This window comes from Urocampus carinirostris, chromosome 1 (genome assembly GCF_059441175.1).
Source record: "Urocampus carinirostris isolate Australia breed hairy pipefish chromosome 1, RoL_Ucar_1.0, whole genome shotgun sequence".
Taxonomy (NCBI): domain Eukaryota; kingdom Metazoa; phylum Chordata; class Actinopteri; order Syngnathiformes; family Syngnathidae; genus Urocampus; species Urocampus carinirostris.
In genome coordinates, this window is record NC_142349.1 from 44569269 (window position 1) to 44803949 (window position 234681).

The window sequence follows — 234681 nt, forward strand, 5'->3', positions numbered from 1 at the left end:
TTTAACATAATAATTTTTTTTCCACAAAATTGAAAACAGAAAAACAGAACGTCGTGAAGAAACGGTTCCACTGCAAGTTATTTTTTGGTCATTTTAAGTATTCTTTTGTTTTGTTTTTCCTTTGTCTCTTTTGAATTTTTACCTTTTATTTTTTTATTTCTTTTCCCCCTTTCTAATTTTTTTTCTTTTCTTTTTTCCCTTTTACTGGCTTTCTTTTCTAATTTTTCATATTTTCTCCAACCCAATGTGGGCCGGTATCATTTTTTACCGCAATCCAAGTGTTTTTTTTAATGACTTTTTGTAGTATATAAAATGCAACTCGTCAACTTTTGCTCTCTACTTCGATTTCTCAAAAAGCATTTTTGTCCATACAACGGTCACACAGTCTACAAAACAAAACAGGCCATGGTCAAATTAAGGGGACATGAAGAACCATCATCCATACTTAGCGTAATGGTAGCCCACATCAAAAGGGGGAGCCACCTGGCCAGATGGGTAAGACCTACTTCCATAAGGCTGAAAAAAAAAAAAAAGAGTTTTTCAATGTTCATAATTTATTCACTGTACAACCACTGATTGATACATCTCAGTTACATTTAAAATAATTTAGGAGGGTTAAAGTATATTCCAGTTTTACTAAATGTTACAGTTTTCAGGGAAGATACCCCAACCTTTTTCCCTGGTTCAATTGGATACATTTCTTATACAAAATGTCAATATTACTATTTAAAAGACAATCGATAAGTCCTGTGTCATCATTAGACATTGAAATGTACAGATGTGTATCACCAGCGTACCTATGGAACTGACGTATCGCCTGATGACGTCCCTAAAAGGAAGCAAAGATTCAAATTGACTAAGCCTATGAATGAATCTTGGGCAGCTGCACCTTTAGTTTCATGAGCTAAGTATACGTCTTCAAAAGAACCAAAACTATATGATAAAGCAGTATACGCAGTCTGTAACACTGGGCAAGAGGCAGCCTGAGAGACTCGCCTGCTGGGCATGTAAACAAACATACACACTTATTCATTCAGAGCTATGATTTGGACCTGCAACCTTAAAACAGCACAGCTTTAAAGGCTAATCGAGACTACACATTCATCATGGTTCATGGATCCCTTGACCACCAGGGTTGTTGGCGCATCACTTCCTGTGGTGTATCTTGGGCAGGTATTACTGACAAAAATGGAAAAGTAAGAACAAGCAAATATGTTGCAGATGTAGAAAGCTAAGCATTATTTTTTTTAATTCAATACCTTTTATTTATATTTCCACACTAAACTGTGTGTGTCTGGGTGTGTCAGAGCTCCTCCTCCGAACCCCCCACCCTCTGCTGGCGGGGCGTCACCCCCCTTGGATCCCGAGCGATCCAGTGGTGGTGTTGAGCCCCCCCTCTTTGGGCAGAGTGCTGTGGAGCCCTCCTGTGAGCCTGTTGAGTTCGCCCTCCAACTGGTTGTTTGTCAGTGAGGGAAAAAGAATGGCTTCCGGTTTGGCGAAATGTCAAGTGAGCTGCATGGACGTCCCCACGTGCAGCGCCTCGCGGTTCCTCAGCAGGGTCCGATGATAGACGGAGCGAGTTTAGGTGTTCTGAGATGGGGGGAGCCCCTCTGATGTGATGCGTTCGAGGCCCGCTCCCCCTCCTGGGGCCCCTGCCGCGGCGCTTGTGAGCCTGCCCATAAGTGCGTGTGCATTGCGGTGCCGGATTAGAGTGCTGCGCTGGGATAGGAAGCTCACATGCGATGGAACGATCCAAAACTTCACTGCTGACATCGAGAGGAGGAGCAGCCTGCAGAAGAATACCAACATTTGCTGAAATTGTCAAGATTCGCAATGTTCATCAATCTTCAAAGTGTGCCGTTTGTATTCCCAAACAGATTTTCTTTGCCTCAAGTAGGCACAGACTGTTTAAGTGTTCCTCCTCACAATTATGCAAATATGTTGCCAAATATTCCATGCGCCATGGGAGTTGAGGAATTTAGTTTCAAAGTTGACGCCATCCGGCATGTTTGCTGTAGGGCTGAGACGTCATTGAAGGAACCACACACTTTCAAAATGGCGAATCTCATTAACACAACCTGTGTGGCGACATTTGAAAGAGACAGCGGTTATAGCAAACAGCGATTGCATACAGCTCATTTCTGCTTGGAGGTAGGCGATTGTGGCATGATAGTTTGGTTTTTCCACCGCGTGTGTCGCTGTTGGTATAATTTTGTCTGGCTATCTCCTCGTTAGCGTTGGGGATGCCCAGGACTTTCCTGTTTCGTTAGCCAAATTGCTATTGCCAGTTTTACCATGTCCCTTGGTTTATTCCCAGCCTGCTTTGCATTTATCGCTACAGCTGTTGTTGCTTTTTTTGTCTGCTTCCGGTTAACCTGGCTTCTCACAAGACACGCTGTCTTAAATGCATCATCATGGAAAATAATTTGAATATACCCATGAAATATATATATTTTATACAGAAAAACCCTGTATTATTTTCTCTCATTTTAGATGTTTAGGAATTTGGGAATACCTTTAAAGACTGTTGTTGAGTGTAACTCTGATATGAGGGTGTGGGTGTCACCTGATTGATGTGTATGAGGAAGCGATTCGACTCCTCTTCAGGATCGATGACACCTCCTCTGCAGCGTTGTCTGTCCAGAACCTTCTGAAGTTCTTGCCATTTCTCCCGGAAATCAGAGCGAATGGCAGCGCCGTCAAGCTGGGTAAGCATGAACACAAGCACCCACTTTATTCCTCACATCTTTGTACAGCCCAGCGCTTACTTTCATCCTCACCTCTGGCAGCTGTGGCGCAGGGCTAGCCATCAGCTGGTCCAGGTCGTAGGTCAGAGGCTCGCGGCAAACGGGACAAACCACTTTCAGTTCCTGAGCAGTAAGATAATTTTGCACATTGATTGAATAAAAAGTCTCCCAAATGAAAATGTATTTTAGTGTCTGTATGAAATATTGCCTGCATGACGCCTATGTGTAAAAAAGGGCACCAAAATGGATTTCGAAACAAAAATCCCAAGCCTAACATTTTTAATTTTTTTTATCTACAATCACCGCATTGTTTAATTCATTGTTAAAAATGTAAATTGTTCAGCGACACTCCATTAAATGGACAATGTAATATTTGGCCACTATATGTCTCTGTATTGAATTGTCTTTGTTGCTATTGATCTCAACGTAGTGAACATCGTTGGCTATTAGACGTGGCACTGGGGGTAAACACGTGATAAAGACATAAAAGAGAAATATCATGAAAGAATGTAAGGATAACAGGCAAAAGTATTTACAAGGTAGTGCTTGGAGTTTTAATAATATTGCAATTAAAACTGTATTGTGTAATGCAACAACAACAAAAAAAGAGTTAAAACTATGAAGACTTAAAGTGACCAAACCTTTTTTTTAACAAGCTTTTTGTGTTACCATAGCAGCAAGATGGCAAACAATCATGTCAGCTACCGCTTAGTGAGCCTCATGTTGTATGTATGTATATATCAGAGCCATACCCACCGAGTGGGAGGTGGCTAGAGTCAAGAACACACTCACCTTCTTGACTCTGGGCGATTGATAGAGGAAGGGATTCCCAGCCCCCTTCCTCAACCCAACCGATGTGTCGCAACACCTGCTATTGGGAATAATTAGGGGACCAAGCCTCATGTTATGTGAAATAAATACAACTTTCTTGACCTACGAGTGTTTATAAAAAAAGATGGACGTTAAAGCTCTGTCGGATTTTTTTTTTTCTACTTGCTAACACCATCTATCTTCTGCCTTAAAGCATCATTTCAGCCTCTGTCAATCTGCTTGTGTGGCGGGTGCAAGGACATGCGTTTCTTAGACGTGCTCCAAAAAACCATTTGTTTTCACCTTTTTGGGAGTTTGGGTTAGGATTGTATTTGAAACAGTCGTTTTCTTTCTTTACCATTTTCATGCTACACGAACAGAAAATCGCAGGCGATAGCATGAAATCACTCCTCCCCTTCCGGTTTTATAACAAAAGATAAAAGCAGATAGGAGCGGTTAAAATATATCTAAAAGCTCTTTGAACTCAGTTGGGCGTAGTAAGCACATACTTGATAAATAAATAAAAATATTCTACTTCCGACTTTTAAAGGACACCTCAAACGACACACCCCACCTTTAATTAGAGTGAAGTTTTTCTTACTAGAAGCGCTAAATAACATACACGGCTGCTTTAAATACATTTACAAAACAAAAGCAACAAATTAACAGATGGATAAAATGTCCTGATAGATTCCAACCATTCGAACTTCTGACTTCCGTGTTGATGACCAACCTGATGTTGCGTGTCTGTCTTGTCGTTGGCCATCTCCTGCAGGCGGCGTTGTATCTCCTCTTCTGAGTGGCTTGCATATCGACCCAGACAGTGAGAGTGGAAGTAGTGATAACAATGCGTCTTGCTGAATAACTCCCCTTCCTGGACAGTCGAGCAAAAAGTGATGTCAACATCCAAGACAAGTAGATCAAAAGAAAATAAATTGGGAGCCACCTTGAATCCATACAAGCAGATGACACAATTCCCGTAGGGGATATTGCTGTCTGTCAGGGTTTCTTTGGCTTTCTGGAAAAAAAGACAGATTTTTTTTTAAGGTCAAAGTAAAACTTCCTGATTCAGGTAAAGGGGTGACGGAAGTGACCTCGATGAGTTGATACAAGATGGGGGAGCCAACGGATGACTTGGCTTCAAGCTCAAGGCTCTGCTGAAGGCTAGAACAAAAAACAACTTCATCATCACTATCTCAAGACAAAACGTAAACAGACTGATATTGGACTTTTGGCAGTATTCCGGTTATGTAAAGCAATGTGAACACACACATATATCGCATTATGGTCTGAGTACTCTGATCAAAATGGTCAGGTTAGTCCTTTTGATTTCGGATTACACGTGCATGGATACCTATTGTATTGTAGCCCTGCTCTCCAAGAAAACATACCATTTATTTTCACTGCTATTCAATTAATAGTCAGATGCAGTTCGTCCTCAGCACATTAAGGTATATTGCAAGTATTTTTTTCATCCAACGTTCTAACATAATGTTAGTAAACGTTCCTTCACAAGGATTCCTCTCAATTAAAATATTATTCAGTACATGTCTTTGAAAAGTCTAAAGAAGAGGTATCCAACCTTTTTCAAGCTGATAGCTACTTTTTATGACTGATTAGCGCAAAGGACACCAAGTTTTAAATGCATTTCTAAAAATAGAAAGCTATCATGCAGTGTCTGAAATAACGTCTGCCCGGACGCCTGGGGCGTGCATCTTTTACGTCAAGCATACAACTTACATAACGTCTCTGCCCGGGTGGCCGACAACTTTTTCAAGAAAGAACATTATTTATTTATTGATTTATTTATTTTTCAAATCAAACGTTTGCTTTATTCCGATTTTGAAATCTTTCTTCGGTTTGGAAATTTCGGAATTTCGGTTCAAAACTTATGACGCTACAAAACGTTAACGTACATTAAAAGTATCGTGGAAAGAGGAGTTCACAACTTTTTCAGAGTTGTCTGCCCTGGTGTCCGGTAACTTTTTGTCATGAGTTTCAGACCCTAAACATGTTATTACTATGTTATTACCATGTTAATTATTGGAAAACGATTTTATTAGAAAATCACAATGAACCCAGCACTAGTGAGCTATTTTCAGAACAGGTTCATGAGTACCACACCTGTTCTTAGGGAGTGCCCTGGTGCTTGTGGGCACCACGTTAGAGAGCGGTGACACAGACTATATCTTTATATGTAAAATGACGATAATACCCTGCGCAATGGCTTATGCGTTTAAGATGTCTCCAGGGTGTGGACTAGCGAACTACAAGACCAAAAGTTGTGCAAACGTTTCAAAGTGTTTTGTGGTTCAGAGAGCACCATGTTGGGGAGCCGTGGTCTAAACACCTTGATTTAGTTCAATCCAATAGGACATTTACTATCAAAACTGGTATTTCAGATCAATTTATGTTTATTGTTCAATACCCACACAATAGCCTTTTAGAGGGTCTGATATTGTTATACAAGATTAAAAAGGTTTACCTGTTTAGCTGGTCATCAGATAGGCCCCGCGGGTTGTGTATGGAGATGTCCGGGGATGAGCAGGGGTACTGTGCAAACAAGCATCAAGTGCATAAAATGTGAGTTAACATTATCTGTCTAGGGGAAAATTATAAAATATGATAGTGGTGCCACCTGATCATCGAGGGTCAGCTTCAGACAGAGTCGTACAAACTGTGATCCAGAATCTTCAGCTGTGGACGGGTATAAAACCAGACTCACCTGCCACCCCCTGAGGGCAAGAAAACAACATATTTGGAGTATGTATCTTGATCTTCAAGATAATGATGAAGATGCTTGCCTGTCCTGCGTCCTGGTGACGCGCAGGTCATCCAGATAGATGGACTGCAGCACTTCAATCTCACACAAAACCCTGAGCAATTGGAACAACAAGATGATCAAGGGAACAGAAAGAAAAAAGGGAAACCACACCAAAATGATGTGTAACTAACAGAAATCGGGAATTTGGAGCTCTGTAACTCTCTGCTGCCCATCGCCTGCTTTGTGTCTTCATTGCAGCCACAGTCAACTCTTTCAAGATGCATGTGCAAGTGCGTGCATTTCTTAGAAGGGCTTGAATAAACTATTCTTTTTTTCCATGTTTTAGGGGTTAGGGTTGGCATTTGGACACTACTAGAAGCAGGCCCTCTCTTGCTTACACCATTTTTATCATTTACACTGACAAATAGAGAAGTCAAGTCATGTTTATTTTTATAGCCCGTAATCTCAAGGAGTCTCAAAGGGCTGCACAGACCACAGATGGTTGCAAACCAGACTATTATTACACCACCCCCTGATCTAAAACATACATGAGGGCAAGGAAAAAGTTTAGAAAAAAGCATGACGTCACTCTCCAGCACTCCCCAAATTCCTCGAACCTAATGTGTCCTGCCACAAAAAGCTATAATAAATTTAAGATAAATGTAAGATAAAAGCAGATAGGTGCAGTGTAAAATAAAGCACAAGGGTTCTTTGAACTCAGTTGGGTTTTGTTAACACATACTCAATAGAGAAAATATTTAACTTAAATTTCCAATTTTTAAAGGACACCTCAAACGACGCACCCCACCTTTAACGTTTAAATGACAAGATTGGGCTGCTGTCAAAATCAGCTAGCGTTAGCTGGGTTGAGTGACTCACGATTGCAAACACTCACTTGGCAGCGAAAAACAAGCGAATGCAGATCTCACAATTTGACCACCAGATCACAGGAGAACAGCATAAAGCTTGATTTTTTTCTTCTCGAAAGAAGTTTGCAAAAACTTACTCGCTCTCTGTCGCAGCCATGATTGCTTGCCTCAAGGCGACAATAATGACTTCTTCTATGTGTGCTAAACGACGGACGCGTGAAGTTGTTGGGCCAGGAGCGCCCCCACCATGTCTCCACCGAACATGTTCATGTTTTGCAGTTCAGTATTAAAATATTCAATTGTGTTTTTCCCCATGGGGGTCTTGAATGGTTGATTTGATTTGAAGAAGGTTCTGTGAAAAATTATGACACTAGTCGATGTACGTGGTGCAGTGTCGTTTTTTTACCTGTTGGGGGAAGCCGTCAGTATCGTCACAAAGTCTAAATCAGGGGTCTCCAACGTGCTGCCCGCAGGACCAGGGTGCCCCCTAAGGACAGCTGAGGGGCCCACAGACCTTTTCTGAAAATCGCTAGAAGTCCTGGGTCATTGTCATCTTCGAGGATAATTTTTTCTTTCAGAGTCTATATAACCTGACTTTCCATGGTCATAACCCTATGGTCTGGTCAATTCATGTTTATTTGTATAGCCCCTAATCACAAGGAGTCTCGAAGGGCTGCACAGACCACAGATTATTGCAAAATACAGACTATGATTACACAAAACCTACACGAGGGCAAAGAAAAACTCATTCAGATTCAGAATATTTATTGTTGTTGTCAAACAACAAAAAAGTTTGTTTGGAGCATCCAGTCATCCATTCATTTTAAAAGGAAATGCAAATATCCACAGAATAAATATCTAATATAAATATAAACAAGAGTTTAGTACCCTTACAGCCTGCAGATATACTGTTGTCCAATCTACCTGTAGATGTTCCGGTCTCCTAAAGTCCAAAATCAAGATCCTGCAGCCAGTACAAAATGCCACAGCGAGGCTTTTAACTAATACACGAAAGTTTGCCCCGATGTGAGTGTGTGTGTGAATGGGTAAGTGTGAAGCACATTGTAAAGCGCTTTGGGGGTCTTCATTGACTTGAAAAGCGCTATATAAATGCAGACCATTTACCATTTTAGCTAACCTGCATTGGCTTCCTGTCAGCTTAAGATGTGATTTTAAGGTTCTGTTGGTATTATACAAAATCATGCATGGACTTATTCCATCATGTCTTTCATATTTAATTTCCCCCTATGTTCCTGTCCCGAGCCTTTGCTCTGAAAATGCGGGTCTACTAGTGATCCCAAGAGCCAAGAAGAAATCAGCAGGTTCAAGAGCATTTTCCATTCAGGCCCCGGTGCTGTGGAATGCTCTGCCCTCTGAGATTTGACCTGCAACCTCAGTGGAACTGTTTAAATATAGGCTTAAAACACACGTATATTATATAACTTATGAATGACCTATATTCATGTTGACGATGTATGTGCATTGTTTGTTAATGCTACATCCATTGCATACGTGGTCATACTTTTTATTTTATTTGTTTTATTTTATATCATACTTTCTTTATTTCAAGTATAGTTGTTTGTTAATGCAACATCTATTGCAGCCTGGTCATCCTGAAACGAGGTTTACCTCATGTGCAGTCCCTTTTTAAGGTTTCTTAATTTTCCTAATGCTGAGGTTTTTGAATTTTGCCTTGTAATGATCGTCTGTAATTTGCAATCGTCTGTGCAGCCCTTTGAGACTCCTTGTGATTGAGTTGACTTGGCCTGTACTGACTGGTATCTTCTCCCTTTGGTAAGTAGGTGGAAGAGGTGGTGAGCAGGATGGTGCCGGTTCCACAGGATGTTGTGGACTCTTCTCAGACAGCGAGGTGATGCTGATCTCGGGAAGAGTTAATCCCATAATTTTCCTGGCTGCTTTCACCCCCTGCTGGAGCACCCGCTGGTCAAGCCTTAGTGCAGCTGGAAAACCACACTAAGCAACCGTACATCAGTACATTGCTGATGGCACCGTTGTAGAAGTTTGCCATTAGAGCTCTGGAAATGTGACTGTTCCTCAGATATTCTGGGAAGTAGAGCAACTGCTGTGCTTTTCCCACTGCTGAAACAGTATGGTCCCACCACTGTTACCTTAGGGAATCCAAAACTTCTCACCCCCTCTACCTCCTCATTGCGAATAGTGAGAACATTGTTATTATAGAATTACATAGTAAGTTACATATTAAATCAGTAAATGTTAAAGTGCAATTGTGTCCGATAGTCATCATCGTTCAATCGGGGAACATGAACAAAAATATATACCTGTCAACCTGTACGTTTTTGCCGTACAAAGTACATTTATTATGCATTTTAAGTACAAGAAAATCTGTAAGGAAAAATGCAAATTTGTCAATTATGGGTGCCATCCGGTACACACCGACTATCCCGAAACGGCAAATCAATCAAGTCAAACGAGTTCGAGTTGTGTAGTGGAAGGAAGTCTGTCTCTTTTTAGAGAACCAGCTTATTAGGCTCAACTCATTAAAGAGAGCCGACTCTCAAACGGCTCACTTGCTTTGATGCATTATATTACGCATCATTACTGTTGTATAAAGAAGTTAAAAAAATGAAGTATAAAAGGAGAAAATGAAAAAAGACAAGTTTGTGGTTATCCCTTTAATCAGTATATAACCAACAATAATTTAATGCAGAAAATGAATTAATAATTTGAATAAGAAAATGTATTATCCTACTTAATTATATTTGCATGTATTTTTCCTTCTACGGTGAACGTCCAAGCTATTTAATTTTTTAACCTTTTTTATAATAAACCTCATTCAGGTCGAGCAATTCAGTATATCACAACAAAATGTTAATTAACAATATTATGATATAAAGAAAAACATGTACAATATAACATGTTAAACTACATGAATAAACACGTTTGGGAAAAAATATGATGCAAGATTTTTTTGTATTTTGTCAGGGAAAATACAACATTTTGTGAAGGGCATGGAGCCGTGGAGGTTGACAGGTATGGAACAGTGAGGTAATTGTTCTTATAGAATTACATATTAAGTTACATATTAAATCAGTAAATGTTAAAGTGCAATTATGTCCGATAGTCATCATCGTTCAATCGGGGACCATCAACAAAAATAGCTCTCAGCTTGAAAAAGGTTGGAGATCAAAGATAGAAACGTAGACAAAGAAGAAGCAGCAGTGACGAGGATGTGGTAATGGGAGGCGGTAATGTCCCAAAGAGTTGAATGCCAACCACCGTTAAACGCTAAGAAGAAGAAAAAGAAGAAGAAGAAGAAGCGGAAAAAAATAATACTCTTCGAACTAAGCGATGGCGGGTGCAATTAAAAAAGATAAATATTGCGATTGTTAGAACAATTTTACCAGGCTGGCTCCCGCAGCGGTGGCTTTTCCGTTTAGTGTAAAATGTGTGAAGTAGTGATGGAATCCGCTGAATTTTCCGGATGTGAAGCTCAGCTCGGTGTCTCTGAAGCTTGGGAAACTGTCACAACAGTATTGGTGAGGCTTTGGTTGCAAAGCGTGCATTTTCCCCATAAATCTATTAGTCTTCAGATTCAAATTTACAAAAGATTCGATAGGTTCCATTTTGTGCTGTCGATACTCGATACTTTTGTCAATTGACGACGTTGGAAGCTCGATCCGCGTAAAAGAAGGATGTAGATATTCGTAATTCGGTATTGTTACCTGAGAAAAAAAAATCCACTTTGCTCACATCTTTGTGCTACTTTTGCAAATGTTAGCCGGTGCAGTTTTCCTTACGTATAAGGTGCTAATGCAGTTCTTCACGTCTACCAAATTTGGAGTATCGGTGAAAGGGGGAAAAGAAAGAGAATACTAAAACCAGGGGTCTTCAACCTTTTTCAAGCTGAGAGCTACTTTTTGTTACTAATTAACGTAAATGTCATCCAGTTTTGTATGCATTTCTAAAATCACTGATTTTCATGTTATTAACAGGTTAATGATTGAAAGTAGGGTTAAATAGACCCAGTCAACAACTTAAAAATAGTTTTACTAGAAAATAACAATGACTCGGCACTGGTGAGATATTTTCAGAACGGGTCCGTGGGCACCTCAGCTCTCCACGCTGGCTCCACGTCAGACCCCTTGACAGATTGTATCTTGATTTGTAAAATTTTGAAATAACTCTGCAATGGCTTATACGTTTCAGATGTCTCCAGGGTGCGGACTAGAGGACCAAAAGTTGTCCACAAGTTTCAAGGTTTTGTGTGGTCAGGGTGCTACGCAGGTTTTGGCTGGTTGGCTTCTAGAGACCCTGCAAATACGTTTGTCCTCCTCGGTGGTTCCTGAGTTCTGGTGTGGACTCAACCAGGTGGAAAATGAAGTTGATGAAAGGGGTCGTGTTTTGGTTCTCCTCACTGCTTTCCGGACACTGCTTGAACGACTGCAGCCATTTTTAGGCAAGTTGAGCACACTTAATAGTAGGGAATGATAAGTTATCCAAAATTCTCCTCTGTTGCTGTGATTTATCACTATTTGTTGTAATGTATGTCATCCACTCCTCTGTTCTGTAGTGGGGCTGGAGTGCTTGGGGACTTGTCAAGATGAAGCCCCAGAAGGTCTTGGGGGGCTCCAGAAGCGTGCCTTCACCATCATCAGGGGCCTCCTCCTCTTCCCACCCTCGCAGCTTCTGCAAGAGCGAGTGCTGGACTTCTACAGCAGGACTTTCTCTGTTTACATGAAACGAAGGGGACACGTGAAAGGGGACAAGGAAGTGGAGGACCAAGATTCAGAAGACCTGGAAGGGTGTGCTTGCGGCGGATGCGGAGTCCCTGCAATTGAGTGCTGGTGTCAGGAGGCTCTTGAACATCTGCAGGAGCTCGGCCGGATCCTGTGAGTGTGAACACAAAATATAACTAAAGGATATGAACATTGTAAAATAATGTTTCATTTTTAATTCAGCTGTGCCAGTTTAGAAGAACTTACCTGTATTTTTTTAATGAAATGAAATGATCTGCATTTATATAGCGCTTTTCAAGTCAAGACTTCCCAAAGTGCGCTTCACATTTCCCAATAGCGGCCGTGCAGCCATGTTAGGCGCTAACCTGCTCATTGGAGGTATTAGGGGTTCAGTGTCTTACACAATGACACTTCGACATGTAACAAGGAGGAGCCGGGATTCGAACCTGCGGTCTCTTGATCCCAAGACGAGCTCTCTACCTCCTGAGCTCCAAGTCTTCTCTTCTCTTGGCTTGGCTGTTTTATCTGTCGTCTGTGTCTGGCTGTTTCAGAGGTTAGATTGGGCCCAAAAAATCAAGCTCAAAATCGATGCAAACCCGTAATTTCATATTTTAATTGTGAGGATTTGGGAGGACGAGAGTTGAATAATGATAAAAAAAAATTGTCTTTTGCAACTAAGTTAAATAGGATTGTATAAACATTTACATCTTTTATATTTCTGTGGCTGGAGAGGTAGCATTAACTGACACTTTTCCATAATCGATGGGTTTTTTCTAAGGGTTGGCAGGAAAATTTTAAGGCCATCCTTTATTTACACTGGTAGAATATTTGGCCATAAAACAGAGGTCGACTGTTTATCGGCAACCATATTTTAGAATTTGACTGATATCGGTATTGTCAATTTTATTCATACGACGGGCTGATTATTAAACCTCAAATACAGCTGAGCCTCTCTCTCTGTCGCTCCTACTTCTCTCCTCTCTACCCACCCTTCGCCTTTTGATTGGCTTAGCAACCGAGGCGGAGCCACTGAAGCAAAATAAAATGTTTTCCGAATCCACACTGCCTGCTTGTCTGTCTCTATCTCTTTGTCTATACCTGTCTGGCTGTCTGCTTTTTATGTACAAATATAGATTTTTTGAATTTAAAAAAAAAGAAAATACATCAACAATATTTTTGTTGTTATTTTAATCTTGTTTTCTATCACTCATGTTTTCTAGGTCCAGAGTGGAGCTTCTGGAGTGGGTTAGCTGTGACGCCGTCACTTCCATCTTGCACCGTCTCATCGAGCAGTGGCTGGAACAGCACTGCCGTGGGGAGTATGACCGATCCTTTCTGGATGACTTCCAAGAGGTGCGCTCGTCTTGCTGCTTCCATCAGTCCTTTCTTAAGTTGATTTCAACTTGCGGATGAAATTTTTTGAGTCCTTTGGTAGATTTTTGTATACTTTCTTATCACTACAGTGTTTTACAAGCTGGAATTTTAACCGAGAAGATCAGGGCAATCCTCATACTAAGGAATACATTGTCAGTGGAACTTGATCGCTATGAGTGCATTAACCTGATCGCATCCCGCAGTGGTTGGAGTTGGTGGTTGGCTGGCTAGGTCAAGTGTTCTCCAGCCAGGAGGTCGGCACCGGCCCCTCCAGTCCTGGCGTCTCGGGCTCTCCAGCTTTGGCCAGCTCAGTATTGAAGCAGTGGCGGTGTCACATGCATCAGTTTTTCTGCAGGATCTATGTCAACATGAGGATAGAGGAGCTGTTCAGCATAATCAGAGGTAATCATGCCAGCAAGGCTAAAAAAGAATGGGCCTGTTTGGGAAAAATGCATGGCAGATTAGTGGTTAGCGGGCAGTTATGAGGTCATGGGTTCAAATCCAGCTACCATGCGTCCTGTTCGGAGTTTGCATGTTCTCTCCGTGTTGCACAAGTTTCCTCCGAGCACTGCGGTTACCTCTCACGTTCCAAATCATACATTTCAGCTTAATCGGCCGGTCCAAATTGTCCCTAGGTGTGAATGAGTGAGTTGTCTTTCTCAGTGTGTCGTGCAACTTGCTGGCAACCAGTTCACTGCCAGAAGATAGCTGGGATGAGTTTCAGCCCCCCCGCCACCCTTCTTAGTATAAGCGGTGCAGATAATGGATAGATGGGAGTAATGCTTTTTAATAATCTCATTTAGAATTCCCGGAGTCCAAAGCTGCAATCGAAGATCTCAAGTTTTGCTTGGAAAGAACCAACCAGCGGCAGCAGCTCCTCACATCTCTCAAGTCCACTTTTGAGAATCGTCTGCTTCACCCAGGTGAGTTCTAATTGGCTTGTGAACTCAATTGGTTCTTTACTGTTCCTTTAAAGCAGACATGCCTAAACTACAGTCTGGGGCCCAAAGTTCATACTAAGAATTGAAACAAACAAACTATGAAATAACAGAATTAATTTTAAATTTGTGACATATAAAAAAAGCTAAAAATGAAACATAAGATCCCTGAAAGGGATACAAAATTTATACAAAAATATTTACGGATCTAGAGAAATCAATTGTGAAATACAAAACAATATTAGTTTTTTATACACTCAACAAAATTACAGCCAAAGAACAACATTGAATCCGTGGAAAAAATGCAAAACAACAAAATAAAAAATGGTAACTCCTCAGTGCTATAAACAAAAATGCAAGAAGTTTTAACCATTTAAAAATTTAACTTTTCACCAATTAAGTCTGAAACACTACAAAACCCCTGAAAAACACGTGAAAACGTATCATTTAAAACGGGGGTGTCAAACTCATTCTAACTCGGGGGCCACACGATAGAACAAACATTGTGTCGGGGGCCGGACTATTAGATTAAAGAGAAAGAAAAAGAGGGATAAAGAAATAAGAGAAAGAGGGAGGGAAAAGGAGAGAGGGCGGGACAAAGAAAGAGGGAGAGAGCGTGAGAAACAAAAGAGATAAAGAGAGAAGTCGTGAGAGAGGGGGAAAGAAAGGGAGCGGAAGAAAGAAATCCAGACAAATAGAAAGACAGAAGGAGAGAGAAGAGAAAAGAAAGCACGAAGGGTAGGAAGAGAGAAAGAGAAAAGGAAACAAGGAAGTTAGAGCAAAAGAAGTTAAAAAGACACAGAGAGAGAAAGAGACAAAGAGCAACAGAGGGAAGAGAAAAAGAGAGACACAGAGTGAAAGAGACAGAGAGTGGGAGAAAAGGGGTGGAAAATAGAAAGAGTGAGAGAGAAAAGAAATACAAGTACAGTGGAACCTCGGTTCTCGACCATAATCCGTTCCAGAACCCTGTTCGAGAACCGATTTGTTCGATCACTGAAATCATTTTTCCCTATAAAAATAATGTAAATCGTTTTAATCTGTTCCAACACCCTGAATGTTTACCTTGAATGTTTAGCGTAAACATAAAGCTAGCCCAGGCTAATCGTACGTCCGCGTTATCGTAATCTTCCGTACGAAAGATTACGCTAACATGAACGTGTATAAATAAAAAAAAGGATAAAGAAAATAATTATGAATAGGATTTCTTACCTTTGTGGTGGTCAGCAGACATAAAACAAACATAAAGCTAGCCCAGGCTAATCGTACGTCCGCGTTATCGTAATCTTCCGTACGAAAGATTACGCTAACATGAACGTGTGAAAATAAAAAAAATCAGGTCGTTTACAAGTCATTTAGCACCCGGGTCTCCACAACAAGTGGTGAGCGGTTCATTGGAAAGGGGGCTCCGTTCCAACACCCTGAAAGTTGGGCTCCGTTCCAACACCCTGAATGTTTACCATGAATGTTCAACGTAAACATAATGCTAACCCAGGCTAATCGTACGTTCGCGTTGTCGTAATCTTCCGTACGAAAGATTACGCTAACATGAACGTGTATAAATAAAAAAAAGGATAAAGAAAATAATTATGAATAGGATTTCTTACCTTTGTGGTGGTCAGCAAAAGGCGCAGGTGGACGGTGGGGAGAGGATCAGACACTCGTACACCTCCTTCATATTTTGCTATCATTTCTTTCTTAAATGCAATAGTTGTACGCACTACTTTTCCTTTTTCACCCGTAGCAACTTTGCTGCTTGCACTGACTTTCTTCGGAGGCAAAATTAGGGTCTAAAACACTTGGTACACCTATATTAAAAGCGAAAGCAAAACGAAGCACGTCCGCAAGCGATAACAGTTGGTCACGAAAAGAGCACCCGTACGCCGCTCAGCATCGCACCCTAGCGTACGCACTCACACATTACCGGCGTTCGAACTCCGATTTTTTGACCGAACAGCGAAGCAAGTATTTCTGGAAATTTTTGGTCAGACTTCGATTTGTTCGAACTGAGAGGCGTTCGAAAACTGAGGTTCCACTGTACAGTGTCTTTGTTTGAGGCACCTTTCTTTGGCAACATCAAGTTGACATATTTCAACCTGCAGCTTGTTTTTCTCTTGCACTTCTCTGAGTGTTGTCTCGCGGGCCGGATTCAATCTCTTAGCGGGCCTGATCTGGCCGCGGGCCGCCTGTTTGACACCTGTGATTTAAAATGTGTGAAACTCAAAGAAGACGATCAGCAGTTTCGACTGAAGATTGATGTTCAGAAGCACCATACCTCACCCATGAAAGACAATGCGTCAAGTTTGAGTGGCTGTTTTGGCTTTTGCTTTTAGCACCAGACAACAACTCTACTTTGGAGCCATCAATAGCAATAAAATCAGTCCAATTTTGTCCACTTTTCTTCAAAGGGAGCCCATAGAGCCATTACGTTGAGAACGACATATCAATGCACCCCAGTAAAAAAAGAAAAAATCAAAGAGGTCTTTTTATTCCTATTTTTTTATTATGTGGCCTTCATAAGAAAAGGTTTGGACACCCCTGCCTCTAGCGGTCAGTCTTAACAGGAGAGTAAATAGTTATTTCATTCATCATCTCATCAGGTGTCCACACGTCGGACATTCTCACAGTTTACATCTCGGCTATCAAGACTCTCCGAGAACTGGACCCATCCATGGTGGTCCTTCAGGTCGCCTGTCAGCCAATCAGAAAGTATCTCAGGTGTGTTTGTTGCGTTCACCAACAACTTTAGCTAAACCTGGAAACCAATTTGCGCCTCTTTTGACTTTCAGGACACGGGAGGACACTGTGCGCCAAATCGTGGACGGCCTGACGGGCGATGCGGTGACAGGTTGCACCGATCTGGCGTCAGAGCTCTGCCGAGGCGACCCCGTTACTTTGGAGATGCAAGACAGTGACGAGGAGGGTGGCGACCCGGAGGGGTGGACCCCTGACCCCACTGATGCCCTCGCTGGTCAGTGATAGTATCAAACTATGGCTCAGAAATTAATAGAATGTAATGGGATTTTGGGGTTCACATCTAATTATATTATGTATTAAATCGTATGCATTTGTTTTTACGTTTTCAGAATTGTGTTGTTTGTTTATGACAACCTAAAAAACATTGGTAATTTTGTTTTGGGGGGGGTTAATATATATATATATATATATATATATATATATATATATATATAAAACCATTTTAAATAAATAAATAGTTTTTAAAATAATACAAAACTAAACAAACTTACCTTTTTTTTAAAAAATATTATAATAAGATTTGAGACACTTACTTATTATTCACTTAAAAAATACATCAAAACAAAAATAAATGGTGAAAATACTGAAATGGCTTTAAACAATGAAAAGAAGCAAACCAAAGACGAAGATACCATTCTTGCACTAAATTATTTTGGGGCATGAGCTTAACAACATAACCAAATTTTCTTTTTTCTTTTTCTTTTTTTTTAATTGCAGTTTTTAAAAGCTCAGTGAACTTTTTAAAATAATAACCACATGCTAGTGCTTTTTCATTGGTGCAAATAACCTTTCCCCAAAATGTTTCAACTTGTTTGATTGGGGAAGAATTTATTATGTTTGGAAAGAGGCACAGCTGCTGAGTGGTTAGCGCTTCAGGGTTAAATTCCAGTTGCTGACCTCTTCATGCAAAGTTTGCATGTTCTCCCCGTGCTTGCATGCGTTTCCTCTGGGCACTCCGGTTTCCTTCCACATTCCAAAAACATGAATGTGCGGTTAATTGGCTTGTCCAAATTGTCCCTAAGTGTGAATGAGCGATTGAGTTGTCTGTCCCTGTGTCCCCTGCGATTGGCTGGCAACCAGTTCAGGGTGTCCCCTGCCCACTGCCCGAAGACGGCTGGAATGAGCTCCAGCACCCCCGCAACCCTAATGAGAATAAGCTGTGCGGATAATGGATGAATGTTTGAGGAAAAATATTGTATTGAATATTAGCCACACGTTATTGCTAGCAAAGGTATTAATTAATTAATTAATGCAGTTCACTTTTGAAGACATGTTTTCTATATTGTGAATCTGAAATCGTTTCCAGTACAGTTTGTTCCATATGATTGATAAAAACAGTGTTTAATTAAGTATTAAGCGCATGTTAATGGTAGCAATGGTGCTAGTCCATCAATGCATTTCACTTTTGAAGAATTTTCTCTTCTTTTTATTTATGAAATAGTCACGGGACAATTTGCTTCATATGTTTGAGGAAAAAATGTTTAATGAAATAGCAATCAAATTCTTATGTTAGCAAAGGCGTTATGTATATTTATACAGTATGTATGTGTCTCAAAGTATCCAATTTTATCGTCTTACAATTGTGTACTTTTAGTGTAGATATGGGAGTGCCCCCAAGGGAGTCGCTCGTAACAGCTAGTCACTACATCAGTGATGCTAGTAGCTAATTCTAGCCATGTCAGTCGGTAATCCTTTTCTTTTCTGGGGGGTATATTAGACAAGTCAGGCCCCAAACGAAGGTCATCGGACATCATCAGCCTTCTTGTGAGCATCTACGGCAGCAAGGAAATTTTCATCGACGAGTACCGCACCGTGCTGGCCGACAGATTGCTCTACCAGCTCAATTTCAACACTGCCAGGTATATGCTTTTGCTACGCCCTTGTGACACCCACAGGCAGGGTTCCTATTGGTCCTTGAGATCCTTAAAATATTTTAAATTTGAATGTTGTGTTTTGAGGGATTGATAAGTCGCCGAATTTGGGGTAATGTGCTTGTAAATGCTTGAGATTGTTGCCATGTTTCTCAACAAGTCTGATCTAAAAGAGACAACTTTTTTTTGAAGCAATGCTTGATTTTTATTTTTATTTCATTTTCGAAGTTTACATAGAAAACGCGTAATTTGCCATGAACTACGGAAAACTTGTAGTATTTGGTAGCACTGTAATTATTTTCATAACCTTTCTTATTCCGTCACCCACAGGAAGTTGTTTTTGTCCTGAGGCAGCAAAGCAGCCCAGTTAGGGGCAGTGTTCACTATACGAAAGACACTGGCCAAAAATGGCATCCTTGGGAGAGTTCCCAAGCAAAAAACACTGCTGTGACAAAAGAAGATTTGGAGAACCATTCGAGATCAGGATAACCTGCTGTGGTTGACGATTTAATGAATTATCTTCTTTACCAAAAGTCCTGAAGGAGAACGTCCGGCCATTAGTTTGTGCCCTCAAACTTGAGCGCTCTTGGATCATGCAACAGGACATGGATGCAAAACAAAATGAAGGCTTTAGAGTGCCCAATTCAGAGTTTTGATTTCAATCCAATGTAGATGCTGTGGTGGGACCTTAAACGGACAGTTCATGGCAGATTTTAAACAGTTTTGAAAAGTTTGGGCCAAAACTTCTACACAGCGTTGCGATACACTCATTACTAATAATTGTAAACGCTTGAATTATGTTATAGCTGCCAAAGGTGGCACAACTCGCTATTAGTTTCAGGGGGAATTACTTTTTCACACAGAGCTACATGGTTTTTTTTTTTTGTTTTTTTTTTTGTGCCTTAACAAATTGAATCATAATTTCAAAATTGAATTTAGGTTGTCTCTGTGTGATATTATAATTGTTTTGATGATCTGAAATCTTTGTGCGTGATAAACATGCCCCCACAAAAAAAAAAATCAGAAATGGGACAAATACTTTTCACGGTACTGTATGTATTGATAAATGCACACGCACGATTAAAATTTGTATATGTAAACTGCAAATATATTTGAGGATCTGCAAAATGCACAATAAACACCAGATTTCATATTTTAATGGTATTGGCTTTGATAATCCTTAAAATGTACTTGAATTTGGCCATGAAAAAAGTGTACAAACCCTGCACAGGGGGCTCGTGTCAAGCCCGGTAACATAACTGTTGTGTTTGCAGGGAAATCAGAAATGTGGAGCTGCTGAAACTTCGCTTTGGAGAGTCGCACATGCACTACTGTGAGGTCATGCTCAAGGTAGGCAGACGATAATTTGGGTCGTTCGGTGGAGATCAGCTAAATTGCTGCTGTATTTGGCACAGGACATGGCCGACTCCCGTCGGATCAACAGCAACATTTGCGAAGAGGAGGACAAGGAAGAAGGGGAGGAGGCCCGGCCGTCCCCGTGGCTGTCGGCCATTATCCTGTCGTCAGAATTTTGGCCGCAGCTGAAGGAGGAAAAGATGGAGCTGCCCTCCCTCGTGCAGGAGGCAATCGACGCCTACACGCGACGATACGAGAAGCTCAAGGTGCAGGCGGAGGAACGGGTTGCCCATTAGCATGCATCGATGCAATATTTGATAGATAACTCTATTTTTCTACAAACATGCAAATGAAAATGTCCCTTTGCAGGTTAGTGAACTCAAATCTATGGGGCTTTTTGCTTTAATAAGCTATTTTAGAATAAAATAGAACATGCTTGCAAAAAGATTCGACATGGTGGTTCTGGAATAACACATAATAAAGACTTGAAAGAGAAGAATGAGATGAAAGAATGTCAGGATAAATAGGCAAACATATTTTCAAGGTAGTGTTTGGAGTCTGGCCTAACTTGTGAGTACATTGTAATAATAGCGCAATGAAAAGTAGTGCAATTACATTTGGCAGCAACAGAATTGTCAAATGAGTGGAAAAATAAGATATGAATCACCTTATTGTTCTACAACGCCCATTTTTCAATACATCTGGCCAGAAATAAATTCTTCAGTCTTGTTTAGGGTGGTGATGGCCACTCTGAGCTTGTTAGTCGTCGTTTTAAGGGACTTGTAGCGCCGACTGGAGGGCAACAGGTGCGAGGAATCCTTTAAAAGGTTTAATATCATTTTACATTTGAATTAAAGCAAATTCGATGTTAAAAACATCTATCGTTTTCATTAGCTTTTCCAGAATTGCATACTTTAACTGAAATATAATAATTAGAAAAACAGCCCTCCAAAAGTTCCTCAATTCATTCGTATTTCTTCATTTTCAAGTTCAAATGAGTGATTCGCTATTTGGGTTTAATGCATTTGTCGGCATTTCTGTCTTCTCTGCTTATTTTATTCCATGTTGGCATCAGGCCATGCGCACTCTGAGCTGGAAGCCGCACTTGGGCTCGGTCACGCTGGATGTGGAGCTGGAGGACCGAACCATCAGCAACATCAGTGTGTCTCCGCTGCACGCCGCCATCATCCTGCTCTTCCAGGACAAAAGTCTGAATTTTATTTCCCTCTCATTTCCTCAAATTTAGCTGCTTTATTCCTGTCTAAGAAACAAGCTGTGGGTCTGGAGTTTGGGGAAAAAAGATTGGTATTTTGGAAGATTGAAGGCTCTGTTACATCTGGCGTCAAAATTCTACAGCATTTGACCAAAAGAACATGATGCCAACACAGGGTTCCCGCAGATCCTAGAAATGATTTCAAAGGCATTGGATTCATTCTTCTAAAAATAAGGCCTTAATTGGCATTAAAATGTCTTAAATCAATGTTTGCAAGTCTTGAAAATTTGAAGACATTGTTAAGATTATATTTGTTTGAACTAAAAGGATTTAGTACATTTATCAATGGTCATTTTTAATAATTCACTGATGTATTTTCGTGGGAACATCAGCCATTTCAGGACGGATGCACGTCTTCGATCTAACCACAAAACAGAGCAACTTCAAACAGACACGTTTACTTTTCACCATGTCCTGAAAATGTCACTTTAATGAGAAATGGCTTTACGACAAATGTTTTGCCATGGCTTAAAGCTGTGTCAAGGCACGATATATGGTTTTGGGTTTTTTTTTCAATTGTGGGATTTTTTGTCAACTTGCTCCTAAATTTTAATTTCAAAAGGCATTTAAAAAAATCTTAAGTCTTTAATTTAATTTGCCTTAAGCTGTAGGAACCCTGCAATAGTATCGCATGATGGTGTAAGTGTGATGGGACACTGTGTAATATGGCCAATAGATGTCGTTGTATCGAGTAGTGCAACCGAAAACGAATGCTACTAGGGCACACGGTAAAATACAAACTACAGGGACTCAGTGACCGAACTGCAACGTTTTCCTTCTCATTCTTTTGCCCAGCTTTTTACAGGGTTTTTGGGGGGTACTTGTAGCAGCAAGATGGCGGACAATCATGTCAGCTCCCTCAAGGTCAACCTCATATTATGTAAAACATATACAAATATTTGATACCTAAGGGTATTTTTAAAAATGCACATGTATATGATAATTTGTGTATATTTGCTTATTATTCAAAAATATATTTTTTTAATTTTCTCTTTTTTTTTATGAATGAAGTTATTTTTTTTACTAATAAGAGGTGCTAAGTAATACACAATGTCTCTGTAAAGCAGTTGAACAAACAAATGCCAGAAAAATTAACCAAGGATTAGGTAATTTATAAACGACGATTAAAATTCAGTATATTTGAAACAAAATTTAATGCTGAATATGGAAATTGGTTATTGCGGCTGCATTTGCTTAAAATGTAAATATCTCAACCTATGATTATTGCATGTTCATATGAGAGTAAATGCATTTATGATTCAAAATCAATTGTTTGAAAGGGTGATTTATGAATTGATTTATTTTTTTTAAACCACTCGGAGACCGTAAATAATAGACAATGTCTCGTTGAAGTAGTCCGGCAAAAGATTTACTTTGTTGTATGCCTTCAAAAAACTGAAACATTGTTTGTACTTATTCACAAGTTTACTCAATACATGAGCATACACACTAGGAACTACTTTAGCTAAAAATGTTTGGTAATTCCCCAATGTCCTTTTTTTTTAACGCATTATACTTTTTAGACAGTATTTTGCTTGCCAATTTCTGTATTTATTTCCCTGCAGGTAGTTGGAGCCTTGAGGAGCTGAGCGTCAGGCTAAGCGTGCCCAAAGAGGCAGTGCTCAGGAAGTTAGCGCTGTGGCAGCAGCATGGCGTCTTGCGTGAGGAAAGCAGCGGACTCTACACCGTGCTGGAGACCGCTTCCTCCTCCAAAGACAAGATGGAGCACGGCGCCGTCATGATGGTCGACAGTGACGACGAGCACGACTCCAACACCACCACGCAGAGGCAGCAGAAGGAGGAAAAGATGCAGGTGACGCGGGGAATGCATTTTGGAACAGTAAAAGCTTGGTGGGGAATGCAATTACAAGCTATGGGTAGTACTGGGCATGTTACTAAAAAATGTAATGAGTTGCAGTTAGTAGTTACTCCATTTAAAAAGAAATTTCCTCAAAACAAAAGAAAAAGTTGCACGTGATTCTATAAGTATTTAGTTACAAATTACCATAGATACTCGCATTGACCTGACCCCCTAACACTTCTTTAAAATACCCACACAATAAAAGAAATGGAAGAAAACTTATGAAGCCATCATATTCCTTTGGCTGGCTTATGCAATCCTAAGAGCTTGCAAATGAAAACTTGGTTGAGACACTCCATATCTATTTTGGCTTCAGACCACTCAAAGATGAACTTCTTCATTTTTACCTCCCGCAAAGATGTTTTTTTTTTCTCCAGGCATGGTGTATTGCAAAAATTTTTCAATTAAAAAAAAAAAACATTTAGCACACTGTCAATTCCGTGCTCACGTTCTTCCCATCGATTGAGTTGGTTTGTTGTTCCTGTACTAGCCACGCCCCCACTCCCAACACACTGCCTACCATTCGGTACTGGAGACACACAACCAAAAATACACATATAAACTGACCCCCGGTTTCAGTATTTTGTTTTATAGATGTAAATACGGCTTGGATACGGGTATCTAGCTTTGGAAAAGTGTATGATGAATAATTCAGTGTCCTTATATTCCATGCTTGAGTAACTATAATCAGGTGTACTTTAAATGTGTATATAAACTTCCTGATGACGATTGATGTGTTGTTACATTGTGTGCAAAGGAGTGACAGTTAGCAATAAGGTGACTGTGACTAAGCATCTCGATGCAAGTAGCAGAGTAACGCACCATACTGTAACAGTTGTTATATCTTACTCGTAACGTGTTACAGTACTCGTATTTGCGTTCCAGGAATGCACTAGTTTGTAACACATTAGTCCTAACACTGGCAATAAAATCTGAAAAATATCAGCTGTTGTTTAAAGTGTAATTGATATGTGTTGCCAAATGTATGACTTGGATTGCTGTGTGTGCGGCAGCTGTTTTGGGCATATGTCCAGACGATGCTGACCAACCTGGAGACCATGACGCTTGAACGCATCCACTCCATGCTGCGGATGTTTGTGGTCACGGGGCCTGCGGTGACCGAGATGGATGTGACAGAGTTGGAGGCTTTCCTGCAGCGCAAGGTCCGCGATCAACAGCTCCTCCAGTCTGCTGGTTCCTACAGGCTGCCCGAGACCACCTGACCAAAAGACCGCGATTTCCAAAGACTTTAAGTGACTTGTGTCCTTTTGTTTGGTTGCAGTCGGGACTTGGACGAATGCTTAACTGTTGCACATGCGCTCTGACTTGTTGGTTTTCTAAATATGAGCCATCACTCTGTTAAACTATCAACGTAAGTAAGGTGGTAAAAGCAAACATCACAACTTCTAAGTGTCCTCAGACTAACGTGGCATGCAGCAGGAGACAAAACTTAGCCCATTGTTAATAAAGAAAGGACACACTACTGGGTACCCTTGTCTATCTATCCATCTACCCTGGTAATATCCCTCGAGAGGGGTGAACGACAGCAAGACAGACACATACAAAAATAAAAAAGGGAAACAGCAAAAAACACAAACATTTTTGGACCATGGCCAACGCAAATGCCCAAACATCCAAACAAGTTAGGTACCCCGGCACCCAAGTCGGTCATGCTTTCGTCCCTCAAGGTGAAACGGGACACGAGAAAGCGGCCCATGTCACTTGGGTCAGGGTGACCCAACACACTCTTCTGCAGGGCCCGACAGCTTTCACTGGTTTACCCCCGCCGCATCATACAGGTGCCCTGCCCATCCCTTAGAACAGGCCCAAACATCCCACTACCCTTTCACAACTCCTCTCTACTCATTCCTATCACCAACAAGAAGTCTAGCTTCCACCACATTTAGACCTCTTTCCTGCAGTGCACTCTTAACACCGTCCATCCACGTCACTCGCGGCCTTCCTCTTGGTCTCCTTCCTTTTACTTATGCTTTGTAGATCCTCTCCATGTGTCCAAACCAACAGAGTACTCTTATCCACACGCGTGCTCAGTTCCACTACTACTCCAGTTAGGGGCCCTCTCTCCCTGGGAGGTGTGAGAATTCTCCCACCGTGGTCCGCTGTAAAGTGGAGGAAGCGAGGGGACTGGGGATCCTCTCCTCTCCATCTCTACTCCCTAAGAGACAGCAAGGCAAAGAAAGGGGGGGCGGGAGACCGAAAGGTCTCGCAAACCCTATAGGGTCACTAAATGTGAGAGGATGTGTGTACCCCTGTGGCGTGTAAAAACAAGTTGCCAGCTAGGGACTTCTGATACCATAAAGACATTTAAAATTGGGTACCTAGTTAGTACAAGTTTGTTTTCTGTAAATATATTTTTCAGGTTTTAATTCAAAATAACATCGCAAGTTTGGTGCAAATTAACCTTTGGGAGTGAAGAGTTCAGTGTAGGTCTTTGTCATCATCTTGAGACAATATTAACACTCAGTGTGGTAGAAATACATTCCGATTTTGACAATACTAAAATGATTCAGTAGGTAAAAATAATCTCCCAAAATTGACAAAACAATCATTTGTATTGCTTTAAAAAGAAATCCAGTAAGAAATGTTTCCTTAGTTTATTCACATTTGTCAATATGCTAAGTCTGCAAAAAATCATTGAATCATTCATACAGTAACATGCTAGACAAAGGAATGAACATTAAAAAAATGGCACACATTTTCGTGTTTCCAGTTAGATTCTGGCACGCGGTAAGTCCAGATAAAATGCATCTGTGTTCCAGTAATTTTTCGTTTTCTGATTCAGACATGTTGGCTTCATCTTCAGGTTAATTTGATACTTCACAGAATTTGGATATAAATGCAATTCGAAAGACAAACACTTTGGTTCAAGTTAAAGAAAAAAGTACGAGGGCCATACTAAACAATGCACTCTACCAGACACTTGAGAAAAATGAAATATCCAGATTAAAAAAAAAGAATTCAACTTAATTTGATATTGCAATTGGATAGTTGCATGTACTTTTTAGCCAACCAATTCCACTCCAATTACAATATTTTTAATCCTTCATTTATTCATTATTTCAGTATTGTTTTTTTAAATGCTGCATTTTGGAGGACATTTTGCAGTTGAAAGAGTTGAACATTACACATTTTGTACTGTTACATGTGCAAAATCAAAACACTTCAATGCAGGCTTACTGGTAGAGACCTCACAGCCCCTCAAAAATCTTAAAATTGCCTTGTTTTTAAATCCCCACCAATCTAACGTTGAAAATGTAATGGTTGAATATTTTGTGAGTGTGGCCCCAGCACCGTTTATTCTTAGTCCAGTACTCATTTATATTAGCACGCTAGTACAGTAGTCAAAGTTGTCAGTGCTGAGGGTAGATGAGCAACAACAAACCCCCAAAACAAAGTTTCCATCTCAGCAGCATTTCTTGGCTCGCTTCCGACGGTCCCGCTCTCGATGCGAGTTGATGTTGACCGTGTCCCTCTCGCGTTCACGTTCCTGCTCAGCACGACTCTGACTTTGCTTTTTGGCCCAGAGGACCATGTGAGTAAAAGCCATGAACATCTACAGGTCAGGAGAACGGCAACAACATGTTAATGGATGCACTTTGCGGCCACACGGCAACAAAAGATGTTTAAACTTCAGGAATACGTTGCATTGTGACTAGTTCCACATAGTGTACAGTAATTATACAGTGCCTGGCAAAAGTATTTTTTTCATCGTGTTGCAGCAAACATCACCTCCCAAATTTAAGAAATCATCTTCACTAGTGGGTCTCAAAACTATGGCCCACGGGCCGTATCTGGCCCGCCAAGATATTTAATCCAGCCCCGAGATGATGCATGAGGGAAAAAAATCAGCCACTTCTACTCAATGACCTGCAGTTTTTAATATGCCCACTGGATGTCACTAAAGCATGCAATAAATACTATAAAGTAGCCCTATTGCATTAAGTTGTTCAATGCAAAATTATCACATTTAGTGCTTAAAAAGAGGGTATTATGTTCCTATTACCATACTCTAAATTCAAGTTTTGATTTGTTAACGAAAATATTGTGTTTCAAATCCAATTGGGAGAAATGATCCCTTTATAAACAAACAACTTGTGCAGGTAAATGCAAAATATGATCTTTTTTACTGAGGTATCACATTTAAGACTCTATGTAAATATTCAAAAAAATAAAATACGTCAATCAGCTATTTTTTCCCCACTGTTCCAGCCCGTTTAAATTTAAGTAATTCAAATCAGAGCGGCCTGCGACTTCAAAACTTTGGAGAACCGTGACCTAAGCTAACACTGTTGATTCCAACACAGACACAAAAATGCATTGCCCGCGTCAAAAAGTAATTACATTTATTTTTTGACGGTGTAGTGGTTTTCTGTAAAATAAATGAGTAGAAAAACATTTGTAAAGTAATTTTATGCTTAAGCCTTTGAAAGAGTTTGTCCTTTGGTTTCAGTGTATAATGGAGTATTTATTTGTACAATCGTTGTAAAAAATAAAAAAAGGTTCCTACTGAATAGATTTTGCCTATCACGGTTATTTTAGGAACATAACCCTTGCAATAAAGGAAGGATCACCGTACTGGTAGTCCTTGATGGCTTGCAAAGTGTGGTCTGTTTTACTCATTGTACTCACATATATAAAATGTGTAGCTTTCAATTACTTCCCCACTTGATGGCACTAAATACGACACACTGCACCTTAAAATTTGACTTTGCATTACATAAGGTAGCTAAAAATGGAAACTATAATTGTTGTGGAATGTCCTCACTTTGCTGAATCCGGAAGACAAACTCATCACGAACATGTTTTGTTACATCGGAAGTAGCACCAGACCTCTTCGACGTTAATATTCTCTTTGGCGCTGGTCTCGAACACACGCACCCCCATCGACTCTCCGAAGCGCATCGCGTCCTGCGATTCCACCCGCTTCCTTGAAGGGTCGTCGTTCTTGTTCCCCACTAAAGTGAGAAAATAAATATTTGGTCAACCACGTTGCTCTTTATGCAACAACCTCTCTTTCAGGAGTCTCCAGCGTGGTGCCCGCGAGCACCAGGTAGCCCGCTAAGTAGCCCGTGGACAGGTTATGAAACTAGCTAACCAGTGATGGGCTGTCAGGATTATCTATTAAATTTGATTTATATCTGACATGTTTTGGTGGTTGATTCGACTACTAAGGACTACAGCCTGGTAATAACATATTAATAAAAATTGTTATTATTTTAGAAATGTATATTAAAATGGTAGCCCTTCACACCAATTAGTGACAAAAAGTAGCTATCAGCTTCAAAAACGTTGGTGACTGCTGCCCTCTACTGTAAAGAAGTAGTCCACAACCTTTTTCTGAAACCACAGACCAGCTTGAGTAAGACAATATTTTTACAGCCAATATGTCGGCCTAGCGGGCAGCACGGCGGCACAGAGGTTAGCGCATGTGCGGCACAGTTCCGAGGTCATGAGATCGAACCTCCTGTGTGGAGTTTGGATGTTCTCCCCGTGCTTGCGTGGGTTTCCTCCGGGCACTCCGGTTTCCTCCCAGGTTCCAAAAACATGCCTTTCAGGTAAATTGGCCAGTTCAAATTGTCCCTATTTTTGAATGAGCGAGTGACTTGGCTGTCCCTGTGTGCCCTGCAACTGACTGACAACCGGTTCAGGGTGTCCCCTGCCCAAAGAAAGCTTGGATGGGCTCCAGCCCCCCTGCGACCCTACTGAGGATAAGCGGTGCAGATAATGGATGAATGTTGGCATTAAACATGTTTGTAGTTTCTATAAAATACAAATATTAGAATCAAACAACAATGATACCATTATTACAAATACCGATATTAATAACACAACCAGGAAAAATAACAAGCGTAAAACATCTGTGTAATCATGTTGTCATAAGTTCGCACCCACATCACATGGGCCTTGGTGTGCCAACTCATTGCAACACGCTCTGGTCGCTATCGTAACGTTTAACGCAAAATGTTATGTCGGGCCATAAGCCAGGTCATCAATGAGGCAACTCATTTGCAAAAAGTCTATTGGTGGGTGGTCTCCGTGCAAGGTTTTTTTTTGTGTTCCATAGATCCTCAAACTGCAATAGTCACTTTTTACCCCATTGAAAAAGGTTTTTCCATGGCTGTAAGTTTACTATCTTTGTACGGTGCCATAGTGGGGTGCATGGAATCGTTCTCCACACAGATTGTCCGTATGAGCAGAAAGTTGGTTTGATTTATCACTTACGGGATCTCCTGCCGGCGGAGTTCCTCGCTATCAACGTGACAGTTGCACCGCTGAACAAACAACTGCAACCAGTCCGACCGAACAGCACTGACTTAAATGCTAACGCTCCACGTTCAGTGTGACCCCCAGCAGTGTCAATGAAACAATGAGAACCGAAGAATAACCTAACTTATTTTTCTCTCACAGGGTTCATACGCTTTTTACATGGCCAAATCCAATCACTTTTTAAAGAATTTCAGAGCCATTTCTATTAACTTTAACATTAAAAGTAATCCGATGTGAATTATGTATCCACAAATATATTTACCATTTACCTAAATCATTTTTCATCTTGCGTGTGCATTCATCAAGATATATGATGTTTAGATCTTGAGTAAATAGTGAATATATCAGATATGATTAATACGTGTGTAAATATTTTTGACCAATCTCTTCCCATATAGGTGTTCGGTAAAGTAACAATAATATGTAGCTTACATTTTCAGTTGCAGGAAGCTCTTCCCATTACAATTTACCACAGGGAAACGCTACCTTCATTTTTTGCATGACCCATAATAAATGTCCAAAATAAATACAAAATCCTTACAATAACACACATTTAATAATGCTCTGTTTTTGTGTAGCATGCACCTGTCCTCTTGAGCAAGACCCGAAGGGAACTATGACATACAAACTAATGCCAGCTGCTTCTTATCACAGGGGAACAAATCTAGTTGCAAAGCGAAGCAACCAGAAAGCAGTGTTAATGTCATTTTTAGCAGACTTGTTGTGAGACATGGCAACAATGTTAAGCATTTACAAGAACTTTACCCAAAATTTGAGCACTTTTCAATCCTTGAAAACACAATATTAAAATTCAAGCATTTTCAAGGATTTTAAGCACCGTAGGAACCTTGCTTTCTGTGCTGCAAGGTACCATATGACCCACGGCCCAGTCCGTAGACCTGTGGTCGGGCACCAATGCTGTCCAGCTTTCAAGGGATCAGACTGACCGAGAATCTTGCAGACGCTGTCGCAGTTCTGGGAGATTTCATTGAGCCAGCGCTTGACGTTGACAAATGATTCGGGATTGGTCACGTCGTACACAATGATAACGCCATGCGTGTTTCGGTAGTATCTGTTTGCACACACACATATATGTATATATTCACACACAGACATCTGATCTTGCCATTATGTGCACAAGTGTTGATTGTTGCTCTTACGTTGAGGTGATGGTCCTAAATCTCTCCTGTCCAGCCGTGTCCCAAATTTGCAGCTTGACACGCTCCCCGTCCACGTCCACTGTCCTAATCTTGAAGTCCACGCCGATGGTGGTGATATAACTTCCTGTGGTGGACACCATTTATTTCAATAATATATTAAGGCAGAGTCTGGCCGTTTCCAAACCACAGCCCAGGGGTCATTTAAAGCTCGCTCACCATTTGTTAGTGGCCCACAGCATATACTGAAAATTATACTTGTCGCTCAAAAAAAAAAAAAAAAAGATTTTTCGAATGTATTGCGTTGTGTAATACCCAAATTGCTATTGAATAGGTACACAATATACAAACTGATAAAATAATGCTAAAAAGCACTAAAAACACACCTAGTGGATAGTGTTCTGCTTAAGTGGCAGCCCTGATCACTGATGATGCAGTGACAAAAACACATATTCCAAAAGATAGAAAAAAAAAACTTAGGGCAATCATCATGCAACGCAAGTACGAGTACTTCACACTGACCAGAGAAGGAATTGTCAGCAAAGCGGAGAAGCAGACTGCTTTTACCAACATCTGTAAGAAAAAAATAACGGCAAGGAATGTTAAGTGACAGAATTTTGAACAATGACAAAAAGAGATGAGACGCACTGGAATCGCCGATGATGAGTAGCTTAAAGAGGTGATTGTAGTCTTTCCCGGCCATTCTCCAACATTCACTGTCAAGACTTCGGAGGCGACCTCACCAGCCACACTTATGCTAAAGATCACCACTGATAGTTGAGCACTTCCTCCTTAGCAACAAAAGCAGATCGTTTTTTTCAATATAAGGTAAAGATGACAACAATATAAACCTGGAAGTTTACTAAATCGTTGGCAGCAAAGAAAACAACCAAGTGGCTAATAGAGTTGCAAGGGTTGACTCAAAAACAGAATAACGTTTAGGGATGGTCAAAATATCAGCATGTGTCTTGTACTGAACATTGAAGAATCAGGAACCAAATCCTTCATTTGATGTGTCAAGATTACCAGTGGAATTGTTACTGAATAATGGTGATTACACCGACTAGTTTTGTTCCGAATGAGTGTTTTAGAAGAGCATTCCCGCTAATTAATCTGATAATCAATTTGTCCATTATGTTGTCAATCATAAATCCAATTTAAAAAGTGTGTATTAATTTCATGTGCATACTCAATACAGCAGCAGGCCTCCTTGATCCTCAAGGGCCCACAGTCCTACATGATTTTGTTTGAAATTCAATGACCAGGACCAAAAATTGCAAAGAAACAACAAAAACTTGCAAGACTGTGGCTATGGAGGACCAAAGGGGAAACTAAACACACACACTCTAAAATTTACTGTTTGGTCGATTTCCATTTGTATGAATCCTCTACGATTCGGTCGATTTTAGAAAATAAACAAGAGTTTGTTTTGTTGTTGTCCAAAAGCAAATGTTTTTAACCCCACCTTAAAAAGACTCAAAGACAAGTGATTCTGTTACAAGCATAATACCCAACTGCGAAAACCCCTGTGAGCCTTCCCTGCGTGAGCGGTAATTTACTGCCTGAAAAGTGCTTTGCAATAAATGCGATTCGATTTGTTTAAAGCGGTTCCGTGTTCAGGAAACATGCACTTCATTGACTTACCGTGTCAGGCATCACGCCAGCTTTCAGTTTCTTTGCCAGTCTGCACTTTGCAGCTGCTGAAGACCAAAAAAAGCATAGAAACAGTGTACAAAACTGCGAAGGGATTGCTACAAGAAGTTGCTGCAGCGCAAAGGTTCCATCACTGAAGCAACAACACTATCTGGAGTTGAGTTGAAAAATTGCCTGCTTTTAACGAAACACAAAAACAGATAAGATTTTTCATTAGAACGAGATAATGACAACCAATGAGAAATTGTTTAGAAGTTTGCGAGTATCCGTGTTCAACTCAATAACTCGATAAATCACGCAAAAGGGCAGGAACGCCAAGGTAGCGGCGCGCGATGAAGTAACTTGTTCACTTTCCACATTTAAACCCAATCCAGAGCTAATCAACAGCGGTTGACCCAAGTGATGTGTTCCATTTACAAAAACAAACAAGTTAAGGTGTTTTTAGGTGTTTCTAACAGTAATGGGAATTTCACATACACACAATTATTTTTCACCATTCTGCAATTCGGCTTTACACTTTGATATCCACCAATACGTTCATGAACTTAACATAGATGTAGAGCCCGTAGTCTGGAAAATTAAACGCTTCATTTATTTTTGTAGATAGATGTAAAACCATCTAATGCACAGTGTTTGTTATTTGACCTGTGGCAGTGTTCTCAAATAGTGGGGCGGCTTAAAAACTCCTGAGATCATAGTTAATATATTCGACTTCCTCAAAAGGTTTTTTTCTATACAAGGTGCAAATTCACTGTGTTATTCTGTTCTATTACATTCCCCCCAAAATTAGATACAAACTCATTTTAGTAACGTTTGCGCGAGTTGCGTATGCCACGGGGGCATCAGAAAATATTTGACAAGCACTGCTGTATTGTAAACGTGCGACCAAAAACGAGTGCTAATAAGCACAAGGAAAAATACAAACTACGGAGACTCAAAGTGACAGAAGCAAATAATTTATCCAATTTTTTTTGCCCACTCTTGAGGTTTTGGGGTACCCGTAGTCACAAAATGGTGGACAATTATGTCAGATCCTTTTAGGTGAGGGTCAGGTTATGAAAAAAAAAAAAAGCTAAATTCTCGACCAATGGGTATTTGAATGCATGTTTATATGATAGTTTATGTATATTTGATTATTGATTATTGCTTATTATTAAACCAGGTATGGGCTAGATTTGGCCATACATTTCTGAGTATGTCAAAAAAAAGAAGAATCACTAGGTTTTTCTATCAAAAATTATGATTTTTTTTGTAAATGCGTGCAATCCAAATGCACTCTCCTGCCACTAGAGGACAGTGTTGAGTTTGTATAGAGACGCGAGTTGGTTCAGGCGTAAAAATTGCATTCACTCAGCTGTAAAAATAAACTAGTTCACGCATTCAATGCCAAACAAGAATTTTCTCCCCCCTAATCGTTGTGAATAAATATGTTATGCTTACAAAAAATCTTGATTATAATATGTAGGGTAGATTACTATTGTAGGCTGGATGACAACATAATACTGAAAAACAAAGCTAAGAATTGGAATTATTTTACTTGTCCAGCCTCAAAACAGAAAGTCTATATCCGGCCCCAGGGACAAACTATGTTTGACATCCCTGATTCAAATCAACGAATAAATTAATGAACAACGTTTGTTTTACCACTAGGAGGCGCATAAGAATACACACCGTCCCTTTAAGAAACATGAAGTGCAAGACAGACGTTTCAATATATTGATTTGATTGCTTTTAAAAAACGAACTTTAGACTGCGGTTACGAGGGAACTACCGAAATCAGAAAATTTCCACTTTCCACATGTAAAATGAGGGATGCCTACGCCCCGACTTGACGTAGCTGATTAAGAATAGAAAGCGTGTCATTTCTAAGAATGCAAGAATATCTCGAGCAAACAACGCTAACACTGTGCAATTAAGGGGGGAAAATATGTACATGTATTTTTAACTCGGTATCAAGACAGCGACACGCGCGAAATACTACTGTAACGATTACGCTCTACTTTATTTCAACAAATTAAAACCTTTATGTTGACACCTCCTATCCTATTAATCTTGTGTATGTTGTGTATTACATCTGGGCATGAAATGTTTCGAAAACGAACATCGCATTATTAAAAAGCTCAGTGAACTCTCTGATTTACAATAGAACAAGAACGCAGCATTGGTCAGTTTAGTCACGTGCAAAAACAGAACTTCAAAACTTGAATATTAGATGTTTTTAAAACTAGCCATGTATTTCCCTTTGAACCCCCCGTTTTAATCATTAGAACGTGGAAAAATGTTGCGCGCGTGCAAAGAAAGATTAGAAAAACGTTAGGGTGACGTCAACTGCAACACATCTTCCGGCTTGAAGTTCCTAACTCGACTCACATAAAAACAACGAAAGAAGCCATCTATCGTCGATTATTCGAACGGGGAGTCAGCGTTTACGAATAAGTGTCATTCGGCGCGGTTTTCGGACACTCACTCTTGGTCACGATTTTAACATGGCGTAAGTTTTGGTCGTCCGCGTGTGCTGCACTCACAATAGTGAAAACAATGAAAAGTTCGTAACACGGTTGTGAAATCAACAGGGTGAATATTGTTGATTTGGCACAACGGAGTACATCGTTTGCATATCGGACATTGAAACGAATATGTCGGCAGGCCTGACTCGTAAAAAGAAACTTGTTCGCACAGTCGCATAGACTGGCCCAAATGTACCGAACTCACTTTAGTAAAGCGTCGGGTGATATAAGTCCGTTGAAGGCTACTTGGCTGGTTTGTCCATATCTCCTAATGACAGAAGGGCATTTCACAATGTGAGCCTCGACCACACCATCTCACGATGCATTCACGGCGCCTGCGACAATATAGACTCCACGGAAGACAGGCATTTACAGTTTAAGAATTTTATTTAGGTTTACATACAATGCCAACAATAATATGCTTGGGATTTTTGTACAATTTTTTCTGCTTTACACTTGCGCCCCTGCCCAATAAATCAATATTTTATATGACAATTATTGAGATCAAATTTGAGGAACTGAAAGAGACATTGGTTTCCTCTTCTTACTGTCAAGCTTGGCTCAGCGAATAACCAACAAATGTATTTAAAAAAAAAAGTACTACACATTCATTTTTATATTAGACCTATAGGCTGATTTCTCACTGAAAGGCATCAGTCAGGAAAAACACTAAGATGATTTGTTTTCAAATCATCAACGGAGATGAAAAGAGCACAGCAATAAAAGGTACAATTAACTTTATTATCATCTTTAGAAAGAAAACAAATTCACATGTGACACATAAGTTGGGCAGGGATACGTTGAGAACACCAAAAATCACATGACGCTCGGGAGATACATCTACGTTGTGCAGCAGGTGTTTCTTTGCCTGCTGCTATGGTTGTGCCCCTTCCTCTTAAAAGGAAGGGAAGGAGCTTGTCCAAAGGTCAGAGTTCACGTGTCGAATCAGCAGCGAAGATCAGCGAGGGCGACCTTTTGATCTGCGACCCGGCGACTTGGGAGCACCTCGCATATGTCGGGGAGGAGAATAACTCAGAGACCGAGAATCTCGCAGGGAGTCAGCCGGAAGCCGGCGAGGGTTACTGCCACTGTTACAAAAACATAAATAAATAGATCATAAATGTTATTCAATACTGGCAACCAGATCATTGTGTTCACTGCCCATAGATGGCTAGGATGGGCTCATATACCCCCGGGACACTAATGAGGGGTAAGCGGTAGAGAAAATGGATAGATGTTATCTAAACCATTATATAAATCCCGAATTTACACGCGGGTGTTCAAATGTGGCTTATAAGATCCACAAAAGCTGAAGGCCCCTGGGAGTATCTTAAGGTAGTTTTTTTGTCAGGGCACCCCCAATAAATACCCAAAATTGATAAACTTCTGCTTTCGTGTACAAACTGCTCTGAAGGTGCATTTGGTCTTTGGCACCCCCTAGTGCAGGGGTCTCAAACTCAATTGAGTTGGGGATACTGAAACGAGGGTCCAGGTGAGGTTGGACCGCATGGGAGTTTCAACAACAACGGCGCTGATAAAAACATTCTGCTTTCTTTAAAGGGCAGTGTTTAATATTCGTCCACTAGATGTCACTGTAATGTGTAGTGCAACTAAAAATGAATCCAAGGAAGACTACAAACTATGGCAGTGATTTTTAACTAGTGTGCCGTGAGAGATCGTAGGGTGTGCCGTGAAAAATTATCCAATGTCACTTTTTAAAACTTAATAAAACATTTATAAATTTTCTGCAAATATGTCATTGTCAAGTTTTTGTGCTGTAAAAACTAGGGGTATTATAAATTATATTGTATTTAAACATACTGTTCAGTGTACTTTTATAACATTTTTGATTAGTGGTGTGCCGAACATTTTTCCAATGTAAAAAACATGCCCTGGCTCAAAAAAGGTTGAAAAAGACTAAACTATGTGTACGGAAAGTGCGCAAAAATGACCCTTTTTCTTTCAATTTTTACCCAGCTTTTTTCAAGGAATGACAAAAGGGAAAATATATATTTTAAGAGGAATAAAACATAGGGAAGAAAAAAAGAGGCAAAAAAGGAAACAGGAATTAAAAGAAAAGTAGGCGGAAAAGCATAAAAGGAAAATGGAGAAATACAAAAAGATAAAGAGGGAAAAAATAAACGAAAAAAATGCAATTTTCTCCTTTTCATTTTCCCCTTTTATTCTTAAGGTTTTACTTTGTGTCTTATTCTTTCTCGCCCCTTTCCCCCTGTCCTCTCCCCCCGTTTTTTTTTCTTATTTCCCTTTTAAAAGTAATCAGGTGCATTTTGAATCGCCTTATTTTGTCTTCCTCCATAGTGCTTTTAGAACTCGTTTTCGGTGGCACAACAGAATACAGAAACATCTACTGGGCAAATAATACACACTGTCCCTTTAACTTTCATATTAAGCAATGACTTCAAGCTGTCATCCATTGGGCGAGTTAGAGAACTCTGCTCTAGTGGCTCCCTGGCGCTTTTTTAACAAACCACAGCCCGACAACCTTGCTTAAGTAGAATGCCTGGCGACCCCAAGCCTGGCCATTATGCTCGTCCTACATGATTAACATTTTAATATTATTTACACTACTTCACAATGTTAACAAACTCTGAAATAAGTCCCGACTGATTTATAATTTTTCAACGCAAATATTAGAGAGCATTATTTCACTATTAAAGATCACTCTTCAAAAAGCCAGTCTCAAATCCTCTCCATTTAAACCACATAGTGCGGGCCATATTTTTAAAGCAGCCATATCAAACATACTGCCCTTAGCCTATGGATGGGCCTACTAAGGCCAAGCCTAGTACTGTAGTTTGATCTGATGTAGTCTAATCTTATCCTTGTATTCCTGCCTTGTGCAATGCGCAGACGCAGAGGAGGAAGCAGCTTGGAATTCAATACGGGACAAAGTTGCAAAATAATTTACTGTATGTAAAATAATAAAAAGTCAAGCGCGAAAAGTTTGAGAATGCTAAGCATTAGTTTTACTGTAAAGATATATCAATGAGGTGTCAAGATTAAATATTACCACAACCAATTCCCAATTTATGCATACCCTTTTTCTGACCGTGCCCCAGAGTCAGAGCTGTCTGAAGAGGACGAGGAAGAGGACGAAGATGAGGACGAAGATGAGGAAGAAGATGAAGAACTGCTGCTCCGGCTTCTGTTCTTGTTTGATTCCTTCCCATTCACATCATGCTGGACAACCCTTTGCTGCGTGGCCGCTTGCGGAAACGATTTCTTCATGGATGGAGATGACTCGCTGTTTTCTGATTGGGCATCTGAGGCACGCATCGACGGCGCAGCAGCGATGCGAGAGCTTGACAATACAGACCCGCTTTTCCTCAACTTGTGTTCTCCTCTTTCGTCTTCATGCTGGGTCATCTTTTCCCGCTGTGGAACATTTGCCACTTTCCGGATTGGTGGCGGTGAAGGTGAAGATGAGGAGGAGGAAGAGGAGGAAGAGGAGGAGTCCGAGGACGAAGATGAAGATGAGGACGACGATCTGCTGGGGTTTTGTATAGTCTTCTTGGGCAACAGTTGGAGCCTTTCTGCTTTGCTTTCTTGTCTTCTAATACCTTCTGAGGATGCCGAGTGATCAGTCTTTGGTGAGAGATTGGCTAGCCCTCTTCCTCTGAGGGGTGATGGCGACCGACTGGCCCGCCCCCTGGCAGGCGACCGACTGGCCCGCCCCCTGGCAGGCGACCGACTGGCCCGCCCCCTGGCAGGCGACCGACTGGCCCGCCCCCTGGCAGGCGACCGACTGGCCCGCCCCCTGACTGGCGACCGACTGGCCCGCCCCCTGACTGGCGACCGACTGGCCCGCCCCCTGACTGGCGACCGACTGGCCCGCCTCCTGACTGGCGACCGACTGGCCCGCCTCCTGACTGGCGACCGACTGGCCCGCCTCCTGACTGGCGACCGACTGGCCCGCCTCCTGACTGGCGACCGACTGGCCCGCCTCCTAAATGGCGACCGACTGGCCCGCCTCCTGACTGGCGACCGACTGGCCCGCCTCCTGACTGGCGACCGACTGGCCCGCCTCCTGACTGGCGACCGACTGGCCCGCCTCCTGACTGGCGACCGACTGGCCCGCCTCCTGACTGGCGACCGACTGGCCCGCCTCCTGACTGGCGACCGACTGGCCCGCCTCCTGACTGGCGACCGACTGGCCCGCCTCCTGACCGGCGACCGACTGGCCCGCCTCCTGACCGGCGATCGACTGGACCGCCTCTTATCTGGTGAGGGACTGGTCCTCTTCCTAACTGGCGATCGACTGGACCGCCTCTTATATGGTGAGGGACTGGTCCTCTTCCTGACTGGCGATCGACTGGACCGTCTATTATCTGGTGAGGGACTGGTCCTCTTCCTTAATGGTGGGGAAAGAGACCGACTGGGTGGTCTCTTCCTCAACGGTGATGGTGAGCGACTGTTCCTTCTTTTCTGCAGCGAGGATGGCGAGGGACTATTCAGTCTCCTGTGTGGTGGCGAAGGGTGGCGGCGACCCCTAATAGACAAACATATTTGATAATGGATCCAAGATTGTCAACCTGTTTTTCATAGGTTATGCAAGATACTGAGTTCAAATTTATCTCAAATTGATTTAAAAATAAATAAAACTTACTAGAATTGTCAACATTAGAGATTCTAATGTCTCAACATATTTGAATTAGTTTAACTTCTTCAAAACTATTAATCTTGACACTTTTTTTTCTGACTTCAACTGAAGAGTCAAAACGTTATAATTCTTTTAATTTGTGAATATTTTTATTTCCTGTTCAGTAGAGTTTGGGGGGGGGGGGGGGGGTTAACAATCTGACAGTTTATTGCACACTCAAGGGTACAGACTACTATTGACAGTAAAACGTCTCAACCAAAAAATCCTTCATAAATGCGCAAAGTGTATAATTATATATTTAGAATGCAGGAGCATTTTATGTAAACCACTGTATCAAAGAACTTCTTTTCATGAATTAGACAAGAGAAATGAATGTGACACGGACATGGATATACTATATCAGGTGGTTAAAACATGTTTGATATGTTTTCCCCATAAACTGATTTTAAATTTTCGTACATGGCAAGACAATTTGTGGTTGTAAGCTACAGAATAGGTTTAAAACTTTAGGGAAGTGACAAGTCTTAAAAACTGGAAAAATGTTTATACTTCCCATCAGATGTGTTATAAATGAGTTACCTGACAAGGGGGCTCCGCCTTCTGGGGCTTTTGGAGCTGCTGCGTCTGGCGTTCCATTCCCGCCCACGGTCCCTTTCCCACTCCCGGTTTCTGGGCCGGGCAGCAGAAGGACTGGTTCTCCTGTATTGAGGCAGAGGGTCCTGATACTGTTTTGGTGGTGTGACACGATGGGCTGGTGGAGAGCGGGACTTTTTGTTGAAGCTTTCCTGTGGACTATGTTGCTCTTTATGTTTTTTTGCCAATGGGACGTCTGCAAAGGTACTTTGAATGGCTCCTTCCTTGTTTTCAAGATGCGTCGGGGACCTTCGGGGTTCTTGTGAGCTTTCAGCACGTCCATTAGTAAGTAATCTTTGAGCAGCTGCACCCATAGGAGAGTTTGTATTTTCTCTTGTCTTTGATTCATCTTCATCTTCTGAAGATGAGGACGATGATGAGGATGACGACGTGGATGAGGAGGAATCACTTCCACTGCTGCATTCTTTTTGTACCTGCTGCTTTGAAGGACTACTGGTCTTAGTGTCTGGTTTCTGCTTGATTTCCTTTGTCTCATCTGACTTTTTAGATCCATCTAGGTTTTTCTCCTTGTGCCTATTGAAAGATGGCGAATGAGAACGAGGAGCATGCAGAGCTGTGTCAGTTCTCTTTGTGGTTTCTTTATTCTTGGATGTATGTGTTGTGTCTTCCCTTTTCCTCCTCTCAGGAGATGGCGACTGGGAAGAGGAGTCATGTTTGGTCTTTCTATCCTGCTTTCCAGTATTTCTTTCATCCTCTCGTTGTTCTTGTCTGCTGTGAATAGCCCCAGATCCCATTTTGGGAGGTGAAGGAGAAGATGAATTATGTTTGTTTTTTGTATCCCGCTTTGTAGTGTTCCTCTCATCTTGTTCAGAACCACTCCTACTAATTCTGGACTCCACTCTGGCAGGTGAACAGGAGGAAGAGTAATGTCTGGTCCTTGTTTCCCGCTGCCCTGTGCTCCTGTCTTCCCCTCGTTCAGCTTCTCTGTTGCGTGAAGTCCTGTTGTCCACCCTGCGAGCTGAAGGGGAAGAAGAGTCTTGTCGGTTGCTTGTGTGCCGCTTTCCAATGTTCCTCTCTTCCTCTCTAGCCGCTCTGCTACTCCATCCAGATCTGGCCTCTTTAGTAGGTGAAGGGGATGAAGAGTCATGTCTTTTCTTCTGAGGAGACTGTTTGTTTTTGTCTTTCTGTTCCCTTCTCTGTGCATGTCTCCCTTTCCCTCGGTCTTTTCCACTTTGTGGACTTTTTGATCTTCTACCTCCCTGTATGTTTGTTTCTTTGCTCCGGGTGTCCTTCTCATTGTCCTTCCTATTTTCAGTATCCTTACTACGTGAGCGCCGTCTTTTGCTTGGTTGCTCACTGATCCTCTCAACCCCTTTCTTTCTGTCTGTCTGTGGAGGTGAGAATGGAGAGGAATCTTGTCTCCTCCTGGAATGGGAGCTCAGTGTCCTTTCATTTTCTTTCTAGTGGTAATCAGAAAAAAGCGAAAGTCACTTGGCAAATGTATTATATATAATAATCCATGGCATTATTAGTTTATCTTAAGTTGGAGTCACAGCAGCAAGTAACTTGAATAATAATTAACTCATTCAGTGATATTTCTCTCAAATGGAAAGTACCAGTATCAACCAATTTTTGCCATTTTGACTCATTTCTGAAGGCCAACAGAAAACATAGTTCCTTAGCTATATCGGCATAGGACACACCAAAGGAAGATTGAACCCTCATCTTTTATCAGAAAAAAAGTATGCTACTAGCTTTTAAAATTGTGTAGTAAACAACAGTTGACATTGCCAAGTCTCTAGAAATTGCACGTTTACAAGAGAACAGCTTTTGGGGAAAGAGTGCATTTGACGCAAAACTTTCACTTCAGTGCTTTTCAAAAAATATTTATTAGTGATACCTACAACATCTAAAAAAAATTACATAAACATGCGGGCACTTTGATGGCAAAATAACATTTTTTGCAAGAACACTGAACTTATACATATACTTTTCAGCCCTTGATGTTTCCAGTGAAGTGGTCACGATTAGGGTCGCATTGCAATAACGAACATGCACTGAACGTCATCTCTCTCTGTCCTGACGACTACGAAGGCAATTTGTCATCCTTTTTTAGAAAGAATAAATCTTTAAAGCCTTAACAGTTTGAACTCATATCTTCGCTTTTATCACTAATATGTGTACTCCGCCTATTGCCCTACACACTGCTGTACGGTGTAACACTATTGATACATGAACGAAACTAGCCAGTAAGTGTTGACAAGGTGGTGATTTATCATACTGACATTCACAGAGGCTTGATACTAACTGAAGTGCTATAACTACAAAAAACGAAAAACAAATATTTACAATTTGGCACTTAAGGACAGTGATTTTGAAAATGCATTTATAAGTTATGGCACTAAATGAGTGAAGTCCCACTGTGCCAGTTGTCAAACATTTACAGAGGAGGGCACTTTCAATCATGATTACAAGCATTACCGTGCCGTTAAAAATTGTTCAAACCCCACAATAGATGTGTTTTTGGAAGCTAAACAGTCATCTTTTATTTTGTTAATATTACAATGATCATTTTATATATAATATCGAATATAGTATATATTAATCACATTAAATAATGGCATGTCTTCCGCTTATGCGGGGTCGGCAGCCTTAACAGGGAAGACCAGACGTCCCTATCCCCACCACTTCCTCCAGTTCATCCGACGGGATCCCAAGGCGATCCTAGGCCAGCTTGGGGACAGTCTCTCCAGAGTGTCCTGGGTCGCCCCGTGGCCTCCTGCCGGTGGGATATGCCAAGAACACCTCCCGAGGGAGGCGTCCAGGTGGCATCCTTATCAGATGCCCGAGCCACCTCAACAGGCTCCTCTCAAAGCGGAGGAGCTGCAGCTCTACATCGAGTCCCTCCAGGGTGACTTAGCTTCTTACCTTATGTCTAAGGGAAAGCCCAGCCAACCTGCGGAGGAAACTCACTTCAGCCTCTTGTATCCGGGATCGTGTTCTTTCGGCCATAACCCACAGTTCATGACCATAGGTGAAAGTAGGAACGTAGATCGACCGGTGGATCGAGAGCTTTGCCTTTCGGTTCAGCCCCTCTTCACCACGACGGACAGGTACTGGGTCCGAATGACGGCAGACGCTGCACCGACCGGTCTGTCGATCTCTTGTTCCATCCTACCCTCACTCGTGAACAAGACCCCAAGATACTTGAACTCTTCCACTTGGGGCAAGAATAGACCTTACCAGGGTGGCTGAGAAGTGTGATTCCCCTGAAGTTAGAACACACTCGCCAGTCCCCCTTCTTGAAAAGGGGAAACACCACCCATGTCTGCCAGTCCAGAGGCACTGTCCCCAATGCAGTGTTCCCTCTGAGCTGCGCGCGTGCTCAATTGCGCAATGCTCGCACATTCTCAGCGCACAAGAAAATCTAGCCAGCGCACAAAAATGAGGGCTCAAAATTACTAAATAAGAAGCGACTTAAGTCAAAGTTACAATGCATGAAGGTAAAAATACACGGGTTCCCCTGACGCTGTTTTCTAAATGCGGTATTTTGAAGTCAATGTCAACGAAGTCGAAAAGTAAAGTGAGTAGAGTTTGTCGAGAACCGGATTCTTTGGCTCGGCTGACTAAAAGGAACCGGCTCTTTCGGGTCCTAAACGGCTCTTCAGGTTGTTTTTGCTTCTTTAATCCCAACATGACCAAATATGATGTAAAACTATGCACAAAATGACTTAAAAGAAGGGGGGATTAGAACAAAAAAGAAAAAAATACCAAAATGAAAAAGTAGTGAAAAGCTGAGGAAAAAAAAGAAGGAAAAATTTAGAAAAAAGAACAGAAAAAAAAGAAAAAGAAACTTAGGAAAAGAGTAAATAGAGAACAAAAAAAAGTAACAGCTCGGAAAAAATAAACACAATGAGACTTTTTTAAAAGAATTTTTAAAAAGTAGAAAAAAAAAACACGGAAAAAGAAGAAGTTTGTGTTGCATTCAAATAATTTCCAATTATATCAAGTGAATCTTGTTGCCAACATTGTACTTCCACAAAAAAATGTGATTAAATACAGTCCTGTATCTTGCAACCGACTAAATAAGCCCCCAAAAATGTTAGTATTATGCGATAAAAGATACCAGGAAAAAAAAGGAAATGGAAATCTTGTGAAAGAATTGTTGTAAAAACAAATGACGTTTGTAGGCTGCACAACCGTTGCAGTAATAAATTAGTCAATTAATTCAAAAGTGAAAACATTTTTTTGCATTGCCGGAAACTCAGCAAAATGTAATATGTCAAGTTTTGGCCATGTTTGATAATGACTTAGTTGCCAGAGTTGGGATTGCTGTTGCTCACTGTTGTTTCAAGCGTTGCTCACCGACTTTGTGTGAACGCTCAGACCCATGGAATATTAGAGGGAACATTGCCCCAATGTCCATGCAATGTTGCAGAGGCGTGTCAACCATAATATGCCCAGGACACCCAGAGCCTTAATGAACTCTGGGCGGATCTCATTGACCCCTGGGGCCTTGCCACTGAGGAGCTTTTTGACAAACTCAGCGACTTCAACCCCAGAGATATGAGAGCCCACCTCAGAGTCCCCCGGGTCTGCTTCCTCACAGGAAGACATGTCGGGGGGGTTTGTGGAGGTCTTCGAAGTACTCTGCCCACTGATTCACAACGTCCCGGGTCAGTCAGCAGTGCCCCATCACTACTATACACAGTGTCAATGGCACACCGCTTCCCCACCCTAAGATGCCGAATGGTTGACCAGAATTTTCTCGAAGCCGTTCGAAAGTCGCCTTCCATGGTCTCGCCAAACTCCTCCCATAACGTTTTTGCCACGGCAACCACTGAAGCCGCATTCCGCTTGGCCAGCCAATACCTGCCAGCTGCTTAGAGAGTCCCACACGCCAGGAAGGCCCGATAAGACTCCTTCAGTTGGAGAGCATCCCTCACCACCGGTGACCACCGACAGGTCTGAGGGTTGGCGCCGCGGCAGGCACAGACTACCTTACAGCCACAACTCCGATTAGCCGCCTCGACGATGGAGGCACCGATCAAAATGCCTTTCTACATACGAAGTTTTCAGGTTACGAAGCTATTCCCAGAATCAATTAAATTCGTAAGTAGAGGTACCGCTGTAGATTAACGGGTAAACTGAAAAAGAAAGAACTCAGCCAACCGGACTATTAGAAGTCATACCAAGACAATAATTGGACCATGTTGCATGTTTACGTGGCTTTAGATAACCGGAATACCATAAAGCCATGAGTGACAAAACTGAGGCTTGGGAGACGTTGAATCATCAACAATACAATTATCACGAGCATATTTCAAAATCTACCACAGTGTTTTCCAAAAAAGGGCAGGGTGATTCTAGAGTAGCAATATCAATCATCACACTTTAATCCCTTTGAAAATCTCTAAAGGGACTTGAAGGCAAATGCCGCATGCAAACCGAAAACCTAATGAACTGTAGAATTTTGCTTTTGAAGATCAGGTAACAATAACAATGGATTGTGGCAAGAAACTTGACTCAAGCTATGCTTTCACATCTACACGTGTTATTGTTGCAAAAGTAAGTTATACATACACAAGCCTCGCGCAAACTTGTGGCCAACCGCGTGGGGAATTTGACTTTGACCCCTTTGGCTGCAGAATACCAACGCCAATATGCCCTCGCGTACATTATGCAGTTTTCAGCCGTGGTTGTCCTCTTTCTTTCAACTTGTCTACATCACGTATATTTGGATCATGTTACCATAAAAAATTGTGACTAACATATAGTTGGAAGTTGTTAAGATGACAGTATTTACTAAGCGCTGAAAGAAAAGGCAAATGAGGGCTGCGTGCAAAATAATGTAGTTTGCGGACGAAACGGCTCTAAGACTGCTCTTGGAAGTGGATGACAGGAGCCGGCTACCTACTTATCAAGATCCGGTTCCCTTCAAAACCCATTTTTTCTCTTGTTTGGTCAAAGTCCTGCATACACCTGACACCACAGCAAAATGAGTATTGCCAGTGGCGTCGCACGCGGTTGGCACTCGGTGCTTGCGGGGCCCAAAGGGTTTAATAATCGTCTAACAAGTACCGTATTTTCCGCACTATAAGGCGCACCGTGTTATAAGGCGCACCTTCAATGAATGATATATTTTTAAACTTTTTCCATAAATAAGGCGCACCCCATTATAAGGCGCTATAAGTGCATGCTGGTTTAAGATCAGGTAATTGTGCAATTTTGTAACTGTGATCCTGTGCAGTCCTTCGAGACATTTTTGTGATTAGGAGCGTCATAAATAAATGTGACTTGGCTACAGTAGAGGATGTAGTTACGTTATGCAACCGTTAGATGGTGCCGCGCTAAAGGGAATGTCAACAAAACAGTCAGATAGGTCAGTCGAACTTTATTAATAGATAACAAACAAGCTTTCCACAACTCCATTCACTCTCAAAAATGAATAAACAGCCATCTATTATTTTCTCTGAGGTAAAGCATTTTTGTGACACATCTTTAACATCTTTGAACGACAGCAAGGCATAACATTTTACTTTTCCTCCATTTAGTCAACACGCAAAAAAACGTCTGATACTGTTATGGTAAATTAAACATTAGTGCAATCGCAATATAGTGACACTCGTAATGTGCAAAAACAACAAGTGCAAAACAATAACAGTAAAGCCATAACATAATAAATGTAAAATGTAAAACGTTGTAGTGGGTTTTACATAATTCACCCATGGAACCATTGTTCAGTTAGCGAGTTCCTAGGGGGACTCTTAATTCTGCCGGCTCGAGCCACTCTCGTGTTCGATTCATTAATGTTGAACTCTCTCGCTGCTGCTCTATTCCTGTGTTCTACTGCGTGACTGATCGCCTTGAGTTTAAACTCTGCGTTGTAAGCGTGTCTCTTAATAGGAGCCATTTCAGGGTCTTTATACAAACGCACAAATAAAAGAGAATCGTTGTTTAATATTTCCCAGTATGCACAGCGCACTACTTCTTCTACGCGAAAAAATGGAGTCGGTGGCTGCTTACCGTAAATTGCGAGACCTTGTAATTCAATATTGACCCATATATAAGGCGCACCGGATTATAAGGCGCATAGTCAGCTTTTTTTTTTTAAATCAGATTTTATGTGCGCCTTATAGTGCAGAAAATACGGTAGTTATATAAAAACTGTCAATGAGTACAGTACGTAAGAAACATTTTTGTTGTAATTTTGGGTCGATGTCTGTTAGAAACATAATATTTGAATGAGATTTTAAATAAGATGAAAAACAAATGTCTAAGTTGTCAACAGGCGTATCTACTGTGGAGGTTGAATAATTTTGATAACCACGGTACGTATCAAATTAATGCGCTCGCTTCACATAGGCAATAAATGAGTGAGCATGATTAAATCTTGCATTCACTTGCTGTTGGTAAATTCACCAACCTTGGATGTCAGACTCCTTGAACACTGTGGACAAATAGAAGATAAAGTTTATGCCGACTCACCTCATCACCTCCCCGTTGCCGCATACTTTGCACGTCACGTGCTTGTCTTTTCTCCGGGGATCTTGGCCGGCGGCTGTTATCTTCTTGAAACTTGCTCTGACGCGATCGTAATGGCTCAGGCGAGTGACTGTTAACATTCAAGAAAACATCTTTGTTAAGTCAATAATATGGACGTCAAATACAATCTAAGCAAACTAAAGGTTAAGTGTCACACCTGTTAGATGAACTGGTTGAGACGCTTCGCTGTGGCGCTGCCTTTGTCTTTGCAGGACTTTTACCTGCTCGTTTCTTTTTCTTCTTTGAAGACTTTTTCTGCTCGTCCGAGGAGCTGAGGACCAAACCATCATTGCTTAATTTTGCTTTTATGAATGTTGCTTCACAAAGGAAGTACGATCTTTACAACTACTTTTACACATGTATCTAGTTTTTCAGATGAATTGCAAGGTGCGAGAACTTCTGCACGTCATGAGATACAAATTCCGAACCTGTTTTTTTCCTCTTCTTCGGAGGACTCGCTGGAAAAAAAAATAAGAAGGTGCTAGTTTAGAGCAGGACTCTGTAAAATAATGTGACATTTTGAGTTAAGGTAAAGTACCGTTTCTTCTTTTTCTTCCTGGACTTTTTATCTTGGCGTGAAGTTGGAGAAGGACTCTGCGAACTGTTAAATGATTTCACGTAATGCCAACATCAACTGGTTGTTATTACTTTTTCAAATCGTAAGTTGACAGATTTTGAGAATATACACCTACCAAAACTATAAGATACAACTAGTATTAGCAGGAAAAGTAATTTGATGGTAAAGAAATTTGTTTGGATGCACAGCTCGCAAATTTGTCAAACTCTAATTGCTGGAAAGTAAGACTCTTACTTGACGTCAGAAATGTATGCCATAAGTATCAATGGCTGGCATCACCAGTCTGCATGTGAAATCCGTAATTTTAAAAAGGACTTGATCAGTTTGACATTGACACTTACCCATCTTTATTTTAGAAAATCTGAAAAGCTCATGTTGAAGGGAAGAGTCTGTTACTTTATATATTTGTTTGCCTATCAATTAAAAATATTAGTTCTACTTTAGATTAGGCATACCTGACTCTTTTCTTGTTCCTTTTTTTCTTCTTGCGACTGCGTTTTTTGGGTGGGGAATCCGATTCATCAGAGTCCTCCACCAAACTGTGGAAAAGCATGTCATTTGATGTTATAAATTCTGTGATATTTCCGCTAACACTTCAGTAACATATTTAAGAATCAAGACAATACAAGATCAAGCAAAAAAAACAAGGTACTTTATTTCCACAACTATAATGCTTGTTTAATAATGTAAGGTGCCCAGTGTCTCTCTGTGTGGGTTTGTGTGTGTGTTGTACGGCGGACATTGCAGGACACTATAAACACATTCAAGAGGGAAGCACGGCGTTGAATATATCATGCACCGTCCTGTCCGAACGTACTAAGGACTTCAGAGGCTTTGTATGCTTGGGTCACATCCAGTCAGGCCTGGCGGCACAGGACAGTCGCAGCCCCCTCTCCTTCGGAGAACTACGGAGCCTCCCTCGAGCGAGTCTAGCGCTACTAAGGATTACCTTAGGCGCCTTGAGTGACTCAACAACAACATCATCAGCACTGCTGTTCGAGCATTCTCAAAATCTGGCTTTATTTGCAAGGAGCCACACAGCTAGGACTATCGCAAATGACATCTAACATACTAATGACAGACTAACCATGTGAGGAAAGTGACCTGATGGAGGGTTATCCACACTGATAGGGATGGCAGCAGATGGCATCAGGATTTCAGCCATTATACCACACCCTACAAGTGTGGGCCTCCAAAATGAGGAAACACTGAAATATAAAAATATAAATAACAACAACCGCAGAACAACATAAAAATATGAAGTAAAAGTAAAGTATTATACATTAAAATGTTAAAAGTTGAACAAATTAAAGCTAAATAAATAATGATCAATTAAAAGCCACGTTAAAACAGTGGGTCTTGAGACTCCTCTTAAAAATATCTAGGGCAGGGGTTAGCAACCTTTTTGGTGTGGAATGCCACTTTCAGATTTCCTTGTAAAACAGTGTGCCACACCAAGATTAATGACCCGCACAACATTTTTTTAATATCCAACAGACCTGTAATTTTACACCAGTACAAATATACAACATGCATAAACATTTTAATGGTATAACTGACGAATTTATCTTCTACTATTCTTGTTCATCAATCAACTAAAAAGGAATGTGAAAAACAAGTGGAAAGGCTTGTAGCCATCCATGACTTCAACTTTTTGCCACAAGAATTAATCAGAATCAACCATTCGCGCGCGCACGCGCGCACACACACACACAGACACACACACACACAGACACACACACACACCTTTAAAATATTCGCCATCAGTAAATGGTTTTCTATGCTTTGCTATGCAGTGAGCAATGTGATGGCTTGCTTCAGTGGTGGTGTTTTGGGCAGTGACAAGGGTTTTCAGCGTCTGTGTTTGTTTGCCGTACCTGGACACAGTGTTTTAATGTCTCCGCTATGTCAGACTCATCCTTGAATTCATGTTTCGTCTCGTAATGACGTTTAACACTTGATATGCGAGGTACAACGCTCTCGAGGCATAATGCACAAAACATCACGGTCATTTTTTTGCACAAAGCCTCATTCGTCTGTCTACGCTGGCTGGAAAGAACGAGATATTTTCGCTCGAGGAGCCGTCATGATTTGGTCATTTATCGTACACGGATCTCTCTGCGAGGTGCCGCACAAACACACACTCACACACGAAGCAGAGGAGGAGGGGCGCTAACGTAAAGCCTCTAAATAACACGGCGCGCAACTGAAATTGTCTAAATTTCAGGTTAAAATGCGCATTTTAAAAATATAATCATTATTATTTTGCCAAGTAGTGCATGACTGTGTATTGTTGTTGTTGTTAGATGGACGTTGAAATTCTCCCACTATATTTTTGAAAACCCAAGCTGGTAACCTTGGGTGTGGTGGTGTTGTTCCCGCTCTTTTTTAAAAATATGGACTCATATACTTGCATGTGTGTTGTTGTAAGGCAGACATAGTAGTGGACACCAAAAGGTGAAGTGTGGGCGCGCAAATTGTACACAAAGAATACATCCTTTAATCTGGTACTGCTTGTGTATGTGTAACATACAGCAATGGCACACATAATAGATAATGTGCCATTTAGTACAGTGCACCTCATAGAGGTAAAAATACAATACCAAAAACAATATCTTGACCGGGTTGTGTGGAATTGCGCATTATCATTTTGATTAAGCATTTCGAGTGTAACTTTTCAAAGGATTTTTTTAGGGAGAGGGTGAGCTGCTTTAAAATTGAGGAGAATCTCTGGATGATTTGGAATTAGGGAACAAGTGTTGTTATAATAGTTTACATTTTGTAAAGTAACGTAACACCGTACAAAGGTCAATATGCACTGGAAATTTGGCATTAGGCCAGAATTTATCAAATTTATTCTTTCCTCCTGGTACCCAGACAAGAAATTATTTGGGTTTTCTGTTACAAATGAACATTTTAGAGGTTCCACTCACGTATATTTCTGTTGCTGCTTTTCCCTTTCCAGACGCTCTTGCTCGCGTTTCTCCTTCTCTTTCTCCTTGCGATCAGCATGAAAGGAAGAGCCATCAACGTAGTCGCTGGAGATACCAAAGGCGGCACGAAGCCGGTCGTTCTTCTGCTGGTTAGCAGCTGCCAGGGCATGTGTTTCGTTTACACTGGGCAGAACAACAAAATAAACAATTTTTTTTAAAAAACAGCCAATAAAATCTGAATGAGTAGCAAAAGAAATGCAAAACTGAACATATGCAGGTTCTGAGTGCTGTTACCAAGGTTCATCTAATACCTACACAAAATAGAATTTGGATGCAAGTATCGCAAATGCTGAACTTTAAATTCCCATAACAGTGTCTGAAACTCATGGCAAAAAGTTAGCGGACACCAGGGCAGAAAACTCTGAGAAGTTGCCTGCCCCATTTTTCACAACTTGAAACACAGTAAGACAACTAACCGCAAAAAAAAAAAAAAAACACTGTTGCAAAGTGTTAAAAGATTGATAATTAGAATATATAACAGAACAACACTTCTAAATTAAGTTTATGATAAATTTACTTATAACATTACATCAAAGCGGCGCTGCCACGAGCGGCTGCCTTTTCCAGCAGCTGCCCTATTGTTTTATTGTCTGCTCCTATCTTCGGTGTTTTTTCTTCCCGTTTTGACAACTACACTATGGATTACTTCTATCCTATGGACATGGGTTTTAACGCACAAGAAATGCGTGTATTCAAGGAATTTCAACTCCTTGCCCTGAAAAATTCTCGTGCCGGCGTGATGAAGGGGCCTATCGTGGAAGAAAAGCCGGAGCTAGCAAAGCGGCTAGCGGCGTTATAAGTCTTCGGTACCATCCGTAATCATGGTAAATGCGAACTCACGACCAAATAAGATCATCGAGTGCTGGTGGAAAACATCGAAGCGCACAGGGAGCGCAGTTGCTGTGTTTTGCGGAAACGTGGCTCACGTTTAGCATTCCGGACGCTAACGTGTAGCCACCCGGTGCTACCCGGAGCAATCCGGCTTCAACGCCGCTAAACAGAGACACGAAAGCCGGGGGAATCAGAGAGGAGGCGGACTTGCTAACACGAGGTGGTGTATCCCTGGATTTTCACAAAGAAAAGTTTTCCATCTGCCGCAGGGATGTCGAATTTTTGGACTGGCGTGACGTCATCCACTTCGCTACAAGCACCCCTAGGGCATCATGTTCATCTGTTAATAAACAACGGGGTAGACTGCTGGAAGTGTGAATTTCCCTACGGGGATGAATAAAGTATCTATCTATTTATCTATCTATCTATGTATATGACATCGCTGTTTTCCATCAGCCATCAGTATCTACCTGTATTTACTCCTCTTCATTCATGCAATGTTTGCGTTGCGTCGTCTGCTACAAGCCACATGAACTCCTCTTTCCACTATGCTTTTAATGTACGTTTACGTTTTGTAGGGTCATACATTTTGTTAGCTTCTTTTGAATCTTTCTTCTGGGGCTGAGATTTTGGCTTGATTCCTAACCACTTTACCATTTTTTCTTTTGTTGTCTGTGCGTCTACTTTGGAAAATGATATGCAAATCCACGACCTTATAACGCTCTGGAGACTCCGGAAGCATGAAGTTATTCGATGCAGGCTTCTGATTGGCTGCCGAGTATGCAAATTGACAAACAAGTCAAGTGACATTTATTTAGAAAAAAAAAAAAAGATATTTTTTGTTTTTCTTGAAAAAGTTGTCGGCCACCCAGGCGGAGACGTTTTGTAAGTTGTACGCACGGCGTAAAAGATGCATGCCCCGGGCAGACGTTATTTCAGACACTGCCCTTAACTACCTTTTTTTAGCTCAAAGAGGAGAGAAGGCAAGAAAGACGATTCACAGAAGGCCAAATAAGCTTCAGTATTGTTTCCATCTCACAACACATTTGAGGCAAGTATATTCTATAATTCTTTTAACTTTGCAAGGTCAAAATGCTTAAAACAAAAATACCTTGCAATGAAGAAACCAAACACACTGTACAAATGTGTTTTGTGACATTGTTGCTTTCCAATTTTAAGTGTCTGCCTCAGTCAACGAAGAGTGTAGGTAAACGTGCTTAAGATGAGAACGTAAAAGAACATTATCTTAGGTGTATACCTGGCTTTGTCACCAGCAGCAGAAGGCAGTGGCTGATGCTTTTCCTGAAGCATCATTCGGAAGCTGTTCACCTTCTCCTCGATCTCTTCTGCCGAATATCTAAGGAAGCAAGCACACGGCAATGTTAAAATAGATTGCTTGTATGACTTGGGGAAATATCAACCATACCAAACATGCAATGTTACCCCTGCTCTTCCATCATGTCCTGGAACTTGGCACACTCAAGCTCCAGCTGCCGCTTCCTCTGATGCTCCAGAATTTCGGCGTTGGGCTTGCGGTTCAGTTGACTTTCCAGCCGTTCAAGGTCCTTCTCGTCGCGCTCGCCGCCACGGTCATCACGGGGTCGCTTGGCTCGTAATGTCGACAGGTTGCGCTGAACGTAGCCATTGGTACCGCTGCCCCGGGGGGTGGTCAGGCCAATGCCATTGTACATGTTGACTCTTCTGTAGAAGCAATTGGGATTACATGGTTTATTTCGTTATTCCAAGATGATTTAACATACAACTTGCTTTGAATCCATCGACAGTTTGTCGTAACTTAAGAATAGCGTTCTTGACGTAACATGTTTAAATCATGTCAACATTTGAGTGACAAGAAATAATGCGTCAAATACGAATTGTTTAAATACTTCTTTTAATGAGTGACTTCCCGAGAAAAAAGTTTGATACAAATTCATGTTGTTCTTGGCCCTTTCGTCTATTTCGTCAAAATATATCATATGAGTATATTCTTTAGATAACATTTTCATTACGTAATCATTACTAGGGAAAATAACATACATAACGCGTGAATACATGTACATGACCTGTCGGTATCATATGCTACAGAATTATTATTATTATAAACGTGTATTTTAAGGAAAGCACCGCGACAGGCCCGAACAATTGAGGGCGCCAAGCTAAGGATCATTTAGCGACTAGCTGGTAGCCTAGCAGGTGATCTCAAGTTATTACATACCACTCTTTTCTCCTCTGAGGGAGAGACAAGTCGTCGATGTGTTTTTGAAACAATCTCCCTCTGGTGTCTGTTTGCAACCTGTTGAATTACAGTATTTAGGAAATGTCTAACAAAGAAAATGGACGCGTGAGTCTTGTTAGCAAATCCACACGCAAACGATGGAGGGACGAAGCAAAACCACGTGATGTATCGCGTCACAGAAGTGCTGGAAACAACTTCCGTTTGTTTTTGCCTGTGCTGGCCTGAGAAAAAAAGACAACACTGACATCAAATAAATGTAACATCTTCAGTCAGCAGTCAGAGTATATTTTTGAAATATTGTTTAATTCTTCCTCTTCTTCTTCAAGATTAACGGGGGTTAGCATTCATCAGTCTGGTGCATTACCGCCCTCTATCATTACAGATTACAACTCTCAGCCTCAGTCCACTAAACCTCACTTAATTGACACTGCCTCCTCTACCTGACTCCTCAGATCCTATTAAACAGCCCTGCACCCCTCAAACATTCTAAAAACATGTTACTCATGTCCAACAATCGTTGAGAAATATTTCCTTACTGTTCCTTCCATCAATCCCTTCTTCGTTTTCTCCCAAACCCCCTCTTTATTTAACACCACCTGCACTTTATTATTGAATCTGATCAGTTTTAACGTTTTATCTAAAGTCATCGTGTCCAATTCTTGTCAGGCACTGCTGTTGCAGCAGAACGTGCGCAAAATTACCCATTTAAACCCCCTGGCAATCCCAGGCGGTCTCCCATCTAAGTACTAACCAGACCCGACCCTAGCTTCCTGAGATCAGGCAAGACCTTTTGATTGTGTCAAGATCCTGACATAAGATGTCCCGCCTATCATTGGACTGAAATGAAGAAATACTTTCAAGAACTGCTCCAGAATCTAAATAAAAATTACCGTAATTTCTGTGATGTTTTTTTTTCCACATCCAATTTAGTACCACCGACACTGTTACCATTCCTGCAGTGTACAACCCATCACTCCTTTTCCTTGCACTGCCTCCCAAAGTCCTGTTACATCCGTGTAATCAAATGTATTCGTAAAGCAATTCTAAAAACATTAAGTGTACCTAAAGGACAAGAAAATCAAATAGAATAGAATAGAATAGAATATTCAGATCCTTTACACTTGCAAGACATGGACTCTCACAGCAAAACTGTAATAGAAAATCCAAGCATTGGAGATGCAATGCTACAGGAAACATCTTGGCATTAGCCACTTAGCCCATGGGAAAAACAAAACGGTGCAGAACACCATCAGAGGGCCCCATTGGACCTTATGAAGAACTGTTGTCATCTGAGCGCAGACGGAAACTTCAGTTGTATGGTCACAGTAAAACATCATCAGGAATTACCAAAATAATTCTCCATGAAACAGTCCAAGGGGGCGGGAGGAGAGGAAACCCGAAAAAGAACGGGGCCGACAACATTAAGGAATGTACTGGTGCCAACTTTGCCCCAACCCAAGAACAGGCCAGGGACTGTCAACAGTAGAAAAGGCTGTCCAGAGTTGGGTCTTCATTGGTGCCCGACGACCCATGCAGTGAGGGGATCCGTGAACCGTACAATAAGACAATAAAATCCCCTCCTTTATCCCCACCTAATAAACCGAAACACCTAATACAAAGCCTCACAAAATGTTTAAAATAAGATAGAAAATGAAATAAATAATAATATAGAAAATCCAATAATGGAAAGGCACAGTCTAACTATGTGAAGAAAGGCTTATGCACGCTGATAGTAATGGCAGCCGATGGCCACAGGTTTAACTCCATCTATATACACCCACACAAAGTCTTAATATTCTTAACTCATCAAGTAGCTAAATGTACTTATTAGATGAGCAGTATCCAGCCCTTTTTTATTCCCAGCATTTTATTTTCACTATGGTCACTCACATCTATGACACAGCCTGTTTCTAGTGCATTCACCCAGTTAAACTAAAAACTACACTTCTGAAAAAAATAGTGTGATTTTGCTACTTTCTTGCTTTTTACAGTTTTTTTAAGATAAAACGTACATACAGTACGACTGTTTTCTTGTGCGTTTAGTTTTAGAGAAACTACATCTCCCACAAAGCCTAGCGTCAGGTTTGACGCAGGCGCTCCGGATAAAATCATCCTATCAAGTTTTCGTCTCACTTCGACCGTTAGAGACGTTGAGTAAACTGGTTTTGTCTGTTAATTTTTTTTAGTGTTTACAGATCTTTTTAAACCCGAGATCTCAAACACTACCTGCTTTAGCAGCCATGTCAGAAGGAGACAACAAAAGCGCCAACATGCTGGTTTGTACCAAGATGATGATGTTGTTTCCAATTTGAGATTAGCTCTTGTTAGTCCTGATCTTTGATGCCTGTTTAAGGGCCTTGCCTATTGGCTTCAGGTAGCTAGCCTTGCGCTGAAATGCCGGTAGCAAGCAAATTTAACTATTATGCCTCGGTCATGTTTAATTTAAACACATGTCTGGTTGCTGCTGTTTGCTACTCGACTTGGACCGACTTCGCTGCTAACGTGCTAACTAGTTAGCCGCCTGTCTTTCCATGAAGTTAACCGTGTGACTTGCGGTTTCTCCGTCAACACATGCCTGCGATTATTACATATGTTTGAAAGACTCTAACAAAGGACAAGGATTCTGACTAGATTTTGTAGCACAACGTATTTAGGGGTTCAGACTCTTAAAAGTTCAAAAGCAATAAACATTGTTAAACAAGTTATAATACTTTGAGAACAAATTTCCAAAGGAATCGTGTACAATTTAGTTGCATCCTTATCATTCTTGAAGGTTGCCATTTAAGTAATGCTTGGTTGTATATTCCTTTATCACAAATAACCTCAAAGGGCTGCAAAGACTACAGCTTATTATTAAAGGATCCCCTGATCTAAAGCCTACACGGGGGCAGGGGAAAAACCATAACCTGAGGTAATCAGCATATACTATGTTCCGAATTTGACAATTAAAGCCCCAGTGTTTAGTATTTGATCAATAGATGGCACTGCATTGTCTAATGCAAAAATGTCAAGAATTCGCAAAAACTTTGTCTGTTTGACATCAGCCTCCCTTTACAGTTTTTGGTATTTGGTTTGCCATTTTATTTCAGGCTTGATATTGAACAGCTAAGGGTAAAAATAAAGTAGAATCAGTAGGCAAAATGACCTATTTTAAAATAATTTAAAAAGAAAAATAACAATCATCAAATAGCATGAGTAATAAATGAGAAGAAATTGATACAATTTTTAAAAATAAATGTACAACACTAGAAAAACTAACACAATACAGGGTCTATTGCTGATGTCAAGGCCAAGGATTCAATGAAAGTTTTTTGAAAGTCAAATGGATAAACGGTAAATAACCTCAGATAATCAACTAAAAAACTAAAGTTCCCTAAAAGAAATCATCCGATTTACATCACCAAGTGTACTAATTTCACAGACTCTGTCCTTGTCTGGGGTTTAATTAGTCTTCTTTCCCAAAGTAAGCCATTATTGGCAACAGCTTTTTGCTCATGACATTGCCGTGGACTGCACGCAAATGAAAACGGTTATATTGTGGGATTCTCATTTGATGTGTTGCAACGCAGGCGCGGGAAACTGCGCAGTTGGAGGAGCAACTTCAGGCGTGGGGCGAGGTGATCCTGGCAGGAGACCGTGTCCTGCGCTGGGAGAAGCCCTGGTTTCCTGGAGCGCTCATGGCTGTCACCACTGTGCTCTTCCTGTGAGTCTGTTACAAATCACTGGATAGTGTCCCATATTGTGATGCTGCTGTTTTGAGGGTACGTGTGGCCCCTGTTTCCAACTAGGTCAACCATGCACAATCTGATTGGATGTTGACACACTTGCATTAAATGTTGACACCCACTTACAGTCTTATTACACTAAAAATGGGACATATGAATGAATGAAAACTTTTATTTCGAACATAAAAACAAAAACAGGACAAAAACAATGAGTACAACAACAGAATAATGTCACATAACATGTTGGAAAAGGGGTAGTCAGAAGCAGATGCTTATTTTTCCTACCCCTTTATCTTCCCTATTAAATACATTTTATAGATAGCTCCTCTTGTGTCCAATACAACAAAATCTCATGGATATACTTATTACATGGGTCAGATATCAAATATTATAGTAGTTACAACAATCACATATTTTATACACTAAATCTTCGCAATCCCATCCCTCAACGTCATAATGCGCATAATGTCACTGCGGCACCAGTGATAATAACAATAAAAATAAACACAATACTTAACATAACATTTGCTATATGCTATGTAATGTATTCATAACAATTCAACAATAATTAGTAAATGCCTTTTATAAAAACATTTAGGCAATACACGTGTAGTCTACGTATAGATACATTTATATTTTATTTCCAAAGTTAATTTAGAATAACAATTAATGCTATAAAAGTGTTTTTATGGTGTGCACAACACGACCACACGATCAACATTTCGTTCTGTATACACGTGTACTAGAATGACAATAAAGTAGATCTGAATCTGAATCTGAATTAATGTTGACATTTCTAAATCAGCAGAATATACAATAACTATTTTTCCTTTTTGAATTCTGGCTCAGCTGTGCCAACCACAAATGCCTTTTTTTCCTCTGGCAACTTGTAGCATTTACCTCCTGATTTTTCATAAATTTTGCAAATTGATAATATTCTGAACGTTTTTGGTGCTCTATTTTGTAGGATCAAAAATATGATATTTCACCTCAGTCCTCATTGTTGCATGTTTTTAATGTTGTTGTGTTGATTCACCAATCTTCAGGATTCAATTATATTGTGGTCTCTATGTAACTTTAAAAATAAAATGATAACAAATAAAATTAATATATTCATAAAACATTTCACATGGTCACAGTAAATTTCTGTTGTCAAGGGAAAACATTTATACATGGACACAATTATATTGTCCGAATCTCATACTGGCCCAGGCCTTTTTGAGATATGATAACGAGTCCCTTCGGCGTCAGTCTTGCATCAACTCTTCGTCCTTTTTAGGCTGATATACTATTTGGACCCGTCGGTGCTGACAGGTGTGTCTAGTGGTGTCATGCTGCTCTGTCTTGCCGACTACTTAGTCCCTACACTGGCACCCAGAGTCTTCGGCTCCAACAAGTGGTAAGAATGCCGCAGTCTCTTCTTCCTTTGTGTCATAGCATCTTTGGTCTGTGTGCCTTACTACTTGTATTCATGTGTTTCATTTTTTAAAATGGGGAGCAATAGAAAGACTGTGTCTACAACAGAACACTTTGTGTTCATTTTTGGTGCTTCTGACCTTGTGACTGTGTTTGCACATCAGGACCACTGAGCAGCAGCAGCGCTTCCACGAGATCTGTGGCAACTTGGTGAAAACGCAGCGCCGCTTTCTGGGCTGGGGTCACCGTCTGTGCACGCTCAAGGAGGAGAAGCCAAAGATGGTAAATCCACATTCATCCAAACCATCCAAATAATTAAAAAAAAATCCCGACTGAACATATAGCCGCTCTCTTTTAGTACTTTGCTTCAGTGGTCAGCGGCCTGTTGATGGTGGCCTGGATCGGGCAGCAAGTTCACAATCTCTTGCTCACCTACCTGATTGGTGAGTTAAGTGCAGGATCATAGATTTGAAAGACATTTCAGTAAGTCAGGAAAACTTATCGTGCTTGAATTACTACTTTAAAACGTTTTTGTGGTTGATGTTGGACACAATGTTTGATTATGGGACATGACGTAAAAACAAAAAAGTCCTATGTCCTTCAAACAACAATTTGTATGCAAGTTCTAAAATGCTATTTCATTGATGTTTCAGTAAATGATTCAATTTTGCCCACTGTATGCATAGTAGTGCAGTGGTTAGCACATTTGCCAAACACACTAAAGTTCCCTGGTTTGAAACCAGGTAGAAACAATTGTTAGCCTGGAGAAGGATGGGCGTCACCAGGCTGTACTTGCCCAAGACACACCAGAGGAGATGTTGTCCTCATGATTATAGTGGCTAAGGTAATCAACCTACAACCTTTTTTTTTTCTTTTGTCTCAGTGAATTTGATGCTACTGCTGCCAGGTCTCAATCAGCACGGCGTCCTCTCCAAGTACGCCTCCATGGCCAAGAGAGAAATCAACAAGCTGATCAAGAACAAGGAGAAGAAGAACGAATAGAATCACAACGCAAACGACACATTGCACTCAACTGCATACATGTTCCCGCACTCATAGTCTACACTGACTACTGATTCCTTGACCTTCACTATTTTGAGCACGCACTTCTTTTATCTTTGTCATCATTGGTGTGATCTTGTAGCTCTTCATCTTTATCTTATTTCATGTTAACTTGATAGTAAGCAGCAAACATGCAAATAATACTAAAAAAAGAAAAGCAGCCTGCTGCTACCTCAATTCTGGGCCCCAGGCTTTCCGCTGCTACCATGTAAATAGCCCCCTCCCATTCTGGTGTGCTATCATGATTATTTTGACTCCTTACAATGTGAGTAAAGTTGACTTTAATCATCTTGTATTGCGCTGCCTGCATTTACATCCATTTTCTTTTGTGCAATAGAGGTCTGGTTGCTGTGGCAGCAACATTGACAAGAAATGCCAGACTTTGTCATCCGTGCCAATTCATCCAGCTCTTAATCGGAAATGTGAAAAAAAGCGAATCAACATTCCCTTTTTCCTTTTCAAATTATTCAAGTTGCAATTATATGATCTTGTGTGGGTGTGTATACATATGTATGTGTGTATATATACTAATGTAATATTTATATATATATATATATATATATATATATAAAAGGCCTCCTCCGATCCACCTGTTTTGATTAAATCTGAAAGGTTACAAAAATCAGATGAGCCCTAAGAGGCGTGGATCAAGAAACTGAGACATAATTGGCAGATAGCGACAATTATGTAATGGGAGGGGGGAGTCAAAATAAGGAACTGGCATCCTATGCAATTTCCTTTGCATTTGTCCAACATAACCAAAATAAACTTATAATACACAGGTTACTAAAGTCAAGTCATTTAAGTCATTTTTATTTGTATAGCCCTTAATCATAAAGAGTCTCAAAAAGTAAATGATATATAAATTCAGATACATGCAACTGGCTCCAGTAGTCTATGACTAAATCTAATGGTTAACAAGGTCTACAAGTTATTAACATTTAGGTTCTATTTACAGAGTAAGCTAAATAGTATTATAATTACAACGCTAAAGAATCATTTATATAAAAGTTCACTATATAATCTGTGTTCAGTGTTCAGATACCTTATGATGAATCCACAGAACACACTGTAAATACGCCAAAACACCGGAGGAGAACTTAGTCTTTTGATTGGGTGAGTGGGAGGGATGGGTGGAGCCATGCAAAAAGCGCAAGCACTGCCTCCCATCTCTCGCCCTACGCCATCTGCGCCAAAAGTGAGCTCATCAGGCTCCCTATTTGCAGAATGTTGTGACGTTTTTACACAATAACAGCTTGCATCTGGTTTTGAAACCAATATGTATGAAAAAAAGGGTCAAAAGGAGTTTAACCGATCTTGAGTAATTGCAAGAAAGAGACAAGTTTAAAGTGGTCTGTTTGTTGATTTTGGGACACGGGCTCTGGCATTATTCTCTTTTCATAATTTTTATCAAATCATCAAAAATAAATGTGCTGAAGACTAAGCTTTTGTCTGGGGTGCGGGTTTAGCAATTTTGTAAATTTGTCTCATAATATATGGTGTGGCTCTTTCCCAAAATAAAATTAATATTTTTTGCTTTTATGGCTCTTTGAGTCAAAAAGGTTCCCGACCCCTGCCCTAGACCTTAATGAAGACAATCGGTTGCAAGTTGAATTATTGTTGTGGGTTTTGGTATGTTGCGCCAGTTTGGTATGCCAGATCAACTGCCAAAGGTTTTTTTTTTGCTTTGAACAATTTTGGCCTCTCTTCCAGGCCCTTCCTGATTAATATGGGTTTTGGGAGGGGGAGGGACAGTTGCCTTTTCTTTTTGTTTGTCTTGTATAAATTCAGGTATTGTATGAAAGTTCAAATTTGAATTTTTGGCCTCTCCTCCAGGTCCTTCCTGACTCAAATTTAATTCTTTGGCCTCTCCTCTAGGTCCTCCCCGACTAGGGGTTTTGGGAGGGACATCTGTATTTTCAATTTGTTTGTCTTGTCCATTTTCTTGTTCATTTTTTTGGGGTATTTCCATAACTTTATTCATTTCATTGTCTTTGTTATCTTTATTCATTTTATTGTCTTTGTTACATTTATTCATTTCATTGCCTATGTTGTCTGTATTCATTTCATTGTCTTTATTGTCTTTGTTACCTTCCTTCCTAGCTTTCAACTTGTTAACAAACGATTTCGGGCAGTTCCTTTGGTCCGTTTCTCCACAGAAGTTGCATTTTCTGCTATTGGTACACTCCTCAAAAGAATGTCTAATTGTCCTGCTTTTCCACAAATAATTCAATCACATACCTCAGCCAGATGCCCATGCTCACCACATTTGCGGCAGAGTTTGGGTTGTCCTTGATAGTGGATAAAGCCACGGTTTTCCCCCAGGACTATCATCGATGGGGGGGGGGTTTCAGTCCCTGAGAGCCCTGAGGGTCTTGCCATTGTTGGATGGGTATCCTCCAGGTACAATTCCAAATGCCGTTCTCATCCTTTACCTTCATAGCCTGGCCTTTTATCGAGCAGTATCTGCTCAACCAAAAACAGATGTCATCTGCATTCACCACTTCATTAAACATTCTGACAATGACTATCTTGCTAGCATTATCAGTCAGCTTCTCCACCATAAATCCAGAAAACTGGGGCCTCACCCCCTCAAAGCAATCCCAAAACTCTTGCAAAAGAGCCGCCGTTACAAAACTTACATCAAAGCCATTGGCAAAAGTCAAGGTTATAATGCAACATATCTCCTCCGGTTTAAACATCAGACACTTTTGAACAAACCTGTTCGAAAAATCCAGCATTGACATTTTCTCGGAATCAGCTTCCAAATCTTTGAACAGGAATAGCACGCAGTTATGTTTCCGCCCGCCGGCATAATGCCCGGCCATGGCAGGACTCGGCTGCTTTACTTTGCTAATAGGAACGCAATATATCGCAGACAGAAAGGATGCAATATGATAGTGGTCAATATACTTCTTAAAACAAATTGATACCAGAGCCACAAGCCAAAGTTCTCAAACCTAACAGAGGCAATCACCGACATACTCACCCTGCTAAACGAGTAATCCCGGAACCCGTTGAAAAGGATGTCTGGATGTTTTGCATGGTTGTCAAAAAGTGTTAGGAAAGTTACCACAGTTTGACACAAGTAACATAAAACAAAGAGTGATGAATTGGTACTCATCATTGACAAGAAGGAAGACCTATGTGATTGTCTCGTGTTGCATGCCATGTCAGGCAGGTCCGTGATGACGTGAACGCAACTGCTTTCTAAAGGAGATCAGCAATTACATGCAAGTATTTTTTTATTTTGTTTCAAACTTGCATGGTAGGGACGATGGAAAAGATCAATTACTGCAAGGATTGCATGCTCGTGCATAGATGCGTTGGGTAAAGGGACGTGTGTGTGGGTGTGTCTTACACAACTACTTATTTGTTGTGTGGTTGCAAAGCCATCTTCATACTTCTTAGTCATGGACAAGTGGATTTTGCCTATGCTGCTTCTTCTCACAGGTGAGCATCAATTACTTTTTGGGGTGTGGGGTCTGAAAAATAAACTACTCAGAGCAGTAGTTTCAGTATTCCTTTTGTGCATTTTGCCTTTTTTCAATGGATGTATTGAAATGTTTGGATTTGTATGGTCAATGATAGTTCAGTAATTGTTCAATGCTGATTTAGTTCTCAACTTACGATGATTACCAGATAAACATTAAGACCATGATTATAAGGAACAGGTGACATAATGTAATAAATGTCAGCACATCTGCCACACAGTTCTGAGCCTTTGGGTCTGAAAGAAGTTAGGATGTTCTACAAACCCAAATGTTGACAAATTATTTGGTTAAGCTCAAAAGGTGCCATCTGCCTGAATTTTATTAATTTTTATTCTACATTTGCAAAAGTTAATCCAATCCTGCTGCTGAATGAATTTTGCCTAAATTGGCTGGGGCAATTTCTTCAATGACACACATTCTACATTTAGACCAGGAGTCTTCAACGGGGTGCCCCTTGTGGACAGCTTAGGTGCCCTGTTTTTAAAATAGCTCACCAGTGCTGGGTCATTGAGATTATTCTAGTAAAAGGATTTGTTTAGTGGTTAACTGAGTTCATATTACCATACTTTCAACAATTAACCTGGCAGTAGTATAGTAAAAACAAAGTAATAAGTTATTTTGGCAATGCAAATAAAACTGGGTGCCTTTTGCAATAAGTAACATGAAGTAGCTCTCAGATCGAAAAAGGTGAGAGACCGCTTTAACTTTCCAAGGGGTTTACAGAGAGAAAAGGCCTTCCTGATCAAATTAGGATAAAGGCTCAGGCCTCAGCAGTTATTGCGATAACCACCCATTTTAATGTAGCTTATACAAACTCTTATAAATTGTTTTCCAATTCAAGTTTTTGATTCAATGACGCTTTCATACTGTTGTTGGTAATCAAGAGTTAGGAATCCGTGACTGACACATGCTTAAAACCATTAACTCATTCTTCTCGCTAAGACAAATTTCATTGGAGACAACACAGCAGTAAGCAAGGGTTGAAATAATTACAGTCATACTTGATCATTTTATAGAGAATTATTTTTCAGGCTTCCTGTTGTCAACAAGATGTCTGACCTTGCCAAGGTTAACTGTGCCTACATGACAAACACTTGTTATCACTGTCAAGAATTTGACAAGAAGAAAAATGCAAAAAACGTCGCCATCAAAACCAGTCAGACGGCAAAGGGAAGCTGAGATAATAGGGGATTTCAACTTGACCTGTTGTTCTTTTCACCTTTTACTTCCTCCTAGCAAATTATCTTTTATTTTAATCTCTTCTTCATTGTCAACATTCTTAGCGTGGTTTTCAAACCTTTGTGTTACATGATCCAACAATGTGCAATCTGTTCAAAAACATCTGAAGAAATCTTATCACTCGTTCAAAATCGCTATTATTTGTTTTCGAAATGAGCTTTAAAAAAATGAAGCTGGGGCAAGTGCGATGACGAATCGTCACAAAAGCAGTGACGTGCAAGGTTCGTCTGAAGGCTTCGTTTCAAGGCCTTCAACCCTGTTGGGAAGCATCTTTTAGATGTGCTGTCTTTACTAATCACTATAATTTCAGAGATGAGCATGACAGGATATCATGGGGAATTTTCTTTTCCTTGATTACAACAGCTTAGCTTGTTTTAAATGAAGCTGAACTGTTAGAGGAAATAATTTTCTAGTAAGAAGTAAGTAAGTAAGAAGACTTGTGAAGGGAGGAAAGCAAATCAAACATTAAACAGTGAGGAAAAAAACATTTCAAGGTTACAAACCTTGAATTAAGGGCCTGACCTAAAAACTTTTTTTAATAGGATGTGTCATTATTGCTTGAAATATCAAAACTATATATGTCATCTTAATGTTTGTAGCCCTATTAACTTTGACATACGATGACATCATGATTGGATCTGTGAATGAAAAACAAGTTGGATTGACTTGTATAATTTTGTCCTTTTTGTCTTTAGAGTGTGGAGCCCAATTAGATGGTGAGTTTTTATTCTTTGTTTTATATGTATGATCCATTTTGCGCAATGTAACATTGTGTAGCCAAAACATGGATAAAGTACAGATCACTTTGTTGTGTTTATTCATTCACTTTTCCCCAAATGATTCACCTTTTATTGCTCAGCTTGGGTTTCTAAGAACTTAAAAACAACTACTGCTGCAAACAAAGTGCTAAATTAAAATATTGAGAAAACATAGTTTAAGAACTTAAAAGTAATTTATTTAAAAAAAAAATCAGAGGTTGTGGGACCCTAAAACAAAACAAAAATCAGACTTCAAATACCCACATTGACTACCAAAACACAAGTTCTTGGAGGGCCTGACAACAACAAGGCTGATAAGTTTTTAGTTTAGTAGTCAGTCCAAATTAAGAACAGAAGACATCAATGCCCCCAATAAGCAGGTTGGCGCCTTGCATGGCTGCACTGCCGCAATTGGTGTGTGAGAGTGTGTGTGAGTGTGTGTGAATGGGTAAGTGTGAAGCACATTGTAAAGCGCTTTGGGAAGTCTTCATTGACTTGAAAAGCGCTATATAAATGCAGACCATTTACCATTTACCATTAATGTTGAACTTGCAAGGAGAACAGGAGTGAACTGTACAAAAAACCAATGCAATGCCAAATGTCAAATCTGTTCATAAACCCCTACCCTGAGCCCCCCCTTTTTTTTTACATAAAGAAGATCCACCTTAAAAGTTATTGAAATCAAAGAAAAGCGACATATTGGCCTATAGTGACAATGATGTAAACAATGCATAATGGTCAAAATAACAAACAGCAATGAGGTATAATAGTCAAAATAACAAACTGACATCTCCTATGCAGGTGTCCAATTATTAAAACAAAATAAACTTATGAAAGGGTTTAATTAAAAGAGTAAATATCAAATTGTATTCCACTGTAGTTAGCCAATGTGCCTAAATATGGAAAAGAAAACCATGCACGGCTAACCCATTCCTCTGTTTAAACCACGTGTCACACTCATTGCCCTGAGGTGAAATGACGCCCGTCACGTTATTTTACGTGGCCCGCGAAAGCTTAAAATGTCAGAGCATCTAAATTGTTCAAACCTCACATTGTTTATTTGCTGTTAATAGTGTCAATAAAATTGTTCAAACCAAAAAAATCTAGAAAAAAAAATATCAAAAGTGTGGTTTGCTCAAAAACTACATTTCCCATAATGCAGTAATGTGCAAATGTCAGCTCAGCACCACAACTCATCAAAAGGAATGGGTGGACTTGAGAAATAATTTATAAACGATATGAAACATATTCAAGAAAATTGTATATTTTATTTTATAAAATATATGCGTAGTGACTGTTCATGACATGAATAATGAATACATTCTGAGTTTGCATGGATGAGTAGTTACATTTGTTTTCTATTGACGTTTCGCATGTGACGTCACGTTGCCTTCCCTGGAAAATGAGAACCATGACAGACGGCAAGAAGCACTCGAACGCATGGCAGTTGAATAGGCAGTTGAGTTGAAACAAATACCAATAAAAAACAGCAGAAGAATAGAACCACCACTTTTTGCCATGGTGATTTAATCATGTGCAAGACTGATTTGGAATTGTATCCCTTTTGGAGATGACATGAAACGGCAATGTTTATCTGCAGTCAAACGGAGAGACTGGTGTTGTGTCGAGGCACAATACTAGTAGGCTGGCTGCCCTCGAGTATTCCAGGATTTGTAGCGAACATTTTTTACAAGGTACGTTTGATATGTTTCCGAACAACTTAATGTTAAGTGGATACAAGTCACGTCAAAGACACTCATGTAGTAAGTAGCTATGGCTAACTAGCTACGTTAGTGGCTTAGCGTTGCCGATTCTTACTACGGAAAACGAGCTACATTTATTGTAATTAACCAGGGATTCAAAACGGTAATCCCCCGAATATCAGGCGTATTAAAAACTGTTACGTGCTCTACCAGAAAGCTTATTACGCCTAAATGAACTGCCAGACAACCAACGGATAAAATGTGAGACAAATGTTTCTCCAAAATAAATATTTTCAACATGCTCAAAAGTGATTTCTATACAGGGATAAAATGCCCCTCGTACTTCACTGTTCTACGACGTTCACCAAATAATTTGGTACAAAGTCGTTTTAGTAACGTTTGCGCGAGGGGGACATCTCATGTCAGGGGTTCATTTGGACAAAGTGCAACAACGCGTACCAGCCAAGAAGAACTGGTAAGCATCCAGACTTTCATAAGCTTTTAGATCAGCATTGGTGAATGGGGATACTCCATTTACAATATAGTAGTAGAGATTGTGTAGACTGAAGTCAGACAGACTGGACTACTTGTCTATATGTGTGACTATGTCAGAAGAAAGACAATAGGTCGGTAGCCAGCATTGCTAATGCTATCCTCAGTGTCTTTAAATAGCACTCTTAGTGCTTTCCGTCAAGGTGAACCACCTCTTCCAACAGTTGCATAATATTCGTTCGACATGTCATTGCCAATAGTGATGAATATTATTGCTGTTTTTTGCTGTTTACTGGCCTTGTCCACTGTTCACAATGAGTTACTACTGTCTGTCATGGTGCCGTCATGTGGTTATGTCACGAGTGTGCAGGGGGTCATTACCAATAACATTTCGTTATATTTATAATTTACATCCGGCCCTTTGAGTACAGCCATTATGCAAATCTGGGTCTTGGTAGAAATGTGTTTGACACCCCTGGTTTAAACAAGCAAACCAATTCTGGGTGTGGTCTTTCAGAGTGCGGTAAGGTCTCTGTCAACAGCCGTATTGTTGGTGGTCAACCGGCTGCAGAAGGTGTTTGGCCCTGGCAGGTCAGCCTGCACCTCACTTCTTCCAACACTCACTTCTGCGGGGCATCGCTCATCAACAGACAGTGGCTGCTATCAGCTGCGCATTGCTTGTCCAGGTATGAAGGTCAAATCTCATTCTTGCAAGGCTTCTGCACCTGTCGGGGTCTTACGTCACTCACTTCTGGTTTAATTTAGGGTTCAGCATGCTTCTGCCCGCAGGCCGGATCAGGTCCGTCAACTGATTTAATCCGGCCCGCGAGACTAAACTGAGAAGAAAAAAATGAACCGCCTCTGGTCAAACAATGACCCGTAGTTTAAAATATATCCACTAGATGTCGCCGAAGCCTCGCACCACTCCAAACTACCTACTTTTAGATTCAGATTCAGATTCAGATTCAGATCTACTTTATTGTCATTCTAGTACACGTGTATACAGAACGAAATGTCGATACATCTGACCCGCACAGTTTCCTTGAATGTACAGATATAAGTAAAAGTTGTATTGTATTATGGCTACGTATAGTATTTTACCATAGTGCCGATAGTGCAAGAGGAGTAGCTAACCAGATGTGCAAAATGGGCAGTCAGGTTAACAAGTCAGGTAAACAGTAACATTAACACTGTAACAATAACGCTGTAAGTACAATAGTGCAGAGAAACAGATGTGCAAGGAGTGGCTAGCTATAAAGAACTGCCAGTAGTGCAAAAAGTCAGATTAGCAGCCGTTTAGATTTAGGTTAACTATATGTTAGATTGACCATTTAACAGTCTAATGGCCAGGGGGACTAGACTACTGCGGAACCTGGTGGTCTTGCACCGCACACTGCAGTACCTCTTCCCAGAGGCTAGCAGAGTGAACAGTCCATGATGGGGGTGAGAGGGGTCCCCGATAATGTTCTTAGCATGGGATAGGCAGCGCTTCTGGCCAATGTCCTGAATGGAGGGAAGTGTAGTCCCGATTATTTTCTCTGCTGTCCTCGTTACCCTCCTCACACTACCCCAGTCGGTAGCGCTGCAGCCTCCACACCACACAGAGATACAGCTGGTCAGGATACTCTCTATGGTGCCCCTGTAGAATGCGATGAGGGAAGGTCGGGGCAGGTGGGCTCTCCTCATCCTCCGCAGGAAGTACAGGCGCTGCTGTGCCCTCTTAACCAGTGATGCAGTGTTCACGGACCAGGTGAGTTTGTTTGTAATGTGCACCCCTAGGAACTTGATACTGCTGACAACCTCCACAGCCTTGTTGTTGATGCAAAGTGGGGCATGGTTGGGCTGTTTTTTCCTAAAGTCGACAATTATCTCTTTAGTTTTGTCAACATTCAGGACCAGGCTGTTGTCCCTGCACCAGCCCACCAACTGCTCCACCTCCTCTCTGTAGGCCAGGTCGTTGTCGTCCCTGATGAGGCCCACCACTGTTGTGTCGTCAGCATACTTCACGATGTGGTTTGTGGTGGACCTAGGGACGCAGTCGTGTGTCATCAAGGTGAACAGCAAGGGGCTCAGGACACAGCCTTGGGGGGAGCCCGTGCTGAGGTAGATGACATCTGAGATGTTCTGACCTATCCGCACTGATTGGGGTCTGTCACTGAGGAAGTCCAGCAGCCAGTTCCGCAGGGGGGTGTTGAAACCCAGGAGTCTCATTTTGTCTACCAGATGTTGTGGGATGATGGTGTTGAATGCTGAACTGAAGTCCAGGAACAGCATCCGCACATGGGTGTTCTTCTCCTCTAGGTGTGTCAGGCTCAGGTGAAGCGCAGAGGAGATGGCATCCCTGGTGGAGCGGTTTGTCCGGTAGGCAAACTGAAAGGGGTCGAATGAGGAGGGGAGACTGGAGGTGATGTGCTCTTTAACCAGTCTCTCAAAGCACTTCATTATGATAGGAGTCAGTGCAACGGGCCGGTAATCGTTGAATTATAAGATCTGGGGTTTCCTTGGCACTGGGATGTTGGCAATTTTGAAGCATGATGGTACTTTGGCTTGGTCTAGCGAGGTGTTGAAAATGTCTGTTAGTACACAAGCCAGCTGATCGGCGCACTCCCTAAGTATCCGCCCCGGAATGTTGTCCGGGCCTGGAGCCTTCCTTGTGTTGACCCCTCTCAGGGTCTTTCTCACGTCAGTCTATTCTGACTACCATTTAGCAACCAGAGAAGATTTGAAGAAACGCCCATCCCGATGTTATTCTATTTAACGTCGCTGTTTAGAGAAATACGATTTCACTTTTTCACTTATAAAAACTATATCTTTCATTGCACTCATAACTAACATTCAATTATGTCGCTATATCATTCTCCACTTGCTTTTTTTAATATCAATTTTATCAATATATTAAATTTAATGCAATAAAACATGACTGAAGTAGCCCTATTGCATTGAGTTTTTCAAGGCAAATTGGTAATATTTAGAGCTTAAAAAATTGAGATATTACTTTGCTATTAGTTTTAATTAAAGTTTTTATCCGTAAATGGATATATTTATTTGTATATTTTGAGTGTTTCAAAATGATTATATGAAATGTTCCCTTTGTAACCGAATAGACAATGAGATATAACTCGTGCTCGAAAACGAAAAAAAAATCTACTGGATTATGTTTTTTTTTTTTGTATTGCCGAGGTACCAGATTCAAGACGGCATATCAGAAAAATTAAATAAATCTATTAGGCATTTGTTCTTCTCCAGCTCGGGCTCTAAGCGAATTTTTTTCAACCCCATGCGGCTCGCGAGTCAAAAATTTTGGCCACACGTGCTTTACACTGAGGGATCAATGGGAATGTAGGAGGTAATCTTTCAAATGTTATCTCTTTAATAGTACAAATAAGAGCTGTACACGTTCTTCCAAAAAACTCAGTCATTATGTACCTCAATATTTTAATAATATGTTATTCTTAGGGCAGCACGGCAGCGCAGTGGTTAGTGCGTGTGTGGCACAGTTCTGAGGTCATGAGATCAAATCTCCTGTGTGGAGTTTGCATGTTCTCCCCGTGCTTGTGTGGGTTTGTTTCTCCGGTTTCCTCCCACATTCTAAAAACATGCATGTATGTTAGGCTAATTGGCCGGTCCAAATTGTCCTTGCTGTGAATGAGCGAGTGAGTTGGCTGTCTCTGCGTGCCCTTCGACTGGCGGCCAACCAGTTCAGGGTGTCCCCTGCCCACTGCCCGAAGATAACTGGGATGGGCTCCAGCATCCCCGCGACCCTACTGAGGATAAGCGGTCCAGATAATGGATGGATGGATGGATGGATGTTATTCTTAAATGGTGAGAACATTCCAAAAGGGTAGGGCCTCAAGCGCCACCCAGGACGTATGTGTACTCGCCACTGTAAGCATCTAAACCTTATCAAGCTCTGTTGAAAATATATGTACACCTAAACTAAAAAACACTAAAACTAATATGTTTAGAATTTCATAAAAACGTGAAAAACAGCAAAGTATACTATGATAAAATACATTACGCAATATGATTACACTGATCATTTCCGTGCTTTCTAATATTTAAATAATGAGATTGGTTTACAAGGTAATATTAAAGACAAAATGTGTATTATTTAGACTATTGATTCAAATAATAAACAAAAACACATGAACCATCATATAAATGGGCTTTTTTTAATACTCCAAGATAGAAATATAAGTTGTTTTTTTTTAAATGAAATGAGCCCCACAGAGAGGGAGATTGAATAATATCTATAACCATTTTGCCGTAACGGGTACCCAAAATAATCAAACCTGCAAAAAAAATGGGTCTGTTGGTCATTTTGAGCCTCTATAGTATGTTTTCTTCCTTATGCTTTTTAGCACTGGTTTTCAGCTGCACTACACAATACAGCGACATCTAGCAGTCAAATAATGCACTCTCCCAATTTAAAGGAGCTGCACGGAATTTGGAATGTGTTTCTCTCTTCTGCCATCTCCTGGCTTAGATTCATGATTGCAGCGTTAGTCAGCTCATTCATGATGAACTCTTCTTTTTTTCATCTTTCTTAAGATTTGGGTTGTTGTTTGGACTTTACTAGAAGCATGCCCTTTTTTAACTTTCAATAATTGAACTTAGTTGGGCTTTGTTAACACATACTTAATAAAGAAAATATTGGACCTTTTAAGGACACTTCAAAAGCACACCCCACCTTTAAAGTGAAACTTTGGTGCAACATTTCAAATGTACAGATAAAACAAAACTATGGGAGTCACTGGAGGAGTTCATCAATCTAATTGCAGGCTTATAAATGTCTCACGGTCTGTGTGCGTATGAGTGTGTGCGTGCTTGCATTTGTTTACATGCATGCATGTTCAGTTCCAGGCCTGTCACGGCAATTTTGGGCCGTCAGAGTCAGGAGGGTCTAAATCCAAACGAAGTAAGGCGAGACATCATAAGGATCATCCGACATCCCAATTACGATCCAGCAACCTTCGACAATGACGTGGCCTTGCTGAAGCTTTCCTCGCCCGTGAACTTCAACAACTACATCAGGCCTGTCTGCCTGGCGGCCCGAGATAGCAAATTCTTCACTGGAACCGACAGCTGGGTCACCGGATGGGGAAACATCGGCTCGGGAGGTTTGTCAGCTCAGCCTCGACGATTTTGTGAAAACAGAACATTCCAAATGTTATTGTTCATATTCAGAGGACAAATAATTCACTTGACATTAATATGTGTTGGGTTGAAAATGCAACTATTTGCATTCAATTCAAAAAAGCAGATACGTTTGTGGAACTTGCTCTTTACAGATATTTTGATAATTACCTCTAGAAATGTATCTAGTACCAAATATATTTTTTAATTTGTTTTGTCCAACCATTTTGTTTTCAAAGGGACATTGTGTATTATTTAGCACCTTCTAGTGGTAAAAAAAAAATTACTTATGTTGAGAAATTTGCTTTTTTCTTGACATAACGTGAACCTCACTTGAAGGGCGCTGACGTATTGTCCGCCATCTTGCTGCTACGGGTACCTATTCAAAGAGATTTTTTTTTATTTCATCTATTAAACATTTAAATCCGATTTCAATTTGAACTTATTTTCCTCAAAAAAATGGACCCACATGAGGTAATCAGCCAAAAATACACAGACTGTAATAGTCTGTAGCCCTGGCAAGTAAATGAGAAGCAAAATGGTGCAGTTTGGTCGATTTGAGTCTCCATAGTCTGTATTCTGCATTTGTATTCTTTTTTGTGCGCACGTTTTCTGTTGCACAGCGATATCTAGTATTCGAATATTACACATTGTCCCTCAAAATATTCTTATATTTTCATTGTACTATCAATGTAAATAAGGTTTAGAGGTAAGATCGGCCCTTAAAAATCCAGCCCGATCCAACCCGGGCCGCAAGTATAAAAGCCCGAACAAGCCCGAGACCGAATTATTAACTTGTTGTGAGGGACCGATTCCGAAGAACACACTATTTTTTATATTTTATTAGTAAGCTCTCGGGAGGAGGAAGGAAGGGTGATTTTGGCTGACTCTGCCCTCCTATGACCACTATACATCAGAATTTATCATACATTTCTTGAAAACTAGTAAAAGGTTAAGAACACCAGGTTGTCTCTGTGATCTCAGATCTCAGAAGAAAGCAAATCTTGTTGATGTTTTTTGGTATGTGCAGTCCCTCTACCGAGCCCCCAGAACCTGATGGAGGTTGAGATTCCAGTGGTTGGAAATAAACAGTGCAATTGTGACCTAAATCCGACAGTCATCACAGAAAACATGATTTGTGCTGGCCTGAGAGAGGGAGGAAAGGATGCCTGTCAGGTAACTTTAAATGAATGTGGGGTTTTTTTAGTAAGGGGATGTATGGCTTTATTTCTGCCTGACAATGAAGTTACAAAAATATCAAGGAAGTCATGTTGACACTGCAGGGTGATTCTGGTGGCCCAATGGTAAGCAAGCAGGTCTCTAAGTGGATCCAGAGCGGAGTGGTGAGCTTTGGAATGGGTTGCGCTGCGCCAGAAAAGCCTGGTGTGTACGCTCGGGTGTCACAGTACCAGGAGTGGATCAGCAACCACACTGCCGAAGACATCTTGCCAGGCTTCGTTACCTTCTTGTCCTTGGGCACCGACCTAGATCTGCAGGTTAAATGTGAAGACCCACCAGCAACCAGTACGACCAATCAGCCCACCACTACTGGCATGTCCAAGCGTGAGCATCTCCACACACTCTTACTTGTAACATTACAAGTAAGCTAGTTCTGAATCAATTGTCTTTAATTATTGGAAAGAAATTAGCTCTCTTCTTGCCCAAAAATCAATGTCCATGTATTATGTTTGTGTTCTGCAGGTTCATGTGGGCGTGCTCCTTTAAATGTACACCTATCAGGTTCTGGGTCAGCGTTGGCCGAGACGGGCATGTGGCCTTGGTTGGTCAATTTGCATTGGAATGGAAATCATGTATGCAGCGGCACGCTGGTTGGCGAAGATGTTGTCCTTACCGATGCAGAATGTGTTTTACGGTAGGGAGACATGTCAGCTTACTAAAAGATACATATCCGGTTATTTTAAACCAGTGGTTATCAACTGGTCCAACTTTGGGGCCCACCAATCCCAACCTAATTACAACATGCGACCTAAATAGAGAAAAACAACTCCACTCCGATTTATTAATCAAAGCTCTGCCAACTGTGGGTGAGAGCGAGCCAGAGAGAGAGAAAGAGAGAGAGAGATGCATACCTTCAGAGTTTGGCCGCACAACGAAGGCGCAGGACAAAACATTCTCAGAAAAATTCAGGGGAAAAAAGGCAGAGCAGGTTTTCAGTCACAATACAGTATGAAAGTCGCTATGAAATGGACTGGCATTGGAGATCTCAAGTCAAAGGGTGCTGGCCGATCGGCATGAATCTTGGCTGCCGGCTTCCCTCCTTCCGAGGAGTCATGCTAGCAGGCAGACACAGCGTGATTTCGCGAGAGCAGTGCTGTCTCGGTGTGGGAAGCATTCAGTGGTGTATTCTTCTTCTTTTTTTTTTAATTTAATGGCCAATTGCCTTAAATCTTTTTTTCAATTGGATTTTTTGTCACCAGGGATACAAACATAACACTATTTCAGTTTGTACAATAATTTTACAGCATCCAAGGTGACAGTATAACAAAACAAATCAACCCAGTATACGCACAACAGCATGAAACGAAACAAAAACCTACAAAAACAAACAAAACAAGTTAAGTAAATCGGTCCCGCTGCAGAGGTTGGTTCCCCACACGTTAAACACCTGAACATTATTGCAAAAAAAGAAAAATATGTACATAGATAAATAACCATGCACAGTAAATTATACATGAGACAAAGTTAAGAGTCCGGTGAGGTGGGTGGGACAGACGACATGTAAAAACATGCATTTCAGGTGAATTGGCCGGTCCAAATTGTCCCTAGGTGTGAATGAGCGAATGAGTTGTCTGTCCCTGTGTGCCCTGCGATTGGCTGGCAACCAGTTCAGGGTGTCCCCTGCCCCCTGCCCGGAGATGGCTGAGATGGGCTCCAGCCCCCCCCGTGACCCTAATGAGGATAAACGGTACGGCTAATGAGATGAGATGAGGATAGTAATTCTGGGATGTCAGCGAAGTTATTTTCCCTTACAATGTTAAGGAAGCCAGACCATATTGATCAGAACATATTAACAGAGCGCTCAAGTGTATATCTAGTTTCATCTAAATGCAAGTACTGTAAGGTAGACTGGATCCACTGGATTGTGTGAGGTGGAGGGACTTTGGATTTCCATTTTATTCGGATCAAGCGCCGTGCTAGTAATATTATGAAGGCGATGATGTCTTGTGTGGCCTTAAGGTAATTTTCATGTAATTGAGGAAGTATTAAATAGAGCTATCATATGATCCCGTTTGATAGCAGAGCCGCATATTTTTGAAATGGTTTGAAAAACTCCTCCCAGAAGTTGTGCAGAGAGGAACATGACCAGAACATATGTGATTCGCTGGGGATTGATGGCAGTGTGCACAGTTTGAATTAATACTCACAAATTTGGGACATTCTTTGTTTTGTCCAATGCAATCTGTGAATAATTTTGGTCTGAGTAAGGCCATGTCGCGCTCATATTGAAGATGTATGTGTTCTCTTAAGTACGTCCTCCCAAAGTAGATCTTCTCGGACGATTTCCTGATCCCATGTTGTTTTAGTACTGGTCAGCAGGGTTTTAGTCAGGCCGCATATCTGCATGGATAACGGACAGGCTGCCTACAAGCGAAGGAAGAAAGGAACTTTTCAAATGCAGGAACAGTGGGGAAAGTAGTGTAAAAATTACGGGCAAAATTGCGGATCTGAAGGTATCTAAATTGGCTTGATCTTGGCTGCCCGAAGCGTTCCTCAATGGTGTTTTTTTTTTAAATCCCATTTTTTTCCTCCACAAAAGAGTGAACCGGTGATAACTAAAGCACAAAGTAGCGAGGGGTAGATTCTCAATTAAAAAACAAAATTACCAGCAGCACAAAAATGACTTCGATTTAAGGACCAATTAGCTGCATTTTTATTGAAATCCAAAACACTTCAATTTACTAACTTTATCTTCAAGACAATAAAATCCATATCCTTTTTGGTGCCCCCTATATCTTCGTTTGGCCATGCTTAACATATGTAAATAAACTATCAGTCTTTTTCTGTGGTGTGAAATGGCAGGTGTCTCACATTTGCTGGGAATTATCGCTATATACTGTTAAGAAGTTTAAATGATCCTCAGTTTTTTTCCTTTTGATAGCATCATTCTCCTCAAGGCAAAGGCCCACGACCCAGTGAAAACGGGTCCGTAACCCACTTTTTGGTCCCGACCCACCAGTTGAAAAGCCCTGTTTAGGTTGCACTACACAATACAGCGACATCAGGTTACTGATCAGAAGGGCATGAAATAATAAATTGCTTTTCATACAACAGGAAGGGTTTTCTTACAAGTTATTTTAGTAGAGATGATTCTCACCAGGGGCAGCACAGCGGCACAGTGGTTAGGGCGTGTGCGGCACAGTTCTCAGGTCATGAGATCGTACCTCCTGTGTGGAGTTTGCATGTTCTCCCCGTGCTTGCATGGGTTTCCTCCGGGCACTCCGGTTTCCTCCCACATTCCAAACACATGCATGTTAGGTTGATTGGCCGGTCCAAATTGTCCCTAGGTGTGAATGAGCGAGCGAATTGTCTGTCCCTGCGTGCCCTGCGACTGGCTGGCAACCAGTTCACGGTGTCCCCTGCCCACTGCCCGAAGATGGCTGGCTGCTGGGCTCTAGCACCCCCGCAATCCTACTGAGGATAAGCGGTGCAGATAATGGATGGATGGATTCTTACCAGTAAGCAGGAAACTTGTTCACAAAAAACAAACATCTCATGTAACTTGAAAAATTATTTAAATGAGCTTCACTCTATAAAAACAAATTGATAACTGTGAGCATAGATGGGTAAGGAAATGCTCACTCTACAGACAGTTGTACTTACAAAATTATGTATACAGACGTTTTTGCAAGATGGCATAAGGCAATGCTTGGAGCACAGCATTGTGTTGGAATTTATTTGAACTGTATTTGTATTTCTGTTTTGGCATTGATATCAATGTTGTGTAACATGTTATGCAACAAGATTAGAAATGGCATTGCCACAGACAAGTGATCGGAACAAAACACCACATCCACTGTGTTTTTGAGGAGGGATTGGTGTTATAAAAAGTCCAAACTATAAATAAATGCTTTAAAGCTTTATCTCAACTGTTGACGCACTTTTTTAACTCTACAGTGAGAGCACCTTTAAAATTGAACTCAAGAGTTGAACCAGATCTGACATTTTCATTCAAAATCTAAAAACTAAACTTTTTTAATAAAGGCTTTAATCTTCACAACTCTTAGTTATATCAAGTTAGTTATACTATGGTTGAATTTGAAAGTTTAAAAATTCAGAGATTTTTATCCATGTGTAGAGTTCTGTAGAGTAGTGGTTGGCACATTCGCCTAACATGCAAAAGTTCTCTAGTTTGAGACCGGGTGGAAACATGTTGGCCTGGAGAGGGATGGGTGCTACCAGGCTGTACTTACCTAAGACACACCACAGGAAATGGTGCCCCTATGACCCGTCTGCTCAAGGGATCTAACCAACCAACCAACCAACCAACCAAGAATAAATTATGAATCAATCAAGAAAAACATTTCTATCTACTGCCTAATTGTGGGTCGAGGTTCTTGGTGTAATATATTTAGCGAGTCAGCCAGGAGAGTACAGGCAAGTCAGCTGTTTTTATTAGTGACAAGCACGAAAATATAAATAAGGCTGTAAAATAGGTCGGATTTTATGTCATCAGCTTTGACACATAGCTTAAGATCTTACCAGTACTGGTTCTGGCACAAGTAGCATTGACCTTCTTTGCCAACCCAGTAGAAAAGAATAATTGTTGTATCTTTTAGGAGTCTCCTCATTCTGCTCAAGGACAAAAATGCCCCTGTGGGCATGACAGCGAAAACTGGGCCTAACTTACTGAGAAGAGTTGCATTGTTCTGCCTGAACCAGAAACCAAGCAATGTTCTCTTATTAGACATCGGAGTTAGTCATAAATCGCCTGTAAAAATAAATATACAGTATGAACCACACACCCTGAGCTACAACAACTTTGGTCATTGCCATGTAATTTGGAGTCAAAGGTCTGATTGGGTGTCTCTGATAGTGAGAGGAATCTGTGCCAATCCAGCAGACCCAATTGTATTTTATAAGGCTGAAATGGCAACTTCTTGTAAAGCCATTTTGAATGCTTGAATAACTTTGGTATTTGCAGGTCCAGCACAGCATCAGAGTGGACCATCTTCCTGCCTCATGTGCAGCAGGATGGTTCAATCACTTTTGATACAGAAGTGAGAGTTATCGGTATGGCATCCAGCTCACTATCAGGTGAAAATGTGGCGATTCTGGAACTGGAATCTCAACTGACTATGTCTGACTTCGCCCAACCCATCTGTATTGAGAGCGGACAGACTTTCACCCCCGGTTCCAACTGCTGGGCCATCGGGTGGCGTGTAGGTGGAGAAGGAGGTATCTGCATTCATCATGTATCATAAATATTACTGTATCATGCATCATAATATTATTATTCATCCTTGTGATATGACTCCCGTTGTAGTAATCCGCCGTTTTCTTCTTCCTGTTTAACGTTGTAGTGGAGCAGGCCTTTCAGGAGGTCCAGACGTCACTGGTGGACTGCGGCAATGTTGTGTCCACTGAGATTTGTACTAATCTTCTGACACTAGACCAGGTGACGTTGAGCGCTTCTGTTCCATTCACCTTGCAAATTAATCCCACAATCAGACACTTTGACTATAAAGATACAACCCCCTAATGGGAAAGACTGATTTCCTGCCTTGTAAATTGTGTCCAAAAAGGATGACGACGGAGGGCCTTTGATGTGTCAGCTTGGCAGCGTCTGGTACCAGGTAGCGGTCCTGGGTACCGGCAGCAGCAGAAACGCTACACGAGCAGACGGGCAAATAACGGTCTTCCCTAAACTCGGACGCTTCAACGGTTTCCTAACACAAATCGTGGGAGAGTATTTGTCACCTGATGCCTGTGATTCAGCACTGCTGCCCTTCCTCAGCCAGAGTCTCATAGTCGGCGTGGGCATACATGCTATACTAATGATTCTGATTCACTGAATGAAATACACAGTGGTGCCTGCCAAGTATCTCAACGTCAATGTGATTTGTATTGTTTTACTATTTGACTATTTCTCACAATGCCAATAAAACCTTTGGATTTAATCTTCCAGCCAGGTATGAACTTGAATCAAGTTCCACAGACACGATGGAAGGTGGAAATTTCTGGACAAGGTGAAATTGACTTATTCCTTCTGATTGTTTTGGGCTTAATTTTGTATTTATAAATACACATTCACTCATAACTTAATGATACACATGGATTATGTCAGTTCATGAAGTTCTTTAGGAGGGAAGGCTTGTGTTGTTGTGGATTTAATCATACAGGCTGAATATGCTTGCAGCAACGGCAAAAATACTTTCTTGAGTTTGAAAACTGTTCCACATGCAAAAATAGCGACCGAAAATTGCAAGCCTGCCATGACCAAATGGGAGATTGTTGTCAACTGTGGGCCTCAGAACCTTTTCAGATTGTTTTGTGATTATATAAACTTGAATAGGATCAAGCAAAAAATAAGTATGTTTTTAAATATTTCAAGGTTTTAATGTTTGTTAAGTACAAATTTTAAAAAAAATATCTGTAATTTGAAAAAAAAAGATCAACTGTAAATAAAGACAAAAATGGCACTTTGAGTTATGCGTTGCATTTTGTCCCTTCATCAAAAACGTCCTTTGCACTTGTGAGCTGTAAATGTTCTTGTCATGTTGTGTGGAGTCCAACAGCATTCAGTAATGCTCTTGGAAATTGGTTGTTGCGTTGAAATGTGATGCATGACTACTTGATGCGGATCTCGAAGCACAAACAGTTGCAGGACTCACACTCCGGTGGCTGACACGTACAAGCGCAATCCCACTTGGAACACTGCAAACACAAACAGCAGTCACCGTCACTGAGTGTCTGAAACTTACAATCTAGGAATACTTGTTATATTTTTATCCGGGCATGAAAAGGTCCATTAAAAAAAAACAATATTGATTAAACTATAATATTAACGTACATGTTTTTGAATACTCTAAGAAATTTGTATGTTTTTTAATTTTTTTTACATAAGATGAGTCTCCTCTAGAGAGAGCTGACATGATTGTCCACCATTTTGCTTATTTGGGCACACCAAAAACAAACGTGTGAAAAATGATAAGAAAAATGGTGCAGTTTTGTCACTTTGAGTCTCAGAAGTTTCCATTTTTCCTTGAGCTCTGTTGCACAACACAATACAGCAACACCTAGTGGTCAAATATTAGGCAGTGTCTCATTAAGAAATAGTCTAGATGTCACTTGTAGAAAATTTTGAGAGGAGAATAACATTGCAAAGTGTTCTATCTATCTATCTATCTACGCTGCTCATATCCCTCGAGAGGCACGGACAGCAAGACAAAAACACACAAAAACTAAGAAAATTAAAAAAGGGAGAAAGTAGCAAAAAACACACACAATTTTCTAAAGGACCCAAACAAGTTAAGCACCTCGGCACCCAAGTTGGTCATGCTTTCGTCCCTCCAGATGAAAAGGGACACAAGAAAGCGGCCATGTCACTCAGGTCAGGGTGACCCAACACACTCTTCTGCAGAGCCCGACAGCTTTCACTGGTCTACCCAAGCAGCATCTTACAGGTGCCCTGCCCATCCCTTAGAACACGTCTAAACATCCCACTATCCTTTTACAACACCTCTCCACTCATTCCTTTCACCAACAATGTGATTTAAAGAAAAACAAAAGTCAAGGACATAAAAATGTATTTTAATAGTACAACGTTATTAAATGTAGAAATATTAAACAGGGCAATTATATTTTTGTTTTGGCGACACAAAGTATGCATAATTCTGCATTTGATTATGTCAGCAGCGCCCCATCGACACTGTGTATAGTGCCGATGGGGCGCTGCTGACCTCGACCCGGGACGTTGTGAATCGGTGGGCGGAGTACTTCGAAGACCTCCTCAATCCCACCGACACGTCTTCCTCTGGGGAAGCAGAGCCTGGGGACTCTGGGTTGGGCTCTCGTATCACTGGGGTTGAAGTCACCGAGGTGGTCAAAAAACTCCTCGGTGGCAGGGCCCCGGGGGTCGATGAGATCCGCCCAGAGTTCATTAGGGCTCTGGATGTTGTGGGCGTGTCATGGTTGACACGCCTCTGCAACATCGCGTGGACATTGGGGACAGTGCCTCTGGACTGGCAGACTGGTGTGGTGGTTCCCGTCTTTAAGAAGGGGGACCGGAGAGTGTGTTCCAACTACACGGGAATCACACCTCTCATCCTCCCTGGTAAGGTCTATTCAGGGGTATTGGAGAGGAGGGTCCGCCAGGAAGTCAGATCTCGGATTCAGGAGGAAAAGTGTGGTTTTCGTCCTGGCCGTGGAACCATGGACCAGCTCTATACACTCTGCAGGGTCTTTGAGGGTGCATGGGAGTTTGCCTGTGTTCCTCGGGAGGCCCTGTGGGGGGTGCTTCGGGAGTATGGGGTACCGCACGGTCGTATCCGGGCTGTGCGGTCCCTGTATGCCCGGTGCCAGAATCTGGTCCGCATTGCCGGCAGTAAGTGGGATTCGTTCCCGGTGAGGGTTGGGCTCCGCCAGGGCTGCCCTTTGTCACCGATTCTGTTCATAACTTTTATGGACAGAATTTCTAGGCGCAGCCTTGGCGGGGATGGAGTCCGGTTTGGGGGCCTCAGCATTGCGTCACTGCTTTTTGCAAATGACGTGGTGCTGTTGGCTTCCTCGGGCCGTGATCTTCAGCTCTCGCTGGAGCGATTCGCAGCCGAGTGTGAAGCGGCCGGGATGAAGATCAGCACCTCCAAGTCCGAGGCCATGGTACTCAGTCGGAAAAGGGTGGTATGCTCCCTCCAGGTCGGGGAGGAAGTCTTGCCCCAAGTGGAGGAGTTCAAGTATCTTGGGGTCTTGTTCACGAGTGAGGGTCGGATGGAATGGGAGATCGACAGACGGGTCGGTGCAGCGTCTGCCGTCATTCGGACCCTGTACCGGTCCGTCGTGGTGAAGAGGGAGCTGATCCGAAAGGCAAAGCTCTCGATCTACCGGTCGATCTACGTTCCTGCCCTCACCTATGGTCATGAACTTTGGGTCATGACCGAAAGAACACGATCCCGGATACAAGTGGCCGAAATGAGTTTCCTCCGCAGGGTGGCTGGGTTCTCCCTTAGAGATAAGGTGAAAAGCTCAGTCATCCGGGAGGGACTCAGTGTAGAGCCACTGCTCCTCCGTGTTGAGAGGAGCCAGTTAAGGTGGCTCGGGCATCTAATAAGGATGCCTCCTGGACGCCTCCCTCGGGAGGTGTTCCGGGCATGTCCCACCGGCAGGAGGCCCCGGGGGCGGCCCAGGACACGTTGGAGAGACTATGTCTCTCGGCTGGCTTGGGAACGCCTCGGGGTCCTGTCGGATGAGCTGGAGGAGGTGGCCAGCGATAGGGACGTCTGGGCTTCCCTTTTAACGCTGCTGCCCCTGCGACCCGACCTCGGATAAGCGGAAGACAATGGATGGATGGATGGATATTTCATTTCATTAAATGCCATTTTTTTTTTAGCCTTTGTTTACAAAATCTCTGAAATCACGCAAGATTTGCATGTGTGTAGGGATTGGTTTGCTTCTGTGATTACTGGCCCTGAATTTGGACACCATGGTACGATCTAAACATGACAGTCTACAGCTAAAAAGAAAACTAGTAGATCTACATTGCAAAACTAGAAAGTATCTTGAGAAATGAAGAGATAAATACAAGCGCATAATCGAGTCATCAAAATGACAGAGTGTGGCAGGCCCCACGTAGCCCTGTTACATATTTTTGTCATAAATCATGGAACTAAAAGAAGGATCCTCTAGATTGCAATAATGAGTCAAGTCATGTAAAGGAGTTTTCAACACCATCAGTGCTGTTCTACAACATGTCCGATTTTCAGGGTAAAGACCTGGTTGTTTCGCTTGGCCAATAAACATTTTTGTCACTCAGGGTCTACAGATGTAACGTCTAAATGCTTGGAGTAGTTGGATTGAGATCAGAATTCAAGCTTTTGGACCATTTTGTATGGTCCACTTAGATGAGAAGTACCAAGAGTTAACCACGAATACTTGACGTTTGGGAATAACCCAATTGGAAGCAGCGAAACCAAAATGACGTCATCACGTCACCACAAAAAAATGAGTACCGTGGTTATTTCCTCGTCGCTACTAAATTGTGTATGTTTACATGTTGTACTCAAATGTACATTTCCTACCAGAAGCATGGAGGTCCACAACATATGTACGGATACATTTGAGGCATTTCTGCCGTAGTGGCAGAAAACAAAATGAAAATGCTTTTTGCTGAAAAAAGCATCCGAACAAGAAATATAGCATACAGACAAAGACATCAAATACAATCAAAGTGGTTTACACAAACATGTAATCTGAATACGAAAGAACTAACCCAACGGGGCTAATCAAACTTTTTGTATTCACATCAACATGGCCTGACAAAATCCCGGATATCTGCAAAATTCTGATCTTAATCGAACTATCCTGCATCTTGACAAATTGAATATTTACGTTTCTGTTAGAATACGGTTGCTAACTCCATAAACTTGTGTTATATCATTGAATGACAGATGAATTAACTCGCCATTTGGTAGAGACCATAAGTGCTGAGTAATAGATAACTTTATTCTGTTTTTTATATTGGACACCAGCAAAGGAGGTCATATGAGGTAATTTCTTTATTTTGACTGCAATGCCTCACTGTTGTTCTTTGTTTTTACTATTATGCACTGTTAATAAACTTGACATCATTGTCATTATCAGCCAGTCATGTTGATTACTGTTCTTTCACTCCCACTCAGGGCTCAGGAAAGGCCTTCTAGAACAGGTTAGAATTTATTATCCGAGATTTGAGTTCTCCCCTGTTTTACTGGCAAGTTCAAAACCCATTAATTTATTCTCTCCTTAATTTGACTGTCTACTAAATTATAAACTTGAAAGTCACCATGGTTAAAGCCCTGTGTGTAAGATTTGACCAAGACACTGTTGACTAATGCGAACGAAATCCCGTGCCACAGCATGCAACAAGACAGCAGAATAACATGGTGCCGAACTAAATAGGGATTCCACTAAGTAGAAGAAATGCAAATTTAACAATGTATGATGTTTTAACACAAATTAACATTGGTGCTATAGTTCATGTATTTTGCCTAGTATTCAAATCAATGTTTTTTGACTGAATTAAAGTTTTTTGTACCACTAGGAGGCACTAAGAATTACACACAGTTCGATTACGGAGTGATTTTGTGTCGAGTTAAAAGTTACAAAAAATAAACTAACTGACGCAAGGGCGTAGGTTTGGTCTTGGCGTTAGTCGGGACACAGCAAATTTTTACGTGATCACATATTGGTGGGGACTTAACAATCGTTGTTATATATTGGTAGGGACACTTCCCTTCCGTCCAAGCCAAAAACTACGCCCATGAACTGACATCAATGTATTACTTTGTATATATTTAAATCGAAAAAAAATGATCAGTGCCACCATTGGATTTAATGGTGGCACTGATCAATTATTTCGTAGGAATCACAGCACAGTAAGCCGTTGTTCAACTCATGGAAACATATCCCTTTTCACCTGCACAGACAACAAATATGTCTGGTTAAATTTGCCAAGCAAAAAGTAGAATAAATATCGATTGGGTATGAATAAATATATTGTGTAGAAGGCTACTACTTCATCGCTAGAAATAAACAAACTTGAAAGGTGCAGTGACCAGTTTAAATTGCAAAACCGCTTTGAATTCAAAAATGCGTGAAATTGGAAAATTGCAGAATAGGGAAATTGTGGAGGGTTTGAAAGCTTTTCTAATTTGAATCAGAATGCTCACACAGACCAAAAAAATCAATAATCCCAAAGACATTGCTAGATCAACTAAATGGAATACAATTCTATGGATGCGCCAACCCCACCCCACCGTTTCTCAGGTGGTTCCTGATACCAGCACCACTTAAAGCCCCATCCTGTGTGCCCTACATCTTTGTGCACGTATTGTATTTTGTGCAGGTTCTTACCGAGGATGGCGAACTGACATCCGTCAGACAAGAGCGCAGCGTAGGAGGGCGACAGTCGCAATTTTGTGCCATTTGGAAGCAGCAATCCCACAGAGAGAAGTTCGAACAGCACGGATCACACGACAGCTGACAGCGCTCCTTTAACACAGGCCACAATGTCCTTTTTTTTTTTGTCTGTGTGTGTGTGTGTGTGTGTGTGTGTGTGTGTGTGTGTGTGTGTGTGTGTGTGTGTGTGTGTGTGTGTGTGTGTGTGTGTGTGTGTGTGTCTGTGTGCACAACAAACCTTGAGGCAGAATCTGATCCAGAAGACAAGAGCCAGGATGAGCATATAGAGCGTAACGCCGGCCAAGATGATGGCAGGCATAGGAATAGACACACCCAAAACAGGAACAATCTGAGTGGGACGGCAGAACAATATTTGAGGCCACCCTGTGGCTTGACATCGGTTCGTCTAATCTTGTTTTGATTGTCTGTTGTTTTTGTTTTATTTTATAAAAACCTAGGTCAGGCTTAAATTGGTCAATAATTTGTTTATATTGTAATATTATGTTAACCATTGTTTTCCATAAGAAATTCCTAAACAGTTTGCAATCATTTGTGGTCTGTGCAGCCCGTTGAGACTCCTTGTGATTAAGGCCTAAACAGATAAGCATGACTTGACTAAATATTTTTTATTTTCATTTTCATCAAGCACATACATTTGAAAATATCCACTGTGGGTTGAATTCATGAAGTAGGATCATTTCAAACAGAAACGAAATTTTCAAGAATGAGTGAATTGTACAACGCTTCGAGCACAGTAAAGTGAAGAATGTTGAAAAAAAGAAAATGTTAAAGACACCTAACCGATTCCTAAAATGTGCTGTTTTTTTGTTGTTGTTAATCAAGTAGTTGTATATTAAATGATACAGTGTAAATCGAGTCTGGTTTTGGGACATAGCTGACAATCAATTAAAATATTCTTTTTTGAAAACGATATTCTAAATCTAATTCTTGTTTAATAGCCATTTTAAAGTCTGTAAGTAGGAAAAACACATACACGTAATCATGTTTTTTCTTACATTCATTCTCATCCAGATCACATGTCGAGGTTTCCTGTAATTGGGGGCAGCAAAAAGAAAATAAAAAAAGAATGAATACATATTGTTCCTCTCCTTAATTCACATAATTTCTTGAGTCTTTTCTTATGTCGACTGAAATTTAGGGAGAACTCTTAAGATCCTGGGTTGTGATGCTCGCCAGAGCAAGTTACTCATCTTGCGCAACTACTAAACACATTTTCTCATTTTCTCAAGTTCAAATGTGAGACCCGGGCTTTGGCTCGTTTTGAAATTGCATGATGCCTCCTTGCTCAAATGCCCAACATTACCTCCAAAAAATAAAAAACGCTGTACCTGTCCAATGAAGCGACTAGTTGGTACATTATTTGTCTGTGTCCAAAAATTAAAACCAATCGCACGAGCATACGCACGCGGGCACGGCCACTTGCACGCACACTGACACACACCAAACTATATCTCTATCTTTTCTCTTTCTCTTCTATGATTATTTTCTCTATCCCTCAATTTCTTTATCTCGCTTTGTCTTTCTCTTGCTTCTTATTTCTCTATTTCTTTGGCTTTCTTTTTCTTCTTTTCTTTTCTATTTTCTTTCTTTTTCTATTGTTTACAGTCCTTTGGGACTGATTGTCATAAGCGGGTATAAAAATAAATACTTGAATATCTGAACAACTCATTAATACTTAGTGGTATTGTTTTCATTCTTTGACGCATACGGGTGCCAAAATAAATTTTTTGGTGGCATTTACCTTTCAAATGTGATGAAGAAGGCACTTGAGTTTCTCTTCCAACAATTCCAAATGCAGGATTGACCGTTTTGCGTGGATTTTTACCATAAACGGAAGCAGAAATAACAGAAATGGCAGAATTGTCTCGATTGATCTGATTCTCCTCGGAGAACAACAACAATGGCGGCAACTGCGTTGCCATGGAGATCAATGGCTCCCGAAAAGGCTCAAAACAACTAAAAATCAAAAAATTACGTCACACTTTTGTCGTAATTCATAATACCGAATACTACCGCTTAACGCGCTACACTACATTGTTTCCCCCGTTAAAAACGATTTATAAAAAAATCTATTCCTTTATTAAATTCAAATAACAACTCGTATTGTGTCTGGAGCTGCTTTATTTTGAAGTGAGCCTAAATCTTTGTGAGCGAACAACACCTCCAACAATCGTATTAGATTTCCGTTTGGGTATGTTTGCCACTTTTGGTTTTAACCAGACACGTTTTTTAATTACTGTATTATGTCGACGGATTGTGCTCCGTGCAGAAAAGTAAAAATATTTTCCACTTTTTAATCTGAAAAAAATGGTATATATGGTACATTGCTTGATTGACATGTAGGGTTTCCATTAGGACCTTTCTCGGCACTCTGAATGATTGCTGTTCTATTCATTCACTATCCCGATACCACTCCATTTTAACGCAACACACTTTCCAGAGCATTGTTTCTCAGCTAGTGGGTCGCGGACCTGTTTTCAGTCAGTCAGGGGTAGTCCTGACAAAATAATGCTAAAAGAAAATGAGGATCAATTACAGTGATAATATCCTGCTCGATCTCTTCTTACTATTCAGTCAATCTGTGCTGTCCCAATTGTGTTTTAGAGGGACCTCATCTCATTTTATTGTGATTTTATTTACTGTTTTCTGCTCACTATATTTTCCAAGTTATTGATAAGGGGAAGGAAAAGTGGAATACAGTGGTAAAAGTGACCTAGTCAAAGGAAATTATTGAGAAATACGAAAAAAGTGTACGAGTGTCTGCCATGAAAGCACCGCTTGAAAGTACAATAAATGGTTTAGTTATATTTCTAGCTTTTTACCAGGCCTATGTAACAGAGTTGAAATTTGATTGTTTTGAATGTTTTTTTGAATTCTCACAAAATCTGTGTTTTTGTTGTATTACTATTAATATTCCGGTACCTCATTCAGTTGTTAAGTCATGGGCGTCTGCGACTGTTTTTTTCGTTTGGCACTTTATGGGCTTCAGCGCTTGCCGTAGCTTAAGTGATTTTTGTAAGCGTTGAAGATAATTGCAGTCGAGAACAGAGACCCCTGACTTTTGTATTGTTTTATTTACTGAATGCAGGCAATAAACCAGAGATTGTGAAACCTTGTGTCGTGCATGAACGAGGGTCGCTACACTGGTGCCGTGACTACGCAACTGGATCATTTCGATCAGCCTCTGAGCAGATCCCGGCGTTGCTGCACATTCTTCTTGTGTCCACTAGAGGGTACTGTTGTACTGCATTGGCGCTTTGATTTTGTTTTATGTATTTGTGCCACTGTGCATTTGCTATCAATACGTTAATTATTAGTTAATTTCTGGTTTTTATTTTTCCTGTTTTATTTTCTATTCTTTGTATTATCGAAAGTATAATGGCTGAAGGATATAGTAGTCAAAATGACGATTTTCAGGGCTTTTCTATTGGCAGGGGTGTCCATTTTAATGGTTTGAATGCAAACACACTTACTAGTGGGTATGGAAGTAAAGGTGTAGGTGGTCTCCAAGAACATGTTAGTGATGGGAGGGACAGGGGGCGTGGTAGGAGCCCAAACTGGTCTCCAAGTGAACAGTTCTTGAGGGAGAATGCACAGACTTCAACCCAAATGAGTGATAATATTGCCCTGCAACACTTGACTGACATGGTAGGCCGAATTGGAGAACAGATAGGCAACTCAGTATTGGCTAGTCTGCTCTCTTCTGGTTTCATTGATCGCACACATGCACATGACACACCAATGACTGGAAAAGCAGCGACTGTTATGACTAAAGACGACCCTAGACCACATAACACAACGCAGGAAAACACTACACCGGTAATTGTCCATGTCAAGACTGAACGTGAAATTATGACTTTCAGGGGAAATGGTTCTGACAAGTGTTCAATTCAAGAATGGATCACCATGACTAAAGCCCAGCTTCGGAAACAGTCATATACAACAGCTGAGAAAGCAGATGAGATACTAAGCAGGCTTTTAGGGAGGGCAAGAGATGTTGTCAGAGTAGCTCTCAGGAGTGATGAGGCACTTGATGTGAGGCAAGACCCAGATATCATTTATGACATTCTAATACGATACTTTAGTCATTCCTCGTCAACTCTCCCGTTGCAAGATTTTTACACCACGCTACCCACGCCAAAGGAAAATCCAGTTGACTACTGGATCAGACTAAACAAAGCAGCAGACACTGCTGATGAGGGTTTGCGTCGCTTGGGCAGAAAAATGGAAAACCTTGGCGGGGAAGTGGCACAAATGTTTGCAAAGTACTGTCCTGATCCACAGCTATCAAACATTTTCAGATGCAAGCCTGTTAATGAGTGGACCTCTAAGGACGTTCAACTCAGGATAGATGAGTATCAAAGGGAATCAGGGGCGTCAACTAGGTCTTGCAGTGTCCCTCCACTGAAGAATTACCCGACTGCAGTGCTTGACAGTGAATCTCCTTGTTGTTCCTACTCTGGCTCTATAGAGACGGGTCTCCAGTCCATTTGTCCCACCCATGTTAACCCCGATCCATATACACATTTTTCGTGTGTTCGACAGCATGCCCAGCGCCCGCAGCATGTCTCACCGCCTGTCCGTGTTCCATCACAGCATGTCCCACCACAGCATGTCCCACCACAGTATGTCCCACAGCCTGCTCAGAAAGATGACAGTGATGTCCTTGGCCGAATGATGAGCATGCTAGAGAGAGTTTTGTCTAGAGTGGAGCCACGGAATCCTGAGCGTATTCAGAGGCGCCTAAGTCCTTTCAACTCTCCTCCATGTAAGGTGTGTGGTGGCGCTGATCACTCCACTTTATATCATTGCAAATTGAATAATCTGTGTTTCAAGTGCCTAGCCCCTGGTCACTCTAAGCAGCATTGCCCCGACAAAGTTTCTCCCCAAATCAGTTCAGTTTCGGGAAACTAGCTGACCTGTATTCAGAGGGAGGCCGTACAGGTCAAAATGAGTTCTCCCACCCATTTGATCTCAATTTCAATTCAGTTTTTAATTCTGACACGTTCACACAATCTCAGTTGCCTAATATTGTTTATCAAAACACACATACTGTAGGGGGCCGCGATAGTTTGTTTTATGTACCAGTTAGAGTGGGGAGCAGTATGACTTTGGGGGGGATGTTGGATAGTGGCTCCATGGCCTGTACCGTGAGTGAGACTGCTCTGCGTAAGATGCTCTCTGTTAGAGCAGTACGTACAGAAGACGAATTTTCCATCAACGTGACACTCATTGGTGTTGGGGGTCGACGAGTGTGCCCAAAGTCAGCTTTCAACATCGAAATGGAAATCAATAATTGTAAAATGATTGTGCCAACAATTGTTGTTGAGGGGCAACCTGATGACCTAATCATTGGAACTAATGTTATCAGAAACATATTGCATGAGTCAAAGAAGTTTGGTGCGTACTGGACAGCAATCTCTGCTCCATCATCCACTAATGCTGAAACTGAGCAATTTCTTTCATTGCTAGCTGGCTTGCATAGATGGAGTGGTGGTGAAATGCCCGAGAAGATAGGCACAGTGCTCTGCAATTCAGCCACATGCCTTGAGCCTGGCCGTGAGTACCTCTTGTGGGGGAAGCTGTCAAAAACTGCACGAGTATCTCCTGGGAGCGCAGCGATGACAGAACCTACGTCGGCACGATCTGCCCCCAAGGGTCTAATGGTCGCCAGAATCGTCACACCTCTGTGGGCAGATGGATGGGTTCCACTGAAAGTCATGAATGTCACAGAATATCCGCTGTTTTTGAGACGCAATGCAAAGCTGGCTGACTTGGTGCCTTGTGTTGCTTTTGAGGATCTAGACCTGGTCAGTGGCCATCAGAGTACTTCCGTTGTGCAATTGCCCCCTGTCTGCTCTGATGTAAGTAATGCTGAGGAGAAGCTACAGTCTATTGGCCTGGGTGAACTAGATGTTGGCTGTTGTGATGCATCGTCTGAGTGTAAAGACAAGTTGTCAGAGCTGATCATTCACTACCAAGACATCTTCTCGCGTAATCACCTTGACTGCGGAAAGGCGAAGGACTTTGTTCACAGAATCCATCTGGTTGACCAAAAGCCGTTCAGACTCCCTTTTAGACGTGTGCCACCGAGTCAGTATAAAAAATTACGCCAAGTTTTGAATGAAATGGAAGAGAAAGAGATCATTCGAAAGTCGACAAGTGAATATGCTTCACCTTTAGTTCTCATCTGGAAGAAGAATGGTGATATGCGTGTGTGCACTGACTTTAGGTGGTTGAACAAGAGGACTCTGAAAGACGCTCATCCTCTGCCACATCAGGCTGATTGCTTAGCAGCACTTGGTGGCAACTCCTTCTTCAGTACAATGGACTTGACGTCTGGGTTTTACAACATGCCTTTACACGAAGATGATAGGAAGTACTCAGCGTTCACTACGCCTATGGGGCTTTATGAGTACAACAGGTTGCCATAGGGGCTCTGTAATAGCCCAGGGAGTTTCATGAGGATGATGACATCCATTTTCGGGGACCAAAACTATTTAAGTCTGCTATGCTACTTGGACGACATTTTAGTTTTTGCCCCTGATGAAAGTTCTGCACTCAGACGTCTTGAAATGGTGTTCAGCAAACTCCGTGCCCACAATCTGAAACTGGCTCCCAGGAAATGTCACTTTTTAAGGAAATCTGTAAAATTCTTGGGGCACATTATTGATGAACATGGAGTGTCAACCGATCCAGAAAAAGTTGAAAGTATAAGCAAAATGACTGTGGCGGACTTGATGGAGTCGGATGGAGCGACACCTTCTGTGAAACGTGTACGGTCTTTCTTGGGCATGTTAAATTTTTATCAACACTTCATTCCGAGGTATTCAACACTCGCAAAGCCCTTGTTTTATCTGCTGGCTGGCCAGAAACAGAAGAAAGGCAGAAAGCCCAAATGCACTGTAGTGGGCCGCAAACTGAAATCAGGTGACTGGACTGCTGACCACGACCAGGCATTTACAGACCTCAAAAAGGCCCTTATCCATTCTGTGGTTTTGGCTCATCCAGACTTTAGTCGTCCATTTTTGCTGTCGACTGACGCCTCACTGGATGGCCTTGGAGCCGTTTTGTCCCAGGTACGTGAAGGTGACACAGTGGCTAGGCCAATTGCGTTCGCTAGCAAGTCTTTGACCCGGTCACAGAAGAACTACCCAGCTCACCGTTTGGAATTTCTTGCACTGAAGTGGGCTGTGTGTGAGAAGTTTAGCCATTGGTTGAAAGGCCATGAGTTTACCGTCTGGACTGACAATAATCCACTTACACACATTATGACTAAACCCAAATTGGACTGTTGTGAGCAAAGATGGGTGTCAAAGCTGGCCAGTTACAATTTTGAAATCAAATATGTGCCTGGTCCCAAAAACACGGTTGCTGACGCTCTCAGCCGTGTCCCTTTTTGTCAGAATGTTGGCCACAGACTAGTCAGTGAACCTCTTCATGATCTCACTGCGGAAGCTGCGGTTTTGTCTGATACAGCCGTCCAACAGACTTTCAGAGACTCTACCGATCAGCCTGTCATGGCAGAGAAGCTGTCCCATTCTTTAGCTACAAATGTCCAGTCATTACTCGTGTCGGCCCAGACTGTATCCAATCAAGAAGTTGCTGCTGTTGTCCAGTCACACACTGAATGGGCCTCCGGTGCGAGAACTCGTGCAGCTCAACTGATAAGCCACATGCCCCACCTTATCCCAGATACACTACCCAGTCTGCCTGCTTTCTCCATGGATGACCTGCGGGAGGCTCAGTCCAGGGACAGAGTTTTGTCTCGTCTTCGGTTTTATGTGGAACGGTCTCGAAGACCGTCTAGACGTGAAAGGGCACACGAGACAAGTCAAGTTCTGGGCCTCCTGAAGCACTGGGAGAAGTTTGTTCTGAGTGATGATGTTTTGTACAGAGTATCCCGCAATCAGATTTCAAATGCAAAACGCCATCAGTTAGTGGTCCCTGATTGCCTGAAGGCCGAAGTTTTAAAAGGGGTGCATGACAGTGCGGGCCATCAAGGCCAGTCAAGAACCCTGAGCATCGCCAGACAGAGATTCTTTTGGTTGCATATGGACAGAGATGTGAGGATGCATGTTCGTCAATGTCAGCGTTGCATAGTCAGCAAAGTCACTGAGCCTGCAGGGAGGGCCCCTCTGGAAAGCATTGCCACTTCCCGCCCATTGCAACTTGTTTGTATTGATTTCTGGTCCGCTGAAGATTCACACAACAAATCTGTTGACGTACTAGTCATAACAGACCATTTCACCAGATTGGCACAAGCTTTTCCATGTAGAGACCAGTCAGCCAGGCAAGTGGCTAAAGTTCTATGGGAAAAGTATTTTTGTGTTTATGGCTTTCCGGAGAGGATCCACAGTGATCAAGGCCCAAGCTTTGAGAGCAATTTGGTCGCAGAACTTTTACAATTATCTGGGGTGCGTAAGTCACATACTACCCCGTACCATCCGATGGGAAATGGAAGTGTTGAGCGTTTTAATCGTACTTTGGGCAATATGATCAGAGCTCTGCCCCCTGAATCAAAGCAGGACTGGCCAAGACGTTTACAAACACTCACATTCATGTACAATTGCACTGCTCATGAAACTACTGGATATGCACCATTTTACTTGATGTTTGGGAGAGTTCCTCGCCTCCCAGTCGACACTCTGTTTGGGAACATTTTGTCTTACCCTGACATTACCACCTACGGCAGATATGTTGCAAAACTGTCTGAAGACCTGAGGGAGGCTATGTCAATTGCTCAGGAACATGCAAAAAAGGAACAGGGCAGACAGACTCGACTCTATAACAGGGCAGCAAAAGGGCCGTCAATTGGAGTTGGAGATAGAGTCCTTGTGGCGAACAAAAATGAGAGGGGCAAGCGAAAATTGGCTGATAGGTGGGAGTCTATCATCTACACTGTTATTGAGATGAACCCTCAAACGCACACATTCAGAATTCAAGACACCATCACAGGGAATGAGAAGGTTGTTCACCGTAACCTGCTGATGTTGGTTAACTTTCTCCCAGTTCAAGACCAGCCCTCTCCCCAGTCTGATTTGTCTTTGTCCTCTGCACAATCATCTGCCTCTGTTTGTTCTTCAATGACCAGTCCCACTGTCTCCGAAGAGTCTCATGCTCGAGTGCCTGCTCAGCTAAACCGGTCTGGATGTGCGGCAGATGATGCGCAGAGTCTTGTAAGCATCTCAGGCTCTGATAACTACACAGATCTCACACCTGCATCTGGGGAGAGAACCAGAGAGTGGGTGCATGGGCTGAACTCTGAAAGTTCTGATCACTCTGGTCATTCCTTGACCACTCATACTCACGACACTGCTGTTAGGGATGACAATTCGACTCTTAGTGAGCATGACCATGTTCAATCTGTAGTGGCTGCTGTCTCTGGAGGTAACGTTAGCCACACTGATCAACCAGAGTCTGCACCACACCGCACTACACGCCTGGGTCGTGTTATACGACCAGTCAACAGGCTTCTTCACACTATGGCTAGACAAGATGTCACCAGACACCTACAGTGTAATGTTTAGACTATGCGTAACACAGTAGTTCGAGCTCTTGGGGCATGACATTTTTTCCCTTTAAAATTCTTCTGAAATAACTTGGTTTTGGAGAGAATGTTTTGTGCTCATTTATGTCTTGTATATGTCTTGGGTGAATGTGGAATGTGTAAGGCATTCTATAGCCGGTGGCTGGTTCAGAGAATTTTCTCTGGCCACTGCATCCTTAAAGGATACTTCTCAAGTCGGTCCTAATATGTGTGACCCAATGACTACTGTTATATATTGATTTTGATTTTATAACCAAGTGTGAGATTTTGTCCAGAATTCGGTGGGGGTGGGTGTAACAGAGTTGAAATTTGATTGTTTTGAATGTTTTTTTGAATTCTCACAAAATCTGTGTTTTTGTTGTATTACTGTTAATATTCCGGTACCTCATTCAGTTAAGTCATGGGCGTCTGCGACTGTTTTTTTCGTTTGGCACTTTATGGGCTTCAGCGCTTGCCGTAGCTTAAGTGATTTTTGTAAGCGTTGAAGATAATTGCAGTCGAGAACAGAGACCCCTGACTTTTGTATTGTTTTATTTACTGAATGCAGGCAATAAACCAGAGATTGTGAAACCTTGTGTCGTGCATGAACGAGGGTCGCTACACCTATCTAAACAATTATTGTTTAGGTATAAGATTTTTGGGTGCATTTTTTAGTGTTTTTTTAGGGGGTCACTTATATGCAAATATTTTTTGTTTTGATGGTACCTTAGTTTTGGATGGGAAAAAGGTCCAAATAATATAATTTGAGAAGTGGTATTTTTTGCTTGATTTGGGCACAACCTGTCATTTGTTTCTAGAGCAGTGGTTGACCTTTTTTGAGCCAAGGTCCTTTTTTCATTTCAAAAACTTAAAGCCACAGACCGTCCAAAGTATTTTTATTTATAAAGCTTAAATCTTGTTTCCAATGTTTGAAGTAGATAAATAAAAAAGGTTAATTTTTGTCAATATTTTTTTTGTTACATACTTGACCTTAATATGGTCGCACAAACCACTCTAGCGCAGCACTGTTCTATAGAAATAAAAACTAGGGCTTCCCCACAGTAGTATAATGCATACAAAAAAAGCTTTCCATTATGGGATAGAAGTCAATGCCTTTGTGTATTGATTACTTCTGGTGTAGGCGAATGGTTTATTGTGCACCAACAGGGTCAAACTATTTGAAATTGGGAATGACAACATAGGTCAAATAAATAGCATTATTTTATAAAAGGCATACAATTCATAAATAACTTTAAATGAGCCCTACAGAATTGAACTTTGAATATACTACAACATTAGCTCATCCCACGCAGATGACAAAGGTCACATCACTGGTTTAATATGTATTTGCCTCAACTGCTTCCCATTTATCCCGCATAGCTCAGCAAGTCACAAGTACTGCAGGGAATAGTTATCTACAGAAGTTTGGCCTGAGGGCATAAGACTACTAACTCTCAAGAAAACCTTCATTCCTTATAACTACATCACCACCATCACAGTTTGTTGGGGAATACTCATATCCACCCAACAACATATGGAGACGCATCATTTTATTGAAACAGCTTTAAGTACAAAACAAAAAAAGTTACATGAACAGTGCCTCTTCGTTACGGCACAAAGACCTAAAATGGTGGGGGGTCAAGGTAGAGGGAATAACCCAAGGAATTATGGGCACAGACGTCATCACCATTCATCTCGGATGTTGTGTGGCGTCTTGGCGAGTCTACACTGCAGCAGCGAGTCTGCTCCCAGGTGGCAAAGGGAGGCAGTGATGGTACACAGTCCCATGTTAGAACAGCTTATTCAACTTAGCTAGTAGAGGCTCAGAGAGGGACGAGGGTTGACAGCAGCACATGGGGAAGGAGTAAGGAAAGGGGGCGATGGTCTTCCAGGTGAGAGGGAGCTGCTAGTCGTGTCTAGAAGCCGTGAACTTTGAGCTGTTCCTCCTTAGCCAGGTCAATCTGCAGAGAACGGTAAGTGAGCCAAGAACCGTTAAGCTACTGAGACTGGGAAACATTTTCTTACTTCAATGAGGAACTGGCAGATATTCTTGCGCTGATCTCCCTGAAGTTGGATCACTTCTCCATACTCCGGGTGCTCAATCACTGTCCCATTGCAAGCAAACTTCTGTTGGGCCAAGCAGTAAACAATGATCAACACAATTTTAAATTTACATATGCATTAGTAATTTCAATATTTTTTTTAAACTCATGTTTTTTTAGTCTGCCAGGGGCAAATGATGACTATTGGCCGGGTCAAATCAAACTCAGTTCGATTTAACTTTAAGAGAACCACATAATTTTTGTTAACAACTATGTGCACTATACACCAAAAACACATTTCCCCAGTTAAGGAATTAAACCTTAATGTTACCATAGAAAACGAACCCTCTGTCTTCTTTTAGATATTAACATTTGACAACCACACTGCCACCTCATGTAAATGCAGCTTTAGCAAGATGCTTTGAAGGCCAACCAACTGAGTAAAATTAAAAATTCCCCAAAATAAAGTGTGCGGAGCAGATGGTAAAGACAGACCTTTTTGAAAGCCTTGACTAGCTTCTTCTTATCATACTCAGCAGAAATGCCCTGGACAGTTGTGAGGGTCTTTCTGCCGTTCCGCTGTTGAATTCTTATGTGGATGTAGTCTTCTTTCCCAGTTGGGAGGCAGTCATCACCCTTAGTTGCATCAGCAAAGGGGTCTGGGGTATAAACATAATAATTTTACACACTGTTCATTACAACAATATCTGTGTTTCGGGTCGTTGGGTGGGGTTAAAGAGGGGATCTTGTCATATTGTACAGTACTGAGTGGTAACGTATAGCCTGAAATGTGCTTAACAAATACATTTGATCCTTGTAATTCAACTTCTCTGGAAACTTGTGACTGCGCCTGCGCAAAAGTACAGATTACTTAATTTTACTTTCACTTTAAAAGGACGGTAATAGACAGCAGTGACATCTGCTTTGTTATTAGGTAAGAGCAATGCGCCACTCACAGTAACTCAATTAACGGTCAAGTTGTAGCCATTTAAGAAAAATCAGATATTTTTGAATGAAATGAACGACTGGCTAGGCTTTTCCAAATGACTGCATCATGAAAGATGAGTTTCCAAAAAACAACAACAAAAAAAACAAGCTAAACAGGCTAACAAGCTATTAGCATCCCGTAGGCCAAATGGCGGCCGCGTTCGCAGATAGCTGAATCAAGCTAAATGCTAATCGGCGTTCATTGCTGTCGCATATCCTTTCTCAGCATGAAAATAGTTTCATACATTGACATAAAACCTTAATAGTCCTCGAGGGGGGGCTAAGCAAACAACTCAAGATTATTTGAACACACGCGACTAGGAAAATGACATATCACGCCCTTCCCCCACACCCTCGCTCAATATTACTCACCAAAAGTTTGGAGGTTCTGGATAGCGGACATACGATAAGATTTGCTTTCCTTTCGTATGGTAACTTGGTTCGCGAGCGTTGCTTTGTCGGCACAGTGAGTTTGGATCGTGATAATAGCGTTTGAGCCTAAAAAGCACACCGATCGGCTACTTCTTTTCCTACACTAGACTGCCACAGAAGCTGTCTCAAAATGGAGTCCGGAGATGGGGAACCGCAAAAAAACAAGGTTTTATAGCCCCGCCCACGAAACGTCATCGGGCCTTGACGTCTCAGAAATTCTGACGAATCAGAGAAACAAATCCTCTCGAATTACGATTCAGGCACAGGCTGACGTTACTCAAATAACAACATTTTGATTACCAAAATTAACGGCAGTCCTGTGGCTGAAATCACAACGATAGTACAGTAAATATTCTAAAGCTGAAGTTAAGTTCGAAGTGAACTTGAAGCCGTAGAACTTTTTTTAATCCGCCTCATTGCGACATTTCAGTGACGTCATCCTGCTTCGAATGGAGTACAGTAGAACACAGCAATACACTTAGCACATACTCTATACAGAGTTCCTTGCTATCATAATTTGCTGGCAATGACATCAAATAAACGGGCTCATTCTGCCTCAGCAACAGCCCTGTTCACATATGATCCAAAACGGCTTCGTTTTTCTGCCTGCAAAAATAATACTATAGATTTTAAACTGTGTTTGTACACGTTTTAAAGAGCCAAATTAAAGCACTTTTTAAGGACTTTCAACGCCAATTTTCCAAATTCTCCAGTAGCATTAAAAAATTAATCCACAAATTTATATGCGTGTGCATTTATCAAGACATATGCTTTATAGATATTGAGTGAATTGTTAATTTGTGGATCTGAACAACACAGGTGTAAACATTTTGAGACAAATCTCTCCACATACAGGTGCTGGGTAAAATGACATCTTTTTGCATCTCCCATAATAGATGCCTTATCATTGCACTAATACACATTTCATAGTGCCCTGTTTAGGTGTAGCATACATCTGACCTCTTGGACACAACCCGTAAGGGGTGATGAGCTTCATCGGACATGCAGTACAAACTAATGGCAGCTGCTGTTAGTATGAGGGAAGAAAAAAATGAAATGGCAACACCAAGCCACCAGAGAGAAGTGTCGGCATCATTTTAAAGCAGACTTGAGAAAGATGGCAAAAAACGTAAGCATAAAGAACACTTCACACAAGCACTTTTTGATCTTTGAAGACACATTAAAATTCAAGCATTTTGAGGATTTCAAGCACCGACGTGAACACTGTTAACTACTTCTGCACTCAGTGAAGATCAGCATTAAATAGGCTAACGTTAAAAATCATGGATATAGGTATTTTGATTGCTTCTTGGTTCAAAATTCCAAAATGTTAGCAAGAAACGTCTTTTAAAATAAAATAAATTGACATTCACTCCAAAACCCCTCATGCTTAATTTTCTTTTCAGTGGCAAAATTTGACATGACTGTAAACGTACATTTGTTTTACAGAAAAACATGTGCCAAAGTGATTTATATGGACTGTGTTCATCTGCCTCGGTGCTCACATGGGATCTGTGAGAATTCAAGTATGATCTCCAACGTTCACCCTCTGCCACAGCAGCAAAGGTATATCTTCAGACGACAGCAAGTCAAAGTTGTGAATGTTGGTTGTTGACCATCAGCTAAATGTTTCACAAACTGATGATAGCCTTAAGCTGACAATCCTCAATGAATATGCAATGATTAATTTTATCCATTTCAGATGCAGTCAGGAAAATATTTTTCAAAGCACCAGAACAGTGAGCGTTGGCATAACATGCCTTTACTGAAATTAATCTATTAGGATTTTACCCAACAGTGGCAATTTGCTAACCTTAATTTCCAGATGACAGCATTGTCATCTTAAGCCCGAGGTAATTGAAATTTATCATTTGAAATAGTTGATTGTTAAAAGATGACCAACATTGATCTGCAGTGCTTCCAGAAGGTTCCAAATGCAGTTCCAGTCGCCACATGAAAAGTCATTAAAAAGACAAAGTTGAGAAAATCTTTATTGAATGTCAAGTGGGAAAGGGATTGCAAGAAATTAACAAAAAGCTGATTGTACAAGAGGTGCGTTGCGAGCATACCGCTGAGGAAGGAAAACTGCAGCGCTGAGGACACCAGCAACACACAGCAACATCTTAGCAACAACTGCTACACAACTGCGCCTAGTGCACAAAGACAAAATGTTTGAAATAAAAATAAACGTGATCATAATCGACTATAACAGATTCAGATTTAAATGTAAGAAGTCACACCGAATCTTTGAAGGGCCGCTTCAGCGTCCAGCGAGGACAGGAAGTGGACCCGCCTGATCGAAATCTCAATACAGTAAAACGTTCCTTGCAACACCAGCCTGCTCACTTGAAAACAAAATTTAAAACGTAACCAAAAGAAACCAAACTATGATGCAGAGACCATGAGGACAACCTTCTCCAGGATCAAGCGGCTTCTTGTCCTGGAATGTCGCCATCCTTCCACCACCTGAGAATATACAAAAATAAAAACATCAAGAAAATAAGAGGACAATTCAAGTTCACAGTTCCACAATCAACACTGGCTATAAATAATACAAGAACTCATCACTAAATATACGTGAGCTGTGGCATTTGGACTCGTCTCCACTCCGATACAATTTCTAGTCGATTTCTGAGGTTGATTCAATTTTGGTAATATTTAAGGTTGTTTGGTTTGAAGGACCTTCTGTTGTGGGAGAGAGACGGGACCCGCTTCTAGAACAGGAGTCTTTCACGACAATGCGTGCAGTTTACATGAAAATTACATTTGAGAAGAAAAGTCAGGTGAATGATTTAAAAAAACACACTTCATCATTACAACTGTGTGACTTAAAAAGTCAGAGCACATTATCTTTTAGCCCATCAGTCAAACGCCAGAAAGTGGCCCTGTGGGGGGATGTCCCAGTGGGCTAGTAACATATTTCCTTCACTTCCCCACTGACTTAGGAAAGTTAACGTGTGCACCGATTCCTGTGTGATGTCTGTATTGTGAGATGTGGTGGTACACCACACAGTCAAGGATTTATTTCCAATTCTCATCACATAGTGTCTCGCAGTTTGGGAGTTGTCTGGCAATTTTTACACCTTCCATTGTTAACCAACTGAAAGGGAAAACATTTGGTCGCACAGGAGGCATCAATATAATAGCTGTAAGCACTCGGTAACATTCAGCAGAAAGCACAATAGCTTTTTTTTTCTCTGTGATAAAATAACAGCGCATTCCTTAAGGAATAGACTGGTGCCAACTTTGCCACGACCCTTAAACAGGACAGGGGCTGTCAACGGTGGAGAAGGCTGTTTAGAGTTGCCTCTTCTTTGGTGCTTAGACGACCCATTCGTTTAAGGGATCGGTAAACCGATAATATAACATTGTGCCGCTAACATCCGAGGTGCAGCTTAATTATGTTTGTCTTAATTCTTATTTTAACATTCTGTACACAGATCAATTTACATTAGTTAAGAATATTTCAATAGTTTATTTCAGTGATGCATATCTCAAAACAACTTAGCAGCCGGGTACAATCACATGATGTTTTTGGCCGAGTAAAATTAGTAAATTTATGATTTTAGGAATGTGTATGAAACAAAGCCATTTGCGTTGCGGTTAACCCACACATGTCACCCACTTTCATTTCATAAAAGCTGTATTCAATGTAGGCATGCTAAATTAATTCCTCACCCGGTGCGTCGCCAATTAGGGCGATTCTCCCCCGTTTTCAGCAGGGGACTTGGGTGGGCTTTTAGACCTGGACCGGGAGCCTCTTTTCGGAGGGGAGACAGAACGGCTGGCGGACCTCGAGCGGGACCTAGACCGAGACTTGGCGCTTGCTTTTTTGTTCCTTGGAGAGCGAGACTTGGATCTGGAGTAGGATCTGGAGCGGGAACGGCTATACCGGGATCGGCTTCGGGAGCGAGAACGGGACCTGCTGCGTCTTCTTGGTCGAGGGCTGTAGGAACATACACATTACTAAAAGCTGTATCATTTAACAACTTTTTACATAAGTTGAATTGTGATAAAATTGTGAGAAGGGAACACATTTTGTCATAAAACACATGGGTCTGAAATTTCTGCAATGAAAGATACTATATCGAAATTCATAGGCTGTGATTCACAGACTATGTATTCCAGTTGGATATAGAGTCACCTTGCTACTTCGCACTTTGTTTATTGCTGGTTGACTGATTTTATTTTCATTGATTAAGTATTGTGCATTGTGGTCTGCAGCAGACAGCACAAAGCATATGGTACTACGGGGTCAGGTTAGTCAAGTCATGTATATTTGTATCGCCCTTAATCACAAGGAATCTCAAAGGGGCTGCATAGACCAGAGACTATCATTACACCATCCCCTGAACTAAAACCTACATGAGGACAAGGGAAAACTCAAAAACCTCAACATGAGGACAATGAAGAAACCATGAGAAGGGACCGCACATGATGTAATCCCCCTTCCAGGATGACCAACAACAAATAATACACAGATATTGTATGCCAAGAACTTTTTGTCATATTGCCACACTTTGGGCTTTAAACTTACCGCTTAAAAACTGAAAATATTTTCTAAGAATCGTCAACGTGTGAGTTAGGGAGGGCTTTTGGTGTTGGGTGGGCGTGACTACGTGCAGAACTGTAATAGGCTGGTTTATAGTGTCAGTCAAGCAGATAGGGTGGGTGGACGCACAAGTCCACCACCCCCCAAAAAAAAACAAACTGCAAAGCACATGGTTTCATGATTATTTCAATTACAGTCCAAATGTTAACCTAAAACCCCCAAAAGATGAAAATGTAAGAGTTTATTAGGATTTGATGAAAAAAACTACGGCTGCGATCATGACTTCGAGACAGGAGATGTTGGGAAAAAAGTATCAAAATTAAAAGTTGCAGACAACTACATTTAATAATTTTTTGCTTTTTAATTCAAATTTAAAAAAATAATAAATGGAGTAAATTTTAACAATTTGGTGGTGCTAATAACCAAGAGCCATTGAGTTGCATTAAAAAAAAAATCACACGTGTTTAAAATAAACGAGGAAGGGGGCGAAACGGCTTAGGTACAAGGAACAAATGAGGTATTGCGTATCCTGATGTTTTAAAATCCTCAAGATTTGGGGAGGTTTAATCGGAGCTTCGATTATCACTAAAACATTATGTCGGATAACAATTGATTAGCCGCGATGCTCCGTCGACAAGGCGCCTCTGCATCCGATTTGTGTTCTTCTTACCTTCTGCTTCGGCGACTAGAGCTCCCATACCTCCGAGGAGGAGGGCCGCTGCTTCCTCGACGTCCACCGCTGTAATGGGAATCCGGAGGTCTGCCGTAGCGGGCCATCTGCACGCGCAGTTCTCGTCCGTCTAGGAGCGCGCCGTCCATGGCGTCCATTGCATCCTCGGCGTCCCGCTTGTCGAGGAAGCGAACAAAGGCGAAACCGCGGCTGTCTTTTGAGTAGCGGTCTCGCGGGATGTACACGTCCCCGACGTGGCCGTACCTCTCGAAGACATGCCGCAGAGTCTCCGGAGTAGTGCGGTACGTGAGGTTATCTACTTTAAGGGAAGTCATGCCGTCGACGTCGGGCGGAGGCCTTCCGTAACTCATGATGGCCTGCTGAATGCTGTTGTTGCCTTCTTACTGGAAAACACAACCGAATCACGCCAAGCGCAGGCGTGGCTTTTTTAAAGGAAGTCGAATCTTTCAGAAGGTGAGAAGATGTGATACTTTTCGAAAGTGTTTAGCTCAAGCTAATTCTCCTTTCTCCAGCGCGTACGCTCATTACAAAATGGCTTACGGTCGCCTCGAGTAGTTTTCTTCTTGCCTTCTTTTTTCGGATGTGTGGCATTGCAAGTCATTTTCAGATATACTGCCACCCTGTGTCCCGGAGCTCTAAAAGCAGACAGACGGACATACATTTTCCAGTGTTTATCGATACATAACAAACATTTTCACATCTTTTTCCACTTTAAAACTTTAATAATGTGTAGTCCTGGTGATATCTGACAATAGAGGCGCTACAGGCCCCTTAAACAATGTCAAAAAGGCTCAGAAACAGGTGTAATAATAGTCTGTGGTGTGCAATATCCTGTGGTCTGTGCAGCCCTTGGAGACTCTTTGTGATCAAGGGCTATACAAATAAACATGACTTGACTTCTTTCCCAGGGCTTTCACCGACCGAAACAACCACACAAACGGCTTGATTACTGTAATGTCGTTCTCTCTGGTCTCCTTATAGATAGATAGATAGATAGATAGATAGATACTTTATTCATCCCCGAAGGGAAATTCACTTTTCCAGCAGCATCCCTGAGCTGAGAACAATCGAAAATAACACGGGAGCTGCTGGAGTGGCTGCCATTCGTGACGGCGCCGGAGAAACGATTCAATTTGAATCATGTACAAACAAACAAACAATTGAATCATGTACAAGAAACGATTCAATTTGAATCATGTACAAACAAACAATTGAATCATGTACAAACAAACAAACAAAATATTTATGTTTCAATAAGTGGAGTGTTAATGTACTGGCATGCTCTTATGTCTGGCGTCAAAAGTTTGCAGCTGGTCAACAATCTGGTAGCGAGACTTTTGACTAGGACAAGAAAGTTTGACCATATAACTCCAATTTGAGCCAACTTGGACTGGCTCCTTTTTCGTTTAGGATGTGACTTCAATGTTCTGTTACGAACATGCAAAGTTGCAACGACTTGCCCCCTCTTATCTCTCCTATATGGTACCCCTATGTTCCTGCTTGGAGCCTCTGCTTGGAAAATGCTGGTGGACTTGTGTCTTGGTGCCAAGAGGAAATTTGCAGGCTTGAGAAAATTCTCCATTTGGGCCCTGGAATGCCATGTCCCCTGAGATAAGATCTGCAACCTTAGTGGAAGTGTTTAAATCTAGACCTAAGACACACTTCTAGTGTATGACTGATGCCAACACGATACTGTTCTTTTCCTCTCCTTTCAGGTTGCCTGGCAGGTGGCGAAATGAGATCGAGACCAAGGGATGGTATAATTGCGGAATGTACAGTCCTTTAAGACATTTTCTGATTCAGGACTATACAAATAGATGTTTCTTGACTTGAAAAAAACAGAGAAAACATATCTTGCGACTTTTTTCATTTGTATTTTTTGCTGCTAAATGTTATTGCACAAAACTGAAAAATATATACCATATGACTTGTTTGGGGATTTTTGTCGCATATATTGCATGTTATTGCTTTTTTAATTGCACTATTGTTTCGATGCACTATTATTTTTCATTGCACTATTAATTCAACTGAGGCCAATTTCTATGGACTTAGTTGTAAATATTTTACCTACAGTATTTATCCTGACAGTCTTTTATCTTTTTTTCTCTTTGAAGTCTATTACATTTCTACCCTGGAGTGCCATGTCTAATCTCGTTGCATCCAATGTTTCTCAACTTTGATATCAAGGACAATGAAGACAATTGAATTTAATAAACTGCATTTATCACAAGTTAATAGAAGCAGAAAAAATAAATAGTCAATGATTAATTAGCTTCTTTTATTGTAACAATGCAAAAATCCAACAATATCTCTGGGGAAGGGATTTTAAGACCATCGTAGTCCCAAAACAATTACCGTAGTCATTTAGCACCCCTGATTTTTAGTGAGAAATCTGTTTTTAATTTTGTTCCACGTTTTTCTCAGCCCAAACTAAGGAATGTCGTTCATAAACGTGTTGAGAAGTATCAAAACGGTATTCAAACCTGGAACTTTGTGGTGGTGAAAGCAAGCACACTTACTTTTACTCAATTAATTATTTGGGTGACTACTTCTTAGTTCTACTTGAGTAGAATTATTCTCAAGTAACAGTACTTTTACTTAGTAACACACTTCAGCGCTGAACCTTGGTGCGGTAGATACTTCGGGGCTGAAGTGCGTACTTCGAGGCCCGAATGTTTACGTCGGAGCCAAAGTGCGTACTTCGGGGCCAAAGTATGCGCGGCCGAAGTGCAGCTTCGAGTTAACTTTGGTCGGGCTTGGGCTGGTTCGAGCTTTTATCCCCGCGGGCGAGGGGGGGTCTGGCTGGATGTTTTAGGCCTGAACTTACCTCTAACCTAGAGGTTAAAATAACAAAAGGAACAACAGAAAATAACTGATTTGATCATCAATCTCATCATTTACAAAAACTAAGAAAAAAATTAAACCAATGGCTCTTGCGAGACCTCTATCTCAGAGGTAGAGTTCTCCTGTCTAAGGCAGAAGGGACTTCTCGGTCAACGTACGCCTCTCAATTTCTGTTATTGGACTTAAATCGCTGGCGTATAATGAAAAGATGCTTTGCAATTTTGTGAGGAAAAATTGGACTCATAACATCAATAAGTCCATTATTGCTAATGACTACACAGAGGGAGGTTAACAATTCCCCAGATTTGGGAAGTTTAAATGTGTCATCTAAAATCATTTGGGTTTTACAAATCATCCAAAATCCTGAATCTAACTGGAACATCATCCCCTCCTATTTTGGTCCAAACTGGGGGGCATACCATTCTTCTTGTCTTGGAATTACAGTATTGATATAATCCTGATAAAAAAAAAAAAAAAATTCACCGCCGGGGCTTCCTTTCTCTCATTTCCAAACAAAATTTCTCTCCTCATAACTACTGTATATGGAACAATCAAGACATTTTATTTAAACATAAATCCCTTTTTATTCAACAGTGGTTTGACAACAATATCATAATGGTTTTCCAGTTATTTAAAAGGAATCTTTACTCCTACAAAGACTTCATTGCACAATAAAAGGTTCCTGTGTCACTTGGTGACTTTCCTTAGAGCAAACTCGCCCAGTATCTGCATGCTAGTGAGATTAGTAAGGAATCCCAACACAGTTGTAGTCCATCTGTGGATAGCACTATGATTGGGAACATATCCTTAGCCGGCAATCATTATAAAATCAAAGGTCTTATCTAATCACTGATTAAAAGGGAAAAACTGTTCTATATGTGATGTCTTTCTGGAAGAAATGGGTTCAAATAAGTGACTGGAAAAGAGTCTTGTTGTTCCCCAGCCTCAATTTGTTAACAAGCAAAATGCGAGAAATTTCCTTTAAAATAATTCACAGGATTTACCCCTCCAGAGTGCAAATTGTAAAGAGGTGTAGAAAAATGTTGATGTTACATGTACAATTTGTTCTGCTGACCCTGAAATTATGGGCAGCACAGCGGCTGAGTTGTTAGCGTCTTCGCGGGACAGTTCTGAGGTCATGAGATCGAACCTTCCTGTGTGGAGTTTGTATGTTCTCCCCGTGCTTGCGTGGGTTTACTTCCTACCACATTCTAAAAACATGCATGTCTGGTAATTTGGGCCCAAATTGTCCCTAGGTGTGAATATGCGAATGAGTTGTCTGTCTCTGTGTGACTTACGACTGGCTGGGAACCGGTTCCGGGTGTCCTCTGCCCACTGCCCGAAGATGGCTGGGATTGGCTCTAGCACCCCCGTGACCCTACTGAGGATAAGCGGTGCAGATGATGGATGGACCTTGAAACTGTAACACGTTTATTATGGCACTGCCCATTGGTGAAAAAAATCTGGTCTGAAATTTGTAATTTTATTGCTGATAAGATACATTTTGAATAATTTTGGGAAGATGTTGTGTTTGGAATACATGACCCAGAGGAATTTAAACCAATGCCCAAAAAAACTTTATTGTCAATCTTATTATCATTTAAACTAAATTTTACCTTCATAAGTGCAAATTCATGGGCAGAATAAAATATTTCATCAGGTGTCAACGGGAAAGAAAACAACATATATTTTCCATCAAGCTATCCTACAGCCAGAAGGCCATTAAAATGTGTAATATTTGTAAACATTCTGGTATTTTTATGCAAATTGTGTTTTCTCCCCTGGCATGTTTGTTTATTTATTTCAATTATTTCTCTGTATTTTCTTCGCTGTACAATTGGTTATTAGGTTACAGGACGTGGCAATGCAATTTTTGTTTTAAAATGTATAAGGGTTTTGTTCTTAATGAAAAAGGTGGGGAGGATCACAATCAGCTCAGCTGCAGCCACCTTCAATCAATGCAGCAGCTTTCAAAAGCTTCTACAGACAAGCAACTGGTGCTTTAATGTTGACCATTGTGGTTCGTAAAAGCCGATCAATGTTTTTACTCATGTTTTGAACTTCTATATTTTTTAATTCCTATTTGTATTGTTGCCTATGCCTCCTGTTAAACCAGTGCCTCTCCTTTTTGCACCTGGACTCCTTCCCTGCCAAAAGCTGCCACCAGCTTCACGTTCGCCCCACATTAGCCAACCCCCCTTCGTCCTCTGGTGTCCCTAACCTACACGTACCCTTTATTTAATCATTTTAATAAATCCTGTCCTGTGACACTGGTCTGTGATTCTGTTCCTTGGATGTCTGGCACATTTGGCTATGTGTGCCAGTCAGGCCTAACAAATATACCATTGTAAACCCTTTTATACAACGTTTCTCACGAAAAAATGTTACTTGCTTGTCGAAACGAATCATTATGATGATCAAGGCATCTACTACGTTTTTTACACTTTCAAATTGCCCCCACTAACTTTTGAACTGTTTCCCATTCTATGTCAACCTTTAGTTTGAGGGTTCTTAGGTTAACCTGTCAGGTCACGTTATCAATGAAATAATGACTTGGGTTACATGATCTTGTTATGGCTACTTTATCCATGTGTTCCAAATAATAATGGATTGCAATAACAGCATTTTCCTGGAATAATGATTATAGCTTTTATTTTATTATTACTGGTAACTCATTCTTGTACACTATTGGTAATTTTTTAAACGTAATAGATTTATACACATAAGCCACAGTTTCAGCGTCCAACATATCACAATGTCTTTAATAAGAATGTATTAAGTAGCCAAAAAGATGACGGTTTTTAACCTTATTGTATGACAGATTCTAAAAGACGTCATTTCAATTCAGTGCTACTCATAAAACATTTTAAAGCCTTGGCACATGATAAGTTAACATTTTACATTAGGAACTGTAGTAATACACAATAGCAATTACAACATATATAGAATATATATATATATATATATATATATATATATTGTTGGTATTTTTCCAAAAGTAATATACCACACCTTTGATTTGAAATGAAATTTGATTCAGTTTTAGCCTTTTCATTTTGATTGAGGGGTTTATATGGAGAATTATTTTCTGTTTGGCCGCACGATTTAATTTTAATTGGAATACGTGGTGCAATTCAAATTAGGTTAGTAATGATCTAAGACACCACCCAAAAATTCTACTCTGCTGGTCTGTTCACTTCAGTAGTAGTGAAAGCACAGCAGGAGCTTAACTTCCCGAGAGTGCTTGGATTCAGGAAAAGCAACCTGAAATACACTTCTATAGAGCCACAGTAAATAACATACTGGCAAACGGCAGTGTGGTATGCTCGGAGCAAGGCTGCAGACAGGAACATTTACAGAGTTATCAATGCAGCCCTGAAAATCATCAACTATTTTCTGCCTAGTTTTAAGGACATTGGCAGTTTGTAATACCTCAACAGAGTCAACCACATAATGGATTAATCTCACCCTGGACACTATCTCTTTCACATGCTGCCCTCCAGCAGATGCTAGAGATCCCTTGAAACAATTACAGACAGGGTCAGAGACAGTTTCTTCCCTAAGGCCATTACCACCTTAAACAAGCACATAAGACTGAAAAAGGAGAAATCTATCTAGGTTATGTATAGAAAAATGTATATTCATATATTACTTAATATCTCTGATTTTGACATATGTTGCTGCTAATTCTGTTGCACTATTGTTATGATGCACTTACAACTCAGGTCATTCAACAAGCACTATCTTGCAAATATGTACCAATTTATCCTTACATTCATTTTATTCTTATTTTAGCCGATGGGCCGGAGCACAAAAGGTCCCTGCGAACAACAGGGCCAAGATGCGGTGGGACTTCAACTTCCAGACTGACAAGCAGCTCCTGGCTCACCAACATGGCATAGTGGGGGTGGACAAAGAGCAGAAGAGGGTCGTGATAATAGATGCGGCGGTCCCAGCTGACGCTAACATAAACGAAAAAGGAACATAAGAAACTGCAGAAGTACCAAGGGTTGAACGGGCAGCTGGAAGAGATATGGAAGGTCAAGGCCCAATAGTAGTGGGGGCACCAAAGGCAGTAACCCCCAAACTGGAAGAGTGGCTTCACCAGATCTATGGAACAACATCTGGGACCTTGGTCTTGAAGAGGGCAGTCCTAGGAGCAGCTAAGATACTGCTCAGAACCCTTAAACTACCCAAGTCTGAGAATAATACCACCAAAGTAGATGATTATTTTTTTAAATTTTTATATATATATATATATATATATATATATATATGCGGAGTTTGTATGTTCTCCCCGTGCTTGCGTAGGTTTCCTCCGGGCACTCCGGTTTCCTCCCACATTCCAAAAACATGCCTTTCAGGTGGATTGGCCGGTCCAAATTGTCCCTAGGTGTGAATGAGCGAGTGAGTTGTCTGTCCCCGTGTGCCCTGCGATTGGCTGGCAACCAGTTGAGGGTGTCCCCTGCCCACTGCACGATGATTGCTGGGATGGGCTCCAGCACCCCCGCGACCCTACTGAGGATAAGCGGTGTAGCTAATGAGATGATATATATATCCCAAGAAAGCTAGTGATAAGGGAAGGTAAACGTGGAAAACAGTGACAGCAATCATCGAGACGAAGAAGGAAACGATGGGGAAATTCGAAAACGATGTAGGAGATTCTGCCATTCAAGCGTTTCTGTAAAGTACAGTAAATGGATTAAAAACTTTGTTTTTAGATTTTCACCAGTATATGAATCTTTATTATTTCCATAATTAAATGAGTATGGATGTCTAGGTACATGCTTTGTCAATACTTTGAATTTCTTTTATGGAATGGTTATTTTGAAGGAGTTAAAGTGGTTGCTGACATGTAAGTACTTGACCTCGTTTTGAGTTTGCTGGTCTTTTTGTTGCTGTTGTTGTGTTCAAGATGAATGTATTCATCTTTTTCAGCTTTAAACTGCACAATCCTTTCATTGGATTTATTTGTAAAAACAAACATTTTCTTGATTTGGGTGCCAGGTTGTTATTAATGTCGGATGGTCGATCCTGGATTCTGACCAGATGAGAACCAGTGTTGAAGAGCGTCATGTATTTTGGGAGCGAAAGGAAGTAGAAAGAAAAGGGTTTCCGGACTGGCATGAGAAGTCCCGCCCCCATCTGAATGTGCCATCTTGAACAAAAACTGCGGGTGGATTGGGTCGAGATAAGGGCGAAACAATTGTTTCCAAGAGAGCTTTTAAAAGCCATCCGTGTGCTTTCTTTTAAAGCACACGGTGTGCACCGGAAGTAGAGCTTCCTGCACAAATTGCAGCCACACCCGGCTGAGCAGTCAAGCTAACGTTAGCTTCCTTCTTAGCTAGACAGCGAAGCTAACATAAAACAAGAGTTCAAAGTTTTCACTGGCCACATTGGGATTAATTTGAGTTAGTTAGTTATTTTCGTGCGAGTGGTTTCTGTGTGCTTGTGCGCTTCGAGGGAATGAACGAAGGTCCCGTGGATGTCCCGCCGCTGCCGTTATGAGGATGCAAGCTCTTTAGCTGAATTGCTAAGCGCTTATTTTTTGTTCCACATCGGGACTGCAGTACGCCGTGGTGAGTAAAAAGATGATAAAATGATGGTTATCTTGTATTTTTTTATATAAAAAAAAAATGGCGCAATTGGTGACAGGGACGTTAAAGCGCTCTCTTGTCACGCTTCTCCGCTCTTCGGCAACGCTTATTCCGGCTGACCCACTTTTGGACAAAGTGCACAAAGCGGAATGTTAACTAGGACAAAGTGGCTCCGTCTGCCTGTGAACAATTGTCCATTTGTGCTGAGCACCATACTTCTCGAGGCTGCTTTAATACGAATTTTTCTTGTTTTAACAAGAGCTGTCATGCTAATTAGCGCATTAGCTGTGATGATGTGACGTCACGGTTTGTTATAATTGATTGCGGTGTCAATGGTTATTTTGCACTTCTAGTATCGGGCTTTCTTTTGTTGCTCAAGTGGGTCTTTTTCGTTGCATGCAAAGTATCTTTGCTGCACTGAAGATATCCAAAAGCTTTATTCCACACACTGCTTAAACACTGTTACATAAATATGTATGAAGTTTGCTATGTGAATAAAGTTTTATTTTATTGATTGATTTATTGGTCCATGATTATTTCATTGGTTTCATCATGTCCCATTGCAAATAGTTAATTGTGTCTAACTATATTGACTGTTGAAAAATATGTTGTTTATTTTCCCCTTAACGATTCTGTAAAATTCGCCTACAATCCCAATCTAAAATGTACGCTAAGTAAAATAAATTAAACCTGGTGACTTGTGCGGCATGGTGGGTGAGTGGTTAATGCGTCCGTGCCACAGTTCAGAGTTATGGGATCCAATCCAGCTACCAGCCTTCATGTGTGGAGTTTGCGTGGGTTTCTTCAGGGCACTAGTTTCTTCTCACATTCCAAAAACATGCATGTCAGGTTAATTGGTTGGGCTAAATTGTCCCTAGGTGTGAGTGATTGAGTTGTATGTCTGTGTGCCCTGCAACTGGCTGGCGACCGTTCATGGTGTCTTGCCCACTGCCCGAAGACAGCTGGGATGGGCTCCAGCACCCCTGCGACCCTTCTGATGATAAGCGGTGCAGATAATGGATGGTTGATGACATTCAAACTTCTTCGGAGTTATGTCCTTAGGGACTGAGCGTAACTGTAACAAAATGGCTATAACTCTACAAATAAAACCTGAATCACAGTTCAATAAAGGGTCTTTATTGTCATTATACAAAAGTACAACGAAATTAGAGGGCGACATCTTTCAGTGTAAGAAAGCTAGGTACATGCTGGCGCAGGTAACCGTGACTTCTGCAAAGTCTTTGTTTTGATTAAAATACAAGAGTTACAGCGATTTTTTTTTTTTTTTTTTTTTTTTTTTTTTTCCCACCAGTAGTAAGTCCAAGTCGTCCGTTTCATGGATAGAGGATCTGTCGTTGTTGACTAGCCACGTTCGGCAGTGGTGGTTTGAGTTGTTAACCTTGGTGTTAGCTTTCCCTTCCGACTGCGCCTCAGTCAATTCCTGGACATGATAAAAATCCAGCCAGCACCCATGGTCTTCTGACTTTTAATTGATGAATTAATTTTCAATGTAACGATTCTCTAAAGCTATGAGCTGTCGCATTTATTTTGGTAGTCAGTTGTGCCCCTGGCTGTTTTACTGAAAGCTTACTCCGGCCTATTAAAGTCATGCACACACATCTTGCCGACTGTCCTACCTTTATTGGTTGGTGGCATTAAAACCTGCTTCTGATTGGCCGGGGCTGTTAACCACAAAATATGATAATTCTTGTTGGCCAAACTCTCTATCACTCAATTAACAAACTTTAACTATAAATCCTTGCGGTTACATTATCGCACTACGTCATATCGCAATATTGATTAGATTTTGGTTAATCATGGAGCCCTATTTGCAAATATTCTCTTTCCAGAAGTCAAAAAAATGAATGTACACACTTGCGCTTAACAAAGGTGCATAACAGTTAATCAAGAAATGTGTTACATATGTTTTTGGGGGGATTTAATTTGATTACTAGGTTTATATCTGCGTAGTGTCCTTTTCAGATTTTATTGGCTGATCAATGTTTCAATCATAATTTCCTTCCCGCTAAATATAATTGAAGCTAAAGTAGGTTATGTTGATTTTTTTTTTTTCTTTCCAATACAGGCGCCATAGGTTGTCACAGGCTAGGAACTATGTCTGCACTATTTGGGAAAGAAACCTATCTGCGATTTTTTTTTTTTTTTTTTTTAGAGCACAATTGAAATCTCGATGTGACTTTATTTTCCTTTGCTAGTTTTTTTGTGAGTACTTATTCATAGTGACAAGTGTTTCCCATAGAATTTGTGAGACCCTGGTGGGTGAACAGTTTAGGGCAGGGGTCTCAAACATTCGGCCCGCGGGGGAATTGTTTGATGCCGTAACGCATTAGCTCAGGAGTTAGAGCGCTCGTCTTGTGATCAAGAGGTCACAGGTTCGTTTCCTGGTTCCTCCGTGTTACATGTCGAGGTGTCCTTGGGCACTGAATCCCTAATACTCCCAATCAGCAGGTAGGCGCCTTGCATGACTGACTCCCTTGGCGTGTGAGTGTGCGTGTGTGAAGCACATTGTAAAGCGCTTTGGGAGGTCTTCATTGACTTGAAAAGCGCTATGTAAATGCAGACCATTTACCATTTGTAACATGAACGTTTTAAGGAACAGTTTGAGTCTTTAGCACCTCCTAAATGATTTATTAAAAAGAATAATATTGATTTAAAAAAAGCGATCCAAAATACACAAATTTTGATACAAACGTGCAGTTTTCGAGTTTTTCCTTGCCGTCATGAAGGTTTTAGATTAGGAGATGATGTAATAGTCTGTGGTTTGCAATAATCTGTGGTCTTTGCAGGCCTTTGATTTTTGTGATTAACTTGACTTGACTTTTTAAAAATTCGAGAAAATTCGAGAAATTTGCATATATTTTGATTCTCCAAAGTTAGCAGTCTTCCTTGCAATTGTTTTTTTGTTGCACTACACAATACAGCAATATCTAGTAGTCCAATAATACAGGTTGTGTCTTAATGGAAGAAAAGCCCATCCAAATTACGGATTAATTCATACTTTTTTACATTGATAAATTTATTGTTTCACCTTAATTCTTAATTTTTGGTTTGAACAATTTTATTGACACTATTAACAGCAAATAAACAATGTGAGGTTTGAACAATTTTTCTCGACAATTTTAACAGCAATTAAGTATATTCACAATTTCGTTCTGACATGTTTATTTCTTTAAATCTTTCTTTGGGTTGCAAGTTAAAAAAAGCTATTTGAGAACACTCTGAGCTTATCTTGTAGAAAACCTGATTTGGTCCAGTTTTCCCTAGACCCTAGTTCCAGAGCAGTGCCAGGAATTTTTTTTTTTAGTTTTTATCTAGAGTTTTACATCATATTTAGAGCTTTAAAAAGGGAATTTATAAAATGCTATAATGAAAGGGGTGCTTGGGTGGAGTTTGGCGGTGAATGAGCACCCCCCCAAAACAGGCTGGTTATGTCCATGTGTAAAAATTCACTGCAGATTGAAAGATAACGACATGGGGATCGCTTACCAGCTCAGTAGCCTAGATGGTAAGGCGCCCGCTTTGAGACTGGGAGGTCGGTGGTTCGCGCCCCGGCCGAGTCATTCCTAAGACTTAAAAAGTGGTCGGCGGCGCCCTCTGTTGGCTGCGGCTGCATCGGCTCGCTACAACGGGTCAGGTTTAATCGACATTTCGTTCTGTGTACATTGTTACACAGAATGACAATACAAGGAAATTATTATTATTATTATTATTAATTCTAATACGCCCCCCCCTCTCAACCCTTCCAGGAAACGTAGGAGCGCAGTGGTGAGAAAAAAGCATGTTTATCAACCAATAAACAGAAACAAGCACGTAAGAGGACAAAAAGCAACACATTGCGATCATTCGTATGACAACACAAGCACCACAACCCTCCCCCCCCGCTCTGTTCAACCAATTAAAAGTTAACACTCTGAAGGTTTTTTTCCCCAACCTGAAATAATTTCAAAGGCGCTACCAACATGAGCAATCTAAATTCGAACACAAAGATATAGTAGGCTTTTGTTTTCGCCTTAAAACAGAAGCTAGAACCGCTTTCTTCCATCTTCGCAACATTGCTAAAATTCGTCCTATGCTGTCTCAGTCGGATGCGGAGATTATAATTGTTTTTTTTTTTTGCAATCACATGCAAGATGAGTGTAGCATGGGTATCATAGCTTGAAAACAACTGAACAAACACACGAAGCCTTACCTAGTCTCGGGTCAAATTTGATCACAATCTGGAAAAACTAAACGTGTGTTTTTGGCCCTCATGTGGGTTTTAGATGAGGCGATGGTGTCATAATAGTCTGTAGTTTGCAATAGTCTTTGATCTGTGCAGCCCTTTGAGACTCTTTGTGATTAAGGGCTATACAAATAAACTTGACTAAACATAGTATTAGTGTTTTTTAATCTTTCTAAGTGTCCGTCTAGTCGTTTCCAAAAGTGGCCATTTGGAGACTCCATAAAGACCTTTGACTTGTGACATCATACTGACACCTCAACAGTCTAACAGCTCGCAGGCAGGTTAAAGCGTGTCACTAGTATTAACCCTTGGATGCATAAGTGGGATCAAAAATGACACCATTGGTTGCTATTCTTCAAATTGCATCAAAATTGCTATACTGGTCTGTTAAATTGCAATTACCGTACTTTCCGCACTATAAGGCGCACCTAAAAGTCTTAATTTTTTTCAAAAGCTGACCATGCCCCTTATAACACAGTGCGCCTTATATATGGCTCAATATTAAATTCGCAAGGTCTCGCAACTTACTCAACAGCCGCCGACTCGATTTTACCCCGAACGTGGAGTAGTCCGCGGTGTATGCTGGGATTTATATACCGGCGTTTCATTGGCTAACCAATGTGTCAATCATCATTTGAATCGATCACTATTGGCTGAAGTTATTCGGACTCTCGGATTGGCTAGATGGCCAAAACAAACCCTGCAATCGGCCGAGTTTAGCAATGGCGTAGCAAGTCCGCGGTGTATGCTAGGATTTATATACCGGCGTTTCATTGGCTAACCAATGTGTCAATCATCCGTTAAATCGATCGCTATTGGCTGAAGTTATTCGGAGCCTCGGATTGGCTAGAGGGCCAAAACAAACCCTGCAATTGGCCGAAGAAGATGTGTCAATCATCCGTTAAATCGATCGCTATTGGCTGAAGTTATTCGGAGCCTCGGATTGGCTAGATGGCCAAAACAAACCCTGCAATCGGCCGAGTTTAGCAATGGCGTAGCAAGCTTGCTAAAGTATGCCATAAAGAAACATGTTTCATTAGTCTGTATTTGTAAATATTCTACTCTCCTGGATTTACTTCACTCACGGTTGTAAGAAGACCATGATAGCGTATCATTATTGAACGTGAGAACTTAGGTGAGTTATGCGGCTTTATATTTTCCCGGTATCTTGTTTTAGAACGATCTTGATGTTGCTGTGATGAGTTGAGTGAATTAATCTCAATTCCAAGTGTTTATTGTCATATGCACAGTAAAGTTGTGAGCGAAAAAGAAAATAGAAACATAGAAATGTTTGGCATTTCTTGAATCCCAAGACTTCAACCTTCCGAATGATATTTGAAATGACGCATTTAAGTGACATCGTACGGACACCGCATCCGCACGTGTCTACGACACGTATTTTCTTCTTTGCAAGCTTTGGGAATGTTAAGGGGGTAATGAGTTGGACTGAATCATCTGACTGTTTTGTCGACGTTCCCATTGTAGCGCCTTATAATCCGGTGCGCCTTATCTATGGAAGATATAGGACCAAAAACTATTTTTTGGGGGTGCGCCTTATAACCCAGTGCGTCTTATAGTGCGGAAAATACGGTAGTTTTTTCCCCAAAATCGTGCAGCCACAGTCTGACGAATTGTTGCTGCTTTTGAGTCTTAAACTGAGGAGTACACGGCTGATGTGTCAAGTAATCTAAATGTGCAGCACAGTCACACGATGAATCTTGTTAGGGACCACTAAGCACATGTGTGATAGAACTCTGGCAAAAATCAAGACACTACAGTATGTATTTGACTTGCAGTCTTTCCCAGCATTGTCAAGATGCACCATCGGCTTCCTTACTTATTATTGAAGGCTACTAACATGTATAAATGGAAATTGTTTGACCATTTTTTAACAGAATACATTCTTGTGGTAGGAGGAAGGTTTGAGTTGGGACGCAAGTGGGCTCATAGGTGTTTTTTTTAAATTCATTTATTTATTTTATTTTATTTGAATATTTTTTTTAGCTCATTGAATCATTCACGCTTGCCTGCTGATGTCCTCGCACTTTATGGCAACGTTTTTGTTGTTTTATTGTACGAGTCAGTTTTACACAACAACAGCTGAAAAGCATTGTACAAGGTTATGTACTGCTTTTTTTTTGTTTTTGTTTTTTTTCCGTAAAATGTGCAAGTAAAGAATTGGTGGCAGGTTTTCCATTAAACTAAAAAGGTGTCTTTAGTATTGGTTACCATAATGTAATTTTGCTGCTCTTGTTTTTCCACTTACAACGTAACATGGCCCAATTACATCGGGGACCATCTTGAAAAGTGTACAGCTGTACACTTAGGAGGATGCTGGTCAGCATGATGATTATGCAACAATAATATGTTGTGGTGATTTTCCATTCATTCATAATCTGGATCTTCATGGTGTTGCCAATGTTCCATCCAGGCCCTGGCCATGCCCTCCAGCGCACGAGCGGGCAATCTGAAGGATCCGGACGTGGCTGACCTCTTCTGCAGGGATGACCCTGAGAAGCTCTTTGCAGACCTCAGAGAAATTGGCCATGGGAGCTTTGGAGCTGTGTACTTTGTGAGTTTTTTTAAGAAATGGTATCCTTCCCAGATATTTGTTTTGTTGCTATAAACAGACGACCACTTTAGGGTACAAAAATGTTTGGGTACAATTCCGATAATGAAACAATTTCAAAAGTAATTTTTCCAGCGATGCACCAACATGAAAATTTGGGTCTTAAAACAGCAAATGTGATTAGCTAGGTCAAAATACCGAAATGGCAACGCAGTATCAAATTAAGAAGGAAAATATTGAGTGTGTCAAAGAAAATCAACAACTAAATAAAGAACTGGAAGAGAAGATTAAAAAACTATAAAAGGCAGATGGTTTTGAACAATGTGCTCGTCTCAATGATTTAATCATTACAGGACTAAAAGTTGAGCAGCGCGCAAGTAATACAAACCCAGCCCAAACCAAAACATGTAGACAGTGGTTAAACAGGTGATTTCCAAACTCAGAAATTTCAACATAGCAGTAAATGAAGACCTTGTTGAGCTCTGTTATCAAATTACCCTGAGAGGGAAAACACCACCATGTTTTTGATTGATTTCCAATCCATTGGAAAAGCAAGGTCCTGAATTAAAGTGGCAAAAAGTCTACATCAAGTCAAGTCATTTTTATTTGTATAGCCCTAAATCACGAAGAGTCTCAAAGGGCTTCACAGATTATTACACTATATTACACAGACTATTTTTCAGAATATTATTATACATTGCCCTGCTCTGGAGCTGACGAGAAGAGTAGGTTATTATATGCTATAGAGTAGAAGTGAGTTTTAAGCTTAGATTTAAACATTTCCACTGAGGTTGCAGATCGGATCTCCGGGGGAAGAGCATTCCACAGCACCGGTGCCCGGATGGAGAACGCCCTCGAATCAGCAGAACACTTCTTTGCTCTTGGGATCACCAGAAGACCGGCACTCTCAGAACTTGGGCTTCGGACCGGGACATAGGGGGAAATCAGATCTGAAAGATATGAGGGAGCAAGTCCATGTATGATTTTGTATAATACTAAGAGAACCTTGAAATCACATCTTAGGCTATTAGGGAGCCAATGCAGGTTAGCCATAATCGGTGTTATGTGATCATACTTTTTTGTCCTAGTTAAAAGCCTTGCTGCGGCATTTTGTACCATCTGAAGAGACTTGATTCTAGACTTTGGGAGACCAGAGAGTAGTGCATCAACATAAATCTCACCAAACGGTATTCTCAAATCTCCCGGAAGGCACGTCAAATGAAGAAAAAAGACCGTCAGACAGCACCTGGACAACAAATTGTAAAGTTTTTGTTAAAACATAAGGAAGTCTCCCAGGTCAGCATCTGCTTATTTTTTTTAACCTTTTACAAAAATCTTTTTTTTTTTCTACTTTATTACAAGTTAGTCAAATCATTTTTATTTGTATAGCCCTGAATCACAGTCTCAAAGGGCTGCACAGACTATTGCACAGACTATTATTTCAGACTATTATTACACCATCCCCTGATCTGAAACCAACATGAGGGCAAGGAAAAACTCAAAAACCTCAACATGAGGAGAATGAAGAAACCTTGAGAAGGGACCGCACATGTGGTAATCCCCCTTTCAGGATGACCAGGCTGCAATGGATGTTGCAATTACAAATAGTACAGAGATATTGTCAACAAACAAAATGTATAGGTTATTCATATGCTATAGAGTAGAAGTGTGTTTTAAGCTTAGATTTGAACATTTCCACTGAGGTTGCAGATCGGATCTCAGGGGGAAGAGCATTCCACAGCACCGGTGCCCGGATGGAGAACGCTCTCGATCCTGCGCAACACTTCTTGGTTCTTGGGATCACCAGTAGACCAGTGCTTTTAGAACGAAGGGGGGAATCAAATCTGAAAGATATGGGGGAGCAAGTCCATGTATGATTTTGTAAAATACCAAGAGAACCTTGAAAACACATTTTAGGCTAACAGGGAGCCAATGTAGGTTAGCTAAAATCGGCGTAATGTGATCGGACTTTCTTGTCCTAGTTAAAAGCCTCGCTGCAGCATTTTGTACCAGCTGAAGACTCTTGATTCTGGATTTCGGGAGACCAGAGAGTAGTGCATTACAGTAATCGAGACGGGAGGTAACAAACGCGTGAATTATAATCTCTGCATCCGACTGAGACAGCATAGGACGAATTTTAGCAATGTTGCGAAGATGAAAGAAAGCGGTTCTAGTAATTTTCTTCACGCATGTTTGAAAGGACAGATCGGGGTCAAATTTGACACTTACATTTTTAACGGAGTCACTCTGTGTGATGTGACATTTTTCAATGTTCACAGCAGTTTACTTTTCAGAGTTAAGACGCAAGAAATTGATCGACATCCACTCTTTTATCTCAGTGAGGCAAGCCTCCAAATTTCCACAATTTAGTGTGGCAGATTCCTCCAATGGAAGATATAGTTGAGTGTCATCTGCATAGTAATGGAAACTGATATTATAATTGCGAATAATATCACCTAATGGAAGCATGTATATGCTGAGAAGAATGGGGCCAAGTACTGAACCCTGCAGAACACCACAGGTAACACTAAAGGGCTCAGATGTCGTATCGCCATATTTAACACAGTGCGTCCTATCTGAGAGGTAGGATCTGAACCATGAGAGGACGGTTCCTGAGAGACCAATCCATTTTTCCAGCCGTTCTAGTAGGATATTATGGTCCACTGTGTCATAAGTAGCACTAAGGTCCAGCAGCAGCAAAAGTGATGGAGCACCAGAGTCCATTGCCAGTAGAAGATCATTGGTTACCTTAATCAGGGCTATCTTAGTAGAGTGGTTAGCCCTGAATCCTGATTGCATTGATTCAAAAAGACTGTTCTCGGATATAAAATCATTCAGCTGCTGTGCCACTACTTTTCCAAGTACTTTAGAAAGAAACGGTAGGTTTGACACAGGTCTATAAGTACATAAGCTTTCTGAATCAAGGTTGGGTCGTTTCAGTGTAGGTTTATTAACAGCAGACTTAAAAGCCGCTGGAACTACACCTGAGGAGAGTGATATTTTTATAATATTTAGAACGGAAGGTCCAAGGACCCCAAAAAGACCTTTAATAAGCGAAGCTGGAAGCGGGTCGAACAGGCAAGTCGTCGGTTTGGCCGTATTCACAGAGATCAGAATTTCCCGCGGATTTCCGCTGTTTTTGAACCCCAAAGGTCATTCCCTCAAATCGTCTAAATTCGATGAGAAAATATTTTGGGGGGGTGAGGTATGATACGTGACTGTTTCATCACCCCAAGTTAGAATTTAGACCATTGGTCGATAGGTTCGCTGATAACCAATCAGCGGAGCTTTTGTTCAGAGCATTGGCTTTCTCAAACATGGCGCTCCTCCGGTCTTTTCAAACGGTGAAATGAGTGTTTGAAAAAGTAAATATGAAAATACTAAGAAAAGAAGATGAAGCTTTTTGTCTCCGAGATTGATAAAGGAATCAAGAATAAATTTAAGTGGTCATGGCTGGAGAAGGCTGTCACAGTAAACGTTAAAATCGGCGCAAAGATCGACGAAGTTACAGAAACTTTGAGCCAGTTCATCGCAAAGTGTGATGTTCCAGGGAAAGCAAAGTGTCTATACTGTGTCGATCTGATCAATTATGGTACGCGAGGTTGTGTGGCACTGATCGATCATGCTAAAATGAACAAGCACAAAGCAAAAATAGCTTGCCGGCGATCAAATTATGCACTCGGATCCGCATTTAAAATCGGCAGTGAAACTAACAGTAACACCACCAGTTCAACATTATTGGCCGTTCCAAATCCTTCCACTTCAAATACTAGCAGCAGTCAACCACTGGTTCCCCTGTGTGACAGAAAATCCCAATCTGAGGTATTTATAAATCTATTTATTTATGAAATGATTTTATCTTTTGTGTTTATACAATATTTAGAACAGGATAAACAAAATTTAAAATTTGTTATAAACATGATTAAAATAAATTATTTTGTATCATCATGATCATGTTCAATATTACAAATGCTTTTAATGTCAATATATATTTTTAATTTATATATATATATATATATATATATATATATAATACATGGTTTCTGTTTTGTTGGATTTAATTCATTCTAGTGCAATTTTCACATAGCAAATAAGATAAATGCTGTTGAGCCCCCCCACCGGGCTCCGCCCTGGCCGGGGCCTGCGGCCCCTGGACCCTGGCTATTTCAGCTGAAAATGAAAATCTCCATTCTGATCCCTGTATTCACCACCTGCTTAAGATTGAGTGACAGATCACTAAATCTGGACAAATTCCCTGGACAGCCACCATGTCGTGCATCTATAGATTTCAGCCCTTTAGTATGTGTTGTATTAACAGAGGCTTTAGAAATTTCTTCCTTTATGCATTGAATCTTCTTATTAAAGAAGACCATAAAGTCATGGGCTGAATGGGTAGAACTATCTGGGATAATCTGTTGCCTTGTTAGCGATGCTACGGTGTCGAAAAGGATTTTGGGGTTATTCTTTTGTGACGCAATCACCTTAGAAAGGTAGGCTGATTTTGCAGAGGCAAGGACTGCTTTATAGTAGAGTAAACATGGCGGCGCGCATGGATGCTGCGGCTAGTTGCTCTCCAGCTAATCTTCTATTTATTACCGTTCTCTTGTCTTTTTTGCTTTCTTTTTTGGACACATGCGTGGCCAAAAATACTTAAAGTAGGGACGAACTTATTCGGTTGGGTGGGCGTCTAAATTTAGACTTTACTGGCACTTTTTACACCGCCTATGATATACTGAACGAGCTTCAAAGAGATCCGGCATCCTTGTGGACAACTATTCCTCCTACTAAACGAGGACAACGGCGCCGTAAAGACAGAAAACAGAAGCGTGGTTGCCGTGCGGGTAAATGTGTGAAGCGTGCGAGGTCGAAGGAGCAAGAAGGACGCGAGGATGTGACTAATTCCACCATTCATTCCTCGCCGGACAACCGACGCTTTACACTCAACACTCACGAACGGCCCCAACGGCGACATCTTTTGACGATCTTTACAAAGACTACAAAGACTTCAGCTAAGTCAAATGATTCAGCAAAGCTAAAATTTGGTCTTTTTAAATATTAGATCGCTTGCTCCTAAAGCTTTACTTGTTGATAACATTATTCGTGATTATAAACTTAACTGTATGGGTCTTTGTGAAACTTGGTTACGCCCGGATGAGTATTTAGCGCTAAATTATGCTTCTCCCCCAGACTACGTGAATAGCCATGTAGCACGCACGTTGAAAAAGGGTGTCGGTGTCGCGCTCATTTCTGAAAAATCGCTCAAATTTAATCCTCGTACCTCTAATAATTAAAAGGCGTTTGAGGCTCTTGTGATGCGGTCCTCTCTATTGTCAATTTATGTGATAACTATCTATCGCGCACCTGGGCCATACACAACTTTCTTAGACGAATTTGCTGAACTTTTGTCTGAACCAGTAACCTATGCAGACAAAATTATAATTATAGGGGACTTTAACATTCATATGAACTCCCCACTCAGTTCACTTACTGTTGCGTTTCGGTCTCTAATTGATGCATTTGGTTTTAATCAACTGGTTGATTTACCAACCCATAAAGATGGAAACACGCTCGACTTGGTTCTTACTCGAGGAGTTTTAACCTCAAACATTATGGTGTTTCTACTGTTATCTTGGATCATTACTTAGTTACATATGAGGTGCTAGCTAAATGTAGTACTAAAAAAGCTGAAGGAGGTCGGTGGTTCGCGCCCCGGCCGAGTCATTCCTAAGACTTAAAAAGTGGTCGGCGGCGCCCTCTGTTGGCTGCGGCTGCATCGGCTCGCTACAACGGGTCAGGTGCAATCGACATTTCGTTCTGTGTACATTGTTACACAGAATGACAATACAAGGAAATTATTATTATTATTATTATTATTTAGCGGACGCAATATAAGCACTGGCACAGTTTCTGAGCTCTTTGAACTCCTTCCTGGAGCAGTTGCGTCCTTTCCTTCATACAATGGCTCGATTGACTCACTCATGAATAAGTTCAATACTACCCTGGCTAGTGTCCTGGATTCAATAGCGCCCATAAAGCTTAAATCACGTCCTAAAAGACGCACGCCTTGGTTTACTGATGAAACTAGAACCCTTAAACAAGAATGCAGGAAATTGGAAAGAAAATGGTGCGCTACCAAGCTTGAGGTTTTCCATCAAACCTGGTCTGACAGCTTGTTAAAGTATAAAGCGGCCCTTGCCTCTGCAAAATCGGCCTACCTTTCGAAGGTGATTGTGTCACAAAAGAACAATCCCAAAGTCCTTTTTGACACTGTAGCATCGCTTACAAGGCAACAGACTGTCGCAGATAGTTCGACCCACTCTGCTCATGACTTAATAGTCTTCTTTACTTTAGAAGATTCAATGCATACAGGAAGAAATTGCTAAAGATATTATTAATACCACGCATATTAAAGGGCTGAAATCTACAGATGCACGACAGGGTGGCTGTCCAGGGAATTTGTCCAGTTTTAGTGAACTGTCACTTAATGATCTCAAACAGGTGGTGAATGCGGCCAAACCGACAACTTGCCAGTTCGACCCGCTCCCAGGTTCACTTATTAAAGGTCTTTTTGGCGTCCTTGGACCTTCAGTTCTAAATATTATAAACATATCACTCTCCTCAGGTGTAGTTCCAGCAGTTTTTAAGTCCGCCGTTATTAAACCCACACTGAAACGACCCAACCTTGATCCAGAAATCTTATGTAGACCTGTGTCAAACCTACCTTTCCTTTCTAAAGTACGCTCTTCCCCCTGAGATCCGATCTGCAACCTCAGTGGAAATGTTTAAATCTAAGCTTAAAACTCACTTCTACTCCATAGCATATGAATAACCTACTCTTCTCGTCGGCTGAAAAATAATCTGTGAAGCCCTTTGAGACTCTTCGTGATTTAGGGCTCTACAAATAAAAATGACTTGACTTGACTTTAACAAGCAGTTGTTCCAGGTTTGAATGACAACCTCAAGCTTAATAGCGCGCCATTTTCTTTCAGATTTCCTGCATTCTTGTTTAAGGGATCTAGTTTCTTCAGTAAACCAATGCGTGCGTCTTTTAGGTCGTGATTTACGCCGTATGGGCGCGACTGAATCCAGGACACTAGCCAGGGTAGCATTAAACTCATTCATGAGTGAGTTGATAGAGCCTTTATATAAAGGAAACAACGCAACTGCTCCTGAACGAAGATCAGAGAACTCAGAAACTGTGCCAGTGCTTATATTGCGTCAGCTGAATCCTTCAGCTTTTTTAATACTACATTTAGCTAGCACCTCAAATGTAACTAAATAATGATCAGAAATAACGGTAGTACACGGTAACACCGTCATGTTTGAGGTTGAAACTCCTCGAGTGTGAACCAAGTCTAGCGTGTTTCCATTTTTGAGTTGGCAAATCAACCAGTTGAGTAAAACCAAATGTATCAATTAGAGACCGAAACGCAACAGTAAGTGAACTGAGTGGGGAGTTCATATGAATGTTAAAGTCCCCCATAATTATTATTTTGTCTGCATAGCTTACTAGGTCAGACAACAGTTCAAAGAATTCATCCAAGAAAACTGAGTAGGGTCCTGGTGCGTGGTAAATAGTTACTACATAATTTGACAATAGGAAGGATCGCATAACAAGAGCCTCAAACGCCTTATGATTATTAGAGGTACGAGGAGTAAGTTTGAGTATTTTTTCAGAAATTAGCGCGACACCGCCACCCTTCTTCAAAGAGCGTGCTACATGACTGCTCACGTAGTCTTGAGGAGAAGCCTCATTTAACGGTAAAAACTCATCCGGTCTCAACCAAGTTTCACATAGACCAATCAAGTTAAGTCTGTAATCACGAGTAATATTATCAACAAGTAAAGCTTTAGGAGCAAGCGATCTAATATTTAACTGACCAAATTTTAGCTTTGCTGAATCGTTTAACTTAGCTGAAGTCTTTGTAGAGATCGTCACAAGATGTCGCCGTTCGGGCGTGTTGAGTCTCAGGCGTCGGTTGTCCGGCAAGATTAATGAATAAATAATGGTGGACTTAGGCACATCTTCGTGTCCTTCTCTGTCGTTTCGCCGATGTAGCTTCTTTAGCTTCACACACCGCTTCTGTTTTCGGTCTCTATGCCGTCTCCGTCGCTTCGTACATGGGGTTGCCTCCCACGGAAATCCCGGATCTCTTTGTAGCTCGTTCGGGATATCAAAGGTGGTATAAAAAAGTGCCAGAAAAGTTCAAATTTCGACGCCCACCCAATTGAATAAGTTCCTCCCGACTATAAGCATTATTGGCCACGCATGTGTCCAGAAAAGAGAGCATAAAAGACAAGAGAACGGTAATAAATAGAAGATTAGCTGGAGAGCAACTAGCCGCAGCATCCATGCGCGCCGCCATGTTGGATCCAACCCTTTTGGATTATTCCCCTCTCTTCAGAAATTCTTAAACCGCATAAGACCTGATTGGGAGGACAAAAGTGGAAAGAAAAATGGCACCCAAACACAAATTTAAGTCCAAAGTACCTGAAGCTCAATTTTTATTTATTTTTTCATTTATTATGAGAATATTTTCCTGTATTTAGGAATTTCTCATTTAGATTTTGGATAAATCAGAATGAAGCTGAAGTTTGTTCAAATTTTTGCCAACACACTTGGGTGCTACTTTTTAATTCGGTTGCAAACCATCAGTTTCCAGTCTCTGGTGATAACGATTGTGGGAAGAGTAATATTTGGTTAAGACTTCATCTCATTGAATGCGATCAGATCTTTCACTATGTTAAGTAAGATAACTGCAGGTCAGTGTTTCTCGTAGAATTTTGTAAGACCCATGTGGGTGGATAGTCTAACAGAGTCCAGAGGAGTGCTCCCTGCCCTGTTTCCTCCCGCCCCTGGAATAAAATGTGGTTCATTTTTAAACTCATCAATTAACTGGATTTTTTTGTTCAAGCAAAATCAAGAAGCTAGATCTATGATGAATTTGTGCCCTTGTAAATTATGTATACATAAATCTATTAGTTATGAAATTCAGTGATACTGCATACAAGTCACACCCGCAAAGCATTGTAAACGTGTTTATGCAAAAAAAAAATCAGCTCGTCATCTAATTACGCTAAAAATAACTAGTGTTCCGATACTGAACTATTTTGAGATCTTGTATCGGTGACTAAACAGACCAAGTCACCTATATGAATTTTAAATTGGATTTAATACTCATATTGGTGATTTGAATAAGTTACAGTATTAAATATCAGTACTGCTACTTTTGTGACTGCTGCTATGACATAATGCTGGTTCCTCACACAAAGTGCTAAGCTTTGTGAAACCGATTCGGATTCTTCTGTTGTTGATAGACAATGCAGTGTTTTGGAGCCATTATATAATTAAAATGAGTCCAAATAAGGGTTACTTTCCTGCTTTGGTTAATTTTTTTTTTATTTCATTTCCTTTTTGTCTTCTGTTTTGCCATCTATATCTCCTGCTGCAGCGTACCCTGCCTTCCAACCCCTCCATTCTCTGCTCAGGGAACATAAACACGCATATTAACCAAACAACCAATATAACCCAAAAGCAAATGAGAGGACAAAAAAAGTATTTTTGTCATTTGTGGTCTTTCATATAATAAGATTTCTTAAGATGGTTTTTATTCACTTCTCGTGTGTTCGTGTTTTGATAACACAAGTTTGAGGCTCTTGCAGTGACCAATTAAATCCTGGCGGCCCGTCAGGGACTTTCAATTGTATGGGAAACACTGCAGGTGGTATTGCTGACCTGGTGCTCACACATCCACTTTCTCATGTTGCTGGTAGGTCCCTAATTGATTAATGGTAGCTAGCAAGGCAGCGAATACAGTCCATTCGATTGCCTTTGTGGGTGAATTTATTACGGCACACCTAGCACATCATGTCACTTTTGTCAAGGTGTGTTGCACAGTTGATATCGCAGAAGGCAAACTGATTCAGAACATGAATGAGCAGGTGTTTTTTCTTTTGTTTTGTATTATGCCTTCAACAAGTGCCAGTGCGCTTGCCTGTTTTAAGTGTCCTGTGTGGTAACTGTTCCCTCTTCTTAGTTTTTTGTTGTTTGGCATAAAATAATAAAAATTAGGACATTTATGAATAGATTCTGACCATTTTTTGTCAGAATTGCAAAACATTCAGAAATAGGACATTTCCACTAATCTGTGAGATAAGTGCTGAAACATCCAGGTTTTTATTGGCAGGTAAAATCACTTTGGTACTTGAATATACGTTTGATATCTCAAGCCAATGTTTAATGTTCATTTTACGTTTTTACAATCCCCACATAAAAGTTTGGTTACTTTGGGGTCACATTTAACATACTGTATTTATTTTTTTAATTCTATTCACACTACTATTTTGAAGGGTTCCTAACTCCTTTTGCTATTATTTTCAATGCATACTCTTGCATTAATTTCCAAGCAGCAATTTTTAAACTATGTCACATGACACATAAAACAACCAAAGGGGCACATTGTTGGCATAAACCTGTGCTATAACTTGAATTGGTAGATGTAACTAAAAAATGTTTAATGGTAAAATACTCTATAGTTTCAAGACTCTTGTCTCCATTTTCAGGCCCGAGATGTGCGCAACAATGAAGTGGTGGCCATTAAGAAGATGTCATATAGCGGCAAGCAGACAAACGAGGTGAACATACAACAGTGCCAATAAAATGTATGCCCTATACACAAACATGCTGTCTTATTTTGATGTGCAGAAGTGGCAGGATATCATTAAAGAGGTGAAGTTCCTGCAGAAACTTCGCCATCCAAACACCATTGAGTATCGTGGGTGTTACCTGAAGGAACACACAGCATGGGTATGATGTCATTAATCTTTTAAATCTATCTCTAATGGAAAAACAGTTGTCAAAATGTATTTGACAGACAATGTTTCTGTGTTTAGACAAATTTCGGGTAAGATCGGGCCTAAAAAAAATCCAGTTTGACCCGGCCCTGCCCTCGGGTATTAAAACCTGAACCCGATCATTTAACTTTATTTAATGGTCTGAGCCCAGAGAAAACCTGAATTTTTATATTTTATTTGTGAAGACTCGAGAGGAGGAAGCTTTAATTTTGTCCGACTCTGCCCCACTGCCGCGCAACGGCTTCTCTTGGTTCAACAGTGCCGCCAAGTGAGCTCGCTGACCAGTGTGCCGACGAGCCTGTATGCTGGGCTGCAGGGATCCTCCACAAATAAAAATAAACAAAGAACATTGACAGGTTAATCTTTGAAAAAAGTTGTTGAGGAGGAAGCCCGGCCCAAACCCGAACTTAAGGATTGAAATTTTAGGCCCGGCCTCACCCAAATTTTTGGCAGGGTTCGGCCCAAGATTTTACCTTGACAAAACCAAGAAAAGAAAGATTCCTATACCGAAGTATACTTTGAAAAATGCCACTTTCATATGCTTTTTCTAAAAGTGGACCATTGTTCAGGGACTCATTCCATATTTCTCATATTTTTTAAACATCATTTATCTATAGCTGGTGATGGAGTACTGCCTTGGCTCTGCCTCTGACCTTCTTGAAGGTGAGTCTGGCATTGAAAGGAAACCTGATAGCCTCAGACTGTCATTTTTTGTTATTGTCATTGAACCTTCTATTTGTTCGTTGCAGTTCATAAAAAGCCTCTGCAAGAGGTGGAGATTGCTGCTATTACGCATGGTGCACTGCTAGGGTTGGCGTACCTTCACTCTCACAACATGATCCACAGGTGACAGACTATGGTTTCTAGTTGATAGATTGCGAACCTGGGGAAAGTGTGGGGAAAGTCAGAAAAGTTTAATGTGATTTTTATGTTACTGCAACACGTATTCTGGAAAATCTGTTCTTTTTCCGCCTGAACATACACATTCATAATCACATTTTTGTTGTCGTCCAAGCACTCTTTTTTTTTTTTTTTTTTTTTATGACAGAAAAAAACAGCGTATGACTGCGTACTAAAGATTTAGGGTGGATTTAAAATTGATGCATAGATATTTTTCAATAGTAATACAAACACTACTGCATCGATAATCTTCTGAGGAGAGACAATTCATTTCCCTCACACAAACTGTTAGATGCCACCGCACCAGCTTTTTAGTAGACATGCCGGCAAGTCAAGTGAAAAGGAAAGGAGCCACTTTCCATTTTGGAAGTGCCAATTGGGATAGCAAGTTGCGTGCTTTACAAACATAAGCTACAGTATGCGCAAAGGCCACACTTACAAATACAGATATACTTAGTCATTCTTGTACACATGTATACAGAACGAAATGTCAATACATCTGACCCGCACAGTTTTCCGTAAATATACAGATATAAATATGTAGTATTGAGTTGGAGTATTGAAAAGAGGTTTTACGTACAACAGTGCCAAAAAATAAAAAAATTGTAGAGTGAAACACGCAAGTGGGGGGTCATATAATGTACAAAAAAAATATGGATGTGCAATGGTAGGTAAAATATTATAGCTATGAGTACTGTACAGTAGTGCAAGAGGAGCAGCTGAACAGATGTGCAAAATAGGCAGTCAGGTAAACAAGTCACTATACAATAACAATGAAGTACGATAGTGCAGAGGAGAACAGATGTGCAAAGGAGTGGCTAGGTATAAGCGAACCGCCAATAGTGCAAGGACAAAAAAAACAAACAAACAGATGTACAGATTAGCAGCTGGGTAGGCTTGCTATGTGTGTGATTTACCGTTTAACAGTCTAATGGCCAGGGCGACAAAGCTATTGCAGAACCTGGTGGTCCTGCACCGCACACTGCAGTACCTCTTCCCAGAGGCTAGCAGAGTGAACAGTCCATGATGGGGGTGAGAGGGGTCCCTAATGATGTTTTTGGCCCGGGATAGGCGGCGCTTCTGGCCAATGTCCTGAATGGAGGTGAGAGAAGTCCCAATGATTTTTTCTCTGCTGTCCTCACCGCCCTCCTCACACTACTCCAGTCGGAGGCACTACAGCCTCCACACCACACAGAGATACAGCTAGTCAGGATGCTCTCTATGGTGCCCCTGTAGAATGTGATGAGGGTGGGTGGGGGCCGCTGGGCTCTCCTCATCCTCCGCAGGAAGTACAGGCGCTGCTGTGCCTTCACCAGTGATGCAGTGTTCACAGACCACGTGAGTTTGTCTGTGATGTGCACCCCCAGGAACTTGGTACTGCTGACAACCTCCTCAGCCTTGTTGTTGATGAGAAGCGGGGCATGGTTGGGCTGGTTTTTCCTGAAGTCGACAATGATCTCTTTAGTTTTGTCAACGTTCACGACCAGGCTCTTGACTCTCCACCAGCCCACCAACTGCATCCACCTCCTTTCTGTAGGCCAGGTCGTTGTCGTCCCTGATGAGGCCCACCACTGTTGTGTCGTCCGCAAACTTCACGATGTGGTTTGTGGCTGACCTAGGGACGCAGTCCTGTGTCATCAGGGTGAACAGCAGGGGCTCAGGACACAGCCTTGGGGGAGCCCGTGTTGAGGGTGATGACATTGGAGATGTTCTGACGGGTTTGTCAGTGAGGAAGTCCAGCAGCCAGTTCTGCAAGGGGGTGTTGAAGCCCAGAAGTCTGTATGTCTACCAGGTGTTGTGGGATGATGGAGTTGAATGCTGAACTGAAGTCCAGGAACAGCAGCCGCACATGGGTGTTCTTCTCCTCAAGGTGTGTCAGACTCGGGTAAAGAGCAGAGGAGACTTCATCCCCAGTGGAGCGGTTTGTCCGGTAGGCAAACGGAAGTGGGTCAAGTGAGGAGGGGAGACTGGAGGTGATGTGCTCTTTAACCAGTCTCTCAAAGCACTTCATTATGATAGGAGTCAGTGCAACGGGCCGGTAGTCGTTCAGTGGTGAGATCTGGGGATTCTTTGGCACTGGGATGATGGTGGCAATCTTGAGGCACGATGGTACCGTGGCTTGGTGTAGAGAGGTGTTGAAAATGTCTGTTGGGACACCAGCCAGCTGATCGGCGCACTCCCTACGGACCCACCCTTGAATGTTGTCAGGGCCTGGAGCCTTCCGTGTGTTGACCCTTTTCAGGGTCTTCCTCACGTCAGTTGAGTCCAGGAGGAGTGCTCTTTCGTCCTGATGTGGAACCGCTTTCACTGCAGGGGTGCCAATTTGTGCTTCAAACTTCCCAAAAATGTTGTTGAGGTCATTCAGGAAGTCCATGCCAGTGTCCCCCACTGGGGGGTAGTTGGCTTGTAGCTGGTGATGGCCTGAATGCCTTTCCACATATCCCTGGTGTTGGTTGTGCTGAGGAAAAAGTCCTGGATTTTTTGACTGTGAGATCGCTTTGCTAGATCAGGTTGGTCCTCGCTTATCTCAGTGCCTCCTCATCACCAGATTTAAAGGCAAGGTTCCGTGCCTTTAGCAATTTGCGTATCTCAACAGTCATCCAGGGCTTCTGATTGGCACGGGTGCAGATGGTTTTGGTGTTGCTGACGTCCTCTGCGCATTTGCTGATGTAGGCTGACACAGACATGGGGTACTCATCTGTTTATTTTGTTGTTACAGGTGGCAGACGATTTAAACATGTCCCAATCCGTGCATTCAAAGCAGTCTTGTAGTGCCTCCATTTCCCCCTCAGTCCACACCCTCACCTGCTTCACTGTAGATTTTTCTCTGGTCAGCAGGGGCTTGTATGCAGGAATTGGCATAACAGAAAGGTGTTCTGATGAGCCAAGGTAGGGGCGGGGGGCTGCTCTGTATGCTCCTTTGATATTTGTACAGGCCAAGTCCAATGTGTTCTTACCTCTTGTAGCAAAGTCAACATGCTGGTGGAAATGTGGTAGAACTGTTTTCGTGTTGGCCTGGTTAAAGTCCCCAGCAACAATGAAAATGCCTCCGGTGTAGGCATGCTACAGTTCGGTAAAGAGCGTCCATTGCCTCCTTTGTATTAGCGCTGGGGGCAACGTACACAGCAGTAATGATAGTAGTGGTAAACTCCCTGGGGAGGTAGAAGGGTCTGCAAATCACCGTCAAAAGTTCAATGTCCCGTGAGCAGTGATTCAAGATTATCCTAGCATTTTTACACCAGTTGTTGTTGGTATAAGTGCATAGTTCGCTTCCCCTGTTCTTGTGAGTTCGCAGCTCCTATCAGCACGGATTGCAATTAGCCCCTCAATGCTAACAGCTTTAGCCGTTATAGATGAGTTTAACCATGTCTCCGTCAGAATTATAGCGCAGCAGTTCGTCATCTCACGGTTCGATGTTAGTTCCAGTTGTAGATGTTCCAGTTTATTGTCCAGAGAGCGAACGTTGGAGAGGAAAATGGATGGGAGAGGCGTTTTGAAGGGTTTAGCCTTTAGCCTAGCTGTTAGGCCAGCCCGATAACCTCTCTTCCTCCTCCGGTCACATCGCCGTCTCTTGCCTCTCTGCTCCGCTGCTCCATAGGCCGCTGGGTCTTGTTGGCGTAGCACTCCGAGGCTATGTAAACACTCCAGAGTGGTCGTAGCAACGGGCACTTGATTTCTGGATGATCGGATATCCAGCAAAAACCTGCGATCATATACTAATCTGCGGTTTGTTTTGACTGTGTCTGCCGTCAAAAACTGAGTCGAAGACTGAGCATTATGACCAAAATGTCCAAAACTGTAGCAAGCCGATGTAGCAGGCGCCGAACCGGGCGCCGCCATTTATATGAACGATCAATGTTGGACCAATGTTGCTGATTGTAGTTACTCAGCAGTAGAATATCCGTGTCTGGCCGCAGACAACATGTGAGCGGGTGAGCCAACAAGCATACTTTCAAGAGTTCTGGTGTGCACAGCTCCTGCGTTGTTTTATTTTGCCAAAGCTGATAGTGAAACACATACTCAAGGCAAGTTTGGGCCCATATTTGATGGGGAGGATTGAATTAAGGTGGTGGGAGTTCGTAGAACAGGACTTTTTTTTTAGCAGTGGGAAAGACCATTTGTTACTATATGTAGCATTTAAGATCAAACAATTGAATTTGACCCAAGTCGCTTCATGAAGGCACTCAATTGTATCTTATCTATTCTTTGATATTTTGAGATGTTTGCACATAACTATCTGACTACCATTTGTCCTATTATACAGACTGAATATATTTTAAAAATATCCATAATGTATACATTAAGATATATCTGCTTTAAATATGTCTATACTGAAACCTACTTACATGTGTTATTGAAAAACAAACAGAATAGAATTGTTGAGATAAGTTCCTTTACTGGTGTGCCATACCTGTGTTCCCACAGGGATGTGAAAGCGGGCAACATCCTGCTGACAGAGCCAGGTCAAGTCAAACTGGGTGACTTTGGCTCTGCTTCCATTGTTGCCCCAGCCAATTCTTTTGTTGGGACGCCCTACTGGTGAGTCAGTGCTATTGAAAAATCACTGTTGTCATTATTGAGGCTTTTTCTTTGCCATCCCGGCAGGATGGCTCCAGAGGTGATTCTAGCCATGGATGAGGGCCAGTATGACGGCAAAGTGGACGTGTGGTCGCTAGGCATCACCTGCATTGAACTGGGTATAACCTGTACTATAATATCTAAAGCATCAACATTAACAATTGCACGAGCAACAAGTAACACAGAAAACAACTTTTAACTCTGTTAGGATTTCATATATGTTTAAAATTTTGAATGTTTACTTGGTTATAATTCACTGTTCTCACAAATATGTAAAATTGTTTTGTCACAGCGGAAAGGAAGCCCCCCCTGTTTAACATGAATGCCATGAGTGCCTTATATCACATCGCCCAGAATGAAAGCCCCATCTTACAGTCCAATCACTGGTAAGACCGTTTGTTTCCTCCTAACATCCTGGCACATGGCTTTGTTAACTCTACATTTTTTGTTAGGTCTGATTCCTTCCGCAACTTTGTGGACTCTTGTCTGCAGAAGATTCCACAGGACCGACCCACCTCGAATGTGCTACTCAATGTGAGAAACAGAATTACACCTAATAAAGAGTGACTTTTTTTACTTTAAACAAACGAATCAGACCACACACACAAAAAAATACAGTAACTCTATTATGTATTGATTAGAGTAATCCTTTGTTTTTTTTAAGTGTAAAGTAAAGCAATTAAAGAATTTCAAATATCTTAAGGACATAATTTACTGCCGAAGCTACTTTTGAACCTTTTCTTGGCACATAAGAACAAACATACATAAAAAAAAAAATGCACCTAGGACGTCCCAGTCATAACCGATTTTAGCGACACCGTCCAACTTGGGGCGCCACAACTATAAATGGGCCTTGTGTGTCTAGCATCGCTTCCTGTGCCGAGAGCGTCCCTTGACTGTTGTCATGGACCTGATCGCCCGCACCAAGGATGCTGTGCGTGAGCTGGACAACCTGCAGTACCGGAAGATGAAGAAGATCCTCTTCCAGGAGACTCAGCAGAACGGCCCTGTGTTGGAAGGTGCTGAGGATGAGGAGGTGAGCTGAAGGAGAACAAAAATGGGGATTTGTACAGCACTCCTAACCAATTGATGTAAATGGCATTTAACAAAATTACATTCAACACTGCCCTATAAATTAAAATAATTTCAAAAACATATGATAAAGGGTTGTGGGTATGCTTGTAAAAAGCGTGACTGATCAAAAATGTAAAGAGAGATGAGACACCTGTACCTACCTTACCCTAGAAAACTATTACCAACATTCAGCTTGAAAGACAGCTGAGTTAATGCTAATTGTTTGTTCTTGTGCGTCAGGAGGTTGAGCAATACCTTTTGCGAACGGGCACGATTAACAGCATGGAGAGCTCACAGTCTGTGCCCAGCATGTCCATCTCAGCCAGCTCCCAGAGCAGCTCTGTCAACAGCTTGGCCGATGCCTCCGACGACAGTAGTGGCGAGATGGCTATGATGCAAGAAGGGGAGCACACTGTCACTTCCAACAGCTCCATCATACACCGACCCCCGGTAAGCATGTAACCTGTGCCATGTGATGGACCCGATGGAGTCTTAACTTGTAGTGGATTAACATCTGTGTTTGAACATATTTTGCCTGATTTCTAAACACACTTAGTTGAGTTGGTAGATAATAATCTGGAACATATGAACACTTAATTACATTGAATTTAGATTTTGTATTTTAACTATGTAAACTGCATTATGTAAACTAAAAATTCTGTCTCGATTTATTATGGGCATTGGAATTTTGATTTAGGATATCTTATTTTATTATTCACAGTCCACGAGTGATATTGGTAGTAAAAACCCATGTCATTTGTTCAGGCCCAGGACAACATCTATGATGACCCTTACCAGCCGGAGCTGGAGCAGCCCCAAGCCCCTTCTGCTGGCCGCCGCAGAGCTCACTACCGCAATAGAGACCACTTTGCCACCATCAGAACCGCCTCCTTGGTATGTCAGGGTCATTTTGCCCCTCTTATAAACCAATAACACCACCGGCAACTCCTGTTCTCATGGTAAAAACCTTTTTGTATTCTTGGAGATAAAATTAAATGTTTACAAGGAATATTTTGTCCCGCTGAGTCCTATATCCTGCCACCATGAAACTAGTTGCTTGCGTAACATTCTTGAAGCAAGAAAATTAATTTATCATTTGGTGCAAAAATTGCAAAATTTATTGTCCAAATAAAATACTCCTTTATTGGGAGTTTCAAACCGGGTTTTAACTTATAAATTGGAAAACAAAAATCTTAAACCAAACACGGTACTCTAAAACCTGAAAGAACCAAAAATCCCAGAAAGACTGCAATTTGTAGGTTTATAGTAGATAAACTTAATTTATGTGGTGATCCTCTGGTTCCCAGGACAACCATTTCTGTGTCCTGAGCCATGGTTGCAAACCACATATTAATCACAACTCCGGCTACAACCATTATCTCAACATAAAAAAAACTACAGCTAGTAACTGTGACGAATAGGCTACTGTGTATTCATTACACAGTAAACATAACTGTCATTTAACGGTTGGAAACTGTTAGGTAAAGGATAAATTGAAGGTATAGTAACCCGCAGATTTTGTTATGGCCAAGGCCATTGGTCAATCCCTGAGATGTTTAGCCAATCCTGTGAATTACTCGTTTGCTTTTAAGCAAAGTATGAAGACAGGAGCAGGAACAGTACGTCACAAGGTGTCCGCGTCTTATCCCATTTGCAGGTGACTCGGCAGATCCAGGAGCATGAGCAGGGCTCTGCGCTGCGGGAGCAGATGTCGGGATACAAGCGCATGCGGAGGCAGCACCAAAAGCAGCTCATGGGGCTGGAAAACAAGCTAAAGGCGGAGATGGACGAGCATCAGCTTAAACTTGACAAAGAGCTGGAAAACCAGCGGAACAGCTTCTCCTCTGAGGCTGACAAGTTGATCAAGAAACACCAAGCCATCTTGGAGAAGGAGGTAACTTCCAGGATTAACAAAGAAAATACATGATTTGTATAAATTTAGCCTCTGGACCTTGCGTTTCTTTTTCTTTGCAGACCAAAGCTGCTTTGGCAGAAGAGAAGAAGTTTCAGCAACACATCTTGGGACAGCAGAAAAAAGAGCTGACCAGCCTGCTGGAGTCACAGAAGCGGCAGTATCGTCAACGCAAGGACCAGCTGAAAGAGGCATGAAAACTTGGCCAGCTCAATTAACCACTTTTTGTGGTTTACTTTCTGACGTTGCCCTCTTGAAATTTTGAACAGGAACTGAACGAGAACCAGTCTACACCCAAGCGGGAGAAGCAGGAGTGGCTCATCCGTCAGAAAGAGTGTCTCCAGCAGATGCAGGCAGAAGAGGAGGCCAGTCTTCTCCGGAGGCAGAGACAGTACTACGAGTTGCAGTGTCGGCAGTACAAGAGGAAAATGCTGCTGGCTCGACACAACCTCGAGCAGGATCTGCTAAGAGAGGTACGACCTGAGAGCATGGATGATTTGCATAATGATTGCATCACTGGTCGCATCTGGTCAATGTCCTTTGCCAGCAAGTGTACCAATAGCACAGCCTATCAATACCAACTTATTCTAATAATTCAATTAATGCTTGTCAACTTAAGGACCTGAACAAGAAGCAGACTCAAAAAGATCTAGAATGTGCCATGCTGCTTCGCCACCACGAGTCCACTCAAGATCTGGAGTTTCGGCAGCTGGGCTCTGTGCAGCGGACTCGCGCCGACCTGATCCGAACACAGCATCAGACTGAGCTGACGAATCAAATGGAGTACAACAAGCGTCGAGAGCAAGAACTCCGCCAGAAACACACCATGGAGGTGCGCCAGCAGCCAAAAAGCCTCAAGGTGAGTCACAAGGTGCAGGTCACCTTCAAGTATCAAAATTTAAGATTCAAGCAAATTCCAACAGAGTGTACTTAAGCAAAATTCATACCAAGTTCCCTCAAAATCGGTAGCACATTTGCTACATCATGACTTGCTCAAGCAGTTGTTAAGGCATCTCAAAATATGGATTTTAGAATGTATTAGTCTGGACAAACAAGAATAAGCAGTTTCCACTAGTCTTCCATAAGCTAGACAATTTATTTTGGAATGATTTAAACCAACAAACTATTCTTTCAGATTAATGCTGCAATATAAAAGATTTAACTTTACATTCAAGCTTTAACGGGCTTAAATCATGCACTAAAGTAACTTTCATTGGAGGTAAAAAAAATGAAAGCTTTAACTATGATAGCATTTCTGATGAGTTTTTTTTTTTTCATATTGACACATTTTTTTATTGATGACTTTGAAATAATACATCAAAGAACTTTACAAATTAGTTTTAGGGATGTCAAGTCAAGTCAAGTCATCTTTATTTGTATAGCCCTAAATCACGAAGAGTCTCAAAGGGCTTCACAGATTATTACACTATATTACACAGACTATTTTTCAGCCGACGAGAAGAGTAGGTTATTCATATGCTATGGAGTAGAAGTGAGTTTTAAGTTTAGATTTAAACATTCCCACTGAGGTTGCAGATCGGATCTCATGGGGAAGGGCATTCCACAGCACCGGTGCCCGGATGGAGAACGCTCTCGAACCAGCAGAACACTTCTTTGCTCTTGGGATCACCAGAAGACCGGCACTCTCAGATCGTAGGCTTCGGACCGGGACATAGGGGCAAATCAGATCTGAAAGATAAGAGGGAGCAAGTCCATGTATGATTTTGTACAACACTAAGAGAACCTTGAAGTCACATCTATGGGTAACTGGGAGCCAATGCAGGTTAGCCAAAATCGGTGTTATGTGATCGTACTTTTTTGTCCTAGTTAAAAGCCTCGCTGCGGCATTTTGTACCAGCTGAAGAGACTTGATTCTAGACTTCGGGAGACCAGAGAGTAGTGCATTACAGTAATCGAGACGGGAGGTAACAAATGCATGAATTATAATTTCCGCATCAGACTGAGACAGTATTGAACGGATTTTAGCAATGTTACGAGGATGGAAGAAAGCGGTTCTAGTTCAGTTCTGCTTAGAGTTGTTTATGTCGCATGTTTTTGGATCATGTGACCATAAATGATGGCTAATACAAACAGAAAAGTTATTTTAAGCTCAATAATGTATTTAAAATAACTGTCATAGAAAATCCTCATTGTTTTCTTTGCTTTTCAAAGCCAGTTCTGATCAATACTGCGTTATTCTTCAAATGGTATGTTGATTAATCTTCATTTGTTGACACTTTAATACACTGGTACACTCCACACAAAAATGGTAACACAGGGCGTTAAAATGTTTTTTATTGCTCAATTTTTTTCATTAACTAAAATGGGATACTAAATTTTGAAACATGTTTAGTAATCCATTAAGGACGTACAGAGGTTAAATAATAGTTTAAATATTTGTAGTATTTGTTTATTTTTAACTTCACAAACACTTCATTCATATTAATAAAATATTACCAAACATGATCAAAGCATACCTGGCAAGTACTACGGTTTTGCCGTAATGAGTACGGTTTTCTTGAACCCACTACGGTGTTACAGTTGGATCACAAAAACTACGGGTTTCCCCTTAACAAATAAAATCGTAAGAACATTCCACCGCAAGATGGTGACGAAGTCCCATTTCAAACAAAAGTATTGGCGCTGCCAGAATCAACTCCTTGCCCTGAAGAATTCTCGCGCCGGTGTTATGCCGGGAAATGCACCCCTGCCGAGACCTGCCTAGCTATTATAAACACTTTTACATCGTTTTATCTCACTTTTATATCACTTTTCGGGAATGTAATGGCGAACATATAACCAAAACCACTTCGTCTTGCATTTGTTGGGAATGTAATACAACTTAAACCATTCGGTTTTTGTATTTGTTGTGAATGTAATCGAACGGTAATGCACACCGTATATAAATCGCTTTTGAGCAGGTAACATGTTTATTATGCCTTTTTCTACTCAAATCGCTCGTATTGAAACTGTTATGCACTCTACCATAAAGCTTATTTCAGTATAATAAGCTTTATGGTAGAGTGCATAATAGTTCTCAAAAGTGAATTGCAGCCGGGAATCGGAGAGGAGGTGGACTCGCTAACACAAGGTGGTGTATGCCTGGGCACAAATATTTAAAAATATATATATTAAATGTTTTGTTATTGTATCAAATATTGAAAAGCAAAGAAAACAATGAGGATTTTCTATGACAGTTATTTTAAATACATTATTGAGCTTAAAATAACTTTTCTGTTTGTATTAGCCATCATTTATGGTCACATGATCCAAAAACATGTGACATAAACAACTCTAAGCAGAACTGAAAAGGACAGTCCGGTGTGCGGGCACGGCACCTTTAGCATTCTGCAGTCAAAGGCGTCAACGCCAAATTCTCCTCACGGTTGGCTTTAAATGTAAGAAATGGACATGACCAAGTCCATTTTTATGTCTGTTTATACCTGTGGCTTTAAATCCTTTGTGTCTTGTACAAGGACAATTTTTTTTTTTTTTTACAAATTTGAGTGTCTGGCTTTTAATTGAGGTGTGCTTTGTAGTCCTGTATTTATGGTAAACTAAAAAAATCTTCTCTGGGAAAAAAACAACAACTCTTAAAACAGCTTGTATTGGTTGACTTAGAATAACTAGAACTACCAAATTGTAACAACTTGTGGAATGGTACTAGGTAAACAACGAACTATATCTTTTTTGCTTGAGTCAATTTATGTGATTGGAGTAATGACTTTTATGGGTTTTTTTTTTTCTCCAGTCCCAAGAGTTGCAGATCAAGCGCCAGTTCCAAGAGACGTGTAAGATCCAGACACGCCAATACAAAGCTTTGCGCAACCACCTCCTGGAGAGCACACCAAAGTCGGACCACAAGGCCGTGCTCAAGCGTGTCAAGGAAGAGCAAACACGAAAGCTGGCCATCCTTGCTGAGCAGTATGACCATTCCATCAATGACATGCTGTCCACACAGGCTGTGAGTAAGGCAAGCAACCCCATCGTGCACCTTTGACACTGTTATCCTTTGGCTGCTTCACGCCTGCACCTCTGACAATGAGGCTCGCTCTCCTTTGATTACCTGCAGCTTAGACTGGACGAGACACAGGAGGCAGAATACCAGGTGCTGCGCATGCAACTACAGCAGGAGTTGGAGCTCCTTAACGCCTACCAGAGCAAGATCAAGATGCACACCGACACGCAGCATGAGCGTGAGATCAAGGAGTTGGAGCAGAGGGTCTCCATACGCCGTGCTCTGCTCGAGCAACGGGTAATGCCAACATGTTTTATGGAAACGACATCAACTCCAACTTTTTGAGCTCCAGTAATTCTAGTGTTGCTATTCTTTAGGGAAATGGTTTCCAAACTTTTGCAGGCTGGCGCCCCCTTGGCTCCCCGGTGAATTTCTGACACGTCTGCAATAGGGTGGTCCTTATTTTTCGACTTTTAAAATTTCATGCTCTGACCCCTTGAATATGTTCCAATATATACAAAACGTAATTAGGCAAAGTTTCATCAAAATCAAAGGATATTTAGAGGTTGCTCAAGGCCTCTGAAATTTTGGTATGAAAAATAAGGATTTTTCGCACATTATATCAGACCTAGTGTACAAAGTTACTGGCACAATAAATAATTGTTCAATAATAAAACTGCATAAATACATGTCAACGAAATACTTATCTGACCACACCAGTAAATCATTTTGACTGTCTTTCGGATTTCAAGGAGAACAATTGTCACAAAATGGATTGGGATTATTGTGGCATTCGTTTTGACTGGCTTTCTATTATCGATTAGTATCACAGTGCCTTAGTGGTTTCAGATATTCACCACACTGAGTTCTGATTGTCAAACGTGTCACAAAAATCAAGATGGCTTCATCGAAGAGATCAAAAAAATATCTTCTGCCTCATGAAGAGGATATAACAGGGTGTAAACTACCTTCGATTCAACAAGTTTTGGGTTATTTTTTGTATCGACACATCGAATGCAAAGAGACTATCAGAGTTGCAGCAACAGCCACTGTAGAGAAATTGACATCTTTCTGGCTCAGAGCACGGATTCCTGTACGTCACACACAAGACATGGTGAAAAAAGTTGAGAAACTATTTGGACGTGCATGGGATCGTCTTCTAGTCCAGAAATCCAAATCTTCAAGCGATTTAAAACGCAATGGAGCTTCATCGACTCCAGTGACTTTCAGAATGCAAACAGTGATGAGTACACCAGACAGAACATCGCAGATGTTAGAGACAGCCTCAACGGTTTCATTTCTGAAACCCTTCAAGCGAACCAACCAAGAGACGACTACCGGGAGTTGCTCGAGCTTGTCCTTGTCTATCTCGGAGGCATACCTGAGCGAGAAGTGAAGTTTATGGCACCAGGGGCGATGCATCAGGCGAGATGGATGGCCAAGGTGATATATTCATTCAAGGTGTGGATGTTTCGACACCAGTTCCGACTGACTGCCCGTGAGGAAAAAGGTCTTCGTGACGTGTGTCTTTTCTATGCTAGGATATATGTTAAGGCTTGGTTCCTGTGTCCTGTGGCAGCCAGTGCTCCTCGCCATGATCTCGCTTTTCTAAAGGACCTGGTGAACTATGGGAACATCAACAAAGCCATCTCTCAAGCGACAAGCAAAACGTTTGCAACTCATCTCTGGTATCTTTCTGAAGTCCTTGTTGGCTTGTCCCTTTTTGATCCCGACGTATCGCATGAAACGAAAACTGACATCTCGAGTGCCATGAAGTCAACCCCAGGAGCGGAAGAACCAGAAGTTAAAGGCCAGGTGGATCTGAAGTGTGTCAATGACAAGAAACTCGCAGATTTTGCAACCACTAATACCATCAAGCTGCTGCAGCTTCTCGAGATCTCCACCAGCTTCTTGGATGCAGAACCGACCACATGGAATGGCCGCGTTGATTATAGAGAGGCATGTGACAAGGTGAAAGCATTGTCTGTCATCAATGACCACGCAGAGCGAGGCGTCGCACTGATTCAAAACTTCAATGGTCGTCTCACCCACAATGAAGAACAATTACAGTACCTGTTACTGGTGGTTGCAGAACATCGCAAAAGGTTCCCGAATACTCAAAAACAGACCATCGTGAAACAGAAATGAACACTTTGTGAACATACACAACATTTGATGATAGGCTATGTTACAATGATAAACTTAATGATTCGTTGAGGTAATTGCTGAACTGAGAGCAAACGCATTGTTTTTCCAAAGACAATCGGCCTGTTTTATGTGAACTCTGAACTGGTGATTTGGAAATTATTATTCGACTATTACTCGGTAGACTGTTTGGTGTTGGCTTGGTTCTATTTTCACTCATCATATTGTTTTTGTACTGTATGCACATCAAACTGTAAGATTTGTTTTCACGCTGTTTTGCATAATGCACATGATCTGTGTTGGTGTAGTTGCAAATTTAGTTCATTTTCATCTCATTTCATCTCATTAGCCATACCGCTTATCCTCATTAGGGTCGCGGGGGGACTGGAGCCCATCCCAGCCATCTCCGGGCAGTGGGCAGGGGACACCCTGAACTGGTTGCCAGCCAATCGCAGGGCACACAGGGACAGACAATTCATTCGCTCATTCACACCTAGGGACAATTTGGACCGGCCAATTCACCTGAAATGCATGTTTTTGGAACGTGGGAGGAAACCGGAGTGCCCGGAGGAAACCCACGCAAGCACGGGGAGAACATACAAACTCCGCACAGGAAGTCTGGAGCTGGATTTGAACCCACGACAGGTTCCCATGACATGAACTGTGCCGCACAAGTGCTAACCACTGCGCCGCCGTGCTGCCTTAGTTCATTTTATTGACGCCCAAATTTGGATGTTATTTGGAAATGCCGATCACGCACAGTGAATGAAACCTCGAAAGGGTGGTGGCTGTTGAGGTAAAAATAAATACAATATTGTTATATTTACTTGTAACTTTTCTTGTATTACAATTATAAGCAATGGACTGAAATTGGATGTTCTAAAACGCCGTACACATAGGGTTAAGATTTCCGTTTTTTCTCGAAAATTGCCAAAATTTTACCATTTTGGGAAAATTCAAAGTCGTTGAGCTACCTCTAAATATTATCCAAATTGTTCAAATTTGCACACAGTGTGTTTTTATCGATATAAGAACATATGCGGGGGGTCAGAGCCCAATATTTCCCCCAAAAAAATTTCGACCCCCGTTAAGGACCACCCTAGTCTGCAATTAGTGTAATATAAAATTGACCATGTGCTACTGCAGCATGTTCATCAGTGCAAGAAATGTATTCAAGTATTAATTCAAACCCACCATTCCTGCTAATGTATAAACACTACTGCTAAAACTATTTATTACTCTTTTTATAATATTTCACTTATTAACTTGCAAATAGATAAAAAGTTTTACTTCAAATTGATAATACAGTTTTGGGGTTGGACACATTTTTAGCTAGTCACAGCATTGGTTATTTCTTTGTGCCTTGGCAAACTTTTTTCGTACGGCGTGAAGGGCGCAAATGTTGCTTTGATCGACGTTTGTTTAGCTCTCAGTCTACTTGTAGATGCACCTTCTTCATCTTTTACTTATAATCCTTTTTACATGCCGCAATAATTTTTAAGGTGCTGGTACAAATGACTTGTGGTTCCTCTGGACCTAGCGACTACGCAAAATCAAATTCTGCAACAGACCTTTTCTTCTGTTCCACGTCCGCTTCGTCAAAACCAAAATAGGTCCAAACAAGTGATGTACCCCTTTCTTCGGTGCCAGCTTCGTTTCTTTCTCGTTTGTTGACTCAGGTGCTATGTTTACGGAGGCCACCATGACACTCAATGAGCTCCCACGGTGGGTGTGGCATAGTGTATGTGCTTACAAACTTTGAATCACATTTATTGGCTTGTGCTACTATTAAAACTTGCCTCTTAATGGTCGGCGCTTTAAATACTCGAACAGTAACAATTGCGGTTGGCCAAAACTCCATTACTCGCAACAAAACCTTAAAAAAAAACGCAGTGCACATCACACGTCACATTTCGATGTCGATTCAATTTCGTTTAATCGTGCAGCCCTAACATGTTGTGTACAAATTGTCAAACGTTCTGACTTTGAACCACCGTCTCTTCCCCCCCAGATCTTTTCATCCCCCAGGTGGGCAGCACTGCCCACTCTGGGAACCACTGTTGGGGTCTTGTCTCATCATCTCATCACCCATTTACACTTATTTGAGATTTTATATCTGCAAATTCACATTCCGTTTTTAGGTTTGTTTTCTTGGGCTTTGCTGCTTCACTCATATTTCAAAAACTAGAAGATGGGTGGTATGCCGTCATAAAAACAATATTGATAGATTATTAAATGGTTCGTGATTTTTTTTTCCGCAATATTGTTTAAAATTTTCTGTCCTCCTGATTGGGAGCTCTCCCAATTACTCTGCATACTTTTGTTCCAACTCTAATGATTGGCTTTAAGTAAACATGTGCTATAACTTTGTAAAGTTACAAAGTATATCGATATGCACCAAATTTATTGAAACATTACTTTTTGTCCATATAACTTATTCATACTGCAAACACAATATTATTATATAATATATGTACATATATATATTATATCAGTTAACTCTGTTATTGTTTAAGGGGATTTATTTTTGCTGTGGTTACTACTATAGCTGTAGCTTAGATTATTTATTTTCTGCTTAGGTCTTATGTATTATACTTAAGTACTCTCGGAAATGTTGTCAGTGTGATACTACTCCCACAGAAATTCAAAGTTATATTTAAAATGGTCCTAAAAATGAAGTGTTTGTATGAAGAGACTAAATAAATATTACCCAAAAAAAGGTGATTTTGTTAAAGAAAAAATGTTCCACCTGTAACAATCATCTCTTTTGGTTTTCAGATTGAGGAGGAGATGCTATCCCTTCAAAACGAGCGTTCCGAGCGCATCCGCACGCTCCTGGAGCGTCAAGCCCATGAGATCGAAGCCTTCGACTCAGAGAGCATGCGCCTTGGCTTCAGCAACATGGCACTGAGTGGCATCCCGGCTGAAGCTTACAACCAAGGCTACCCCGCCCCAAGCCCTTCCTCAGGCTCAGGGGGCTGGCCTTCTCGTCCTGTACCCCGCTCAGGCAGCCACTGGAGCCACAGCGTGCAGAACTCCGTGGCCACACCTTCCTGGCGTGGTCAGAACCACGGCAGTGGAAACTTCGTCCGGACTGAATCATCGGTGGTACCTTCGCACGGCTTTGGCAGAGACTGTGAGCCATTGAAGGGAGGCAGGGCGTCATCGTCGTCCTCCACATCGTCATCCTCCTCTTCCCATCACCGCCATCACCAGCAGCCGCCGCCACAGTCTCACTACTCCCAACATTACCAGCACCACCAGAGCACGCCACACCTCTACCGGGATGAGAGGGAGCGTGCCAGAGAATGGGTGGGGGGTGGCGGCCACTATTCCCATCATTCCCAGGGGGGGCACCACCACCACCACCACCACCTGTCGTCGCATTCCTCCTCCCAGTCACTGGCTCTCCTGCCTCCCCCACCCGTACCCCCGCCTGTCTCCCTCTCCTCCTCTCCTCCGTCCTCGGCCTCCTCTTCCTCATCCTCACAGGGAGGCTACAGTGGCAGTGGTGGCCTCAGTGTGCGCGGCCCCAGCCTGATGGCCCTCAGGAACAGCCCTCAGCCTCTACGGAGGACAGCCTCGGGGGGACCAGGCGGTGGGGGCAGTGATGGGGGCTTGAGTCGGAGCACTTCAGTCACGTCGCACATTTCCAATGGCTCGCACCTTTCTTACTCGTGAAGATACCGGAGAGAGACCATGTTTCATTTTATTTGGGATTTTTTTAATGTGTCATTTGCATTCTCTGTTGCACAAGACAAAGTTGGAGATTATGCTCTCAGACGTAGTATGGCGCTTCCTCTCAGCAAGCGGTGCTTTACAAAACCACTCTGTGTATATATATACATACCCTTTCCTCTATTTGGTGTTTGATGCTGTTCAGCAGAGATTGTGTACATAGTATCCTAAAAAAACTCCATGTGCCAGTCTTCCCCTCACCGCCACGTCGGCGAGCTCCAACATGAGTTAGCACAGCCAGCGCTCAGCACTCGCTCCGACGTAGTTAGCTTAGCCTAGCTGAACACAGCAGCTATATTCAATTGCTGTGTTTGGGAAAAAATAATGAACATCTCCGTTGCTCCCCATTGTAGTTAGGTTAGTGTAGCCTTTCGTGTACGCCGCCCAACGTAAACTCAATTGCGGGTGTATTTGGAGTTGCTGGGTTTTTCTTGTTTAAAATTATTTTTATAACAGACTTTTAACTACGAAGAGTGGGAAAATGTCTTTTCAATAAGTAGGCTATTTTCCAATTGCATCCCATGACTCTACAAAAGGTTGTTATGCTATGATGAGCCCTTAGGTTTCAATTGTGTTATAAAATGCTACAGCACATTTCGTTATGACATGTTATTTTAGAACCTCTTTCGTTGGGGCTTGTGTTGCGATTCAGCCAGTCACAGTACTTCGACACAATATGCTGATGCACATAACATGGCAACACATAACAACACATAACATGTCAAATCCTGTTGCTGATAGCATCACTTGGTTATAGCATACCACGTTACGGAGTAAAACGAGGGGGATGTTACCCATGTTGGATAACTGTATGAACAATAGGCTTGTTTTTAGCCGGATACTGTGCATGAGAGAAGTGTTATTGTGTGAGTGAGTGTGTCTGGATTGTTCGTTTACAGTTGTAGAACACTCTGCAAGAACTTTACCTCCACCTAATCGCTACCACTCCATCCCAGCAAAATCCCCCCTCCCATGTTAAAGTCAGGTTTTCTCAAAAAAAAAAAAGGATTTATTGAGTGCAGATATCCGACACAAGCGTCTGTTGAATCTCAATGTGAACAAGCGGGCGCCCGTTGACAGGTCATGTACATAGCCGTATTAACTCAAACGGCAACTGTGTAATCATAAGAATCTTGTTTTTTGCCCAATGTGACCGTCTCTGCTGTCATATTTATATTGAAAGCCATTTTCCGAAGCTAAGTTTATTTTTGGTTCCTACATGTGACTGTCAATAATTACCAATCGGTGGAAATAAGTGCAGTGAGATGTTTCTGTGATGGAAAGGCATATTAAGTCAATTTCCCAGCATTCCTTTTTCTTGTGTCAGTATTAGCATGTGGACTGTCCACAATCCTTTGGTGCCATTTTTAACTTGACTTGATTTTGTTTTTGTTGCACCTGTCTGAGCGTGTGCTCATTGGGAGAGGTTGCAGAAGCATATGGCCGCGACAGCCATTTTTGGTTGTCACGTCTACCTCATTTGCACTGATGGTCAAAGAATGTGTGGCTCTCATTACATGCGCTGGGCACCGCTGGATGACTTGAGTAAATAGCTGCATTTTGACTTTTTGGGATATTGTTTTTGTAACATTTGAACAAGTGGAAACTTAAAGAGGCACAGAGTATAGGAAACCTGAAGCACACGTTTGTCTTCTTGGGGCCTGTTGAAGAAAAGGCAATGATTGCTGAAAAGAGACTATGTGGCTCTCACCTTCCCCAGCGGGTGGATGATTTAAAGATTATTTTTCTAGTTCTTTGGTCTGAAAGAGTTAAATCATAAACATGTTTCAGGAAGCTTTCATTTTATTATCACACATTGGGCCGGCTTTAACAATAAAAGCAAATATATGAAGTATTAGAGTGGTAAAACTGTTGTACAGAAACGTTGCGTAACAAAATACTTTTGGAAAAATAAACAAATGACATATTGTTTTGTGGTGGTTTTTCTTTCACAATTTCCTCTAAAGTGCCAGCTAACATTTCCCAATATGAGTGGGTTTTAGGGGTTGTCCTTTAATTTTTTAGGGAAAGTCAACCCAAATAGTTGTGTTCATTTTGTCTACTAAGCAAAGGCAGTTACTTTCGTTAAAATTGTGTGAAGTACTGTAATTTAAACTAATTTGGTTATCAAATGCTGAATTCTATGAGAATGGTAAATCTGATTTATTCTACAGTAATTGTATTGTTCTGAACCCTAATCAAAGTTGCAGGCTTTTGTGGTAACAAAAGTGGAATTTTCTGGTGCGTATTGGGCAAGTACAGCCCAGGCCAACATATTATGTAATATTTGATCGCTAGGTGTCATACTTTCGTATAGTGCGACCAGAAACGAGTCATATAATGCAAAAGGAAGACGAACCACAAACATGACGCAGCCCCTTTTCTACTCACAGCAAAACATCCATTATCTAGCCATGATCTGCACCGTTTATCCTCGGTAGGGTCGCTGGAGTGCTGGAGCTCATCCCAGCTATCTTCCGGCAGTGAGCAGAAGACACCCTGAACTGGTTGCCAACCAGTCGCAGGACACATGGAGACAGAAAACTCACTCGCTCATTCACACCTAGGGACAATTTGGACCGGCCAATTAACCTGACATGCCTGTTTTTAGAATGTGGGAGGAAACCGGAGTACCTGGAGGGAAACCACACAAGTATTAATCAACATCACAGATAAAACGAAGCCCCTTTTTACTCACTGCAACACAGACTATGTAAAACACTGCGACAATATTAGAAATTTGCAACGACGTTGTCATAGAGTGTGTGTGTGCGTGCGTGTGTGTAAATATAGCTATAAATATATAAATGACCATTTAATGAAAATGAACAACGTGCGTCTTGAATAGCGCCTTGAATAACAACTTTGTGATAATTATTTAATAAAATGCCAATTTCATAATAGTGACCAGCGTCATATCTGGTTTAAACTGGAGACAGGGAAACTAAAAATAGTATGCGGTGACGTCACAGGTTCACAACACCCACCCCGTGAAGTCACATGTATTAATACCGGAAACACGGAAATCTATAGACACAAATTGTAAATTCTTACCTGAAACAAATCCACTAACAATTCTCCTGTATCTTTTAACGACTGAATATTGATGTTGTCATGTACAGTCATGAAAAAAAGAGTGGTTGGTTCAGCACTTCCTTCGGTTTAAGTTAAGTTGATGAAAACACAATATACCGGAAATAGACATTTTGAACCAAAGTTTCAGCGGCAACTTGACGGAACGCTCTTACTTGCGGAAGTCCTCGTTAAGATCATTTCCACGGTTTTTCCACAACAAAATCAAATATTCCCTCAACGACCTCCAAACGCAAAGATGACGCAAGAAAACATTTTCCTCTTCGTTCCAAATTTAATCGGTATGTTTGCAACGTGTTCTCGGCCGGGTAGCTGTTGGGATAGTCGGTGACTGATGCTTTTAAATTGCAAACAATTGTTACGACATGCATGGAAAATTGTATATTTATTCTTTACTCTTAGCGACAATTGCGCAAAAGGACTTTGCCCTGGTGCCAACCGTCGTTTACTCGCGCACTTAGAAATAATGGATAAATTGGTAATTAAATGAAGCTATTTTGCAGTGAATTACGGTTTTTAGTTGGCTACAATTTCAGCAGGTTTAATGATATTACTTTTTAGGGTGATGCGTAAGGTGCTTTTGCCGTGAATCGGGCTCGTGGGTACCTGCCCCGCCTCCCCCTGTCTACTTTCTGAAGAACCCTGCTAAATAAATAGGCGCACTCCTGTTTCTTGGTGGGAACTTCTCAATTTTACTCGAATATTAAGGTACGGACATCGTTATGAGAAAATACATTCCAACATAAATGAATGACAAAATTCACTAACAAATTGCATGTTTGTCGTATATTTAGAAATGGCTGTATTTTCTGTACTATAAGGCGCACCAGATTATAAATCGCACTCCCCAAAATAGTCTTTTGTCTTATATTTTCCATACATAAGAAGCACCGGACTATAAGGTGCTACAGTAGGAATGTCAACAAAACAGTCAGATAGCTCAGTCAATCTTTATTAACCCCTTAACATCGGAATGTTGAGAAGCAAATACGTGTTTGTATGATGTCACTAGTCATTTTGATGTCTCCAAATAACCACTTTAAGAAGCGCCTAGTGTAAGACCTACCTTATAAAAGGTGTAGGGTCGTATTGTTGAGTTTTACAGATTGTGATCAACTTTGACCCATGACCAGGTAGGGCTTTATGCTATTGTGCTAGCTGTTTTTCCAGCTAAGATGTCCATTCTACACTCATCTGCAGGCTTGTGATTGCAAAACAAAAACAGGCCAGAATAAAAACCCTCTATTTCTGTGTTTTCCAGATGACTCAATGTTAGTAGTAATTGCAGTTGATACCTTAAAAAAAGACCAAAACCCATCCAGATTCTCCAAACGGTTCAACAACAGCATTTCATTTACTTTGGGTATATCTTGGATTGGGATTTTAGTTTAATTTTACCGGATTGTTAAGTGAAGATATTTATTTCTTTAACCAGCCAGACACTTGGTGCTCAGCACTCCCAAAGCTCTGAACCTAAAATCTCTCCTGAATTACATTATGTATTTATGAGTCTGTTTATTTAGACGGCATACATTTGTAAGTACTTATCTATTCATACATTCATTTCTACATATGGCAGGATCAGTCGTCCAAAGTTCAGTGTGTATGTGTCTCAGTAGGAAGCAATGTTCTTTTCCTAAAACATTAGTTTTTTGTCTGTTTTTTCTTTGAAGAAGTTTTCATTTTAAGCTTATGCTTTATCTCTTCTGACACTTCTATCGTTTAATTGCCATAGTGGAAATGTTTAAATCTATGCTTAAATCCCACTTCTACTCGATAGCATATGAATAACCTATATTTTATGTTGATAATATGTGTAATATTTGCCCTCATGTAGGTTTTAGACGAGGGAATGGTGTCATAATAGTCTGTAGTTTGCAATAGTCTTTGATCTGTGTAGCCCTTTAAGACTCTTTGTGATAAAGGGCTATACAAATAAACATGACTTGACTTAATTTGCCTTTGCAATGATTTTTAATTTTAATTACATCTAAATGCTTTTTCCTACGTACATTTTATAATTCTGATTTATTTGTAACTTCATTCTTAACCTCTTGTTTTTACATTATTTAGTACCTATCGAGACATGTTTAAACCTCCTTTGCAGATTTTTTGAAAAGTCAAGGTCGTTACAAACTGAATGCAATATTTTTATTATTATTGTTACTGCTATGAATATAAACTATGCGGTTGAATACTGATTAATTTCTCGTGCTGCTGCTCTAGATCAGTGTTTTTCAAGCTTTTTTGAGCCGAGGCATGGTTTTTACATTAGAAAAAAATCGCAGCACACCACTAACCAAAAATGTTATAAAATGACACTGAACAGTATGTTTGATTACAATATAATTTATAATAACCCCAGTTTTTACAGCACAGACACTCGACAATGGCATAATGTTTGCAGAAAATGATTCATAAATGTTTTATAAAATTTTACATTTTTAAAAGTGACATTGGATAATTTCTCTCAGCACACCTGACGATCTCTCACGGCACACTAGTGTGTCGCGGCACAGTGGTTGAAAATCACTGCTCTAGATGACCTACATTTGAAAAAAAAATAAAATATTACACTCAGATTATAGAAAATAAGTACACATCTGCTATTCCAATACAAAATAAATTTTAATTATAAAGGACAAAATATTCTTATATTTGTATATATTGTTATTAATATATATAAAAATGTTTTAATTAAAATAATTAATACCAGGTTGGGTCATTCTGTGCACAACAGGCACCAGTGCTTCTGATTTGAGAAAGGGCATCCATGCATTTCATTGACAGTCGTGGCTAAAATGCTTGTTTGCATGCAGGTTACGCCCGCATTGTGCTGGCTCTGGTGTCCTTCCTGTTAATGCCATGCTGCCCGTTTCCTGCCTTTTTTTGCTACACGCTCAGTGCCCTGCTGGACGCCTTCGACGGCCACGCTGCACGGGCGCTAAACCAATGTATGTACAATCAAATCTATTTCTGTTAATCGATTACGGGTAAAATCTTCGGAGTCGACTTGCTGGGGCAACGAACGTACGCGATTTCCTATCATACTCCGCCAGAGACCCATGTGTCGAACTGAAAATGTGCTGCAGTTTTCCCTTTTAGTCAGGCGGTATCGCTACAAAGACTGTAACGTATTCAGGATTAAAAAAAAATAGTAAAAAACACTTTTCCAAGAGACTGAGACATCGCTAGATGAATATAACCTCTGCTGAGAGCCGCACATGCGCAATCGTGTCTCTGTTTAGAGCGGTAACACAAACCCACAGATTGGCGGCGTCAACATTAGGTGCCCATACCAAAACTTCTCAAGTTTGGGAGGCTTTTAGACTGGACGTGGCGAATAAAAAGACTACTTGAAAGTTTGCGAATCAAGCCTTGCATAGTCAGCTCTTTGACCCACGAACATTTAAGGAGCGTTGGACAATTTAACAAAACGGGGTCTGACTTGCCTCAGTAAGGTTTAGGTTAACGTCCAAGCCCATACGGTTTTGATGACATGATTTTAAATTTTATCTGCGTATATTTCACTTTAAAAGAGAGCATGGGCTTTATGCCAGACTGTGCCTGACAAACGTATTTGAAAATTAATGCATGCAGGCCATTTTCTCGTGTCTATAATCAGTAGCTCGGGGGCGGCAGTAGCTCAGGAGGTAGAGCGCTCGTCTTGGGATCAAGGGATCCCCGTTCGAATCCCGGCTCCTCCGTGTTACATGTCGAAGTGTCTTTGGGTAAGACACTGAACCCCTACTACCCCCAATAAGCAGGTTAGCGCCTTACATGGCTGCAAGGCCACTATTGGGAAATGTGGAGCACATTGTAAAGCGCTTTGAGAAGTCATTGACTTGAAAAGCGCTATATAAAATGCAGATCATTTCATTTCATTTCAATTTTCACATACTTAAACCTACGTAATGCTCAATTAAGAAAAAGTTAGATTATTCGACTAATAGTTTCAATAGTCAGTGACTAGTCGACTATTAAAATATTTGTTAGTTGCAGCCCTAATCCATACAGATGAATATGAACAGGGCATAATTTGGCCAAATGCAGGAGTCATTTATTTAGTTTTCAGTAATAAAAAAAAGAGAAAAAAACTGATTGAACACTTTTTCCAAATATAACACCACCCAGAACAAACACAACAAAGTCAAATGAAAATGTATTTGTAACGCACTTTTAAGGCAATGAATTGACACTCAAAGTGCTGTAGATGGCCAAATTACTTTTTATATTGAATTGCTGAACAGATGTAGTGTTTAGCAACATATTTTACATTTTGCCTATGAAACCATGTGGTACAAGTGAGGCTGTGTTTCCCACATTAATCCAACCTCTTTCCTATATAGTGTTGGAATATTGAAATGTGTTACTTCATATATATATATATATATATATATATATATATATATATACAGTGAAGAAAATAAGTATTTGAACACAACAATTATTTGTTTTATATTACTCTACCTGGGTTTTTGGTTCCATCTCTTTCTGGATTATTAATTCACTTTAGAATTCCAAGCTCTCAAAGAAATTAATTACTTAATTTAAAATTAATTTAATTTGTCGCGAGTTTTGCTCCTTTAGACAAAATAGAGGAATCTCTAAACTAGATGGTGAAGCGCTAGACATCTAGAGGCAAATTTGTTAAACAATTACACTAAAGAATGACTATTTTCAATCCTAAATATATTAAAGCAAAAAAATCCCTACAGTAGACATTGACATATGTGGTCTTGTTAATGATTGATGTGCTGTCATTGTCATCATCACCAATGCCTAAACGATTAAAGATGTAATAATCAATTAACTTGTATTATCAACAGAACTATGACTGATGATGTTGAAGATAATGATAATACTAATAATGGTGACGATATTGACGTATTGATCCTCGACATGTCGGCAGCAACCCAGTTCGGAGCCATGCTTGACATGCTGACGGACCGCTGCGCCACCATGTGCCTGCTGGTGAACTTGGCGCTACTCTACCCACAATTTGTATTCCTCTTCCAGCTCAGCATGTGCTTGGATATTGCAAGCCACTGGCTGCACCTACACAGGTCATGAAGTTTCTTTTTAGGCTCACCTGCCTCCAAGCTCTCTGCCCCACTCGGTAACCTGGCGCGCGTCTTTGTGTGTGCAGCTCCATGGTCAAGGGCTCCGCCAGTCACAAGAGTATCGATCTTTCGGGAAACCCGCTGTTGCGTGTTTATTACACTAACAAGGTGACACTTTCAACTTTTTGTCCACTTTGCCCTTTTCATGTTTTTCATGTACTGCGAATGCTAAGAATGGATATTTAAAAGATTCCTGTTTTTCTTTCTTTTCTTCCCAAAGCAGCCTAGTGTACGCTTTGAGTGATGACAAATTGTGTGTTTCTAGGTGGTTCTCTTCTTGATGTGTATGGGCAATGAACTGTTCTTCTGCCTCCTCTACCTCTTGCATCACATGGAACAACCAAGCGGTAACTTTCACATGCATTTTTTTCCACCCTTCTTCAAAATCTGAGTTTGTATGTAATTTTACACTGTGTTGGGAGGGTCTTTTCAAAAATGTTATCCAATACATTTGTTACCTGTTAGAAATGTGATCATTAATGTTAGCCAAACAACTATGATATTGCAATAATTTAATGTAAAAGAAAACTTTCTCTTTCACATGGTAGGCAACATATGGTCCTTCTTTCTTTCTCCCTTTGTCTTTTTCTTTCTGTCTTACTCTCTCACTTCCTTTCACTTTTCCTTTCCCAGCAGTTCCTTTTTTTCCCGTCGGTTTTAGTCTTCCGTATATGAGCAATGTCTGTAAGTTTTGTCATGTGTTTCAGTGCTGGTGTACTTTGCCCTAGTCGTGACCGGTGTGGTGTGCGTGCTCAAGTCGGGCATCAGCTTGATCCACCTGGTGACTGCCTCTCAAAACATGGCCGCCTTGGATGTCGCCCAACGTGCAGCCATCGCTGCCGCCAAGAAGTCATAGTTTGGGTGTTTTGTCATGTCGCCGTCTTGCTCTTTGTGCCTCGTTCAACCAAACCACCAGATTGTCATTTACCGATAATTGTTTTAGCACGATTTTGATATTTTCATAAGCGCTTTATTTCCAACTATTGTATTATTGTGGGGACTTGGAGGCAGCTTAGGCGCCGGTCACACAGACATTTGCGGCTAAATCACGGCCAGAAATTTCTGCCTTTGAGTTGGACGCTTTGAGATCGCCATTCAGACGAGATACAGCAGTGCTTAACACGAGGTCGGAAATTCGCGCGCGGGTGGCAGCGCGAAAAAGTTTTGCGCTGCTCAATTCTTCAGAGCGCGGGTACACAGCCTTTCACGAGCGTATCAAGGTTGAACCACGGCCAGAAATTTCTGGCCGTGAAGCAGATGCTGTTGGGCGCTGTTGGACGTTTAGAGACCGCCATATAGACGAGATACAGCAGTGCTTTACTCGCGGTCGGAAATTCACAGGGGGTTGGCCGCGCGCAAAACTTTTCAGCTGCTCAAAAGTTTGAGCACGTGTTAAACCGCGTGCCGCGCACGTGGTCAACACGAGGTAATGACGCGGAACGACGTGCTCTGGCCGCGGCCAGGGCGTGGTTACACATGGGTAGGACGGGAAATTTCAGCGGGTAATCGTGGGTGGAGCATGGTAATAGCATGTTCTGCGCCTGTATCGCGGTGTTACTACGTGAAATTAGCGTGTTACGCGTGTGACAGTCAAACGCCTTTCTCCGCGTATATACAGCGCGATTTGCCGAGCACACGTCAGTTGTGCTCGAGACGTCAAGGGGGTGAACATGGATCCCCGTCAGCGTAGTGACCTCGTCTTAATCCATTTTTATTTCTTGACATTTCTTTTCAAGATAATAAAATAAAAATGATGCCATAGCTTGAAATCTTGATCTTCACTGGACTGTGTCTTGAGCGGTTATGATTTCTACAGCCCGGTGTTATCCGAGAAATGCATCCCTGTCGAGATTCGCATCCCCACTTTTACTTCGTTTTATCTTACTTTTAGGGAATGTAAGGACGAACATATAACCAAAACCACTTCGTCTTGCATTTGTTGGGAATGTAATACAACTTAAACCATTCCGTCTTTGTTTTTGTTGTGAACGTAATCGAACGGTAAATCCCCCCCTCGCGTGAACGCGCATTCTGCTGCGCTTCCAACAAAAGAGATCGTATTCTATATAAAACGCTTATTAAAACAATAAAGCGAGCTAATTATAACAATTGGGAGATCCTAGTCTATATAACGCGTTTATTTAAACAATAAAGTGCGATCGTATTCTACAAAATGCGTTTGTTAACGCGGATGAAAAAGTCACCAACGTCAATGCACACTTCCCACAAAAGCGATCGCAGCAGAATGCGCGTTCACGCGAGGGGTGGGGGGGTTGTGTGTTGCGTAGGAGTCGGATTTGGGCACAACACCGGCTCGGGAGCTTTTATGCCCGTGGTCCACACGAGAAAATGACGCAGAAATGACGCGATGAGGAAGCGGAAAAGTCGACGGCATGTTTTGCGGGCATACCACCGATGAACAGCGGGTTGGCCAATTTTGCGCATTTTCCATCGCGGGCAACCACGGGAAAAAAAAAACGCAAAATTTTAGCCGTGATTCAGCCGCAAATGTCTGTGTGACCGGCCCCTTATATTCACCCCCAGCTCCCGTATGATGTTTTAGGGCAAAAACAAGGATATAGTTGACTTTCGATGGGACTAGCGCTTGTGCTTTTATTTGCATTCCTGTGATAAGCCAGGACATCTTAATGAGCAAATCTCCTGGGCACAATTAGTTTATCTCTCCAGGAATTTAAATTAAAACTTGTTCTCTAAATAAATGACAGTATTTCTCCTAATCATGTCGGACCGCAGACCCTAACCTTTTCCGTACAACGGATCGGATCATTTCGAGACCTTGTGTTGAGTGAAGTTGCCACAGGGGCATTTCACAGTCAATGATAGTACACCAGCTTTATAATGCAGAGCCATGATGGGTCATGTGATTAAGCCTAAACTGAGCACCCGCGATGTCATGTTCAATTGACAGCTATTCTCCAAATAAGAATAGGTGGTAATGCATGCGAAATACTTAATGGTAACCATTCGCTATAAATACAAATCGTTTTGTATAGACTAGTTGATGCCCGTACAACATAATCCTGTTACAAATTCCATTGGGTTTTCAGTTCTAAGGCACGACTATATTTCCTGTGACCATTACTTTGTGTTGTTGTTTTTTTACTCCATAACTGGGGCTGCTCGCGTTTAGTTAATTTCACACATGTTTGTTTTCTATTTTTTCAAACACTTTGCTTTTTAAGGTTAACAAATTTCAGATATTAATTTGAGACAATCAGATAGGTCAAGTCAGATTATATGAAGAGTCCGATTAGATTAAAAAGTTACTTCACAAAGTATTATGTGTGGATAAAAACAATTGTAGTTGTGGAAGTTTAGTTTGTGTGTGTGCTTTTTTGTCTACACTTGTAAATAAAATTATAAATGTGCAACGTGTGATTAAAAAAAAGAGCTAGACTTAGAATGTATTGTTAGCAAGCAATTGATTTATGCCTGATGTGAGACGCAATTGTGAAAATTGCCACTACTCCTTTTTGACTATGGTGGTTTGACTATATCATACATTTTAAAATGGAGAAGTTTGGGTCGGACCAGCGTTGATATTTGGATCGTGAGACCTATTATTTAGACGGAATATTGCAAAACAATCCTAGCAGTGATATGGTGTCAGGAGAGGCAGCGGAGGGTGTGTCTCATCTGTCATCATGGAAATGAGTGAATTTGAGGAAATTTATTTTTTACATTAAATTAAGAATATTATTAAAACAATTAGTTTGTAACGTACGACTGTGCTGAGCGTAAGCAGATAAAGAGTAAGGCAACTCTCATGCCTCATGGCAAAGGGCTATAGTGAAACTAAGGATTCTGATATAAAACACACCTCGTCACAAAATAATAGAATTAGTGATGGTATGAGCAAGCTAACAGCTAGTCGCGCCATCCAGTATTTTATCCTAGTTGCATGTTCTTTTTTTTTCATTATGGATGATTATCCATCTATTGATGCTTAATCTAAAGAAGCGGCGCATGGACTTCATTTATAAGTTTAGGATAAACAATAAAAGATGTTTCTATGCTAGAGTTTTCAGTCCATATTTCTTGCTTTCCCAATCAAATGATTAATAAGATGTCCATCCATCCATTATCTGCACAGCTTATCCTCAGTAGGGTGCTGGAGCCCATCCCAGCTATCTTCAGGCAGCCATGATAGGGCATTAAGGTAGCATAAAAACAACCCGAAGAGGAGTTTTCGTTATGTTCACTAATTGAACCCAATGTTGACAACCAGGACTGTGGTGACAATTACAGCCCAACTGGAAATTTGTGCATGAGCAGAGAAACTCCTGCGTGCTGTCGCTTATGCATTCCAGCTGTTGTGGACTTTACCGGAAACGTTTGATCTATAGATAGTTCCTAACCAAGGTGAACAACAGCCAGGCAACCCGAGTAGTGGCGGCTATGGTGGATGGGTGTATGTTTACCTCACTCATTATTATTGTGATTGACATATGAAATATGGTAGTCAAAGCTCTAGTTGGGCTGTCGTTAAATGTTTTGGGCCAAGTTACGACAACGAATATTCGCTGATGTACAAATGACACCCATACACACTGGAGAAAAGTGTTTGGTAGGGGTTGGGGTTTAGATATGACGATCTCTGGGAATGGTTTCGGTCGGCGAACTATCATTGACGAGGCGTTTTGGTGTGCCTGGGGCATCACCCTATGGCGTGTACCCACTATCTCAAAAAGGTGCATTGCAAGTGAGGTTATCGTTCTGGCCTCCACTCACCAGGTAACAGTACTTAGAAATAAATGGTGTTCAATTATTACAATTTGTCATAAATTATGTAGTTATGATTGCACGAGTTTTCAAGCAATATTTATTTTATTATTCATCATCGCATCATTACTTTGATAATCACACTATTCATTTAGTGGCTATAAATGCACCTTATTTTTATTCACATATGAATGAAGTATTTACTTCTTGTGTTCATGTGATGTTTTAATGTATCCATTCATTTAGTGATTGTTCTTTCCTAGCAGTCTATCCAAGTGGTGTTATGATGAGTCTGCCATTGAGTTATACCACCTGCAAAATCCAAGTAGATCCAGTCATAGCAATGGTCACTTGTAAAGATATGACTCCCTTTGACTGGAAAATCCCATTCCTTTTAAATTTCTTTTTTTTTTTTGTTAATCCCTGCCCCTTCCCTATAAAAGCAGTGGTTAGCCATTTTAGCAATGCATGTTAGAGATGACTTAGTCTTGTTCACAATAACAGAATATTCAGTTTATTTCTTATTTTACTTATTTGTAATAATAATTAAAAAACCTCAAAAGAACTGCTCCCTTCAGCTGTTGGTTCTTTGTCCATATACTTGGTCCAAATCCCAAAAGTTGAATTGAACACGCGACGGGACACTCGTTGTCTACGCCAACATCGGTAAAGTCACCCAAAAAAACCCTCACACATTCCTTCTAAATTTGAACTCCTCCCCCAAAAATAGTGTAGACCCGTGAAAACATCAAACCGCGTCTGGTAGACCCATCCAATATGGCTGACTGCTTACATTTGGGGATGCGCTTTACGTCACACAAAACTATCAATGGACCATCAGACAATGCAATCGATCAAAACAACATTTCAAAGCTTTTCGTCTGTTGTCTCTCAGTACGGCGATAACGGCTGGCTGGAAGTGGAAGAGCGGGGGGTGGGGGGTTTGATTCCTGTACCGAATATCTTTTTATTCGTCGTGAGACGAAGAACAGCTGATAGCCAACACTTTCCCTTTAATGCACCAGCGACGCAACGGGGCAAGACAAGATAGAAAAAAGGCGGGGGGAGAAGTAAGAAGGACTGCGAGGGAGGGAGGGCGAGAGGGAGCGTAAAGAATAAAAAAAGAGAAAGATGTCATCCAGGCCATTTAAACACCGAGGCGGAGCAATGCACCGTGGCCGACCGGCAGCGTCCTAGTTGGGGGAGGAACGCTAAGCGAGGCCGAGGCTTGAATCCCACGCGAAGGCCTCTTCCGGAGCTATTGCTAATAAATGTGTATCAGCATTTTTGATCATTTGTGATCACCCTCATCATCTTCTCCATCACTGTAACGCTACTTTGCATGCAGCGTTACAGAAATGACACCATTGATGCCGGAATGACAGCCTGCGTTTTTGACGCTTCTCAACCCATCTGCTTTACGGAAAAATAATCCAGAAGACGCAGGGAGTGCAATTTAGGCAAACATCGTCCATCGTTGCGCAAGTGTTTTCGCAGTTTCTTGTATTTAAGTGACTTAGCCGAACGCCAGCGTTTGTTGGTTTGTCCTCCAGACTCCAAGGCGGCCTGCCACTTGCTGACTAGCCGCTGAGCAGCATGGACACTTCGTGGAGCAATTTCCTCTTTCAGGTGAGAGTCAAGTGCTTTGTTTCTCTTTACACTTGAGGGTTGGACGATAGGGGACGGCTTGTGAATGGGAGGGTGTGGAGGGGGTCAAGCCCGGGTCAGGGTCCTCCCCCTCAGCTGCCTAAATCTAGGTGTCAGGAAGGATTGGTGCGGGTGGGGTGGAGGGCTTGAAAAAAAAGAAATGTATGTTCTGTTTAACTTGTTTTTATTGTTTTTCATCGTTGCAAACAAACAACATGAAATCAAGTTTACTACAGCCTACATTGAGTTGTGACTGGTTTAGGTTACTGTTACTAGTTACATCATTAAAAAACATAGAGAACTCCATTATCCTCTGGATTACTGAAACCCAAAAGTAGAGCCGAAAGTAAATAGGTACAAATTACTGTATTTACCCTCATTGAGGCCGACCACCTCAACTTGCTTGAAAATAACCTCATAATAAAAGAAATGGAAGAAAACATGTACACTAATTTGTGGAAACGTTGAAGCCTTCATATTTCTTGCATAATCCTGAGAGTTTGAAAACAAACACTTAGACAAGACACTCTATGACTATTCATTCTATGGGCTTCAAATCACTCGAATATTTCCTCCTCCGTTGCTTAGTACTATCCAAGACGTTTTCAGAACATTTGCTTAGTACTATCCAAGACGTTTTCAGAACATTTGCTTATAATTGCTTCATTGATATTCTGTTTGTTTGTTGTTCTGTATAAGCCATGCCCACTACTCACGCAATGTCTACCGTTCACTACTGGTAACACACAGACAAACTTCTGCATTTAATTTCACCCACTTATTTCAGTATTTTATTTTATAGTTTTTAATGCAGCTGTAATGCGAGTTTATATGGTAGTGAGAATATCCTCAGGGAGAAATTCTTGTACTCTGTGCTCAAGATGGTACCACCGTAGCTGTATTGACTTGTACTTTGTAGGGCCATATAAACATAACGATGTGGTTAATGGTGTAATGCTGGCGGACTAAGGGTTCATTAATCCATCCTGATCAAGGAGGGAAGAAGTATTCGATGGCGTGGAAATTTATGAACTGTTTTTAATAAGTAGCGGAGTAACGCACGGTACTTTGCACATTTTCTTTCATTGGCTTCCACAATGCGCTCTTCTCACAGGACTGTGAGTTCCAGCATGATCAGGTGTTTTGAAGCCTCAGAGGTGATTATCATGTCCAGGTGGAGCAATGTTGCTAAGATGTGAGTCAAGTCAAGTCAAGTCATTTTTATTTGTATAGCCCTAAATCACGAAGAGTCTCAAAGGGCTTTACAGATTATTACACTATATTACACAGACTATTTTTCAGCCGACGAGAAGAGTAGGTTATTCATATGCTATGGAGTAGAAGTGAGTTTTAAGTTTAGATTTAAACATTTCCACTGAGGTTGCAGATCGGATCTCAGGGGGAAGAGCATTCCACAGCACCGGTGTCCGGATGGAGAACGCTCTCGAACCAGCAGAACACTTCTTTGCTCTTGGGATCACCAGAAGACCGGCACTCTCAGATCGTAGGCTTCAGACCGGGACATAGGGGCAAATCATATCTGAAAGATAAGAGGGAGCAAGTCCATGTATGATTTTGTATAATACTAAGAGAACCTTGAAATCACATCTATGGCTAACTGGGAGCCAATGCAGGTTAGCCAAAATCGGTGTTATGTGATCGTACTTTTTTGTCCTAGTTAAAAGCCTCGCTGCGGCATTTTGTACCAGCTGAAGAGACTTGATTCTAGACTTCGGGAGACCAGAGAGTAGTGCATTACAGTAATCGAGACGGGAGGTAACAAATGCATGAATTATAATTTCCGCATCAGACTGAGACAGTATAGAAAGCGGTTCTAGTAATTTTCTTTACATGCATTTCAAAGGATAGATCAGGGTCAAATATGACACCTAAATTCTTAACTGAGTCACTCTGTGTGATGTGACATTTGTCAATGTTCACAGCAGTTTTTGAGAATAAGTCACGGCATTTAGATGGACCAATGACTAACATTTCGGTCTTTTCAGAGTTAAGACGCAAGAAATTGAGTGACATCCACTCTTTTATCTCTATGAGGCAGGCCTCCAAGTTTCCACAGTTTAGTGTGGGAGATTCCTCCAACGGAAGATATAGTTGAGTGTCGTCTGCGTAGCATTGGAAGCTGATATTGTACTTGCGAATAATATCACCTAATGGAAGCATGTAAATGCTGAAAAGAAGGGGGCCAAGCACTGAACCCTGCGGAACACCGCAGGTAACATTAAAGGGCTCAGATGTCATTTCACCATATTTAACACAGTGCGTCCTATCTGAGAGGTAGGATCTGAACCACGGGAGGACGGTTCCTGAGAGACCAATCCATTTTTCCAACCGTTCTAGTAGGAAATTGTGGTGCACTGTGTCAAAAGCAGCACTAAGATCCAGCAGCAGCAAAAGTGATGAAGCGCCAGAATCCATTGCCAGTAGGAGATCATTTGTTACCTTGATCAGAGCTGTCTCAGTAGAGTGGTTAGCCCTGAATCCTGATTGCATGGATTCAAAAAGGTTATTCTCGGATATGAAAACATTCAGCTGCTGTGCCACTACTTTTCAAGTACTTTAGAGAGGAAAGGTAGGTTTGGTCTATAATTACTTAAGATTTCTGGATCAAGGTTGGATCATTTCAGTGTGGGTTTAATAACGGCGGACTTAAAAGCTGCTGGAACTACACCTGAGGAGAGTGATATGTTTATAATATTTAGAACTGAAGGTCCAAGGACGCCAAAAAGACTTTTAATAAGTGAACCTGGGAGCGGGTCGAACTGGCAAGTTGTCGGTTTCGCCGCATTCACCACCTGTTTGAGATCATCAAGTGACAGTTCACTAAAACCGGACAATTTCCCAGGACAGCCACCCTGTCGTGCTTCTGTAGATTTCACCCCTTTAATATGTGTGGTATTAATAATTTATTTAGCAATTTCTTGTATGCATTGAATCTTCTTAGTAAAGAAGACCATTAAGTCATGAGCAGTTATAGGCGGTATAAAAAGTGCCCGAAAAGTCGAAATTTAGACGCTCACCCAACCGAATAAGTTCGTCCCTACTGTAAGTATTTTTGGCCACACATGTGTCCAAAAGTGAAAGCAAAAAAGACAAGAGAACGGCAATAAATAGAAGATTAGCTGGAGAGCAACTAGCCGCATGCATGCATCCATTCGCCGCCATGTTGAATCATCATCATTATCATCATGTGCTGGGGGAACCTTAGTTGTTTCCCAAGGTCGACATGCAACTTCCAATCAGAGGCAATGTGGAGGAGTCCTGTTGTTGTCTGTGCACAAGCCCTAGGTTTCTCTCCTGCCTTGATGAAATTGACTGCCTTGCTCAGGGCTTGATGGTATTTGCCAGTGTTGATTGCTAGGGCGATTCTCTCAGCAACTGCTTTCAGAACCTGGTCATAGCACCAGTGATAGCGATCATCAGCCAGGGCCTCTGGGCAGCTGCTCAGGAGGTGTTCCAGGGAGCTTTTTCCAGAGCAAAGGGGACAGGCGGGTGTCTCACTTTTACCCCAAACATGAAGGTTCCCTCTGCTTGGTAGGACATCGTAAACTGCCTGCACAAGGAACCGGGCACGGTGGAGGTCTGCTTGCATGTTGTTTGACCCGGTCACTTTAAGGTGTAATGTGTTCTCCCACCTTGTCCATGCTCCCTGCTTCCGGAGTGCGACTGCCTTGCTCACCCACTCTTCTGACACACCTGAAGAAGAGCCTCTTCTTGGAGAAGATGGTGTCTCTCTTTCCCTTGGGCCTGACTCACTTTGTCTTTGGGAAATCTACCAGGCAGGCCGGACTTGTCCACCTTGGTGAGCCACATTCCCAGTTGTTTGACAGACTCTTGGATGGCACCAGAATATTTCAGAGTTGATTCAAAGGGTTTCCCCAGGTCCTTAACTGGTTGTTGCAAAATGGTTGGGATTTCAGTTCCAGAAATCAAAAACCTGAACTTATCCACCACCTTCCTGCTCTTCAGAACCATGGATCTTGACTTTGAGGGCTTGAAGCTCATACTCGCCCATGTGATGAGTCTCTCCAAACCCTGCAGGACTCATCTGCTCCCAGGGACAGATGTTGTGGTGATAGTAAAGTCATCCATATATGCTCTTATGGGAGGCTGGCGAACACCTGGATATTGAACAAAGTTACGTGTTACTCCCAACACTGGTTGGGACAGAACCCTAGTCACATATGCGCCCTACAAAGCATTGTGCTACTACAAACGCCATTTGAAGTTATTACAGGGTGACGCCAATTTTTATATTCTAAATGAATTATGAGAGTATACCAATTACCATTGCTTGCATGTCCCACATACTATATCGTCACTGTCATGTGAAAATATGGACCCACTTTCTGTCTTTATTTTTGATTTTTTTTTTTTGCATTTATGGATCGTTTATGTAAACGGCTAATGAATGCAAAAATATGTACAGTAATACCTAGTGGAATTTCATAGTGCAATGTGTTATCTATTCTGATTGGCTGAACTGTTGCCCCATCCATCCCTTTTCTGCCTGTGTTAGCCATTGCGATTTTTCAATTTTAAGTTTCTGTCATGCCAAAAAAAAAGCTTGGACCAACTGCAGCCGAGCCAAAAAGGTGGAGGGACATGTTTTCTAGCGCCAACGAATTTGGACTTCCCTACCCACTAAAGGAAGATAAATGCAGTTTTCCAAACGTTGGGGTGATGGCGACAAAGTAACATGTGAAGTAAAGAGTCGTGCCCTTATAACATTTCCGCCCCCAGAAAGATTATCTTGAAAATTATAATTTGACAGTTGGTGGGTGGTTGTTCCCTTAACCATTTGAGTCATAGAGCACAATTTCCCGTGGTGTGTCATGGGTAAGTAAAGCCTGGTGGCGCCCATCCCTCTCCAGGTCAACATATATTATTTGTTTAAAAAAAAAAAGGTTCTAAACTACAGAAATGTCGTTTGCCAGACAAATGCTTGAGCCTGTAAATTTTTTTTTGGGTTTCAATGTATTATATATCACTAATTAAATAAAGGTTTCAACTATTGCGGGACCTTTTGGAATACAACCCCTGCAAAAAAAGATGGATATTTGTATATATATTTTAACATGTCAGTCACACACTATATATACAATGTAATATATATTATATATATAAAATATAAAATCATATATATATATATATGAGTGTTTTGCAATTACACCTGGGAAAAAAGCTAATTTAAGGTTATAAGTTAATTTAAAACTTAGAAATTTCCAGTCTGAGCTTGTCAAAACCATTCCATCAGGTTCAGGTCATTTTGGTGTCTTATATAAAGGTCACTTTGGCTATCAAAACGTGCAGCAACATGTTTAGATAATTTTGTTAATTCATTATTTCAGCTTAAATCTTTGTTAATTTCCATTCATTCAGTAAGCAAAAATCAAGTCATTAATTCAAGTTGAGACCCATTAATGGATGGGGTTTTTTCTAACATTGGTATGAAATACATTTTGGCTGAGCATTTTTAGTTTTTTTAAAGTAAAAGCAGATTTTTCTTTTATTATGTCGATGATATTTGCCTTACAAAAATGAATATTTAAGATGAAAGCTTTTTTATTGTTTAATGTGTTTGTTTATGTTGTTGTTACAGGGTAGGTTGTTCATAATAAAAGAGGAGCAATGAGCAGTTCCTTCAAAGTTATTATTCCAGAATATTCTGAGCACAAAAAAAGCTACAGAACAATAGTTGTAGGAATGCACAAGTTGAAAGACTGAAGTAGCTTACATACATACACATACAAAAAGGGAAGCCTGAAAGCTGATTGTAAAATCTATTACAAAGTTGAACAATAAAGGGGTCCCATATTTGAATAGAGCACTTTCCTGCTGATGATAGCCTCAAGTCGCTCAACTTTTGACTGAGAAAATCAATTGTATTTAGTTACTATGCACGAGAGCTGGACTTTGCTTGATGTGATCTTCCACCCTTTGCGCTGACACTCTGGAATGTGCTTGTTTTAACAGCTCATTAACAATTGTGACCCTGTGAAATGTCAGAGACTGCTTTCCCTCCTTTTTTAACAAATTACTGGAATTATGTAGCAGTTATAAATTTAAAAAAATATACAATCCTGACTAAATATAGGCTGTGACATATTGCAATGTTACAACAATATTCAGCATGCTCAAATTTGCCATAACTAGGCATAGGCAAGTATGATACTTGGTATCATATTTTTCTTGTTAGCCGATACCAGTATAAGTTACCTTCTAGTGGCCATCCAACAATCAAGAACCTGTAATTAAACTAATTGGAAATCGAGATGTAACAAATGAAATGTTAAAGAAATTATAATGGTGGGATTTGAAAGATGTTTTGAAAAATATGAATGTACATAGTATGTGGTATTAATATCGGTGGCTACTCAAGATTTCAGTGTCAGCATTAGTCGATATTTGATAATGAACATCCCTTGTCTTATCAATCGAGTAGTTGCGTGTAGTTCACCTTTGCTTTCTGTAAATCAGTTGTTGTGGGTCTTACACAGACGCCGGCAACTCCAGGCCAGCAGGAGGCGCCCCTGCAGGCAGAGCTACTGCCCGAGTTGAGCGGCTCATCCCAAAGTCCGTTGGCTGAGCACCTGGTGGCGCCGCCGTCCACTGTGGACACGGCCGCTCTCAGCGAGGAACCGCTTCCCGGTGAGGGCCTTAGTGAAATAAAACATCCTGAGTCTTAGAGCAGGAACACATTTCTTCCTACATTAACGATACAACATCATTATGTTCTTTCTGCTGCATAGCATGAACACTGATCTTTAATTTTAATTGGGGACCTTCTCTACCTCTCCTTGCTATTAGTGAAGATGCACAATATGCATGATCGGCACTATGATGAAATTCAATTGTACATCAAAGGCACGCATGTCAAAATATATATCGAATTTTCCGCACTATAGGCCATACCCCCAAAATAAAGTCCTTTCTCATACGTTTTTCAAACACGGCGCGCTTGACTCAAGGCGCATGGATTTCAAGCTATAGTAAGAGATATTGTTTGTATTTTGTGTGCGACTCTTTATACACTCACGATATAATTTAAAGCAATGATTGATCAGGCGATAAGTGTCACAGTCGCAAAACATTGCAAACAACAGGAATCGAATCAGAAAACACCAACACTCTAACACTATACCACCAGAGGGACTGATGACATATGAAAAGGCATTAATAGGTTAAACCGTGTTAGAGAATGGAGAAAACAAAGTCTTGAACAAAATACTATAAAAGCTGTTTTCCAAATGTGTACATATTAAACTGCAATGTTATTGGTGAAGAAGTGGAGAGACTGTTTTACCTATATGAGTGCACTATGCAAATCAGTGTTTGTGGCCTCGTAAGTGAAAATAGTGTGATAATAAGATTTAGATGAGTGATGTTTAGCGATATATCAATAATTGCACAATCATTGCTCAGATACATACTACCGTAAAACATTGTATGGTAGCATGCACCTATAATTCTAGTATGCATTTTCCAACTTTTTCCACTATATCCTGCGGTGTATATAAGGCCCACCTCAAATTTTTGGCAAAATTGGAGGTTTTAGATGCGCTTTATAGTCCAGAAAATCTGGTACTTTTGTTGAATGGAAGCAGGCGCTTTAAAAATCACAATCATGAACTACTTGTACATTGGAGTAGAGAGTGCTTTTTTTGCAGACCCTCTGTATGTATGTGTGTATAAGCACCACCCTTTCTTGTTGTATTGTCACACGCACATTTCTCCCACAGTCAAAGCTTCGCCGCCCAAAGCGCAGCGTCCTTCCCACATCTGTGCCACATGCAACAAAGAGTTCAAAAACAGCTACAACTTGCGGCGCCACCAATCAGTGCACACGGGCATCAAGATGAAGGACCGCGCCGCCCGCGACAAGGACGATATAGTCAAGGGGCTTCCCAATCAGACCATCCCCCTCTCCCTCTTGCAGCTCACCCTCCCATCAGAGGCCATCTCCTCCGATGGCCCGGACGCCCTCCCGCAGCCCGGCCAGCAGGTGTCGGTATCTGTGTCGGTTGCCCCGGTGACTGTCGCCATGGCGATGCAGCCGCCCCCGCAGACCATCCCGTCGGCGACGGTGGTGGTTGTGGGCACGGCCGCTGTAGACCAGGTGAGGAACTTAGACCTGCCTGCTGCCTGTGCAAATTTGACAGATGATGGAGCAATATGATGTAAAAAAATCTGTAAATGGAAGGATGAAACAAAAAAGAGAGAAAAATATACTTTGCAAATAAGAAGTTTGGTTTCATTGCAGGGGTGTCCAATTTTTTTTTTTAGTTAAGGAGCCACATGGTAGAAAAATATTCTCATGGCCTTGAGGCTAGGAGATTAAATAGAAAGAAAGAGAGAGAAAAGGGAATGGAGAAAGAGCGAAACAAAAATAAACAGAGAAAAAGAGAGAGAGAGATACAATGGAGAGAAATGGGAAATAGAGAGAAAGATGAGCAAGAGAAAGAGAGTGAGCATTCGAGAAAAACTAGCACAGAAAGAGATAGACGAAGAGAGAGAACAAGAGAAAAGGAAAGAGATAGAGGGAGAAAAGAGAGAAAGAAAGGAAAAAGATTGAACGAAAGAAATAAAAAGAAGGTGAGAGAGAAAGAAATCCAGCTCCAGTTTCTTGTGTGAGTGCCGCATTAGTGTTGTCTCGCTGGCAGTGGCGGTTCAACACTAATTTACTCCCTGGGCGAGATCCCCTTCCAGGCTATGTCAAATAACTACACATTTCTTAACCTACAAATGTTTAAAAAAACAGGTTAAATGGATATTTCCATTATTTTTGTCTATGATTTAAATCTATCTTTATTTTCTTAATGAATGAAGTTTTTCACCACGACGAGGTGCTAAATAAGACTCGCTATCCCTTTCAGAAAATGCTAGTACATAACCCTGAAAAATGGGTCGTGGGCTACATACAGCCCACAGACCATAGCTTGGACCCCACCTCGTTGATGGATAAAAAATGTGTTTCTATTTTCTCCCTGCAGAATCCAAACCCAGCTACTGTAGCGCCTCCCAATCCCAACGTAGGTGGCGGCGCTAACCAAGTGCGAAAGAACCACGCGTGCGAGGCGTGCGGCAAGGCCTTCCGCGACGTCTACCACCTGAACCGCCACCGCCTATCGCACTCGGACGAGAAGCCGTACTCGTGTCCCATCTGCCAGCAGCGCTTCAAGAGGAAAGACCGCATGAGCTACCACGTGCGCTCGCACCAAGGCGGAGTCGAAAAACCCTACGTGTGCCCTCACTGCGCCAAGGCCTTCTCTCGGTACGGCTCAGCTTCTGTCCTCTAACTTTTTCTTCTTTTTTCTTATTGATAGTTTTCGTGTGTCGTCACGCGCATCCTCGGATTTAGACTGACGGCCATATTGGATGGTTCCACCAGATGCGGGTCTACACTAATTTTGTTGGGTGTTCCAATGAAAGTGCAATGTGTATAGGTCCGTGCACACCTGGTGCCACTGGCGATCTGCATTTTGCTTCTGACATCAGGTGTTCAAAGGTTATTTTTGGTGGAAAATGGTGTGGCGCCATTGACTTCAAGTATCAAAAATGTTTGATATTTTGGCGTTTGGTTGCCAAATTCTTTAAGATTGTGGGGGACAGAGGAAGACGTCAGCTTGACGCATGCGCTCTAAATACAAAATAACGCGATGACATCTTTCATTGGAGTTTCCTATAATCTCCGAGGAACGATGACAGCAAATGCAAATTGGTCTGTTTTTTGAGTAACCAGGATTGACAACAGATCTGGCGCTGTCAAATATTGGGCTCACGTTTTACGTGACGTAGTTCTCATGTCATTTTTTTTGGCACATCAGTAAATACAGGTTTGTAAGAGTGCTTGAAATCCTTGGAAATGCTTGTATTTTAAAGTTATGTCTTTAAGGGTTGAAAAGTGCATGGTTTTTGGGTGAAGTAGTTGTAAATACTTGAAATTATTGCCATGTTTCTCAACAAGTCTGTTTAAATGGCATAGACACTGCTCTCTGGTGGCTTTGCTTTTCCATGTATGTCTTCCCTAGTGATTAACAGCAGCCCATTTAGTTAGTATGGCATCGTTCTAATAATAATAATAATAATAATGCATTTTATTTGAAAGCGCCTTTCCGGCCACCCAAGGACACTGTACAGACAATGAAAAAATACAATTTAAAAAAAGTTGTAAGCAAAATAATAAATAAAAACAAGACATAAAATCATAAAAACATAGGAAAAGGAGAAGCTATGTGATGTAGGCAGTCCTGAACAAGTATGTTTTTAGACGGAACTTAAAAGTGGAGAGAGGTGTGCAGTTTTGGAGGTCCGGAGGTAGATTGTTCCAAAGCTTTGGAGCAGCGCGACTGAAGGCTCTGGCTCCCATGGTGCTCAGGTGGGCACGGGGCACTGACAGTCGGAGGGAGGACGAGGATCTGAGGGAGCGAGTGGGGACGTGCACCTGGAGAAGGTCGAACAGGTAAGGAGGGGCCAGGTTGTGAATGGCCATATATGTATATAGGATCAGTTTGTAGCTGATGCGATGCTGAACAGGAAGCCAGTGTAGCTGTTGGAGTTGGGTGATGTGCTGCTGGGAAGATGTTTTTGTGATGATGCGAGTAGAGGCGTTTTGAACCAGCTGAATTTTATGGAGGGACTTTTGAGGAAGTCCGAAGAGGAAAGCATTGCAGTAGTCAAGGCGGGATGTGACAAGACTGTGGACGAGAATAGCAGTGGTGCGGGGGGTGAGGGAAGGGCGGAGTCTGGTAATATTGCGGAGGTGGAAATAAGCAGTGCGGGTGATGGTGTTGATATGTGAGTGGAAGGTAAGCATGCTATCCAGGATGACACCCAGACTCTTGACTTGGGGGAGGGGGACACTAAGGAGCTGTCGATGTTGAGAGAGAAATTGTTTACTTTGGATGAAGTGGATTTGGTGCCAAGAAGGAGGAATTCTGTTTTACTAGCATTTAATTTAAGAAAGTTTGTTGTGAACCATGTTTTGAGTTCGGAAAGGCAAGAGGTGAGGGAGGGAGGTGGGAGTATGGAGTTTGGTTTGCAGGAGAGGTAGAGTTGGGTGTCATCAGCAAAGCAGTGAAAGTGGATATTAAATTTGCGGAGGATATGACCAAGAGGCAAGAGGTAGACGATGAAGAGAAGAGGACCTAAGATAGATCCCTGGGGTACACCTGTGGTGACTAGGGAGGGCTTTGAGGTGAAGGATTTCAGCTGGACAAACTGAGTGCGGCCAGTGAGGTAGGAATGGAACCAACTGAGGGGAGTATGGGTGAGACCAATGGAGGAGAGTCTATTGAGGAGGATAGGGTGAGAGATTGTGTCGAAGGCGGCGCTCAAGTCTAGGAGGATGAGGATGGAGACTAAACTGGAGTCACATGCTATGACGAGATCATTTACAATACGGATTAGGGCAGTCTCTGCGCTGTGGCGGGGGCGGAAACCAGACTGAAAGGGTTCATAGAGAGAGTGGAGGGACAGGTGGGAGTGGAGTTGAGCACCAACAGTTTTTTTCAAGGATTTTCGAAATAAATGGAAGGTTGGAGATAGGGCGGAGGTTGTCAAAGTTGTTGGGGTCAGCACCATGTTTTTTCAGTGTAGGGGTAACAGCAGCAGTTTGGAAAAGTGATGGGACAATACCAGAAGAGAGTGAAGAGTGGATAATGGCAGATATGAGAGGAAGCTGGGAAGGGAGGCAGGATTTAACAAGGGATGAAGGGAGGGGATCAAGCTGGCAAGTGGTGGGCTTGGATTTGAGTATGAGGTTGGATAATTCAGCAGTCGTGGGTGGAGCAAAACTGGAGAGGAAGTGACAAGGAGAAGGAAATTCAGATGGGGAGGGAGCAGACAGGTTTTGATGGAGTTGGTGATGAATCTTAAGGATTTTGTGATTGAAGTACTCCATTATGGAGTTGCAGGTTGTTGTGGAGTACAGGTGGAGGGGGAGAGAATTTGGTGGCTGGAGGATTTTGTTCATGACAGAGAAGAGAGTTCTTGAATTTCCTTCGTTGGAAAGGATGAGGCCGGAGTAGTAGCTGGATTTGGTTTGTGCAATTTGGTCCTTGTATTAAGCAGTATGGGTAATGTACATGTCCTTATGGATGGTGAGGCCGGTTTTCTTATAGAGTCGCTCAAGTTGGCGGTTCTTTGATTTCATTGACCTAAGAGCGGGTGTAAACCAGGCGGCCGATGTGGAGAATGAGGCAGTCTTGGTCTTCAGGGGGGCAAGAGAATTTAGAATATTTGTGAGGCAGGCATTGTAGTGAGCAGTGAGGTCATCCGGGCTTGAGAGAGCGTCTGGGGGCGGGGAACGGTCAATAATGGAGCAGAGGGTGTCAATGTTGATATTTTTGGTATTACGAAAAGAAATGAGACGGGAGGTTTTGACAGTAGAGAGACAGAGTACGGTGTTAAAAGTGAGGAGGACATGATCGGATTCAGGAAAAACATCAGCAGTGGGCTTGGAGGTGGAGAGGCCAGAGCAGCAGATCAAGTCGTTCTATGATGCGTCATCGCCTCCTACGGGGCGTGCCCAACAGGACAGGTACATGGTAAACCTAAACAGGGATTATTAATCAATTATGAACATTTAATATGGGCCATGCAAAATAATAAAGGTTTCCCAGTAGTAAGCTGTAATGGGAAGAACTGAAAATGTAAGCTAAATATTCCCATCATTTTTACTCGACACCTATATGGGTAGAGAAAAAAATTGCATACGTAAAACCAAATCAATGATGTATTCTTGGCCCTGCAAATACATGGTTCACACTGGATTTTTTTCTTTTACTGGAGAATTTGGTAAATTGTAGGTCTTTAAAAAGTTCTTGAATTTGGGCACGAAAAAGGTGTGCGAATATGTGCTGATATTTGTAATCGCTATCTGACTATGTGACAGTCACTGTTGATTTCTAAATACTGTCACCTGGTTACTGTGGTGGAGGAGTTTGTGTGTCCCAATGATCGTAAAAGCTATGTTGTTTGGGGGCTTCAAGCCCTTGGTAGAGTCACCCATGACGAACAGATTCTAGGTGAGTGGCCAGGCAAAGTGCAGATAACAACAGACCCCTTATGACGACCAAAAACTTTGGATCATGATTTCCCTCGCCCGGATACGTGTTACGGGGCCCCCTCTCTGGAGCAAGGCCAGGAGGTGGGGTCCGCTGGCGAGCGCCTGGTAGCCTGGCCCTGCGCTCACGGGATCTGGCGACCAGGGTCATTGTGGGCATATTGGTTGCACCATGGCTCAGCGCCTGTACTTTGGGGTTCACCCTGGTAGACAAGAGGGTAGCCTCTTTCGGGTGGGGGGACGGGTCGTGAATGTTGTTTGTGCTTATGCACTTAACAGCAGTTCAGAGAACCCACCCTTCTCTGAGTCCTCGGAGGGTGTGCTTGAGCGCGCGCCACCTGGGGACACCCTCGTACTGCTGGGGGACTTGAACGCTTACTTGGGAAATGACAGTGAGACCTGGGGGGCGTGATTTGGAAGACTGGCCCCCGGATCTAAACCCAAATGCTGTATGATTATTAGACTTGTGTGCCCGTCATGGCTTGTCTATAATGAACACCATGTTCAAATATAAGGGTGTCCATATTTGCACTTGGCACCAAAACACCCCAGGCCGCAGTTCGATGATCTGTGGCCACATGTTTTGGACACTCAGGTAAAGGGAGAGGCAGAGCTGTCAACTGATCACCACCTGGTGGTGAGTTTTGAATGTGTTGTGAGGGTCTTTTTTGAGTCAGAGTGGACAATGTTCCGTGCCTCCGTTGTCGAGGCGGCTGACTGAAAGCTGATGCTGTCAGGTAGTCGGCAAACCTCAGACCCAATGGTGATCTCCGCCGGTAAGGGATGCTGTCAAGATGAAGAAGGAGTCTTATCGGGCCATCATGGACTGTGATTTGACATCAACCCCGTATAGTGAAAATGGGGCGCTGCTGACCTCCACCCGGGACGTAGTGAAGCGTAGGTAGAATACGTCGAAGACCTCCTCAATTCCACCATCTCGTCTTCCTCTGAGGAAGCAGAGCCTAGGGACTCCTGAGGTGGGCTCTCATATCTTTGGGGTTACAGTCACTGGGGTGGTCAAAAAGCTCCTCAGTGTCAAGGCCCTAGGGGTAAATAAGATCCGCCCAGAGTTCATTCAGGCTCTGGATGTTGTGAGCATGTCATGGTTGACATGCCTCTGCAACATCGCAAGTACACCGGGGACAGTACCTCTGGACTGGAAGACTGGGGTGGTGGTCCGTCTTTTCAAGAAGGGTGACCTGAGAGTGTGTTCCAACTACAGGTGGAACCACACTTCTCAGCCTCCCTGGTAAGGTCTATTTGGGGGTAATGGAGAGGAGGGTCCGTCAGAAAGTGGAATCTGGCATTCAAGAGGACCAGTCTGGTTTTCGTCCGTGCTGTCGAACAGTGGACCAGCTCTGCAGAGTCCTCGAGGGTGCATGGGAATTTGCCTATCCGGTCTACATGTAGGTCTGTGGACTTCGACTGTGTTCCTCGGGAAGCCATGTGGGGATGCTTCGGGAGTATGGGGTACCACAGAGTCTTATACTACCAAGACTCCTGTGACTGCTAACGATCTACGAAATCCCTATGGGCCACAATTATTCAGATGATAAAATTTGTTCATAAGAAAGCCCCAATGGTTGCTGAAAGCCTTTCTTAAAACAGTGCACTCTAATCTGGTGAGTTGAGGGCAGGGATGGGCTCTAAATTAACACAATGCAATCCGGGATGGGCCAGGCACGCCAAAAACACCTTGCCAGTGACAGTGCAACGTTCGCCAGCTGAAACAAGTCCTAAAGCTTGCTTTATTTGAACCCTAACGCCTATAGCACAGGTTTTTCTTTAGCGTGTATGGGTCTTCTTTGTGCATCACTGAACATTTGTTGTCTTATCTTAGCCTGTAACGCCAAACAGTAGTTTTGATCGCCATATTTCGAATGTCAATCAAGATAATAATGAGGTAAACTTACACCCATCCCGTATTGCCGCCTTACTCTGGTTACGTGAGATTACCTGATGGAAACTATCAATGGCCAAAATGGGCCCCTCGTTATCCGTCTTTGCTTGACTTCTCACATAAATGAAACGATGTTTGCATCATTTTAGGCCGGACCACCTTAACAGTCACGTGCGTCAGGTCCACTCCACTGAGAGACCTTTCAAATGCACGGTAATTCGCTCGTCTCTTTTTACTGTCTCATACGTGCGGTCTCGTTATATCGTTGTCGTTTCTGTGGACGCAGACTTGCACGTCAGCGTTCGCCACTCGAGACCGCCTGCGGGCGCATCTGATTCGTCATGAGGAAAAGGTGCCATGTCACATCTGCGGGAAACTCCTGTCGGCTGCGTACATCACAGACCACATGCGGGTCCATAACCAATCGCAGCATCATTCCTGCCACCTCTGCAACCGCAGTAAGACACACATGCACTTACATACAGATTCAGTCTTATCTTGAAAAAGAATGGCTAAAATGACAACTCTGATCATTTTAATCAATATTGGAATAACTAGGAATTCTTGATAATTATCAGGACAACAATGCTTTCACAGTTATCGGCCCCGAAAATAAATGAAAAGCCCTGTTGATTAGTCATTTGGAGCCACGCTAAAATATTTCATCAGCCAACACTATTTGAAAGAACCTAAGTATTTATTTTGTTCTTCATTATATTTTGATTTTCTATGTAGTAGTTGCGCAACTTGGTCGTGTCTCCTCTCTACCTCTCCTTGGCATCAAAGAGCTTGGCTAAGATAAGTGGCTCACGATTTCTTGTAGTTATAGAGGCTTCAGAACTGTAGTAAGTGTATTCATTTTGTGGTTTGTTTGTTTATTGAATTGTATACGCTTGTATGCATTTTTAATTCACATAGACACCAGCGCTCAGATTAGAATTGACAGCTTGGTCACAGTCAGCAAACGAGTCTCTTAATTATGACACAATATGTTACTTTTTCACATGATAAAACAGCCTTAATCATATAGATATGCACTTTCTGTTATATCTACAGTATATATCAGTGGTATGGCGCTCATGATAATATATTGTTCATATAGTGAGAGTTATTAATACAAAGTAAGTATTGATCTTATTGATTGATAGTCATAATGTTTATTATTTATTGTTATTCTAAACACAAATAAAGACACTCAAAACAAATTATTATTTTTTTCTAAATATAGGATGCAGGAAATAAAAGTAAAAAATCTAAGTTTTTAGCTATCGATAACTGTATTGGTCCCTTAAAGTAGAATTTAATTGGTAATTTTAGTGTGAAATGAAACATCAAAAACCACAAAGAGAATACAATATTTAAATATTGTATTAAACATGTTATATTTCAGCATTTATTTTTTTATTTGATTCAAATTTTGGTTTAGTTTTCCTTAATGTTTTGAATTAACGCATGGATTATTCAGAAGGGGCGTATTGAATCATTGAAGTAAATAATAATTCTTGTTCCATTTGCAGATATTTTTCTCAGTTTAACATCGTAACAGATTTTTCATTTTTTTACTGTGTAACAGCAAACATTGGCCTAAAAAGTATTTCAACAATTCCATAAAAGAATGAGCCTTGTTAAATTGGACTTTTTAGTCAAGGTACAGTACTACAATAAGACATTTCACTCAAAGCGGATTGTTGCGTTCTGCACTTTATTGAGAACCTGACGACATGTTGTCGCAATGGCGTTCCGTTTTCACTTTTCAGGCTTCACGACACTGACGTACTTGCGGGTCCACGCACAGAAGCATCACGGCCAAGAGTGGAAGGAAAGTGGCGGTGCCCGCGGCGGATTTGGTGGCGCGGGGCCTGGCGGGGTGCTCCTGTGCCAGCTGTGTGGCGTGCAGTGCAAGACTAGCACGCAGCTACAGGGCCACATGGGCACGCACGCCAACCAGGCCGAACCTGACAATGCCGATTCCGTGGGTGACTCTGCATCCGGCAATGACGGCGCTGTGGTGGGGCTGCTGGTGACTGATTGCTCCAGCATCAGCGCGCAGACTCATAGCTAGCACGTGTCGGGCAGCGCACGGAATGACCTTGGGGGCCTCATGATGAGGTCAAGGTGACCTTGTTAAAAACTCTTCGAAATTTGGAGTTGAGTGCCGTGAGGATGAGAGCTCTGTGGCTGTATTGGGAATTATTGTTACTTATTCGGTTGAGACCCCTTTGGGTGTTTATATTCATGCCAGTTTATACCAGCCCATTTAAAGAAAGGGATTGTGGATCATAATATCTCAAGTAAGCACAAAGCATGTGCAAGCAGCAAGATAGCAGCTTAATTTTAGCGATTAAAGTCAACACATAGAACAATTCTTCTGGTCTGCGCTTCACATAGATTGTGGGAGCCAATTTGTGGAGCTTTTGTGTGTGACTTTTTCGCCTAATATACAACGTCGGTCCAAATCGCGTTAGGAAAGGGTAAAATTCCTTTTCCTGCCAGCAAGTTCAATCGACTAAAACTGTGGCTCATACGGCAAGTTAATTTACAATAGCTTAGTTCACACATAAGTTAAACATGGGAAGAATTGACTTGGCCTTGCACCCACCTTAATTGAATTGTTTGTGTTGGAGGGATAAGTCATAATAATAAAAAACTTGATAATCAATAATCATTATTAACAGAAAAAATATATAATATATTTATAATATATAAATTATACCATACTAATAAAGTTAATTTATTACAAGCCAGCACTAGGCGCAAACCCACTGTCTATAGTAGACATTAGTAACAAACCCTTAGTATTTCCCTAAAACGTACCCTACTTACACTTATTATTGAAATGCGGCAATCTAGTAAATCTAAACAAGATTGGTGACACGGGCACCAGAAACGCAGACATGGGTGATGATGATCTCGGTCCAGTCTGTTATTTTAACTGCTTGAGTCCACAGGTTCCAACCTAACTTTTGACAAAAACATGTTTCCTCTTGTAATTTCCCAAAAAAAGGTGTTCCTAAAAATTGTGATTTGTTTTGTAAAGTCCCACTCTGAAAACGTAACTCAACATTCAGATTTTCTCTCGCTCCATTCAAACTCGTACTGCTACTCCTGCTGTTTTGTGTCAACAATGTGCTTGCATCCTGTGCTGATCGGGTAATGAACATAGGATGGAAAGGGGTCTATAAAGAAAGAATTTAAAAAATGGTGTCAAGATGCTGGTAACATTCAAGGGACAGTGTGTATTATTTGACCAATAGATGTCGCTGTAAAGCGTTGTGCAATTGAAAATGAGTGCTAAAAAGCACAAGGAAGAATACAATCTACGGAGACTCAAAGTGACCATACTGCACCAGTAAGATGGCCGACAGTTAAGTCAGCCCCCGGTTAAGTAAGGTTCAGGTTATGTAAAATGAATATACATTTTTGGTCCTATGAGTATTTTTAAAACTGCATGTTGAAAAGATAATTCATGTATTTTTGCTGATTTGTTAAATAATTAATGTTTTTTAATGAATTATTTTTAACACTAGTAGACACTAAACACACTGTCCCTTTAACTCATCTTTATCATTACGTATTTCCTGACATTTAATGATTTTAAGATATTTAATATTTACAAGGTTCTACAAGAAGCTACTCAATTCAACTCAGTTCCTGAGAGTGGATCACTTTACCCCATTGGAACAACTTTAAATATGAATTCTATTAACTAGCATGTTTCCATGAGTAAACCATTCCAAACACAGTGTTTGAAATGATTTCCAAATAACGTATTTCTGTAAAAAATATACATAATAATTCACGATCTAAATCTCCACTGCACAGTAAAAGCAATTCCCAATACAGCCACACACCATTTGGCACTATTTGTAAAATTTGAGCGGGAGGACCATTTGATGCCATTGTTGTGTTATATTGACATTTGATGCCAACCATGATAAAGACTGAGACAAGAACGTGAAAAAAATCACAACACTTTGTAAAAATGACTTTTTATCCTAAAAACATTCCATGAATGCTCTTATTTGTGTGTGTGGTGATGCTGGGATTTTACAGTGACGTAAGTAAGCGTGTGTGTATGTATGTGGTGTGTGCGTTGTTCGCGTACACTTTTTGTATTAGCAATGTTCAACTTGTTCCTTGATTCATTTGATGTGTACTTTATGGCAAACTGCAGTGGTGGAGTGATATGGAAGAATATCTGTGGTATTTTGGTTCAATTAGGATTACTGACTTGAATTTACATACCATGTTGCAAATACTCCACTCATTCAGTAAAAAAAAGCCAGCATGCAGAATTTTATTTATACATGTTTGTTCGCTTACAAGTCTTAAAAAGTAAAATCACAATGAAACTGATACTTATTGCATTTGTGTAATATGTATGGGGTGCCATCTGGGCCAGAATTCAGGTTCGGCTCTCACACTTGCACCGGAAATGCTCTCATACATAAGAGTGAAAGGAAACGTGTCAAAAGCTCACACATGTACTGGTCAAATGCTTTCGTATAGACTGATCAATAACGCTCACAGTACTGAAATGGTTTCATAAACCTATGTCAAAAGCTTACAAATATACTGTTCAAATGAAATTAGACGACACCCTGCTCAGAAGCACTCTTAAACTGAGGTGGGAAACGTTCATTCAGTTGTGTAAGTGAGCGTGTTTGACATGCGTATACCAACGCAAACATTTGAGCAAGTGTGAGAGCTTATACTGAATTATGGCCCCTGATGGAACCCCATAAGTATGACCTTAAGAGCAAAGTCCATTATGTTTTACTCCATTTCAAGGGGCCATTTTTTATTTGCTGTCCACTGAAAATAACAACACAATTGCTCCAGGAAAGGCTAATCGTGGCTTAGTTTCTGTGGCTTAGGTATTAACAAGTCATGGCGAAGCTTCAGAGAACATAATTCTGGGAGCAACTTCAACAAGGGCGTAGTTTTGGCATGGACAGCGGGGACATGTTTCCACCAATGTCGAACAATCATTGTTTTGTCCCCATCAATACTATGTGATTACTTTATAAAATGTGCTATATTCCCACCAATGCCAAGATCAAACCTCGGCCCTTAACTTGCAAGGCGATCTTAAAGTCAGTCAGTGGTCAAACAGCTTTCACACGAGATGGATGCAGAGGGTTGGTGTTAAGTCTGAACTTTATAACTTTAGTAAACACTCAAAATTAGGAGAGACGGTATAATTTTTTTGAACTTGCAAGAAGAGGCTGGAATTACATTCCCCGTTTGTGGTGCCTCTCCTGAGCCTCCTCTTTTTATTAACCTTCAATGTTACAAAAAACAGATAAGCCATGAGCGGTGTGGTAATCAAAGAACAGCAACATAATTGGCTAATAGTAATACTGACGTCAAAACAACGGACTACATAGTGTAATAAGAGTCAAAATAAGTGACTGGCATCCTATGAAACCTTTGCATTTTTCCAATATTAAAGTCAAGTCATGTTTATTTGTATAGCCCTTAAACACACTAGACCCCCTATGTTCTGGTCTGGAGCCTTCGCTCTGAAAATGATGGTCTACCAGTGATCCCAAGAGCCAATAAGAGATCCGCAGGTTCGAGAGCGTTCTCCATTCGGGCCCCGGTGCTGTGGAATTCTCTGCCCTTTGAGGTTTTTTCTGCAACCTCAGTGGAACTGTTTAAATCTAGGCTTAAAACACACTTCTATTCTATAGCTTATGAATGACCCATATATCCCGTTGAGGATATCTGAGTATTAATTGTTGTTGCAACATCTGTTGCAGCCTGGTCATCCTGGAAGGGGGATTACCTCATGTGCAGTCCCTGCTCAAGGTTTCTTCATTTACCTCATGTTGTGTTCTTATTTTTGAGTTTTCCCTTGCCCTCATGTAGGTTTTAGATCAGGGGGTGGTGTAATAATAGTCTAGTTTGCAGTGGTCTGTGTAGCCCCTTGAGACTCCTTGTGATTAAGGGCTATACAAATAAACTTGACTTGGCTTCAGTGGGGTTTGCAGCCTGACTAAAACCCAACAACACACTAGAGTGACTAGAGTATATTACTATTCTATAAGTGTAAAATATACTGTTTAGACCTCTGCATTTGTTTAAGAAAAAAAGGATCAGTTCCCGGGCAGCACGGCGGCGCAGTTCTGAGGTCATGAGAATGAACCTCCTGTGTGGAGTTTGCATGTTCTCCCCGTGCTTGCGTGGGTTTCCTCTGGGCACTCCGGTTTCCTCCCACATTCCAAAAACATGCATGTCAGGTTAAGTGGCCGGTCCAAATTGTCCCGAGGTCGGAATGAGCGAGTGAGTTGTCCGCCTCTGTGTGCCCTGCGACTGGCTGGCAACCAGCAAAGGGTGTCCCCTGCCCACTGCCTGAAGATAGCTGGGATGGGCTCCAGCACCCCCGCGACCCTACTAAGGATAAGCGGTGCAGATAATGGATGGATGGATTACTCCCCACTTTTAAAGGGCAAGTCGACCCATGTGAATTCCTAAAACTATTGTTTATAAGCACCTAGTACACTAAACATGATTGATTCATCGTATTTTGGGGAATATGAATTTATAAGGCCCACAGTGCAGAGGTCCAGGGTTCAATTCCAGCTACCACAGCATCCCTATGTGATGTTTGCATGTTCTCCCTGTGCCAGTGTGGGTTTCCTCAAAGTACCGTATTTTCCGCACTATCGGGCGCACCGGGTTATAGGGCGCACCCCCAAAAAATGTTTTTTGGTCCTATATCTTCCATAGATAAGGCGCACCGGATTATAAGGCGCTACAATGGGAACATCGACAAAACAGTCAGATGATTCAGTCAAACTGATTACCCCCTTAACATTCCCAAAGCTTGCAAAGAAGCAAATACGTGTCGTACACACGTGCGGATGCGGTGTCCGTACGATGTCACTCAAATGCATTATTTCAAATATCATTTGGAAGGTTAAAGTCTTGGGATTCAAGAAATGCCAACCATTCCTTAGTTTCTATTTTCTTTTTCACTCGCAACTTTACTGTGCATATGACAATAAACACTTGGAATTGAGTTTAATTCACTCAACTCATCACAGCAACATCGAGATCGTTCTAAAACAAGATACCGGGAAAATATAAAGCCGCATAGCTCACCTAAGTTCTCATGTTCAATAATGATACGCAACCAGTGCGGAAAATACGGTACTCTAGTTTCCTGAAGCAAATTCCACATTTGTCAAGGGAATAGACAAGCGTTACAAAATCTAGTTCCTGCAAAATGTCTATTTACAATATCAAATTTATTTCAACAGTAATTTACACAACAATTTTGTCTCGAAGTGTTTAGGATAAAAATTAAAATAATTAAAAAGTTCAAAAGGAAAATCATGGTAAAATAAAATACCAGCAGTGAGAGGAGCGAAAAAAGAAGCAAAAACAATCATCTTTGAATTTCAGACGAAAAAGGAAAGTTAGAATTGAATTCCAATATCAGGTGGCTCGGGTGTGCTTCCATCTTAAATTGTAATCACGTTTTGTGCTCGTGCATTTTCATGATTTTTGAGTGTATTATACGCACTCAAAAGTGAACTTTGTGCGTCGACCTTGCTATCACTATCACGAACATAAGGCGGTCGGGTGAGCCGCCTCCTTCTTGATCTCCCCCCTCAAAATATAGCCATCCATGCCTAAACCCTGGCAACAAAAGTGAGTACACCCCAAAGGCAGTATACTGTATGTCCAAATAAAGCACTTATTGTCATTTTCCCTCTAAAATACCATGTGGCTTATGGTCTCAGGTATGAGTAAGAAGCAGGTGCGTTCAATTGGAAGTATAATCTGTCATAATGGTCACTGAAACTCCCAAATGGGCACACCATGGCAAGGAACTCTATTGGGACCTTAAAAATGATGTATTGTGGCACTACATAAGGCTATCCAAGGCTACAAGATCATTGCCAACACCCTACAATTAAGCTAAAGTACAGTGGACAAGATCCTCCAGCGTTTCAAAAAATCAGGGTGCACTTACAACAGGGCTTGTGTTGGATGTCCAAAGAAACTGGGTGAACGTGCACTGCGCCACATTCAAATGCTATCTAAGAAAGATAGGGGCAGGAGTACTGTCAGCATTGCTGCAGAGATTGAAAAGGTGGAGGGTCAGACTGGAAGTACTCAGACTATACATTTCAGGAACTTTCACTTTAAGGTGTACTAATTTTTGTTGCAAGGGGGTTTAGTTATTGAAAGCTGTATTTCAAGTTTTTGGGAGGTTAAATAATTTTACACTGCTATGAAAGCTTTACACAGACTACTTTTTGCGTCAAAGCAATGTTTCTTCAGTGTTGTTCTACTAAAGACTATATTGAAGTATCTGCAGAAACATCATGCACAAAATGACTTAATAATCTAAAAAAGATCTTTTTTCTTCCAAATTATGAAAACGTTTACGTTTTCTGTATTCAGTGAACTGACTCATCTAAACTTGGAACCTTTTAATACTAAGCAGTTTTAATTTCAAGCAACTCCGAATCTCTGAAAAACACATAACACAATTTCAATTCAAATATTGACTTTTCAGTACAATAAAAAATATTAAACCAACTATGAATTTACCTGTACAAGAAGAAACTTGACATTTTTTATGAAAAGAAAATGCTTATAGTGAAACGCAATATCCCTGAAAAACACAGGAAACATTAATAAAAATATGTACAGATCTACAAAACAAGATAAAATACAAAATAATTTGAACCTTTCAATTGTTGGTACCCAACATATTTAAAGTAAACAACTCGAAATCCGGGCAGCACGGTGACGCAGTGGTTGGCGCGTGTGTGGCACAGTTCTAAGGTCTTGGGAACCTCCTGTGTGGGTTCAAATCCAGCTACCGGACTTCCTGTGCGGAGTTTGTATGTTCTCCCCGTGCTTGCGTGGGTTTCCTCCGGGCACTCCGGTTTCCTCTCACATTCCAAAGACATGCATTTCAGGTGGATTGGGTGGTACAAAATTGTGTGAATGAGCGAGCGAATTGTCTGTCCCTGTGTGCCCAGCGATTGGCTGGCAACCAGTTCAGGGTGTCCCCTGCCCACTGCCCGATGATTGCTGGGATGGGCTCCAGCACCCCCGCCACCCTACTGAGGATAAGCGGTGCAGCTAATGAGATGAGAACTCGAAATCCCTAAAAGAAAGTACATTTTGACCAATCACAAGGGGGAAAAAACGTCTCGAAGGGGACCAACTCTTGATTTTACGCTGTTCACCAATAAAGAGCCAGCTGGTAGAGACGCTTAGTTCACGAACGACAAATCACTAGTCGCCACTAGCAGGGTTGGGTAGGGTTACTTTAACTGGATTACTTTCAATTACTTTTGGATTACTCCAATATCAAATATGCTAATAAAAGACAAAATAAACTAAATATGGATAAAATGACTACATTTTGTGCAGGCTTGGGGAGTAACGGAATACATGGAACGGCAAAAATGATGTTGGCAAGCTGTTTTGATTGATTTTCATTTTGTTTCTGTCGCATTTTATGTTAGTTTTGCCGGAGATCAAAGAGATCGAGGCCAAGAGAGAAAGCTTACCACGGGTTGTGAGTCATCATTTTATTCATATTTAGTTTCTTTTGTCTTTTATTAGAATATTTGGTATTGGAGTAATCCAAAAGTAATTTAAAGTAATCACGTTAAAGTATCCCTACCCAACCCTGGCCACTAGTGATAGGAGCTGCGGCTCTTTTTAGAGAATCGGTTCTTTCCGTTCCAAAAAGGCTCTTCGGATTTTTGTTGCTGATTGAACGAGATTACAAATTATTATTAAAAAAGAATGCACCGAATTAATTACTTGTAAAAAAATGTAGTGCAGTTGTTAGCATATTCGCCCGACACGCGAAAGGTCCCGAGTTCTAGACCGATGTTGCCCTAGGGAAGGATGGGCACCACCAGGCTGTATTTGCCCAAGACACACTACAGGAAATGGTGCCCGTTGCGACTCTAGTGGTTAAGGGATCCAACTACCAAACCAACCAACCATTATGATATAGTAGATATTATAATAAGCTTTAATGTTTCAATATGCAGTGATCTTTCCCCTGATTTAAACGTTCAAATTGTTTGTACTAAGGGCCCGGTCACATAGCCGTTTGCGTCTGTATCGAGGCTGAATCACGGCCAGAAATTTCTGCCCGTGAAGCGGACGCTAATGCACGCTTTGAGATCGCCATACAGACGAGATACAGCAGTGCTTTACTCGCGGTCGGAAATTCACACGCGGTTGGCAGCGCGAAAACGTTTTGCGCTGCTCAAAACTTTAGGGCCCGGTCACACAGCCTTTCACGGGCGTGTCGAGGCTGAATCACGGCCAGAAATTTCTGCCCGTGAAGCAGACGCTGTTGGACGCTTTGAGATCGCCATATAGACGAGATACAGCAGTGCTTTACTCGTGGTCGGAAATTCACAAGCGGTTGGCCGCGCGAAAAAGTTTTGCGCTGCTCAAAACTTTAGACCACGTGTTAACCGCGGGCGGCACACGAGGTAATGACGTGGAAATGACGTGGAAAGGACGTGGAAATGACGTGGAAATGACGCGGAACGACGTGCTATGGCCACGGCCGGGGCGTGGTTACACGTGGGTAGGACGCAAATTTCAGCGGGTAATCGTGGGTGGAGCACGGTCATAGCATTGTTCTGCGCCTGTATCGCGGTGTTATTACGTGAAATTAGCGTGTTACGCGTGTGACGGTCAAACGCCTTTCTCCGCGTATATACAGCGCGATTTGCCGAGCACACGTCAGTTGTGCTCGAGACGTCAAGGGGGTGAACATGGATCCCCGTCAGCGTAGTGACCTCGTCTTAATCCATTTTTATTTCTTGACATTTCTTTTCATTTCATAACAAGATAATAAAATAAAAATGAAAAACTATTACAATAATAACATATTGGCTTCTTGGGTGCCATAGCTTGAAATCTTGATCTTCACGGGACTGTGTCTTGAGCGGTTATGATTTCTACAGCCCGGAGTTATGCCGAGAAATGCATCCCTGCCGAGATTTGCATCCCCTCGCTACTACAACCACTTTTACCTTGTTTTATCTCACTTTTATATCACTTTTAGGGAATGTAATGGCGAACATATAACCAAATCCACTTCGTCTTGCATTTGTTGGGAATGTAATGCAACTTAAACCATTCCGTCTTTGTTTTTGTTTGGTTTAAGTTGTATTACATTCCCAACAAATGCAAGACGAAGTGGTCTGGGATATATGTTCGCCCTTACATACCCGAAAAGTGATGTAAAAGTGAGATAAAACGAGGTAAAAGTGGTTGTAGTAGCGAGGGGATGCAAATCTCGGCAAGGATGCATTTCTCGGCATAACGCCGGCTCCGCAGCTTTTATACCCGAGGTCCACACGAGAAAATGACGCAGAAATGACGCGATGAGGAAGCGGAACAGTCGCCGGCGTCTGTTTTGCGGGCATACCACCGATGAACAGCGGGTTGGCCAATTTTGCGCATTTTCCATCGCGGGCAACCACGGGCAAAAAAAAAACCGCAAAATTTTACCCGCGATACAGACGCAAACGGCTGTGTGACCGGGCCCTAAGCAAACAACAGAGATGACGCCAATCATATTGACCAGTAACAAGCGCCCTCAAAATAAAAAGAGAAAGAGAGATAAAGAAAGAGCAGAGAGAAAGAGAGAAAAATAGAGTGAAAACGAGATAGGGAGGGAAAATAGAGAACAGTGATAGAGGGGGGAAGAGAGGAAAAGAAAAAGAGAGAGCAAGAGAGAAAAAGAGAGTGAGTGAAGGAAAAAGTAAGAGAAAAGGAAAGAGAAGAATGAGAGAAAGACATAGAAAAGGTGATAAAGTAAGATAAAGAGAAATATAAATAAAAAATAGAGAAAAATACAGTGATAAAGGTGAAAAAGATAGAACACGAGGGAAAGAGAGAGACAGAGGGAAAAAAGAGAGGAAAATGAAGGAAAATTAAAGAGAAAAAGAGAGGTTAGACAGGGAATCATAGAGTTAAATAGAGAGAAAGAGAGTGGGAGACGAAGAGAGTGTTAGAAATGTGTGTGAGAGAGAGAGAGACAGACAGACAGACAGACAGACAGACAGACAGAGAGAGAGAGAGAGAGAGAGAGAGAGAGAGAGAGAGTAAAGGAGGGAAACGGAAAGGAACAATAGAGAAAGGGAGAGAGGGACAGTAAGGGAGAGGGACAAGAGCGAACGGGAGAAAGAGAGAGAAAAAATGAGAGGGGATGAAATAGAAAGAGAGAAAGCAAAACAAAAAGAAACAGTGAGAAATAGAGAAGAGAGAGAGAGAGAGAGAGAGAGAGAGAGAGAGAGAGAGAGAGAGAGAGAGAGAGAGAGAGAGAGAGAGAGAGAGAGAGAGAGAGAGAGAGAGAGAGAGAGAGAGAGAGAGAGAGAGAGTGTTGGGGAGCCGGCTTCCGTTGCTTAATTTAAAGAGCCTGCATGACGAGTCCTTTCGTTCGCAAACGATACATCACTACTCGCCACTCGCTAGCTAAGCAGCAAGAAAAAAAAACGATGTCTGCGTAGGACTACATGCTATCACAACTGCTGCCGCCGGGACTTCTTTATTTCCCCTGACGGACATTTTCGGATAGTTTGTCGGAAATTTCAAAGGACATTCTTACGTTGGACGCTTCCTCGATGTCGAGCTTGGCGAGAGGGGACAAGCTAGCCGCGGGCTAGCTGCTCTATTGGCTAACAACATCATCGTCCATAAACTCATTTCTGCTTTTTCGTCTTCATTTCAATCGGACGCGTGTTGTTTCGTGTGCATCGAGTGACTTTCGTTTGCTCGTTTAGTTCAAAGCAATTCGCGTCGGATCAATTTTTATTTATTTGTATTATGTTTTGCCTGGTATATATAGGTCAGATTGTCGCCTTGAGATGTGGGTCATCACCGCATAGTTGGGCAGCTGGAGAGAACATGGCTAAGTGCTAACTCCTAGCTTAGTTTTTATTTTGATTTTATACATCGTTTTTGCTTCATTGTGACTTTTCTTATTATTAGGCGTTAAACACTCTTAATTTCTCACATTTTGAAAGTAATTAAAAACAGTTTTGAGTGAGTTCGCGCCGTACTAGTTTCATAGCAAGACTGTTAACCGAGTAAGCTGTGCCATCGCAGTGTTTAAACTTAAAGTAAGCGAAGTAAATGTTCGCTCTTTTTTAACACTGTACAATGTTTGCTTTATAACGTTTTTGCCCTACTCGTGTCTTACTAAATGTTAATTAACAACGTGGAAGTTCAGCTTGTACTTTGAAATTGTTGTTTCATCATAATGAGTAACATAGATAAGTGTCTGTCTTTAATCAACACAGCTACATGCTGTCTTTTGTTGTTTTTTAGGTCATACGATCTAAATTAACGTTTTTCTCCTTAGGCTGAATGACTATTTGCTTGCTTTAAGTACAAAGGCACACCATCATCACGTTTCCGTTTCTAGTGTAGTTAAATAGTCGATACACAAGTAATTTCACACCCATACTACTTTCAAGCTTAACATCCGTTTGTATTTTTTCGCTCCATAATTGTTCACTATTTTTTTTTATGTAGTCCAATGCACTTTTACCTTCCTTTTTCTTGGACTAATGCAAGAGTGTCGACTGTGGAGCCTTGGCAAAGGTTTTGGGTCATGAGCATCTTGCAGCTATAGCCCCACTGCATTTAGCTCGCCAGTAAGGTGCAAGGGCAGCTTTGAGGATGGCCTTCCACGGTGCAGGCCGACAGGCGATTTGTGGAGACCTGTTTTCTGGTTCAGATTTAGCCCACAAGTACTTTTACGTGAACTCTTCTTGCGGGGCCCCCTCGGCTGCTCTCAGTGCCACCCCGTGTGTCAACAGGCCCCCAGCTGCTCCTACTGGGACCCCTCGCCACCCCACAGCCCTGGGAGGTGGTGTCGGCGGGGGAGCTGCTGTCCCGCAGCCTTATAGCAATTCGGCCAGTGAGGTGCCCAGCCCGGCTGAGATGGAGCCCGATCGGCCCATTGGATATGGAGCCTTTGGTGTGGTCTGGTAAGGATCAATTAATTACCTCAATGTTTACAGACATTTGTTTTGTGTTAGGGCTTGCCCATGGTGGGTATATATTGAAGTATCTTTATCAGACAGACAAAACGAAAAAGCCTAAAGTAGTTTTGGCATCACCTGCTTTAGTATTCATCCCACCATCAATCTCAAAGGAAGGTTTCAAGAGGCAGAAATGTCACTGACAAATTTGGCATGGTTTTTTAATAAGTAAATTGAGTGCTTTCAGAAACTATAATAAGCAGAAACATGAAAATATATAGTGAAGTTGACAATAATAAACTTAAAGGTGTGGTGTGTCATTTGAGGTGTCCTTAAAAGTTTGAAAGTAGAATATTTCCTCTATAAGTATGTGTTAATCTAATTTCAAAGAGCCATTATAGGAACAATAAACACTGAAGACCTTCATCTTTATTTTATCAGAGACGGTCGGGACACGAAACACATTATGAACCAGGAAAAGGGGAGGTGTAGAGGATGGTGTAAAGTGATTTAATGCTTGTCATCACATTTTTTAGTTAGTGTAGCTTGAAAATGGGAAAAGTAAGAAAAAGCCTCTTTGAATTACAATCCAAAAGCTAACCCAACCCACCAACCCCTAAAAATAAAGTTTATTTGAGGTCTTCTAAGAATCCTACATAGTTGATGATGATTTAAAGTAGAAGATGGCTTCAATGAGTAGAACATTTCCAAATTTCGGACATAAACTTTAAAAATAAAATTAAGTGCAATTAAAGTCAAGTCATGTTTTTTTGTTTAGCCCTTAATCAGAAGGAGTCTCAAAGGAATGCACACCAATACCAAATGGGAAAATGTCTCTGTAAAATTTGCCAAAAGGCACAACTTATTTTCATGTCAATTGGTTTGGACTCCAGCACCCCTGTGACCCTGGTGAGGACAAGTGGTGCAGAAAATGGATGGATGAATTAAACTGAATGCAGCAGTGTTTTACCAAACAATTATAAATTGTTAACATTTACTACAGTCCTTTTTTTTCTATAGTCATTTATTTTGACTGAGGCGTTTTTTTTTCCATTTTGTAAACAAACTATCACTACAATCATAACTTTCTCGCAAGAGTTTACATTCATTATCATGTGGCAGGTCTGTGACGGACCCTCGAGACGGTCGCAAAGTGGCGTTGAAGAAGATGCCAAACGTCTTCCAGAACTTGGTGTCATGCAAGCGTGTCTTCCGGGAGCTCCGCATGCTGTGCTTCTTCAAACATGACAATGTAATAAATCGGCTTTGGCATGGTGCAGTCAGACACGACTGATGATTGTTGCTCTTCAGGTGCTGTCGGCGCTGGATATTTTACAGCCACCACAGATAGACTGCTTTGAGGAAATGTATCCTTGCTTGTTCATAATCCTTTTATTTAATACATTGTTGTCAATCAACCATTTCTTTTTGTTGGGTTGATTTTTGGATAGAACATCAAGGGAAGAAGTAAAAAAAAATGCAACTGTACTGTATCGTTGTCACAGTTACTGAAGCATTTATCGTAAACTTTATAAAGAAAACATTACTGTACTTTGCATTCATTAGCTTGGATTTAATGGGTTGCGTCGTTTGAGGTGTCCTTAAGTTGAAAGTTAAATATTTTCTTTAATAAGTATGTGTTAACAATGCTCATATGAGTTCAAAGAGCGCTTTCTTTTTCCCGTGCCGCGTCTATCAGCTTTTATTTGAGTTTTATCAGAGGTGTTCTTTGTGGTGGTAGTAGCAATAGCTATCCCCTATCCCCGATAAGGGATAGCCAGAAAGTGATTACATACTCGTACTCGCAGAATTTGTATTTCTTTTGTCGGTGTAGCATGAAAATGGTGCAAGTAAGAAACGGTCTGCTTCTAGTAGTGTCTAAACACCAACTCAAACCCTGAAAGCGTCTTAGAAATGCACAGACTTGCTCGCGTATCATGGATGTGGGGCTGCCTGAGGCTATGATCATGACTTCAAGCCCGGAGATGGCGACAGAGAGTAACAAAATTCCCAAATGTCCTACAACTTCCCTAAAGTGGGTAATTTTTGAATGAGGACGAATCTTAAAAAAAAAGGAAATTCTTATCAATTCAATGTGAACATTTTGATGGCATTTCCCAGCAGCACATTGCTCCTTGACAGCTAGTGCAGCTACGTGATCACAGAACTGATGCAGAGCGACCTTCACAAGGTCATTGTGTCCCCTCAGCCTCTCACCACTGACCACATCAAGGTCTTCCTCTATCAGATCTTGCGAGGTGAGCCTCCACTAAAATCAACTGCCCTGCCACCTCCAGTTATTGGGGTGACACTTACTGACATGTCTTCAATGCGTAGGCCTCAAGTATCTCCACTCTGCTGGGATTCTACATCGCGACATCAAACCTGGAAATCTTCTGGTCAACAGCAACTGCCTGCTCAAGGTTTACTTATTCGTACAGTGTTTGACTTTCAGGAATTGAGCAATTTATTTTCTTCCGTCAATTTGCTGACCTTAATGTTGTTTTAGTGTTGAGAAAATTGTAGAGATTTCGGTCACTTTCAGGTATATGTTCTGTTAACAGTGTTGATTTGGGATTTTTTTTTTTGGCTCAAAATGTTTGAGAATAAAATGGCATGTTTTTTTTAATCACGTGAATAATCCAACCCAATTTATACTTTCTACTCTGGATTCATCTATTAGCCATGACACTCTCTTCTTTGTCCCGTTCAGATATGTGATTTTGGGCTGGCACGCGTGGAGGAGCCAGACCCGTCTCGTCACATGACCCAGGAGGTGGTGACGCAGTACTATCGAGCACCCGAGGTACTCATGGGCTGCCGCCATTACGGCTCGGCCATTGACGTATGGTCGGTCGGTTGTATCTTTGCCGAGCTCCTGGGCCGTCGCATCCTCTTCCAGGCGCAGAGCCCCATCCAGCAGGTGAGCCTAACTGCTCTTGATGGTCAGAATTTAGCTGCTTCATATGATCTGACTAATGCTGAGTTTTATAGAAAAAGAAGCAAAAGAAAATACCGTATTTACAATCCAATTAAAAACACCCAAAAAACCCAAATAACAAAGTATACGTATTGAGAACATGCTCGCTGTAATCTTTCTTTTTTTTTTTTTTTTTTTTAATGAAATAAAAGCACAATACTTAGGCAGCGGATCATATCTAACAAGAGTATCTTGCCAAAAATATATCCTGCTCCATCTACCAAAGCACATAAGGCAGCCGTTTTTTTTTCTTTTATCAGATGGAGGTCGCAGCACCATCGTTCATGACTATAAATCAGATTTTTAGTATAGACCTTACTATATCAATAATCTATGGACAATGCCTGGTATCCAATTATTTTTAAGTCATTCTCAGGCTTAACGGAAGTGTGATAAATCGCTAAATTTGGCGTCCTTTGCAATGAAGTTATACAGAAAATATGTGACTAGACTCAGTGAATTTCTCCGCAACAAATGTGTGGGATTACCGAAAGCTGAAGAATGCCTGCAGATTGCTTGAGAAGTTTGAAAAAGTACAAGAAAAGTGAAACGAATTTGTGTTAATAATTCTGGCTAAAATGGTGAAAAGAGAGTGTAAGATTCCATAGATTAACAGTAAAATTTAGTAACATTGAGAGACTGTTGAGTTTTAGGTTTGCTTTGGTGAACCATGAACATATTACTGTGTGGCAGGCGATCACTTTACCAGTATTGCCACTGAGGGATGTAACTACCATTAATTTTTTATAGCAAGTGTCTTAATCGAGACCAAGGTGTAACTATGAGACATTTGTATAAATTGAATTGGCTATATTGTCATAAAAATGTGGTGAAACATTGTATGCAACACGCTTAGAAATGGCACTGCAGGGTAATCATGTACAGTAATAAACACTTAAGAGAAAAATAGAATAAAAGATAAGACTGCCAGGATAAATAGGCAAAAATAATTACAACGCAGTCCAGCCTAAATTATATTAGTGCAAAGACAGAAAAAGGGCATTGTAACAATAGTGCCATTAAAAGTAGAGCAATAAGAAAAAAGGCAGCGACCGAAATTCCCAAATAAGATATACATTTTCACAGTTCTGCACGCTTGTTCAGGGTGCTGGTAGCCCTGAAGAAGAGAATGTCCCTGAGCCTGTTTGTCCTTGTTTTAAGGGATCTGTAGTGCCTAGCAGGTGCCAAAAGTATGTAGTGCACATTTTTTGATGTCTTCTACTTTTGTCCATTATTGGCATAAGCTTGTAAATAATGTTTGGCTCCAGTAAATTGGGAAAGACCATGTGGAAACATATTGGCCTGGAGAGGGATGAGCGCCACCAGGCGATACTTGCCCAAAACACACCATATGAAATGGTGCCCTATGACACTAGTGGTTAAAGGAAACCACCAACCAACTTATTTATTGATTGATAGTCAATGCTAGTAAAATAATAATAAAAGTAGAAATGCCTTTTAAAAAGGGTTTCTAAATGTCATTTTTGCCAAAATCAATAATTATTAAGGACATCTCAAAAGCAGACCTTTGGATAGTTTCTCTTTTTGGATTGACGAGAGCTCTTTGCTGTTGCTGTCAGTTTTAAATAGTATATTTGTTTATATGGGACACAGGCTCTGGTATTAGTCTTATTTTATAAATTTTATAAAATCATGTAACGTCACTCAGTGAATTTAAATGCACTGAAAAATTAGCTTTTTGTCTGGAGAGCGGGTTCGTCAGTTTTGCTCAGTTTTGTCTTAAAATATATGTTTCGGCTTTCTCAAAATAAAGAAAAATATATATATTTTGCTTTTATGGCTTTTTGCGTCAAAAAGGTTCCCAACCCATGTACTAGACACAATCTCGTTAAGACGTCAAGTCACTTCCACCTCGACAAATGAAAAGTGGCCGGGGAAATTGATTACAAATGTGTTGTTTTTCAACTAATTTGTTGAACACTTTTTGCAATTTTGCAACCGTTTTTCTGTTTGGATTGATTGATGGATCCATATAGTCCTAAATTTGAAACGCTAATCTGGAAAAGCTTATTTTGAAGCATTTCAAAATGTAGTTAGGGGCTCACTACATTTTGAAATGCTGACCTGGGCTTAAACTCTTCTTTTCCAAAGCTTATAAGTGTCTTGAAAGCTTATTTTGGTCGTCTAACTTGAGCTTGATGTGCGGTATCTTCAGCTGGACTTGATAACCGACCTGCTGGGAACGCCGCCTATATCCGCACTTACATCGGCCTGTGAGGGCGCCAGAGCTCACATCTTGCGGGGACCCCACAAACCCGTACGTCACCCTCAAGACTGTCAACTGTTTTCCTGTCTTGCTGCAGCAAATTCCTTACATTTTGTTATCCTAGCTCATGAGTGTGTTTGTGTGAATGGGTTTGCGTGTGCTCTCTCATCTTTGTGCATATGGTGTTTGTATGTGTGGGCGCATTTGTGTTTGCAGCCGTCGCTGTCGGTGTTGTACATGTTATCGGACGGCGCCACCCACGAGGCTGTGCACCTGCTGTGTCGCATGCTAGTTTTTGACCCGGTGAGTTGAGGACATCTTCTCCCGTCTGTCACATGTGTGTCCGCCCACTATGTTTGACTATGTTTGTACAGGCCAAGCGCATCTCCGGCGGCGATGCTCTGTCGCATCCGTATTTAGATGAGGGCCGTCTGCGTTACCACACGTGCATGTGCCAGTGCTGCTACTCTGTGCCCAGCGGGCGCGTCTACACCCGAGACTTTGAACCAGCCGCTGAGCGTCCCTTTAGCCACAGCTATGAGAACAGCCTGCTTTCTGTGTGGCAGGGAAAAGGTATGACTCCTAATCCCTCACATCTTTCAGTTCTTTTGTTAAGAAAATTCTTGGTGTATGTTGGGAAATTTCAAAAGCCTCTGCTTTGAAATACTCAAATTACCATATTTCATAAGGCACACCCAAATTGGCCTGAAATTTGAACGTGCCCCTTATAATCCGATGCGCCTTTTATGCCAACAATATTGAAAGTGTGTTATCATATTTGTGCAATTAATCCATCCATCCATTATCTACACCTCTTAAACTCAGTAGGGTCCCATAGTGCATTATTTTTATTGTTTCATAGATTTGATCAAATAAAACCCAGTGAAATAAAATGTGCTGAGGAATTAGCTTTGTCTGAAGAGCGAGTTTGGCGGTTTTGTGTAATTTTGTATTAGAATACATGTTGTGGCACTTTTGAAAATGTTTTTGAAATAGTTTTATCTTTTATGGCTCTTTGGGTCAAAATGGTTCCTGACCCCTGCTCTAGACCACTAGGGATACAGACAACACATGAAAAGGAATTTTGTATAATCTCATTGTCACACTATTTTTAGTCATGTTGCTAACAATGTTTGAATGTCGTTTCACTTTTTCTCAGCCCAAACAAAGTATCGTAAGTGAGATACGTCTTGAATGTGTTTATTTTAGTCATTCAGGATGACCAAATTACTTCCCACAATGCTTTTCTCATTCAGTTCTGAATCTCGTGCGCTTCATAAAGACTTGGCGAGTTGGCTGTACCACGAATTGGTTTAATGTCTGACGATATTCTTGCGGCCCCACCCAATAATCATTATCAATATAGTACAGTCACTAAAAACGGTGTTATGATGTATTTTAATGTGTCGCCTGTATCCCTAGTGATCTAGTGGAAAGCATCCGGCTTGTTCCACACCGCAATCTGTTTCATTGTAGTTGCATCCAATGTAATGCAGTTGTGATTGGTGATATATTCTGACTGATCAGTCAATGCAAATACGGCACTTTTTGTATTTTACGTGTAACTCTAGCCATTACAGTACTTTTACTTCCATGCGCCCTATACTGTGGGAAATACAGTAAAATAAGTCAGGACACATTTGTTTGTATAACCCTAAAACACAAAATCATCTCAAAGGGCTCATAAGCTCAGAGTTGATAGATGACAATACCCCCAGATTTTCAACACACACGGGCCAAGGAAATTATTCAAGAACTGATGATTTGAGATTTTGGATGTTGAGTGGGCACAAATTTGCAGCGTATAATAAATTGTTAAAAAAATATTGTTAACTGGAATTGTCCGAATAAGGATGGTGATGCTTTTGGGGTTAAATTCCCGACCTGGCCTGGCAAGTTCATGCAGAAGGCTCCGCAGCACGATAGTGTTTGTGTGCTACTCTTCCTATTTCTGGTCTGCTGACTCAGATTCAATATAGACAGCATCCAAGCTTAGTAGGTTTCATACAATTTTTTTTTTGATCAGCCATGAATGAAGCAGCAAAACAAGAATAGGAGAACAAGAAGAAAAATAGGAAAGGAAACTCATACAATGCAATCATCCATCAGAAGCTAAAATATACAATAAATCTTGGATCAAATGTACCAATGAGGTAGCAATTCGAGCTTGCGGGCTCCTGGTCCTTGGGGTCCCAAGGGGGCCAGCATTTTGTGAGCTGGAGTTCTGAGTAGGAACTTGTAGCACTACTGAATCAAATAAGATCGGAAGGAGCCAAATCATGCAAACCTTTGTATGTACAGTACTGCAAGTTATGGTAACAAAATCTCAAAGTTACATCTTATATGCTCAGGAAACTAACAGATCATCTGAAATCAGAGTAACATGGTAAAACTTTGTCTCTGTCAAAAAAGGGAAAACATTTTAAAATGTTCTCCTTCTCAGAGCTGATCCATCGCTTCATCACGGAACACCAGCAAGGCAAAAGAGTGCCCCTGTGCATCAACCCTCAAAGCGCCGCCTTCAAAACCTTCATCAGGTCTGTGTCAAGCTCATACATCCTCTCAATCGTGAACACCTCCATATTCCCCATGACCCACTTCTTTGCTCTTGAAACTGGCTATTATTGTATTGATCACATATGACAAACGGAGTTCCAAAACGGATTCGTAAATACAGAGTTTTCCCTTTGCACACATCAGATTAATTTGGCAGCTTTTATCTTAAAACAAGTCATTACGTTAACACCCCCCCCCCCCCCCAATTCTAACACCTTAATGTTTATTGCCAAGCAGGGAGGTAAGTCATAATTATACCGCTGACCTCCCAGTCTCTGAGCCAACACTTTGCCTAAAGGCCACTGAGATTATATTTGTTAATTTTATTCAGCTCCTTTTGAAGAGGTAAACCTCTAAAACCGGCAGAGCTGCTGTCCTCTGGTCCCGGATTTCTGCATGCGTTGTATTGATGAATTCGATTAATACAAGCGTTATCATTTGCATTTCCAACCTAAAACAAAAGCGGTTATTAGTTGTCTGTATAGTACTCAATCGTTAGCAATGTGAACGGGCATTAACTGTCTAACTTGTCACTTTGACATTCTCAGGTCCACGGCCTGGCACTCCTCCAAGGTGTCCCGCAAGGAGGAGAGATGAGCATCCTTAACCTCCACTTCCTTTTCCCCTCGCCGCCTCACCCAACCTCAATGTCCACTTGTCCCGCACGTGAAAAAAAGGCAAGGGCGGATACACGCTCTGTTTACAGTGGCAGCGGCACAGGTGCTGATGACCGAAAGGAAAAAAATAGCTTCTGCTGCTGAAAAGGATTAAAAAGGTTTAGTGAGTAGAAATGTTTGATCTTTGTTGGCTTTAGCATTCCACACACTCCATGTAGCAGAGTGTTGTGTAGCGCCCATTCCTGGTGTCCACACGCTCCTCGTGCACCACAGCAGAGCATGCTGGGAAATCTTTCAACCTTCATTCCTATATCGTCTTTTGTTTCTAGAATAGAAATTTGATGTGTGTTCACTTGAGATACGTTTGTGCGTCTGTGCGTGTTCTGTTAAGTTATTGCGTAATAGGTTTGGCTGCCGTGCGAATGCCTCACCTACACCCGCATCATTCCACCTTCCACGCTCAACTCACTTGGCTCACTGCTGGTTATACTTTTTTAGCACTTCCTTCAAATCTGGATAGCTTCTTGAGCATTTGTAACTGATCCTCAAAGTCCATTTACTAGTACACTCTGTCCTTTGAACTGAACACAAAAACGTTTTTTAAAACGAAAGGGTATTCGAAAGATCATCAAAGGATAAATATCCGCATTTTTCACGATTTTTTTAAATGGAGTATGGTCAGAGGTGGGGCAGAATACAGAGTACCTGTTAAATTTCTACAGGATATTCTATTCATTAATATTATATTAAAAAATACAAAAACAAATGAAGAGACAACTGAATAGAGTAAAACAATGATTACAATAATTGATGATGATTCATCATTGCTACCTACAATGGACGCTCAGTCCTGCAAGTTTTTTTCAAGCATAAAATGCGGTTCCGCATCCATTTTTGCTGGTGCGATCTGTCGAAAAATGGAATTTATTAGTGTGCAATTCAGATTCAGATTTACTTTATTGTCATTCGTATACACGTGTATACAGAACGAAATGTCGATACATCTGACCCGCACAGTTACTTTGAACGTCAGCCGGGATAGATAAGATTAACCATGTCTTCGTCAGAATTTTAGCGCAGCAGTTCGTCATCTCGCGGTTCGATGCCACTTCCAGTTGTTAAATGGTCCAGTTTATTGTCCAGAGAGCGAACGTTGGAGAATGGATGGGAGAGGCGTTTAGCCTTTAGCCTAGCTGTTAGCCCGGCCCGACAACCTTGCTTCCTCGTCCGGCGGTCACGCCGCTGTCTTGCCACTCTGCTTCGCTGCTTTGTAGGCCGCTGGGTCTTGTTGACATAGCAGTCCGTGGCTAATAAACACTCCCGAGTGGTCGTAGCACCGAGCGCTTGATGTCTGGATGATCGCATATCCAGCAAAAAAAACTGCGATCGTATCTTAATCTGCAGTTCGAGCCGACTTTGTGCGCCGTCAAAACTGAGTCAAAGACTGGGTCTTATGGCCGACGTGTAAAAAACTGTTGCGAGCCGATGCAGCCGCAGCCGAACAGGGGCGCCGCCATGATGAAAATCAATGATAGTAAATGCCATTTCACCAAACAAATGCTCAAACGGCTGCCCACATGTAAGCAAATGTTAGAAAAGCTTTAATAAGTCCCTTAAGCGATTTAGAAATGTGATTAGGTTTGTATCCATCCAGTTTTTTTTTTGCTTTAAAGGAGACTCAAATGGTACGATGACACCTCGGTGGTGCGTTTAAGGACTTGTGAAGTCATCGCTTCTGCGGTTCCTTCCCCACTGCAGGAACTTTGGCCAGGAGTTTTATTGTGATCTCAGGAAGTATAAAACCCTACAAGCATGCTCAACCAGTGCCAACCCTTCACCTTCCAGTTCTTCCTCACTCCCAGTTTGCCAGGGTATGACAAAATTCACTTTTGTGTGACACTTGCATGCTTTTATATATTGCGCACCTGCTGACTCCTTTCACATTTGAGCAGCGTTGACGAAAACAAAAGGTCATTAGTAATCCATCACTAATGTTTTTATTTCCCTACATACAGGAGTGATTTCCTAAATGGCCCAAAAAGTTAATCAGGAACTAAGTGTTCAAAACAATGTCATTCAAACTGTCAAGTGATCATTATAAAAAATCCGTTTTGCTAAATAACATCAGACATGACACGGTACCAAACAAATTATTGTCAAAAGAAATGTAATGCGTGTGATTTGCTCAATTGTGGCCACAAAATATATTGTTAGAAGTTATGATTTTATCAAACATATTTTTGGGGGGGTGGGGCTCTTCTGGGACACAAAAGGTGGCTTTTATAATTAGTTAATCAATTGTAAAACCCATCTCAATATTTGACAAAATCCAAATTATTTTCCAACACCATTTGTGGCTCCAATATTTTTGAGATGGGTACATTTGTAACAAGGAAATGTGAAGTTTCGTAACAAATACTCATTTTCGACCTAAATTAAGGAGATGCGCATGACCTCGGAAATTGTTAAGAGGTCCTGTTTTAATGTGTGACTCTGCAGATGACATTACCAGTATTATCATTTGTTACACCGTGCTTGGTTTTGTGACCACAATTGGCTTTTTTGTGGTCACATATTTGCTTTTATTACATACATTGTATGAAGTTTGCGGCCATAATTGAACGAATGTGCCCCCAATCATGTCTGGCTGCTTACTTTTTAAGCAATTATTAAGTGTATTCTTAGCTAGTTAGTGAAGGTTTATTGACGGAAGGCATTGTGAGTCGCCGATTAACATTTGTGAAAAACGTTTTGGTTTTGCCGGCCCCCGATCACTACGTTGTGTGACTCGCTAGGCTATCGCCGTTATTTGAACAATTGGCCGGGTTTTGCTGGTGGTGTTTAAATATGACAGTCATGTTTAAAAAGTGATTAGCTGACTTGTTTTTCTTGTTTTGACAAATACTTGAAATAATGTAGAGAGTGATGATGAATAAAAATGACACTGGAATAATACACTTTGTACCTTTTATGAACTCATCCTTTCTGGAGGGGAGGGGATGCAGATAACTTGTAGTGAGCTGTAATCAAGCTACCACGCTGCTCCTACTATTGGAAAGCCCACAGTGTTGGTAATTGTTTGTTTTTTTTGTTTTGTCTATCTTTTATATTTCCAAGTAGATTTATCTGTGTATTCTCTTACTCTGGGAAGAAGCTTAATGAAATCTATCCCTTACATTCTCGTGTTTATGGCTGACAAGGATGTGTGTATTTTTCTGACTCCCATAATTGTTAGCTTTGAACTTTAGGGATTCAAACGTGAAGTTTTGATACTTCTACAATTGCTTAAATCACCAAGTTGTATCACTGATGGCAACTGTAATTTCTTAAAGAGGTGTGATTTTTATATTTACAGTGATCGTAAGAAGTATTCGATCCCCTGCTGATTTTTTTGTTTTGCCCACTAATGAAGACATGACCATTCTATTCCATTAATGATAGATGAATGTTAACATGGAGGGACAAAACATTTTTTTAAAATCCAGAAAATGGTTTCAAACAATATATTTTAATTCATTCCTTCATTATTTAGGATAAATAAGTATTAGAGCGCTATATAAATGCAGGCCATTTACCATATCCCGCTAGCCAAAAGCACTTGGTAACAAAGCCTTTGTTTGCAAGCACAGTAGTCGGACGTTTGTGGTAGTGAACCACAAGGTTGGCACATATGCTAGTGGTTTTTTTTGGCCCACTATACTTTGCAGATACTCTCTAAATCGTTAAAGGTGGTGGGTGGGCTGTCGCTTGCCGACTCAGTCCTTCAGCTCCATCCATAGATTTTCAATTGGACTGAGGACTGGAGACTGGCTGGGCCACTCCATGATTTTAATGTGCTTTTTCTTGAGCCATTCCTTGGTTGCCTTTGCCGTATGCTTCTGGTCATTGTCATGTCTAAAGGCCCAACTACGGCCCATTTTCAGTTTTCTGAAAGAGGGGAGGATGTTGTCCTACTGAACTGCGCGGTACATGGCTTCATCCATCTTCCCACTGTTATCGTGAAGTATCCCTGTGTCTTTGGCAGAGAAGCAGCAGCTCAGGAGGTAGAGCGATCGTTTTAGGATTAAGGGATCCCAGTTAGAATCCCGGCTTGTCCGTGTTACATGTCGCAGTGTCCTTGGGTAAGACACTGAACCCCCAATACCCCCAATAAGTAGGTTAGCACCTTACATGGCTGCACAGATCACGGCCGCTATTGGGAAATGTGAAGCACACTGTAAAGTGCTTTGGGAAGTCATTAACTTGAAAAGCGCTATATAAATGCAGATCATTTCATTTCAGAAACACCCCGAAAACATGGGGTCTCCACCTCTATGCTTGACAGTGGTACCGGTGTTCTCGGGGTTATTAACCGCATTTTTCCTCCTGCACACATGACTGGTGGAGTTTAGACCAAATAGTTCGATTTTAATCTCATCTGACCACATAAACTCCTAATCACCTTTTGCATCTTTGCAATGATCATTGGCAGTTTAGGCGAGCTGCGACATGTACCCACCTCTCGGGCAATGAAGAATTTGAATCAATTGCGGCACAAAGTCTTACCGATTGTCTCCCTGGCACCTGTGGTCCTAGCTGCCTTGACATCATTCTCCAATTCCTGTTGGGTGGTTGCATGACAACTTCCCTCAGTTCTCATGATCATTGCCAACTCAAGAGAAATTTTACTTTGAACCCCAGACTGAAGCTGAAACTTTAATCCCTAGTATCTTGCTATTGTTTTTATTGCCCATTCCGGATTTGTAGAGGTCAACAATCCTGTCTCAGAGGTCCCGAGTCGTGATGGGCAAAACAAAGCGTGGCTTTCAAGCTTGTTTCGAGTATGAGTAGGCGTGACAAATGAAGCCCAGCTCGAAACATGTGTGGGTGACGTGGTATCACGTGATTGGGAAAATGGAGCTTCGTATTCGGCTGAGCTTGTCGAGCAGATTTGGTCACTAGACGAGGCCCGTTTTACTACTTACAGCAGTTCAGTTTAATGTTACTTTCAGAAGATACAACTAATCAACTCATGCAATAGTTATTCAGTCTTGATTCTAGTCCTGATTGTTTGAGCGCGCATTTAGATTCAGAAGAATTGTATGAAACAAGGAAATCCATCCATTCATTATCTGCGCCTCTTAATCTCACTAGGGTCTCGGAGCCCATCCCAGCTATCTTCGGGGGAGTGGACAGGGGATACCCAGAACTGGTTGCCAGACAGTCGCAGGGCACACAGACAATGTAATCAGTTACTCCTTGGGAGAATTTGCACTGGCGAGTTAACCTCCCATGCACGTTTTTGGAATGTAAGAAGAAATCGGAGTGCCCGGGAAAAAACCCAGGGAAGTTGTGGTTGCTGGAATTGAACCCTGGACTTCTGCACCGTGGTTGGCGTGCAGAACCACCCAGATGCCGTGCCGCCTGAAACAAGGAAATTAACATTTTAATTTTTTCAATACATTGTTGTAGGACACCTTTTTCTTCCTCCGCGTGTTTAATTCTGGTTATCAAGAATGTTTGTTGTAAAGCTACTGGCTTCAGACATTGAGCAGTTTTGGAGTGTTTTATTTACAGACAAATCTATCCATAAATGAGTCACAGACAATGGCTGCTGAAAGTTGCTGAGTAGCAAAGGGCTTACAACATTTATACGATCAGGAGAGCGGTGGTGAAAGCAAAAAAACCTGAAAAGATCCATCCATCCATTATTTTCACCGCTTATCCCCAGTAGGGTTGTGGGGGTCCTGGAGCCCAGCCATTTTCAGGCAGTGGGCAGGGGACATCCTGAACTGGTGCCTTTAAGTCCAAACCCGTTTTAGCAACTACCAACTGGTCCTGTGATAACAAGGCCACCTACAGCTATGAAACAAAGCACAAATTGAAACAAGGAAGTTATACAATTATGACTTTATATGGGGAGTGACACAACTCAATATTATCACAATATTTAATGGATCCAATAAGCCAGGCCTAACCCACAGCATTTGCGCCAAGAAATCGATTAGCAGGGACTCATTTTGATTATTACTTTTACTAGCATTTTGACAGGTGTTTATGTTCTGTAGAAATCATTCATGGAACCTTTTCTATGAGTTTTTGTACAGTGACTTAGGATGAAATCAAAACAGATTTGGAGAAATGTTTTTATTCAGATTGGCTTGTTCAGGAAAGGCAGGCTGTATTAAACGTATTTTATAGTGCTACACATTCCAAATGAAGAAAAAAAGGTTGGTTGTTATGAGATATCATATTCTACTAATTCTGTTGACCCAAGTAGCATCTTGTGTGCGTGACAGCGTGGTTCAGAAACCAGTCAATTAGATTTGCACCACAACCATTTAAAACCAAGAAACGACGAAAATCCTAAATCAAAACGTGCTCTTTAAACTTGTATCGCGCTGAAAGCCGAATGTCTGTATTCATTTGTTTGCTTTATGCAAATCTAAGCAAATGAGGCACTGATTTATCTCCAAGGAGCATTCTGGTTGGCAGAGTCTGACTGACTTCCCTCCCCCCTTTGCGGTCATGACAGGTGGCCATCCTAAGCCATGCTCACCTGACCCTGTGCCCAAACACACGCAAACATGTTGGGCCTAATGTTCGCCGGCTCGCTTTTCTTTCCCGGACTTTTCATGCTGTCCAGTCGTTCTCTAAGGATCCTGATGGGTTGGAGCCATGCTGACGCCGTCATTGTATCAGCTCGGTCAGAATGCGCATGCACACACAAACACAGACACACACATTTACACGGATAGGTGGTGAAAGCACTCACATAAGTACAGATAATCCAATATTGTGTCCTGAGTGTATCTCGCGAAATATCTCTTGCTATTCTTTAGGATCAATCCAAATGGTTTTCCAAAACGTACTGCATACCTGTCAACCTCCACGGCTCCATGCCCTTACAAAATGTTGTATTTTCCCTAACAAAATACAAAATAATCTTACACCATATTTTTTTCAGACTTGTTCATTTAGTTTAACATGTTATATTGTACATGTGTTTCGTTATATCATATATATTGTTAATTAACATTTTCTTGTGAGATATTGAGTTGCTCGACATGAATGAGGTTTATTATAAAAAAGGTTGAAAAATTAAGTAGCTTGGACGTTCACCGTAGAAGGAAAAAATACATGCAAATATAATTAAGTAGAATAATACATTTTCTTATTCAAATTATGAATTCATTTTCTGCATTAAATTATTGTTGGTAATATACTGATTAAAGGGATAACCACAAACCTGTCTTATTTTCTTTTTCTCCTTTTATACTTCCTTTTTTTCTTAACTTCTTTATACAACATAATAATTCGTAATATAATGCATCAAAGCAAGTGAGCCGTTTGAGAGCCGGCTTTCTTTAATGAGTTGTGCAAAAAAAGCCGGTTCTCTAAAAAGAGACGGACTTCCTTTCACTACATAACTACTACATGAAATCCGAGGCGGCAGATGCATGCGCACAGCATCAAACCGATCGCTTCGTTTGCAACTAAAAAAACGATACCGAGATAAAGGCTACTGTGGCGAACTCGTTTGACTTGATTGATTTGCCGTTTCGTGATAGTCGGTGTATACCGGATGGTACCCATAATTGACAAATTTGCGTTTTTCCGTGCAGATTTTCTCGTACGTCGTACACGTCTTAAAATGCATAATAAACGTAGTTTGTACAGCAAAAACGTACAGGTTGACATGTATGGTACTGTCAAATGAAATTTTTTTAAATGTGAAAAGAAAAAATTGCGCAATGCAAAGCCAATTATGGAACTAAATCAACTACTCAATATCCAACCTTTTGGAAGCAGAGAGCTACTTTTTGTTACGAATTGGCCCAAAAGGCTCCCAATTTAAAACGCTTTTTAAAAGTAACAACTCATTTTTACCAGGGTGAATGTGCTGTCTGGAACTTGAAATGTTGCTACTCTCTGCCGCCATCTCCTGGCTTAAAGTCATGATAGCAGTCTCAGTCAGCTCATTCCACAAGTACAGTACTAACAAACTCAATTTTTTTCATCTTATTGGGGTTTTGAGTTCACGCTTGGGCTGTACTTTAGACAGGACATTTCTTACTTTCACTATTTTTAGGCTGCACTATCAAAAAAAAACGAGGTAGAGCATGAAATCACTCTCCACCCCATAGTTTCTTGCTTCTTATTGTGTTGTGCATCTTGGAACAGTGGTGCTAAAAGTAAGATAAAAGCAGATAGACGCAGTGAAAAAAACAAAGACTCTTTGAACTCAGTCAGGCGTTGTTAACACATACAATTAAGTAGAGAAATATCCCTTTCAACTTTTTAAGAACACCTCAAATGACTCTCCAGTTACTTATTTGAAGTGGTGTTTAAATAGACTCGGTCAACCACAAAAAAAAAAAACATTTTACTAGAAAATCACAATGACTCAGCACTGGTAAGCTATTCTCAGAACAGGTCTGTGGGCATTCTAGCAGTCCTCAGGGGACACCACGTTGGAGACCACTGACTTGAGATGAATAAACCACTTTATTTCTTGAGGAGCAGGATGGAATGAAAATTTTTAAACGCATTTTTAAACTGTATTTGAATTTTTGGGGGGACTGCAACAAAAATCTCAGTTTGAATTGATTTTATGAACCTGATCAGTATTCAAGTTTTTTTTACAAATTGGACCATTGTTTTCTTTTGACAGCAATTGTGTTTAAAGTCTCAGTCACCTAATGAAAATAATACAATAGCTATATAAGTAGTTCAATTGCTTAAAAAGGGGAGACCTTGACCTCTTGATAAGTTGCAGTATTGTGAATCGAAATCTCGAGTGACAAAGGACACAAAGAATACAAACTAGGGAAACTCAAGTGACCAAAACACACCATTTGCCCAGCCTTTTGCAAGGTTTTGGAATTTTTAGGGGTACCCGTAGAAGCAAGATGACGGACTATCGAGTGAGCTCCCTGTAGGTGAGCCTCATGTTATGTAACAAATACATTTCTCAACCTACGAGATTTTTTTTTAAAAATGCATTGTTATATGACAGTCAAGTCATGTTTATTTGTGTAGCCCTTAATCACAAAGGGCTGCACAGACAGACCACAGACTATAACAAACTACAGACGATTATTACACCATCCCCTGATCTAAAACCTACACTTTAGCATGACAAAAAGGAAGAAACCTTGAGAAGGGATCCCACATGAGGTAATCCTCCTTCCAGGATGACCAGGCTGCAATTGCTGTAGCAGTTACAAACAATAAAAATAAAACATAAATTAAGTATTATGTAGAAAAAAAAAATTGAATCAGAAGGATGACCAGGTTGCAACGGATGTAGCATTGACAACCAATACATAGATATTTTCAACATTAAATATATTTCATTCATAAGCTATAGAATTTAAGTGTGTTCAAGCCTAGATTCTAACAGTTCCACCGAGGTTGCAGATCGAATATTAGGGGGCAGAGCATTCCACAACATCGGGGCCCGAATGGAGAACGCACTCGAACCTGCGGATCTCTTCTCGATTCTTGGGATCACTGGTCGACCAGCATTTTCAGAGCGAAGGCTCCGGACGGAAACAGAGGAGGAAATGAAATAAGAAGATGAAAATTGGCGATGAGAGCATGCATTACAGGAGTTAGCCACGTTTAGCATGTTGGTAATGAGCGAATGATAACATTAAAGGATACTATTCGCCCATGAGAAACCTCTCCTTTAGCTTGGATTTTTGTGTATTATATGAATCAATACTGCTTTTTTGATTGAATGATGCTTTCTTTACCACTACATGTTATCTCTTAGGACCGTTTTGGGTTATGTTAACACCTTGTCTTTAGAGGTTAAAGCGAATTAGATCTCTAAATACTGTACATGTCAAGTATAACGACCCTCAATCATGCGCGACACAAGGGTTCACAGTCACTCGGTTTATTGCCTTCAGCACGAGGTGATATAGTTGCTTTCAATAAACAATACAAATAAGTCTATGCACGATTGCATACATCTTCAACACGAGGTGATATAGCTGAAGGTACAGCAAGCGCAGCAGAAGCCCATATAGTGCCAAACGAAAAATACAGTCGCACACGCCCATTGCTTAACAAATGAACGCAGTGCCAGAGTTATAACAGTAATTCAACAAAAACACAGATTTTGTGAGGATTCAAAAAAAAACCATTCAATTTTTTTACTCTGTCATACAAACAAAAATAGTTTTGTTCCCCCAAAATCATTTTTTTGTCTTTAGGGATTTTAATAAATGAGTGCAAAAATGCTTGGTGTAAAAAAATGACGTTTAATGAGATATCATTTCATTATTTTCATTCCATCATTTTACTGTATATTATTTCGTCCCTCCTGGTGGATATTAACTCAATTTGTTTTAAACCGTTTTAAAACCATTGATTTAAATGATAAGTAAATGTACATGGACTAGCTTATAAACACGTATTTTAAAAAAATATATTTTAGGTAGAAAAATTGCATTTTTGAGCCTCACCTAAGGGAGCTGACATGATTGTCCACCATCTTGCTGCTAGGGATTTGTAAGAAAACCAAAAACCTTATGCTCCCACACTGGAAATGTTGGACTGGGCAAAAAAAAAAAGATAAAATAAATGGTGCATTTTCATCACTTTGAGTCTTTGTAGGTTGTATTCATTCTTGAGCTTTGTAACACTTGTTTTCAGTTGCACTCCGTGATACAATGACGTCTAGTGGTCAAATATTTTGCTGTGCCCATTTAGGCTAGGCGAAAAAAAACCCTATGAAAATAGTATTTTGGAATATTTTAAATCTTTCACAAATACAATAAAGGTTGGCAGGTATGCCACTGCCGGTTTAGGAAACATTGGGAAAAAGAGAATTTAAAATTCCTGCTACTCAGCGGGCTTTCTGCTAACCCAATTGTCAGAAAACTCCTGTAAAATGCACAACATTTTCATAACCACAGAGACACATTTATACTTCCTTTCTGGGTTGAAATTGTGCCAGAAAAACGAAATCTGCCCTGGTCTTTTAAAGCAATAGCGTGTGTTGTTTGACCACGAGGCGTCACTGTTTTTTCTTGTATTGCGAAAATCAAGGTTAAAAAGCATAAGGAAAAAAATACAAACTATAGCGACTCAAAGTGGCCAATTCGAACCATTCTTTTACGAGGTTTTTGGTTCTTCAGTACCTATAACTGAAGATTGGGGACAATAATGTCAGCTCCTTTCAGGTAAGTCTCATATTTTGTAAAATAAACGCTCATTTCTCGACCTACTACTATCTTTACAAATGCACGTTATATGAAAGTACATGTATCTTGTTTTAAATGGATTTACTTTTTTTAAAAGGAAATTGTGTAATATTTAGTGCTTCCTAGTGCAACAAAATAATTTTATTCAGTAAAAACATGTATTTGAATACTAGGTACAGGAACTATCAACATTAATTTTCTTCAAAGAAATCATAACTTGATGTTTTATTTTTTTGCATGGTGGAATCCCTTCCTACAAGTCACCGCCATGTTTATCTGTGAACTTTCTGCTACGCTGCGCTCATTAGCAATGTTCCCTTTAATTTTCCACGGGTCTGAGCGTTCACACAAAGTCGGTGAGCAGCGCTTGAAACAACAGTGAGCGACCATAATCCCAAGTGTGGCAAGATAATTAATTATCAAACATGTCCAAAACTTGACACCAAGTTACATTTTGCTGAGTTTACGGCAATGCAAAGTTATTTTTCTCTTTTGAATGAATTAACTCATGTACTATTGCAAAGGTTGTACGGCCTACAAACGTCGTTTGTTCTTACAATTCTTTCACAAGATATCCATTTCTTTTTCTTTCCTGATATATTTTGTCGCATAATGTTAACATTTTTGGGGGCTTATTTAGTCGTTTGTAAGATACAGAACTGTACTTAATCACATTTTTTGTTGGAAATACAACGTTGGCAACAAGATTCACCTGATATAATTGGAAATTATTTGAATGCAACACAAACTTTTTCTTCTTTTTTCCGTGTTTTTTTCTACTTTTTTAAAAATTCCTTTAAAAAAAATCTCATTGTTTTTATTTTTTCCGAGCTGCTTTTTTTCTTTTTGTTCTCTATTTACTTTTTTCCTACATTTTTTTCTTTTTTTTCTGGCTTTTTTTCTAAAATTTTCCTTCTTATTTCTCTTCCTTTTGTTTCTTTTTTTCTCAGCTTTTTACTACTTTTTCATTTTTGTATATTTTTCTTTTTTGTTCTATTCCCCCCTTCCTTTAAGTCATTTTGTGCATAATTTTACATAATATTTGGTCATGTTGGGATTACAGAAGCAAAATCAACCCGAAGAACCGTTTAGGACCCGAAAGAGTCCCTTTAGTGAGCCGAGCCAAGGAAGCCGGTTCCCCGACAAACTCTACTAACTTTACTCAACTTCGTTCTCCTTCGACTCGACTTCAAAATACCGCATTTAAGACACAACGTCAGGGGAACCCGTGTATTTTTACCTTCATGCACTGTAACTTTGACGTGAGTCGCTTCTTAATTAGTAATTTTGAGCCCTCATTTTTGTGCGCTGGCTAGATTTTCCTGTGCCCCGAGACTGTGCGAGCAGTGCGCAATTGCGCACGCGCGCAGTTTAGAGGGAACACTGCTCATTAGTACTTGTTTTCGTTCACATTCGACTATACAGTGCCATTTAGTGATTAGATATTACACGCTGGGACTTAAATGAAGGTTGTATCTTTATTTATTTTTATCTCTGGAGGGTGAAAAGGAATACACACTGATCCTTTATTTTACACAGGCTTGCTGGCTTAATTGGCTCCAGACACATGGCTAAAAAACTCCATTGCGCCATCAATTTTAGTCGTTCATGTCGGTTCAGTTCGGTCTTGCAAAAACAGTAAAATGGTGTCCCAGTGATGCTGGCTATGACAGTAACTCAAAACGTTTGCATTTGTTTGTCAATGTTGACATCATTGCTCTTGGTGTTCTCAGCGGCGTGTCGTCCGTCCAGGCTGTCATGGCGGCGGTGGCCGGATTTGTCATCGCCTCATCGTGCCGGCACAATATCGTGGATGACAGGTCAGGACGAGTCACTTTTTCTCTGGGATCAAATCACAACTCCATCTTTTCTTCGCCTGATTAATTCTACTTCTTGATAGGGAATCGCCTTTCTCCTCTGCGTGTCGTTTATTTAGTTCCGTGTTGGTGCAAACACTGAAGCAGAGTAGTTCCGCTTAGATCGAGGTGGCAAACTCAGTTTGGTTCTGGGGCCAGGTCCAGGCTTTCTGTTCTCAGGCCAGCCAGATCAATAAACTAATTTTCAGCTTTGTTTAATTTTTATTATTGCACTTTACCATTCAGCTTGCATTAGTAGCCTACTCTAGATATTATAACCATGGATGATAATCAGGGTTGGGTTACTTTAACTTGATTACAATCAATTACTTTTGGATTACTCCAATACCAAATATGCTAATAAAAGACAAAAGAAACTAAATATGAATAAAATGATGACTCAAAACACGTGGTAAGCTTTCTCTCCTGGCTTTGATTTCTTTGATCTCCGGCAAAACTAACATAAAATGCGACAGAAACAAAATGAAAATAAATCCAAACAGCTTGCCAACATCATTTTTGCCGTTCCATGTATTCCGTTACTCCCCAAGCCTGCACGAAATTTTGTAATTTTATTCACATTTAGTTTCTTTTGTCCTTTATTAGCATATTTGGTATTGGAGTAATCCAAAAGTAATTGAAAGTAATCAAGTTAAAGTAACCCTACCCAACCCTGATGATGATGTATCTTTTCTCAAGTGAGGTGACCAACACATTGATAGAGGGGGCTGTGGCCACCGCTGGTGGCGCCATTGGCTCCTTTTTATTACAGATATGGAATCTAACAGTGACGTTTCCATATTTAGTTAAACATTTTTATATAAAAAAATCAATGAATTCATTTAGTGGTTTCATGCTATTTTTATCACTTTCCAGTCTGCACGAGTTTTCCTGAATGAAATAAGAGTGGAAATGAATTAAATTGTTGTTTTTCTTATTTTTCAACAAATGCATGGTCAAATAACACTAACAAAGGTTTCAATCTTAGTGAAGGACAAAAGTATTTTGGAAAAACCCCTCAATAAACATTCACAATCAAACTTTACAAACCTGAATCCTTATTTTATTGTGAGCCTTCTAAAAAAAACCCAGCCCACCAGTTAAGGCGCACATTAATTTAGTAGTCTTGCTGTATGGCCTGTGAGAAGAAATGAGTTTGACATCTCAGATTTAAATAATCTAAAATATATAACTGGAAAACTCCTAGAATTATGAGATCTGTTGGCTCCTGAAGAAGAAGAAGCTACTAATGCTCGTGCAAACCAATTCGTTTTTGGCACTGGCCTAGCGCCGACATGATCCATTTTGGCATAGCCCAGCTAACGCGGAGGTTCCTCAGGCATTGGCTGACGGATGCCTACATAGCTTTCGCCTCGCCATACTTCGTCTACGACATTTACGCCATGTTCCTCTGCGACTGGAACAAGCGCGGGGTCAAAGATCATGAGGTTCAAGGGGGTCACCGGGCTCTTTCGGCGGCCATCTCGAATTACGTGCGGCGGGAGAGCTCCATGGTGTGGCATCATGTCTTCGTGGTCGTCTTCTGCACGCCCGCCTCCTTGGTAACCATGGCGATGCTCAACCTCCTCTATATTTTCAACCTCATCACCTGTGTGAGTTTTTGGCCCGTCAGGTGTGGAGGCGCGGCAAGGGCGACTACTTCCAGGGTCTTTTATTTCTTGCGGAACTAAGCACGCCGTTTGTGTGTCTCGCCAAAGTGCTCATCCAGGTAAGCGTGTTATCGTGAACAATGTTGGGAGAGCTATTGAAAAAAGGAATTGGTGAATTGTTACTTCATTTAAAAAATAATTGCATTATCCCCCCAAAACTAGCGTGTTACTCTGATAGTAACTAAAGCAACCATTAGTTAAACATTTCCGTATATCCACTCAATGAAGCTCTCAAACTGCTTAATATAATCTCATGATAAAACAAATAGAAAAAAATGCTTTGATCAACCTGAGAAGGCGATGACGCCTTTATAATTCTTGGCTTGTTCAGCTTTGAGGGCTTGCATACGAACACTTAGCCGAGACACTCCATAACAATTTTGTCTCTAGGCTTCAAACCACTCGAAGATTTCCTTTTCTATTTCTGACTAATGTTTAAGACATTTTGTTTTTGTCTCTAGGCGTATTGCAAAAATAAATGTTCAAATAAAACAATCAAAATTCTGCACTCTTTTGCCATCAATTCTGTATTCACGTTTGCTTCATTGATTTTGTTCTTCCTGTAATAGCCACGCCCCCTCCCCACGCAATGCTTACCATTCGCTACAGGTAATTCACAACTAAACATGCGCATGTAAACCTGACACTCTGATTTTGGTATTTTATTTTCAGACCTGTCAAGCTCCAGGGCTCCATGCCCTTACAAACTGTCGTATTTTCCCTTACAAAATACAAAATAATCTTACACCATACTTTTTTTCCAAACGTGTTGATTTATGTAGTTTAGCATGTTATATTGCACATGTGTTTCGTTATATCATATATGAATTCATATATATATATGAATAAAGTATCTCTCTATATATATTGTCAATTAACATTTTGTTGTGAGATACTGAGTTGATCGACACGAATGAGGTTTATTATCAGAAAAGTTCAAAAATGAAGTAGCTTGGATGTTCACTGTAGAAGAAAAAAATACATACAAATATAAGTAGAATAATACATTTTCTTATTCAAATTATTAATTCATTTTCTGCATTAACCACAAACCTTTATTTTTTCATTTTGTCATTTTATACTTCCTTTTTTTCTTAACTTCTTTATATAACATAATAATTCGTAATATAATGCATCAAAGCAAGTGAGCCGTTTGAGAGCCGGCTCTCTTTAATGAGTTGAGCCCAAAAAGCCGGTTCTCTAAAAAGAGACGGACTTCCTTTCACTACATCAAACCGCTCGCTTCGTTTGCAACGAAAAAAACCCGATACCGAGATAGAGGCTACCGCGGCGAACTCGTTTGACTTGATTGATTTGCCGTTTCGTGATAGTCGGTGTATACCGGACGGTACCCATAATTGACAAATTTGCGTTTTTCCGTACAGATTTTCTTGTACGTCGTACACGTCTTAAAATGCATAATAAACATACTTTGTACGGCAAAAACTTACATGTTGACAGGTATGTATTTTATGATTGTAAGTTCAGCTCAAGTGCGTGTATATACTGTAGGAAGAAATTATATGTCTTCGTAATCAGTGCTTAAGAAAGCATCACCATAACTACAATATTCAGTTGATATTTTGTAGGTACTGTAGATATAAAAACATCCCAGCCTTGCAATCTTGTTGTATTCTACGTCGTGTTTCTGGCGGAAAGAATGTTTTATGATGTTTCATGAATAAAAGAGAAAACCCTAGAGCGCTACGCGCGTAACTGTATTTAGAATGTAGCCGTTAACGCACCGTGTTGTAACGACGGTTGAGTTACAAAATAATGCAGTAGACGTTACAGAGAAAACTAATTGTGTTCCTTTCTAACATGTTACTCCCAACACTGTTAGTAAATCAAGATATCTGATTGTGTGTGTGCCGATTAACAGCTGCTTTCTTGTCTACAGCTAAAGCGCGGTCACACGATGGCGTACAAAGTCAACGGTGCGCTCACGCTCCTCGTCTTCTTCTGTTGTCGAGTAGCGCTCTTCCCGTATTTGTACCTGGCCTACAGCAGGTGACGTTCACCAACACAGAACCCACCTGCTCAGGACTTGTCCTTACGGTGGTGGGCCATGCATTTCACACCTAGGCCTGAATCAATCCAACCATCAATATCTAATATAGGGCTGTAAAACCTTTCCTGTTGCTACACATGAAAAAATAAAATAAAAATAATAACCTCATAGAATTGATAGATAGATAGATACTTTATTCATCCCCGAAGGGAAATTCACATTTCCAGCAGCATCCCTGAGCTGAGAACAGTACAATAATAAAGCCAAAAGAATACAATATACAAATACCCAGTGTGACGTGCAAATGCCCACTGTAGCGTGTTATATAGAGTAACTAAATAGTGCTACACAGAATACATATTGCAGTAAGATTCGGTAATATCCAATGTAGGTGGTGTGGTTTAATGTGGGCCTTTACTCTGCCGGGTGGAGTTAAAGAGCCTCATGGCATGAGGAAGAAAAGATCTCTTCAGTCTGTCCGTAGTACAAGACAGTGACAGCAGTCTGTCGCTGAAACTGCTCTTCTGTCTGGAGATAATGCTGTGTAGTGGATGCGATGGATTGTCTATGATTGACCTCAGCTTTTTCAGTGCTCGTCTCTCAGCTACTGTTGTTAGGCTGTCCAGCTCTTTGCCCACAACAGAGCTCGCTTTCCTAGCCAGTTTATTGAGACGAGAGGCATCCTTCTTCTTGACGCTGCCTCCCCAACACACTGCCGTATAGAAGAGGGCGCTTGCCACTACTGTCTCATAGAATATTTTCAGGAGCTTTTTGCAGATGTTGAAGGAGGCCAGCCTTCTGAGGAAGTAAAGTCGGCTTTGCCCTTTCCTACATAGAGCTTCTGTGTTTGATTTTTTTCAATTTTTGCAATTGCAATATTTGTGAGGAATCCAAGCCACATATTACTCACCCCAAAAGAATAATCATTTTTATTTGTACGTAAAAACATCCTCCTTCTCTACTTATTAGTGGAAAAGTGTTACTATAAATGTGTTTTCTCTCACCAATGAAAAATAATCACCCCAGTGTTTCCTTTGTTCTTTGATTGAGGGAATTCATCGTGCTAGTTTCAGAATTTTCCGACCTTTTTTAATGATGTTGAAAATTCCAACTTGAAATCTGCAACCAAATCAATTTTTCCTCCTTCAGCCATCGTGAGTTGACAAAATCACTTTTAAATAAACACAATACAATTGCATGTGCATTTCAATACAGGTAAAGGCAAGTACAATCTATAACTAACCAATAATTCTTGGTTAGTGATGGATTGTACTTGCATTACCACTCCGTAGCCAATCAGTTTGAGAAAAACACTGCCGTTTCCCTATGCCAGCTAGAAGGCCCTGGTTTCGCCAGTCTGATTGGTTGAATCACAGCTTGATCAACACTTATTTCATACTACAGGGCTGGCAGAGCTAATTGTAAAGGTCTCCAGATAGATTTGACCCTGGCAACAAGTACAGGCTGAAATGATTAAGTATAAAAAGACATCTGGAAGCAGTGCAACCAGGGGAAAATCAACGAAAGAAAGCTGGTAATTTGGAATTATTCATTAAGTATGGATAAAATAAAGTGCCTTGCAGAACCTACAGCTCACCTATTTCATATAGTCGGCCAGCGAGCCTAACCTCGTCTTGCCCCAGTGACGATTGGGGAATCTGGAATGAGTGAATTTTTCCAAGTGACCTTGAGCTACAAGCAATGGACCTGGTTTTGTGCTTTCAACTTGACAGCAAAGTCGATTTTAGCTACAATCAGTTAGTTCTTAGCTTAATGCTAACAACGGTAGAAAGCATCATTTATTAAAAAGGTGGATTTTTTTACAACACAATCCAGACAAACATGTAAACGAGATGTACAGAACAAAACAGACAGCGTATTTGTTTTGTTCGATGAGGGTTTGTCATTTGATTGTTTTTAAGGCGAGGGGATTTTTTAAGGGTTATTGTTCTATCTTCTTTATTTATTATCCATTATCGGTCGGTTCATAATTTGCTACAAAGCCTAAGAGCCAGGACTCTTACTCTCAGCCAAAAAGCCAAGCTAAGGTCCTAGCCTTAAAGCCTTGCTGCGATCATTGCGAATGCACCGTTCCCGGAGGTACTGCAATACCGGGCCGATGCGTGGAGTGGACAGAGCAAGCTCTTATTCCATCTCCGGATTGCAAAAATCAGTTAGTACACATTTCTAGAATGACTGCATAGGTAAATTCGACTTATCTTAGAAGTCAATCACTCAAAAACTATAGAAATGGGCATTTGAATGGACAGTAGGACTATCTGTTTTAAGTGGGAGAGCATCATCTATGATAAGCAGAAGGACGCTTTACACAGTCAGCAGAGACCAGATAATGAGGGTGGTGTATCTGAGTCAAATCAGGTTGCTCCTGCTACTGGTTCCATGGAAACCATGTAAACAAAGTCTGTTTATTGCAGGGTGAGGAAACCCCAAAACAATGCAGGGAATGGGATGGGTACCGCCAGGCTGTACTTGACCAAGTCACACCACAGGAAATGATGCTGGTTAAGGGATCTGTGAATGTGGACACTAGCAAATGTTATCCTTGACCAAACACTTATTTGGTCAATTAAACTTTACACAAATCTTTGTTTTCATTCTTTAGTCTGTCTTGCGGGGAGTAAATGGGTGCTGTATTGTGTTTGAAGGATTATTATCGCTTAATAAGAGGAGCAATTGCCTGAGATTGTCCCTCTAAATTACGTTTGTGAGCCATGCTTGTAATTTAAAATACCGAAATCATATTTCCTTAATGCACCATTAAACTCGCATCTCAAATAACACAGAACATATTTCAGTGGCTGGTTTGACAAAAATCATGGCTTCCAACAGCTTGCATCCAAAACTTTCCCAGATTTGAGCTAACGGAGCAAGCAATGAATTGAGAGTAAAACGAGGACATTTAACAGCATTAATTAAACACCAGAAAAAAAAAACTAATACAAAACGTAGACAAATTCATTGAAAAAGCAAGTCGTTTTTCTTTATTGCTAGAAAAACAATTTGTAACAATAGAAATCAAAACCTCATGATCACGGCGTGCTGTCTTTCATGATATGGAAATTAGGAAGGGTTCCAAACTCCGCCTACCGATTTGGAATCTTTTTGCACAACCAAATCAGACTTTGTTTTGTGAAGCGTTTCAGAAGATGTGGATTTTTTTTTTGTTCAATGTGTCTTCTCAGGTATACATCCATCCCCTTTCACAAGGCAGTCTTGGAGGCCCCGTGGCCCTGCACGCTGGGGGCCGTGCTTCTGTGGCCTCTTCAGATCTACTGGTTCTCTCTCATGTGCGGGCGAGCCCGGCACGTTCTCAAGTCATGATGGAGATTCACTTTCCAGCAGAGAAAATGAACTCGTATGAAAATATAGGACTTGCATCTGAATAATAACAATTTATAAGAAGGCTGCAAATCCAAATTGGAAATGATAATAGTACAGGACCTAAATGAGAGGAAGTCCAAAATAAAACATAAAAGCTGTATGCTTTGCTTTTCAAGTCATTTTTTGCTGTTCTTCTTCTGTGGTTTTCCTCCACACTTCCTGCCCAGAAATGAATGTGGCCTTCACGTTGAGTTCATCGTCAAGCAACACAAAATCTGTGACGATAAACAAAACGATAAAAAATTGGGTCATCAAATAATATGGAACTCTCATCAGATGTCACCAACACCCGAAAGTTATACATTGAGCTATGAAAAAAGGTAAAAAAGATCAGTCAGTGAGGCAAAAAATGTATAAAGTAATAGTTCATTACAGCGACCTCTCGTTCATCGTTAAGTTCCAAAATGAACACGATAGGCAAAATCGGTGCGATAGAACCTTTATTTTACAACTATTATATAATTAAATACTATTATACACTGAAAATAAAGAGCTAAACCTTTTTTACAGGCTCAAGCATTTGTTTAACAATTAAAGTACTGTATTATTTATGTATTTATTTTTACAATAAAATACAGACACTGTGTCCGTATTCCAATAATAATAAGCGGGGAAACTTTTTAGGCAATCAGAATGCAGAACACGATGCAAGTCCTTGAAAAAGCAGAACTATGAAAAGTAAACCGCGAGGGATTGCCAAATTAAATCACCAATGCCATAACTGTAATGAATCGACCTTGGATAAAGCAATTTACTGGTACCTGTTGTCATATTTTCACAAAATTAAAACAATGCAAATTTCAGGGATGGTCAAAATTCATTTCTGATCTTTAATTTACTCAATATTTAACGGATCATTTTTACTTTTATTTATTGTTCGTCTAATACTATTTTTATGGATTAAATTTGATCCAATTCATCTATAGACCTAGATGAAGTCTACAATGTTGGTCCCCAACCTTCAGACTGGTGGCAGAATAAAACCCGCCCGGCTCCCTGAACAATACTAGCGAGCGTTTTGACGCACAAGTCTAGGTGCAAATTTTTGGTCGTAACAGGATTCAAACCAGAGTCACGACTGTGAGAGCTCCAAACTCTTACCACCCGGCCAGCGGCGATATATACATGGCTATAGACATGGAAACTCTTTGGGTTTTATCTCACCATCACGCCAAAAACAATACATTTGTCAATTACAATGCAGAGTAAAAGAATAGAATTTATTGTCATGGTAACATGTGAAACGCACAACAAAATTAACATTCGTAATTTAAAAAAGAAAGAGATAATAAGAGATGATTGGTGGTCCAGAGTGCTCTGACAGCTTAGCTGAACTTGGACCTGTTAAGACGGTGCAAGGCACAACCAAAGGTTGTTCCATGGACTTATTTTATTTGGTTATTATTTATTTCATAAACAGAATTAACATTTATTTTTTGACTTTTGTTCAGTGAAGAATCCAAACGAGTTGTTTGATTGTGGCTGTCTGGAAAATAATAAATGATTACATTTAAAGAACTGCTGCAAGCGTCCCACTTTTTCTGTTACAAACTGACCCCGACCCCTCACCAGGGAAGGGACCCCTGGTCAACACACTCCTATCTTGTGATCAATTTAATGTTTACCGTATTTTTACGAATATAAGGCGCACCTAAAAGCCTTTATCTTTTTCAAAAGCTGACCATGCGCCTTGCACTGTGTATGTATCAATATTCAGTCGCAAGGTCTCGCAACTAAGGCAAGACTAGATTACAACCCCCGTAGGCGAAGCAGTTCGCAGTGTATGCTGGGATACCTATACCGGCGTTTCATTTCCTAACCAACGTGTCAATCATTTAAATCGGTCACTATTGGCTAAAGTTATTCGGAGGTAAAGGAGGCGGGTCCTTTTTGGCATTTGCAGGCTCGCATAGGCTAAAGCGGAATAAATTAAAGCCTGCAATTGGCCGAAAAAGATGAAGGTGAATTACACGTTAGGTTGCTCTACGGCAGGGGGTGTCAAACTCATCTAAGCTAGGGGGCCACACGATAGAACAAACATTCTCTCAAGGGCCGGTTTTGTAGATTAGAGAGAAAGAAATAAGAGAAAGATAGGGAGAGAAAGGTAGAGAGGGTGGGACAAAAAAGAGAGAGACAGAGAGAGCGAGAGAGAGAGCGTGAGAAACAAGAGATAAAAACAGAAATAGTGAGGGAGGGGGAAAGAAAAAGAATGAAATCCAAAGAGAAATAGAGAGAAAGAGAGAGTAAAGGAGAAAATGAAAAGAGCAAAAGAAGGTAAAAAGACAGAGAAAAAGAGAGAGAGTGAAAGAGAGAGTGAGAGAAAAATGGAGGAAGAGAGAGAAAGAGATAGAGAAATACAAGTGCAGTGTTTGTAAGGGGCACCTGGCTTTGGCAACATCAAGTGGACCTATTTCAACCTGCAGCTCATTTTTCTCTTGCGCTTCTCTGAGCGTTGTCTCGCGGGCCGGATCCAATCCCCTGATCCGGCCCACGGGCCGCCTGTTTGACACCTGTGCTCTACAGCATGGAGAAAACATTTTTTACTAGTTTGTATCTGTAAACAGGAATTGTGGGGTTAAACAGACAGCTAGCAACAAGCAACGTCTATCAATGCAGATGCTTCTCGGCTGATTTTTTTCTTGTATTTTTCGGCATTATTGTGTGTTTTTGGAGTGTGTAAATATTTTACACTGTTGGATTTACTACACTCACAGATGTAAGAGGACCATGGTTGCGTATTATTATTGAGTGTGATGGCTGCCAAGACGACGTTGGTAAGCTACTCCCGCTTTATATTAGTATCTTGTTTCAGACTGATCTTGATGTTTCTGTGATATGTCTATTTTAAATTCAATTCAAAGTGTTTATTGTCATATGCACAGTAAAAAAACACATTTACCTGCACAATGAAATTCTTACTTTGCTCTCCACACAGTTGCCAGTAAAAAAGAAAATAGAAACTAAGAAAATGGTTGGCATTTCTTGAATCTCAAGAGTTTAACCTTCCAAATGATATGTGGAATGATGCATTTGAGTGATTGGTGACATTGTACAGACGTATTTGCTTTTTTGCGAGCCGTCAGAATGTTAAGGGGTTAAAAATGTTTGACAGAAATATCTGACAGTTTTGTTGACGTTCCCACTGTAGCGCCTTATAGTCTGGTGCGCTTTATGCAGGGTTGGGTAGGGTTACTTTAACTGGATTACTTTCAATTACTTTTGGATTACTCCAATACCAAATATGCTAATAAAAGACAAAATAAACTAAATATGAACAAAATTATGACCCACAACACACGGTAAGCTTTCTCTCCTGGCTTTGATCTCTGATCTCCGGCAAAACTAACATGGAGCGCCCTATAGTCGTGAGAATACGGTAATGTATTGATCTGCTAATTGATAAATGTGGCAAGTCCTTGCAGAAATGATCAGTATACTGTATAAAGACCGCTTCATTTACGCTCTGTAACACAACATTTTTAGCACATGAGTGTATTCAATCCATCATGTAGTCTTTGTTTTGGACTGGAAATTTCAAAAGGATTCAAGTAACCTGCGTCTGATCCGAAGTCGAGGGTCCCTTTGTACCGGCTGATTCCCAAAAGCTGTGCAGGATGCAGCGACGCCGCCTCCAGCGCTTCCTCCACGCGGCAGCCTGCGGGTCACAACCTTAGGTTACCTTCCCCGCGTCTCTCCTCCCTACGCCCTCCCTCCTGTGTGCTGGCTGACCTGTGGCGCGCTGAAAGTGTCTCACGCACCAGTCCATGGTTGCAATGCTTCCGCTCAGCGTCTCCGTGCCTGCAAATGTTTTTTTTGAAAGGAACTAAGACGCACACGGAGAGTCGACCCGGATGCTAAAAGAACATTGATTTTTCTGACCGGCCACATAAGCGTGCAGGCCGCAGATCTGGACGTCCTGCTGGCCGAGAGTGTGGCTGCCCGGCGGGAGGCCCATGGCCGCGATGGCGTCCGTCACCAGCACCAAACCTCCGCACACAAGACAACATGGTTACTTTTGGATTCATTTTGTTCTTTAAAGGAACATAGGGAGAATAATACAAAACCACTCCACATAAATGCATAACAAGTACGCGTTTACCCAATTTAGGATTTTACATGAATTTCCACATGTACTCATCAAATGAGTTGTCCAATGTCTGCGGGAGTGATGTTAGTCGAGTGTGATCGTGTCGGTCTTGGGGACGCTCACCTGCCGGGTGAGCACGGTGGGCGATTCGCAGGGCGGCCGGGTTGGTGTGGATCCCATCGGCGATCATTCCATAATATACGGTCCTTCCTGCCGGAATGTGCTCGCTGGTCAACAGGCCCACGATGCCCGGGTCACGATGATGGAACTAGAACACCACATTAAAGAAGTTGCAGGAAGTTCTTCCCGTTACAAATTAACCACTAGGAAACGCTACCTTCATTTTTTTGCATGGCCAATAATATGTCTATAATTTATACAGAATCCTTGCAATAATACGCATCTCATAGTGCCTTTTTGGGTGTAGCATGCACCTGGCGATGACATTTCAAAGGACAATGTTGTACAAACTATTACTGGCTGCTGTTAATCACGGGAGTAAAAGAAATGCAATGGAAAAGCAAAGCCACCAGAGAGCAGTGTCGGCATCATTTTTAAGCAAACTTGTAAAGTAACATGGCCAGAATTTTGAGTTTTACAAGCATTTCAACCATTTGGGTTGAATTTCCAAGCACTTTTCAATCCTTGAAAACAAAACATAAAAATTCAAGCATTTTCACTGATTTCAAGCACCTGTACAAACCCTGCATTGGATGTCCTCTTTTGGAAATCTAAAGCAATTGCAATCTAATTCCGAAAAATGTTTCCTTCAAAACAAAACATAACATTTGTACAATACTTACGGGCAGCATTGCATTAAAGAGGTGCGTGATGAAGGAGGCGCCGTTACGGATGGCCTCCTCCGCTTGCGACAAGTTGGCCACCGAATGTCCGAGCGAGACTGTCACGCCTTTCCGGCACAGCTCGCTGACCGCGACCGGGCTGCCCTCCAACTCAGGAGCAAGCGTCACCACAGCAACGTTGTCCAGCCCGCCGTAGACCTCCAACAGGTCGGGCATCGCCGCTTCACCGCTCGAGAACGAGCGGAGGAAGCGTTCGGGATGCGCGCCTTTCTTTTGCGCGCTGATAAAAGGACCCTCAAGATGGACGCCTCCACAAAAATATAGCATTACATAAGGCACATGTGTCAAACTCATGGCCCACAGGTCAATTATCATCATTTTATGCGGCATGCGAGACAATGCTGACAGAGCAAAAGGAAGAAAAAAAAAAAAACAGCCACAATGACTTGCAGTTTTAAATATGTCCACTGGAGGTCACCAGGCCCCACCTCGCAAAGCACCCACAGGAGCTTTATCTGCTACCATTAATCAAACACAGAACATTGAGGAAAACCATCCCAACGTCATTTTATTTAAAATAAAAGTCACAGATGGGATGTTTGTGGCACAACGAAAAAATACAAAATCAAAATAATAGCATCTGGGTGTCTTTGCAGACGTTCAAAGAAGCTAGTTCCATTCTATAACAGATAAATGTAAACATGTTCTTAAAGAAAGAAAAACAGGTTTTTAATACATTAAGTCAAATAAATAACATTACAGTTTGTATGCTATTTCTGTCACTTTCCAGTCAGCATGACTTTACCCAAGTTAAATAAACTGTAGTGGAAAGCAATTAAATTGTTTTTTTTTTTGTTTTGTTTTTTACAAATGCACAGTTGATAAACACTACAAGAGATTACATCTTAGTGAAGGGAAAAAAAAAAACTAAATAATTGTTTTATAATCAAAAAATCAGAACACCCCGGCGTTGCGAGTCATGGTTCGTTGAAATGTGTGCATAAGAAACAATTGCATAATCAAGGTGTTGGTTCCGACAGAATATTGACTTGAGCTGCTTGGAGGTGTCGGTTTTTGGGAGCTGCCGTACCCAAATTGGCCACCAGAGGGCGGTATATATACTGCACGAAAGCAGAACACACGATTTTATTGGTATTTATCGAGGGTGCCTAAACACGAAACTTAGCTAAAGATACTCACTAAGGCCTAGAGTACGACTTTGTAAATGTTCACAAAAATCAATTCAGCTATTTTATGTCCTATTAGTCGCACACGCATACACACAAATATTAGTATTTGTAATGTAGTTTGGATTTGAGCCGTTTCGCACCCGGCGGCACAACCAAAATAAAAGATGAGCTCACCGAGCACGCCTGCACCATAGGGACCGCCTTCCTGGACTTTAATCTGAGGTAGTACCTGCAAAAACCAAGCAAGTCAGGAGCTGTCATGAGGAGCTGGACTAAAGTCGGTGATGGTCGAGGGGGCGTGACCTTGTGATAGACATGTGGCGGCGACGTGACCAGCGTGGGGCAGAAGGACGTGACGCCGTGCTCCAGAAGCTTTCGGGCCACCAAAGAGATGCCGGCGCCGACGTCGTCAGAGTCCCGAGAGAAGTCGACGCCATAACCTCCTGCAGGGTGAGCGCACGCAGGCCGGAGCTGTCAGTGAAGCACGCGAGATGCAAGACCAACCGGAAAACTGGCGGACGCCACCATTGATTTGGACGTCGATGAAGCCGGGCGCCACGATGGCACCGCCGCAGTCCATCTGCTCGTCGGCGTAGGCCTGCTCATCGAAAAATAGCTTCTCCGGGTCCAGGAACTTCCCTTCGCGCACCCACAGGTCCTCTCTGCGCTCATACACACAAACACAGACAATAGAAGTTCTGTCTTTTGAACTGTGCAAAAAAACTTGAGTTGACTTTGTCAGAGATCTACGATTATATGATAAAGCTGAATCATTTGATCAAATGTGTACATATTCACTTTTACTGCCTTGCCTTGATTTGGCCAGCAAGTAAGTAGGATCTCAAACCCAAGACGAATTTTCAAACTGTCACTTATTACGTTTGGGTTGGGCCAGGCATCTCTCTCTATGCCTTTTTTTTCCCCATTAACTTTTTTAAAAAGTCTGTCAAAGATGGAATATTGTTGGCTAATGTTACCGCTGAAGACACACAAATATAAAAGATGTATATGTTTACACAGTCAAGTTTAACTTTGATTTTGTAACAAAACAAAAGGTTTAATTTGCTATCATAAAACACCCCAGCTTCTCCCAAGTCTTCACAAATAAAACGTGTCATTTCAGGTTTGCTTCACACTGCTTCGGTCCTTAGGCCGGAGTTTACCTCTAGCAAGGAACGTTGGTTTGTCTAAATCACTTTTCCTTGAATGTATGACGCTTCCTTTTTTTTTCAATGTGTTCTACAGAAGGCAACAAATTCTGTCCTCTGCTGATTTGAGTTATAGTCAAGAAAAAAATCTGATTTTTAATCTTTGTGGACTTCACGTTAGAAGTTAGAGACACTGTGTAATATTCGACCACTAGATGCTGCTGTATTCTGTTGTTCAGCTATCACCAACCTTTTTAAAGGTGGGAGCTATTTTTTGTGACTGATTGGCATGCAGGGCTACCATTTTGATATAGATTTTGTAAATACAAAATGTTATTACTATGTTGTTACTAATTCATTAGCAAGTTGTAGTTATTAGAAGTTAAGTCAACCACTATTAAAACATGTCAGTTAGAAATCACATTGAGTAAAAAATTGCAATGACCTATTACTCGTGAGCTATTTTCAGAACCTGTCCGCGACCTACTCAGGTGTACTTAGGTGGCTAAATTGAGCCCACCGGCATCACGTTGAAGACCCCTGCTATCGTATAACACATAAGCTAAAAACATAAGGAAGGAAAAATATATAGAGACTCAAATTGACCAAACTGCACAATGTTTCTTATTTTTACCCCAGCCATTCAAAAGGTATTTAGGGGTACCGTCGTAGCAAGATCATGTCGGCTCCCTCTAGGTGAACCTCGTGTTCTACGAGTACTGTATTTTAAAAAATACATCTGGTCCCGATTATAACATATTATTCAAATCTATATTGTTTTTTAATTAATGAATAAATCTACAATTTCCCTTTAAAGCATTTTTAAAGTTTATTTCTTAAAATATTTAAATGATATTTTCTATTTCATGCGAAAATATCCACCTGGGTGGCACAACCATACGTTGTTTGGATAATAAATTATTATTATTCACAAATTGACTGAAAAAAACCCAATTGTATCTTGTTCATAGCTTAATTGAAAAACATTCCTGTAGATACATTAACACATTTTTAAAGCTTGATCTTTAATGTTGTGTCTTTGAATTTCAAAATAAAGTCAAGAGTTTGAAATCCCCAAAGAAATTGACTTTTTGTGCTATGAAAAAAAGGTACTATTTCGCCGGACTTGCACATGGTCACCTCTGAAGCTTGTTTTCCCGGAGGATTCTGCAGTTGAGCAGCTGTGTGATGGGAGCCTCCGAAACTGACTTGTTGGACGGCATCTCGGAAGCCTGAAAGGTTCAAATAAGAAAAGAAAAAAACAATAATCTTGTCCTCCGAGCATCCTGTCTACTTTGGACATTGCCGAAACATCAAGGTGAACGGAAAACTTTTTTAACTTTTTCATGGCCAAACTCAAGCTCGTTTTTAGAACTTTCAGAGCGAATTTTTCAACATGTCCAGTACTTTTAAAAGAAAAAATCTGGTGGGAATTATATATTTTTTTTGCAGAGCCACAAATATATCTACGATTTACAGATGTGATTTTTAATCTTGTGTGTGCATTGCTCAAGACATAGATTGTTAAATATTGAGTATATTGTGAATATATTTGTTTTGAGACAAATCTCTCCCCATATAGGTTTTGGGTAAAATGACAGAATGTCTTGCTTACATTATCAGTTGCAGGGATGTCTTCCCATTCCAATTTACCACTGGGAAAAGCTACGAAATGTTTTTGCAATGGCCCATAATGTCCATAATTGATACGGAATTTTTGCATTAATGCACATTTCTTAGAGCCCTGCTTAGGTGAAGCGTGTACCTGTAGGGGGGCGATAACACCAGAGAGCAGTGTCTGCATAATTTTTAAGCAGACTTGCTGAGAGACAAGGGAACAATTTCAAGCATTTACAAGCACTACACACAAAATTAAAGCCTTGTTGATCCTTGAAAACACAACATCAAAATCCAAGCATTTTCAAGAATTTCAAACCCCCTTACAAACCCTGAAAAACATGTCCGTAAATAACAGTGTTGGGAACAACACCGTCATAAAAACACCGTTACGTAGCAGCATTCTTTTTTTAGTAACAGTAATCCAACTATTTTTTTTCGCCGCTACAACGGTATTACCTTTACTGACGGTCTTAAGCAGTGTGTTAACTTTGTATAGTAAAAAAAAAGCATAGACAAAAGAAGTCAAGCCACAGACATAGAGAGGAATATAGAGAGAGGGAGGATAGAGACAGGGGGAGTGAGGGAAGTAGAGAGAGGGATTGGATAGTCACTTTATATTGTTTTATTGTTGACTTTTGTTGGGAACAAAATATGTGAAGTGCAGTTGCAGATTTCTACTTAACCAGTTGTGTCTGGTTTTGAGAGTTCGATTTACTTATTTTACACTGCAGTGTTAAACACATTTAATAATGTTGAACCTTTTACTTTTGTTGAGTGAAAATACTTGAAGCATAGCAGCATATGTCTACTTGAAATGAAATGATCTGCATTTATATAGCGCTTTTCAAGTCAATGACTTCCCAAAGCGTTTTTACAGTGTGCTTCACATTTCCCAATAGCGGCCATGTATTGCAGCCATGTAAGACGCTAACCTGCTTATTGGGGGTATTAGGGGTTCAGTGTCTTACCCAAGGACACTTCGACATGTAACACGGACGAGCTGGGATTCGAACTGGGATCCCTTGATCCCAAGACGAGCGCTCTACCTCCTGAGCAGTTGTTTGACAAGAGATTGTTAATTACTTATTTCCTCTATATTCACTTTATATTGTTTTACAGTTGAGTTTTGTTGTGAACAGATTACTTGAGGTGCAGTAGACTATGTCTACTTGACTTATATGTCTCAGGTTGTGAGAGTTAGCTTTTATTAATCAAACTCACGCCAGTAGCCTAGATGGTAAGGCGCCCGCTTTGAGACTGGGAGGTCGGTGGTTCGCGCCCCGGCCGAGTCATTCCTAAGACTTAAAAAGTGGTCGGCGGCGCCCTCTGTTGGCTGCGGCTGCATCGGCTCGCTACAACGGGTCAGGTGCAATCGACATTTCGTTCTGTGTACATTGTTACACAGAATGACAATACAAGGAAATTATTATTATTATTATTATTATCGTATACTGCTAATTGTTATTTTTGTTGAACTTCAAGTATAGGTCAAATAAATATTAGAAGGTTCTTTAACTCAACTACCCGGCAGCTCTTCTCTATTCACCTCCTCAGAATATTTCAAATTCGTTGACATAAAACAACCTCTCTCGAATATAACGGAAATAGTAACATTCCCCGGTAACTATTAACTTTGACTGTAAAGTGACTCAGAAGAGGTAGAAAGAAACTTTAACTAATTAATTTTTTTAAGTAACTACCTCAACACTGGTAAATAACGGCGCTTGTGATTATTAATATGAGGACCGTGTTTCGCAAGAGAAGAGATAAGTAACTACGGTATTTTAGGCCGGCAAAGAGAAGAACATTTTCCCCGTAGTGCAATTTTCTTTTTCTAAATAGACACATTTACCTCAGCAGACATGTTGTTGATTTTTATCCTAGCTTAAAACCTTCAAAGACATAGAGGTGATTTTGTGGTACAATGTATGCGTTTAGTTCGACTGACGACTTTATATACCGAAGTCAACTTTTGTGTAATGACACAGAAAATTGCTATTTAAAAGGATTTGACACCTTACCCGATCTATCCCTGCTTTTCTAATTTCACTCCGGGCAGCCAATAGATAATATTAAACACGAACATGAAATTGAATTCGCTTCTCCGTCTTCTCGGAGAGTCACATGAGTCGGAAACGGATGTAGTCACGTGACCCGGTAGCCCAGCTGATGTTACCATTTTGTTTTATTTTAGCAGACTGAGAATCGGTGTTTATTATTTCATCATTTTTGTCAAACTAATGGAAAAAAACAGATTTACTTTCTTTTTGTATATGTGGTATGTAATGGAGGGCGCTGAGCGGATTAGTGTCTCAGGGTCCTTAAACTTTACATGTACTCCCAAACTTTAGCAAAAGAGGACAGCAAAGCACAACATGTAAGACCACGTGAACCCAACACCACCACCCCCGATGATTTAAAAAATGTAGCATTTTTTTCCCTCAAGTTGCATTTTTTTCTTTATTTTACCACAGATAATATTTGCTTGTTGCTATTTTGCAACAGTTGTAAATTATTTCCCTGACCTCCAACGCTCTGATACTTTACAACGCACTACTACTAGACTACTTTTTATTTCCTTTTGAGGTTTTCGTGACAAAAAATATATCCTGTAGAATGAGTTCAACAGTGTTTGTTTGAAAAAGTCTTATAAACATTCAGTTCAGGTCTTTTTTTTATTAAAGTACCCGTAATTGAACACAAAAATAGAAAAATTATCAAACCTGTCAACCTCAGCTAATGCTCCACTTATAAATTATTGCAATTCCCCTAGCTCATAGGCTTTACATGAGACTACTTAAGGAAAAACATAACGGAAAAAATACTGTAAAAATGTCTTCTTAGTTTTTCAGGTTAAATTGATTGATTGATCGATCGATCGATTGATTAATGATTGATTGATTGATTGATATTATATGATATACTATATGTATCAAACCTTATCATACAAGAGATAAGGAAAAAATCATCAACACTTGATGAAAAAAAACCTAAGGTTGAGAAGCTCAGTCATCCGAGAGGTATTCTGGGCATGTCCCACCAGCAGGATGCCCCGGGGACGACCCCGGACACGCTGGAGAGACTATCCCTAGGCTGGCCCGGGAAGATGAGTTAGCTGAAGCGGATGGGAAAAAGGGAGGTCTGGGCTTCACTGCTGAGGCTGCTGCCTCCGCGACCCGACCCCCGGATAAGCGGATGATGATGGATGGAGGGATGTTTTTTTCACTGTTTTTCTCCCTTCGCCTTGCTGCTTCCTTGCAGCGGGCCTATTTTCAGTGGGTCTCGGGCCTTTGCGGGCCATTGTTAGAAATGTCCGAACCCAGCTGCTGTAATCTGTTTTTCGGGGCTTAATGGGACCAGAACTCACCGCAATATCCGAAAATCCTCTGCCGCCATCCCCACCCTTGCAGCAATAGTCGACTAGTAATAATTGATCGCAGCCACGTGGATGCGGTTCACTTTAGGTATAAAGAATGGACAAAAAGAGGCGCCACATATGAAATTTGCTCTCACAGCCCCCACTCTTAGCAAAATGCAATCTAGGATAATAGATTGCAGCACCCTAAGTGAATTTCATTTATTTGTGTACATCAGAACAGCCGCCAGGACCAAGAACATTTTTGCGCTTTTGTAATTCATGCGGGCGGCACGGCGGCTGAGTGGTTAGTGCGCCCGCGTCACGGTTCTGAGGTCATGAGATCAAATCCAGCTGCCAGCCTTCCTGTGCGGGGTTTGCATATTCTCCCCGTGCTTGCGTGGGTTTCTCCGGAACTCCGGTTTCCTCCCACATTCCCAAAACATGTACTGTATGTCAGGTTGATTGGCAAGTCCTAATTGTCCCTTAGTGTGAATGAGCAAGTCAAGTCATTTTTATTTGTATAGCCCTTAATCACAAAGAGTCTCAAATGGATGCAAGTGAGTTGTCTTTCTCTGTGTGCCCTGCGACTGGCTGGCAACCAGTTCAGGGTGTCCCCTGCCCACTGCCCAAAGATAGCTGGGATGGGCTCCTGCACTCCCGCGACCCTACTGAGAATAAGCGGTGCAGATAATGGATGGATATATATAACTGGTAGTTAAATGGTAAAAGTTTGGCACTCTTACCGCCGTGACCGGGTTGCACTTTCATAATGACATAATGGATGGATGTATTTCATGCTTTTTCATTGCATTTATTTCATTAAAAATGCTACTAATTGAGCAATTAAGGAAATATTATCACTTTAAGTCGTTTTGGCTTTGCTGGTCATTTTGTATTTTAAAAAATGTGAGTATAGCGAGTTTTCCCCTACATGGCCTGAAGAGTAATGGTCGTCACCAGGCTTTTCTGGCCCAAGATACACCACAGAAAATGGCCCCTTAGACCTTAGTTGTTAAGGGATCCAATCATCCAACCATACTCTACTATACATGGTTTAAACTGCCTTTCATTCAATATATTTGAGAAGCGGAGTTTTTTTTTCTTGATTTGGGTTGCAGCATCTAATTAGGGTAGGGTGGTGGATCCTCAAGTTGAGTTGAGAAGGACTGTTTCAGATCATGTACCAATTTTCTCTCAGATTTGTTGCTACCAGAAAACCCCAAA

The 234681-nt window shown here is 41.2% G+C and overlaps 16 protein-coding genes, 1 long non-coding RNA gene and 1 pseudogene across 33 annotated transcripts; 10 read left to right on the forward strand and 8 right to left on the reverse strand.

The window, feature by feature from the left end:
• Positions 1-536: 536 nt before the first annotated feature.
• rnf25 (ring finger protein 25) lies at positions 537-7536 on the reverse strand. Its single transcript, XM_088341057.1, has 10 exons — positions 7328-7536; positions 6362-6433; positions 6196-6292; positions 6043-6110; positions 4652-4721; positions 4504-4575; positions 4291-4431; positions 2781-2870; positions 2567-2704; positions 537-1789 (listed from the first exon to the last, which is right to left on the reverse strand). The coding sequence occupies exons 1-10, from the start codon at positions 7345-7347 to the stop codon at positions 1304-1306; spliced, it is 1254 nt and encodes a 417-aa protein (XP_088197183.1). The 5' UTR covers positions 7348-7536; the 3' UTR covers positions 537-1303.
• A 2855-nt stretch (positions 7537-10391) lies between these two features.
• On the forward strand, positions 10392-24818 carry anapc2 (anaphase promoting complex subunit 2). The gene is made up of 14 exons (XM_088341079.1): positions 10392-10708; positions 11379-11628; positions 11743-12061; positions 13129-13261; positions 13486-13684; positions 14086-14205; positions 16818-16935; positions 17007-17188; positions 18692-18833; positions 20120-20195; positions 20261-20467; positions 21277-21409; positions 23040-23287; positions 24349-24818. Exons 1-14 carry the CDS (start codon positions 10616-10618, stop codon positions 24556-24558), a joined length of 2430 nt encoding a protein of 809 aa, XP_088197205.1. The 5' UTR covers positions 10392-10615; the 3' UTR covers positions 24559-24818.
• A 1117-nt stretch (positions 24819-25935) lies between these two features.
• Positions 25936-35262, reverse strand: LOC148374798 (ras-related protein Rab-35). 2 transcript variants are annotated; one of them, XM_088341092.1, is made up of 8 exons: positions 35146-35262; positions 32425-32610; positions 31429-31571; positions 31303-31353; positions 30784-30907; positions 30571-30695; positions 28187-28311; positions 25936-26909 (listed from the first exon to the last, which is right to left on the reverse strand). In XM_088341092.1, the coding sequence occupies exons 3-8, from the start codon at positions 31481-31483 to the stop codon at positions 26760-26762; spliced, it is 630 nt and encodes a 209-aa protein (XP_088197218.1). In that variant the 5' UTR covers positions 31484-31571; positions 32425-32610; positions 35146-35262; the 3' UTR covers positions 25936-26759. The 2 variants fall into 2 exon arrangements, with proteins under 2 accessions (XP_088197218.1, XP_088197227.1); XM_088341101.1 differs by having other exon boundaries at positions 26765-26909; positions 28122-28311.
• A 46-nt stretch (positions 35263-35308) lies between these two features.
• srrm2 (serine/arginine repetitive matrix 2) lies at positions 35309-54662 on the reverse strand. Its single transcript, XM_088341068.1, has 12 exons — positions 54317-54662; positions 53545-53802; positions 53360-53458; positions 51211-51393; positions 48733-48816; positions 48239-48301; positions 48129-48158; positions 47858-47971; positions 47644-47770; positions 40141-41615; positions 37999-39450; positions 35309-36028 (listed from the first exon to the last, which is right to left on the reverse strand). The coding sequence occupies exons 2-12, from the start codon at positions 53790-53792 to the stop codon at positions 35899-35901; spliced, it is 4005 nt and encodes a 1334-aa protein (XP_088197194.1). The 5' UTR covers positions 53793-53802; positions 54317-54662; the 3' UTR covers positions 35309-35898.
• A 1783-nt stretch (positions 54663-56445) lies between these two features.
• Positions 56446-60833, forward strand: arl6ip1 (ARL6 interacting reticulophagy regulator 1). The gene is made up of 6 exons (XM_088341120.1): positions 56446-56613; positions 57907-58040; positions 59342-59461; positions 59643-59760; positions 59837-59921; positions 60362-60833. Exons 1-6 carry the CDS (start codon positions 56578-56580, stop codon positions 60478-60480), a joined length of 612 nt encoding a protein of 203 aa, XP_088197246.1. The 5' UTR covers positions 56446-56577; the 3' UTR covers positions 60481-60833.
• Positions 60834-63846: 3013 nt separating this feature from the next.
• Positions 63847-81029, forward strand: LOC148374801 (polyserase-2-like). The gene is made up of 10 exons (XM_088341113.1): positions 63847-63993; positions 65969-65989; positions 68744-68912; positions 73084-73346; positions 74393-74538; positions 74646-74925; positions 75064-75235; positions 79526-79779; positions 79905-79999; positions 80127-81029. The coding sequence occupies exons 1-10, from the start codon at positions 63954-63956 to the stop codon at positions 80394-80396; spliced, it is 1710 nt and encodes a 569-aa protein (XP_088197239.1). The 5' UTR covers positions 63847-63953; the 3' UTR covers positions 80397-81029.
• Positions 80919-88408, reverse strand: LOC148374802 (uncharacterized). 2 transcript variants are annotated; one of them, XM_088341126.1, is made up of 5 exons: positions 88238-88408; positions 87492-87525; positions 86714-86824; positions 86431-86568; positions 80919-81258 (listed from the first exon to the last, which is right to left on the reverse strand). In XM_088341126.1, the coding sequence occupies exons 2-5, from the start codon at positions 87501-87503 to the stop codon at positions 81172-81174; spliced, it is 348 nt and encodes a 115-aa protein (XP_088197252.1). In that variant the 5' UTR covers positions 87504-87525; positions 88238-88408; the 3' UTR covers positions 80919-81171. The 2 variants fall into 2 exon arrangements, with proteins under 2 accessions (XP_088197252.1, XP_088197255.1); XM_088341129.1 differs by lacking the exon at positions 87492-87525.
• A 9152-nt stretch (positions 88409-97560) lies between these two features.
• eif1 (eukaryotic translation initiation factor 1) lies at positions 97561-99639 on the reverse strand. The gene is made up of 4 exons (XM_088341132.1): positions 99427-99639; positions 98563-98726; positions 98051-98152; positions 97561-97986 (listed from the first exon to the last, which is right to left on the reverse strand). Exons 1-4 carry the CDS (start codon positions 99455-99457, stop codon positions 97942-97944), a joined length of 342 nt encoding a protein of 113 aa, XP_088197258.1. The 5' UTR covers positions 99458-99639; the 3' UTR covers positions 97561-97941.
• A 143-nt stretch (positions 99640-99782) lies between these two features.
• On the forward strand, positions 99783-101695 carry LOC148374804 (uncharacterized). Of its 4 annotated transcripts, XR_015851012.1 has the most exons (5): positions 99783-100341; positions 100417-100615; positions 100936-101052; positions 101189-101339; positions 101402-101695. It is a non-coding gene; the product is annotated as an uncharacterized LOC148374804 (long non-coding RNA). The 4 variants fall into 4 exon arrangements; XR_015851009.1 differs by having other exon boundaries at positions 99783-100615; XR_015851010.1 differs by having other exon boundaries at positions 99783-100615; positions 101411-101695.
• srsf2b (serine and arginine rich splicing factor 2b) lies at positions 101460-105301 on the reverse strand. 4 transcript variants are annotated; one of them, XR_015851008.1, is made up of 5 exons: positions 104709-105301; positions 103165-103432; positions 101899-101952; positions 101727-101831; positions 101460-101636 (listed from the first exon to the last, which is right to left on the reverse strand). XR_015851008.1 is itself a non-coding variant. In XM_088341130.1 (3 exons), the coding sequence occupies exons 1-2, from the start codon at positions 105077-105079 to the stop codon at positions 103180-103182; spliced, it is 624 nt and encodes a 207-aa protein (XP_088197256.1). In that variant the 5' UTR covers positions 105080-105300; the 3' UTR covers positions 101460-101952; positions 103165-103179. The 4 variants fall into 4 exon arrangements, 1 of the variants encoding a protein (XP_088197256.1); XR_015851007.1 differs by having other exon boundaries at positions 101460-101831; XR_015851006.1 differs by having other exon boundaries at positions 101727-101952; positions 104709-105300.
• Positions 105302-112696: 7395 nt separating this feature from the next.
• taok2a (TAO kinase 2a) lies at positions 112697-151071 on the forward strand. Of its 2 annotated transcripts, none has more exons than XM_088341134.1 (20): positions 112697-113152; positions 119845-119985; positions 130546-130617; positions 130688-130789; positions 131454-131499; positions 131586-131682; positions 136162-136275; positions 136342-136433; positions 136607-136700; positions 136767-136848; positions 137180-137350; positions 137629-137838; positions 138154-138282; positions 139046-139282; positions 139363-139491; positions 139570-139773; positions 139920-140159; positions 143052-143264; positions 143373-143555; positions 148182-151071. In XM_088341134.1, the coding sequence occupies exons 2-20, from the start codon at positions 119854-119856 to the stop codon at positions 149082-149084; spliced, it is 3450 nt and encodes a 1149-aa protein (XP_088197260.1). In that variant the 5' UTR covers positions 112697-113152; positions 119845-119853; the 3' UTR covers positions 149085-151071. The 2 variants fall into 2 exon arrangements, with proteins under 2 accessions (XP_088197260.1, XP_088197259.1); XM_088341133.1 differs by having other exon boundaries at positions 112699-113152; positions 143052-143273.
• Positions 143997-145566, forward strand: LOC148374807 (uncharacterized). Its single transcript, XM_088355501.1, has one exon. The coding sequence runs from the start codon at positions 144405-144407 to the stop codon at positions 145404-145406; it is 1002 nt and encodes a 333-aa protein (XP_088211627.1). The 5' UTR covers positions 143997-144404; the 3' UTR covers positions 145407-145566.
• Positions 151072-151494: 423 nt separating the features above from the next.
• Positions 151495-161398, forward strand: cdipt (CDP-diacylglycerol--inositol 3-phosphatidyltransferase (phosphatidylinositol synthase)). Of its 3 annotated transcripts, none has more exons than XM_088341138.1 (6): positions 151495-151790; positions 155054-155188; positions 157147-157300; positions 157384-157465; positions 157623-157704; positions 158065-161398. In XM_088341138.1, exons 1-6 carry the CDS (start codon positions 151739-151741, stop codon positions 158211-158213), a joined length of 654 nt encoding a protein of 217 aa, XP_088197264.1. In that variant the 5' UTR covers positions 151495-151738; the 3' UTR covers positions 158214-161398. The 3 variants fall into 3 exon arrangements, with proteins under 3 accessions (XP_088197264.1, XP_088197263.1, XP_088197265.1); XM_088341137.1 differs by lacking the exon at positions 151495-151790 and adding an exon at positions 152348-152515; XM_088341139.1 differs by lacking the exon at positions 151495-151790 and adding an exon at positions 152796-152942.
• A 153-nt stretch (positions 161399-161551) lies between these two features.
• On the forward strand, positions 161552-183087 carry maza (MYC-associated zinc finger protein a (purine-binding transcription factor)). The gene is made up of 7 exons (XM_088341135.1): positions 161552-163729; positions 170266-170416; positions 171508-171884; positions 172759-173039; positions 178881-178944; positions 179018-179189; positions 180489-183087. Exons 1-7 carry the CDS (start codon positions 163697-163699, stop codon positions 180791-180793), a joined length of 1383 nt encoding a protein of 460 aa, XP_088197261.1. The 5' UTR covers positions 161552-163696; the 3' UTR covers positions 180794-183087.
• Positions 183088-191173: 8086 nt separating this feature from the next.
• Positions 191174-204069, forward strand: nlk1 (nemo-like kinase, type 1). The gene is made up of 11 exons (XM_088341140.1): positions 191174-192740; positions 193857-193986; positions 194046-194101; positions 194886-194992; positions 195072-195157; positions 195448-195657; positions 197891-197992; positions 198158-198244; positions 198316-198514; positions 200385-200478; positions 201046-204069. Exons 1-11 carry the CDS (start codon positions 192430-192432, stop codon positions 201092-201094), a joined length of 1431 nt encoding a protein of 476 aa, XP_088197266.1. The 5' UTR covers positions 191174-192429; the 3' UTR covers positions 201095-204069.
• A 3480-nt stretch (positions 204070-207549) lies between these two features.
• LOC148374811 (ceramide synthase-like) lies at positions 207550-221351 on the forward strand. Of its 5 annotated transcripts, none has more exons than XM_088341144.1 (6): positions 207610-207799; positions 214046-214132; positions 215508-215730; positions 215802-215897; positions 217739-217848; positions 221053-221351. In XM_088341144.1, exons 1-6 carry the CDS (start codon positions 207681-207683, stop codon positions 221189-221191), a joined length of 774 nt encoding a protein of 257 aa, XP_088197270.1. In that variant the 5' UTR covers positions 207610-207680; the 3' UTR covers positions 221192-221351. The 5 variants fall into 5 exon arrangements, with proteins under 5 accessions (XP_088197272.1, XP_088197270.1, XP_088197273.1 ...); XM_088341147.1 differs by lacking the exon at positions 207610-207799 and adding an exon at positions 213652-213781; XM_088341146.1 differs by lacking the exon at positions 221053-221351 and having other exon boundaries at positions 207550-207799; positions 217739-217852.
• LOC148374812 (U2 spliceosomal RNA) lies at positions 219928-220057 on the reverse strand (annotated as a pseudogene).
• On the reverse strand, positions 221248-232248 carry amdhd2 (amidohydrolase domain containing 2). 2 transcript variants are annotated; one of them, XM_088341141.1, is made up of 12 exons: positions 232121-232248; positions 229620-229711; positions 227857-227993; positions 227635-227774; positions 227506-227560; positions 226142-226449; positions 225462-225606; positions 225131-225238; positions 224981-225049; positions 224805-224906; positions 223634-223768; positions 221248-221466 (listed from the first exon to the last, which is right to left on the reverse strand). In XM_088341141.1, the coding sequence occupies exons 2-11, from the start codon at positions 229700-229702 to the stop codon at positions 223659-223661; spliced, it is 1257 nt and encodes a 418-aa protein (XP_088197267.1). In that variant the 5' UTR covers positions 229703-229711; positions 232121-232248; the 3' UTR covers positions 221248-221466; positions 223634-223658. The 2 variants fall into 2 exon arrangements, with proteins under 2 accessions (XP_088197267.1, XP_088197268.1); XM_088341142.1 differs by lacking the exon at positions 223634-223768.
• Between the last annotated feature and the right edge of the window lie 2433 nt (positions 232249-234681).

Coding starts and splice junctions, on each gene's coding strand:
- rnf25 (XM_088341057.1), bottom strand. CDS start 7,347: ATGGCTGCGACAGAGAGCGA. Junction 4,432..4,503: donor TCTGCTTGTATGGATTCAAG/GTGGCTCCCAAT, acceptor TCGACTGTCCAG/GAAGGGGAGTTATTCAGCAA. Junction 2,705..2,780: donor CTGCGCCACAGCTGCCAGAG/GTGAGGATGAAA, acceptor ATGCTTACCCAG/CTTGACGGCGCTGCCATTCG.
- LOC148374802 (XM_088341126.1), bottom strand. Junction 86,569..86,713: donor GGATCAGATTCTGCCTCAAG/GTTTGTTGTGCA, acceptor CCTGTGTTAAAG/GAGCGCTGTCAGCTGTCGTG. Junction 81,259..86,430: donor ATGTCAGTTCGCCATCCTCG/GTAAGAACCTGC, acceptor TTGTGTTTGCAG/TGTTCCAAGTGGGATTGCGC.
- LOC148374798 (XM_088341092.1), bottom strand. CDS start 31,483: ATGGCCGGGAAAGACTACAATCACCTCTTTAAGCTACTCATCATCGGC. Junction 30,908..31,302: donor TGCTGACAATTCCTTCTCTG/GTCAGTGTGAAG, acceptor TGTCCACCACAG/GAAGTTATATCACCACCATC. Junction 28,312..30,570: donor CAGCGTCTGCAAGATTCTCG/GTCAGTCTGATC, acceptor TTCTCACTTTAG/TGGGGAACAAGAACGACGAC.
- LOC148374807 (XM_088355501.1), top strand. CDS start 144,405: ATGGGATCGTCTTCTAGTCCAGAAATCCAAATCTTCAAGCGATTTAAA.
- amdhd2 (XM_088341141.1), bottom strand. CDS start 229,702: ATGCCGTCCAACAAGTCAGTTTCGGAGGCTCCCATCACACAGCTGCTC. Junction 227,994..229,619: donor CGGGAAAACAAGCTTCAGAG/GTGACCATGTGC, acceptor GTATGAGCGCAG/AGAGGACCTGTGGGTGCGCG. Junction 227,561..227,634: donor CGCCACATGTCTATCACAAG/GTCACGCCCCCT, acceptor TGGTTTTTGCAG/GTACTACCTCAGATTAAAGT.
- maza (XM_088341135.1), top strand. CDS start 163,697: ATGGACACTTCGTGGAGCAATTTCCTCTTTCAG. Junction 163,730..170,265: donor GGAGCAATTTCCTCTTTCAG/GTGAGAGTCAAG, acceptor GGTCTTACACAG/ACGCCGGCAACTCCAGGCCA. Junction 178,945..179,017: donor AGAGACCTTTCAAATGCACG/GTAATTCGCTCG, acceptor CTGTGGACGCAG/ACTTGCACGTCAGCGTTCGC.
- eif1 (XM_088341132.1), bottom strand. CDS start 99,457: ATGTCCGCTATCCAGAACCTCCAAACTTTTG. Junction 98,153..98,562: donor TAGTCAAGGCTTTCAAAAAG/GTCTGTCTTTAC, acceptor TTGGCCCAACAG/AAGTTTGCTTGCAATGGGAC. Junction 97,987..98,050: donor TCTGCCAGTTCCTCATTGAA/GTAAGAAAATGT, acceptor CGTTCTCTGCAG/ATTGACCTGGCTAAGGAGGA.
- anapc2 (XM_088341079.1), top strand. CDS start 10,616: ATGTGTGAAGTAGTGATGGAATCCGCTGAATTTTCCGGATGTGAAGCT. Junction 11,629..11,742: donor ACGACTGCAGCCATTTTTAG/GCAAGTTGAGCA, acceptor TCTGTTCTGTAG/TGGGGCTGGAGTGCTTGGGG. Junction 13,685..14,085: donor GCTGTTCAGCATAATCAGAG/GTAATCATGCCA, acceptor AATCTCATTTAG/AATTCCCGGAGTCCAAAGCT.
- LOC148374811 (XM_088341143.1), top strand. CDS start 213,921: ATGTCGGTTCAGTTCGGTCTTGCAAAAACAGTAAAATGGTGTCCCAGT. Junction 215,898..217,738: donor TCGCCAAAGTGCTCATCCAG/GTAAGCGTGTTA, acceptor TCTTGTCTACAG/CTAAAGCGCGGTCACACGAT. Junction 217,849..221,052: donor TTGTACCTGGCCTACAGCAG/GTGACGTTCACC, acceptor GTGTCTTCTCAG/GTATACATCCATCCCCTTTC.
- LOC148374801 (XM_088341113.1), top strand. CDS start 63,954: ATGGACAAGTGGATTTTGCCTATGCTGCTTCTTCTCACAG. Junction 68,913..73,083: donor GCTGCGCATTGCTTGTCCAG/GTATGAAGGTCA, acceptor ATGCATGTTCAG/TTCCAGGCCTGTCACGGCAA. Junction 74,926..75,063: donor CACTACTGGCATGTCCAAGC/GTGAGCATCTCC, acceptor TGTGTTCTGCAG/GTTCATGTGGGCGTGCTCCT.
- nlk1 (XM_088341140.1), top strand. CDS start 192,430: ATGGCCTTCCACGGTGCAGGCCGACAGGCGATTTGTGGAGACCTGTTT. Junction 195,658..197,890: donor CGCAGAGCCCCATCCAGCAG/GTGAGCCTAACT, acceptor CGGTATCTTCAG/CTGGACTTGATAACCGACCT. Junction 200,479..201,045: donor GCCTTCAAAACCTTCATCAG/GTCTGTGTCAAG, acceptor TGACATTCTCAG/GTCCACGGCCTGGCACTCCT.
- srsf2b (XM_088341130.1), bottom strand. CDS start 105,079: ATGAGTTACGGAAGGCCTCCGCCCGACGTCGACGGCATGACTTCCCTT. Junction 103,433..104,708: donor TCTAGTCGCCGAAGCAGAAG/GTAAGAAGAACA, acceptor ATGTTCCTACAG/CCCTCGACCAAGAAGACGCA.
- srrm2 (XM_088341068.1), bottom strand. CDS start 53,792: ATGTACAATGGCATTGGCCTGACCACCCCCCGGGGCAGCGGTACCAAT. Junction 51,394..53,359: donor GCTGCTGGTGACAAAGCCAG/GTATACACCTAA, acceptor TGTTCTGCCCAG/TGTAAACGAAACACATGCCC. Junction 48,817..51,210: donor AAGCAGCAACAGAAATATAC/GTGAGTGGAACC, acceptor GCTTTTCCACAG/TTTGGTGGAGGACTCTGATG.
- taok2a (XM_088341133.1), top strand. CDS start 119,854: ATGCCCTCCAGCGCACGAGCGGGCAATCTGAAGGATCCGGACGTGGCT. Junction 139,283..139,362: donor AAGCCATCTTGGAGAAGGAG/GTAACTTCCAGG, acceptor TTTTCTTTGCAG/ACCAAAGCTGCTTTGGCAGA. Junction 140,160..143,051: donor AGCAGCCAAAAAGCCTCAAG/GTGAGTCACAAG, acceptor TTTTTTCTCCAG/TCCCAAGAGTTGCAGATCAA.
- arl6ip1 (XM_088341120.1), top strand. CDS start 56,578: ATGTCAGAAGGAGACAACAAAAGCGCCAACATGCTG. Junction 56,614..57,906: donor ACAAAAGCGCCAACATGCTG/GTTTGTACCAAG, acceptor GTTGCAACGCAG/GCGCGGGAAACTGCGCAGTT. Junction 59,462..59,642: donor GTCTTCGGCTCCAACAAGTG/GTAAGAATGCCG, acceptor TTTGCACATCAG/GACCACTGAGCAGCAGCAGC.
- cdipt (XM_088341138.1), top strand. CDS start 151,739: ATGCCTGTTTTTAGAATGTGGGAGGAAACCGGAGTACCTGGAGGGAAA. Junction 151,791..155,053: donor AGTACCTGGAGGGAAACCAC/ACAAGTATTAAT, acceptor GTTTGCATGCAG/GTTACGCCCGCATTGTGCTG. Junction 157,466..157,622: donor GTGTTTATTACACTAACAAG/GTGACACTTTCA, acceptor GTGTGTTTCTAG/GTGGTTCTCTTCTTGATGTG.